We start from the raw sequence: 288,358 nt of genomic DNA on the forward strand, positions 1-288,358 counted from the left end.
CTATCCAGTGGCCCAATCTTGAAAGTGCATCTGTGGCCAGAATCTTCCCAGCCCTGTGAGTGCGGGTTTGGAGATGGGCCCACTGTCAAAATGGCTGTGATTGACAGCGGGTCAGAATCCCGCTCTGAACCCGCCTCCTTGTAAGTTTCTCAGCTGTCAGGTCTGCGTGCGTATCGCACACCTGACACCAAGCGGTGGGCCAGTTAATTAAAGTAGGTAGCAGGTAGTTTGATTCTATTTAAGAGGATTAAAAGCAGGCACTTACAATTTTACCAACTTTTTGACGAGTTTGCCGTCCCTCGGGTTCTCAGTGACTCTCTATTGCTTTGGCTAGTTGACAACTGCAGAAGTGTTATAAAAGCTCCCATTTCATAGCTGTTCACTTCCAATGTCAGAAGCTGAAGCCGTCAGGATTTGGAAGAAACTTTTGAGCTGTATGCAGTTTGGAAGTGTTTGCAGTGAACTCTCTGCCCACTGTTATCTCCTTGGAACAACCTCTCTCACCATTGACAGATCGCTTCTGTCATCTCAACCTAACCTGCCATCTATTCCAGCAGCATCGGTGCCCTTGAAAAAATCTCCCCTTGGTCCTCAGAATACCACCACGATCAGCCCCAACACCAATATCACCAGGAACACCAGCATCACCAACAACAACACCAACTTCATAGAATCATCGAAAGTTACAGCACAGATCGAGGCTATTCGGCCCATCGGCCCGTGCTGGCTCTTTGAAAGAGCATTTGTGCTTAGTCTCACATCGCCGCTTTTATGTCTCTAACCCTGTAAGTTCCTCATCCTCAAGTACCTGCCCCAACTCTCTTTTAAAATTATTTTTGGAATCAGATTCCACCAACCTGGCAGGTAGAACGTTCCAGATCCTAACAACTCTGCAGCTCGTCCTCATCCAAGTCCATACGCCCATGGCAAAAAAAAATAATATTCATTCTTGGGATGTGGGCATTGCTGGCTAGGCTGGCATTTATTGTCAACCTTAGTTGCCCTGAGAAGGCGGTGGCGACCATCTTTTGTATCCGCTGCCGTCCGTCTGGTGACGGTGCTCCCGCTAGTTGTTGGTAGAGAGTTCCAGGATTTTGACCCAGCGAAGATGAAGGAACATTATGTGATTTGGAGATGATGGTGTTCCTATGCATCTGCTGCCCTGATCCATCTAAGTGACAGCTGCACCCGTCCTAGTGGAGAGTATTCCTTCACAATTCTGACTTGTGCATTACAGGTGTTGGAGAAGCCACAGCATGTATGTGGTTGATTCAGTTGAGTTTCTGGTAGATAGTTATCCCATAGATGTTGATGGTGAAGGACTTGGTGATTGCCATTGAATGTTAAGGGGAGGTGGTAAAGCTCTCTTGGTGGAAATGGCCATTGTCTGGCACTCGTGTGGCATGAATGTTACTAGCTATTTATCAGTCCAAACCTGGATGTTGTTCAGTTCTTGCTGCATGCAGGCACAGACTGCTTTATTATCTGAGGAATTTTGAATAGAACTTAGCACTGTGCAATCATTAGCAAACAGCCCCATTTATGAACTTACTTGTTGGGAAGATCATTGATGAAGCTGCTAATGATAGTTGGGCCTAGGACACAGCCCTGAGGAACTCCTTCAGTGATATTGTGGGACTGAGATGATTGGTCTCCGACAAACACAACCATTTTCCTTTGTGCTGGGTATGACCGGCCAATGGAGAGTTTACCCCCTGATCTCCACTGACTTTGATTTTACTGGGGCTGCTTCATGCCACACTCAGTTGAATACTACCTTGATGTCACTCTCACCTTCCCTCTGGAATTCAGTTCGTGTGTCCATATTTAACCAAGGCTGTATTGAGGTCTGGAGCCAAGTTGTTCTGGCAGAACCCAAAGTCAGCATCGGTGAGCAGGTTATCAGTGAGTAAGTACCACTTGATAACTGTATTGTTGACTCCTTCCAACATGTTGTTGATGATTGAGAGTAAGCTAATGGGATGGTAACTGGCCGAGTTGGATTTGTCCTGCTTTTTGTGGACAGGACTGGATGGTGTCGGTCTGCAGAGCTTTGACCTGACCCGTTGGTTATGGGATTGCATAGCTCTGTCTATAGCATGCTGCTTCTGCTATTGTTGTAGTTTCACAAGGTTAGCATCTCATTTTCAGCTTTACCTAGTGCTGCTCCTGGCATGCTCTTCTACACTCCTCTTTGAACCGGGGACACTCCTTATTGTAACATGTCATAATTCTGCCATGCTTTCTGGGGCATTTTCTACAGTCTCCCGACCAGTCCAAGCATCTGAAGTATTGCAGTAGCAGCCCAAAAGTTTGCTAGATGAGGATCCTGGTTGACATCATCATCATAGGCGGTCCCTCGAACGAGGATGACTTGCTTCCACACCAAAAGGGGTGAGTTCACAGATGTTTCAATGGAGGACCCGACATTCCAGTCCTGAACTCCAGGAGTGGTAGATGCCTGTGCGTGGATTTTTTTAACGTGTGGTGACCATTGCACACGGGGCACCACACGGGCTCGACAGAGCTAGACCTTTATCCAGTGGCAAGGGTAAACCAAGACAAGTGGAGACCTGCTCTGCTGCACAGACCTAGTGCGCATACATATCGCAGTGTGGGCAGGCCCATGCTGCCCCTGGGCCCTTGGCTCTTCTGGGCCCTGCACCCTCATTTGCCGCACCTCCGCCACAATCTCTCATCGCTCCTCCGCCATGAGGTCTAAAAGTGTTCACAGAACTGCATCCCCACGCAAGTCACTGTCCTTTAGGAAAGGAAGGGATGAGATGGAGAAGATGCACGGGAGCAAGCAGGCTGTACTGCATATGTGCTTTGTTATATCTGTTTCCCTCTGGGATGTGGGATATGCAGAGATGCTGTCAGTCATGTGGGGTCAAAGAAAAGGCTTTTTGATTGCAGCGATATCTCCAAAAAGAATAAAACAAGAATATATTTTTACAAAAAACAAAGAGAATCATTTGGACTAGACTGGATGGGAGGGATGTTTATCCACTTTAATAGATTTAAATAGTTCAATTACACAGAGGGACATGTAATTAAAGTTTAATGCAGTACACCCTGAGCACCAGCAGACGTAGCTCTTCGAGCTTGTTTCCAGCCAGGCTCTGTTTGTACGGCCAAGCTATCTGATAAATCTCATTTAAAGCTTTTGAAGAAAGTAGAATATTATAATATATTAACCTATTAGGAAATGTAGAAAATGTAAATCCTAAAGCAGGTTATAATGACCATAACACTCAGAAAAGATCAACAGAGAGAGCAACCTTAAAATTAAAATATCAGATGACTATTCCTTTTTAAATTAAAGTGTGTGAAATAATTTGAGCCGTAGCTTTAATATTTTCTATTGTCCTTCAGGTTATTTATTGATCAGTCTTTTGGATAGCGCCCAAAACAATAAAGAAAGTGAGGAATACATTCACAGAAGAATATTGGTGAAGTATCTCTTTCAAAGACTTTCTTTTTCAAATATCATTGTGTTATCATGATATATCGGTAATTATTATATTTTTAACATAATTATTCATATTGGGGCTATTTACACAGCATCACTACTCCTCAATATTTTCTATGTTGGTACAGTCATTGATGTATTTGTGATGTCCGTCAGTGAAATGTCAATGCTTTCAAACCCAGAAGCAAGGGTGGGTAATTTAATACTTTGACATTCTTTCCTAGTAATTCAGTATAGTGCTAATGCTTTGTATACAGAAAATGGCATTGTATTTTATGTAGCTGAAGTTTGATGGCACAATTGAAACAGGGGCAGTATGTAATTTTGGGGGGCTGGTTTTGTGGCATTTTGCACCAGCATGATGAACTCATCTTGCAATGGACCCAAGAACATTGTTTGGATAATTCCAGTGCTACTTACACTTCACAAATGAGTTAGATCAGGACAGTGTGTAAGACAGGAAAGCATACCTGGCCCAAGATGGGGTAAGTAGGCCTCTTTTACAGTCCTTCTGGGAGAGTGACTGTTTGTTAGAAAATAGTCCTTGAGCAACACTATGGGGAGCAGCCCAACCTAAAAATGCTCCTATGATCCAGTCCTGAATGAGCAGCATGAAAATCAATATAGTCTCCTTTATTTTCAGTGACCCCTTTACTGCACCATGTCCCGTTCACCCATTACCCCTGTGCTCGCTGACCTACATTGGTCCCGGTTAAGCAACGCCTCAATTTCAAAATTCTCATCCTTATTTTCAAATCCCTCCATAGCCTCACCCCTTCCTATTTCTGTAATCTCCTCCAGCCCCACAATCCCCGAGATATCTGCACTCATCTAATTCTGCTTGGGCAGAATTCATCTTGGGCACCCCGGATTATAATCGCTCAACCATTGGTGGCCGTGTCTTCTGTTGCCCAGGCCCCAAGCTCTGGAACTCCCTGCCTAAACCTCTCCGCCTCTCTATCTTTCTTTCCTCTTTCACGGTGCTCCTTAAAACATAGCTTTTTGAAAAAGCTTTTGGTCACTTGCCCTAATTTCTCCTTAAGCAGCTCAGTGTCAAATTTTCTATCTCATAATACTCCTGTGAAGCGCCTTGTAATGTTTCACTACATTAAAGGCGCTATATAAATACAAGTTGTTGTTGTTATTAGTCAATGTACCCCAGAGCAACTCAGATTTGGTTTTGTTCTACATTCTATAATTGGGAGAATGGCAGTTGAATCTGCAGAAGAATAATGTAAAGGATAGGCCCAAGTACCACAGGTCAGGCAAAGTAATCTTCCCAATATGAGTCCACTGCAGAGCTGATAACCACTCATGGTTCCCAACAGGTCAATGCTGAAATTTTATTCCCTCATCTGCCCCCATCCCAGAGGTGTCAATAATGGTTATATTAAGAACACTAGAATTCACTGTGAGTGGTTGCAACAATTCAAATGCTCCATGTAGTCTGCTGCAGCAATGCCAGTGGTGAGAGTGGTTTGTTGCAACAATTCTAGTGCAGTGTGTGCCAGTGGTGACATGTATTCAGGCCGCTTGACAGAGCAAACAGAGGATATTCCCGCTCCAGCACTGACACTGAGAGTATTTCCATCTCCCCATGAAGTTAATGTCTGCACAATGGAAGGTGAGGCTACAGTTAGACTGGTCAAAACAACTTGGTCCAATTTGTGCTGAGGTCCCGGATTTCATCTTCAAAACGGATGTTGAGGATTTTCTGTAAATAATGCTGAGCTGTGACATAAGCACAAAACAAATTTTGAATAACCCTTCTGCCTCTCCTTCTCTTCAGGTGCTGAAAATGTGGCAATACTTTGGCCACATCAGGAAGAAGAGGCCAGTCTTCCTGAAGATGCACCATCACTCGATCTGACTGTAGGAAGCACCAGCTGAGGTATTGGCACCACACGTACATCAGTAGGCTAGAGTAGGGGCCTTCACGTGGGGAATCACCAAGCACAAATGAGCTGGAGCTAGGGCAGGGGGCTAGGATGCCACAGGTGCCAGATTAATGGAGGGCAAGATCACATATTATCTCTGCTGCATACGACCCATGCAGACTTTAATGGGCCTAGGCTACCGAAGGAGACTGCTGGGTATACATTGGGAATGCTGGGTGCAATGGGCAGACTTGCCCGCAATGGATCAGAATATGGAAGAGTCCACCTTTGTGCAGAGCATGGTGACCATTCTGTCCAACATGGACCGAGTGGTCAGTATCACAAAAGGGCCTACAACAAGCGGAGGGCCCTTATTTAAATATTTTAATTGGTGATTTAAATAGTTCTGGCAGCGCACTGGACACCTACAGAGCAGCCAAATCCAATATGATGCGTGTCATGTATGCATGCTGGTTACTAGCCACCAGGTGGCGCCACTGTCGGAGGTCATTGGGCTGTAAGCACGTGTGTGCGGTCCAGATATAAAAGGCAAGCCATCATGTAATATACTCACTTTGGGCCCTAATAAAGCAGAGCCAGGTTTGTACCTGTGTTAGTTTACAGTATTTAGTCTATCGAGTTATTACATACATAACATTTGGTGACGAGGTAATTTAAGACCCTTCACATGCAAAAATGAGCACAATTGGAATGCTGGAGAGATTCGTGGAGGGAGAGGACTGGGCAGATTTTGTAGCATGTCTGGACCAGTGCTTCGTGGCTAACAAAATGGAGGAACCCACTGATGCAGTTAGGCGCAGGGCGGCCTTCCTCACGGTTTGTGGTCCGAAAATCTATGGACTCATAAAGAATCTTCTCTCGCCTGCAAGTCCAATGGACAAGTACTATGAGGAATTGTGTGCTCTGGTACGTGATCATCTCAAACCAGAAGAAGGCATCATCAACTCACGATATCAATTCTGCATGCACGTTCGTTCTGAGGGCCAGGATGTGTTGGAATTCGTTGCAGACCTAAGACATCTAGCTGGACCGTGTAAGTTTAAAAACGGGTTGGAAGACATGCTGCGGGACTTCTTTGTAATCGGCATCAACCACGAGGTGATCCTGCGTAAGCTATGGCGGCGGAGAGGCTGGATTTGAGCAAGGCCATCACGATTGCCCAGGCATGCATGACGACAGACAAAAACTTAAAGCAGATATCATCGAAAAATCAGAACTCGGCAAGTACTGTAAACAAGATTGTATCGTCGTTTGGCAGAGCTGCATATGGCAGGTCCTACTTGACTGTGTATGCGAAACCCGTGACTGCCCAAAGTCAATGAATCTGATTTCACCGTGTTGGCATTGTGGGGGCAATCATCGGTCTCATCAGTGTCGGTTTAAACAGTACATTTGTAAAGGCTGTTCGAGACTGGGGCATCTCCAGCGCATGTGTCCGCAACTGAGCAAGCGTGCTGCGACACACCACGTGGAGGATGATGACCAGACCTGTGCGGATCAGGATATGCAATCTGAGATACAAGAGGAGGAAGTGTATGGACTGTATTCGTTCCTAATAAAGAGCCAACCTGATAATGATTCATGTGAAACTTAACTGTGTGCTGGTACTGATGGAATTGCACATGGGTGCAAGTCAATCAATAATGAGCCAGAAGACATTCGACATGCTGTGCAATACTAAGGCTGTGAGGCCTAAGCTGAGTCTAGTCAATGCCCAGTTGCATACGTACACTAAAGAACTCATAACAGTGATTGGCAGTGCAGAAGTCAAGATGTCGTATGATGGTGCGGATCATGATTTATCGTTATGGATTGTTCCAGGCAATGGTCCAATGCTGTTCGGCAGGAATTGGCTAGAAAATATCAAATGGAATTGGAACGATATCAAAGAGTTGTCGTCGGAGGATGATATTCTATGTGCTCAAGTGCTGAGCAAGTTCCCCTCACTGTTTGAACCAGGCATCGGCAATTTCACGGGAGCCAAGGTGCAGATCCACGAGGACTTGGATGCAAGACCCATCCATCATAAAGCTCGGGTGGTTCAGTCCATGTTGAGGGAGAAGGTCGAAATCGAATTGGACAGACTCCGGCGTGAAGGGGTCATATCACCAGTTGAATTCAACAAATGGGCCAGCCCCATTGTTCCTGTGTTGAAGAGTGATGGCATTGTCAGGATTTGTGGAGTCTACAAGGTTACGATCAACCGAGTTTCGAAACAGGATCAATACCCGTTACCGAAGGCTGATGACATGTTTGCAACGCTAGCTGGGGGGAAGTCGTTCACTAAAGTGGATCTGACATTGGCCTACATGACACAGGAGCTGATCGAGACGTCGAAGAAACTTACGTGCATCAACACTCATAAAGGACGGTTTATCTACAACAGGTGTCCTTTTCGAATTCGCTCGGCTGCAGCCATAATTCAGAGGAACATGGAAAGTCTACTGAAGTCCGTCCCTAGAACCATCATGTTCCAAGATGACATCCTGGTCACAGGTTGTGACACCGCCGAACATCTGAACAACCTGGAAGAGGTTCTACATCATTTGGACAAAGTGGGACGCAGGCTGAAATGTTCAAAGTGCGTCTTCATGGCACCGGAAGTCGAATTCCTGGGGAGGAAAATTGCTGCTGATGGCATCAGGCCTACGGGCTCAAAAACCAAGGCCATCAAAAATGCACCCAAGCCTCAGAATGTGACGGAGCTGCGTTCATTCCTTGGTCTACACAACTACTTCAGTAATTTCCTACCTAGATTGAGCACTTCATTAGAGCCACTGCTCATGCTGCTAAGAAAAGGCGACAACTGAGTTTGGGGTGCATCTCAAGATAGAGCTTTTGAGAAAGCTACTAATCTGTTTTGCTCTAACAAGTTGCTGATACATTATGATCTGGGTAAGCGTCTAGTATTGGCCTGTGATGCTTCGTCATATGGAGTTGGTTGCATGCTCCAACAAGCTAATGAGTCAGGTGAACTACAACCTGTTGCGTATGGTTCTAAAAGTTTGTCAAAGGCGGAAAGAGCCTACAGCATGGGAGGAAAAAAAGCATTAGCCTGTGTGTATGGGGTTAAAAAGATGCATCAGTACCTGTTTGGTCTTCGTTTGAACTGGAAACAGATCACAAGCCACTCATTTCATTGTTTTCGGAAAACAAAGGTATCAATACCAATGCATCGTCCCATATCCAGAGGTGGGCGCTGACATTACCTGCCTATGATAATATCATTCGCCATAGACCTGGCACTGAGAATTGAGCTGATGCACTGAGCCGTCTGCCGTTGCCCACACCGGAGGTGGAGACACCACAACCTGCAGACCTACTGTTAGTTATGGATGCTTTTGAAAGTGAAGGAACCCCTGTCACGGCTCAACAAGTTAAGACCTGGATGAGCCAGAACCAGAGATTATTGGTTGTGAAACGCTGTGTCCTTAGTGGTGATTGGTCTGCCATACCCAAGCAAATGGGTGATGAGACCAAACCTTACAACCGTCGCAAAGACGAACAAAGATTGTTTACTGTGGAGTAATCGTGTTGTTATGCCGAAGAAAGATAGAGAGAAATTTCTATATGATCCACATAGCACTCATCCCGGTATTGTCATGATGAAAGCCATTGCCAGGTCTCATGTATGGTGGCCTGGAATTGAGTCTGATCTGGAATCATGTGTGCACCAGTGCAACACTTGCATGCAGCTAAGTAAAGCACCAGCGGAATCGCCGCTGAGTCTATGGTCGTGGCCTGTATGACCCCTGTAAGAAATGGGTTTTGACATGCGATGCATCACCCTATAAGGTTGGGTGCATATTACAGCAGAGCAATGATGAGGGCCAACTCCAACCTGTGGCTTATTCCTCCAGGTCGCTCTCCCAAGGATGGTTGAAAAGGAAGCACTCGCATGTGTCTACGGGGTGAAAAAGATGCACCAGTACTTTTTGGCAGAAGGTTCGAGTTAGAAACGGACTACAAGCCGTTAACATCCCTGTTGTCCGACAGCAAAGCTGTCAATGCCAATGCGTCAGCTCGCATACAGCGATGGGCCCTCACGCTGGCTGCGTATGACTACACCATACGGCACCGGCCAGGCACCGAAAATTGCACTGACGCACTCAGCAGGCTTCCACTGGCCACCACTGAGGGGGCAGCAGAGCAAAGCGCGGAGATGGTCATGGCTGTCGATGCCTTTGACAGTGCAGGCTCCCCCATCACAGCCCAGCAGATCAAAACCTGGACAAACAGAGATCACCTCCTATCTCTGATTAAGAAATGTGTCCTGACTGGAGATTGGGCGCCCGCACATGGAGCATGCCCTGAAGAGGTCAGACCATTTCACAGACGGATGGATGAGCTCTGCATCCAAGCCGAGAGGTAGGGAAGCATTCATCAAGGAGCACCCAGGCATGGTGCTTATGAAGGCCATTGCCCGGTCACATGTATGATGGCCGGGAATTGATGCAGACCTGGAACACTGTGTTCACAGGTGCACGACGTGTGCCCAGCTTGGCAATGCCCCCAGGGAGGCCCCACTCAGCCCGTGGCTCTGGCCCACCAGGCCATGGTCACGTATTCACGTAGACTACGCGGGCCCGTTCATGGGAAAAATGTTCCTCATTGTTGTTGATACGTACTCGAAATGGATCGAGTGCATCATATTGAATTTGTGCACGACATCCACCACAGTGGAGAGTCTGCGTGTGGTCTTTGTGACCCACGGCTTGCCGGACATCCTAGTTAGAGACAACGGCCCGTGTTTCACTAGCTATGAATTCCGGGAGTTCATGTCGGGTAATGGCATCAAACGTGTCAGGACAGCGCCGTTCAAGCCGGCTTCCAATGGCCAGGCGGAACGTGCGGTCCAAATCATAAAGCAAGGCATGCTCCGGATTCAAGGACCCCCCCCTTCAATACCGTCTATCGCGCCTCCTGCTGGCCTACAGATCCCGACGGTCCCTCCAGCGGAACTACTCATGAAACATACACTAAAAACTCGGTTGTCCCTCATTCATCCAGTCTTGTCAGACATTGTTGAGGGCAAGCGCCAGTCCCAAAATGAGTGCCACGACCATAACTCAAACGGTAGATGGATAGGAATCGATGACCATGTATTTGTTCTTAAGCACGCTATGGGGCCCAAGTGGCTCAAGGGTACTGTAATTGGTAAAGAGGGGAATAGGGTCATAGTGGTCAGACTCAACAATGGGCAGATATGCCACAAGCATCTGGACCAAGTAAAAAAAAGGTTCAGCATGGACACTGAGGAAATTGAGGAAAATCATGAGATGTTGCCCACACCACTGCCAGAGAACGAGCAACAAGAACCGTCAGCAGCATGCACAGTCCCTGCGGCCAGCCCGGACAAGCCGGAATCACCAGAGGTGACAAAGACGCATGCCAAGGCTCAACAACCAGAGCCCCAACTGCGGCGCTCCACGAGAGAGTGTCAACCGCCTGAAAGACTCAATCTTTGACCCAAAGACGTTGGGGGAGATGATGTCATGTTTGTAACCTTCACATATTGTAACCTTTATGTAACAACACTGTTCACTGTATACACCTGAGAAATGCACACCTTGACCATAGGGGGTGAACTTGTGGGAGACACTCCTCACCTGGTCATCCAGGTATATAAAGGGAGGTCCCACATAGGGTCACCACTCCTTGGTCCTGTGAATAAAGGTACAGGTCACAGAGTGACCTTGTCTCCAATATGTGCCTCGTGTTGATTTGCTGTAGTGTGTAAGGACACAACAGTTGTATGCGACAACGGATCTTGCTTCACTAGTCTGGAGTTTCAAGAGTTCATGAAATTCAATGGTATCAAACGTGTGAAGTCAGCACCATTCAAACCTGCATCTAATGGTCAAGCAGAGCGTGCTGTCCAAACCATCAAGCAGATTATGAAACGTGTAACTCAAGGTTCACTGCAGACTCACTTGTCATGCATTTTGCTTAGTTACAGGACAAGACCCCACACGCTTACCAGGGTTCCCCCCTGCTGAACTATTGATGAAGAGAGGTCTCAAGACCAAACTCTCTCTTGTCCACCCTGACTTGAACAATCATGTTGAATACATACGTCAAAAATCAGCAGTGGTATCATGATTGCGCTGCTGTCACATAACATTTCTGTTAACGATCCTGTGTATGAACTAAATTATGGTCAAGGTCCCAAGTGGATAGCCAGCATTGTTAAGGCCAAGGAGGGTAACAGAGTGTTTATCGTCAAGCTCAAGAATGGGCAGACATGCAGGAAACATGTTGATCAGATAAAGCTGTGGCACACGGATGAACTGGAACAGTCTGCGGAAGACACAATCAGTGACCAACCAACCTACCCTCAGTCATCAGAGGACTCCGCTGTCATCAATGAATCTGGACTTTCAATCCCTGACATGGTCAATGAATCTGGACTTTCAATCCCTGACGTGGTCATTGCCACTCCCATCAGATCGGCTACCCAGCCTCCAGTCATAACAGACTCAGAATGCTCACCCAAGGCCGAGACGATCAACTCGGGAGCGGAAAGCCCTGGACCATCTCAATTTGTAAAAAGACTGTTACTAATATCTTAAAGGGGGATATTGTCATGTATGTATGCTTGGGGTTACTAGTCACCAGGTGGCACCACTGTTGGAGATCATTGGGCTGTACGCACATGTGTGTGGCCCAGGTATAAAAGGCAAGCCATCATGTAATGTACTCACTTTGGGCCCTAATAAAGCAGAGCCAGGCTTATATCTGTGTTAGTTTACAGTATTCAGTCTGTCGAGTTATTACATACATAACAATGGACGCCGTACATTGGGCAAGTAATGAGAGCGTGCCCCATCCACCATATTGGATGCTTAGAATCCCGCTTTTCACCTGAATTATAAGCTTGTACATGTTTCTGTTTTAGGGCTGCAAGCTCAAATCCAGGGAATATATGTGGCATCTCTGCATTCAATTGTCAATTTTTGTGGAGAAGGGAGAGTATATACTTGAGAGCATTTCCCCTTTACTGTAAATATACCTTCAGATTATTTTAGCATAGATTAGTTTTGCTGTGTTTTAGTTCACCTTCCAGTGATCGTGAATAGATTTGCTTCATTCAGAAACTATTTAAAGGCTACAGAATCAAGGAGTAAAATTTTTCATTGGAGCTTCAGAGTTAGCATAAGAGGACAGCAGAACAACCTGGTTAGCTTTCTGTATGAGAAGCTTTGTTTCTTGGAAAGTGAAAACATAAGAAACAGAAGCAGGAATAGGCCAATTAGCCCCTCGAGCCTGCTCCGCCATTCAATACGATTATGGCTGATCTGCTCTTGGCCACAACTCCACTTCCCTGCTAAATCCCCATAATACTTGACTCCCCTGTAGTTCAGAAATCTTTCTATCTCCGCCTTGAATATATTCAATGACCCAACTTCCACAGTTCTGGGGTAGAGAATTCCGAAGATTCATGATCCTCTGAGAGAAGAAATTCCTCCTCATCTCCATCTTAAATGGGCGACCCCTTATTCTGAAACTATGCCCCCTAGTTCTAGATTCCTCCATGAGGGGAAACATTCTCTCTCCGTCTACCCTGTCAAGTCCCCTTAGAATCTTATACGTTTCAATAAAATCACCTCTCATTCTTCTAAACTTCAATGAGTACAGGCCCAATCTGCTCATCCTTTCCTCATAAGATAACCCTTTCATCTCAGGAATCAACCTAATGAACCTTCTCGGAACTGCCACCATTGCAAGTATATTCCTCATTAAATGAGGCCAAAACTGTACGCAGTACTCCAGGTGTGGCCTCACCAATACCTTGTACAGTTGTAGCAGGACTTCTCTGCTTTTATACTCCATCCCCCTTGCAATAAAGGCCAATATTCCATTTACCTTCCTGATTACTTGCTGTACCTGTATACTTACTTTTTGTGTTTCATGTACGAGGACTCCCAGATCCTTCTGTACCGCAGCATTTTGTAATCTCTCCCATTTAAATAATATTCTGCTGTTCTGTTCTTCCTACCAAAGTGGATAACCTCACATTTCCCCATATTATATTCCATCTGCCAAATTTTTGTCACTCACTTAATCTACCTCTATCCCTTTGCAGACTCTTTGGGGCCAAAATTTCCCTCTCCTTAAGGCCTGTTACCACCACAAATCGGCGGCCACGCTGCAGAGTGGAGTGGCGGCGACTTTTGGTGGAATGGCCGCTGATAGCCCAATTACTCTCCTGAGTTTTCCCGGTGGTGCCCCGATCCCCCCCTTACCACTCCGCTGCTGCCAATCCACGGTCAGTGTATCATCACTGTGCACACCGCCAATCTAACCCCACGACGGTGACATTCCCCTCAGAAAATCTTCGGTTCGCCCGGCAGTGGCAAAACAGCTTTCACCCAGTGGTCCAGTGAGGCTGTGGCCTTCTGCAGTGGCGGTGCAGCTTACCTTAAAGGGAAGGCCTATTGCTGCTGCTGCTATGGTTTTTTTTCGTCGACCGACTGCCGGGTTGGCCCGACAAATATGCATCTGGGTTCGACCGGGCCACCAACAGGCAGCGTGACACTCCCTTTTGAGTGCCAGGCTGCTGGCCTGGCCAAAATCCTCCCTGGTGGCCCAGTGGCCTGAAGTTTTAAAAGTGTGAAGGCTCTCCCCTTTAAGTGAACAGGAAAGCTGTGGTGAAGTGGCAACGTGATGATGTCATCGTGGTGGTGACTCCGCTCCACACACAACTTCCGCTCCTCAGTCGCTGACATCGCCACGTTTTTGCCCCTCAGGGTGCAGTCACCACCCCCATTATGACCGATTTCTGGATCAAAACAAAAAAAACAAAGAGCGCAATTTCACAAAAGAGTCGACCTGAAACGCAGCTGTGGTAAAAACCACCAAAACAGCTTGGGCGGTTGGGCCAATTTGTACCCCTTTGTGTCCTCCTCATAACTTGCTTTCCCACCTATCTTTGTGCCGTCAGCAATCTTGGATACAGTACACTCGGTCCCTTCATTCAAGTCATTAATATAGATTGTAAATAGTTGAGGCCCCAGCATTGATCCCTGTGGCACCCCACTAGTTACCGTTTGCCAACCTTAAAATGACTACTGGCTTTCATGTCATCACTAATCGCCAAGAGCTTTGTGTTGTGACAAACATTGTGCCTCTGGGATAATGGCCTGGAAATTCTTGCCTCCCTGGGTCCGTACGGAGTGTCTATGGACCCGGGAAGGCTTCGCAAAAGCCGGTTTTCAGCGCACAATGCGCATGCGCTGAAAACCGGCTTTTCCGATCTGTCAAGCTGGAGCTTGACAGATGATCCCTATATCAGGAGCGAGGACATTTTCAAGAGAAAGATTGAGGTATTTACCATATCTTGCCCAGCAAGTGTCCTCAAAGCTCTTACGCCTGATAAAAGCAGGCACATAGCCTACTTTTACGGGCGTAAAAGTTTAAAAACATACAAAAATACAATAAAAATTAAATTTAAAAAGCACATTTTATTTTTAAAAACCCTGCCCACTACGTTACATTTATTTTAAACCATAATTAAAGAAACTTTTTAAAACCTCGGAATGTTTTTTTCTCTAAGATATTTATTAACTTTAATTTCAATTAATTTTAATTATGTGAGGTGTGTTTTTAATTTTTAATTTGGTGTTATTGTGTTTGTTTTTTTTCTCAATTAGTAGCAATGAGAACGCGTAGATACGGAGTTCCCATTGTTATTAATTGAGAATACTTTAACTGATTGGTTGCGCAGTCACATGTGACTGCATCTTCTGCGTGGGAACCTGGAGGACGGGAGCGCGCTTCACGGCACGGAAAGAGAAGGCCACCTCAACGGAATCTCATGCTCCTCCGGGACTGCCAGGTACTTGCGTAGAAATTTTTCAGGTCGGAAGCATCTGCCCGCAGAAAGCCTCCGACCGCAATTTCAGCCCCAATGTTTGCCAAACATCCAAGTGATATACTCCTTGAAAATGATGTATGCAATTCTAAATTCACACAATTGGGAGAGGACTTCTTCATATTGTAATGCAATTCTCAACACTCCCGGGGAGATTTCCTTAGTTTGTTGCTTGTAGCAAACTCATAAATGCATTCTTTATTCCTTTGTCTATAATGTTACCACAAAAAGTGGTAACAATATCAGTTCGATATATTAAGGAGTAGCCAAGATATTGCTTGGTTACTTCTTTACAACTCTTTTGGTAAATCTGAACCTGATCATATTTTGTGACTTCCCAACCAACTATCATTTCTATCAATCATATCTTGTACTGTCGGCAGGGAGCCTGAACTACACAGTTGACTAGCTTTGTGCACCATTGTGGATTGACTGGCAAACCACAATATGACTAAGACTCCTGATCTCCATTTATACTTAAAAGTAATTTTTAATTAAAAAAAAAATGAAAGTAGTTTCAATGTAAGTGTTTACTTTTTTAAATTGATAATTGGTTACCAATTGCTGGAGATTGGAGGTTCATTTTGTTCCACACTTCGGACATGGGGCTTTGCATTTCACAATGTCGTTATTAATCTGTAAGTAACAATAACATATCTGAGCAGGCCAGTTAACAAAGCACACATATCTGTCACGCAATGAATTATACTACATATATTTTAAAATCCTAAATACATTTTGCATCAGTAGAATTGTAACGTGCATAATTCCTAATGCACTATAAAGCTAACATGGAAAGTGTTTATTTATTTAAAACAATTAAAATTGGGGTTTTAGGCTAGAATAATAATACACTCACGACAAACTGATGTGAGGCAGACTCCTGATGAGAGGTCCCAGAACTCATGACTTTATTGCACCTAGTAATCTTTCGAGTTACAAAAGCATTTTTGCCTCAGTGTGCACTCAAAGACAAAATAACTCCAACCTTAAATAACAATAACACTTTTGCATTTTAAACAAGAGCTGGGCAGCAAGTACATCGATTGGGATCAAGTTACAACCATATTAGCATTGAGTAACTGTTAGGTATCACACAGACTCTTTATATAAACAGAGTTTAGTAACTTGACTCAGATGCACTTCATCTGCATGTCTCAGCAAGTCTGACCATTTATAAAATGAGCTGGTTCCTGTCTCAGCAGCTTACAGTTTTCACAATATATAAAGATAATTATTTATCGTTTTACACACTTGGAGCATGAAATTTCTAGTTCTCCTCTTAATAATGTTAGAAAGTGAATTATTATCATCATCATAGGCAGTCCCTCGAAATCGAGGAAGACTTGCTTCCACTCTAAAAGTGAGTTCTCAGGTGACTGTGCAGTCCAATACGGGAATTACAGTCTCTGTCACAGGTAGGACAGACAGTGGTTGAAGGAAAGGGTGGGTGGGGAGTCTGGTTTGCCGCATGCTCCTTCCGCTGCCTACATTTGTTTTCTGCATGTTCTCGGCGACGAGACTCAAGGTGCTCAGCGCCCTCCCGGATACTCTTCCTCCACTTAGGGCGGTCTTTGCCCAGGGATTCCCAGGTGTCAGTGGGGATATTGCACTTTATCAAGGAGTGATATGCCATACAGCACTGTCCCCCAGTCCGAGATGTCAAAAGTCATTCATGTGCAGTTACGTCTCTATTGCCGCCAGTGCTGTATAATCCATCCACAGTGTCAACTGAAGTGGGTACCAACGGGCTGGGAGCTCCACAATATATTGTTTATTCATTCCTGGGATGTGGGCATCGCTGGCAAGGCCAGCATTTATTGACGATCCATAATTGCCCTTGAGAAGGTGGTGGTGAGCCGCCTTCTTGAATCGCTGCAGTCCGTGTGGTGAAGGTATTCCCACAGTGCTGTTAGGGACGGAATTCGAGGATTTTGATCTAGCGACGATGAAGGAACAGCGATATACTTCCAAGTCAGGATGGTGTGTGACTTGGAGAGGAACGTGGAGGTGATGGTGTTTGCATGCGCCTGCTGCCCTTGTCTTTCTAGGTGGTAGAGGTCGTGGGTTTGGGAGTTGCTGCCAAAGAAGCCTTGGTGAGTTATTGCAGTGCATCTTGTAGATGGTACACACTGCAGCCACGGTATGCCAGTGGTGAAGGGAGTGAATGTTTAAGGTGGTGGATGGAGTGCCAATCAAGCGGGATGCTTGTGGATTTCTCTAACACAGAAAGTTGTTGAGGCCAGTTTGTTAGATATATTCAAAAGGGAGTTAGATGTGGCCCTAACGGCTAAAGGGATCAAGGGGTATGGAGAGAAAGCAGGAATGGGGTACTGAAGTTGCATGATCAGCCATGATCTTATTGAATGGTGGTGCAGGTTCGAAGGGCCGAATGGCCTACTCCTGCTCCTATTTTGTATGTTTCTATGTTTCTATGTTTCTATGTCATGGGGAGGTGGTTAGACTCTCGCTTGTTGGACATAGTCATTGCCTGGTACTTGTGTGGTACGAATGTTACTTGCCACTTATCAGCCCAAGTTTGAATGTCGTCCAGGTCTTGCTAATTGCAGGCACATACTGCTTCATTATCTGAGGAGTTGCAAATAGAACTGAAGACTATGCAATCATCAGTGAATAGCCCCACCTCTAACCTTATGATGGATGGAAGGTCACTGATAATGCAGCTGAAGATGGCTGGGCCAAGGACACAGCCCTGAGGAACACCTGCAGCGATGTCCTGGGGCTGTAATGATTGACCTCCAACCACCATAACCTGTGTGCTAGGTGTGGCTCCAACCAGTGGAGAGTTTTCCCTCTGATTACCATTGCCTTCAATTTTACTAGTGCTCTTTGACGCCACATTCAGTCGAATGCTGCCTTGATGTCAAGGGCAGTCACTCTCACCTCACCTCTGGGATTCAGCTCTTTTGCCCGTGTTTGGGCCAAGGCTGTAATGAGGTCTGGAGCTGAGGTTGCCAAAGTTGCCTCTTTCTATAAGGCCCGTGGCCGGCGAGTCGCCGCGGAGGGGCCGCCATTTTGAATATTGCCCTCCTTCAGTTTTGGAGCGGTGTAGGGGACGGCCCCGCTTGTTTTCCCACCACTTCGTGCAATGCCCCAACCCCTTAACGAATGGAGGCGACCCCTTTCCGAAATTGCCCCACGAGAAATTGCCCCTTTCAATAATTGCCTCACAGGAACGGCTTCACTGCCGGTTGGGGGCACTGACAGCTTTTACTGTCGGTACTCTTTCAATGGCTGGGCGATTTAGCCGCCCTTAAAGGGGAGGTGGTGGTGCCGGCGACTCCATTTTATTTTTTTTTATTGTTGGCCGACTGCCAGGTCAGGCCGACAATTATGCCCGCGGGTTCGGTCTCTCTGCAAACAAGCAGCCTGGCACCCCCTCTTAGGTGCTAGGCCACTGGCCCGGCCGAAACCTCCCCCTGGTGGCCCAGTGTTTGCCATTAAAGTGGCTGCAGAGTTTACAGCAGCCCTCCCGTTTAACTGAAGGGCAGGCCCGTGGTGACGCGCCAACATGATGACTTGGAGCTTCGGCCCGCCCCCACCTCCGCCCCGCTAATGGCAGCTACTCTGACCTGACCTCACTTCCGACTCACTCCAAAAAAGCACCAAGACCTGAATTTCTCTGGATTGTCCGCCCCATGCATTGGGGCAGACGGAACCCTTTGAAATCGGTAGGTGCGCTCCGCTTCGGATGGAGGACAATTTTGGCCCCTAGTGGTCCTGGCGGAACCCAAATTCGGCATCGGTGAACAGGTTATTGGTGAGTAAGTGCCGCCTGACAGCACTGTCGACGGCTCCTTCCATCACTTTGCTGATGATTGCGAGTAGACTGATGGGGCAGTAATTGGCCGGATTGGATTTGTCCTGCTTTTTGTGGACAGGACATTCCTGGGCAGTTTTCCACATTGTCGGATAGATGTCAGTGTTGTAGCTGTACTGGAACAGTTTGGCTAGAGGCACGGCTAGCTCTGGAGCACAAGTCTTCAGCACAACAGCCGGAATGTTGTCGGGGCCCATAGCCTTTGCTGTATCCAGTGCACTCAGCTGTTTCTTGATATCACGTGGACTGAATCGAATTGGCTGAAGACTGGCTTCTGTGATGGTGGGGATCTCAGGTGGAGGCCAATAAATAAATAAATTGCAGATCTGCATCCAGTAGATACGGTTTTGTAATATTAAGGAGGTATCAGCGTTGTGAATCTTGGACTCACGTTCACACTCTGATGCTCAGTGGCACAGTAAATCGGTGCATCACTGTACCACCAGTGGAACATTGTACTGGGAAGAAATGTTCACCATTCAAATTTATTAGTACCAATTCACTATGAAATTAACATACAATCTCATTCATGGGAAGGACAGAAATTACTTATCTTTTCCATTACTTTTCATTCAATTATCATATGCAGTTACAGCACTAAAATGTATGCAAATTGTTATGAATTTTCATCTGTCCAAAAACTATTTTATTTAATGAGTACATTTTCTAGCCAATATGTAAATCAGAATTTAGGTTTTATTTTGTGCAATATAATGTAAGATATGATATAACATAGTGTCAGCTTTGGCTAAATGGTAGCACTCTTGCCTCTGAGTTTGAAGGTCATGGGTTCAAGTCCCACTCCAGGGACCTGAGCATTTAATCTAGGCTGACACTCCAGTGCAGTACCGAGGGAGTGCTACTGTGTTGGAGGTGTCATCTTTTGGATGGGACGTTAAACCAAGGCCCCTCGGAGTCAAATGTAAAAGAGCCCTTGGGGCTATTGAAGAAGAGCAGTTGAGTTCTCCTGGAGACTTGGTCAACATTTATCCCTCAAACAGTCATTTATCTCAGTGCTGTTTGTGGAACTTTGCCATGTGCAAATTGGTCGCCTGAATTATCACAATGACTGTATTTCATTGGCCGTTGAGTGATTTGAGACAATTTGAGGATGCGAAAGTTGTTACATAAATGCCAGTTCTTTCTTTCTTAAACAAATTCAGAAAGCCTCATTGTTTACTCTATGATTAAAATAGTGGTTTTAGTAAAAGTCAAAATCAAAGTTAATGAAACTAATTTAAGTATTGGTCAAAAGTTTGCAATGCGTAGACAAAGAAACAATTGACTTAACGATTATTATATAATGTATTTGTGCTAATGGTAACAATGAAGTTGGCATTGTTGGTCTTGTGTCTCGGTATATGTATGATTTAATGTTAGGTTCCAGCATATTCCGCAGTTGGGATCTGCTTTATTTCAATACAGAAAAAAATAGAATTATTACTCATTTCTGTGACATAAAATGCCAATCACATAATAATGATTCATAAAAAACCTTTTCTTTATTTTTCTTTACTTTGTTCAAATGCTGAAGTGGTTCAGGCAAGCAATAACTATATTTCACTTATTCAGCGAATTGGGAAGCAGAAAAGTACATAAAACTAATCTGCCAAACAATGTTTCCCCTTAAGGCACATCTGAATCTCTGCTAGCAGCAATCAAACCCAAATCCTGGTCTTCATTGTCACTTACAATGTTGCTAACCTCGCATTTATCATGAAATTATACTTCTGCGTTGACATTTATTAAGTCGTTGTCATTTTTACCCAGGATTGCTGCAGAAGGGTCTGAACTTGTATTGCAGAATGAAACCTTCATTCTAGCTGTTGCTAACCGACTGAGTTCCAGTGGGGGTGCTACATCCCCTCCCTGCTGAAATCATATAGCAACCAAGAATTCCATGGCAACAGCTGGGGTCAGCTGCAGGGGCACTGACACTAAATTATTACAAATAATTTTTCTTATTCATAATATCGCTGCACAAAATCAGTTACAATCACATAGGGCATAGAAGAACCAATGACAATTAAAATAAATATAGATGGAGGTTTTTTTTCCATTTACCCCATTTAACAAACTGAACATCTGAAAATTCTTCTGCGTCAAAAATATGTGCAAAATACAATAACATCGAGAGGAACATTAATCAAGAAAACGTGGGGGAAATGAGGGAAAATAATTAGCTGCAGTTTCCTCCATTCCCATTTCCACCGAAATTACGTCAAAATTTACGCCTGTTTCTACACCAATCTTGCCGACAGGAACTTACGTCCAAATTTCCTTTGCCTACATAAAAACCAGTGTAAAATAACCGCAAATACAGGGTCACCAATAGGGGCCCGAGAAAACTCGTGTGTGCGTGAGCGCTATGTAAGTACAGAACATATGCCACTCTTCAGAGTGAGGCTTGGGAGTTGAAGGCAAGTGTCAGACTGCTTCTCTCCTGCGCCAGCCTTGGCTCAATGGTAGCACTTTTACATAAGAACGTAAGAACATAAGAATTAGGAACAGGAGTAGGCCATCTAGCCCCTCGAGCCTGCTCCGCCATGCAACAAGATCATGGCTGATCTGGCCGTGGACTCAGCTCCACTTACCCGCCCGCTCCCCGTAACCCTTAATTCCCTTATTGGTTAAAAATCTATCTATCTGTGACTTGAATACATTCAATGAGCTAGCCTCAACTGCTTCCTTGGGCAGAGAATTCCACAGATTCACAACCCTCTGGGAGAAGAAATTTCTTCTCAACTCGGTTTTAAATTGGCTCCCCCATATTTTGAGGCTGTGCCCCTTAGTTCTAGTCTCCCCGACCAGTGGAAACAACCTCTCTGCCTCTATCTTGTCTATCCCTTTCATTATTTTAAATGTTTCTATAAGATCACCCCTCATCCTTCTGAACTCCAATGAGTAAAGACCCAGTCTACTCAATCTATCATCATAAGGTAACCCTCTCATCTCCGGAATCAGCCTAGTGAATCGTCTCTGTACCCCCTCCAAAGCCAGTATATCCTTCCTTAAGTAAGGTGACCAAAACTGCACACAGTACTCCTGGTGCAGCCTCACCAATACCCTGTACAGTTGCAGCAGGACCTTCCTGCTTTTGTACTCCATCCCTCTCGCAATGAACCATCCCTCTTGCAACCTCTCATAACCTTGCCTCTGAGTTAGCAAGTTGTGAGTTCAAAACCCATGCCAGAGTGCAATACTAAGGGAGTGCTGCGCTGTCAGAGTTGCCGTCTTTCGGAAGAGACATTAAACTGAGGCCCCGTCTGCTCTCTCAGGTGGATGTAAAAGATCCCATGGCACTATTTTGAAGATCAGGGAAGTTCTTCCCGTTATCCTGGCCATTATTTATCCCTCAACCAACACCACTAAAACAGATTATCTGGTCATTATCACATTGCTATTTGTGGGACCTTGCTGTGCACAAATTGGCTGCCACATTTCCCACATTACAACAGTGACTACACTTCAAAAGTACGTCATTGGCTGTAAAGTGCTTTGGGGCATCCTGAGGTCGTAAAAGGCGCTATATAAATGCAAGGCCTTTTTCTTTTTCTTTTTAATTAAAAAAAAATGTCCTTAATAGTCTCTCCACAGTATTTCCATTTTCAGAGAGTTATCCACCATAGGGGGATTTTGGCCGCTCACCAGATATATCCAGACTGAGCCCTCCCCATAAGGCAAAATTGCAACGTGTGCACGGACACAGTTATTCTTGCCTCCTTCTCTGGCGCCGACTGCAGGACAACCCCCACCTGCCACTCTGACTTGTCCAGGCGCCTAAATTACCCTTTCAGGACCCCAATGGTCATCTCCACCACTTGCCTGATCGCTGCATGGTCATGATTATGATGCTCTTCTACTACATTGTGGGTCACAAGTAATGGTGTCATCAGCCATGGCATCAGGGAATAGGCGTTGACCCCAAGCTTCACCTGTCCACTCTCCTCCCCTCGCTGAATAACCACGTGACGGCTTCCCACAGACTGTGCGCTGATGTGCATCATCCATTGCTGAGCATCGCAGACAATCTGGGGGTTCAGCGAGTGGAGCCCTTTTGCTGTTGATCTACGGGACAGGGCTCCGAGTTGGTGCCTTCAGTGCCACATGTGTGCCGTGAATTCCCCCTGCACCCTAGGGAAGCCAGCAGACCTGTAGAAGTCAAGTCGCTGGAGAAATATCAGCAACGATATCTCCACAAGATCCTACAAATCCCCTGGGAGGACAGACGCACCAATGTTAGCGTCCTCGACCAGGCCAACATCCCCAGCATCGAAGCACTGACCACACTTGATCAGTGCCACATAGTTCGCATGCCAGACACAAGACTCCCAAAGCAAGCGCTCTACTCAGAACTCCTTCACGGTAAACGAGCCAAAGGTGGGCAGCGGAAACATTACAAGGACACCCTCAAAGCCTCCCTGATAAAGTGTGACATCCCCACCGACACCTGGGAGTCCCTGGCCAAAGACCACCATAAGTGGAGGAAGTGCATCTGGGAGGGCGCTGAGCACCTCGAGTCTCGTCATCGTGAGCGTGCAGAAATCAAGCGCAGGCAACGGAAGGAGTGTGCGGCAAACCTGTCCCACCCACCCTTTTCCTCAACGACTATCTGTCCCACCTGTGACAGAGACTGTGGTTCTTGTATTGGACTGTACAGCCACCGAAGAACTCATGTTAAGAGTGGAAGCAAGTCTTCCTTGATTCTGAGGGACTGCCTATGATGATGAGAAGTCAATGGCCCAGTCTCTCTGCTTTACTTGTGACATGCCAGAGATTATGGAGTCAGCTGCCCTCCAGAAAAGGCATCTGTCACCTGGCAAATGCGGGGTTTTACAGCTCCCTGGTTGATCTCCCGTAGCTGACTGGAAGGTTCCAGAACTGTAACAATTGAGGCAACTTTCCTCCAAGGTGCGCACCAATCGAAGGTCCCCCGCAGGTGTATTGAGACCGACAGAACTTTGGTTAAGTATCGTACAGGTGGCAGTAAGAACAAATATTTCAAAAGATTGCTATTAAACTCCAGAACTTGAGTAGAATGGGCTTATATTTTCTGGAGTTTAGAAGAATGAGAGGTGATCTCATTGAAACACACAAAATTCTTAGAGGATTTGATAGGCTAGATGCTGAGAGGCTATTTCCCTGGTTGGAGAATCTCGAAGCAGGGATCACAGTCTCAGGTTAAGGGGTCGGCCATTTAAGGCTGAGATGAGGAGTAATTTCTTCACTCAGAGGGTGATTAATCTTTGGAATTCTCTACCTCAGATTTTTGGGCACTAATGGAATCAAGGGATATGGGGATTGGGCGTGAAAGTGGAGTTGATGTCGAAATTCAGCCATGATCTTATTGAATGGCAGAACAGGCTCGAGGGGCCGTATGGCCAATCCTGCTCCTATTTTTTATGTTCTTATGCACTTATATATAGCTAGAATTTTTGGGAACTCATCAGTTGCATCAATATTAGGTGACTTTGCACTTAAATATATGGGCATTAATCTACCACAATGCATTATTAGCAAAAATGCAGGTAACTCGCTTGATTTGCTATTTTTTCTGGGCAAAGGGGTTATATTGATGAGCAGCAGAGGGTTTTGGCAGATGTATCATGGAATCATCACAAAAGATCGAGGAAACTCACACACTGCAACTTTTCAGTGTAAAACCAGTGTAAATCGGCAAATGGAGTGGGACTAAGGTACAGCATCACGATGTTTGGGCTGCTACCTCCCCATTCTGGTGTGGCACAATAACCTACAATCAGCCCCACTGTGCTTTTGGTAATATTGGCTGACAGAGAAATATTGGCCTAAACTCCCTGTTCTTCTTTGAGTACTGTCATAGGAACCACCCAAACCACCAGAACATGAAGGTCTCACTTTAAGGTCTCATCGTAAGGTATGTCACCACCCTTGCAGTACTGTACTGGAACACTAGCTGAGTGTATCCACTGAAGACCTGGAGTGTTGCTTCAACCCATAGCCTTCTAACATAGCCTACATCCCAGGGTTTTGAAAGAGGTGACTATAGAGATAGTGGATGCATTGGTTGTCATCTTCCAAAATTCCATAGATTCTAGAACGGTTCCCACGGATTGGAAGGTAGCAAATGTAACCCCACTATTTAAGAAAGGAGGGAGTTAGAAAATGAGGAACTACAGACCAGTTAGCCTGACATCAGTAGTGGGGAAAATGCTGGAATTATTATTAAGAACATGGTAACAGGGCACTAAGAGAATAATAATAGGATTGGGCAGAGTCAACACGGAGTTATGAAAGAGAAATCATGTTCGACAAATCTGTTGGAGTTTTTTGAGGTTGTAACTGGCAGAATAGTTAAAGAGGAACCAGTGGATGTGGTGTATTTGGATTTTCAAAAGACATTCAATATGATGACACACAAGAGGGTATTAAATAAAATTAGGCATTGTGGGATTGGGGATAATAAACAGGTACTAGCATGGATTGAGGATTGGTTAATGGATAGAAAACTGAGAGTAGGATTAAATGGATTATTTTCAGGTTGTCAGGCTGTAAATAGTGGGGTACTGCAAGGATCGGAGCTATTCACAATCTATGTCCACGATTTGGATGAGGGGACCAAATGTAATATATCCAAGTTTGCTGAGATACAAAGCTAGATGGGAATGTAAGTTGTGAGGAGGATGCAAAGAGGCTTCAAGGGGGCTATATAGAGGCTAAGTGAGTGGGCAAGAACATGGCAAATGGAATATAATGTGGAAAAATGTGAAGTTATCCACTTTGGTAGGTTAGATAGAAAAGCAGAGTATTTTTTAAATGGTGAGAGATTGGGAAATGTTGGTGTTCAGAGGGACCTGGGTGTCCTTGTACACAAATCACTGAAAGTTAACATGCGGGTACAGCAAACAATTAAGAAAGCAAATGGTATGTTGGCCTTTATTACAAGGGGATTTGAGTATGAGTAAAGACGTCTTACTGCAATTATATAGGGCCCTGGTGAGACCACACCTGGAGTATTGTGTACAGTTTTGGTCTCCTTACCTAAGGAAGGATATACTTGCCACTGAGGGAGTGCAACAAAGGTTCACCAGACTGATTTCTGGGATGGGGGGAGTGTCCGATGAGGAGAGATTCAGTAGACTAGGCCTATATTCTCTAGAGTTTAGAAGAATGAGAGGTGATCTCATTGAAACGTATAAAATTCTTACAGGGTTTAACAGGGTGGATGCAGGGAAGGTGTTTCCTCTGGCTGGGGAGTCTAGAACCAGGGGTCACAGTCTCAGAATAAGGGGTCGGCAATTTAGGACTGAGAAAAGGAGAAATTTCTTCACTCAGAGGGTGGTGAATCTTGGAATTCTCTACCCCAGAGGGCTGTGGATGCTCAATCATTGAGTATATTCAAGACAGAGATTGATAGATTTTTGGATATTAACGGAATCAAGGGATATGGGGACAGTGCAGGGAAGTAGAGTTGGGGTAGAAGATCAGCCGTGGTCTCATTGAATGGCGGAGCAGGTTCGAGGGGCCGAATGGCCTACTCCTGCTCCTATTTCTTATGTTCTTATGTTCTTAACTTAAAGATATATTTCTGTAGCAATAGTCACATGAGAACACAATAATGGCCCAGATTTTGCTTTCAAAATAATGGTGAGGTTAATGACGCCCGCTGTTATTTACGTACAAATGGTACAGCAATTTCAGGCGAGGGGCCGATGCATGATTAAATGTACATATCCAAAAGTTGCTATCCAAAATGCACCACTCTGCCCTTAACATAGCGGAAATGGCATCTCGCTCTCTGCTTCACCACTGAAATGCAGTAAACGACAGGAAGTTGCTGTATTTGAGCGGCAGATATGAACTAAACTTGCCACAGAAAGTTAAGTCTTGTCTATTTCAAGACTCATCATCATAGGCAGTTACTCGAAACGAGTATGACTTGCTTCCACGCCAAAAAGGGATGAGTTCACAAGTGTTTCAATGAAGGACCTAATATTCCAGGTCCCGAACTACATGTTGAAGTGTGGAAGATGCCTGTGCGTGGATTTTTTAATGTGTGGTGGCCGTTGTACAAAGCCACCACATGGGCTTGACAGAGCTAGGTCTTGGTCCAGTGGCAAGGATTAACCAGGGCGACTCGAGACCAGCTCTGCTGCACAGACCTAGTGCGCACACATATCGCAGTGTGGGCTGGCCCGTGCTGCCCCTGGGCCCTCGCCTCTTCTGGGCCCCGAACTCGTGCCTCTCCTGGGCCCCGATCATGTCCCTCTAAGAAATCTCGCCGATCCTCCGCCCCAACCTCGCTGCTCCAGTTTTACCTGCCCGTATTCCAATCAGCGACATGAATTTCAAGACTAAGTACCCTTTTAATGACACGATAAGTGTTAATTTCTGCCAATTATACTCTCTGGCACTGAAAATTAACTATTACAAGTGTGGCGTCTCATTCCTTCAGGTATTAATTGTTGTTGAAGATTTTAAAAATGTCCAATTTAAAATTTTACTTTTCCATTGTCTCCTTTTTCCTTCTCTTGATACAATCTTTCTTTCCCTCTCTTTATTCCTCCTTAAGTACCTGATTTGACATTGACTTCACCCACTCTAATTTACAAATCCTTCTCAGTCTTTGCGCTGTTAATTTCACAATGGTTCAATCAGATTGGTGAAGGAGATATACCGTTCCTTGTCCTGTTCATTCAGCTCTCAGATGCACGGTTTCACTCATGGTGACATTAGCGGCTTGCAACTTGCCAGCTAAAAAATATAAAAACCCAAACGTGCAAGGGTAAGTCTAATTAACAGCAGATGCCGTTAGATGTAAATTATGGTCCTTGGTCAATATTTGTCTCTGAGTGCTGACTGGGATTATGATAAAAATGTAATGATCCTGATTGTATGTGTTTCATTTTCAATATCTATATAGGTTTTGCGACTTGCAACAAAATAGACGAAGGAAAAGCCCAACCTGAATTCTCGGGTCTATTTCAGTGGTCGATGTGTATTGTATCGGACAATATTAGACAGTTAGAAGGTAATTTTTCACAACCTGACCAGTGGGAAACTGACAGGAAGTCAGTTGGAAGTCAATCCGATCTGACATTGTCAGTTTCCCGCCAGGCAGGTTCGGGTAAAATTACCCACATATTGGGCCCAAGTTTCCACAAGAAAAAAAACGGGCGCCCCTCCGAGCTGGGCGCCCGTTTTTCGCGCCTAAAACGGCGCCTAAAAAAATCCTCGGTATTCTCCACCTACTTACAGGTCCTCTGGCCCTCGGCGCAGCCAGCACGAGCTGTGGGGGGGCGGAGCCAGGTCCCTGCGCTGAAAACAGTGCCGGGACCTCTGCACATGCGCGCTACAGTGGGCACGCAAGTGCAGTAGCTCCAGGCGCCGAACTGTGTGGGAGGGGCCCGAAGCACGCAGCCCCTAGCCCTGGCTGAATGGCCTCACTGGGGCTGCGTGAATGAGGCTCCTCCCACGGCCAGCTCCTGCTCCCCGTCCCCGACACTCGCTCCCCGCCCCCCCCCCCTGCCGACAAGACCCGACCCGACACCCGCTCCCCCCCCCCCACCCCGAACCGAGACCCGACACCCACTCCCCCCCCGCCCCGACACCCGCTCCCCCCCCGCCCCGACCCGAGACCCGCTCGCCCCCCCGCCCTGACCCGACCCCCGACACCCGCGCCCACCCCCCACCCCGTCCCCCGACACCCGCTCCCCCCCGCCCCGACCTGACACCCGCTTCCCCCGCCCCGACCCGAGACCCAACACCCGCGCCCCCCTCTCCGACTGACCCGACCCGTGCTCCTGTTCCCCGACCCACCCCCCCCCTCTCTTCCCCCCCTCTCTTCCCCGCCCCCCTCTCTTCCCCCCCTCTCTTCCCCCCCTCTCTTCCCCCCCACTTTCTCTCCCCCCCCGCTCTCTCTCTCTCTCCCCCCCCGCCCTCTCTCTCCCCCCCCGCTCTCTCTCTCCCCCCCCGCTCTCTCTCTCCCTCCCTCCCCTCTCTCTCCCTCCCCCTCCCTCCCCTCTCTCTCCCTCCCCTCTCTCTCCCTCCCCCTCTCTCTCTCTCCCTCCCCCTCTCTCTCTCCCTCCCTCCCCCTCTCTCTCTCTCCCTCCCTCCCCCCCTCTCTCTCTCCCTCCCTCCCCCTCTCCCTCCCTCCCTCTCTCTCTCTCCCTCCCTCCCTCTCTCTCTCTCCCTCCCCCCCTCTCCCTCCCTCCCCTCTCTCTCCCTCCCGCCCCTCTCTCTCTCTTCCTCCCTCCCTCCCCCCCCTCTCTCTCTCTCTCTCTCTCTCCCTCCTTCTCTCTCTCTCTCTCTCTCTCTCCCCCTCCCGCTCAGCGGCACGAACGGCTGCAGAATTCTCCCTGGCTGAAGCACTTTCACACAGGTAGGAAGATGGTTTATTTAATCTTTTCTTGGCTTATAAATGTTTATTCAGGTTGGATTTATTTGTATAATATTTGTAGAAGTATAAATAAGGATTTATTGTCGAATTTAATGAGTTCCCTTCCCCCCCCTCCCACCTCCTCGTTCTGGACGCCTAATTTGTAACTGCGCCTGATTTTTTAATGTGTAGAACAGGTTTTTTCAGTTCTACAAAATTCTTCACTGGCTCCATTCTACTTTACTTTGGAGTACATTTTCACTGTGGAAACTTTCAAATCAGGCATCAGTGGCCGGACACGCCCCCTTTTGAAGAAAAAATTCTGTTCTAAACTAGAACTATTCTACCTGACTAGAACTGCAGAAAAAAAAATGTGGAGAATTGCGATTTCTAAAATAGTCCGTTCTCCACCAGTTGCTCCTAAAAATCAGGCGCGAATCATGTGGAAACTTGGGCCCATTATCTTTCTAAGCAGTGGATCTGTGCTCTGGATTTCAATGACATGGGGATATTTTAAAATTTTCCTTCCCCCATATTATGACTCCCAGTAATATTTGCCATATCAATAACCTGTATTCCTGAAATTCCAATGTAATCAGTACCAGCTTGTGTGATTGTACTAATTTATCTTTGGTTTCCCTTGGAGTTTTGTTCCATAATGAGACGTTAAACCGAGGCCGCGTCTGCTGTGGAGGTAAAAAATCCCATGGCACTATTTCGAAGAAGAGCAGGGGAGTTATCCCTGGTGTCCTGGCCAATATTTATCCCTCAATCAACGTAACAAAAAACAGATTATCTGGTCATTATCACATTGCTGTTTGTGAGAGCTTGCTGTGTGCAAGTTGGCTGCTGTGTTTCTCACATTACAAAAGTAACTGCACTTCAAAAAGTACTTGATTGGCTGTAAAGCGCTTTGAGAATTCCGGTGGTTGTGAAAGGTGCTATAGAAATGCAAGTCTTTCTTTCCTTTTATAATATCTATACTTGCCTGTTTTCACCACCTGTAGTTTCTAAATTTTCTAATCTCACATTTCTCACTTCCATTATTACATTTAGCTTGATCTATGTATATTCATGATACGGTCGAAAACAAATTGCACGCTGCATATGCATGAGCCTCCTAATCCAAAATAAGACTCCCTCACCGTGCCTCTTGCATACCGGAAGAATATTACGGCTACGGCAATGAACTATAAAAAGATGATTGGAATTCATCTAAAATTACATTAACTGAGATACAGAAGAGACAACAACGCTTTACATCCCATTGAGGGTTACCAGATTGTAATGTTACTCTTGTTACATCAATGGTTTATATACATCAAAGCTCCTCACCCTGGAATAATTAAACTAAAAATCATGCACAAAATTAAGTTAATAATCTGCTGTCTTTGCAGACGCTTTCATTGTCTAACACTATCCAAATACATTTGATTGGCCACTGTGCTCTGTTACTATATAATTCCTATTACACATAACAGAAGCTCGCAACTTTGATTACTCTTCTGTCAGAAGCTAGAGTCACTGAAGTTCATCTGCAAACTCACTGCTTTTTTTTTTATCCCAGCAACAGGAGCAAGCTGCAAAATGTAAATGTTCTCCATGCAATTGATGCTACTTTACAATTTCAAATCGGATTCATGCCAAACACCAGTCTTCTCATTTTACCTCCCATCATCAGCTTGTCAAAAATCAAAGCTAAAGAGCATTTTCTGAATTACCCATGGGACCATCTGAAAAGAATGTGGCTGCATTCATCTGCCTCGACAGGGATTTAGGTGAACAGAACAGCAAATAGTTAACAAACATTGGCCTGTGTACATGCCATGGCCTGAAAGAACAGCAAGGGGATGCTGCGGGGCTAGGTCTCTCAAGAGCTGTTTGCCAGTAGGATCAATGATCACTCTTTACTAGCTTAAAATAAATCTACGACCAAAATTGGACCACATGTTCATTACTTAAAAAAAGGACAGTGAAAAGCAGATCCTGCAGCAGGGATAATGCCTGTTTATACTTGGTTTTATAACATCGTAACACCATCAGATAGGATAAAAATCGATGTCGCAATATCGATGTTGTGTACTTTGACACACAGTCTATACGATGTGCTGCACTAAACTTTAAATCACAACTTCCTCACAGAACATTTGCCCCTAATTGTAATGGGTCCTCTCACTTTCATAGAAAGCAGCTCCTTTAAACAGAATTTATCATTTTAATCAGTAAAAATTAGTAATACTGTTTTAATGCTTCTTTCCTTTTCTCGTCTGTTGCCTGGCAAAGCTTCATCTAATGTGTGCCATTAAACATGGGGCCGATCTTCTGATCGTTACTTTTACATTTAGTACATGTGGGCAGAAACTCAACATTTCTACGTGTAACAGTCCCTGGCCACTTGGGTGTCTCAAAACTCAACAACCAATTTAATTTTTAATCCCCCTTATACTTGTCTGGGCAGCATTAGCACCGGTGAGGTGGGGATAGTATGTGCCAACAATCAGTGCCATCCCGATCTTGCTATTACCACTGTCTCCCTGAAGTACCTCAAGTATCCATTATTCATGTGTGAGCCTTAGCAAGATGTTGCACTGTATGGGGCTTCACTACAGATCCCGATCCCTTCTTCAGCCGACATCCCCACACTAACACCTGCAGTAAGGCACATTGCCTGACCCGGAGGCATGGAAGCTATTGCATTGCAACTATCATTGCACCCAGTGAAATCAGCTAACTGAGCAGAGACCAGGCATCAATTTTGGGATGTCCCAGGCTCGCACGGATCAGCTCACTGAGCCATCGAGAGAACAGGATGACCTAGCCCTAAATATCTATGTGACTACCTGCGGACTCCTGCTGGAACTCCAGTCCAGGGGAATGTACTGGAAGCAGGCAGGGATCCAGTATGATGGATCTCCTTCGATTCCAGGAATTTGCGGTTGGCCTTCTGAAGGCGGAAACTCAATCTGCCTCTTACAAGACTAAGGGCACCCAGGAGGTGGAGCTCGGGGTCGGGGTCCCTCTATACTGAGAGTTGGTGCTGGGGAGGGGGGTCTCTATACTGAGAGTTGGTGCTGGGGGGGGGGGTCTCTATACTGAGAGTTGGTGCTAGGGGTGGGGTCTCTCTATACTGAGAGTTGGTGCTAGGGGTGGGGTCTCTCTATACTGAGAGTTGGTGCTCGGGGTGGGACTCTCTATACTGAGAGTTGGTGCTAGGGGTGGGGACCCTCTATACTGAGAGTTGGTGCTCAGGGTGGGGTCTCTCTATACTGAAAGTTGGTGCTGGGAGAGGACTCTCTATACTGAGAGTTGGTGCTCGGGGTGGGGACCCTCTATACTGAGAGTTGGTGCTGGGGGTGGGGTCTCTCTATACTGAGAGTTGGTGCTAGGGGTGGGGTCTCTCTATACTGAGAGTTGGTGCTAGGGGTGGGACCCTCTATACTGAGAGTTGGTGCTGGGGGTGGGGTCGCTCTATACTGAGAGTTGGTGCTGGGGGTGGTGGGCTCCCTATACTGAGAGTTGGTGCTGGGGGGGGGGTCTCTCTATACTGAGAGTTGGTGCTCGGGGTGGGGTCTCTCTATACTGAGAGTTGGTGCTAGGGGTGGGGTCTCTCTATACTGAGAGTTGGTGCTAGGGGTGGGGTCTCTCTATACTGAGAGTTGGTGCTAGGGGTGGGACCCTCTATACTGAGAGTTGGTGCTAGGGGTGGGGTCTGTCTATACTGAGAGTTGGTGCTGGGGGTGGGGTCTCTCTATACTGAGAGTTGGTGCTAGGGGTGGGGTCTCTCTATACTGAGAGTTGTTGCTGGGGGGGCTCTCTATACTGAGAGTTGGTGCTGGGGGGGGCTCTCTATACTGAGAGTTGGTGCTAGGGGTGGGGTCTCTCTATACTGAGAGTTGGTGCTGGGGGTGGGGCTCTCTATACTGAGAGTTGGTGCTCGGGGTGGGGACCCTCTATACTGAGAGTTGGTGCTGGGGGGGGCTCTCTATACTGAGAGTTGGTGCTGGGGGGGTGCTCTCTATACTGAGAGTTGGTGCTAGGGGTGGGGTCTCTCTATACTGAGAGTTGGTGCTGGGGGTGGTGGGCTCCCTATACTGAGAGTTGGTGCTGGGGGGGGGCTCTCTATACTGAGAGTTGGTGCTAGGGGTGGGGTCTCTCTATACTGAGAGTTGGTGCTAGGGGTGGGGTCTCTCTATACTGAGAGTTGGTGCTGGGGGTGGGGTCTCTCTATACTGAGAGTTGGTGCTGGGGGTGGGGTCTCTCTATACTGAGAGTTGGTGCTGGGGGGGGGCTCTCTATACTGAGAGTTGGTGCTAGGGGTGGGGTCTCTCTATACTGAGAGTTGGTGCCCGGGGTGGGGTCTCTCTATACTGAGAGTTGGTGCTGGGGGGGGGGCTCCCTATACTGAGAGTTGGTGCTAGGGGTGGGGTCTCTCTATACTGAGAGTTGGTGCTGGGGGTGGGGTCTCTCTATACTGAGAGTTGGTGCTAGGGGTGGGACCCTCTATACTGAGAGTTGGTGCTGGGGGTGGGACTCTCTATACTGAGAGTTGGTGCTGGGGGGGACCCTCTATACTGAGAGTTGGTGCTGGGGGGGTCTCTCTATACTGAGAGTTGGTGCTGGGGGGGGCTCTCTATACTGAGAGTTGGTGCTGGGGGGGGCTCTCTATACTGAGAGTTGGTGCTCGGGGTGGGGTCTCTCTATACTGAGAGTTGGTGCTAGGGGTGGGACCCTCTATATTGAGAGTTGGTGCTAGTGGTGGGGTCTCTCTATACTGAGAGTCGGTGCTCGGGGGGGGACCCTCTATACTGAGAGTTGGTGCTCGGGGTGGGGTCTCTCTATACTGAGAGTTGGTGCTCGGGGTGGTGTCTCTCTATACTGAGTGTTGGTGAAAGGGTGGGGTCTCTTTATACTGAGAGTTGGTGCTCGGGGTGGGGTCTCTCTATACTGAGAGTTGGTGCTCGGGGTGGGGACCCTCTATACTGAGAGTTGGTGCTCGGGGTGGGGTCTCTCTATACTGAGTGTTGGTGAAAGGGTGGGGTCTCTTTATACTGAGAGTTGGTGAAAAGGTGGGGTCTCTCTATACTGAGAGTTGGTGCTAGGGGTGGGGTCTCTCTATACTGAGAGTTGGTGCTCGGGGTGGTGTCTCTCTATACTGAGTGTTGGTGAAAGGGTGGGGTCTCTTTATACTGAGAGTTGGTGAAAAGGTGGGGTCTCTCTATACTGAGAGTTGGTGCTAGGGGTCGGGTCTCTCTATACTGAGAGTTGGTGCTGGTGGAGGTGGGGACCCTCTATACTGAGAGTTGGTGCTCGGGGTGGGGTCTCTCTCTACTGAAAGTTGGTGCTGGGGGGGGGGCTCTCTATACTGAGAGTTGGTGCTAGGAGTGGGGTCTCTCTATACTGAGAGTTGGTGCTGGGGGGGTGGGTCTCTCTCTACTGAGAGTTGGTGCTGGGGGTGGGGTCTCTCTATACTGAGAGTTGGTGCAGGGGGTGGGGTCTCTCTATACTGAGAGTTGGTGCTGGGGGTGGGGTCTCTCTATACTGAGAGTTGGTGCTCGGGGTGGGGTCTTTCTATACTGAGATTTGGTGCTCGGGGTGGGACTCTCTATACTGAGAGTTGGTGCTGGGGGTGGGGTCTTTCTATACTGAGAGTTGGTGCTAGGAGTGGGGTCTCTCTATACTGAGAGTTGGTGCTCGGGGTGGGGTCTTTCTATACTGAGAGTTGGTGCTAGGGGTGGGGTCTCTCTATGCTGAGAGTTGGTGCTGGGGGTGGGGACTCTCTATACTGAGAGTTGGTGCTCAGGGTGGGGTCTCTCTATACTGAGAGTTGGTGCTAGGGGTGGGGTCTCTCTATGCTGAGAGTTGGTGCTAGGGGTGGAGTCTCTCTATACTGAGAGTTGGTGCTTGGAGGGGGACCCTCTATACTGAGAGTTGGAACTTCCCCAGTCAAAAAAGGATCCAGCGTACATGTAAGTTATGCTGAGAGAGAGGAGGCTTAACAGTCTCCAGAAGATTGCAAGAGGCCCCACCCACTGGTGGGAGGAGTAGGGAGAGGGGGTTCACGCAAGGGAAGTAGCCTGGATCCCAGATGATAATGCTTTGTTTTGAAAATGAAAATCTGGATCAGTTTCCTTACACAGGGGCCAAGAGGGGACCATGCTGTCTCTGTGCGGCCAATAAGGAGGGGGGGGGGACGTTATTTGCACCCATGCCCCCATACACTACCCCAGAGGGCAGCCAAGTGCTGAATTTACCAGCAGTGTTGGGCAGATCAGTGTTCTCCCACTGATCCTGCAGAATCTGGTGGGGTCGGTGCTAGAGGGTACAGGTGGGCACAATCCTGGCATAACCGCTGGCTTTATAACCTACTGATTTTGGGTTTCCTGTTCCTAATTACTATTTTTTCTGCAGTTAAATATAGACCATTATAGAGAATCTGTTCCAGCAGCCTCTATAACAACAACTTGTTTTTATATAGCACCTTTAATGTAATTTGACACTGAGCCAGCCACATAAGTAGAAATTAGCGTTGGTGACCAAAAGCTTGGTCAAAGAGGTATGTTTTAAGGAGCAGCTTGAAGGAGGAAAGAGAGGTAGAGAGGCAGAGAGGTTTAGGCAGGGAATTCCAGAGCTTGGGGCCTAGGTAACAGAAGGCACAGCAACCAATGATTGAGCGATTATAATCAAGGATGCTCAGGAGGGCAGAACAAGAGGAACACAGACATCTCGGGTATTGTGAGGCTGGAGGAGATTACAGAGATAGGGAGGGGTGAGGCTATGGAGGGATTTGAAAATAAGGATGAGAATTCTGAAATTGAGGCGTTGCTTAACCAGGCCAATGTAGGGGTCAGCGAGGACAGGGGTGATGGGTAAGCGGGACTTGGTGCGAGTTAGGACACGGGCAGTCATGTTTTGGATCACCTCTAATTTACGTAGGGTAGAATGTGGGAGGCCTGCCAGGAGTGCATTGGAATAGTCAAGTCTAGAGTTAACAAAGGCATGGATGAGGGCTTCAGCAGCGGATGAGCTGAGGCAAGGGCATAGGTGAGCGATGTTACGGAGGTGGAAATAGGCGGTCTTAGTTATGCTGCGGATATGTGGTTGAAAGCTCATTTCAGGGTCAAGTATGACACCAAGGTTGTGAACAGCCTGGTTCAGCCTCAGACAGAAGTTGGGGAGAGGGATGGAGTCAATGGCTAGGGAACAGAGTTTGTGGCGGGGACTGAAAACAGTGGCTTCGGTCTTCCCAATAATCAATTGGAGAAAATTTCTGCTCATCCAGAACTGGATGTGGGACAAGCAGTCTGACAATTTAGAGACCGTGGAGGGGTCGAGAGAAGTAGTGATGAGGTAGAGCTGGATGTCATCAGTGTACATGTGGAAACTGACGCTGTGTTTCCGGATGATGTTGCCAAGGGGCAACATGTCGATGAAATAGGAGGGGGCCATGGATAGATCCTTGGAAGACATGTATTTTAAAACAGAATGTGACTTTCGCATCTGAAACTGAAAGAAACGATTTACAAATTTCGACATCATCAGTGGGTTTCAATTATTAAAAAGAGAGTGATGAGTACTTTGGATTAAGAATGACATAACAGGGATAAGGTTTGTCAATGAACTGACACTTCGTTTTTCCTTCCATTGTCTGAATATCACAAGAGCTGTAACGTATCAGTGGGGATGATCACATGAAGGCGGGAATACACAACTGTCAGGCTTTGGTGGACAAAGCCTATTCTGACTGTGCCGTTCCTTAAATCTAGACATGAGAGGGCAGGAACGAAGAAAGTTGCTCACACATGGCTAGCTTACTGGGGATACAAATGAAAGATTATGTTAATCTTTACTTCATTGTCCCCTGCAAAATGTTTTATACTATGCCTTTTATCTGTGGAAGAAGAGATGCACAACCTCTCAACTCTGTGACAGTGAGCACTTTCTGTGTGGTTTCTGGGTAATTAACACCACTACGAGGCCTGAAAACACCTTTTCATTTTCTCTACTCAGGCTTGTGGTCGTCTTAGGATTGCGACAGGAGAGCTTCCCTCGTTCCCTGCTTGTGGTCTAAGTGATAGTATCAGCTCAGACACAGATACATGAGCCATCTGTTATTGTGAGGAAGAAAAAACCTAAACCCTTCCTAACAAAAGCAGCCTGAAGAATCGGATTGGTTGCGTACTTCAATCAGACAGGTGAATGATTCTGTCACAATGTGCACAAATGGGGCTGCTTAAAAGTCAGTATTATCCACTCCGAATGAGCCTTCTGCTAATACCGCCGCTTCCTTTGTGTTACTGAAATGTAGAAATCCCGGGCAAAGCAAAATGTCGGCTTGTACACCTCTCTTATTTTAAACCAGGCTGAATTATGACTAAAGAAGGAAGTTAAAATCATCTCTCAATTCGATGTAAAATGTCAAAATAAAAAGTAATCAGGAGATTTGAAATATTGTTCAATTATTACTTTTTAAAAATAACCTGCCGAGGAGATAAAAGTACAACTTACACGACGGCATCAGATCTGTAAAATTTCATGATGCCTTTCTGGATGTTTGAAATCTTGAGCCGCTTGATTCTTTTTGTGCCTTACTACTGGGGACTGACCTGTAATCTTTTTCCCAGCAATGTACAGAGGCTGGGACAACCTTGCCACCAACTCTAACAGCTGCTTAAATTCACCAGAGGGGATACAGGCAATCCCACTTCTAAAAGAACACCACAAGGCTTATGTCCATGATGCCTTGAGAAGGCATTAAGGAAGAGGTCAAAGGTTGCTGAAAGATAAAGTGAGGTACAAGAAGATCAGTAAAGTTGGATCTTCTTGGTGCAAAAAAATCATGTCTGTTTTCACGATGTAAACAACATCACTTCATTTAAAACAGCTTCTGATTCTGCAGGTCAGGCCACAGTGCCTCTAAAAGCCTGATTCAGTTGTTCTTGTCACGAGTACTTTGTCTTACACAGACTGCATTACTCTGGTAAACAGGGTTGGCATCAAAGCAAGAGCAGATAGTCACATCAGTGGATTAAGTTCTTCTGCATGATAAAGTAGCTACCTAGGGTGGAATTAACTTAATATGTGAAAGAATGTTATTGAGAAGGAATAAAGTACCAAAACTCTGTCATTCTGTTCATAATATCCTAAATCCAATGCCTGACACTGCAGCCTTAGGCTGGTGTTAGTGTTAATCAATGAAATAACCCATCTGTGTTCTCTGTCCTTATCGCTATTTAAACCTAGCCTAAACTCAATTATTGTCCCTTAGAGACCCAGATGGGATATTCAGTTTAGTGAAAGGGATTCTGTCCTGCAAAGAAATCTCAGTGTTAAAGTACAGAGGTATCAACATTGCTAACTAAATTCCAGTTAAACAGAGATTAAAAACAAGTTTGGGAGATGAGAACAACTCTGGGTTTGGTTCAGTCGGGGAATCCTTCCTTGCAGCCTCAGTCTCTAAAACTGCCAAGCTCAATCCTCAACCCAAAGTGTGGTATTTAAAGCTGAGAGCATACTTCATATTTTACAACTATTTTTAAAATGTCAATGCACCGAACACCATTCTTTTGGGCTTTTTTTTCTTCCCCCTGAAAAGCGGCAGAGAACATTGGGTCCTATTTTTTGAAAAGATTCTCCTTGTAACTTTTCCCTCAACTTGTGGCGAAATTACAATTTTTCACAAGTCTGGCGTTTTCAAATAAATTGTAGAAAAGTTGTGAAAGTCACAGCCTTGCAGGAAACAAAGATGAGGAATTTGCCTAGCTGTGGTCGGGAATTCACCATATGGGGATCCTTAGGTGCGAACCAACGTGCTACCATTTCAGTAGCAACACACAGAGCTGCCGCAGATATAAGGCATTTTTAAGTTTGTCACTGAGTTCATTAAAACTTTTATTTCTGTGACGAACTCCCCACATTTTGTGGGGAGCAAAGAGATGACATGCGCATATCATTGGCTTTTGAGGCCAAGTTGGTAGTCTCAGTAACAATTGTGAATCTGCCACTTTTCTACTCGTGATTACAGGGGCTGTACTTGCAAACGCAAATAAAAAAACCCCAGCGTTTTACTGCTTTTTTCGCTGTTGCATCAGTTAGGTTTTGTGACTGGTCGTTTTCTCATGCTATCTAAACTTGGCTTGTCACAAATCTCAGAAGAACCCAACCAAGGGGAAGATAAAAGGCTCTCTTGGAGTGACACCTTAATAATAAAAAAATGAGGCAAACAATTTGAAGGCCAACAGGTCAGTCGCTATCTGAAGGAGAAATGCAGGTTAATGTGTTGTATTTAACCCTTCAGCAGAATCTGAAACATTAACCCGTTCTGTGTCACCTAATGGTCAATCTGCCGTGCATTTGCTGTCTTTATTTTAGCTTTTCAACATTCGCATTTTCCTTTTTAGTAATTTTCTTTTAAGCACCGACAATTGGCGACTTACTAAAGTTATAAATCAAATGGAATGAAAATCGTCTGGGTTCTATAATGGACAGGCGATCTGCTCGGCCTGATTACCTCCCCCCCCCCGCACCCCCTCCCCCGGCAGTGAAAATGAAAATCTACTCACGATGTCAACAACCTCATCGTTAGTTCCAGAAAAAATCAAATGGTTAATGCTCAATTACAATGAAATCATGCTGTGCAATATTAGCATAAGAACATATTAATGTGTCTGAGTGCAATTTCTCTGTCTATTATTTTAACAAAGTGCTTAGCCCTTTAAACTAAATGGGTGCACATCTGCATTAAAATGGTAGACAGAAGAATAGTGTATGAACATGTTATGTAACTCCCCTGAATCTCCTGTGGCCTTGCTCAGGGTTAGTGGAGGGAAACGGTACGGAGTAGATTTTGGTGTGTGGTGCAAATTGGACTGGGCAATCACATGCAATCCGTGAGAGGCCTGAACCATTTTGACGGTTGGGCCTCATTTGAACGTCATTGGCGAGCTGCTTGGGCATTGGCTGCATTGATTGGCAGCTCACCGATTTGGAGGGCTTGATTTGGGCTAGGCCAGACACCTATTTAAAGTGAGCTTGCGTCTCTTTAAGCAAGGCGCCCTCTAACTATGCTGAATTTTTTTGCGCAGTTTCACAATTTGGGCTGAGGGATGTCTCGCAGTAGAACTGGAAGGTACAGTGATGCAGGGCTGAAGGTTTTTGGAGGAGCAGGTGAGGGCCCACAGATATATCCCTCTTCCCCTCCGATGGCAGGAGGGTGCCCAGGCCTGGAGGGAGGTGGCAGAAAATGTCAATATAAAAGGCATCAATCTGCGAACATGGGTGCCACAAAAGGTTCAACAGCCTTACCCCTGGACAACAACAGTGAGAATGATGACCTGAGCAGGGGAGGTATCCCCGGTTTCCTGGCCAATATTTATCCCCCAATCAACATAAACAAAAACAGTTTATCTGGTCATTAACACATTGCTGTGGTCTCGGTGCATTCTTGATTGCCTCCGTCTTCGAATTGGTGGGCCTGATGCCATCTGCTGCGGTTCTTCTACCCAGGAACTCCACTTCAGGTGCCAAGAAGACGCACTTCGAGCATTTTAGCCTGAGCCCCACACGATTAAGCCGAGAAAGAACCTCCTCCAGGTTCTGCAGGTGCTCGGCGGTGTCCCGATCTGTAAACAAGATGTCGTCCTGGAAGACCATTGTGCGCGGGACCAACTTCAGCAAGCTTTCCATGTTCCTCTGGAATATCGCCGCGGCCGATCGAATCCCAAACGGGCATCTGTTGTAAATGAAGAGACCTTTGTGCGTGTTGATGCAGGTGAGGCCTTTTGATGATTCCTCCAGCTCCTGCGTCATGTAGGCCGAGGTCAAGTCCAGCTTCGTGAACGTTTTTCCTCCCGTCAGCATCACAAAGAGATCGTCTGCCTTTGGTAGCGGGCATTGATCCTGCAGTGAAAAACGATTGATAGTTACTTTGTAATCACCACAGATTCTGACGGTGCCATCTCCCTTGAAGACTGGAACAATCGGACTGGCCCACTCATTGAATTTGATCGGCGAAATGATGCTCTCTCGTTGCAGCCTGTCCAGCTCGATCTCCACCCTCTCTCTCATCATGTAAGGTACCGCTCTCGGCTTGTGATGGATGGGTCGCGCTCCCAGAATCAAATGAATCTGCACTTTTTCTCCTTGGAACTTCCTGATGCCTGGTTTGAACAGTGAGGGGAACTTGTTTAGGACCTGGGCACATGAAGTGTCATCGACGGACGAAAGCACTCCGACGTCGACCCAGTTCCAGTGTATCTTTCCCAGCCAGCTCCTGCTGAACAACGTGGGGCCATCGCCTGGTACCACCCAGAGTGGTAACTCATGCACCGTTCCATCATAGGAGGCCTTCACGGTAGCACTGTCAATTACAGGAATCAGTTCCTTTGTGTACATTCCCAGTTTAGTACGAATGGGAGTCAGGACTGGCCTTGAAGCCTTGCTGCACCACAATTTATCAAAAGTCTTTTGCTCATTATGGACTGACTTGCACCAGTGTCCAGCTCCATGAATACCGGGAGTCCATTTAATTCAACCTTCAGCATTATTGGGGGACACTTTGGGGTAAATGTATGCACCCCATATACCTCTGCCTCCTTGGTCTGAGGCTCTGGTTCGTCATGATCCACCGTGGATCTGTCCTCCTCTGCAACATGGTGGTTTGCAGGATTAGCAGGGTTTGCAGCTCACCTGCACAGCCCTTGAAAACGTATTATTTGAAGCGGCATGAATGGAAACGATGATCACCCCCGCAGCGCCAACAAGGTGTTAATGGCCTTGTATTCATCACTCTTGATGGTGGACTCTGAGTCATCTGCGAACGTGTAGCTGCAGGCATATAAATCCTGCCATGTACATTTCAATTCGAAAACAACGGTACTTTGTTCACAGTGCTTGCAGCAGCACTAGTGTGCTGAGAAATTTGTTAGGTATTGTCACTGGTGGAGATAAATACCTGGGCTATCGCTATGGCTTTACTCAAGGTTGGGGTCTCTACAGTCAAACATTTGCAAAGTATTACTTCATAGCCAATGCCAAGTACAAAGAAGTCCTTGAGCATGTGTTCCAAGTGCACTTCAAATTCGCAATGTCCTGCAAGGCGCCTTAGCTCGGCAACGTGGCTCGCCACTTCCTGGCCTCCAGAACTCTTGTACATGTAGAACGTATACCTCGCCATCAGAACGCTTTCCTTCGGGTTTAGATGCTCCCGGACCAGTGTGCACAACTCATCGTACGACTTGTCTGTGGGTTTTGCTGGAGCGAGCAGGTTTTTCATGAGGCCATACGTTGGTGCCCCGCAGTCGATGAGGAGAATCGCCCTTCGTTTGGCAGCGTTCACTTCTCCTTCCAGCTCGTTGGCCACGAAGAATTGGTCGAGTCGCTCCACGAAGGTTTTCCAATCACCTCCCTCCAAAAATTTCTCCAGGATGCCCACGGTTCTCTGCATTGTTATGGTGGGTTCGTCATCTATATCTCATCGCCAGTTGTTATGTCTTGAATAAAGAGTCAGACTAGATGCTGCAAGCTCAAAGTAAGATGCGACTGTAGTCCTTTATTACAGATCTCAGAGTGCCTCTCCAGCCTGTGAGGCCTCCGTATATACAGGTGCTCCCAAGGCATTGTGGGATCCCTTGGGACTCCAGGGGATAAGCCCTCTGGTGGTTAGACATGGTATTTACAGGTTTACATATATAACAGTTACCACTTCCCCATACTGCTCACAAGTTGCTGCTTCTCCCTCTCAATATGAAGCAGCCTCACACATCTGCACAACCCTTCCATGGACCACACACTAACTCACTCTCACTCTTCCTGCAGGATCATCTGGCCCACAACAGCCAGGAGATGGCCACTCTCCACCGCTTTCTCCTTCTCTTCCCTCCTCTCCCCAACCAACCCTTCCTTTCCTCTCCCCTCCACTCCTCCTTCCTTCCCTCTTGCCTTCCCTTTCTACTCCTCCTTTCCCCTCCACTCCCATTCTCCTCTACCTTTTCTCCTTTCTCCCCTCTCCTTCTCTCCACCCCTTCCACCACTTTCTTCCTCCCCTCCCCATCGTCCTCTCTCCCATCCCATTTCATCTCTTCCCTTACCTCCTCTTGCCCTTCTACTCCTCTCTTTTTATCCCAATCCCTTCCTCTCATCCAGTCCCCAGTCCTCCTGTTCTCAGCAACAAGAACATGCTTTAAATATAAGAACATAAGAACATAAGAAATAGGAGCAGGAGTAAGTGATTTGGCCGTTCGAGTCTGTTCCGCCATTCAACAAAATCATGACTGATCATCCACCTCAACTCCACCTTCCCACACTATCCTTATATCCCTTACTTCCCTTCATATTCAAAAATCTATCGATCTCTGTCTTGTATATACTCAACGACTGAGCATCCACAGCTCTCTGGGGTAGAGAATTCCAAAGATTCACCACTCTCTGAGTCAAGAAATTTCTCCTCATCTCAGTCCTAAATGGCCGACCTCTTATTCTAAGACTGTGACCCCATGTTCTAGACTCCCCAGCCAGGGGAAACATCTTCTCAGCATTAACACTGTCAAGCCTCTTAAGAATTTTGTATGTTTCAATGAGATCACCTCGCATTCTTCTAAACTCTAGGGAATATAGGCCTAATCTACTCAGTCTCTCCTCATTGGTTCCTGGGGTGAGGGGATTGCCCAGTCAAATGAACCTTCGTTACACTCCCTCTAAGGCAAGTATATCCTTCCTTAGGTAAGGAGACCAGAACAGTACGTAATACTCCAGGTGTGGTCTTACCAATGTCCTGTACAAGTGTAGTAAGACTTATTTACTCCTATACTCTAATCCCTTTGTAACAAAAGCTAATTACAATTTGCTTTCCTAATTGCTTGCTATACCTACATGCTACCTTTCTGTGATTCATGTACAATGACACCCAGGTCCCTCTGAATGCAAACATTTACCAGTCTCTCACCATTCAAAAAATATTCTGCTTTTTTGTTTTTCCCACCAAAGTGGATAACTTCACACTTCCCCACACTATATTCCATTTGCCATGTTCTTGTCCACTCAGTCAACCTGTCTATGGGCTCAAATTTCCCCAGGAGTTGCCCCGTTTGTTTTTGGAGTAAGTAGCTTTTTTTGGAGTAACTTAAAAATTGCGAAATTTCCCCATTTAATTTGCTCCAGTGTAAGTCAGTTAGTTAGGTTTTTTTCTAATTTAGTTTGTTCTCTCCAAAAGCGGGCGTGACAAGCCACTTGCGCCTCTTCTGGCCATAGAAGCAAATTTGACCAGCTGAAAGTTACCCCAAACTAACTTAGGCCAGTGTATGTAGCTACTTGTAAGCACAGAAAAATCTTACCTATATTTAATAAATCAGTGCAGGTAGCCAGAGATGGGGGGCGAGGCGGGGCGGGTCGGTGATGGTGGTGAGGGTTGGGGGCCCGGCTTGGGTCTCACTGGTGACTGGTGCGTGGATTGAAGTGGGAGTGGCATTTGAGTATCCGGCCTTTGTGCCCTTAGTGCAGAAGCTAGCTCCCTCATGGCATCTGCCATCGTTTGCACATCCTCTAAAATGCCCGCCCTCACTTCCCGTCTCAGTGCTGAGATTTCACTCGACAGTGTCGCTACCTCATCACGCACCCCACTGACGGCCGCCATGAGTGATCTTGAGGACATTGGTCTCCTCACCCAATGACAGAACCTGATTAACCTCTGTTGAAGGCTACATCTCAGGAGAGACTGGTCGACTTCTCTTTCCCCTCTGCCTGATGGCACCCCTCTAGTGTGAGGCCCAGGCTGGGATGTTGGGGGACTGGGTGTCCCAACATGCATTTCACAACCGCCACTGGGACCCGCGACCTCGGAAGGTGTGAACCCATGGAATGTCACCGAGGAGCTCATGGAGGGTTCTGCCAGTGTGATGCCCTGTACTATGACCTGATCCATATCGCGGTCAGCATTCTCCCCTGAACACATTTCTATGGACCCCTCCTCCCCCCACCCACCGTGGTCTGGAGCGCACGCATCTGGATCCTCTGGTGGATCTTCAGGATGTTGAGGAGTGTCTTCTTCTTCTGCAAAATATAACAGAACAGTCAAATGATTAGCAGCATAGGAGGGGGCAGGATGGGCGGCAGGGGTAGTCTGACGCGTAGCAGGCCAGTCAGCAGGTTGATTTGAAGGGCGACGATGCATTTTAATGACTCACCCTCAACCTCACGTGTGGGTCCAGCTTGTGCAGAGCTGATTCTTTTTCTGCCGGTGCGACTCAGCAAGGCAGCGACCCTCTGCTCCAGAGTGACAGTTGGTGCAGATTTGGTGGACCTCCTTCTGATCTAAGTCTTTCCCTTTTGTTGTGGGCCAATTTCTTCTGCAAAGATGAAAATATTAATTTTCACATGTGGTGCGCTTCAGATGGGTGGGGCACATACAGATGGTCACATTTTCAATTGCAATTCAATTTAAAGATGAAGATATTACTTACGCTCACTACTTGACCAACGTCCTGCCATTTCTCCTTGCACTGCCTTCCAGATCTTGCCGTATTGACCCCTGCGGAGTATTCTTCTGCAACTAGGTTCCATCTTCTTCTCATTTCCTTGGGTGAAACTTTTGACGGACCACTCTTGCTGATATCCAGCTCCAACCATTTCTCCTCAATGACAGTCACTAGTTTCTCCACTTCCTCATGGAGGAAATTCTTTGTTCTTGTTGCACGCTCTTGTGCCATTCGTCTATTGGACTCACACTCAGGTAATGTTCAAAAATCACACTTCTCACCTTTCTTCCACCTATCCAGCACTCCTTTCCACTCCCTCAGCCACACAAAAATCAATATTTAAACCTTACCTTTATATATGGTCCATTACCAATAATACTGAGGACACTCTCCCTTTAATTGGCTGATTGCCAAGCTTCCTGCTGCACTGCGCACGCGCGCACACTCAAACGAACATGCGTCCCCCTGCTGGCACTCCACAAGACGCTGGGTCAAAGCCCCGCCCCCCTGCCGGCTGCGCTGAGCAAGTGCGGACGAAGCTCCGCCTCCTGCAGGCTCTGCAGCACCACGCCAATGGATCCGGACGACGAGGGAGCGGCCAAAGTGGAAGGTAAGTTTTTGGCACTTTTCTTGGCTTAGAACTAACTGCGCCGCTAGGCGGCTGGGGAAATTTGGGCCCTATATCTCTCTGCAGCCTTTTTGCGTCCTCCGCACATCTTACTTTCCCACCTAACTTTGTATCATCAGCAAACTTGGATACGTTACACTCAGTGCCTTCATCCAAGTCATTAATATAGATTGCAAATAGCTGAGGCCCAAGCACTGGTACCCTACTAATTACAGCGTGAATCCGAAAAAATCCAATTTATTCCTACTCTCTGTTTTCTGTCCATTAACCAATCCTCAATCCATGCTAATATATTACACCCCAATCCCATGATCCCTAATTTTGTGCAATAACCTTGTGTGTGGCACTTTATCGAATGTTTTTTGAAAACCCAAATACACTACACCCACTGGTTTCCCCTTATCCATCCTACTAGTTACATCTTCAAAAAACTCTAACAGATTTGTCAAACATGATCTCCCTTTCATAAAACCATGTTGACTCTGCGTAATCATATTATGATTTTCTAACTGCCCTGTTACCACGTCCCTAATAATAGATTCGAGCATTTTGCCGACAAGTGTCCATCACGTAGAAAAACATCACAAGGCACTTCATAAAGACGTATTCAGAAAAAAGGAGGTGACCAAAAGTTTGGTCAAAGAGTTGGGTTTTAAAGGAGTAAAGGGAGGTGGAGAGGTTTAGGAGGGAATTGCAGAGTGTGAGGTTAGGTGGCTGAAGGTGCAGCGTGGATAGTACAAAGAAGCGGAGGGGGATGCACAAGAGGCCAGAGTCAGAGGAATGGAGACTTTGGGCTAGGAGTTATAAGGCTGGTGGAGGCTAAAGTGGGGTGGGGTGGGGTCATGAAGGGATTTAAACACATAAAGAATATTAAGTTGGAGGTTTTGGGGCAACCGGGGAGGTCTGTGAGGATGGAGGGTTAGGGGTAAACAGACCTGGTGCAGGATAGCCTACAGGCAGCAGAGTTTTGGAGCTGACAAAGGATTTGGTTAAAGGGTTCAGCATCAGATGGACTGTGGCTGGGGAGGAGGGGCATTGATATTACACAGGTGAAAGTAGACGGTCTTTGTAATGGAGAGGATATGGAGTTGGAGGCTCAGCTCAGGGTCAAATAGGTTGACTTATTGACCTGAGGTCGCAAAGAGCCTGATTCAGCCTGAGTCCTGGCCAGGGAGGGAAATGGAATCGGCGGCTATTGAACGGAGTTTGTGGCAGAAGCCAAAGATAATGGTTTCAGCCTTCTCAATGCTTAACTGGCTTCGATTTTAACGGTCTAACTCACTCCTCCTCTCTCCCTCCCTCCTCCTCTCCTCTTTCCCTCCCTTCTCCTCTCATAAGAACATAAGAACATAAGAAATAGGAAGAGGAGTAGGCCATACGGCCCCTCGAGCTGCTCTGCCATTCAATAAGATCGTGGCTGATCTGATCATGGACTCAGCTCCACTTTCCTGCCCGCTCCCCATAATCCCTTATCCCCTTATCGTTTAAGAAACTGTCTATTTCTGTCTTAAATTTATTCAGTGTCCCAGCTTCCACAGCTCTCTGAGGCAGCGAATTCCACAGATTTACAACCCTCTGAGAGAAGAAATGTTTCCTCATCTCTGTTTTAAATGGGCGGCCCCTTATTCTAAGATCATGCCCTCGAGTTCTAGTCTCTCTCATCAGTGGAAACATTCTCTCTGCATCCACCTTGTCAAGGCCCCCTCATAATCTTTTAAGATTTTGATAAGATCACCTCTCCTTCTTCTGAATTCCAATGAGTAGAGGCCCAACCTACTCAACCTTTCCTCATAAGTCAACCCTCTCATCCCCGGAATCAACCCAGTGAACCTTCTCTGAACTGCATCCAAAGCAAGTATATCCTTTCGTAAATATGGAAACCAAAACTGCACGCAGTATTCCAGGTGTGGCTTCACCAATACCCTGTATTGCTGTAGCAAGACTTCCCTGCTTTTAAATTCCATCCCCTTTGCAATAAAGGCCAAGATACCATTGGCCTTCCTGATCACTTGCTGTACCTGCATACTATCCTTTTGTGTTTCATGCACAAGTTCCCCCAGGTCCTGCTGTACTGCAGCACTTTGCAATCTTTCTCCATTTAAATAATAACTTGCTCTTTGATTTTTTCTGCCAAAGTGCATGACCTCACACTTTCCAACATTATACTCCATCTGCCAACTGTTTGCCCACTCACTTAACCTGTCTATGACCTTTTGCAGATTTTTTGTGTCCTCCTCACACACTGCTTTTCCTCCCATCTTTGTATCATCAGCAAACTTGGCTACGTTACACTCGGTCCCTTCTTCCTGTCCTGCCTCCTCCCCTCTCCCACCTCCTCCCCTTCCTCCTCTCTACTTCCCTCTCTCCTCCCTCCCTCTTCCTCTCCTCTCCCCTGTCCCTCCCTCCTCCTCCCCTCTCTCCTCTCCTCTCCCCTCTCATCCTCCCTCCTCTCCCCTCTCTCCTCTCATCCTCCCTCCCTCTCCTCTCTTTCTCCCTCTTCCTCTCCTCTCTCTCCCTCTTCCTCTCCTCTCTCTCCCTCCCTCCGCCTCTCCTCTCTTTCTCTCCCTGCTTCTCTCCTCTCCCTCTCTCTCTCTCCCAACTCCTCTCCCTCCCTCTCTCCTTCCCTCCTCTCCTCTCTCCCCCCTCCTCCTACCCTCTGTCCCTCCTGCCCCCTCTCCTCTCCCCTCTTTCCCTTCCTTCCCTCCCTCCCATCTCCTCTCCTCTCCCTCTCTCGCTCCCTCCTCCTCTCCTCCACCCCTCCTCCTCTCCTCTCCCCCCCTCCTCCTCTCCTCTCTTTCCCTCCCTCCTCCTCTCCTCTCCTCTCCTCTCCCGGCCCTCCCTCCCCTCCTCTACCACAGTCAATAACACACAAAAAAGGTGCATATCAAATATATTTTTTTAACTCTCAAGAATTCAAATAAAAGTTTGAATTACAAGAATCCATGTCCATTGTATTTTTTGGAAAGGTGCCAAGTACTGGAGCTGAAGCAGGATTGCAAAAAGCCTATAGTTCAGGCTGGGAGTGCATCTGGAGCAAGAGTGCTGGTTTGAGGATATTATATCAAAGTTTCAATGGGGTGTCAGTGCAGATTGAATCGGGAAAGCAATCAAAATATTGAGGCTAGGAGCAGGAAACAATAAGGTAGGCTTGAGGCTAAAAGGGAGCAGTGAAACCAGACAAGGCCAGTTTAAATGCGGTGGTCATTATGCAATCGATCTTTATAAGAAGACAGGCAGCAATCTTCTGGGCAGTTGGAGGCCTTTGCACCAGTCTGGAGATCCCTGTGGGTCTCACTTCTGCAAGTCTATTGCACTGGACACGGATATTTTACTGGCTTCTAGAATGATTGCAGGCCCTAAACTCTGAAATTCCCTCCCTAAACCTCTCCGCCTCTCTACATCTCTTTCCTCCTTAAAACCTACCTTTTTGATGAAGCTTTTTTGGTTACCTGCGCTAATATCTCCTATGTGGCTCAGACTCAAATTTTGTTTGATAACCCTCCTGTGAAGCACCTTGGGACGTTTTACTACATTAAAGACACTATATAAATGCATGTTGTTTTTGTTGTTGTTGATTGGGCCTCTGGGGACTGGAGCTGCTGGAGATCCGGTGATCAACACTATTTGACAGGCTCCATCAGCTTCTTTAAGACTAGGCTTCCGGGGCAGGTGGAACTTCCACCCGCCTCGCCTCCAGTGAGAATTTGGGAAAGAGACCTATTATTACAGTGTCCTTTCATGGACCTGACCATCATCATTTGCCACAAATCCACGGCAGGTTCACTGTTGGTCTTGCGGTACATCGCAGCAAATGTGTAGTTTGATCAGGAGAGAAAGACGGTTTGATGTAATGGGGAATTCTTGCATGTTTTAGCTGTTGTGGCCAATAAATGAAATGTTGGTTAAAGAAGGTATTCATTTAAGATAGAACAAAATCATATAGAAATTGAAAAAAAATGAATGAGGTTTGTGTGGAGCATAAACACCGGCATAGACCAGTTGGGCCGAATGGCCTGTTTCTGTGCTGTAAATTCGATGCAATTCCATGTAAAAAAAAAATGAACTGAAACATCAGATAAATTGCATATTGGAAATGTTTAATGTAATCATAGAGGCTTATGAATAAAGGGTTTGGGAGCTATAATAAACTAATGAGAAATACATAAAGCAATATATTCAAATGTATTGATATATTCTGGTGAAATACCTCACAATTAGTTGTGCAGCATTTTAAAAATTGACAGGGCTTTAAAAAAATATCTTATCAGCTTACCCTTTTGTCTTGTTTTTGAGATTAAAGAAAAAGGCGAGCAGAAAATTTGATTCGGCAATATTGCAGAAATATTAATTGTTGTTTAAGTTTGAAAGTGGTAGCGTATTCATAAAACATTTTTTTTTAAATAATCTTTGTTTATCCTCCAGATTGTTTATGAGTTTGAAGTAGGCAGATGGTTTGATGGAGTGATTAGAAGAATTTCACTGTGAAACAATTTTGAAATGGCTGGGATTTCTTTTTTTAATTAAATTGTATTTGTTTATTTGGGTCGTCTTCATCGGGTGGAAGAAAAGATGGTCAGAAGCACAGTGGGAAGCAGGGTGAAGGAGTAGAGGGAATTTGGCAGGGAGGGAAAAGTGGAAGTACAGGAGAAGGCTGTTGAAGAAGAGAAGAGGAAATTGCACAGAGTAGGAAAGGAAGAGGCTGTAAGCAGGGCCCGAGTGTTAGGGAACCTCAAGGTTGGAAGAAGTGGGGATGGAGGAGGCGGGACATAGGGGCAAAGGAGAAGTGTGGATGGAGTGTGAAATGGACAGAGTGTAAAAGAGGTGCAAGTGGGTAGATGCGATACTTTTGTTCACAGCAGAGGCAGAGAAGGTGGACGGAGCTGCAAGAAGAGATAACAAAACATGTGACTGAAGAAGGAAGAAGCCTCGAACATGTCAAGGACAGGTATTTGGAATCTGGCATTAGAGGGGTATAGAATCATAGAGCACAGAAGGAGGTCATTCAGCCCATCGTGCCTGTGCCAGCTTTTTGAAAGAGCCATCCAGTTAGTCCCACACCCCCTGCTCTTTCCGTGTCGTCCTGTAAATTTCTCCTTTTCAAGTTTATATTCAATTTCCTTTTGAATGTTGCTATTGAATCTGCTTCCACCACCCTTTCAGGCACCCGTTCCAGATCACAACAACTCGCTGCATAAAAATATTGTCCTCATTTATCCCCTGGATTTTTTGCCAATTATCTTAAATCTCCGTCCTTTAGTTACTGACCCTTCTGCCAGTTTCTACCGATCTGTATCAAAATCCCTTATTTAAGTATGTAAGTATAATCAAAAAAAATGAGTGCCATCTAATTGGAAGAATCTGCTAGAAGTGAATAAACACTGAATGATAGCTCAATATATCATGCTGTAAAGTATCTATTAAATGTGTCCGTAACATTATTTGGTTTGCAGTTTTCTTCACCTTTGGAAATTTTGGAAACGTGAGGAAGTTCTTTCTGAGTTGAGCAGAAAGTTACAGCTGTCGAAGATCTTATTGATTTTACTTTCTTAATTCCTTGTAATTCGTGATCATGATGAGAAAGGTTTCCTCTGTATTCTATGTACAGTGAAACTGAAAACAAGTTTATAATTTTGCTACACCCAACACACAAAGGGAATCTTCTCAGTGTATTCATTTAAATTGCAGATTTACCCGTAGATATGGCAACTTGGATATTTGGTAACTTGAACAGAGATGACAACATACTGAGACGTGGGTTTGTGCCAATTGAGAAAGAAATCAGTTTAGATAAAGGGTATTTCAAATCCAAGGGGGGGGGAGATTTGCATCGTTTGCGCCTCCCATTCAAGGCGCAATCGATTTCTCGCTGCGGTGGGGGGGGCGCTAACCCCTCCTGTGAAATTGCGCGGGAGTTACCGGAGGTGCAAGCCGGCAGTGCCCCGGGCGCTGCACCATTGATGATGATATAATCGGCGCGCGCAATGACCCGTTTTTGCCCCGCAGTGGAAATTCCGTAGCGCCCCGTGAGGCCACCACGGGCGATGTCAGCGCCGGCCTCGAGGGTCATGAACCCGGCCGCACCCCACTCGCGAGGCAAAGAGCAAAGGCGAGGTGTGCGGCGGCATTTTCTTTCCCTGGGCAATGTACTTCCATTGTCTATTTCGCGGGGTCTGTGCCGCGATCGTGCAGCCCGACACTCCGCTTCTGTGCCAGTCTGCGGCTACAGCACCCCGCATGCCCAAATGGTGGCCCCTCGTCCCCCAGAGCTAGCAGCGTGCCCTCCCCTTTAACAGAACGTGACGGTACCAAATTTCACCCCCCAAATTTATTAGAAATTTCATATATATACACTCCATATTGGTGCAAAATACATGCAGACAGATAGAGACAAAGAAGGCAGTATATCAGTGAATGGCAAAGGAAAAGGCATCAGGGTTAAAAATGTCCAAGGCAAACCATGGAACTCCACCCAGTGTATGGCCATGGAAAAGGACCCAGGTCAAAGAAATGATTGATACAAGTGTTTTATTCACACAACATTGAGAGCTTTTACAGTAAGGGAAATAATATCTACATTATACATCTATTAAAAGTCCCAATGAAGTTGAATTTACAACATACCATTCAACCTTACAACACATAAATACCTGCATCAAATATCTGAAGTGCTAAAGTATAATACAGTAATTTTGCTACTTTGAAGGCCAGATTATAGATTTCATATACTTACAGATTTTGTGCTTCACATTCTAAAGAGCTTTGCTGGAAAAGTTCAGAGAAGATGCTTGTAATATATTATCACATGGTTTGTCAATGTTCCGTAGACATCTAGCTCGATCTCCCTTAGAAAAAACTGCTTTCTTCCAATTTACCTTGCACTTGCACCCATCTCTCTTTCTCTATCTACATTATCACTTTACCATCTCACTAGTCACCCCTCACACTCACCCTCATCCTAGTCCAATTATATCAACTAACAACACACAAGGTTAGGCACTTGGGTGTTTTAGAACATTTTATGCAATCATAGAATCATAGGGGCCGAAATTCATCAACTCACCGTCCACTGCTGCCGACATTGCTCTTGCAGATTTGCCCAGTGCCACTTTCGAGGTGGCCTGGAGCGGGCGGGAGGGGAGTGCGGCTGGGAACCGCCCACTGATGTCAGCGAATGATTGATAAGCAGTGGCAGACATTTAAAGAGATATTTCATAACTCTCAACATAAATATATTCCAATGAGAAGAAAAGACTTTAAGAGAAATGAGAACCATCCATAGTTAACAAAGGAAGTAAAGGATAGTATCAAATTGAAAACAATGGCATACAAAGTAGCCAAGATTAGTGGGAGGCCAGAGGATTGGGAAATTTTTAAAAATCAGCAAAGGATGACTAAAAAAATTATAAAGAGAGGAAAGATAGAGTATGAGAGTAAGCTAGCAAGAAAGATAAAAACAGATAGTAAAAGCTTCTACAGGTATATAAAAAGGAAGAGAGTAGCTAAAGTAAACGTTGGTCCCTTAGAGGATGAGACTGGGGAATTAATAATGGGGAACAGGGAAATGACGGATACTTTGAACAAATAATTTGTATCAGTCGCCATGGTAAAAGACACTAAAAATATTCCAATAATAGATAATCAAGGGGCTATTCGGAGGGAGGAACTTAAAACAATCACTATCACTAAAGAAAAAGTACTCCATAAAATAATGGGACTAAAGGTGGACAAGTCCCTTAGACTTGATGGCCTGCATCCTAGGGTCTTAAAAGAAGTGGCTACAGAGATAGTGGATGCATTGGTTGTAATCTACCAACATTCCCTGGGTTCTGGGGAGGTCCCAGTGGATTGGAAAACCACAATGTGATGCTTCTATTTAAAAAAGGAGGCAGAAAGAAAGCAGGAAACTATAAACCAGTTAGCCTAACATCTGTCATTGGTAAAATACTGGAATCAATAATTAAGGAAGCAGGAGCAAGATATTTGGAAAAGTATAACACAGTCAAGCAGAGTCAGCATGGTTTTATGAAAGGGAAATCATGTTTGACAAATTTGCTGGAGTTCCTCGAGGATGTAACGAGCAGGGTGGATAAGGGGGAGCCAGTGGATGTGGTGTATTTGGATTTCCTGAAGGCATTCGATAAGGTGCCACATAAAAGGTTACTGCACTAGATAAAAGCTCACGGGGTTTGGGGGTAATATATTAGCATGGATAGTGGATTGGCTAACTAACAGGAAACAGAGAGTCGGGATAAATGGGTCATATTCCGACTGGCAAATGGTAATGAGTGGGGTGCCACAGGGATCGGTGCTGGGGCCTCAACTATTTACAATCTATATTGATGACTTGGATGAAGGGACCAAGTGTAATGTAGCCAAGTTTGCTGATGATACTAAAGCAAGTTGTGAGCAGGACACAAAAGATCTGCAAAGGGATATAGACAGGTTAAATGAGTGGGAAAACATTTGGCAGCTGGAGTATAATGTGGGAAAGTGTGAGGTTATCCAATTTGGCAGGAAAAATAAAAAGCAAATAATTATTTAAATGGAGAGAAACTACAAATTGCTGCAGTACTAAGGGACCTGGGGGTCCTTGTGCATGATACACAAAGTTAATATGCAGGTACAGCAAGTCATCAAGAAGGAAAATGGAATGTTGGCCTTTATTGCAAGGGGGATAGAGTATAAAAGCAGAAAAGTCCTGCTACAACTATGCAGGGTATTGGTGAGTCCACACCTAGAGAACTGTGTACAGTTTTGGCCTCCATTTTAAGGAAGGATATACTTACATTAGAGGCTGTTCAGAGAAGGTTCACTAGGTTGATTCTGGAGATGAGTGGGTTGACTTATGAGGAAAGGTTGAGTAGGTGGAGTGTAGAAGAATGAGAGGTGATCTTATTGAAACATATAAGATAATGAGGGGGCTCGACAAGGTAGATGCAGAGAGTATATTTCCACTCGTGGGGGAATCCAGAATGAGGGGGCATAGTTTAAGAATAAGGGTTTGCCCATTTAGATCTGAGATGAGGAGGAATTTCTTCTCAAAGAGTCATAAATCTGTGGAATTCTCTGCCCCAGAGAACTGTGGAGGCTGGGTCATTAAACGTATTTAAGATGGAAATAGACAGATTTTTGAATGATAAGAGGGTGAAGAGTTATGGGGAGCGGGCAGGGAAGTGGAGCTGAGCCCAAGATCAGATCAGCCATGATCTTATTCAATGGCGGAGCAGGCTCAAGGAGCTGTATGGCCTACTCCTGCTCCTATTTCTTATGTTCTTATGAATGCCGTAGACATGGCCATGATTGTCCAGATCCTGTTGAACGGTGACTCAGCACACTACCTGTGTACCTGTGAGAATCAACAGCGCTGTTGCTGCGTATACATACATGTGAAGGCGAAGCACATACGATTCTGCATGCGTATTGTCGGTAAAACATTGCAAAAATTCAGTTTAGATGTCACAAATTCACCTTAACCTCAAAGGTTGAACACTGCGTTCTTCCATGTTCCCTAAAAGTGATTTTGGGATCATATTCTCGTCGGCAAAATGTAATATACGTGGTTAGAACAACTGAAGGACAGAGATACGATGACCGCGATTTCCCCTATCTCGGCGGGTCTGTGGCACACGAAGCCGATGGCGGGTCCCGACCTCGCTGCTGGCTCCAGCCCGCTGTCCAAAATGATGTTACATTGCTTGGGCTTGTTAAGCCCGCCCAGCGTGTTGCCCAGCCAATTGAAGGAAGCGGGTCTGATAAAGTCATTTGATGACACATCATCAGCTGGTTTCCATAAAGGGTCCATACACAAATTTATTTTGACATTGGTGCTGTCAGTGTTCTACAGCATTGAGCTGCTGCAAACACTGACAAGCACTGCACAAAAGGTGCAGGGCTGCACCCAGGCTCTCCCATGACTCCCTCCATATGCTTATAGGGGGAGTCACAGCACGCAGGGAGGGAGGTTCCCTTCCCTTCCCTTCCATTGTACAGGAAGACACAAGCAGGGATGTCATCAGGAAGACCAAGCTGCAATGACGCAAACCTTTCAATGATCTCAGTAGATTACAAAATGTTACTGCAATGCCACACTCAACCTCATCCTGCTGTGCCTCTCATCGCATCCCCATCTCCCTGCCATCCCTACTCTACCCCTGCACATCCCTACTCACACCAATTTACCTTGCACTTCCACCCATCCCCTTCTCTCTCTATCTATATTATCACTTCCCCATCTCACTAGCCACCCCTCACACTCACCATCATCCTAGTCCAATTATACCAACTAACAACACACAAGGGTAGGCACTTGGGTGTTTTAGAACATTTTATGCAATCGTAGAATCATAGGGGCCGAAATTCATCAACTCACCGTCCACTGCCGCCGACACTGCTCTTGCAGATCCGCCCAGTGCCACTTTCGAGGTGGCCTGGAGTGGGCGGGAGGGGAGAGTGGCTGGGAACTGCCCGTTGACGTCAGCGTACGGCCGAGTGGCGCAACTGAGCTCCCGCCTGCCGAGCTCCCAGATTGATGTGGGCGGGAATTGGCGGGAGTCAGCGTCAGAATAGGGGTGGACCGCTGTGAGGAGGCTGATCTGTCCCCGACGATAAGTATGAAGAAGCTGATAAAAAGGTTAGTGAATATATATATTTTTTTAATTCCACAGTGACTTACCTGCATGGGGTCCTCTGAAGGTTCACTAGGTTGATTCCGGAAATGAGGGGGTTGACTTATGAGGAAAGGTTGAGTAGGTCTATTCCTCTACTCATTGGAATTCGGAAGAATGAGAGGTGATCTTATCGAAATGTATAAGATGATGAGGGGGCTTGACAAGGTGGATGGAGGGAGGAAGTTTCCACTGATAGGGGAGACTAGAACTTGGGGGTATAATCTTAGAATAAAGGGCCACCCATTTAAAACAGAGATGAGGAGGAATTTCTTCTCTCAGAGGGTTGTAAATCTGTGGAATTTGCTGCCTCAGAGAGCTGTGAAGGCTGGGTCATTGAATATATTTAAGACAGAGATAGACAGTTTCTTAACCGATAAGGGAATAAGGGGTTGTGGGAAGCGGGTAGGGAAGTGGACCTGAGTCCATGGCTGAGCAGGCTCGAGGGGCCGTATGGCCTATTCCTGCTCCTATTTCTTATGTTCTTGTGTAAGGTCTTCCGATAGTTTTTTTTATTTTTTTACTGATGATTTTTTTTTTCAGTTCTTCGACCTTCCGTGGGCTCAACTCCATCCTCAGCGGCACTTGCATGGCAAGTGCCTCTGCCATCGAGAATGAAAGCTGCCGCCCGCTGCCGCCCGGATTGGCGCCGTATGTTGTCCATTTGCCGCCCGCCGACCTTTGAGGGACTCGGCGATGAATATCCTGCCCAAAGTACCGTCCGGTACCTCAGCGGCCATCGACAGCAATTTGGGCGGCACTTGGGCGTGTGGAGACCTTGATGAAAATCGGCCCCATAGAAATTTGCAGCACGGAAGGAGGCAATTTCGGCCCATCGTGTCCGTGCCGGCCGACCAAGAGTTATCCAGCCTAATCCCACTTTCCGGCTCTTGGTCCATAGCCCTGTAGGTTACGGCACTTCAAGTGCACATCCAAGTACTTTTTAAATGTGGTGAGGGTTTCTGCCTCTACCACCCTTTCAGGCAGTGAGTTCCAGACATCCACAACCCTCTGAGTGAAAACATTTCCCCTCAAATCCCCTCTAAACCTCCTACCAATTACTTTAAATTTGTGGCCCCTGGTTGTTGACCCATCTGTTCATGGAAATAGGTCCTTCCTACCACTTTATCTAGGCCCCTCATAATTTTAGACACCTCAATAAGGTCACTCCTCAGCCTCCTCTGTTCCAAAGCAAACAAGCACAGCCTATCCAATCTTTCCTCATAGCTAAAATTCTCAAGTAGAGTCAACATCCTCATAAATCTCCTCTGTACCCTCTCTAGTGCAATCACATATTTCCTGTCATATGATGACCAGAACTACAAGCAGTACAATTCAAGCATAACCTCCTTGCTCTTGTATTCTATGCCTCGGTTAATAAAGGCTTCTTAACCACCTTAACTACCTGACCTGCTACCTTCAGGGATCTGTGGACATGCACTCCAAGGTCCCTTTGTTCCACTACACTTCTCAGTGCCCTACCACTTAATCCCTTGTTAGCCCTCCCCAAATGCATTAACTCACACTTCTCCAGATTAAATTCCATTTGCCACTGTTCTGTCCACCTGATCAGTTGATTAATATCTTCCTGCAGTCCATGGCTTTCCTCTTCATTATCAGGCAATTTTAGTGTCATCTGCAAACTTCTTAATCATGCTCCATAAATTTAAGTCTAAATCATTGATATATACCACAAAAAGCAAGGGACTTAGTACTGAGCCCTGTGGAACCCTACTGGACACAGCCTTCCAGTCACAAAAACACCCATCAGCCATTACCCTTTGCTTCCTGCCTCTGAGCCAATTTTTGATCCATTTTGCCACTTTGCCCTGGATCCCATGGGCTTTTACTTTCATGACCAGTCTGCCATGTGGGACCTAATCAAAAGCCTTGCTAAAATCCATATACACTACATCAAAGGCACTACAGTCATTGACCCTCCTTGTTACCTCCTCTAAAAATGTTATCAAGTTAGTCAGACACGACCTTCCTTTAACAAATCCACGCTGACTGTCTTTGATTAATCTGTGTCTTTCTAAATGAAGATTTATCCTATCCCTCAGAATTTTTTCCAATAATTTTCCCATCATTGAGGTTAGGCTGAATAGCCTGTAATTACTCAGGCTATCCTTTCTCACTTTTTAAACAAAGGTACAATGTTAGCAGTCCTCCAGTCCTCTGGCACCACACCTGTAGCCAGAGAGGATTGGAAAATGGTGGTCAGAGCCTCTGCTATTTCCTCTATTGCTTCTGGGCTACATTTCATCCGGGCTTGTGGATTTATCCACCTTCAAAGTTGCTAAACCCCTTAATCTTCTTCTTAGGCAGTCCCTCGTAGTCGAGGATGACTTGCTTCCACATTAATATGCAGAGAGCAAAATTCACCAGAACCCCCGTCCCTGTGTTTGGGCTCATTCGAAAGGAAATTTAATTTGGGACTGTCTACCAAAACGTTTAGAACTCTAAAGTGCTTATGGAAGAAACTATGAACTTTAATAGAGTTATGAACTTTTACAAGACAAATTCAAGCCTGTGGGTGGACCTAGGGAACAAAGGAAGCCCACTTGATTATTGGAACTATCTGGGTGTGAGGACTGAGGTAACCTGCCTGGAAGAATGAGTATTTGGAAATATTCCTCCACAAGAGACATTACCATCACAGTATCACCCAGAGGTGGCTCCCCATCAACATGTGACTGGACAAACCATTTTCAGCATATACATCATAAAGAGGCCCAATCCAGCCTGTATGTGAAAGACTAAGCACAAAAGGACATTGCAATTACCAAACTAATATTTCCATCAAGAAACAGTTTTTTGAAGATCAACCCACCCAAGATATATCAACTTTAACGAGCCCGACAAAATAATACAAAGAAGAACCAAGCCCGCCAATATTATACAAAGGATTGTGAACAGATTGGGCGGCAAGATTAGAACACTGAAATCGTACAATGGGCTCTTTTTTCAACAGAGGTTAGTGGGGGAGAGAGGTGGTCAAGACAAGGAGAGAAACCAACGTGACAGTTATAAAACTAACTTCTCCAGCCTCGAAGTCTTGAAGTCCTGAAGGAAGGAAGAACATCACCATCTACCATTAACTATCAAAAGGATTGGTAAGCATAAGTCCCTGCCACCCTGGAGTCTAACCTAGCTAGAGTTAGGTATTGGGAGGTGGGAGGTATAATTTTACTGCGTAAATGTATAGTGTATGGTACTTTATTAGAGTGATTATAAGTTTGACCTTGTACCTTTCCTTGAATTGTTCTTTGTTAGTGTGATTGTAAGTTTGGCTGTGTATTTTCTTACTAGAGTAATAAATTATTACTTTGACTGTAATCAAACCAAAGTTCCTTGCATCAAACCAGTGTCCTCTGCACTTTTGTCACACCCCCCAAATAAATCCAGAGTACAGAACCCAAGGGAGGGGGCGCGATTCGAAACCACTCAAGTTGGTCAGAAGGGAACCTGACCCCCTCACAGTGACCCACACAACACCCCACAACCCTCCTCCCCTTATAAATATGAGCTCTCAAGTGACTGATGAATCCAATGCAGGATCTACAGTCTCTGTCACAGGTGGGGCAGACAGTGATTGGAGGGACAGATGGATAGGGTGCTTGGGTTGTCGTGAGCTCCTTCCGCTGTGTGCGCTTGGCTTCCGCGTGCTCCCAGTGAAGAGACTCGAGGGACCAAAATTTCCCCTCTCCTTACGACCTGTTACCACCGCAAATCAGAGTCCATGCTGCGGATTGGAGTGGCTGCCAACTTTTGGTGGAATGACTGCTGCTAGCCCAATTGCCCTTCCGAGTTTTCCCGGCAGTGCATCGGTCCCCCCCCCGGACCGTTCCGTTGCTGCCGATCCGTCTTAAGCGTGTCATTACCACGTGCACCGCCGATCTACCACCCCGACGGCGATATTCCCCTCGGAAAATCTTCGGCTCACCCGGCGTTACCAAAACAAGCTTTGTCCCGATGGTCCAGTGAGACTGTGGCCTCCTGCACTGGCGGTGTGGCTTCCCTTAAAGGGGAGGACACACTGCCGCTGCCGCCATGGTCTTTTTTGTCGGCTGACTGCCATGTCGGACCGACAATTATGCCCCCCGGGTTTGGCCGGCCGCCAACAGGTAGCCTAGCACCCTCTCTTGGGTGCCAGGCCACTGGCCTGGCCGAAACCTTCCCTGGTGGCCCAGTGGGCCGAAGTTTTTCAATCGCAGGTGAAAGGGAGAGTCGTGGTGACGTGTCGCTGTGATGACATCATCGTGGCGGTGACTTCGCTCCACCCCAAACTTCCACCCCTCAGTTGCTGTCACCGCTGTGCCTTTGCCCCTCAGGTGTAGTCACCGCCCCCATTAAGACCGACCTCCGGATCAAAACAAAAAAAAACAAAGAGCCGAATATCGCTCAAGAGGCTACCTGAACCGCAGCTGCGGTAAAAACCATCGAAATGGGGTGGGAGCGCCCGGTTTCAGGTGGGTGGCAATTTCTACCCCAAGGTGTTCAGTGCATTAGCGGATGCTTCTCCTCCACTTTGAGCGGTTTTGGGCCAGGGATTCCTAGGTGTTGGTGGGGATGTTACATTTTTCAGGGTGTCCTTGAAGCGTTTCTTCTGCCCACCTGGAACTCGCTTGCTGAGTCGGAACTCTGAGTAGAGCACTTGTTTTGGGAATCTAGTGTCAGGCATGCGGACGATGTGGTCCATCCATCGGAGCTGATCGAGCGTGGTCAGTGCTTTGATGCTGGGGCTGTTGGCCTGAGCGAAAACACTGATGTTGGTGCACCTGTCCTCCCAGGGGATTGGCAGGATCTTGAGGAGGCAGCACCGGTGGTACTTCTCCAGTGTTTTGAGCTGCCCTGCTGTATATAGTCCATGTTTCTGAAGCATATAGGAGGGCAGTTATCACTACTGCTCTGTAAACCATGAGCTTGGTGCCGTGTTTGAGGTCCTGGTCTTCCAACACCCTCTTCCTCAGGCGACTGAAGGCTGCACTGGGACACTGAAGGCAGTGTTGGACTTTGTCATTGATGCCTGCCCTTGTTTACAGTAGGCTCCCAAGGTATGGAAAATGGACCTCGTTGTCCAAGGCCACTTCATGGATCTTGATAATCGGGGGTAGCAGTACTGTGTGGCGGGAGCAGGTTAGTAGAAGACCTTTTGTCTTACAAATGTTTAGTGTAAGGCCCATACTTCATATGCTTTGGTGAAAGTGTTAACGATGGTTTGGAGTTCGACCTCCAAGTGTGGGCAAACACAAGTGTCGGCATACTGTAATTCAATGACAGAGGATGGGACCACCTTGGATCTGGACGAGAGGCGAAGGAGGTTGAACAATTTCCTGTTTGTTCTGTAGCTTATCTCCACTCCAGCGGGGAGCCTATTGAGGTTGAGATGGAGCATTGCAGCAAGGAAGATCGAAAAGAGCGTTGGTGCGAAGACACAGTCTTGTTTTACCCCGGTCTGCACGTGTATTGTGTCTGTGGTGGATCCAATGGTCAGGATCACAGCTTGCATGTCATTGTGAAGCAGGTGGAGGGTGGTGCCGAATTTTGAGGGCAGCCGAATTTGAGGAGGACGCTCCATAATCCCTCATGGTTGACAGTGTTGAATGCCTTTGTGAGGTCAAAGAAGGCCATGTACAGGGTAGGTGTTGCATTTTTCTTGAATTTGACGCACGGTGAAGATCATGTCCATTGTGCCGCTTAGTGGGCAGAATCCACATTGTGACTCTGGGAGGAGCTCTTCAGCCACTGGGAGAATGCGATTGAGGAGGATTCTTGCCATGACTTTCCCTGTGGCAGACAGCAGGGAGATTCTTCAGCAATTACCGCAATCAAACTTGTCACCTTTCTTGAATATGGTCACGATTACAGCATCTCTGAGATCTCCTGGCATGCTCTTTCCAAATAAGAGAAATGAGTTCATGGATTTGTGCCAGTAGTGCTTCTCCGCCATACTTTAGTACTTCGGCGGGGATTCCATCTACTCCTGAGGCCTTGTTGTTCTTCAGTTGTCGGATGGCCTTTTCAACCTCAGGCCGGGCTGGGGTTGTGCTGAGGTGGTGGCAGGTAGCATGAGTCGAGGACACTCGTGTTGAAGACAGAATCTCGGTTAAGGAGATCTTCGAAGTGTTCCTTCCAGCGGGCCCTCACTGCCTCTCTATCCTTGATGAGTACCTCTCTGTTCTTGGCCCTTAGTGGGGTAGGACCTTGGGTGCTTAGGCCGTAGGTGGTCTTGACTGCGCTAAAGAATCTACACACATCGTGGTTGTCGGCTAGTTGCTGGATCTCCTGCGCTTTTTCCACCCACCATCTGCTCTTTAGGTCACGAGATTTATGTTGGGATCTCGGCCTTCAGACGTCTGTAGAGCTGCTTTCTTGCTCTCAAGTTGTGATGCTGTTTCCAGTTCAAGAATATCTTGCGCTTGTGGCTTATTAGCTCCTGGATCTCCTGGTCGTTCTCGTCGAACCAGTCTTGGCGTTTCCTGGTGAAGTAGTCAAGTGTCTCTTCACAGGTGCTAATTATGGAGGCCTTGAGGGCAGATCAGGTGCTGTGGACATTCTGCCTGCATCTTCAGTTCACTGAAAGTTGTCAGGTTGGTTGTGAGGCGCTGGCTGAATACAGCTTTCTTAGCAGGGTCATTGAGTGCTCCAGCGTTGATTTTCCTGCAGCAGTGTTTCGGTTGCCACCACTGTTTTGGGGCTACAATGTTGGAGTTCGTTTTCCCTAGCGCCTCTCTGCCGATTGATCACACCTCCCCAGAGGTCTGTGTCCTTTCCAACTCTGGCGTTAAAGTCGCCCACGAGGATTAGCTTGTCGCCCGTTGGGACTCGGGTCAGGGATTGTTCAAGGCTGGAGTAGAATTCCTCTTTGGCCTCATCTGTAACTTCCAGTGTTGGGGCGTACGCACTGGTTCCGGGCTAGGATGAGCTGAAGGGTCATGAGGCGTTCATTTATCTCGTAAAGGGATTCTCTGAGACACCCAACTAGCTCATTTTTTATGACGAAGCCTACCCCATGGAGGCGGTGATCTTTTTCTGGTTCAGCTTTGCAGAAGATGGTTTAACCATCACTTTGTTCCTTGAGCTGGCCTTCCCCTGTCCGCCGAGTTTCGCTTAGGGTGGCGATGTCTATGTCGAATCGTCTGCGTTCCCGGGCAACGATAGCAGTACAGCGTTCTGGTCTGTCGCTGTTGGGGTTGTCCATGAGGGTCCTAACATTCCAGGTCCCGAACTTCATTTTAAAGGGTGGAAGATGCCTGTGCGTGAATTCTTTTAACATGGGGCGGCCGGTGCACACCAGCCACCACACAGGCTTGACAGAGCAAGGTCTTGGTCCAATGGCAAGGAGATCCAAGATGATTGGAGACCAGGCTCCACTTAATACCTCCGCTTAATACCACCTGTTAATACTTGCTCCCTCACTATGTTTATTTGATCTAATATTTAACACTCCTCCTCCTTGATTGCAATGTCTGTATCGCCCCTCTCTTTTGTGAAGACAGACGCAAAGTATTCATTAAGAACCATACCCACATCTTGCACCTCCACACACAGATTACCCTTATCATCATCATCATCCTAGGCAGTCCCTTGAAATAGAAGAAGACTTGCTTCCGTGCTAAACGTGAGTTCTCAGGTGACTGTACAGTCCAATACGGGAATTAGACTCTGTCACAGGTGGGACAGACAGTCGTTGAAGGAAAGGGCAGGTGGGGAGTCTGGTTTGCCGCACGCTCCTTTCACTGTCTGCGCTTGGTTTCTGCATGCTCTCGGCGACAAGACTCGAGGTGCACAGTGCCCTCCCGGATGCTCTTCCTCCTAGAATCTTCCTCATTGCTCGAATCCTCCTCAACCGTCTTCTTCCTGTGGCTGAAGAGCTCCTCCCAGAGTCACAATGCGGATTCCGTCCATTAAGGGGTACAACGGACATGATCTTCACCACGCGACAACGGCAAGAGATTACCCTTATGGTCTCTAATTGTCCCTACTCTTTCTTTAATTATCCTCTTGCTCTTAATGTATTTATAAAACATCATTGGGTTTTCCTTGATTTTACTTGCCAAAATGTTTTCATGCTCTCTCTTTGCTTTCCCATTTCCTTTTTAATTTCACTCCTGCACTTTCTATATTCCTCCAATGTTCATGTAAAGTTTCTGTTCATGTGGTGTCCAACATTGAAAGCTTTATTTTCAACACTTTGCATTCCTAGTGAGTTGCAATGAATGGTGAGACATAACAGTGACGAGGGACGAGTTCTGCAATGGTGATGAGTATGGAAGGAATGGCTTGGACATTGCAGAATTGCTTTATGGTGTTGGTGTGGGGTGGTGCCAACCTGGCGCATCATGTGACAGCCAGGGTGTACAGAAGTAAATCTGGCCATGGTGAGGCCATCTCTGTACTCCCGGTCGGGTGCTGATGCCCTGTGTCCTGTGCAGCATCAGTTGATTGCAGAGAAGGTTGGTGTTGTTGTTGGTGCTGCTGGTGTGCCTGGTGCTGCTGGTGTTGGGATTGATCGTGGTGGGATTCTGTGGACCAAGGTGAGATAGTTTCAAAGGCACCGGTACTGATGTAATAGATGGCAGGTGAACTTGAGAGGACTGAAGCAATCTGTCAATGGTGAGAGAGGTTGTTCCAATAAGGTGACACTGGATAGAGAGTTTACTCCAAACACTTGCAAGCCACATAAAGCTCAATCTGTCTTCCAAATGCAGTAAGCAACAGCTTCTGAGCTTGGAAAGTGAACAACTGTGAGATGGAAACTTTTATAGCACATTTACAACTGTCAAGTAATGAGATGGTCATTCAATTCCCGACCTGCTTATCTGACGTGATCCCCAAGCAGCGTGGACCTCATGAGCGACCTGATAAAATGTTAAGGTGAGCTCTCAATACTTTTTAAGTGGCTAATAACAATGTCATAATGACCTGAATTGCCTCACCCGCCGCTGCGTGTCTGGTCTGTTCAGTGCTGTCAGACCCAACATCGGGGAAAGACATAAGGCAGCGGGGTGACAATTTCCCAACCAACCCATCACCGAACATGCCCACCGGCCACCCAAAAAATTTCCCCCAATGAGTTGCTAGTGCATGTGCTTGCTTTATTAGGCCAGAGCGAAATGAGTATGCTCATGTGACAAACCATGTGATGATACATTACACTACTCTCGATCGGACCACCCTTGGGATGGACTACCACATCAGCTATAGTACTTCTAGATGATCCCCTGAGCTTTTGTCAAAGGTAGACTTAAATTGACTATTGAAATCTATATGGTGACATTCTGGCATGGTGATGTAGAGGAATTGTTAAGTATCACAAGTCTCTACATCACAATGACCAGAAAATAATGTACTATCTCTTCTATGGAGTCATACCTGACACACAAGAAGATGGTCATGGTTACTGGGAGAATATCATCATAATCACAGTATATCATTGTAGCAGTTCCTCAGGCAGTCCTTGGCCCAGCCATCCTCAGCTCCTTCAACACCTTATCCTGCATTGTATGGTCCGGAGTTTGCTGATGATTCCACCAGATTCAGCTCCATTCACAACTCCTCTAATAATAAAGCAGCTAGACTTGGAGAACAATCAGGCTTGAGGCAAGCAACATTCACAGCACCTAACTGCCAGCTAATGACCATTCATACAAAACAAACCTTGCCCAACCTTGATCAGTACCACCACCATCAAGTCCCCTGCCACTGGACAGAAGCTTAACCGAACCAATCATAGCAACGCTGTGGCTGCAAGAGCAGGGCTTGGTACTGTGCAACAAGTGACCCACCTTTTGACTCCCCTCCACCATCTAAAAGGTTCAAGTCCAGAATTGTGATGGAATACTCACCATTCACCTGGATGGGTGCAGCCGCAACAACAATTAAACAGTTTAATACCATCCAGGACTGTACAGTTTGTTTGATCAGTTCCCCTGCCACTGAACTCAACTTCCATCCCATCCACCATCAGTGCACTGTGGCTGCAATATGTACTACCTACAGGACACAATTCAGCAACAAACCATGCTTACTTCGACAGACCTTCCAACCCCATGGCCTCTTCCACAGAGAAGGACAAGTGCAGCAAGATCATGGGAACACCATCACCTCTAAATTCTATTTCACATCGCACACCATCCTGACTTGGACTTATGCACTTGGAATTTCCATGTGGGTTCTGTTGATCTCTTACCACAACTTCGATATAAGCTCAGTGGAAACCCTGCGGAAATAATGCAAGTGCCCACTTTCACCCTTGCTGCAAGAAATCCGCCAAAGTTACAGTGAGAGGTCGGGGAACCCAGCAGACATTCTAACCAAAATTGCCGTTCCTTCATCATCGCTGGGTCAAAATCCTGGAATTCCCTACCTAGCACTATAATAGGGACACCAACAGCACAAGGACAGGGGGCAGTTCAAGGAGAAGAATCACTCGCATCTTCTCGGGACAACTAGGGACGGGCAATGCATGGAGTCTTGCCAATGTTGCCCACATCCCAAGAATAAATATAAAAAGAAACTGCTACAGTTTTGGTTTCTCCAGTGAAAGAGTAAAATCACAATAAGGCTTTGACAGAATTTTGTACATTTGGATATTGGCTGATTAGGGTTGAAATATATTTACATATGCTTTAAGAACATAAAAGCATAAGAAATAGGAGCAGGAGTAGGCCACCTGGCCCCGCGAGCCTGCTCCGCCATTTAATAAGATCATGGCTGATTTGATCATGGACTCAGCTCCACTTCCCTGCCCGCTCCCCATAACCCTTTATTCCCTTTTCGCTCAAAAATCTGTCTATCTCTGCCTTAAATATATTCAATGACACAGCCTCCACAACTCTGGGGCAGAGAAGTCCATAGATTTACAACCCTCTGAGAGAAGAAATTCCTCCTCATCTCAGTTTTAAATGGGCGGCCCCTTATTCTGAGACTATGCCCGCTAGTTTTAATTTCCCCTGAGTGGAAATATCCTCTCTGCATCCACCTTGTCAAGCCCCCTCATTATCTTACATGTTTCGATAAGATCACCTCTCATTCTTCTGAACTCCAATGTATAGAGGCCCAACCTACTCAACCTCGAACACTCTCCAGTTCTGACAAAGGGTCATCGACCCGAAATGTTAACTCTGTTTCCTCTCCAGAGATGCTGCCTGACTTGTATTTTCTGTTTTTATACAATCACCTCTCATTCTTCTGAACTCCAATGTGTATAGGCCCAACCTACTCAATCTATCTTCATAAGTCAACCCCCTCATCTCTGGAATCAACCTAGTGAACCTTCTCTGAACAGTCTCCAATGTACGTATATTCTTCCTTAAATACGGAGACCAAAACTGTACACAGTACTCTCGGTGTGGCCTCACCAATACCCTGTACAGTTGTAGCAGGATTTCTCTGCTTTTAAACTTCATCCCCCTTGCAATAAAGGCCAACATTCCATTTGCCTTCCTGATTAATCGCTGTACCTGCATACTAACTTTTAGTGTTTCATGCACAAGGACCCCCAGGACCCTCTGTACTGCAGCACTTTGCAATTTTTCTCCATTTACTTTGACATAATTTGGTTTTCTATTTTATCTGCCGAAGTGGATAACTTCACATTTTCCCACATTATACTCCATCTGCCAAATGTTTTCCCACTCACTTAGCCTGTCTATATCCCTTTGCAGATTTTGTGTGTCCTCCTCACAATTTGCTTTCCCACCCATCTTTGTATCATCAGCAAACTTGGCTACATTACTTTGAATGATTTGCATCTTCTGTGTATTACTGCAATCCTCATTACATAATGTGTAATGATAGTAGTTGAAACGGTAATATCTGAAGTACTGGAATGCGGATTTTGAATCAATTGAGTGAGAAAAGTCAGCAATTACTGGCTCTACAAGGAATATTATGAGCCGATTTTTGCACTGTCTGCATTAGGGTTTTCTCCTGAGGCATATTGGTATGTTGGATCAAGGCCCAATTTTTGTTAAAAGTGACTTTTTGTTGTGCACTGTCGTACATTATTGATGCATTTTGAACAACTGTCTTTGCTACATTGGAAACTTTATAAACTCCTCTGATAATACAGTTCCAACCATGTCAATGACCCACAATAGTGGACATGTTTCTTTCCGGTCTAGTACATTTTGCAACTCTCCAAGTTGTTTTTCCATTATCTATGAAGCCAATATGGAAAATCTAGATTTTAGCCTTGCAACTGCTGGATGCCATTTTCCACTCATTACTGTCTCTGTAGAATAAACTCTTTGCAACCAGTAAGTACCAATGGATGTGACTAAATTCTGGAAATAAATAGTAAAACGTTTGATGGTGTCACGATGGCTGATTAAGTGGGGATAGAGAGCAGATTTTTTTTTTTCCTAGTGGACCTAGTGGACAATCCACCAGTTATTTTCCTGCCTGTAACTTAGAACATAATCCTGAAAATATTCACAGAAGGATCAACTTATCCCCAGCAGTCAACATGGTAGTACTTGATTTAAGGTTTTACGTCAGGCTATTTATAAGACTTCTGGGAGATTGCGCCTGCCTGAAAAGTCCCCAGTGCAGCAACAACACTTTTCTTTTGTGAGCTCTGCAATCGGTCACTGAAGAATCACGTAACAGCAAGCATGAAGATAACAACAGTCCACATTCTAGTTGAAATATTATCTTTGTTGCTATAGCCCTTGCAAGATTATGGTTTTTCAGTTAAAACTGTGAGAAACAACAAATAAATATGAAACATTGAAATAAAATGTAAGTCATTTATGGCCTCTCTTTTGCCACTATCACTCAGTTCGCCCATCACGCTCAGCTTTCATCTTGTCTCTCATGTTCAAGATTCCAGTTGAATATAACTTTAACCTGTACCTTGAGGCAGCCCATAGAACTTTCAAACCTTTGAAACATGGCACTTAAATGGGCATGGCATCTCTCTTACTCACAATTATCCCACCATTCCTCAGTCAATTACATAGTTCTCGTGTCCCAGCATGTCACAGTCTTTCTCCCTCGTTCTCTTACTTACAGGCGCTCAGAATTCCTAACATTTATCTCTCTCATACACAACATTCATAGTGCTCCAAGCATCTCACCTTCAGTCATTCTGTCACTCAGTGCACTTCAAACATCCCAGCATCTCTTTCACTTAAAGCTCTTTCTCTATATGTGTTCTTACTTTCTCTCTTACTATCATTCACGGCTGCACCGCTCCTAATGCTCCCAGCATGTCTATTTGAGACTGTTTCTCTTTATTTATAGCCACTACATTGTCACTTCTCTGTCTCTCTCTCTCTCAAGGCTCTTAGAACTTGTTCCATCTCCTACTTTCTCTCTCATAGTGCTGCAATGATTCCAGGTTGCTTTTCATTAGTGACTACAACATGACCAGTGCTTCTGACATATTGCTGTCTCTTTCTTTACCACCCAGCCACAGTACTCTCAGTGCTCCAACATCTCTCTAGTTCTCACTTATTATAGGAAGCTTTCAGTGAATCTAGGGGTCCTCTCTCACTCACAGTATTTCTAACATTTCCTACATCTCTTGCATTTTCTGTCATGCACTCATCGTACTTCTGACATCTTTGTGTCACTCAATCATACACAGGGACAGAATTTGGTGTAGCAGTGCAGGTAACGGCGTCTGCCATTAGTTAGTCTTGACCTTGCACGTTTAGCTTTTTAAATTTTTTGCATGGCAAGTTGCTGAAAATGTGAACTGATAATGGTGCAGCGAGGGAAACTGGGTATCTGGGACCTGAGTGAACAGGACAAACAACTGTATATCTCCTTAACCAATGAGATTGAAAGATTGTGAAATAAACAGCGCAAGGACTGAGAAGAATGTATAATTTAGAGTGGATGAATTCAATGCCAAATAACGTGCAGAATCATAGAGTTATGGCACGGTAGGCGGCCATTCTGCCCATAATGTCAGCACCGGTCGAAAGAGATATTCAGTCGAATCCCACTTTCCAGCTCCAGGTCTGTAGCCCTGTAGGTTACGATACTTCAAGTCCATATCCAATAACCTTTTAAATGTGATGGGGGTTTCTGCCTCTTCCACCCTTTCAGGCAGTGAGTTCCAGACCCCCACCACACACAGGATGAAAAGAGATCTCCTCAACTCCCCTCTAATCCTTCTACCAATTGCTTTAAATCTTTGCCCCCTGGTTATTGACCTCTCTGCTAAGGGAAATAGGTCCTTCCTATCCACTCTATCTAGGCCCCGCATAATTTTATACACCTCAATTAAGCCTCCCCTCAACCTCCTCTGTTCCAAAGGAAACAAAAAACCCAGCCAAAACCCCCAGCCTATCCAATCTTTCATCACAACTAAAATTCTTCAGTCCTGGTAACTCCCTCATTACTTTTCTCTGTACCCTCTCTGGTACAATCCTGTAATGTGGTGACCAGAACTGCACTTACTGCTCTATCTGTGGCCTAATTAATGTTTTATGCAGTTCTAGCATAACTTCTGTGTCTTATATTCTATGCTTTGGCTAATAAAGGAAAGTGTCTATGTGCCTCTTAACCACCTTATCTACCTGTCCTGCTACCTTCAAGGATCTGTGGACAAGCACTCCAAGGTCCCGCTGTTCCTCTACATTTCTCAATCCTACCATTTATTGTATATTCTCTTGCCTTGTTTGCCCTCCCCAAATGCATTACCTCATACAGAAAGAGAAATAAAGAGAAAGTAAGATTGGATTGAGAGAAAATGAGAGAAAGGAAAAGTAAAAAGAGTTTAAAATTTTACATTTTAAATATCTCCAACAATAATTAAAATCTGACTTAATGAGACTCCACACTTGTATTAGTTAATTTTCAGTGCCAGATAGATTGATTGGCAGTAATTAACACTTATCGCGTAGTTAAAAGGGTACTTAGACTTGAAATCACTGAGACTTGAAATAGACAAGACTTAACAATCTGTGGTAAGCTTAGTTCATATCTACCATGCAAATACAACAACTTCAATGCATTCCAGTGGTAAGGCAGACAGCAAGATTGTATTTTTGCAAAGCTAACATCGGAGCAGCACAACATGGACAGCAACTGCTGGATATCCGCGTTTAACCACACATCTACCCCTCCCCTGAAGTTCCTGTACCATTTGCTCATACCATAACCTTCTCTGCTCTAAGGAGAATAATCCCAGTTTCTCTAATCTCCCCACGTAACTGGTCTTTCATCTCTGTACCATTCTAGTAAATCTCCTCTGCACCCTTTCTATAGCCTTGACATAAGAACATAAGAATTAGCAGGAGTAGGCCATTTGGCCCCTCAAACCTGCTCCGCCATTCAATAAGATCATGCTCATCTTCAACCTCAACTCCACTTTCCTGCACTATCCCCATATCCCTTAATATCCAAACATTTATCGATCTCTGTCTTGAATATACTCAGAGACTGAGCCTCCACAGCCCTCTGGGGTAGAGAATTCCAAAGATTCACCACCCTCTGAGTGAAGAAGTTTCTCCTCAACTCAGTCCTAAATGGCCGGCCCTTTATTCTGAGACGGTGACCCCTGGTTCTAGACTCCTCTGCCAGGGGAAACATCTTCCCTGCATCTACCCTGTCAAGCCTTGTAAGAATTTTGTATGTTTCAATGAGATCACCTCTCATTCTTCTAAACTCTAGGGAATATAGGCCTAGTCTACTCAATCTCTCCTCATAGGACAATCCTTCCTTAGGTAAGGAGACCAAATCTGTACACAATATACCAGGTGCAGTCTCACCAGGGCCCTACATAAGTGCAGTAAGATGTCTTTACTCTTATACTCAAATCCCCTTGTAATAAAGGCCAACATACCATTTGCTTTCTTAATTGCTTGCTGTACCCGCATGTTAACTTTCAGTGATTGATGTACAAGGATACCCAGGTCCCTCTGAACACCAACATTTCCCAATCTCTCACCATTTAAAACATACTTTGCTTTTCTATTTTTCCTACCAAAGTGGATAACTTCACATTTCTCCACATTATATTCCATTTGCCATCTTCTTGCCCACTTACTTAGCCTGTCTATATCCCCTTGAAGACTCTTTGCATCCTCCTCACAACTTACATTCCCATCTAGCTTTGTATCATCAGCAAACTTGGATATATTACATTTGGTCCCCTCATTCAAATCATTGATACAGATTGTGAATAGCTGGGGCCTAAGCACCGATCCTTGCGGCACCCCACTAGTTACAGCCTGCCAACCTGAAAATTACCCATTTATTCCTACTCTCTGTTTTCTGTCCATTAACCAATCCTCAATCCATACTAGTATATTACCCCCAATCCCATGAGCCTTAATTTTGTTCAATCACCTCTTGTGGCACCTTATCGAATGCCTTCTGAAAATCCAAATACACATCCACTGATCTCTCCTTATCTATTCTGCTAGTTACAACCTCCAAAAATTCTAACAGATTTGTCAAACACGATTTCTTTCATAAATCCATGTTGACTCTGCCTAATCCTATTATTCATTTTAAAGTGCCCTGTTACCACGTCCTTAATAATAGATTCTAGCATTTTTCCTACTACTGATGTCAGGCTAATTGGTCTGTAGTTCCTTCTTTTCTCTCTCCCTCCTTTCCTAAATAATGGGTTTACATTTGCGACCTTCCAATCTGCGGGAACCGTTCTAGAATCTATAGAATTTTGGAAGATGACAACCAATGCACCCACTATCTCTATAGCCACCTCTTTCAAAACCCTAGGATGTCATCAGGTCCAGGGGACTTATCAGCTTTAAGTCCCATTAATTTCTCCAGTACTATTCTTTACTAATACTAATTTCTTTCAGTTCCTCATTCTCACGAGACCTCTGATACTCCACTATTTTTGGGAGGTTTTTTGTGTCTTCTTCCATGAAGACAAACAAAAAAAGGCCGAAACTGTCCTCCCCGGAAATGGGGCGCACCTATCACATTTTAGCTTCCCTTACCGCCGATGTGATTGCGGCGGTGTTAAGTGTGAAATTCTGCTTTTTCGGTGGATAAACGGAGCGGAGTGGTAATGACTGGGGTAATGGCCTGGTTTCAGCGGTGTGGCAGTGGAGCGACGTTTGGACCGCGAAATTCCGCTCCTAACTAATTGATCCTAACGATGCAGTTGCTCCCAGGCCTTCTTATAGGGCAGGTTTTGCAGCTGTGTCTTGACTTCGGTCTGAGTTGCTTCAAAGGAGATGGTTGCAGGGGAGCCTTTGAGGAGGGCCTGCCACTTCAGCGGTGCTGAGTTGGAAAGCCTGATGCAAGCTGTGGAGGTGGTTATTCATCCCCGGTACTGGTGGTTGACCAATTGAGAGTATCTTTCGAAATGCCTAGAAGGAGATTGCAGAGGAGGTTTCGGGGACCTCCATTCACCAGCACACCCCCTTCCAATGCAGGAAAAGGCTCACCAACCTTACTCGACAGATGAAAGTGAGTACAGGTACCCTCAACTCCTCACCTTACATCTGCAAGACTCTCCTTCACCTTAACTTCTTTCTCACTAAGACTATATAGTAGCTGAAGTAGCTTTTGATTGCTGAGGCATGTATATGCGCACTTTCACAATGGGGGCTCCCTTGATGCGAGATTCACAGCTGCATGTAATGGACCCACATTTGCACTAATTGCTGAGGCCTCAGGAAACTCCGACTTATCAAGGGAGAGAGAAAACAATGAATTATAGACCGGTTAGCCTGACATCGGTGGTGGGGAAAATGTTGGAATTAATTATTAAAGATGTCATAGAGGCGCATTTGGAAAGCAGTGACAGGATCAATCCAAGTCAGCATGGATTTATGAAAGGGAAATCATGCTTGACAAACCTTCTAGAATTTCTTGAGGATGCAACTAGTAGAGTGGACAAGGGAGAACCAGTGGATGTGGTGTATTTGGACTTTCAAAAGGCTTTTGACAAGGTCCCACACAAGAGATTAGTGTGCAAAATTAAAGCACATGGTATTGGGGGTAATGTATTGACGTGGATAGAGAATTGGTTGGCAGACAGGAAGCAGAGAGTAGGAATAAACGGGTCCTTTTCAGAATGGCAGGCAGTGACTAGTGGAGTACCACAAGGTTCAGTGCTGGGACCACAGCTATTTACAATATACATGAATGATTTAGACGAAGGAACTGAATGTAATATCTCCAAGTTTGCAGATGACACTAAGCTGGGTGGCAGTGTGAGCTATGAGGAGGATGCTAAGAGGCTGCAGGGTGACTTGGACAGGTTAGGAGAGTGGGTAAATGCATGGCAGATGTACTATAATGTGGATAAATGTGAGGTTATCCACTTTGGTGGCAAAAAGAGGAAAGCAGAATATTATCTGAATGGTGACAGATTAGGAAAAGGGGAGGTGCAATGAGACCTGAGTGTCATGGTACATCAGTCATTGAAAGTTGGCATGCAGGTACAGCAGGCGGTGAAGAAGGCAAATGGCATGTTGGCTTTCATAGCGAGAGGATTTGAGTATAGGAGCAGGGAGGTCTTACTGCAGTTGTACATGGCCTTGGTGAGGCCATACCTGGAGTATTGTGTACAGTTTTGGTCTCCTAATCTGAGGAAGGACATTCTTGCTATTGAGGGAGTGCAGCGAAGGTTCACCAGACTGATTCCCGGGATGGCAGGACTGACATATGAAGAAAGACTGGATCGACTAGGCTTATATTCACTGGAATTTAGAAGAATGAGAGGGGATCTCATAGAAACATATAAAATTCTGACGGGATTGGACAGGTTAGATGCAGGAAGAATGTTTCCGATGTTGGGGAAGTCCAGAACCAGGGGTCACAGTCCAAGGATAAGGGATAAGCCATTTAGGACTGAGATGAAGAGAAACTTCTTCACTCAGAGAATTGTGAACCTGTGGAATTCTCTACCACAGAAAGTTGTTGAGGCCAGTTCATTGGATATATTCAAAAGGGAGTTAGGTGTGACCCTTACGGCTAAAGGGATCAAGGGGTATGGAGAGAAAGCAGGAATGCGGTACTGAGGTGAATGATCAGCCATGATCATATTGAATGGTGGTGTAGGCTCAAAGGGCCGAATGGCCTACTCCTGCACCTATTTTCTATGTTTCTATGTTTCTTTGCTTTGCAGACCAAGGTGGCGCGCAACTGGGGCCAGCAACAAGCCACTGGTGGGGGCGAGTCCAAAAATGCGGAGCTGACTGATCTGGAGGAGAGGGTGCAGCGGCTAGTGGGCACGCATGTTGGATTCCCTGTGGCTGCTGGTCGCTCTGATGCCGCTGGGGGGCAGCACGGGTATGTGAAGGCCTTTTTGCAATGCCATCTCTCCCTGACAGTGCAATCAGCTATCTGGCAATTGCTTATGTTTGTTTGCAAGCTGCTTGCTGCATGGTGCAATGCACCACCTCACCCTCACTGCACCCCTTGTCCCTTTTATGAAGCAGATGAGACCCGAGTGTCAGCCAAAGCAAGACGGACACCCTTGACACGATTAACAGCCAGAGTCAGGAGGACACACTTGAGGCCCTGGATGTTCTTGGCAGCATGTCCGATGAGGGAGATGGAGAGGGGGACAGCTCTGCCAGCAACACCGCGTCACTGGTCACTGCTTCCTACAATCCCACGCAGCAGCTCAGATACTGGGAGTGCGCGGTCAGGTATCTTAGATTTATGAGAGGGGTCTGCACTGGGTGAAGCACCGGGGCCTAGCAGGCTGCAGCATGGTGTAGGGCAAAGGGATCCATAGAAACATAGAAACATAGAAAATAGGTGCAGGAGTAGGCCATTCGGCCCTTCTAGCCTGCACCGCCATTCAATGAGTTCATGGCTGAACATGCAACTTCAGTACCCCATTCCTGCTTTCTCACCATACCCCTTGATTCCCCTAGTAGTAAGGACTTCATCTAACTCCTTTTTGAATATATTTAGTGAATTGGCCTCAACAACTTTCTATGGTAGAGAATTCCACAGGTTCACCACTCTCTGGGTGAAGAAATTCCTCCTCATCTCGGTCCTAAATGGCTTCCCCCTTATCCTTAGACTGTGTCCCCTGGTTCTGGACTTCCCCAATATTGGGAACATTCTTCCTGCATCTAACCTGTCTAACCCCGTCAGAATTTTAAACGTTTCTATGAGGTCCCCTCTCATTCTTCTGAACTCCAGTGAATACAAGCCCAGTTGATCCAGTCTTTCTTGATAGGTCAGTCCCGCCATCCCGGGAATCAGTCTGGTGAACCTTCGCTGCACTCCCTCAATAGCAAGAATGTCCTTCCTCAGGTTAGGAGACCAAAACTGTACACAATACTCCAGGTGTGGCCTCACCAAGGCCCTGTACAATTGTAGCAACACCTCCCTGCCCTTGTACTCAAATCCCCTCGCTATGAAGGCCAACATGCCATTTGCTTTCTTAACCGCCTGCTGTACCTGCATGCCAACCTTCAATGACTGATGTACCATGACACCCAGGTCTCTTTGCACCTGCCCTTTTCCTAATCTGTCACCATTCAGATAATAGTCTGTCTCTCTGTTTTTACCACCAAAGTGGATAACCTCACATTTATCCACATTATACTTCATCTGCCATGCATTTGCCCACTCACCTAACCTATCCAAGTCGCTCTGCAGCCTCATAGAATCCTCCTTGCAGCTCACACTGCCACCCAACTTAGTGTCATCCGCAAATTTGGAGATACTACATTTAATCCCCTCGTCTAAATCATTAATGTACAGTGTAAACAGCTGGGGCCCCAGCACAGAACCTTGCGGTACCCCACTAGTCACTGCCTGCCATTCTGAAAAGTCCCCATTTACTCCTACTCTTTGCTTCCTGTCTGACAACCAGTTCTCAATCCATGTCAGCACACTACCCCCAATCCCATGTGCTTTAACTTTGCACATTAATCTCTTGTGTGGGACCTTGTTGAAAGCCTTCTGAAAGTCCAAATATACCACATCAACTGGTTCTCCCTTGTCCACTCTACTGGAAACATCCTCAAAAAATTCCAGAAGATTTGTCAAGCATGATTTCCCTTTCACAAATCCATGCTGACTTGGACCTATCATATTACCTCTTTCCAAATGCACTGCGATGACATCCTTAATAATTGATTCCATCATTTTACCCACTACCGATGTCAGGCTGACCGGTCTGTAATTCCCTGTTTTCTCTCTCCCTCCTTTTTTAAAAAGTGGGGTTACATTGGCTACCCTCCACTCCATAGGAACTGATCCAGAGTCAATGGAATGTTGGAAAATGACTGTCAATGCATCCACTATTTCCAAGGCCACCTCCTTAAGTACTCTGGGATGCAGTCCATCAGGCCCTGGGGATTTATCGGCCTTCAATCCCATCAATTTCCCCAACACAATTTCCCGACTAATAAGGATTTCCCTCAGTTCCTCCTCCTTACTAGACCCTCCGACCCCTTTTATATCCGGAAGGTTGTTTGTGTCCTCCTCAGTGAATACCGAACCAAAGTACTTGTTCAATTGGTCCGCCATTTCTTTGTTCCCCGTTATGACTTCCCCTGATTCTGACTGCAGGGGACCTACGTTTGTCCTTGGGTTCCATCTCTCCGACGGGCGAGTGCACAGCCGTGTCCTGCTGAGGAGGACTCCGATGAGCCCATCGATGTTGGGGCTTACAAACAAAGGCTGGAGGCCATGCAATTGCAGCTCCTTGGCGACGATGCAAGGGGTGCCCGAGAGGCTGTCACAAGTGGTCAGGAGGAGTCCACCTCCCGCATTGTGGACAGCTCTACGCACACCATGGGGACCATCATTGGCAATGTGCAGACGATGGTGGATTCCCAGAGTGACCGTGCGGACCCAGCTGCGATGACGCGTCTCTTGGCCGAGGTGGCAGCTGCCATTGCACCACAGGTGTGAGGGAACGAGCGGGGCTGTGCTTCTTTGGACAGGATAGCCACTGTCCTGGAAGCTGGGAATGCTCCCAGGCACTCTGGGCAATAGGCCACGGAGTGATTGACTGCTGTCATCTCTGATGGCTTCCAGAGTGTGGCTGCACTCATGCAGTCTCATCTGGATGCTACTTAAGATCTGACTGCTGCCATCACAACATCAAAAAGAGCAGTGTTCCCAAGACTAACCCTTGGGAGACACCACTGCACATTTTCCTCCAGAGTGAAAAACAACCGATCACCACTACTCTATGCTTTCTTATCCATACAACCACTGCCCCTTTATATAAGAACATAAGAAATAAGAGGAGTAGCCTATTCGGCCCCATGAGCTTGCTCTGCCATTCAATAAGATCATGGCAGTTCCTCTATCTCAACTCCATTTTTCTGCACTATCGCATATCCCTTGATTAGCTTAATATCCAAAAATCTATTGATCTGTCTTAAATATACTCAACAGCCCTCTGGGGTAGAGAATTCCAAGGGCTAGACTTTCCACTTCACATCGCGCATTCATGGCCCATGTATTGCCCAAAACAGACCTCTATCACCCATTTTGAGCAAAAAGTGGAAACTAGGCCAGAAAGATCGCCGGAAAAATAAGCCCCCGAGTTTCGGCTCACTTCGCCGAACTGATCGCCCATACAAGGCCCATCCCAACTTTCGGCACATCGCCATTACAAGGCCGGGCTGATGGAAGGCCGATAAACATCGTTGTGAAATAGTTGCTTTTCACAGGCTTTACAGAAGGAAATGGGCACTACGGACGCCATTTTGAAGATTGAAGGAAGGGTGGAGACAGCTTAAAAAATTGTGCTTAGATAGTTGTGAGTTATTTAAGGCTCCTGTATAGATATATCTACTCAGAATATTACTTATATTTAATTTTACTAAAAGTAGCCTATTGGATTAGGCATTTTTTAGTGAAAAGTGCATTTATAGCAATTGAAAATAATTATGCGGCCCAGTGTTAGATAGGGTCTGGAATAGAGAGAGTATTAGACTGAGATTGGTATACAGACTGGGGCTTGTATAGAGAGAGTAGTTTAATAGAGTGGCATTCTTTAGTGAAAAGTGCATTTAGAGCAATTGAAAATAATTATTGATAGTGATGGGGCCTATGCTTTCTGCGCCATTACTGGTAACTGCTCACGAGCTAGTTTCTGAAAGGATCAATCAAAGAGGTGGCAGAGAAATGCGCAGACAGAGACAGAGGAGACAGAGGAGGCGAGCATACAGCGAACGAAGGTACAAAGAAACGCAATCTTACCTCAACTTGTATGAAAATGCATGTGTTAGGAGGCTATGGTTCCGGAAGGAGGTCATCAATGAGATTTGCCAGCTCATCAAGGGGGATTTGCAGCCTTCCAGCACCATCAGAACCGCACTGTCCATCGAGGTGAAGGTTACTGCAGCCCTAGCCTTCTATGCATCGGGATCTTTTCAGGCTTCAGCTGGCGACATCTGTCATATCTCTCAGCACGCCACACACTGCTGCATTCGGCAGGTGGCAGAAGCCCTTTACGCTCGCAGGATGGACTTTATAAGCTTCCCTCTGACCAGGGAGGCACAGACCGGGAGGGCTCTGGGTTTCTCCAGAATTGCAAACTTCCCCAAGATACAGGGAGCAATAGACTGCACGCACATCGCCCTGAAAGCCCCCTTAAAGAACGCAGAGGTGTTTTGTAACAGAAAGGGGTTCCACTCCCTGAATGTGCAGCTTGTTGTCAACCACAAGCAAATAATCATGACAGTAAATGCTACATTTCCTGGCAGCATCCATGTTGCACACATCCTACGTGAGAGTGCTATCCCTGACCTGTTTCTCAATCAGCCAGGTGGTCACGGTTGGATGTTGGGGGATAAGGAATATGGCCTTGCCAGTTGGCTGATGACCCCACTGCGTAATCCCGTCACTGAAGCAGAGAAACACTACAATAAAAGTCACATAGCGACATGCAACATAGTCGAAAAGACAATTGGAGTCCTAAAGCAGCGCTTCAGATGCCTGGACATTCTGGTGGCAGCCTCCAGTATCACCCTGATCAGATCGCTGAGTTTGTTGTGGTGTGTTGCATGCTGCATAACCTAGCTATAAGGAGGACAACTAATGCCAGATGGGGCTGCAGGTCCATCTCCAGAAGGAGGGGAGATGGAGGAGCCAGCCCAGCGAGGATCCAGAGGTGGAAGAGGAGGATGAAGAGGCTGTTGAAGGCCTAGCGGAGGGCAATCAGCCTGGCAATCTAGCCCTGGTTTCCCCCCCCCCCACCCCCGTGCTGAAGACCAGTACCCAGTGGCAGTTACGCAGCTGCTAAGCTGTTGCATCAGCAGCTCATTTATGAACGCTTTTCATGATCTTACATTGTAGATAGTTACTTTTACATTTACCGTGAAGCAAAAGTTGCATATGCGTAGAGTTTTGTTTCTGCCTTGCCTGCACTGGCCTGGCATTTTCATTAATGCTTAAGTTAAGTAAACTTTTGCAACAATAATACAATGCTCAAGTAATGCAGAATAATTGTTAAAATGCTATGCTTAATGTAACTATGAGAGAAGGCACAACACTTGTTAAACTCAATTAAAAATGTTATTTAACAAAACAAAGTGTTAAAAATATTGTATCAACACCCTCATCCTCCCCCCAACCCACCCCTCTCCCCCACCCCAAACATCAATGAACGAACGAACTTTAAAAAAATTAACTATTAATATTAAAAACCAACCCCCCTCCCTACCTGCGGCCACATTTCCCTCCAGGTCCTTTCCCACCCCGTGTTTTAACACCACCCGCCCGGTTTGGTCTCCGCAGACCGAGATGAAGCTGGCGTGCAGCGGGCGACCGCACGACTTCTTGCGTGGTGGAGGTGACGGAGCGGAAGTCGAAGCCCGAGGCTCGTCTTCCGAGTCAGGAGGAACTGTATCCTCCGAACTCTGAAGCGACACGACACCTGGTGCAGCGCCGTGTCCAGCCAGCAACGCAGGCCGAAGGGGCATTGGTTGCGGCAGTCTGCTCTCGAATCCTCTCCATGGCAGACCAGTTGGAGAAGTTTGTGTTGAATTGGCTCCAGTTCGTGGAGAACGCATGGAAACCCCCCCCCCCCCGGATAAGATCGCGACCCATCGCGACCGTCTCCCTGCAACAGGGAGATCAAGCACTCCGTCTGCCCTTCTACAGTAGGCGATTGCGCACCTCGCTGACCCGACCTCCGTGGGGTTGGCGTGTGCAATATGTTGTGCCTTGGCGTCACCGCTTGGTCCCGGTGCCTCATCGCTCTCAACAGAGATGACCGCAGGTTCATCCCCCCCCCCCCCCCCCCCGCCACATCAGAAGCCTCCTCGTGCAGGAACTCCAGCTCCTCCTCATCCGCCAGCTCTTGCTCCTCATACTCCATTTAAGGAAATATATCTCCCTCCATCTCGTCATCAGGTTCCTCCTGCTCCACCGATTCGGATGGTGATGGTGCTGACTGCACGTCTACCGGTGTATCAGGTTTCCCTTAAAAACACACATGATGACATTTTTACATAGCTCATTAGAACATAACGATGAATAGCACCAAGAGACGTTACATATCAATACTTTTCGCTACCCCAGAAAGCTGTAACTGCTGCAATCTCTGCTTTATATGCCTTGCTTCTTATGAATGCTTGAACTGACATGACATCATTAGTACATCATAAAATGACAGGACATTAGATCAGTTGCATAGTTAAGTTTTTTAATGCTGTTTGTAATGTAGTGCGACAAATTACAAATTACTCACGAGACACGTGGCTGGGTTCAGCCAGACCACGGGTGGTTGGCCGACCGGCTTTCACGGCCAACCAGCGAGGCCACACGCTCCTCAATGTTGTTCAAAGGCTGCAGGTGAGCAATGCCGCCCCTCCCCCCCCCACCCCCCCCCCCATCCGCCTTTGCTCCGCATTATTGATAGATGTCTTCTTCTGCAAACGGAAAAAGAGCATGGCATGGCATGGCATAAGCTAATGGACTAGGTAGAATCTTAACGTCACAACAGTTTAAGATGTTTAAAATGTTACATGCTGCTGGTTCACGTAATACATTTAAGAATGACAAACATTTTCGGTCAAGGATTGTTATTTAATACAATAATGAATGTCCAGGTTGAATTAAATGCAGGACATTCATTGCTCTATTAAAAATTTGCATGCAAAAGCAAAACATTACATATTTAATTTTTAAATTATTGTTTGCAATTTACTGTTAACATGGTTGAACTAAAACATTCAAAATTCACATACAATGCAGCAGCTTCATTGCTCTATTAAAAAATTTCATGCATCAGTAAAATATAAAATATAAGCAGTAAAACATAAAATACAAAATGCAACTTACTCTTGCTGCAGCCACCAAGCTATTGCAATGTTTTCTGCACTGGTCACCACCCCTCGCCTCATGGGATGCCGAGGACACCACCGCAGCGATCTCCCCCCCATATTCTCCTATAAACATGGGGCGGGGGCTTGCTGTGTACACTCTGAGCAAAATCGGCCCACCGGGAATGGACCTCGTTCACCAGGGCCTCATTGGCCTAGTCACTGAAAGGCTTCACCCTTTTCCTCTCAGATTCATCAGACATTTTGAATTTTATATTAGATAATAATATAAGATTTCAATTCAAATTTAGATTCACTAAATTATTTTATTGCTCTGCAAAAACATTAAATCTCTTTCCCCTTTACTCACACGACAGCCTTCCTCCTTCCTGTCTCTCTCTCTCTACGCCTCCCTCTGCCTTCTGAGCTTGTGTGATGACCCCTGACCTCCCAAAGCACGGTAAACCAGTCGGCTGAAAAAAAAAATCTTACACATGCGCACAAGGCCGTTGCTAGGGAAGCTTTTTGACTTTTTCTTTCGGTGGGCGAACGTGACTTCACCGAAAATAAGATTGCCCATTCCACATTGCCAGCCTAAGGCCGAGTGGAAAATCGCACAAAAAAAAATGGGCCTTGTACCAGCGATCAGTAAGGCTGAGACGTCCTACATTGCTGGAACAAGGCCCATTTTTTTCGGCAAGTCTAGTGGAAAGTCTAGCCCCAAAGATTTACCACCCTCAGAATGAAGAAATTTCTCTTCATCTCAGTTCTAAATTGTGGTATATTCCTTATGACACCATAACACACACAGACTCCAAGATGGCTTCATTCCTTTTATTCTTGTTGTATGCAGTAGAGGCTGCATTACCACAGTTCTCCACTAGGTGGAGCAGTAGTCCATTAGGTTTAACCTATATTACACTTCTCCCGCCTTAATGAAGGAATAATTATAACAAACAATCATACATAACTTTCATGGTTTTACATAACAAATGATATGGGGCTAGTATTTACACTTTTGTGCAGATCGCCCAAAAATGGGCGTTATTTGGGGCGTGGGCAGTAAATATGGGTTTTCAGATTGCTGGCTTGTCGCCCACTTTCAAACTCCCTAGATTCCATTTTATAAAATGGGCATTACCGCGAGCGATCTGAAATGGGCGTTAGCGTTAAATTTCTCTGACCCTCTGACGTAAAGTATCGCCGTCCTTAGCAACGGCATGGCAACGCTTAATTCCCGCGATTCAAGAGGTCAAGAGTCATCATTATATGTGCATATGAGGAGACAGAGAGAGAGGGAGCTGAGAGGGAGTGAAGGGAGTGGGTGCGGTGTGGCTGCTTTGGGAGGAAGGAGGGAGAGTTTCGAGCAATTGTACCAAAAAAACTTAGCTGTTACCAGCCAGATAGTTTCCAGAATTTGGTGCCAATAATGGAGGGAGTGGAGGAGGCGACACAGCACGCTGTGGAGACTGATGCTGGCGAGAGCAGTGAGGTGGGAGAGGAGCACATTGGAGGATGCAAAAGAGCGAGGAGGTTCTCGGACGAGGCAAATGCCTCCCTCATGCAGGAGGTCGAGTCACACAGGGGTGATTTGACACAGGGGGTGCGTGGGAAACCCATCCCAAAGGCCTACCAGAGGATATGGGCCAAGATAGCAGAGGTGGTCTCGTCGGCGACCAACGAGGTGCATGAGGGCAACCAATGCCGAAAACGATGGAACGACCTTGTCAGATTCGCAACAGTAAGTATTACATTTATTTACTTATGTATTTATATAATTTGATTTGTAAGAGTCATGAATAACTATCATCAGATGTGACGTCTTTCACTTTTACCTGGAATGTTGTACTCAAAGCCTGCGGTTATTATAATTATCATAATAATCATGATTACATCTGTCGGTTATGTGTTGTATCAGTGTCTGTGACAGTACCTAGCAATGCTATCACGCAATTATCTCATGCCATATCGCCCTGTCACCTTTTACAGAAGAAGCTATCGAGGAATAGGTCCGAGCAGAGATGAACGGGTGTGGGGCCACCAGTCATCAGCGACATCACCGACATCGAGGAGCGGGTGCTCGTACTAGTGGGGAGCAACACCCGGGCAGCCACGTAGGCAGCTGCAGACCCTGAAGTGATGCCACGTGAGTAAAGTATACACCATTGCGTGATGTAAAGTCAAGAGATGCCACACCCACTCATATCTGAACAATAATAGATGATAGATTATTTCTAAAAGTATCCTATAAATAATGCTGGTCTCATGAGAATCATTGCAATGCAGAATGTGTTGATGGTCTTGAGATGTGATGTCTATGATGCTGTTGATAGCGGTGGTGCTTTTGTCGTGCATATGCTGTGTGTAGCGCTGGACTCACCTTGTGACCCTAGCGCCCCCTTCTTCTCTAATAACCTCATTTGTGTTTTGCAGCTCAGCCAGCAGTGCGTCCCAAGGCAAGACCACCGAGCCCAGAAGGTGGGGGCGCGGGGCCGGACAATCCTACATCTGGTGCTGAGGAGGTCCAATTCTCAGCCGTCAATCAGCTAGGTCCATTCTCCACGGATGAGAGCGTTGACTTTGAGGAGCCTGCATTGCCAGGCTCCAGATGTCATTCCACCCCAAGGCTATCTAGTGCTCCTCTGGCCAGTCCCACCTCCATTCTGGAGATACCGGGCCCAAACACCTCCCAACAGGGCACCCCAGGTGTCCCCAGGTCGGCGCCGACCTCGCGGAGGTTTCGTGGACGCGGCAGGTCAGCTCCACGAGCGCCCGATGAGAGCGGAGAGATGGTACAGTTGTCCAGGAGGACTGTAGACATAGATGACCAGATCCTACATGCACTGGGGGGCAATTCCCGACAGCTGGCCAGCATCTCCGGCACCATGACAGAGTATGTTCCGCAGGAGCAAGATCTTGCTTCTGCATCTGATAATGTTGTCTCCTCAGCATCCCCCGCTCCCGGATCCGTGCGGCCACCAGCTCTGCCTTCATCGCCCCCAATGAGGCACCGCCTGAGGAGCTCTTCAGTCAGGCAGCGTGGAGCGAGGAGTGGAAGGGGTAGAGGTGGGGAGAAGAAGGGGAAGGGGGGAGGGAAGGAAAGTGAGGTGCATATCCGTCGGTGATGGCTTTGTTATATCTGCATCTCGGTGTATGCAATTTGTGTAAGGTATGGGGGGAGGGGGCCATCCTGTTGGTTTGCATTTGTGTTCTGTGTTGCTGGACATGTTGAACATTTGATTGATGCCAATGTTCGAAAAAGTGGGGTGGGGTTGGGGTGTTTTTGCCTGTGATACTTATAATTTCAGACCAATGGTCGTATTAAATGTTTTTTATTCAACATAACCTTACTGCGCATTGTCTGAGATAGCTGGACCGTTACACACTAGAGATTCCTTAACATGAAAGGTTATAATTACACTTAACTTGAATCAAATTAAACTTTAACTGGCACCAAGGTGATGCCCACCATTGATGTCTGAGCTGCACACACAGCAGTGTGTCAGCTTTGTCAATAACAGCAGCATTCTTTCAGGCAAATCGCTCATTTATGAGCTACTGACATAAGAGTCTTGCAGCTATGTCGACCATGGGCCCTTTCCTGCGGTCTGGAGGGGGTCATGGACATGGTTGCATAGTCAGCCTGATTGTCTGGCCCGAGGTCAGCGTCCAGCCCCTCGTCCTTCTCTTCCTCTCTCTCCTGAGGTGGACCATCAGTCCCTTCTGGCAATTTTTGCCCCCTCCTGATAGCCAAGTTCTGCAGTATGGAGCATACGACCACGAATTGAGCTACCTGATCAGGGTTGTATTGTAGCTCCCCCCGAGTGCTCCAGGCTTCTAAAGCGCTGCTTAAGCATAGTAATGGTTTTCTAGACCACATTGCATGTGGCTCTGTGGCTCTCATGGTATCGCTTCTTGGCCTCGGTGTGGGTGTCATGCAGGGGGGGTCATTAGCAAGGTGGCTAGGCCAAATCCTTTGTCACCAAGCATCCAGCATTGACCTTGTGGCTGACTGGTAAACATGTCAGATACAGCGCTCTCACGCAGGATGTGTGTCTCATCGAAGCTGCCTGAATACTTGCCATTCACTGCCATAATTATCTGGTTGTGGTCGACAACTATTGGACCTTCTGTTGCGAAAAACCTCTGTGTCCTGAGAAGGTGCCCGCATGGCGATGTGCGTACACTGTATTGCTCCCTGCACCTTGGGGAACTCAGTAATTCGGTAGAATGCTCCAGCCCTGTCAGTCTGAGCCTCCGTGGTCATAGGGAACCTGATAAAGTCCATCCTACGCGCGTACAAGGCCTCCGTGACCTGTCTAATGCAGCAATGTGTGGCATGCTAAGACATAGGGGAAATGTCAACCGCGGAGGTCTGAAAGGAACCGGATGCATAGAACGACAGTGCCGCGGTGACTTTGACCTTGATGGACAATGATGTCCTGAAGGTGCTGGCAGGCTGTAGATCTGCCCTGATGAGGTGGCATATCTCACCGATAACCACTTTGTGGAAACGCAGTCTCCGAAGGCAGGTGTTCTCGGATAAGTCGAGGTAAGACAGCTTCTCCCTGTAAGGGCGGGGGAGGGGTGTATGGTCTGGACCTCCTCATCAGTCTGACACATCTTAGATTGAGCACATAATGCTGTGGATTAGACGTTGTGCCACTTGCACTCTGCAGCATCTGCGTTGTAATCGATGCAGGCTGAGAAATGGCTGGCCCCATTGCAATAAAAGTATAATGCCGATTGTTCACAAGCAATACATTTCCTCACTAAGACACCTTCAGTAAAACCCAACCATCTACAGTATGAAAAGATGTCTGTTCAGATGGTCACATCACCAGAGAAGAACGCCAGAGTAAATCCAAACTCCCCCGAAGTTGAAGCAGCCTTTTCAATGAAGCAACCTGCGATTTGCAAAATGGCGTCCACACCGCTGTGATTAGTTCAAAACAGTTCAATTTTTTCAGAGCGGTGTTTTCGGCGAGCGATATTGTGGGCGAGATGTGCGCGAGGTGGTGAAAGTGATGCTGGGCGACATACTGGGCGTTAGTTTCGGCAAATGTGATCTTTACGACAAAAAAAAGTGAGTGGTCGGTATTATTGAATCTCGGTGTTAATTACGTGTCAAAAGTAACGCTGGGTGATATAATGGCGTTCGGTTCTCCCATTCTGATGATTCCGCCCCAAAAAAGTGGGCAGCGGTATTATTTTTTTTCAGCGTTACGTACATGGTGGAAGTAACGCTCACCGATAAGTGTATGAGAAATGGGTGTCAGTTTCCATTTTGTGCCTAAATGCACGACATCTGGGCATTACACCTCATTTCAGCGTTAAATGTGGGCATTATGCATGCAAAATAATGGAAAATCTAGCCTATGGACTTATTGTGCCATATTTACAAATCAAACTTAACCACTTGTTTTCTGTTTCGAAGAGGATACCTTCACTCTCGAACAGAACCTTGCAGCCAAGTTCATGGCAGCATGGGTGGCTCTGCTGCACTGGAGGGCAGGAAAAAGAGTGGGAGAGCGATACTGATAGGGGATTCGATCGTAAGGGGAATAGATAGGCGTTTCTGCAGCCGCAACCGAGACTCCAGGATGGTATGTTGCCTCCCTGGTGCAAGGGTCAAGGATGTCTCGGAGCGGGTGCAGGGCATGCTGAAAAGGGAGGGTGAACAGCCAGTTGTCGTGGTGCATATAGGTACCAACGATATAGGTAAAAAATGGGATGATGTCCAACGAGACGAATTTAGGGAGCTAGGAGCTAAATTAAAAAGTAGGACCTCAAAAGTAGTAATCTCAGGATTGCTACCAGTGCCACGTGCTAGTCAGAGTACGAATCGCAAGATAGCTCAGATGAATACGTGGCTTGAGGAGTGGTGCAAGAGGGAGGGATTCAAATTCCTGGGACATTGGAACCGTTTCTGGGGAAGGTGGGACCAGTACAAACTGGACAGTCTGCACCTGGGCAGGACTGGAACCAATATGTTTGCTAGCGCTGTTGGGGAGGAGTTAAACTAACATGGCAGGGGAATGGGAACCTATGCAGGGAGACAGAGGAAAATAAAATGGAGGCAGCAGCAAAAGATAGAAAGGAGAATAGTAAAAGTGGAGGGCAGAGAAACCCAAGGCAAAAAACAAAAAGGGCCACATTACAGAAAAATTCTAAAGGGGCAAAGTGTGTTAAAAAGACAAGCCTGAAGGCTCTATGCCTCAATGCGAGGAGTATTCGGAACAAGGTGGACGAATTAACTGCGCAGATAGCAGTTAACAGGTATCACGTAATTGGCATCACGGAGACATGGCTGCAGGGTGACCAAGGCTGGGAACTCAACATCCAGGAGTATGCAACATTTAGGAAGGATAGGCAGAGAGGAAAAGGAGGCGGGGTGGCATTGCTGGTTAAAGAGGAAATTAATGCAATAGTAAGGAGGGACATTAGCCTGGATGATGTGGAATCAGTATAGGTGGAGCTGCGGAATTCCAAAGGACAGAAAACGTTAGTGGGAGTTGTGTATAGACCACCAAACAGTAGTAGTGAGGTTGGGGACAGAATCAAACAAGAAGTAAGGGATGCATGCAATAAAAGATACAGCAGTTATCATGGGCGACTTTAATCTACATATTGATTGGGCTAACCAAACTGGTAGCAATGTGGTGGAGCAGGATTTCCTGGAGTGTATTAGGGATTGTTTTCGAGACCAATATGTTGAGGAACCAACTAGAGAGCTCGCCATTCTAGACTGGGTGATGTGAAATGAAAAAGGACTAATTAACAATCTTGTTGTGCGAGGCCCCTTGGGGAAGAGTGACCATAATATGGTAGAATTCTTGATTAAGATGGAGAGTGACACAGTTAATTCGGAAACTAGGGTCCTGAACTTAAGGAAAGGTAATTTTGACGGTATGAGGCGTGAATTGGCTAGAATAGACTGGCAAACGATACATAAAGGGTTGACGGTGGATAAGCAATGGCAAACATTGAAAGATCACATGGATGAACTTCAGCAATTGTACATCCCTGTCTGGAGTAAAGATAAAACAGGGAAGGTGGCTCAACCATGGCTAACAAGGGAAATTAAGCATGGTGTTAAAGCCAAGGAAGAGGCATATAATTTGGCTAGAAAAAGCAACAAACCTGAGGACTGAGAGAAATTTAGAATTCAACAGAGGAGGACTAAGGGTTTAATTAAGAGGGGGAAAATAGAGTACGAGAGGAAGCTTGCAGGGAACATAAAAACTGACTGCAAAAGCTTCTATAAATATGTGAAGAGAAAAAGATTAGTGAAGACAAACATAGGTCCCTTGCAGTCGGATTCAGGTGAATTTATAATGGGGAACAAAGAAATGGCAGACCAGTTGAACAAATACTTCGGTTCTGTCTTCACGAAGGGACATTGGGTCTAGTGAGAAGGAGGAACTGAAGGATATCCTTATTAGGCAGGAAATTGTGTTCGGGAAATTGATGGGATTGAAGGCCAATAAATCCCCGGGGCCTGATAGTCTGCATCCCAGAGTACTTAAGGAAGTGGCCCTAGAAATAGTGGATGCATTGGTGATCATTTTCCAACAGTCTATCGACTCTGGATCAGTTCCTATGGACTGGAGGGTAGCTAATGTAAAACCACTTTTTTAAAAAGGAGGGAGAGAGAAAACGGGTAATTATAGACTGGTTAGCCTGACATCAGTAGTGGGGAAAATGTTGGAATCAATCATTATGAAATAGCAGCGCATTTGGAAAGCAGTGACAGGATCGGACCAAGTCAGCATGGATTTATGAAAGGGAAATCATGCTTGACGAATCTTCTAGAATTTTTTGAGGATGTAACTAGTCGAGTGGACAAGGGAGAACCAGTGGATGTGGTGTATTTGGACTTTCAAAAGGCTTTTGACAAGGTCCCGCACAAGAGATTGGTGTGCAAAATCAAAGTGCATGGTTTAGGAGGTAATTTACTGACGTGGATAGAGAACTGGTTGGCAGACAGGAAGCAGAGAGTCGGGATAAACGGGTCCTTTTCAGAATGGCAGGCAGTGACTAGTGGAGTGTCGCAGAGCTCAGTGCTGGGACCCCAGCTCTTTACAATATACATTAACGATTTAGATGAAGGAATTAAGTGTAATATCTCCAAGTTTGCGGATGACACTAAACTGGGTGGAGGTGTGAGCTGTGAGGAGAATGCTAAGAGGCTGCAGGGTGACTTGGACAGGTTAGGTGAGTGGGCAAATGCATAGCAGATGCAGTATAATGTGGATAAATGTGAGGTTATCCATTTTGGGGGCAAAAACATGAAGGCAGTATGTTATCTGAATGGCGGCAGATTAGGAAAAGGGGAGGTGCAACAAGACCTGGGTGTCCTGGTACATCAATCATTGAAAGTGGGCATGCAGGTACAACAGGCGGTGAAGAAGGCAAATAGTATGTTGGCCTTCATAGCTAGGGGATTTGAGTATAGAAGCAGGGAGGTCTTACTGCAGTTGTACAGAGCCTTAGTGTGGCCTCACCTGGAATATTGTGTTCAGTTTTGGTCTCCTAATCTGAGGAAGGACGTTCTTGCTATTGAGGGAATGCAGCAAAGTTTCACCAGACTGATTCCAGGGATGGCTGGACTGACATACGAGGAGAGACTGGATCAACTGGGCCTTTATTCACTGGAGTTTAGAAGGATGAGAGGGGATCTCATAGAAACGTATAAGATTCTGACAGGACTGGACAGGTTAGATGCGGAAAGAATGTTCCCGATGTTGGGGAAGTCCAGAACCAGGGGACATCGTCTTAGGATAAGGGGTAAGCCATTTAGGACTGAGATGAGGAGAAATTTCTTCACTTGGAGAGTTGTTAACCTGTGGAATTCCCTGCCGCAGAGAGTTGTTGATGCCAGTTCATTGGATATATTCAAGAGGGAGTTAGATATGGCCCTTACGGCTAAAGGGATCAAGAGGTATGGAGAGAAAGCAGGAAAGTGGTACTGAGGGAATGATCAGCCATGATCTTATTGAATGGCGGTGCAGGCTCGAAGGGCCGAATGGTCTACTCCTGCACCTATTTTCTATGTTTCTATGTTTCTGCAAACATGGGGCTAGACTTTCCACTTTTCTTGCATCGATACCGCCCACTTAATGTCGATTTTAACGCTGAGGTGAGGTATAATGCCCAGCTATCGCCCATTTAGCAACAAAATTGAAACTAATGCCCGTGTATCGCTCACTTATCACCCAGCGTTACTTTCGATATGTAGTTAACGCTGAGAATTAATAATACCTCTCACCCACTTTTTTTTGCTGTAAAGATCAGAATGGGCGAAACTAATACCCATATCGCCAAGCTTTAATTGCGGCACCTCGCCCACATATCGGTGAAAATATCGCTCGCTGAAAAAAACGCTGAGAAAAAGTTGCTCTCACCTGAACTAAACCCAGCAGTATGGACGCCGTTTTGTAAATCGGAGGTCAGTTCATATAAAATGCTGCTTCAACTTCTGGGGTGTTTTGATATACTGTGGAGTTGTTTTAAGGTGATTTGAACATCTCAACAAACATCTTATACTGTGGACGATTTGAATTTATTGTTTGTGAACAAAGGTATAATCTGATTGTTATTGTAAAGGGGCCTGTAATTTCTCAGCCTGTCTAGATGACTATGCACATGCTGCAGACTAGAGATGGCAGAAGGTATAGTCAAGAGCATTATGTGTCCAATCAAAGAGGTGGCAGACTGCTGAGGACAAGAACTTACACCCCACGCACTTACAGGGAGAAGCAGTCTTATGTGAGACAATGCGCCATAAGTTTATGTGAAATAATAAACATTTAATGAGAACATTTGTATAAAATCATAATTATAACTGTAAAAAACACTCCATCCCACCCCACCACATATTGATATAAATTTTTATCATTCTTTAAATTTTTCACTTTTCCAATAAAACTTCATAAACATAGAACACAAATCCCCCCAAAAAATCTCCTCCAAACCAGAAGCAAGGCCTTCCTCCCAGCTGTCTTGTGTCGTTGGCACCTTGGGATGCAGTGCCGCACTCTGGGACCACTGGTAGCCCTCTGCCACCAGTGTTCCAGGTTATCACCTCCAGGGCCTCCACCATCCGCGACACATACTCGGTCATGATGGCGGACATGCTGGCCAGCTGTTGGAATATGCCCCCCATTGTCTGGAGGATCTGCTGACCTATTTCAACACACCTCCTGGACAAGTCCACCACGTCCCCGCTCAGATCTGCCGTTCGTGGAGCAGCCCTGCTGCATCGAACCAACCTCCACGTGGTCAGCGCCGTTGTGCAGACACTTAGGGTGCCCTGAAGCAAGGTGCTTGGGCCCGCTACCTCCATGGTGGAGGAGGGCATGGCCGCAGGAGCACGAGATGTCATCGGTGTTGCATAGATTATGAAGCTTGTCGATGCAGGCTCCTCAAAGTCAGCACTGTCATCAGTGGAGAAGGCACCCTGCGTCATGTTTGTAACCTTCACATAACTGTAACCTTTATGTAACAACACTGTACACACCTGAGTAATGCAAACCTTGACCACAGGGGGTGAACTTGCGGGAGACACTCCTCACCTGGTCATCCAGGTATATAAATGGAGGTCCCACGCAGGGTCAGCACTTCTTGGTCCTGGGATTAAAGGTTCAGGTCACGTAGTGACATTTCTGCAGTACATACCTCGTGTGATTCTATAGTAAGGTGTATAGGGGACAGAGTGTAGGGTAACAAAATTTGCAGATGACACAAAGATTAGTGGGAAAGCGGGTTGTGTAGAGGACACAGAGAAGCTGCAAAGAGATTTGGATAGGTTAAGCGAATGGGCTAAGGTTTGGCAGATGGAATACAATGTCGGAAAGTGTGAGGTCATCCACCTTGGGAAAAAAAAACAGTAAAAGGGAATATTATTTGAATGGGGAGAAATTACAACATGCTGAGGTGCAGAGGGACCTGGGGTCCTTATGCATGAAACTCTTTTGCGTTTACCTGAAAATAAACATAAACATTAAAACCATGCCACCCGCCTGGGTGACACAGCAGACATTTTCAAGGCCCCTTTTTTTTTTTCTTTTTTTTTGGGGCGCTAAAATCAAATTTTTCCAGTGCCCCCTATAAAAGGGGAGGGGGACACTAAAAGTACCGGCAATGAAAACAAATTAAACTTTAAAACGTAAAATCAAATTAAAATTTGGTTGCCGGGCGTGATGATGCACTCCAGTTCCTCCGGTGCCCACCTCTCGCGGAAGGCCGCGAGCGTACCGGTGGACACCGCGTGCTCCATCTCCAAGGACACCCTGGACCGGATGTAAGAGCGGAAGAGAGTCAGGCAGTCAGGTTGAACGACCCCCTCGACCGCCCGCTGCCTGGACCGGCTGATGGCACCCTTGGCCGTGCCCAGGAGCAGTCCTACGAGGAGGCCTTCGGACCTACCCGCTCCCCTCCGCACAGGGTGCCCAAAGATCAGGAGAGTGGGACTGAAGTGCAGCCAGAATTTCAGGAGCAGCCCCTTCAAATAATGGAACAGGGGCTGCAACCTCGTGCACTCAATAAAAACATGGAACACGGACTCCTCCAGACCGCAGAAATTGCAGGCGGCCTGGGAGTCCGTGAACCGGCTGAAAAATTTATTGCACGGCACTGCTCCGTGCACCACCCTCCAGGCCAAGTCCCCGATGAATAGTGGGAGGACCCTTGCGTAGAGTGCCCTCCATCGGGGACCCCCGCCTCCTCCGGACGGCAAGATGGTACGCGTGTCCGGACGGCCGGCGAGGATGGCAAAGTTGAGAGTGTGCAGGAGCAGCCCGTACAGGAAACCCCTCCGCGCGGAACTGAAAGGCACGGAGGGGATTTCCCCGAGGCGGCTCAAGTTGTGAGGCGCCGGCCCCCGAGGGAGGTTCCGGGGTTTGGCGCCGATGAGGAATTCCGTCCGGACGGGGGTCAGTTCGGACGGGATCTTCCTTATGCATGAATCCCAAAAAAAAGTTAGTTTGCAGGTGCGGTAATCAGGAAGGCGAATGGAATGTTGGAAGGATATGCTGGCTTTGGAGGGGGTACAGAGACGATTCACTAGGCTGATTCCGGAGATGAGGGGGTTACCTTATGATGATAGATTGAGTAGACTGGGTCTTTACTCGTTGCAGTTCAGAAGGATGAGGGGTGATCTTATAGAAACATTTAAAATGATGAAAGGGATAGACAAGATAGAGGCGGAGAGGTTGTTTCCACTGGTCGGGGAGACTAGAACTAGGGGGCACAGCCTCAAAATACGGGGGAGCCAATTTAAAACCGAGTTGAGAAGGAATTTCTTCTCCCAGAGGGTTGTGAATCTGTGGAATTCTCTGCCCAAGGAAGCAGTTGAGGCCGAGCTCATTGAATGTATTCAAGTCACAGATCGATAGATTTGTAACCAATAAGGGAATTAAGGGTTACGGGGAGCGGGCGGGTAAGTGGAGCTGAGTCCACGGCCAGATCAGCCATGATCTTGTTGAATGGCGGAGCAGGCCGAGGGGCTAGATGGCCTACTCCTGTTCCTAATTCTTATGTTCTTATGTAAGGACACTACACCCTGCAGCTCCACGGGCGAGATTCGGGGCTCCTCAGCAGCAGATTGATGATCCCCCCGCGAGTCTAGCCCCGCACCCCCACCTTCTAGGCTCAGTGGTGTTGCATGGGACCGCACTGCTGGCTGAGCTACAAAACATAAATTAGGTTATTAGAGAAGGGGGTGCTAGGATCACAAGGTGATTCAAATGCTACACACAGCATATGCACGACAAAAGCACTACCGCTATCAAAATCATCACAGACATCTTATTTCATGACCATGACCAAATTCTGCATTACAATGAATTTCATGAGGCCATCATTATTTAGATAACACTTTTATCAATCATCTATCACATATATCAATAGAGCTGGAGTGCCAGGCCCTGGAACATCGTGGCAGAGGTGCAGCGAATGAGGGTACGGGGCCCAGAAGAGCCGAGGGCCCAGGGGCAGCACGGACCTGCCCACACTGCGATATGTGTGCGCACTAGGTCCGTGCAGCAGAGTAGGTCTCTAGTCGTTCTGGTTAATCCTTGCCACTGGATAAAGGCCTAGCTCTGTCAAGCCCGTGTGATCACCACACATTAAAAACATTCACGCACAGGCAACTTCCACTCCCTCAACTGGAGTTCAGGGCTGGAACATCGGGTCCTTCGTTGAAACATCTGTGAACTCTCATGGAAGCAAGTCATCCTTGTTCGAGGGACCACCTATGATGATGGTGATCACATATTATTGTTCGGATGAGTGGGCCTGGCATTTATTGACTTTACATTACGCAATGGTGTATACTTTACTCACGTGGCATCTGGCATCTGGATCAGTTCCTATGGACTGGAGGGTAACTAATGTAACACCACTTTTTAAAAAAGGAGGGAGAGAGAAAACAGGGAATTATAGACCAGTTAGCCTGACATAGGGAGTGGGGAAAATATTGGAATCAATTATTAAAGATGAAATAGCAGCGCATTTGGAAAGCAGTGACAGGATCGGTCCAAGTCAGCATGGATTTATGAAAGGGAAATCATGCTTGACAAATCTTCCAGAATTTTTTGAGGATGTAACTGGTAGAGTGGACAAGGGAGAACCAGTGGATGTGGTATATTTGGACTTTCAAAAGGCTTTTGACAAGGTCCCACACAAGAGATTCTTTTGCAAAATTAAAGCACATGGTATTGGGGGTAATATACTGACGTGGATAGAGAACTGGTTGGCAGACCAGGAAGCAGAGAGTCGGAATAAACAGATCCTTTTCAGAATGGCAGGCAGTGACTAGTGGGGTGCCGCAGGGCTCAGTGTTGGGACCCCAGCTATTTACAATATACATTAATGATTTAGAATAATGAATTGAGAGTGATATCTCCAAGTTTGCAGATGACACTAAGCTGGGTGGCGGTGTGAGCTGTGAGGAGGACACTAAGAGGCTGCAGGGTGACTTGGACAGGTTATGTGAGTGGGCAAATGCATGGCAGATGCAGTATAATGTGGATAAATGTGAGGTTATCCACTTTGGTGACAAAAACACGAAGACAGATTATTATCTGAATGGCGGCAGATTAGGAAAAAGGGAGGTGCAACGAAACCTGGGTGTCATGGTACATCAGTCATTGAAGGTTGGTATGCAGGTACAGCAGGCGGTGAAGAAGGCAAATGGCATGTTGGCATTCATAGCTAGGGGATTTGAGTACAGGAGCAGGGTGGTCTTATTGCAGTTGTACAGGGTCTTGGTGAGGCCTCACCTGGAATATTGTGTTCAGTTTTGTTCTCCTAATCTGAGGAAGGACATTCTTGCTATTGAGGGAGTGCAGCGAAGGTTCACCAGACTGATTTCTGGGATGGGAGGACTGACATATGAGGAGAGACTGGATCAACTAGGCCTGCATTCACTGGAGTTTAGAAGAATGAGAGGGGATCTCATAGAAACATATAAAATTCTGACGGGACTGGACAGGTTAGATGCAGGAAGAATGTTCCCGATGTTGGGAGAGTCCGGAACCAGGGGTCACAGTCTAAGGATAAGGGGTAAGCCCTTTAGGACTGAGATGAGGAGAAACTTCTTCAGTCAGAGAGTTGTTAACCTGTGGAATTCTCTTCCGCAGAGAGTTGTTGATGCCAGTTTGTTAGATATATTCAAGAGGGAAGTTGGATGTGGCCCTTACGGCTAAAGGGGTATGGAGAGAAAGCGGGAAAGGGGTACTGAGGTGAATGATCAGCCATGATCTTATTGTATGGTGGTACAGGCTCGAAGGGCCGAATGGCCTGCTCCTGCACCTATTTTTCTATGTTTCTATGTCACAGAGACTGATACAACACATAACTGACAGATGTTATCATCATTATTATGATCATTATCATTATTTACCTAAAGATGTAGACCATAACGCAGGCTTTGAGTAAAACATTCCTGGTATTAGTGCAAGACATCACATCTGATTTTAATCACTCATTACACTTACAATTCAAATTATATAAATGTATAAGTAAATGTAAATAAATGTAATACTTACTCTGGCGGAACCGACAAGGTCGTTCCAGCGCTTGCGCCGTCGAGACCAACTTGGTTATGTCAGCCCATATCTTCTGGTAAGCCTTTGGGTGGGCTTCCCATGCTCAGCCCGGGTCAATTGATCCCAGTGTGACTCCACCTCCTGCAGGAAGGAGGCATTTGCCTTGTCGGAGAATCTGCAAGCTCGTATTCGTCCTCCCACTTCTAGTTCCTCTCCCACCTCACTGCTCTCGCCAGCATCCTCAACCTCCACTTCGTGGTGCGTCACCCCCTCCATACCTTCCATTTCAATTATATTTTTTTCCCCCAAATCTCTGTGCAAACAAAGTTATTTGTGCTCTCAATTCTTTTTACTGCTGCTAAATCTCTTTCTTACCTCCCACAACAGCCAACAACCATGCAACACACCCAGACAGGCTTTCAGCTCCTCTCTGCTCCCTCTCTCTCTCCTGCGCATGTATTAATGACTCCTGACGTCCTGAAACGCAGGAAACGACCGTTGCCATGGCGTTGCTATGGATGCCAAAATTTTACAGCAGTAGGTCAAAAAAATTACCGCTAACGCCTATTTCATATCGCTCGTGGTAACACTATTTTATAAAGTGAAAATTTGGGGTTTTGAAAATGGGCGATACTCCGGTGATCTCAAAACCCATAATAAACGCCAATGCTGGAAATAACGCCCATTTTTGGGCAATCTGCACAATAATGGAAAGTCTAGCCCATGGTGTCAAACTTAGACTTATTTTAGGCTGATCCTGAGGAGAATGTGTCTCCAAGGGATGTCCTTGATCTACATTTGAACTCTCTTCAACTTCAGACTGTTTGTCTGCCTGACTCGGACTCAGACTTAAATTCTGACTTTCTCCTGGACTTGTTTCTATTACATCTGATGTAGGTTATGCTACTGGTACTCAACTTGTAATAAGACTATCTGATGAGTCAGAAATAATTAAATCATTCCAATTTTCAACTCTTTCTACATCTGTAGGTAAAATATAATCATGTGAACAAATCTAACCTTTCCACGATCAAACATCTTGACCAAGTATGTGCGAGGATCACATATCTTCACCACTCTTCCTGGTAACCACTTTAAACATTTATGGTGATGGTTCCTCACTCTCACCTTCTGATTTTATTTCATATTTCTCTCTCTTGCTCTACCTCTATCATGATTCTCTTTCTGTCTTAATTGTTTCTCTTCTACTGACTGTGTCAAGTTTGTCTTTAACAACGAGAATCTAGTTTGTGGCTGTCATTTGAGAAACAACTCTGCTGGTGTTCTACCAGTATTTGTACGAGGAGCATTACGATAAATAATAAGAAAATTTACCAATTTGTGGTTCAATGACAACAGTGGTTTCTTTGGATTTGGATCCAACATTTGTTTGATGAGGGCACGTTTTACAATTTGTACTGTGCGCTCTGCTGCACCATTTGAAGCAGAGTGGTACAGTGGAACCTTGGTATGTTTCACACCATTTTTGCTCTTGAACTGTGAAGATTCTTCTGAATAAAATTGTGGTCCATTATCAGACACAATTTCTTCTGGGAGGCCATTTCCATGGCTGTAATGTTACTGATGGTGGTATCTTGCTTACCGATTGACATGTTGTACACTGACTAACGATGTACTCTATATCTTTATCTAGACCTGGCCACCATAAGTAACTGCATGCAAAACGCTTGGTCAAGCACTATTCCCAGGTGCTGGTCATGAAGATCTCCTAATAATTTGGACCTGAATTTATTTGGAGTAACCTCTCTTGTACCCCACAATCTTTAGCCACTGATAATTCATTTATACGAACGAAGTATGGATGAAGTATGGATGAATATCTTTTTCTGATACCTGGTTTGGTCAGCCAGTTGTGATGTAATCATACACCTTTGACATAACTGAGTCATGTTTGGTGGCTCTACCAATCTCTTCAGCTGTGATTGACAGCTTATCAATATATGAAAAATTGAACACTTCTTCCCCATCAGGTGTAACTTGTAATGGAAATGGCAATCTAGACATAGCATCAGCATTACTGTGATCAGCTGTACTCATGTATATACATATATGCTGACAAAATCAAAACCCATCTCTTCATTTGGGCTGCAGCTAAGGTTGAAACTGGGGACTTTGGATAGAGGATTGCAGTCTGTGGCTAATGGTCCATAACTTACAAGTATTTGTGGAACTTCTTGACTCCAAAAATTAATTACAAAGCTTCCCTTTTGATTTGTGCATAATTACACTCACTGGCACTGAGATTGCCTAAAGCAAAAGCAATTGGTCTCTCCTCCCCACGACATAGTACATGAGAGATCATTGCCCCAACTCCATACGGAGAGGCGTCACATGCTAGCTTGATCTTAGAAACATCATAGTGAACTAATAAGGTGCTCTCTACTAATTGGCTTTTACACTCCTTGAATGCCACGTTGCATTCTTCAACAACTCATTCAGTAGACGTAACACTGTAGCCAAATTTGGTAGGAACTTCCCATAATAGTTCAAAAGACCCAAAAATGATCGAAGTTAAATGATATTCTTAGGTATGGGTGCATTTCTGATTGCATCCAGCTTTCTCTTGGTTGGATGTAAACCATCTTTGTCTACTCTGTGCCCTATGTACGCCACTGAGTTTTGAAATAACTCACACTTGCGAGCAGCCACTCATACTCTGTGCTTCTCTTGCCGTTTGAGCACTTCATTCAATATGTTATTATGAATTTGCCTGTTTGGTGCTGAAATGCGTAGGTCATCTAAATAACATACTACCCATTCAATGCCTTGCAAAATCTGGTTCATCACCCCTTGAAATATGATGGAGGCGGAAGATACTCGAAATGGTAGCCTATTAAATTGATATAGGCCTAGATGAGTATTTATAGTCAAGCATTACTTGGACTCCTCATTTAGCTCCAGTTGTAAGTAGGCATTTGTAAGATCTAACCTTGAGAAGATCTGACCACCTGTCAGCCTTGTGAACCAATCTTCTACATTTGGCAATGTATTAGTAGATTACCCTCTGGTTTACGGTTAATTTATAATCACCACACAACCTGACCTTACCATCTGACAACAACAATGGGTGTAGCCCAATTACATAGATCTCAGAGATAATGTTCTCGGTCTCTAGTCTTTTGAGTTCTTGCTCAACCTTCTCCTATAGTGCATATGGTAAGGGATGTGGCTTGCAGTGAAACGGTCTAGCGTCCTTCTGTACCCTGACACTCGCCTTGAAGCCTTGGATCAGACTGCCTGTTTCGCAGAACACCTTTGGATACTTCTTGATGAGATCATTCTTCGCAGCAAATCTCGTTTCAACACGAAAAATCTTACTCCAATCCAGCTTCAGTGATCCCAACCAATTTCTTCCAAGTAAGGCAGGCTTGTCTCCTGCCACTCCTAAGAGATGCAAGCTCTGAAATTGATCCTTGTATTTCACCGTTACAGTGACATGACCTACCACAGGAATGTTCTCTCCTGAGTAGTCTCATTATTCTATCTTGGATTTGTCCAATGGGAAATCACGCAATTTGTACAAGTGTCGATTTTCATGGGTATCCTGGTTCTTGCAACATCTACTTGGATGATGATACTTTTCGAATAGCAGTTAGATACTTTTGTGCTCCTGATGACATGTATCTCTTCATCCTATTGCTTTTATTCCATGCTATGTACTCACTGGGGATTTCTACTTATAGCCTTGAAAGTTGGTTTACTCATCATTCGGCATGCCTTCGCAAGATGCCCCCAGTTTTCCTGCAGAAGAAACACTCTGCCTTCACATATGGACAACTTTGAGCAATGTGTTGTCCCAGGAACGATAGCACGGCTTCAATGTATTGTTACCTTGGCCAGTTGCTGAGGATTTGAGACCCAACTGCCTTTTACTTTTAACCTGCAGGCGATTCATCTCTGTTGTCTGACGACAGGAAATGGTACAAAATCCTCGGGAATATTGGTCGGCCATGTCCATCAACGTAGCTGTCTGACAAGCTAAATCAAAAGTCAAGTTATGAGTTGTCAACAACTTTCTTCTGATCGCTTCATTTTTCATCCCACAAAGCAGTCGCGCACTGCTCGGTCCTGAAAGTTTCCGAAATGACGGTGAATAGATAACTTCTTTAATGCTACAAGGTACTCACTGATACTCTCATAAGTTAACTGATCTCGTATTCTGAAATGATAACCTTCAGCAATTTCCAGGGGCTCACGACTATAGTGCTATTATAACATGCTTAGAATCTCCGTAAGTGGCGTGTCCTTTGGCTTGACGGGAATAAACACATTTTTCACGGTTTCATACACCGTGTGGGGCTCCTTGAGTCAAGAAAATGGCCCATTTTCTTTCTAACGCCACCTGGTTACGGTTTTCATCATTGGGGACCTCGATGATAGTATTTGCGGTGAAAAACATTTCTAGCCGTTCCACAGATGCTCTGAAATGCTCTCGGTCACGTTGAAACTCCCCCAAGCGCCCTATTATTCCCATAGGCGCGACCATCTGGACTCTTCAGTTCATCCAAGTGTGCTTGTCATTTACATTGGATGTTTTTAGCTGATCTGCAACACAAAGGACCTCTATGGTCTCTCTGTTTGGTTGGAATCATCCTCCAACAAAAATTTCAGCTAGGGAATCCAGGAATCCTATCCTTCATCGCTAATGTGGTATATTCCTTATGATACCATAACACACACAGACTCCAAGATGGCTCTATTCCTTTTATTCTTTAAACAACAGAGGTTGCACTCCCACAATAGTCCACTAGGTGGAGCCTATAATTATATAAAAGGCCGATCCCCTTATTCTGAGACTGTGACCCCTAGTTCTAGTCACCCAGGGGAAACATCCTCCCTGCATCTACCTGTGAGAATCTTCTAAACTCCAGGGATTATATAGGCCTAGTCTACTCATAGGATAATCTCCCCTCCCAGGAATCAGTCTGGTGAACCTTCGCTGCACTCCCATGGATTTCAATTATTTTTTTTTTGTTCCTGGAATGTGGGCATCGCTGGCAAAGCCAGCATTTATTGCCCATCTCCAATTGCCCTCGAGAAGGTGGTGGTGCCTTCTTGAACCGCTGCAGTCTGTGTGGTGAAGGTACTCCCATAGTGCTGTTAGCGAGGGATTTCCAGGTTTTCACACAGCAACGATGAAGGAATGGTGATATATTTCCAAGTCAGGATGGTGTACAACTTGAGGGGGGGAACTTGCAGGTGATGGTGTCCCCATGCACCTGCTGCCCTTGTTCTTCTAGGTGATAGAGATCGCCGAAGAAGCAAGTTGCTGCAGTGCATCTTGTAGATGGTACACACTGCAGCCATGGTGCACCGATGGTGGAGGGAGTGAATGTTTAAGTTGGTGGATGGGATGCCAATCAAGCTTTGTCCTGGATGGTGTTGAGCTTCTTGAGTGTTGTTGGAGCTGCACTCATCCAGGCAAGGTGTGAATATTCCATCACACTCCAGAATTGTGCCTTGTAGATGGTGGAAAGGCTTTAGGGAATCAGGAGGTAAGACACTCGCCGCAGAATACCCAGTCTCTGACCCACTCTTGTTGCCACAGTATTTATGTGGCTGGTCCAGTGAGGTTTCCGGTAAATTGTGACCCCCAGCATGTTGATATTGAGGGATTCAGCGATGGTAATGCCACTAATGTCGAGGGGTGGTGGTTGACTCTCGCTTGTTGGAGATGGTCATTGTGTGACGTGAATGTTACTTCCCACTTACCAGCCCAAGCCAGAATGTTGTCCAAATCTTACTGCATGCAGGCATGGACTGCTTCATTATCTGAGGAGTTGCGAATAGCACTGAACACTGTGCAGTCATCAGCGAACATTCCCACTGCTGACCTTATGATGGAGGGAAGGTCATTGATGAAGCAGCTGAAGATGGTTGGGCCTAGGACACTGCCCTGAGGAACTCCTGCACGACGTCTGGGGCTGTGATGATTGACCTCCAACCACCACAACCATCATCCTTTGTGCTAGGTATGACTCCAGCCAGTGGAGATTTTTCCCTCGGATTCCCATTACTTCAGTTTTATTAGGGCTCCTTAATGCCACACTCAGTCAAATGCCTCCTTGATGTCGAGGGCAGTCACTCTCACCTCACCCCTGGAATTCAGCTCTTTTGTCCATGTTTGGACCAAGGCTGTAATGAGGTCTGGAGCCGAGAGGTCCTGGCGGAACCCAAACTGAGCATCGCTGAGCAGCTTATTGGTGAGTAAGTGCTACTTAATAGCACTATCGACGACACCTTCCATCACTTTGCTGACGATTGAGAGTAGACTGATGAGGCGGTCATTGGACGAATTGGATTTGTCCTGTTTTTTGTGGACAGGATATATCTGGGCAATTTTCCACATTGTCAGATAGTTGCCAGTGTTGTAGCTGTACTGGAACAGCTTGGCTAGAGCTGCAGCTAGTTCTGGAGCACAAGTCTTCAGCAAGATAGCTGGAATGTTGTCCAAGCCTTTACTGTACCCAATGCGCTCAGCCGTTTCATGCCTCATTAAATCAGCAAAGTTAAGAGTATTTTCAGATGCATAACAGGGCAGATAACTGAATCACAAAGCAGCAAAAAGTACAATAATCATGTAATACCCTGTGGGGTATCACAAGCACCATCTTCCTTGACCCAGAATCAAAGTCACTTGGCAATTGTCTCACATCCTGTAATGCATGCTAGCACATTGCAGCATAACATTCCAGACCCATTACTCCTATCTATTCCATGAATCCTGACTGCACGATCTGGTGACTGAAGCAGCCAATTAGCACGATGCAATCCTCCTGCAGAGGACAGCACACGCCAGGGAACGCCAGGCCATTGGAGGATGATGTGCCAACATCCGATATTTAACAGAAGAAGATGAAGCTTGGACTCTGGCCTGGCAGTTGGGGATGGAGATGTGGCAGCCTCTGTGCCTTCAGCAGGTTTGTGAGACTGTACATCTTTTCTCAGTTAATGTTTCTATGTTCTTCATTTGCTCACCAGCTACCGCAATCCTCATAAGAGGTCCACAAGCTATCCGATTACAACAGAATGCTGCTACATCAGACAAACATTAATAATACATTTTCTTTTCTTCCAGAGGCTGCAGCCACAACAGAGCGGAGATCCTTACTGAAGAGCAAGGCCTTGAGATCCACTTTATCTGTGGCAACGCTGACATGCAATGGGTGCGAGGAAGCAGATGTTTGAGACTTCCAAATAATAGGGTGTTATTCACCTGTGAATGTGTGCCAAATGGGTCTCAGCTGTCTTGCATCACTTGCCATTGCACCTGCTTCCTGTTCTTTGGGACTTGGCTTTTAGCATCAATAGTGTCATCATCAGGCACTCTGGTGTCCTCTGGGGCATGTACCATCAGTCCTTTCCTGATTGGAAAGTTGTGAAGCATACTGCATGCTAGGAAAATTCATGAGCCGGGACTGCACGCATGCTACAAAGCAACCCTGGATCTATCCAGACAGCATGAGCTTCCTTTGAGCATACCAGTGGCTTGTTCAATTCTTATCCTTCTCTTCATATGTGCTTTTAAAAAAAAATTTGTTCATGGATGTGGGCATCGATGGTAAGGTCATCATTTATTGCAGATCCCGACTGCCCGTGAGAAGATGGTGGTGGGCTGCCTTCTTGAACTGCTGCAGTCGTGTGGTGATACTTCTTTGCAGCAATTTGGTACAACTCAGAGGGCTGTTAAGAATCAACCAGATTGTTGTGGGTTTGGACGCACATTTCGGCTAGACCAGGTAAGGATGTCAGATTTCCTTCCCTAAAGGACATTAGTGAATCAGATGGGTTTTTAACGACAACCCGGTAGTTTCATGGTCACCATTTAATTCCAGATTTATTTAATTAGCTGAATTTAAATTCCGCAGCTGCCATGGTGTGATTTGAACTCATGACTCTGGATAACTAGTCCAGTAACATAACCACTATGCTACCGTTCCCAGTTCCCGGCTTCATTGTAACACCCCTCTGTGGCATTGGTGGTTCTACAGAGAGGTGTCATGAACCATGGAAGTTCTTGCCCTTTTCTTCCTACTGTTGGAAAAAGGGGTAAGAAACTACACTGACAAAGTATAAAAGCATCGAGACAGTTCCAAATATGTTGCGAATTTACATGCAAGAAGCTGCAGTTGTCATCACAAATGGGTACAGAAGTCTTTGCGGTTTATATAAAATATGGGAAGTTATATTTGGGGCAAACAGTTCCACATGAGTGCAATCAATGGCTAGCAATTCTAACATTTCTGATGGTCCTCTCTGCCTGGGAACACTGCCAAATGATATAAATTGAGATGTCCTGGCAAAGATACCCTTGGTGACTTGCCTCATAGTGGAGTGCACAGCAAATTGGCTAATCTGGCCAAAGTCCACTGCGGCTCCTTAGGATGACCTTGTGCCTTCAAAGTTCAGAGCTGTGATCACTTTCTCTGCCACAGTGGGAGCTGTGCATTCTGTGGACTTGCTTGCAGATGGATGTGGCAATGAACGGAGCTCCTCCAAAGCTTCAAGACAAAAGCACAAACACCTGAGACAGAGTTCCTGTGAAGGTCTCGGAAAGCACTGCTGGATCTCCATTTCCTGCTGGGTAGATAGTACCAGGATGGTCTTTTTCCTAGTTTGGTGCTGCCTGATGAATATGGCTTCCCTTACAGCCTCCTGCTACTCCTCTTCCTCCAGCGCATGTATCATGTATAGTAGGGTTCCAATTGGGAAGTCCATGGTGCAGCTCTCAGATATTGGATCAGTAATTGTGATTAAATAGAATGCTAAGGGTAATGGAGAATGTAGAAGTCGTCCTGCGTAGAACAGTAAATTCCCAATACCTATAGTGAGTCCCAAGATATGGACAAAAGTCTTCACAAGCAATCTCAGTTGAGCAGTGTCCATTTAACTGCGTACTTCTGCCTTGACACTTGGCTCATGGCAGACTGCACCTTTTAAATTCTGCCACATGTTTTCCAGGGCAGATGTGAAGTCAGAAGTAACAGAATTTGGTTCGTTGCCATTGGGAGGGTGAATGCTTCTTCCACAGGTCCTGAAATTCAACAGAGTGTTTGCTGGGCTGCTTCTATAGCAGGGGCCCAGCGGACATCATCTCCATCAGAAATTCCTGGCCTTGCAAAGGCTTGATTGATGACTTACGCTATCTCTCATTCCAGGAAGTTTGGGGCCACAGATCTCAGCACTACCAACGCATTTTGTAAGCGGTTTTGATCCTAGCCCAATGGCTAGACGGACAGTTCGAATCGCCCCCACCTTACAAAAATTCTGTACCCGGGGATTATTATTCAGAGTGTAAATGGAATAAGTCATGGACAGGAATGCTTCGGTGAAAAATCGTACTTAGATTTATTTAGTCTAACATACACTGGCTAAAACATGCACTACTAAACAAAATCACTGTCTCTGTGGAGAAGAAGATCCAGGTTACAAACATACATGCAATACAAAACTGAGGACCGGTAACATGCAGTAATTCCCTTGTTGCTATGGTGGATTCTAACTCCACCCCTACCAACAAATTACCCAGTCGCAGCCCCTTCGCCAGGCGAAACCAAACAAGCTTCCTCCCCAGAATAGCCCCGAGAAACTTCGCTTCTGAGAAAACCCTGAGCCCTCACTCAGCTCACCTGGGATATCTGGTTACTGGCTTGGGACACTCGCGACCATGTTCATCACCACACACAGTCGGTCTTGATCGCTCAGCTCAGCTGTGGGAAGTCACTGCCTGGAGGCCGTACCCTGTGAAGAGTATGCGGTTCTCTCTCTCAGCGTCTTCTTCTGCGGGACTGCGGCTTCCTCCTCTGGTACTTCTTCTTGTTACATCGAGAGCGAGAGGGAGAAGGGGTGACAAAATGGTGGAAAAATTGTCTAACTTTAAAAGAGTCTTGCTACCCCTATTTTTCCCGCCAATCTTTAAAACTCTTTTGTTTCTAAGCACTCCGGTGCTTAGTCAGTGATGGGCCATCAGACCCATGTGTATTGGACTAATGGCCCTGAGTCTGGGACATATCTCGGTCTTTCTGTTGGGGGAAAAAAAAACTGGCTCCTCTTTGGCTGGCCAGGCTAGTGGGTTCATTGTTCTGCTTCTCTTGAGATGGAGGTGAGAAATGATTTTGCATATGGCCCCCTTCCTTTAGCTAGGTCTGGCGGGCGAACCCGTACATTCTGGATGACTGACAGTTCTTTTGTCACAGCCAACTGCCATGCGGTCTCTCTGCACAGGGTGATCCCATTACAGGGAAAAATACCCTCAGAAAAATCCCATAAAGTCTACAAAATATTCTCGACTGAGTCCATTCTTTAAACAGAGACTTTGCGATCTCTTCACATTCTCATGTTCAGTGTTCTTAGCACTCTAAACTCATTCACAAACTTACGCTATTCTCAGTACTCCTAACTCATTCTGGTAGCCATGATGTTCTTAGTACTTCCACAGCTCATTCTCATGTTCACAGTATTCCCCAACCATGATCATACTCACCGTGCTCTCAGCACTCCCTACTCATTCTCATACGCACTCTAGCTAATCCACATTGTCAGTTCTTCACGCCTTCTGTACTCTCCAATCATGCTGCAGCTCTACAAGGCCCTCATGTGTTTCCTTTATCCTCCACATAAAGCACGATGACGGTATATTATAAGTGTGCTGATATGGAACTTTATTGGGAAACTTCACAGAAAATTCTTTTAAAATAAATCTTTCTTCGATGCAGAAAAAATATTCAGGAAAAAGTTGGCACCTTCAGTTGATTGCAGCTTTTTTCATTATGGCAAGGAAGGTGATGATAGGAATCACTGGAGTGTTCTGACCTCAATTCCAGTGACAGTAAAGCCGGTCGTGCTAAAGGTGAGGTATCTGCAGTTAATGGCACAGCTCATTAATATTAAACTGAAAGTTGTGAGGTTAACTTGCACATAGATGATTTGGCCACCCTGCACTGCAGGCCATTAATAGCAATTCTACACTTCAAAATTAGAGAGCATAGTTACTTATATTTCTTATTTTAGCTCCTTCCAAAATACGCATATACATCTAATGGGCTACAATTCTACAACCTGTTCGTCGGTGGTACATGAATGGTTCTTTTCATGTTACCAACGTACCAAGGGTCCGACCAAGATTTCCGATTTCCTCTCATTCAAACAATGATGATGCAATTTGTGCCGCACACTGGGAACGTGGAGGTCGGAGGGCGGAATTCCTGGGTAGATGCACAAATGTGCACATATAGGGTACAATTTTCCCCAGTGATTTGCGCTCTTTTTTGGAATGCTCCGCTTTTTTTGGCCTAAGTTTTAAAAAATACAAGTTTCCCCAATTAATGTGCGTCTGCATAACTCAGTTAGTCAGTTAATTAGCAATCTTGTTGTGCGAGGGCCCTTGGGGATAAGTGACCAGAATATGGTAGAATTCCTTATTAAGATGGAGAGTGACAAAGTTAATTCGGAAACAAGGGTCCTGAACTTAAGGAAAGGTAACTTCGACGGTATGAGGCGTGAATTGGCTAGAATAGACTGACAAACGATACTCAAAGGGTTGACGGTGGATAAGCAATGGCAAACATTTAAAGATCACATGGATGAACTTCAGTAATTGTTCATCCCTGTCTGGAGTAAAAATAAAACTGGGAAGGTGGCTCAACCATGGCTAACAAAGGAAATTAAGCATAGTGTTGAAGCCAAGGAAGAGGCATATAAATTGGCTAGAAAAAGCAACAAACCTGAGGACTGAGAGAAATTTAGAATTCAACAGAGGGGGACTAAGGGTTTAATTAAGAGGGGGAAAATAGAGTATGAGAGGAAGCTTGCAGGGAATATAAAAACTGACTGCAAAAGCTTCTATAAATATGTGAAGAGAAAAAGATTAGTAAAGACAAACGTAGGTCCCTTGCAGTCGGATTCAGGTGAAATTATAATGGGGAACAAAGAAATGGCAGACCAATTGAACCAATACTTCGGTTCTGTCTTCACGAAGGAAGATAAAAATAACCTTCCGAAGGTACTGGGGCCAGTGGGTCTAGTGGGTCTAGTGAGAAGGAGGAACTGAAGGATATCCTTATTAGGCGGGAAATTATGTTAGGGAAATTGATGGGATTGAAGGCCGATAAATCCCCGGGGCCTGATAGTCTGCATCCCAGAGTGCTCAAGGAAGCGGCCCTAGAAATAGTGGATGCATTGGTGATCATTTTCCAACAGTCTATCGACTCTGGATCAGTTCCCATGGACTGGAGGGTAGCTAATGCAACACCACTTTTTTTAAAAAGGAGGGAGAGAGAAAACGGGTAATTATAGACCGGTTAGCTTGACATCAGTAGTGGGGAAAATGTTGGAATCGATCATGAAGGACGAACTTGCAGCGCATTTGGAAAGCGGTGACAGAATCGGATCAAGTCAGTATGGATTTATGAAAGGGAAATCATGCTTGACGAATCTTCTGGAATTTTTTGAGGCTGTAATTAGCAAAGTGGACAAGGGAGAACCAATTGGTGTGGTGTATTTGGACTTTCAGAAGGCTTTTGACAAGGTCCCACACAAGAGATTGGTGTGCAAAATCAAAGCACATGGTATTGGGGGTAATACACTAATGTGGCTAGGGAACTGGTTGGCAGACAGGAAGCTGATAGTCGGGATAAACGGGTCCTTTTCAGAATGGCAGGCAGTGACTATTGGAGTGTCGCAGGGCTCAGTGCTGGGACCCCAGCTATTTACAATATATATTAACGATTTGGATGAAGGAATAGTGTGTAATATCTCCAAGTTTCCAGATGACACTAAACTGGGTGGCAGAGTGAGCTGTGAGGAGGACGCTAAGAGGCTGCAGGGTGACTTGGACAGGTTAGGTGAGTGGGCAAATGCATGGCAGATGCAGTATAATGTGGATAAATGTGAGGTTATCCATTTTGGGGGCACAAACACGAAGGCAGAATATTATCTGATTGGCGGCAGACTATGAAAATGGGAGGTGCAATGAGACCTGGGTGTCATGGTTCATCAGTCACTGAAAGTGGGCACGCAGGTACAGCAGGCGGTAAAGAAGGCAAATGGTATGTTGGCCTACATAGCTAGGGGATTTGAATATAGAAGCAGGGAGGTCTTACTGCAGTTGTACAGGGCCTTAGCGAGGCCTCACCTGGAATATTGTGTTCAGTTTTGGTCTCCTAGTCTGAGGAAGGACGTTCTTGCTATTGAGGGAGTGCAGCGAAGGTTCACCAGACTGATTCCAGGAATGGCTGGACTGTCATATGAGGAGAGACTGGATCAACTGGGCCTTTATTCACTGGAGTTTTAGAAGGATGAGAGGGGATCTCATAGAAACATATAAGATTCTGATGGGACTGGACCAGGTTAGATGCGGGAAGAATGTTCCCGATGTTGGGGAAGTCCAGAACCAGGAGACATAGTCTTAGGATAAGGGGTCGGCCATTTAGGACTGAGATGAGGAGAAACTTCTTCACTCAGAGAGTTGTTAACCTGTGGAATTCCCTGCCGCAGAGAGTTGTTAATGCCAGTTCACTGGATATATTCAAGAGGGAGTTAGATATGGCTCTGATGGTTAAGGGGATCAGGGGGTATGGAGAGAAAGTAGAAAAGTAGAAAAGGGGTACTGAAGGAATGATCAGCCATGATCTTTATTGAATGGTGGTGCAGGCTCGAAGGGCCGAATGGCCTACTCCTGCACCTATTTTCTATGTTTCTACGTTTCTAAGTTACGATTTTAAAAAATTTGTTATTTTTGAATCATAGGGGAATTGCCACCCGCGCCAATTCTGGCCATTTAAGCAAGTTTGGCCAGTTCCAATTTACTCCAATTCTTCTTAGGACGGCAATTTTTGGCCTCTGTAGAAAAACCTTCTGGTGAGTTAAGAAAATCAGCGCAGGTAAGTAAATCAGTACAGCAGATGCAGTTCCATCATCATAGGCTGTCCCTCGGAATCGAGGAAGACTTGCTTCCACTCTTAACATGAGTTCTTAGGTGGCAGTTCCAGGGCCCGGACAGCAGCAGCAGGAGACGTAAGAGAGTGGGCGAGAAGTGGGGGGGTGAAGCTTTTCGGGCATAGTTAGGAGCAAGGACCTGGAGGGAGGAGGCCGTTCGGCCTGGGATAGGTGCAGGGACCGGGAGGCCATTCGGCCTGGGATAGGAGCGGGGACCTGGACCGGCTTCGGGAGGGGTGGAGGAGAGGGATTTAATAATTTAAATGGAGGTAAGTTGCTGCAATGTATTTTAATGTGCTTGTGCAGGTTGCTGTGAACTGGCTGTATGTTTCACTTTCCAGCCTCTGCCCGCAGTGTGTCACTGATTACCGTGGCAACCCGAACTTTTTGGTGCAGCTCTTGGGCTCCACCCCCAAAACTAAACGACAGGCTAGGAGGCGCCAAAATGAAGAATTTAAACGGGGAAACTTGGATGATTTATTTTTGGCGTACTTGGGGCCCCCAAAAAACGGGCGAAACTCTTCAAGTACGCCAAAAAAACGGCTTTGGGAAAAATTGAGCCCAATAGCTTTTTAAATCAACTCCGATGCTTTATGTTGGCTGAAAAATGGCGAAATTCCTCTGTTGTGTACTGTGCTGCAATGAGCCAGTGGTCGTCCAAGGTCCCATGGGGGCGGGGCACGGAGGACCTCCCACATTTCTGAGAGCACTCTGGAAGTCAGGCTGAGGGAAGTGATGGCAAAGGGGCACAGCATTTTGGGATGTGATGGCCACCTGCCTCCACAAGGTGCAGTCAGGGCTGCACGGGAAAGCGTGACTGAACAGGTGAGTACAGTTCCTACAGTCAAGAGCTCCTGCTCCTGGATTAGGAAAAAAAATTCAATGGCTTGAAGACATTTGCCACACCAAGTGAATGCTATCCTTATCTCTTAACAGTTGGCGGGAACTGGCAGGCGTGATCCTGGTGAAGGTGCCGCCATGCCAAACTGCAAAATTTGGCTGCAAGGAGTTTTACCATCGGCAGAGAGCACCTATCTTTTAACGTCCCTATCTGGGCAGCTCTGGTCCCAATACTGCTCTGCTCTTCAAATAGTGCCATGGGATCTTTTATGTCACCTGAGAGGACAGACAGGAGCCAGGGTTTAGCATTTCCTCACAAGACAGCACCTCCAACAGTGCAGCACTCTGTCACCACTGCACGGAAGTATCAGCATAGATTATGTGATCAGGTTCTGGTTGAATCCACAACCTTCTGACTCAGAGGCAAGAGTGCTACCACTGACAGTTAGATGCATTTGAGATAGGAAATTGAATGAGAATGTAGAACTGCTAAGAGACTGCAGGGTGAGTTGGACAGGTTAGGGGAGTGGGCAAATGCATGGCAGTTGCAGTATAATGTAGATAAATATGAGGTTATCCACTTTGGTGGCAACAACAGGAAAGCAGAATATTATATGAATGTTGACAGATTAGGAAAAGGGGAGGTGCAACGAGACCTGGCTGTCATGGTACATCAGTCATTGAAAGTTGGCATGCAGGTACAGCAGGCGGTGAAGAAGGCAAATGGCACATTGGCCTTCATAGCGAGAGGATTTGAGTATAGCAGCAGGGAGGTCTTACTGCAGTTGTACAGGGCCTTGGTGAGGCCACACCTTGAATATTGTGTTCAGTTTTGGTCTCCTAATCTGAGGAAGGACATTCTTGCTATTGAGGGAGTGCAGCGAAGGTTCACCAGACTGATTCCCGGGATGGCAGGACTGATATATGTACAACGGCTGGATTGACTAGGCTTATATTCACTGGAATTTAGAAGAATGAGAGGGGATCTCATAGAAACATATAAAATTCTGACGGGATTGGACAGGTTAGATGCAGGAAGAATGTTCCCGATGTTGGGGAAGTCCAGAACCAGGGTTCACAGTCTAAGGGTAAAGGGTAAGCCATTTTGGACCGAGATGAGGAGAAACTTCTTCACTCAGAGAATTATGAACCTGTGGAATTCTCTACCACAGAAAGTTGTTGAGGCCAGTTCATTAGATATATTCAAAGGGGAGTTATATGTGGCCGTTACGGCTAAAGGGATCAAGGTGTATGGAGAGAAAGCAGGAATGGGTTACTGAAGTTGCATGATCAGCCATGATTATATTGAATGGTGGTGCAGGCTTGAAGGGCTGAATGGCCTACTCCTGCCCCTATTTTCCATGTTTCTAAGCTCAAAATATAAGGGCAGATCGCGCTAAGTGCTATGCTCTGTTTATGACTATACGCAATCTTCAGAGGTCAGGCCATTTAAAAATTTCCAGTGTATTATCGGGCCAGAATCAGCCAAATGCTGAGAACTTACTGATTGCAGGCGACTGACTTTGTGAGCAGCAGTAGCCTTTAAAGGGCTGCTGTTGCTATTTAAAGGGAAGTTACTTGTCTCTTGGCCAGGCACAAAAGTTATTTCTGGAACCCTTCTGATTTATTTGAGTGGCATGGAGGAAAGCAGAAGGAGCAGATCTGCCTCATTTTCTGATGCAGCACTCAAAATGCTGCTGAAACAAGCCCTTGAATAAGAAGTTGTCCTCACAGAACAACAATCTGCATTGCGCAGGAGGAAGATCAACGGTGTTGCCAACAACCTCGGGAACTGGAAGTCGATGAGGAAAATGTTTGACAGCTTCAGAAAGAACAGAAAGTTAAAACTCCCTAGGCATTGACTGCACAAAGTATGCGGGCAAAGCAGACATGCCACAAAGTGTTCGCTCTCAACCTGCTGTAATTTGACTGAGTGCTCATGGAAAAGAACTCAGACAACTTTTCAGCGTGCGTACCCATATTGCTGCAGGGCAAACTCTGTAGCTGGCACGGAAATCTACAATTATTGCTGCACTTAATTCCTCAAAGTTGTGGCCACAAAACAAATTTCCAAGGAAACTCAAATGCATGATGTACGTTCATTGACTCACACACGTTAGGATGCAGGGTAGGTGCCTGTGTCTGCGCGCTTCAAACCTCCCATCCAGACACTGTTTGAAAGAAAAAGGCTAAGAGCTGGAAATACACAGAGGGTCAAATTGCGTCTGTGGAGAGAACAGAGAGTGAACATTGCGGGATCGTACCTTCATCGAAAGTGAAAAATAAGAGATGAAAAAGATGATTAATAGAATGAGAAAAACAGAGAGCAGGAGGGAGAATAATATAAAATAAAGATAAACACAGACAGGAAGTAACAGTGGCATGATTGTCGGTTCATGTAACAATTCATCTCAGTCAAATAATACAGAAACATAGAAAATAGGTGGAGTAGGCTATTCGGCCCTTTGAGCCTGCACCACCATTCAATAAGATCATGGCTGATCATTCACCTCAGTACCCCTTTCCTGCTTTCTCTCCATACCCCTTGATCACTTTAGCCGTAAGGACTATATCTAACTCCCTCTTGAATATATCTTACGAACTGGCCTCAACAACTTTCTGCGGTAGAGAATTCCACAGGTTAACAACTCTGAGTGAAGAAGTTTCTCCTCATCTCGGTCCTAAATGGCTTACCCCTTATCCTTAGACTGTGACCCCTGGTTCTGGACTTCCCCAGTATCGGGAACATTCTTCCTGCCTCTAACCTGTTCAATCCCGTCAGAATTTTAGATGTTTCTATGAGATCTCCTCTCATTCTTCTAAACTCCAGTGAATATAAGCCCAGTTGATCCCATCTCTCCTCATATGTCAGTCCTACCATCCCAGGAATCAGTCTGGTGAACCTTCACTGCACTCCCTCAATAGCAAGAACGTCCTTCCTCAGATTAGGAGACCAAAACTGAACACAATATTCCAGGTGAGGCCTCACCAAGGCCCTGTACAACTGCAGTAGGACCTCCCTGCTCCTATACTCAAATCTCCTAGCTATAAAGGCCAACATGCCATTTGCCTTCTTCACCGCCTGCTGTACCCGCATGCCAACTTTCAATGACTGATGTACCATGACACCCAGGTCTCGTTGCATCTCCCCTTTTCCTAATCTGTCGGCATTCAGAAAATATTCTGCCTTCCTGATTTTGCCCCCAAAGTGGATAACCTTACATTTATCCACATTATACTGCATCTGCCATGCATTTGCCCACTCACCTAACCTGTCCAAGTCACCCTGCAGCCTCTTAGCATCCTCCTCACAGCTCACACCACCACCCAGCTTAGTGTCATCTGCAAACTTGGAGACATTACACTCAATTCCTTCATCTAAATCATTGATGTATATTGTAAATAGCTGGGGACCCAGCACTGAGCTCTGCGGCACTCCACTAGTCACTGCCTGCCATTCTGAAAAGGACCCGTTTATCCCGGCTCTCTGCTTCCTGTCTGCCAACCAGTTCTCTATCCATGTCAATACATTACCCCCAATACCATGTGCTTTAATTTTGCACACTAATCTTTTGTGTGGGACCTTGTCAAAAGCCCAAATACACCACATCCACTGGTTCTCCCTTGACCACTCTACGAGATACATCCTCAAAAAATTCTAGAAGATTTATCAAGCATGATTTCCCTTTCATAAATCCATGTTGACTTGGACCGATCTTGTCACTGCTTTCCAAATGCGCTGCTATTTCATCTTTAATAAGTGATTCCAACATTTTCCCCACTACCGATGTCAGGCTAAACGGTCTATAATTCCCCATTTTCTCTCTCCCTCCTTTTTTAAAAAGCGGTGTTACATTAGCTACCCTCCAGTCCATCGGAACTGATCCAGAGTCGATAGACTGTTGGAAAAATGACCACCAATGAAAACGAAGCAATTAAAAAAAAGACCATCAAGTGTCCATGTGCACAAATGAGCTGAGTTTGTCGCGTAATACAAGCCCTGTTCGCTTGCGTCATTTTCTAGCAGTGATACACCAGGCACCCCACGACCAGAATGTCAGGCAGTAACAGCCATCGATGGGCAGCTGGCTCCCCTTTGCATAGCCGGAAGGTTTTTCCAGCATCGATGTGCAGGACGGGCATTGTGACAGGTCTGGCACAGGAGCAGCGGACAACGGGGACAGGGGTGGCAAAGGATTTTAAAAAAAAATTATTTGTCATGGTGACCTTCCATTGAATGGCCATTCCAAATGGGCACGATGCAGCTGGATTGCTGCTCAGGTGTGCCTGCCACATTATGAGGTGGCCGCCTGCTTTACATGAAAGTTTGGAAGCCTAATGAGCCTTGTGCATGGAGTGCCCAGTCCCATTTACACTCACCACCCGCAATGGGGTGCACTGGGCGCCTCGGGTGCATTTTTAAGATGATTGGTTCTTTTGCCAAGGCGACATAAGAAAAACATTTTTTACTCAGCGAGTGGTTAGGATCTTGAATGCACAGCTTGAAAGGTTGTTGGAGGCAGACTCAATCACTGCTTTCAAAAGGGAGTTGGATAAGTACCTTTGCAGAGATACAGGGAAAGGGTGGGGGAGTGGGACTAGCTGAGGTGCTCTTGCAGAGAGCCGGCATGGGCTCGTTGGGCCAAATGGCCTTTTTCCCATGCTGTAACCATTCTATGATTGTAGACTTCAGGCCTCCGAACCAGGAGTGAATTGTTTGTGCACCTGTTCCACACAGTGCCTGCCATTATGTGACAGTCTTGCCTTCAAACATGAGCAGTTTAGATTAAGCCAAGTGATTAGGCTAATGGAAATTCCTTCCTGTAGCGCGTTCCGTCGCCCATCATGGCATAACTTTCATAGGCCCGCTATTTTCACTTTGGCGACCTTATCTGCAGCATCCGTGCTAACACCATGTCCTTGCAGCAATGTTTCTCATATCTTTAACAAGTGCAACTATCCTTCATATTCACATATGTCATGTGTTGCCATGGTACAGTAATACAGCCCTGCATCTGTACTCTACTTTGAGTCGCTCGGCTTCTTCCAGATCGGCTGACAGATATTCGGAGCTGTTGACACGGAGTTCACATACGCAGTGGCGTATTGCCTTGCTCGTTGCCTCTATCATATTTGGGGCAAACCTCCCAAAGGGAAATTATAGCCAATGGAAATCATCACGTGACATTGGACTATTACGGTCAAGACACGAGGATTATTTTAAAAGTAGATTACTGGTTCTAATCTTATAGATGCCAATCAAATTCATTAATTTTATTTCAATCCTTTCTTTGGATCTGCTCCCGGGCCTCTGGAACTGCCACAGTTGGGGTAATTCCACCTCCAGTTTTTGTTTCTCCCCATGGGGGAAGTGCTTAGCCTCTGATTTTGCAGTTCTACAGCTGAGATTGAGACTCACTAAATGAGGCACATCAGGAGTTACTTCCTTGCACCCTGTCATTCTATGAAGTGAACATTGAAGCATTGAACTACTTCAGTCCCGATGAAGGGGATACACCCAAAACATTAACATGTCTTTTACCTCTTTACAGATGCTCTCAATATTAGTTTCTGTTTTATTTCCTTAGACAGCCGTTGCCAGTTGAGCCAATAATAACTCCTTATTTTTGGTGATATCCTCCTTGTACAATTTGTTTCTGCAACCATATAGAATAAAAAAAGCTTTCAGTTTTACTGAATAGCTGGTTTTTAATTTTATCTTAGCATTTTATTGCCAGCATTATTTAATCTATTTCAGTGTGGGTATAATATATTAGGTTTTTGCCTTTTTGAAAACTAATAGTGATTCAAAGATACAAAGTAAAAACAGAGAGACAGACTATTATCTGAATGGTGACAGATTAGGAAAAGGGAAGGTGCAACGAGACCTGGGTGTCATGGTACATCAGTCATTGAAGGTTGGCATACATGTACAGCAGGCGGTTAAGAAAGCAAATGGCATGTTGGCCTTCATAGCGAGGGGATTTGAGCACAGGGGCAGGGAGGTGTTGCTACAGTTGTACAGGGCCTTGGTGAGGCCACACCTGGAGTATTGTGTACAGTTTTGGTCTCCTAACTTGAGGAAGGACATTCTTGCTATTGAGGGAGTGCAGCGAAGATTCACCAGACTGATTCCCGGGATGGTGGGACTGACCTATCAAGAAAGACTGGATCAACTGGGCTTGTATTCACTGGAGTTCAGAAGAATGAGAGAGGACCTCATAGAAACGTTTAAAATTCTGACGGGTTTAGACAGGTTAGATGCAGGAAGAATGTTCCCAATGTTGGGGAAGTCCAGAACCAGGGGTCACAGTCTAAGGATAAGGGGCAAGCCATTTAGGACCAAGATGAGGAGAAACTTCTTCACCCAGAGAGTGGTGAACCTGTGGAATTCTCTACCACAGAAAGTTGTTGAGGCCAATTCACTAAATATATTCAAAAGGTAGTTAGATGAAGTCCTTACTACTCGGGGGATCAAGGGGTATGGCGAGAAAGCAGAAAGGGGGTACTGAAGTTTCATGTTCAGCCATGAACTCATTGAATGGCGGTGCAGGCTAGAAGGGCTGAATGGCCTGCTCCTGCACCTATTTTCTATGTTTCTATGTAATGTGCTGCTGATTGTGAAGCTGGTGTCAGTTTTCATATTTTTGCCATATAGCGGTATTTTAAATTTGCTATTAGCAGTCAGAGTTACTAATGGGGCAGGGCATGGAAAATGGAGTTTATTGGTTGTTCATTGTACTTTCATTGGGCTCAATTTTGCCCAAGCCCGTTTTCTGGCGTATTGCCAAATTTTTCTAGGTTTTTCTAGGCCAGAAATGCACCACAAATATTCTGTCAAAGTTTTCCCCAATGTATAATTCAAATTTGGCGCCGCACAGCATGTCCAGTCACCTCAGGGGGTGGAGCCTGCTGTCTGCGCTGAAAAAATGATGCCGCACCTTCTGCGCATGTGCGCCAAAAAACATTACATTTATTAACACAACTTTTGTAGTAAACAAGAATCATTTCCATCATTTGTTCCATTAACACAACACAATATTACGGAACAGGTTCAAACAGTAAACATGGTCCATGTGGAATAGTTGTCACTGAGCCTTCAGGTAACAAAGCATTCACAAATGAGCTGAAGGCTTGAGCAATCTTTAAAGGGGCACAATGGCCCACCCATCTCTGCCGTGCTTCGGGTTCAGGTACTTGTCTGGTTTCCTCATCCTCCTGCTCGTCATCTGCATCTTCCTCATCAGTATCATCGGCCACTCTCACCTCAGGTGAGTCTTCCCCTACCAGCTGCTGTTGCCTCATGATGGCTAAGTTATGTAGCATGCAGCACACAACAGTGATCTGACTGATAATCTCAGGGGAGCATAACAAGTAGCCTCCGGTATGGTCCATGCAATGGAAACGCTGTTTCAAGATGCCAATGGTCCTCGCTATGGGCCCAAATTTGGCCAGGAGTTGCTCGTTTTTTTTGGAGCAACCTGATTTTTCTGGGAGTATATAAAAATCCCCATTCTGCACATTTAATTTAAGCCCGTGTAAATGAGTTAGTTAGGATTTTTTTTAGTTTTGTTTTTTTTTCCAAAAGTGGGTGTTAGCAGCCACCAATGCCTGTTTTGGCCATTTAAGCCATTTGGACAGCTAATAGTTGCTCCAAACTAACTTAGGCCAGCATATATGGCCACTTGTGGCCCGCACAGAAAACCCTTGCGGAGAGTTAAGAAATCAGCGCAGGTAGCCGGAGATGGTGGAGGGGGAAGCGAAGTGAGAGGACCTTGCAAAGCACTAAACACCTTCACAACAACATTAAAGCAGCAAAAAAAACATCAATAATAAATAAAAAAGAAAGAAAAAATAAAAAGTCCTACCTCGGCCCCGGGAAGTCAGCAGGAGAATGCATTGACTGCAGCACACACCGGCAAGCCCTTCCGCCAGGGCTAGGGGTGGTGGTTGGGAAGCCCGGGCGGGAGACCAGTGAACTGGCCACATACCCAAGCAGCAGCAGGCCGGGCTCGCAGAAGGGGGCTGGCAGGAGGGAACTTAAAGGGGAGGTGGCTGATTGCCAATGTTAGTCCCCCATTACGCATGCACGAACACTCCAATGCGCATGCGCAACGCTGCGGCACTGTTACAGATGCTGGGCCCTAGCCCCACCCCCCTGCCATCTCTCTCTCAGCAGCACGGCCCTAGTTCCTCCCTCCACTGCTTTTGCCATGCCACGCCAAGCCCTCGGACGGTCCATGGAGCGGGGAGAATATGGAGCTACATTTTCAGTGCTGTTTTCAGAGCAGAAAGTCGGCGCACCTCAGGTAAGTGCAGCGAAAAAACCGGCAGGCCAAATTTGGACCTTATAATGCTCCGCGTCGCAATGTGCAACATGTTGTATTCCCAGTCAGCTTCAGTCCGGGTTACACATAGGGGTGTCATGAGTCAAGTGGCGAGGCCGTATCCTTTGTCTCCCAGTAGCCAGCTCTGCCCTTCTGGCTGATGCTGAAACATGCCAAATATAACGCTCTTGCGTAGGATGAACGCATCATGGGTGCTCCCAGGGTATCTTGTATCGACTGACATGATGCGATGCATGTCGTCACACACGAGCTGTACATTAATGCAGTGGAAGCCTTTTCTGTTCCTGTACATCTTGGAATCCTCCAAAAGGTGCTCGCAAGGCGATGTGGGTACAATCAATGCAGCCTTGTACCTTTGGGAAGCCAACAATCCTGGAGAAACCCACAGCCCTGTCACGCATTGCCTGGGCAGTCATGGGGAACTTTATGTAGTCATTCCTCTGGGCATATACTGCAGCTGTCATCTGGCGAATGCAGGCATGTGTTGCATGTTGAGAGATGGCGCACACATCCCCAGTTGTAGCTTGAAACGATCTGGAGGCATAGAATAAAAGTGCAGCTGTAACCTTCACTTCAACAGACAAGCGGTCCTCCTGACACTTCTAGGTTGCAGGTCTGCTTTCACCAACTCACAGATCTCAGTTACAACTTCTTTGCAGAAACGCAGCCTTCTGACGCAGTCTGCATCACTCAGATGCAAGTATGAATGCCTGTCTCAATATAGCCGACCTTGGTAAGGCCTCCTGCCCAGCACCCTACGGGCTCTGATGTTTCTCATGCGATGACTTCGAATCAATTGTCTCCTACGTAGCATCATAATGCAGAAGGCTCACACAAGGTATGGCATTGTCTGTATTGACTCCATAGTTAAATTTTACCTTTGCAGAAGCTCAAAATGGCAGGAAGACAGGCAGGACAAGTTCTTTGATCTCTTTCCCAAAGTCTGTATGGATGGACCACACCCAGGTCTTGTGACTTCGGCCCTTCTCCCCCTCCCCTCCCCTCCCCCAAACTCATTGCAGACTTGTGCCCAGTGCAGCAGCCTTCCGATCAACACCTCCCTCCCCCCCCGGGCTTCTTTTCCAGCCGAGCCCCGAGCCCCTATGTCCAGGCGCGGGGTTGATTCTGACAGCCAACACTATGACCCCCCCCCCCTCCAGCCCTGCTTGAAAACGTTCAGTGGTGGCTTGTGAGTAAAAAATTGAAAACTTCAGAAATCTAAGAAACTTCCATGTAACCCGTTGAAAGGTTAAAAAAAAGTTGAACTTTATTATGGATATTTCAAGTATTCGAGACTCTCTCCAAAAACTGCAATGAGAAACAACGGCATCTTTTAGCGCCGATTTTTCAATGTGCGCTGTTTTCTGTTAACTCACCAGAAGGTTTTTCGGGAATGGCCAGAAACGCCAAGCTCGGATAAAAACATTTTGGGCAAACTGCGAAAAATGCTGAAAACTGCCGCAGACATGACATCAAAAGAACCTAACGTAGAAAAATCGTAACTAAACCAGTTACGCTGACACAAATTCCAGGGGGAAACTTTGAGTTCAATTAATTAAGCCACAAAAAATGGTGCGCGCCAAAGAAACGGCGCAAATGACTGGGAAAATTGAGCCCTATAACCTTAGTTATTGATCATCGCTGTTCCAGCAGTCAATATGATGTAATCATTTGCTGATAAACAATGTAGATAAATACCACACACAACTGAAAATAAACTTATGCTCCTCATAATAAATAAATAGTGGCCTAGAAATCCCGGTCGAAGTCTTCCCGCGGGCGAACGACTGAAAAAAAGATGCGCACTTAGCTGCTCCAGCTGCGCCCACGAGAGATCCCGGCCCCAAGGCCTCCACTCACTGCATGTCGGAGCATGTGCATGTCGGAACGTCCGTATGCTGGGGCTGGAGTCACATGGCTCCGGGCAGCCAATTAAGGTACAGCATTTTCTTTCATAATAATGGGAACTCTATAAGTAGGAGTTCCCATTATTATGATTGAGAAACAGACCCTAAATACCAAAACACTAAAAAAAATAGAAAAAGTACACTATATATTTAAGATAAATTTAAATTAAATTTATTAATGTCTTATAAAAAATAAATTTTTACGATTTTTTAATTATGGTTTAAAATAACAGGGTTTTTAAACAATAAAATGTGTTTTTTTAATTTTATTTTATTATGTTTTTGTATGTTTTAAAACTCTTATGCCTGTAAAAATAGGCTATGCGCCTGCTTTTATCAGGCTGAAAATTGGCTTTTGCAATGCCTTCCCAGGTCCGTACACACTCAGTACGGACCCAGGGAGGCCAAGACTTCTAGGCCAATGTGTTTCATGTTTACTTTCTTTGAGTTGGTCTTTAACTTTCTTCATTCTTTGTACTGGTAGCATAGTAGTTGTGTTACTGGACTAGTAATCCAGAGACTTTGGGCGAGAACCTCCACTTTTTTTGCATGCTTAACGCCCACTTAACGGTCATTTTACCACTGAAATGACGTATAGCGCCCATATATCGCCCATTTAGTCAGAAAAATGGAAACTGATGGGCATTTTTTGGAAACTTATCGGCGAGCATTACGTTACCCATGTGCTTATCGCCAGGAAAAAATACCGCCCGCCCACTTCTTTTGGGCAGAATCATCGGAATGGCCGAAATCAACGCCCCTAATATCGCCCAGCGTTAATTTCCGCACTGATTTAACGCTGAGATTCAATATCAACGCCCACCCAATTTTTTTTGTCGTGAAGAGCATATTTACCGAAACTAGCAGCCATGAGATCGCCCAGCGTCACTTTCACCACCTCGCACAAGTATCGCCCACAATATCACTCGCCCAAAAAACCGCCGAAAAAAAGTGGAACTCACCTGAACTAATCACAGCGTTATGGACGCCATGTTCTTCATCACACGTCGCATCCTTTAAAAGGCTGCTGTGCTTCAACCTCGGGGGAGTTGAGATGTACTCTGGAGGTCGTTGGAGTTGATGTGAACATCTCTACAAACATCTTGACCATACTGTGACCGATTGGAATTTAATAGGTGTCTTCATCGGGACATTCATAGTTTGTGACCAATCGGTGGAAAACAGAGAGCTACCGCACCCACTCTTGATGACCAATTACATGCAGTAGGCTCGAGATCGCCGAAGGTACACTGTACAGCATTATGTGCCCAATGTAAGACATGACAGACTGATGAGGAGGACCAGACGTTACACCGCCTGCAAGTACAGGGAGAAGCAGTCTTACCTCGACTTGCCCGACACAACCTGCCTTTGGAGACTGCGCTTCCACAAAGAGGTTATCACTGAGGTATGCCAGCTGATAAAGGGGGATCTGCAACCTGTCAGCACCATCAATACTGCATTGCCTCTAATGCAGCAATGTGTAGAACGGCAGTCTACGAGGTCAAAGTCACCGCGGCACTGTCGTTCTATGCCTCGGGTTCTTTTCAGGCCACAGTTGGTGACATTTGCGGACTTTCTCAGTATGCCACGCATTGCTGCATCAGACAGGTCACTGAAGCCCTATACGCACGCAGGAGGGACTTGATCAACTTCCCTATGACCAGGGGGGCACAGAGTGAGAGGGCTCTAGGATTCTCCAGAATTGCAAACTTCCCCAAGGTGCAGAGAGCAATAGACTGTACGCACAATGCGATGCGGGCACCTTTTCAGGATGCAGAGGTTTTCAGAAACCGCAAGAGATTCCACTTCCTGAATGTCCAACTTATTGTTGACCACCAGCAAATCATACTGGCACTGAATGCTCAATTTCCAGGCAGCATCCATGATGCTCGCATCCTGCATGAGAGCACTGTATCTGACTAGTTTAACAATCAGCCACAAGGTCAATGCTGGATGCTTGGTGACAAAGGATATGGCCTCGCCACCTGGCTGATGACCTCCCTGCGTGACATCCACACAGAAGCCGAGAAGCGATACAAGAGCCAGAGAGCCACTAGCAATATCATAGAGAAAACCACTGGAGTGCTTAAGCAGCGCTTTGGATGCCTGGACCACTCAGGAGGCGACCTCCAATACTACCCTGAGCAGGTAGCTCAATTTGTGGTGATGTGCTCCATGCTGCACAACGTGGCTATCAGGAGGGGACAAGAATTGCCTGATGAGTCAGACAGTCCACCTCACCAGAGAGAGGAACAGGAGGACGAGGAGGCGGACGCTGACATCGGCCCAGACAATCAGGCTGATGCTGAAGCCATGCCCCCACCCACCTGTAGACCGCATGAAAGGGCCCGTGGTGGCATGATAGCTGCAAGAGCCTTGCGTCAGGAGTTCATCAACGATCACTTTGCCTGAAAGAATGTTGGTGTTACGTACAAGGCTGACACACTGCTGGGTGTGCAGGTCATACATCAATGGTGGGCATCACCTTGATGACAGTTAAAGTTTAAGTTGATTGAAGTTAAGTGTAATTATACCCTTTGATATTAAGGAATCACCAGTGTGTAATGGTGCAGCTATCTGAGCCAATGCACAACAAGGTTTTGTTAAAAAATTTAAACGAACATTTGTCTGAAGTCATTAGTAGTTCTGTAAAAACAAAACTATTTCCCGTCACCGCCCCCCCCCTCCCTACCTCTACCCTATCCCCTCCTGACGCCAAGCTGCCTGGCCGAGGAGGTCCTCAGGCGATGCTTCATTGGCCGGGGGGGGGAGATGACAGCAAAAACGCTGCTTGGACGCATACGGGAGAGGACGGTCCCGAGGTGGGAGTGTGCTCCAAGCCATAAGCAAGATGTTGCTGCTGGCTCGCATGTGCAGTTGGCAATGGGGGTGCAGCACCTTGGGGTGCAGTGCGGCGCTCCGGGACCACCGGGAGCCCTCTGCCACCAGTGTTCCTGGCTACCAGCTCCAGGGTCTCCACCATCCCTTCCATGTTAGATCTTATTTGTTGGCTCAGTGCCAACTATGTTCTTGGTGCTTAGTAGGCTTTTTGCTGCTGGTGAATCTCCCTCGTGCCTCCCACAACAGCCAAACAAGCACACACCACAGCCACACACACCTTCAGTCCCTCTCAGCTCCCTCTCTCTGTGTCTCCTCTTCTGCGCATGTCATGATGATCCCTGACCGCCTGAATCACGGGAACCGAGCGTTGCCATGCCATTGCTAAGAACGGTGACACTTTACAGCAGAAGGTCAGGGAGATTTAACGCTACCGCCCATTTCATATCGCTCATTTTAAAAAATGGAGACTAGGTGCTTTGAGAATGGGCGCGAAGCCGGTGATCTGAAAACCCTTTTTTACCACCCACGCCAGAAATAACGCCCAAAAGTGGAAAATCTAGCCCATAAGTTCAAATCCCACCATGGCAGCTGTGGGATTTAACTTCAGTTAATTAAATAAATTAATTAAATAAAAAGCTAATGATCATGAAACTACCAGCTTGTTGTAAAAGCCCATCTGGTTCACTAATTGTTACCTGATCTGGCGTACATGTGACTCCAGGCCCACAGTGAGGTTGTCTCTTAACTGCCCTCTGAAATGGCTCAGTTGTGACCACAAGGACTGCAACGGTTCAAGAAGGTGGCTCACCACCACCTTCTTAAGAGCAATTAGGTCTGGGCAATAAATGCTGGCCTTGTCAGCGACACCCACATCCCATGAACAAATAAAAAAATCATTTTTTTTCTAGCTAATAGTGTTCCGTCTCTTTTCCAAATCCTGCACACCCATCACCATTGTGCCTTATACTATAGTTTCTGGAAATATATATGTATGGAAGTACAGAGAGACAGAAAGGAAAGATATAAAAGGTAGCAAAAAAGTGGAGTAAAGATGAGTGATCTTCATTTTATTCATACTGAAAAAAAATATATTAGTGATGGGTAAGACTTACTGACAAAGGCTCAGCATTAATAAATCAGACAGATAGAAATAGACAGATATATGTCAGCCAGAGGACATTCTCATACAATATGCAAATCATGCACAGATCCCCGGATTCTTGAAAAACAGGAATTAATATTTGTGGGCCCAAAGCCAAGACCACTAAAGGTTTTCATGGAAAAATGGATGGAACATAATGTAGTATGCTATCCTCACTAATAAAAATCTTGGACTGCCGTGTAATAAAAACGGAATTCGACTTATTGGCCCTGGAATTCTGATGTCCCGGGTCCGTACGAAGTTTCTACGGACACCCGGGAAGGCATCGGAAAAGCCGGTTTTCAGCACGCAATGCGCATGCGCTGAAAATCGGCTTTTCCGATCTGTTAAGTTTCTGGCTTGACAGATCCTCCGTATCTCGGGAGCGAGGACACTTGCAGGGCAAGATTTCCGATATTTACGAATATCTTGTCCTGCAAATGTCCTTTAAAATCTTGCGCCTGAAAAAGCAGGCGCATAGCCTACTTTTACAGGCACAAGTGTTTAAAAATACACAAAAACATTTTAAAATAAAGTTATAAAAACACATTTTATTGGTTAAAAACCCTCCCCACTATGGTAAGTTTATTTTAAGGCTTAATTAAAAAAACTTTTTAAAAAGTCGGGAAAATATTTTTTTTATATATCAACTTTAAATTAATTAATGTTAAATATGTAGTTTATTTTCTATTTTTTTATTGTGTTTTGGGTGTTTGAGGGGAGTTTCTCATTCATAGTAATAGGAGTTCCGGACTTACAGAACTCCTATTACTATGAATGAAAATCTATATTTCACCTGATTGGCTGCTGTCTCCAAATCCCGGCCTGCGCACGTCCCCACGTTCACGTGCTGCGACGCGCAGTCACGAGAGGCTTCAGGCTCGGAAGTTCCAATGGGCGCAGCAGCAACAGGTAAGGGCCCATCTTTTTTCTCTTTTTCTGTCGTTTGCCTGCGGGAAGAGCTCGACCGGAATTTAAGGGCCATTAAGTCGCATAAACCTTTAGCCCTAATTACAAATGATCAGGAGTACAGAATCTGATGCCAAAAACAGTAGCAGAAATTCTAGAATGTCATGTAAGAAAAAGGGAACTTGTGCTTATTCAGTTGCCTGGTTGATAGGACTGATTTTAAATGGATCTGGTAATTCAACTTCCCTATTTAATTTGAAATAACTGCATACTTGGAGTCTGTTGCTGGAATTTATTCTTTTTAGTTCCAACAGAAGCAAGACAAATCATCTGAGCATGATTTTAATTTTTGTATCTAGATTTTAAGGTTATTCTTAAGGTTTCCTTGAATGGTTTAAACAAAACATTTTGCATTTATAATACAAAATAGTTGACTTATTTCTGATTTAATTTCAGTTACTGGAGAATCAATAATTGTACAGATAAAAGTACCTGATTCTCTACTCAAAATTGTCTTCAATGCAAACAGATAAAGTAGCACGAGAATGATGAGGGTCATAACTAGCTGCGGTATAATAATCACAAGGTATACCTAACCAATGAAATAACCATAGTGCAATAGTCAGATCTATTTTATATTCTTTGTCCAAAACTAGAAGGGAAAGAGACCGTTAGTTAGTTGCCTATTTACCTCCAACTGTTATCGTGAGCTGAGTGATTTTTAGCACACAGAATGGTACTCAATTTGAAATGGAGTAAATTGGCAGAGTTTAATTTGGTGGTATTTTGAAGACTATAAAAGTGTCAAAATGAATCCCTCATTAATTTCCAGCTAGGATGTATAGTTTTTCACCATCATTAACTAACACAAGCATAGATGAAACAGATACCACCACGGATTCGTACACATCTTTTGTCAATTTGTAGCTGAAGGAGCAGTAAGTTGTCTAACCTTAAATAGGCTATTTTTTTTTTTCCTTAACACGTTTTTATTTTAATGAGATTACACTTTGTCACAGTCTTGAATTCTGATGGTTAGACAGCTATATTAAATTGCCAAAAAAAGCAGCTTGGATTGCTTCACCACAGTAAAGCTACTGCTTTTACCTCTTCAACCTTTTTGTAAATTCTCTAAATTATTGATGCAAGTGTCAGCTACTGTCAAAATACGTGTAACAATGTGAGCAGCAGACAACTGTCAATTCTTGTGTATCGCTCACTTAAAAAAATAATTTGAAGATTAGAGGTTGCAACAACAAAAAGTAAGATGAACTCAGTCTTCCAAGAGGCATCTTGCAACTCTTCATGATAGGAAATGTATAGCATTTTCATGAGGAAGTAATTATATCTATGCTTGATGCAGAATTGCTGTAATTGAATTAACCTTTTCATCAATAAATGAATTATGCTTAAAAGTGTCAGAATAAGGATATTTTAATTAGTTCAACTGGTGTATTTTGTGCAATGATATAATCACTAAATGAAGACAGATTGACGTTCTCTGCTCAGATGCAGGTGAAAACTGTGATCTGATGGTATCTTTTATACAATCACTTTTCATTGTGTTCTTTTTTAACGTCCTTCTTTCTGAGCGCATGTAAATGTGCATTTACAATGGAAAAAGATTACCGCAACTGTTCAAGACCATTATAAGCCATGCTTAAAATGAATTGGAATAGATGTGGACTATCCCACCAGACAGAGCCAATTTATTCAAAAGGGCCTTAATATTATTTTCATATTTTCTTTCTCTCACTGATCGCTCACATTAATGAACTCAAAAATCAACTAAAAATAAAGCAAAACAGTTCATAGAATAAAAATGATACAGCATCGCCCATTATTGTCTTTATATCATAGATCACATTCACTTGTGTCTGCAACATTCACATATGCCAAATCTTTCACGCTTATGAAATAAACCCAGTTTATACATCCAACAATTCATGATGATATTTGCTTAACTTAACAAGTTCCACTGTTTGATTAAACAGAGTTTGGCCCTGCCAATAAACGCTGAGTTGGCAAAAAAAGTAATTGCGCTATATCCATTGACATTATAAGTACTCTGATCTAAGCAAGTGAAATTTTATCAAGTGCCTTGCATGTATCACAAGGGATTTTTCTAGATTTAGATCCTGAATTATTACACAATAGGCCACCCGAATTCTTCCTTATTCATCTGTACCTGCAGTGACAAGCCGTCAACTGAACTCTGACCCAGATCTGTCTGTACCGTTGCAATTACTTTAAATTCAGTAAATCGCTGTGCTCTTGGTACACAAGACCTGGGACCAGCAGCCAAGTGAAGCTACATAGGTGTGCCGTGCTCCGTTGCATTAATTAGTTCATTGAAGATTGTCGTGACCCAACAGTCAATTAAACCCAATTAAAAAGTTAAGACCTAGAGCATTAAATCAGTCAGTTGAAGAATGGCTCATTTCCTGGTGAACCCCTCCTCTTTGTGATACTGGAGAATGGCCAGTTCCAGTCCCCAATCGATTCCGATGGGAGATTTTACATTCGGGCTTATGCTAATGGAGTTCATGCGGAAATGTGGGTGCGACATGACTTCGGCAAAATCGGCAGAGTATCAGGTGTCAGGCTGGGTCAGGCTTCAAGACATGTACTTACTGAGCATCTGATTTATCAGCAGGCCAACAATTACCAGGTACATAACAGGGCGCAAATAAAAAATTGTTGACATCAACAAGTGGCCTTTCATCGCAGATTCAGTTATCAATTGGACTGAGCTTCACTTTAAGACAGAATAATAGATCATTCTGGGAACATTTTGCTGATTGCACCCCTTGTGGAACCTCTACACCATTGATTCTTCCTTTCCAGCACCAGCGAGCCAATGCCCAAATGATCCTGGCTGGGCTAGCAGCGGAAAACTTACCAGTTTTCTGTGCTGGTAAATTACATGGGATTCCATAGGATATATGGCACAGAAACAGACCATTCAGCCCAACCAGTCCATGCCAGCGTTTATGCTCCACTCAAGCCTCTTCCCGTCTTTCCTCATCTAAATCTATCAGCATAATCCTCTATTCCCTTCTCCCTCACATGCTTGTCTAGCCTCCCCTTAAATGCATCGATACTATTCACTTCCCTGTGGTAGCAAGTTCCACATTCTCACCACTCTTTGGGTAAAGAAGTTTCTTCTGAATTCCCCATTGTCTTATATTGATGACCTCTAGTTATGCTCTTCTCCACAAATGTAAACATTCTCTCTGTATCCAACTCTATCAAAAGCTTTCATAATTTTAACGACCTCTATTAGGTCACCCCTCAGTCTTTTTTCAAGAGAAGAGAGACCCAGCCTGCTCATCCTTTCCTGATATGTATACCCTTGCATTTCTGGTATCATTCTTGTAAATCTTCTCTGCACGCTCCCTAGTGCCTTTATATCCCTTTTATAACATGGTGACCAGAACTGCACATAGTACTCTAAAGTATGATCTAACCAAGGTTCAACACAGATTTAGTATAACTTTTCAATTCTATTCCTCTAGAAATAAACCCTAGTGCTTGGTTTGCTTTTTTTATGGCCTTGCTAACCTTGTCGCTATTTTTAGTGATTTGTGTGTTTGTACTCCGAGATCCTTTGTTCCTCAACCCCACCTAGACTCGCACCCTCTAGGTAATAAGTGACCTCCCTATTCTTCCTATCAAAATGTAATACCTCACATTTATCTGTGTTGAACATCACTTGCCAATTATTTTCCCATTCTGTAAGTTTATTAATGTCCTGCTGTAATTTGTTGCAGTTCTCCTCAGTATTGACTATCCGCCCCAATTTGGTGTCATCCGCAAATTTAGAAATTGTGTTTTTGATTCCAAATTCTAAATCGCTAATGTAAATTGTGAACAACAGTGGTCCCAGCATTGATCCTTGTGGAACACCCCTACCCATCTTCTGCCTCTGTAATAGCTACCTTTTATCCACTTTCTGTGTGGATTTAGATGGGTAACTTCCTGTAATAATCTTGTGCAAACTTTGGGCTTTTGCCAACCTGCATCTAAGCTTCTTGGTAAGCAGAATCTGTCCCTATAGAGAGATATTATGCACGCCATATCAGACCAACAATTTGGTAGCTTGGTTTGCAAACTCTTGACTATGGTAATGGATCTTTGCATGTGTCAGAGAGTCAGCTAACCAAGAAAAAAAGAGAGATGCTGACATTTGTACCTAACCAAGATTTAAATAATATAATAAAAGCATATATGGCCATTCAACATTTGTATAGCAAGTGAAAAGGATCAATAAAGCAAGTGATGAAAGATTAACATTTAATTAAAATCAATTTAAGGTATTTGCTACTTGTATCACTGAGAACTTTTTCCACTCATTTGACTTCATTTGTTTGTTGTAAACAAGAAAAGGACATCCATATTGGACCCCACCTCAAAGGTCTGAATTCCCAAATCCACACTGCTGTCGAGGAATTGAGGATGTGGCCCCATGGTCTTCCATTAAAATTAATAGATGGAAAATTAGATCTTGAAATAGTGAAAGCCAACCAAATTGGATTAAAGTAAGGTCCGCAGGTCGGTTCTATAAAAGCTGGAGCGACAGGCCTGGAACATTGTAGCCCCCCGACCTGCAAGAGAACACCTCCGCAGGTCGGGCTAGTAAAGCGCTATAAATGTGAGGATATCCACTTTGGTGGTAAAAACAGAAAGACAGACTATTATCTGAATGGTGACAGATTAGGAAAAGGGGAGGTGCAAAGAGACCTGGGTGTCATGGTACATCAGTCATTGAAGGTTGGCATGCAGGTACAGCAGGCGGTTAAGAAAGCAAATGGCATGTTGGCCTTCATAGCAAGGGGATTTGAGTACAGGGGCAGGGAGGTGTTGCTACAGTTGTACAGGGCCTTGGTGAGGCCACACCTGGAGTATTGTGTACAGTTTTGGTCTCCTAACCTGAGGAAGGACATTCTTGCTATTGAGGGAGTGCAGCGAAGGTTCACCAGACTGATTCCCGGGATGGCGGGACTGACCTATCAAGAAAGACTGGATCAACTGGGCTTGTATTCACTGGAGTTCAGAAGAATGAGAGGGGGCCTCATAGAAACATTTAAAATTCTGACGGGGTTAGACAGGTTAGATGCAGGAAGAATGTTCCCAATGTTGGGGAAGTTCAGAACCAGGGGACACAGTCTAAGGATAAGGGGGAAGCCATTTAGGACCGAGATGAGGAGAAATTTCTTCACCCAGAGAGTGGTGAACCTGTGGAATTCTCTACCACAGAAAGTTGTTGAGGCCAATACACTAAATATATTCAAAAAGGAGTTAGATGAAGTCCTTACTACTCGGGGAATCAAGGGGTATGGTGAGAAAGCAGGAATGGGGTACTGAAGTTGCATGTTCAGCCATGAACTCATTGAATGGCGGTGCAGACTAGAAGGGCCGAATGGCCTACTCCTGCACCTATTTTCTATGTTTCTATGTTTCTATAACTTCCAGAGAAAGCCATTCCAAATGTGCGACGATTTCGAGGTGGATGACTGCGTAATGTCATCAAAACCCAGGTCACCATTTGGAGCGTGGGCAGGAACATCGGTGAGGCCCAGGTACAGCGGAGGAGCGGGAAGGTCAGGGTGGATGAGCGGCGAGAGATCGAGGCAGAAATACGGCGAGTGATTGAGGCGGAAGAGCGGTGAGAGATCGTGGCGGAGGTGTGGTGAATGTTTTGTGGTGGTGGAACGGCGAGAGATGATGGCGGAGGTGCGCGAAATAAGGGTATTGGGGCCCAGAAGAGCCAAGGACCCAGGGGCAGCACTGGCCAGCCCACACTGCAATATGTGTGCGCATTAGGTCTGTGCAGCAGAGCAGGTCTCCAGTTGTCCTGGTTAAGCCTTGCAACTGGATAAAGGCCTAGCTCTGTCAAGCCTGTGTGGTGGCTGATGTGCAACGGTCACCACATGTTAAAAAAATCCACGCACAGGCATCTTCCACCCCTTCAATTGGAGTTCAGGACTGGAACATCGGGTCCTTCATTGAAACATCTGTGAACTCATCCCCTTTTGAGTGGAAGCAAGTCATCCTCGTTCGAGGGACCGCCTACAATGATGATTAAGGTAATGTGAAATAATTATAGTTACGTTAGCTCTATTGATATCTGATGCATACAGGTGCGAGCTTCAAAGAAAGTGTGAAATTCATTTCTATAAAAGGTTTCCATTTTTCTCCATAATTATTTATCTTTCAACAAAATCATGGATACATGACTTTACAACATGCATTTTCTGATTTAGAAACATAGAAACATAGAAAATAGGTGCAGGAGTAGGCCATTCGGCCCTTCGAGCCTGCACCGCCATTCAATGAGTTCATGGCTGAACATGCAACTTCAGCACCCCATTCCTGCTTTCTCGCCAGACCCCTTGATCCCCCTAATAGTAAGGATTACATCTAACTCCTTTTTGAATATCAGCAGGTCAACAATTACCAGGTGCATAACAGGGCGCAAATAAAAATTGTTCCTATCAACAGGTGGCCTTTCAGTGCAAATTCCGTTATAAATTGGACTGAAAACATTCAAGGCCACGGTCACTTGAGGGCCACTGACAGAGCTGTCGTCACTCTGCTCTCAGGCTGCAGGTTTGGTTGCAAGAGCTGTCAGAGTTCTGTCAACACCTGCTTGGTGAAGCAGAGCCTCCTAATACACTGCTCCTGGCTTAAGTGCAGGTAGGAGAAGTGCTCCCTGACGACCCAAGGTGGGTAAGGCCTCCTGCTGAGAGCCCTCCTCCCCTCCTCCTCCTCCCTCTGTGTGCAGCTTGTCTTTGTTGCCTCTGCTCATCTCCCTGCCATGCTGCTGCGCGAGGGGGACCGCAAGTAGAGCCCCCATGACTAAGAGCACATGGTACAGTCGGAGGCCTTCCAGTTGCAGCCAATGCCTTTCCCACATCTAGCAGCACTCCCAGCTTACCTTAACAATGTTATAAATGTCTTCCAGCAAATCAGCATTGATATAAATTCTGCAAGAATTGTTTAGCACCACAATCTCTAACCTCATGGCCTGGCAGATCCCTCACTCTACCATTACCATCAAGCCAGGAGACTAACACTGGTTCAGTGAGGAGTGCAGAAGGGCATGCCAGGAGCAGCACCAGGTGCACCTAAAAATAAGGTACCAAACTCGAGAAACTGCAACAGAGGACTACATACATGCTAAAAAGCGGAAGCAGCATGCTATAGACAGAGCTAAGTGATCCCACAATCAAAAGATCATATTAAAGCCCTGCAGTCCTGTCACATACAGTCATGATTAGTGGGGAGGAGGCTCCATGAATATCCCCATCCTCAATGATGGCGGAGCCCAGCACGCAAGTACAAAAGACAAGGCTGAAGTGTTTCAACATTATTCAGCCAGGAGTGCCAAGTGGATGATCCATATCGGCCTCCTCCTGAGGTCCCCACCATCACAGAAGCCAGTCTTTAGCCAATTCGATTCACTCCACGGGATATCAAGAAATGGCTGAGCGCACTGGGTACAGCAAAAACTATGGGCCTCAACCACATTCCGGCTGTTGTGCTGAAGAATTGTGCTCCAGAAATACCTGCAGTTCTAGCCAAGCTGTTCCAGTACAGCTACAACTGGCATCTCCCGGACAATATGGAAAATTGCCCAGGTATGTCCTGTCCACAAAAAGCAGGACAAATCCAATTCGGGCAAATTACCACCCAATCAGTATACTTTCATTCATCAGCAAAGTGATGGAAGGTATCATCAACACAGCTATCAAGCAGCACTTACTCACCAATAACTTGCTCACCGATGCTCAGTTTGGGATCTGCCAGGACTACTCGGCTCCAGATCGCATTACAGCCGTGGTCCAAACAAAAGAGTTGAATTCCGGAGATAAGGCGAGAGTGACTGCCCTTGACATCAAGACCGAGTGTAGCATCAAACAGCCCTAGTAAAGTTCAAATCAATGGGAATCAGGGGGAAAACTCTCCACTGGCTGGAGTCATACCCAGCACAAAGGAAGATGGTTGTGGTTGTTGGAGGCCAATCAGCTCAGCCCCAGGACATCGCTGCAGGAGTTGCTCAGGGCAGTGTCCTAGGCAATGTCCCCTATAAGCTGCACTGCCTCCTGCGCGGCCCATTCAGATTTCTGCGCTAGATGCCTGGCTGTACAGCTGTGCACCTCAGCGGTAACATTGGTCCTAGGCCCAACCATCTTCAGCTGCTTCATCAATGACCTTCCCTCCATCATAAGGTCAGAAGTGGGGATGTTTGCTGATGATTGCACGGTGTTCAGTTCCATTTGCAACTCTTCAGATAATGAAGCAGTCCATGCCTGCTTGCAGCAAGACCTGGACAACATGCAGGTTTGGGCTGATAATGTGGCAAGTAACATTCGCACCACACAACTGCTAAGTAATGACTATCTCCAACAAGTGAGAGTCTAACCACCGCTCCTTGACATTCAACAGCATTACTCGCGCCGAATCCCCCTTCATCAACATCCTGGGGGTCACCATTGACCAAAAAATTAACTGGACCAGCCACATAAATACTATGGCTACAAGAGCTGGTCAGGGGCTGGGTATTCTGCAGAAAGTGACTCACCTCCTGACTCCCCAAAGCCTTTCCACCATCAACAAAGCACAAGTCAGGAGTGTGATGGAATACTCTCCTGCCTGGATGCTCAACACCATCCAGGACAAAGCAACCCGCTTGATTGGCTCCCCATCCACCAGCTTAAACATTCACTCCCTGCACCACCAGCGCACCGTGGCTGCAGTGTGTACCATCTACAAGATGCACTGCAGCAACTCACCAAGGTTTCTTCGACAGCACCTCCCAAACCCGCGACCTCTACCACCTAGAAGGATGAGAGCAGCAGGCGCATGGAACACCACCACCTCCACATTCCCCTCCAAGTCACACACCATCCTGACTTGGAAATATATTGCCATTCCTTCATTGTTGCTGGATCAAAATCCTGGAACTCTCTCCCTAACAGCACTGTGGGTTTATCTTCACTGCATGGACTGCAGCGCTTCAAGAAGGCTGCTCGCCACCACCTTCTCAAGGGCAACTAGGGATGGGCAATAAATGTTGGCCTCACCCACGTGCCATGAACAAATTTTAAAAAGATCAGCTTTACATACCATCTGCGCTATCGCCCTCATCAAGATGGCGACTAGCGCAGAAATGAGGCGCCCACCACTCTTTTCCTAAAAACCGGCCTTAACTGTGCTGAATTTCGCAGCAATGACATCTTCCAGCAATGACTTGTCTGTTTTCAGGTTCTTGTGCTGTGATGTTAAGTGATGCTGATGGCTGCAAGTTATAGGTTTATACTATGTAAACAAATCAAATCACAATACTGGTACTGTGTTGTCAGAAATAGAAATGTATGTGGCTGGAAGTGTACAAATATTAAAAAGCACAGCACATTGCATCATGAGTTATTTATCGTCTCCTCTAAGAAATCTCTGAAATTGTATTGCAGACCTAGTAATGCATATTTGAAACTAGCTTTGATTTTTGTGTAATACATATAATTTCTTCTGCCCTTTGGGTTTCGGTATTGTGTTCCCTCTGCCAAGTTTTGTTTTTTGATTTTCCCCAACTCACTAAAGGGGTAGAATGATAGAAGATGAGAGAAAGTTAAGTTTTGCAAAGGTATTATATTGTCTCCAATACAAGGTGCTTTTGCAGTAAGATATTGACTTATTCAACCACCATATTTGATATTTGCATCTTCAGGAAGGTAATAGTACAGAACGAAATGAGTGGAAAAATTATTATGAGATTACTAAAAATCACTGCTCTTTGTCAACATTACTACATTACCCAACTTAATACACATATATCACACATGTCACAATTCTTCAGCTACTCTTATTGATTACTGGAAATGTTGACATTTTAGGCCGGAAGTTATCATTGGTGGTATCAGCAGACAATTCTAAATGTGTTTGCATGACATTCCTCTATCACTACTTCAACAGAAGCATTAGTCTGTTTAAAATATTTGGGGAATATCATTTTCAAATGCTAATAATGCAAACATGGATTTCTCGCCTGTTGTGACTGTGTCTGATGGCCATCTCTTCGGTTCTTCAATGTCAAACCCTATTACTATTTGAAAATCTTCTCCTGCCCACTTCTACCTATCGCTTGATTGTTACTGCTGCTTCCTCGTGATCTGTCTCTTGCAGTTACAAGGACCACCATAAGCCAAGGGTAGGTGGCTTTTATTGTCTCTGGGAGGTCTTACATAACGCAGCTCCAAATTGCTCTTTATGAGAACAAGGACAACAAACCAAACAAGGGGCAGAGGGGACTGAATCCCAGTTCCACTGTGTAGTCCAAAAAAATAATCTCTTAGGGTTAGAACCTCCACATTTTTTTGCATGCTTAATCCCCACGTAATGTCTATTTTACCACTGAAATGATGTATAACGTCCATATATCGCCCATTTTGGCACAAAATGGAAAGTGATGGGCATTTTTAGGAAACTTATCACCGAGCGTTACATTCCCCATGTGCTTAACGCTGGGAAAAAATATTACTGCCCGCCCTCCTTTTTTGGGCGGAATCATCAGAATTGGCAAAATCAACGGCCATAATATCACCTAGCGTTACTTTCCGCACGGAATTAATACCGAAATTCAATAATACTGCCCGCCCACTTTTTTTTGTCATAAAGAGCACATTTGGCGAAACTAACGCCCAGGAGATCACCCACTGTCACTTTCCCCACCTCGCACATATATTGCCCACAATATCGCTCGCCCAAAGAACTGCCCACAAAAAGTCGAACTGTTCTGAACGAACGCCAGCGGTGTTTTTAACATCCCACTCTTATGTGAGGAGCTGAAATCTGAACGATTTGCCTGAAAGAGCGTTGATGTGAGTGAAAATGCTGACACACTGCTGTGTCAATGGTGCCCATCATCTTGGTGCCAGTTAATGTTTATGTTGATTGATATTAAGTTGTATTTAACCCTTTCATGTTAAGGAATCAACAGGGTGCAGCTATCTGAGACAATGCGCAACAAGTTTATGTTCAATAACAAAAATTTTATACCAACATTGGTCTGAAGTTATAAGTATTACAAGCAATAACACCCAAACCCCGCCCACATCCCACTTTTTCTACCATTGACATCAATCAAATGTTCAACATGTCCAGCATCACAGAACACACATGCAAAGCTGGCGGGTGGTCCCCAGCCCCCATACATTACAACAAATTGCATATGCCCAGATGGAGATATATCACAGCCATCACCTGCTGACATGCACCTCACTTTCCTTCCCCCCTCTCCTTCTTCTCCCCACCTCTATCCCTTCCCCTCCTCACTTCCCGGCGCCTGGCCGAGGAGCTCCACAGGTGGTGCCTCATTGGGGGGGAAGACAGAGGTGGTGGTTGCACGGGTACGGGAGCTGGGGTTGCCGAGGGGGCAACATTCTCTGATGCAGAAGCAGAATCTTGGTCCTTGCTCTCATTTGTCATTTGCAGTGGTGGTGCGGAACCTAGGGGCAGAGTGCCGCGCTCGGGGACCACTGGGAGGCCTGGGGCAGCAGTGTTCCTTGCTATCGCATCCAGGGCCTCCGCCATCCGCAGAATGTACTCGGTCATGGTGACCAGCTGTCGGGATATTCCCCCCAATGCTTCGATGAGCTGGTCACCAATGTCTACAGTCTTCCTGAACAGCTGTACCATCTCTCCGCTGTCAGGTGGCACTCGTGGAACAGACCTGCCGTGTCCACGGGACCTCCGCCATCCTGGGGACAAATGGAATGCCCTGCGGCGAAGTGCTTGGGGCCGGTACCTCCAGAGTGGAGGCGGGAATGACCGAAGGACCACTAGATGGCCTTGAGGTGGAATGGCTTCTGGAGCGTGGCGATGCAGGTTCCTCGAAATCCACGCTCTCATCCGTGGAGAACAGACCCAGTGGATTGATGGGCGAGAATCGGAGCTCCTCAGCACTAGATGTTGGATCGTCCATCGACTCCTGCCCCGCGCTCCCACCTTCTGGCATCTGTGGTCTTGCCTTGGGATGCGCTGCTGGCTGAGCTGAAAAACACAAATGAGGTTATTAGAGGAGAAGAGGGTGCTAGGGTCACAGGATGAGTCCAGTGCTACACACAGCATATGCACGACAAAATCATCACCACTCTCAAAATCATCATAGACATCACATTTCATGACCATCAACACATTTGCATTGCAATGATTTTCATTAGGCCATCATTATTTCTATGACAATTTTCGAAATCATCTATCATATATGATTGTTCAGATGTGAGTGGGTGCGGCATCTATTGACTTTACATCAAGCAATGGTGTAAGCTTTACTCACGTGACATCACTTCTAGGTCTGCAAATGCGTCCTTGGCTGTCCAGGGGTGCTTCACCATGAGTGCAAGCACACGCTTCTCCATCTCAGTGATGTCGCTGGGGACTGGTGGCCCCCCACCCGTTCACCTCTGCACGGACTTCATCGTCAATAGCTTCTTCTGTAAAAGGTGACAGGACGACATGGCATGAGATCATTGCATGATATCATTGCTAGATACTGTCACAGACAGTGATACAACACATAATCGACAGGTAATCATCATTATTATGAAAATTATCCTTCTTTACCTAAAGACGTGCACCATGACTGCAGGCTTTGAGTAAAACATTTCCGGTAAAAGTGAAAGCCCTCACATCTGCTCATTGTTACTCTTGACTGTAACAAATCAAATTATATAAATACATAAGTACATGTAAATCAATGTAATACTTACTCTTGCGGATCCCACAAGGTCGTTCCATCGTTCGGCATTGGTTGCCTTCACGCACCTCGTTGGTCGCCGACGAGACCACCTCTGCTATCTCGGCCCATATCTTCTGGTAGGCCTTTGGGGTGGGTTTCCCATACCCTCCCTGTGTCAAAACACCTCAGCATAACTCGACCTCCCGCAGGAGGGAGGCATTTGCCTCGTCCGAGAACCTCCTGGCCCTTTTGCATCCTCCAATGTGCTCCTCTCCCACCTCACTGCTCTCTCCAGCATCAGTCTCCACAGCGTGCTGTGATGCCTCCTCCTCTCTCTCCAATGTAGACCAAATTTGGTCAAATATGTGGCAGGTAATAGCTACTTTTTGTTTGCCTACTTGCTGTGAAGCTCTAAAGTCTCCCTCCTGCTTCCCAAAGCAGCCACACCACACCCAGACATGCATTCAGTCCCTCTGAGTTCCCTCTCTCACTGTCTCCTCTTCTGCGCATGTCATGATGACCCTTGACCTCCAGAATCGCGTGAATCGAGCGTTGCCATGCCCTTGCTAAGGACGACCACACTTTACGGCAGAAGGTTAAAAAAATTTAACGCTACCGATCATTTCATATCGTTCGCGGTAACGGCCATTTTCAAAAATGGAAACTAGGTGTTTTGAGAATGGGCGAGAAGCCGGCGATCTGAAAACACTTTTTTACCGCCCACGACGGAAATAACGGCCATTTTTGGCCGAACTGCACAAAAGTGGAGGTTCTAGCCCAAAGGCATTAAATGGGCAGGTGCATTGCCTGTCCAATCAACTCTCATTTCCTCAAAAATAAGGAGCAATTTTAACCCTGGTCGACAGCGGAAAATGGGTAGGCAGGCAGTTAAGATCACCATGGGACTCCCCCATTGAAGACCCACACTGATCCCGCAGGCTATGAGTTTAAACCAAGCTTCTGCACAGGCGGGAAGGACACTCATTGGGAACCGGGGGTGGGTGGTCCTTCATTGAATATGCAGATGGCGCTCTGATGACATCATCACTGTGGGCCTGAGCAAAGAAAGGGTTGTGGCTTTCCTGTGAGGCCAGCCTAGCAGGAAGAGGCTTTGGGGTCAGAAGAGGCCCATAAATGTCTTTTTACTTTCTTTGTCGGGCCAGGAGATGCTTTCCTGGACTCCTCTGCCCCACGTTGATTGACCTACTTGAGTTCCGGGACCATTTCTTTGGACCTCATTGGTGGTCTCCTGCCACTCGATATTATCTGCCAGCTTCTTGCTGGTTTCAGTCGGGAAACTGGCCAAGGCATGGATGTGGGACCTGGAGTTAAAACCTCTCAGGCCTCACGCTGCTCAGGTTAGGATAGTCTGCCTCGACCCCCGCCTGGAGTTAAAATCGGAGCTAGGGTGGCTTAGATGATTCATTCCTACTGATTTCAAATCAACATTTCTGCTCTTCATTGAAATATTTCTCCTCAATCCTTCAAAAAAATAGATAGCTGATAGAGACACTGTTATCACCGTTGAAGTGATCCTATGCCTGGCTAACAGTACACCAGTGCAGGATGAATTCACAATAACCGTGTCAACAGCTCTACAGCAAATTTTCCAACTACGAAACAAACCCAAAACCTTTGTGAGCTTCTCTGGGGCACAATTAAAGGGCTCTTTCAGTGACTGCACTTCAGAAATTGCTGCATTGGTTGCAAAGCACTGTGGAATGTCCTAAGGTCGTGAAAGGCACTGTACCTGGTGCAAGTCTTTCCTTTTTTTCTGTATTATAAATTAACAGCAGCTCAAAAGTCTCAAAATGGTTATTTAGATGAGAAGCAAAAGTGGAGTTTTGACTGTAACAGATGGTGACAAAACCGACAGGGTACAAAAACCATAGAATTCCAGGATTTGGAGACCCCATAGGGTTTGGAGAGCAACAGAATGATTCCCTGTGATGATTCACTGATCTGACTTAATCTCCATATCAAAAGGATCCATTCTGCCCTTGGTCTACGTCACAATAATGAGGATCAATCCCAGGAATGTTGGACTTCTGATGCAGAGAACTGATATTAAGACAGCCAGAGGAGAAGAGTCTATCTGGTTGAAAGGAAGGCAGCTTTCAATTTGTCAGAACATATTGACGGAGTGGTTTTAGAAGGAATTTGGCCACATAATTCAAGAAGAGAGGTTACTATTGTGTATCTGTAAAGCATTCACTCCCATGTTCCGCCAGCAGGGAGCGAATCCGCTGAAGTCCCAAGGGATCCCAGCATCCCTTGGGAGCACTATATATAAGCCAGCCCCTAAGGCCTGTTCCTCACTCTGGAGTGTCTTAATAAAGACTGAGGTCACTGTTACTTTAACCTCCCTGTGGGCAGTCTCATCTGTGTTAGGAACACAATAACTGGCGACGAGAATACGAATCCAACGCAAAGATGCCGCAAACTGTGGGCATCCTGGAGAAGTTCTCGGAGGGTGAGGACTGGGAAGCCTATGTCGAATGGCTAGACCAATACTTTGCAGCCAACGAGCTGGACGGAGAAGGAAGCGCTGCAAAAAGGAGAGCGGTCCTCCTCAGCTGTCTGCGGGGCACCAACCTACAGCCTCATGAAGAATCTTCTGGCTCCGGTGAAACCCACAGTTAAGTCATACGAGGAGCTGTGTACACTGGTTCGGGAGCATCTTAACCCGAGGGAGAGCGTGCTGATGGTGAGGTATTGATTCTACATGTGCCAGCGATCTGAAGGTCAGGAAGCGGCGAGCTACATCGCCGAGCTAAGGCGACTTGCAGGACAATTTGAGTTTGATGGCTTCCTGGAGCAGATGCTCAGAGACTTTTTTGTACTGGGCATTGGCCACGAGACATCCTATGAAAACTTTTGACTGCAGAGACACCGACCCTCAGTAAGGCCATTGCGATAGCACAGGCGTTTATGTCCACCAGTGATAACACCAAACAAATCTCTCAGCACACAAGTGCTAGCAATGTTCATAAATTAACTGGAAGTGTGTTTGTGAGCAGAAATGCACAGGTAAGAAACCACGAGTCTGCAACTGCCAGCAGGCCTCAGGTGACCCAGATCACTCAGAATCTGCGACAAAGGATGAATACAAGGCAATTCACATCTTGTTGGCATTGTGGAGGCTTCCATTCAGCCTATTCATACTCCTTCAAAGGACATGTTTGCAAGAGCTGTGGAACAATGGGGCACCTCCAACGAGCTTGCAGACGAGCTGCAAGCTCTGCAAAACCTGATAACCACCACGTGGCAGAGGAAGATCGATCCATGGTGGATCAAAGCAATTTCAAGCCTCAGAGAGATGAGGCAGATGCTGAAGTACACAGGGTGCACACATTTTCGACGAAATGTCCACCTATAATGCTAAATGTAAAATTGAATGGCTTATCCGTAGCCATGGAACTGGACACCGGCACTAGCCAATCCATCATGAGTAAAAAGATGCTTGAGAGACTGTGGTGCAACAAGGCACTCAGACCAAGCCTGAGTCCCGTCCATACGAATCTGAGAACATACACCAAAGAGCTTATCACTGTCCTGGGCAGCGCCATGGTCAAGGTCACCTACGAGGGCACGGTGCACAAACTGCCACTCTGGATTGTCCCGGGCGATGGCTCCACACTGCTTGGAAAGAGCTGGCTGGGCAAAATCCGCTGGAACTGGGATAACATCCGAGATCTATCACATGTCGATGAGGCCTCATGTACCCAGGTTCTCAACAAATTTCCTTCCCTTTTTGAGCCAGGCATTGGAAACTTTTCCGAGGCGAAGGTGCGGATCCACTTGGTCCGGTCCCAGAGACACGACCCATTCACCACAAGGCGCGAGCGGTACCTCACATGATGAGGGGGAGAGTGGAAATCGAGCTGGACAGGCTGCAACGCGAGGGCATCATCTCCCTGGGATTCAGCGAGTGGGCCAGCCCGATTATTCCAGTACTCAAAAGTGATGGCACGGTCAGGATTTGCGGCGATTATAAAGTAACTATTAATCGTTTCTCGCTACAGGACCAATACCCGCTACCTAAAGCAGATGACCTATTTGCGACGCTGGCAGGAGGCAAGACGTTCACCAAGCTCGACCTGATTTCAGCCTACATGGCGCAGGAGCTTGAGGAGTCTTTGAAGGGCCTCACCTGCATCAGCATGCACAAGGGACTGTTCATCTACAACAGATGCCCGTTTGGAATTCGGTCGGCTGCACGCATGGTGGTTTTTCAGGACAACATATTGGTCACGGGTCGGGACACCGTCAAGCACCTACAAAACCTGGAGGAAGTCCTCCAGTGACTGGATCGCGTAGGGCTGCGGCTGAAGAGGTCGAAATGCATCTTCATGGCAACAGAAGTGGAGTTTTTGGGGAGAAAGATCGCGGCGGATGGCATTCGGCCCTCAGACACCAAGACAGAGGCTATCAGGAACGCAGCCAGGCCACAGAACATCACGGAGCTGCGGTCGTTCCTGGGACTCCTCAACTATTTTGGTAACTTGCTACCGGGGTTAAGCACCCTCTTAGAGCCCCTACATGTGTTATTGCATAAAGGTGAGAACTGGGTATGGGGAAAAAAACAAGTAATTGCTTTTGAGAAAGCCAGAAACATTTTATGCTGCAATAAGCTGCTTGTATTGTATAACCCGTGTAAAAGACTTGTGCTAGCATGTGATGCATCGTCGTATGGAGTCAGGTGTGCATTACAACAAGCTAATGCTGCGGGGAAGTTGCAACTTGTCACCTATGCCTCCAGGAGCTTTTCTAAGGCCGCGAGGGCCGACAGCATGATTGAGAAAGAGGCATTAGCGTGTGTGTTCTGGGTAAAGAAAATGCATCAGTACTTGTTTGGCCTCAAATTTGAGCTGGAAACCAATCACAAGCCCCTCATATCCCTGTTCGCTAAAAACAAGGGGATAAATACTAATGCCTCAGCCCACATACAAAGGTGGGTACTCGCGCTATCAGCGTATAACTATATCATCCGCCACAGGCCAGGCACCGAGAAATGTGCGGATGCTCTCAGTCGGCTACCATTGCCCACCACGGGGGTGGAAATGGCACAGCCTGCAAACTTGTTGATGGTGGCGCAGCCCGCAGACTTGTTGATGGTCATGGAAGCGTTTGAAAATGAGAAATCACGGCCCGCCAGATTAGGACTTGGACCAGCCAAGATCCTCTGCTGTCCCTAGTAAAAAAACTGTGTACTGCATGGGAGCTGGGCCAGCATCCCTGTTGAAATGCAAGAGCTAATCAAGCAGTTCCAGCGGCGAAAGGACAAGCTGTCCATTCAGGCATACTGCCTGTTGTGGGGTAACCACGTAGTGCTACCCAAAAAGGGCAGGGAGATGTTCATATCGGATCTCCACAGCACACACCCGGGTATAGTAATGATGAAAACGATAGCCAGATCCCACGTGTGGTGGCCCGGTATCTGACTTAGAATCCTGTGTACAGCAATGCAGTGTGTGTGCTCAGTTGAGCAATGCACCCAGAGAGGCACCACTAAGTGCTGTCCGGGCCCTCCAGACCATGGTCGAGGATCCATGTCGACTATGCGGGCCCGTTTCTCAGTAAAATGTTCTTGGTGGTGGTGGATGCTTTTTCAAAATGGATTGAATGTGAAATAATGTCAGGAAGCACTGCCACCGCCACCATTGAAAGCCTGAGGGCCATGTTTGCCACCCACGGCCTGCCTGACATACTGGTCAGTGACAACGGGCCATGTTTCACCAGTGCCGAATTTAAAGAATTCATGACCCGCAATGTGGTCAAACATGTCACCTCGGCTTTGCTTAAACCAGCCTCCAATGGGCAGGCAGAGCAGGCAGTACAAACAATCAAACAGAGCCTCAAACGAGTCACAGAAGGCTCACTCCAAACCCGCCTGTCCCGAGTACTGCTCAGCTACTGCACGAGGCCCCACTTGCTCACAGGAGTGCCCCCAGCTGAGCTACTCATGAAAAGGACACTTAAAACCAGACTCTCGCTGGTTCACCCCAACCTGCATGATCAGGTAGAGAGCAGGCGGCAGCAACAAAATGTAAACGATGGTCGCGTCACGGGAAATTGATCTGAATGACCCTGTGTATGGACAAGTGGATCGCAGGCACGGTGATAGCTAAAGAAGGGAGTAGATTGTTTGTAGTCAAACTCGACAATGGACAAATTTGCAGAACGCACCTGGACCAAACGAGGCTGCGGTTCACAGACTGCCCCGAACAACCCACAGCAGACACCACCTTTTTCGAGCCCACAACACACACCCAAAGGATCAACCATACCACCCCGGACCAGGAAATCAAACCCATCACGCCCAACGGCCCAGCAAGACCAGGCTCACCCAACAGCCCTGCAGGGCCAACAACACCCCAGCCCAGCGAGGGCACAGCCAACACACCAGAACAGACATTTGTATCGAGGCGGTCCACCAGGGAAAGAAAGTCTCCCGACCGCCTCACCTTGTAAATAGTTTTCACTTTGACTTTGGGGGCGAGTGATGTTGTGAATCTGTAAAGCATGCACTCCCATGTTCTGCCACCAGGGAGCGCATCCCCTGAAGTACTAAGGGATCCCAGCATCCCTTGGGAGCACTGTATATAAGCCGACCCCTGTTCCTCACTCTGGAGTGTCTTATTAAAGACTGAGGTCACTGTTACTTTAACCTCCCTGTGTGCAGTCTCATCTGTGTTAGGAACACAATAGTTACCATCTGCTCTAATTGGTCAGTCTGTCAACAATTTATCACCAATAGGTTCTTTTATCAACCTTCTGAAGAAGCCCTAAAATTAATGGAGAGAAAGGGTGGATCCTTGCCATCTGATATTAGAGAAGTATCTCCCAGATTCAATGCCAATGCCAGATAAATCATTGTTTGGAGCAGACACAGTCCAACCATCGCTTCAGATTTATGTGACTCGTGAACCACATATGCGGGAGGCCACCAGTGCAATCACCTGTGTAAAAAAAATCGGAACTAAGAACACATTTAGAAAAGTGATAGCCTAAAAACAATGGAGTTGTTTAAATGTTGAGGGCTGAAGAATGCCCGCTAAAAAACTGCACATTAACTTAGGATATCCCTTGGCGCCCATCCATACAGCAATTTTCATCCTTCAAGCTCTCATCATTATCATAGGCAGTCACTCGGAATCGAGGAAGACTTGCTTCCACTCTAAAAATTAGTTCTTAGGTGACTGAACAGTCCAATACAAGAACCACAGTTCCTGTCACAGGTGGGACAGACAGTCATTGAGGGTAAGCGAGAATGGGACAGATTTTCCGCATGCGCTTGATTTCTGCATGCTCTCGGCGATGAGACTCGAGGTGTTCGGCGCCCTCCCGGATGCACTTCTTCCACGTCGGTCGGTGCCGGTGGGGATGTTGTACTTTATCATGTAGGCTTTGAAGGTTTCCTATGCCCACCTTTGGCTCGTTTGCCGTGAAGGAGTTCCGAGTAGAGCGCTTGCTTTGGGAGTTTCGTGTCAGGCATGCGAACAATGTGACCTGCCCAATGGAGCTGATCGAGTGTAGTCAGTGCTTCAAGCTCTAACTTAATCATGGTTACACAGAGTAAGTTTAAAGATGAAAGTAAAGTAATGGGAATAGCTTCATGAATGTGGGGAGAAGAATGTTGGGGTTACCCTTTCTGATGACAACTAAAGCCTCCCTCATTGCCCATGTTTTGCAGGAGTTACTTTTTCATGTACAACAACAATGACGCATCTATCCCTTGCTGGAGAAAACATCTAAAGATGCTTCACAAAAGAGAACCAGACATGAAGAAATAAGAGTTAGAAGAGATTACCAATGGTATGGTTGCAAAGGTCTTGAGGTGGCTTTTCATATAGAGCCTTTCACGACCACCAGACATCTCAAAGCACTATACAGCCAATGAAGTACTTTTGGTGTATAGTCACTATTGGACAATGTGGGAAATACAATGTGGGCTTGCATACATTACAGGCCAGAGTCAGAGGGTCAAATATCGGATGAGGTTGCAGAGATAGGATGGGGGGTGTTGAGGGAGGAGAGAGAGAGACACTGTGGGGGGAGGGAAGGGGTGGGATTTGTAAACGAGGACGAGGGTTTTGAATTTGAGCGTTGGGGGACAGTTGGAGTTTGTGAAGTGTGGAGCTCGGAAGACTGGCAAAGAGAGCCCCGGAAAAGTTGAATCTAAAGGTAACGAGAGTGTTGTTAAGAGTTTAATGGGCAGTAGGAGTGAGGTAAGACCGAAGGCGGAAAATGTTACAGAAATGGAAGCAGGTGGTAGGAGATGAACAGATCAGCTCTGGGTTAAACAAGATGCCAAGGCCTAGAAATGAGATTAACTCCACAAAGCGGATGTGCGGGGACATGTGTGCAAGGTTACTTACCTTAAAACAGAGGGCAAAGCTCTATACTTGCAGTATAGATTTTCTGCTTATGTCATCTATTAGGGAAAAGACAGGTCTGTATTATATTAGCAAGACATTGGCAGCCAATAACCCATCTTGATTTATGAAGATTGTTAACAGGAGTGATAAGTCTATGCGAACCAAGTGTGAACTACATGCAAGTAGTATCCTGCTTACCATGTGGGGTTAATAGGATGGCAGCTCATTGTCAACACAAAGATAGACTCCATGTCGCTTTAACGTTTAGGTCAGGGTACATTAGTTAAAAGAAACAGGCCGATTTTATGACTGGTGGGTCCCTCACTCACCAGCTGCATGGTTTGGAAAATTGCAGGCGCAATGCCCATGATTTTATATTCATTAATTTTAATGGATTGCACAGCTTTCCTGCAATATCCTGAGATGCTTGGCCAGCTGGCAAAATTCCTCGTCAGTAAAATAGGCTTGTAATCTCTTTTATACAGTAGTTGCCTTCACTAAATTCTCGGTACAACTGGGTGAGTCTTTGTACCTCCACCAGGTCAGGATGTATTGCCCTGGATATCATGAGCTATAACTGAAGTTAGCTTGGAGTAGTATACATGCTTCAATTCTTCCAACTAGCAAATGTCCTGGGAATTCCTGATTCTGTAATTTGGTGAATCAGTTCCAAGATTTCTTCCCAGAAGAGGATGATCTAGGCACAAGTTCAAAAGATGTGGTAGAGCAATTGTGGGGAAGATGTTCCCATGCATGGATTAGTACAGTGTATAATGAAACCTGTGTTGAGTCATTAATTATGCATCTATGCTTTTATAACACAGGGATACCTGATGAGCTGTGTTCTAGATTCTCACTCACTTCGGATCAGTAATTGGTCTCCGATGGTATTGGGGGCCAATATTCTTATACACAGTGTCAGTGGTAGCACTCTTGCATCTAAGTCAGATGGTTGTGAGGTCAAGTCCCACTCCAGAATATTTGAGCACATAATCTAAACTGACACTTCAGTGCAATACTGAGAGAGAGTGCAACACTTTCAGAGGTGCCATCTTTCAGATGAGATGTCAAACTGAGGCCCTCTCCGCCTTCTCAGACATCCTCGCCAACATCTATCCCTCAGCCACCACCACCAAACATGGATTAAATGTCCATTTATCCTAATGCTGTTTTTGAGACCTTGCTGTATATAAATTGGCTGCTGTGTTTTGCGATATTACAACGGTGACTATACTTTAAAATACCTCACTGGCTGCGAAACATTTGGGGTGAAAAGCATGATCTCAATGCAAATTCTTAGATTATTATTGACAGCACCAATACAAAACCACATATCATCAATTCTATTCATATTGTTTCTTTGACTATTTATTGAGAAGGTTTTCGATAAAGAAATAACAAAACAGCTCCGGAGAAAGATAGCCATTTCTACTTATAAAGTCGTAGCAATATTGAAGAACCTTCATCTTTTTTTTTTAAATCATAAATTAGAAACAGTGTATTTTGATCTTTAGATGATGTCTGTGGTATAAACAGAATATCGGCAGGGAAGTGCAATGTAATAAATATTTCTAATTCTAGTACTGCTATAACTCCACGACCATGAAAGCCTACACCATCATTGCATGATTCTTCATTAAGAATTGTCTGGAATGATTTTACCATGGATCCCAATAATGAACTGAAGGCAATCTGTTCACACTACAGGGCAATCATTAGTAGAGACAGACAGAGAGCTAATTTTGGAACCAGCACATTAATCAGACACCTGAAGCGCTTTTTAATTCCATGGCAGTACACTGCATTGAAGTTGTGATAGTAATTACATGACTTGGAATGAAAGTGAGAAGTATGAATCAAACTGTGACTAGTCAAGAGTTACAACAGAAATAGTGGCAGAGAAAGTAGTGCCAGCAGGAGTCTCGGGGGATCGAGATTTCTATTTTTTAGGAAAAAAAATGAAGAAAATGCTTGTTTTTTTTTTGAAGAGATAAAAGAATTGCTAACAAATATACGGAGATGCATTAAAAAAAATGCGCTTTCCGCGAATGCAATTTGGTTAGTGGGGAACAAAGAAAACCGAAATCTTCACTCACCTGCAATCATGAGGCTTTATCACTTGTCAGGTAGCGAATGAGCCACTTGCCAGTAAAAATATCGGTTCACCAATCCTGCCATGGAGTTGTGCAGAGAAAAATCTGTTTCGGGATGATGCACTGTAAATTTACCTGACCCCCCCCCCCCCGCCCCGTCATGGAGCGCTGGGGCATTTTTCATGGGTCAGATTACACAAATATACAAAGTGAGGAAGTGACTGATCGAACACAAAAGGTGTTACAGTAAGATTAAAAGTGGCAGCAAAGGACCTGTGGGTTGGTGTATGGTTTATAAAAAAAAACAGAGCTACACTGGCAAGAATGTAAGTGCCAAGGGGTTCGAAATCTCTGGCCAAAGCAGTTGGGACGAGCGAGGGAGCCGGAATTTGGGGCAGGATCCCGTTCTGCTGACTCCTCCGCTCTCTCTGGAACATGGGAGCAGTTGCTCCTTGCATGTGCATCTCACCAGAAGAGGAAGAGCTAGCTGAAGGATGTCAGCCACCAGATACCATGCCAGTTCCATCTCCATTGCTGCCAGTATTACCTGCATCGTGTAGGCGTACATTGTGTACAAGGATCACGTTCTGCCGGAGTAAGGTTCACAGGTTTGTGAAATACCACTTATCTCAACTTCCAATTTCTTCAGAGATCAGTGAGTGCAATGGCGCCACTTATGCTGAAGAAAGAAAAGATTTACATTTATATAGCGCCTTTCACGACCACCAGACACCTCAAAGCGCTTTACAACAACAACAACAACTTGTATTTAAATAGCGCCGTTAATGTAGGCGCTTCACAGGAGTATTATGAGATAAGAAAAATTGACACTGAGCCACATAAGTAGAAATCAGCGCAGGTAACCAAAAGCTTGGTCAAAGAGGTATGTTTTAAGGACCGTCTTGAAGGAGGAAAGAAAGGTAGAGAGATGGAGAGGTTTAAGCAGGGAGTTTCAGAGCTTGGGGCCCAATGCAACAGAAGGCACGGCCACCAATTGTTGAGCGATTATAATCAGGGATGCTCAAGAGGGCAGAATTAGAGGATCGCAGACATCACGGGGGGTTGTGGGGCTGGAGGAGATTACAGAGATAGGGAGGGGGCTAGGTCATGGAAGGATCTGAAAATAAGGATGAGAATTTTGAAATCGAGGCATTGCTTAACCGGAAGCCAAAGTAGGTCAGCGAGCACGGGGGTGATGGGTGAGCGGGACTTGGTGCAGTAAAGAGGCCACTGAAAATAAAGGAGCCGATATTGATTTTCATGCATTTTCTGTGCTGATTTCTACTTATACGGCTCGGTGTCAATGATATTTCTCATAATACTCCTGTGAAGGGAAAGGATAAATCTTCATTTGGACAGATATGGATTAATCAAGGACAGTCAGCATGGATTTGTTCAGGAAAGTGTCGTGTCTGACTAAATTTTTCGAGGAGGTAACCAGGAGGGTCGATGAGGGCAGTGCGTATGACGTAGTGTATATGGATTTTAGCAAAGCTTTTGAGAAGGTCCCACTTGGTAGACTGGTCACGAAAGTGATAGCTCATGGGATCCAGGGCAAAGTGGCTTGTTGGATCCAAAATTGGTTCAGAGGAAGGAAGCAAACAGTAATGGTTGATAGGCGTTTTTGTGACTGGAAGGCTGTATCCAGTGGGGTTCCGCAGGGCTCAGTGCTGGGTACCTTGCTTTTTGTGGTAAATATCAATGACTTGGACTTGAATGTTGTGGGTATGATTAAGAAGTTTGCAGATGACACTAAAATGGGCTGTGTGGTAGATAATGAAGAAGAATGTGCGGACTGCAGAAATATCAATGTACTGGTCAGGTGGGCAGAACAGTGGCAAATGGAATTCAATCTGGATAAGTGTGAGGTAATGCATCTGGGGAGGTTTAACAAGGCAAGGGAATACACATTAAATGGTATGATACTAAAAAGTGTCGAGGAACAAAGGGACCTTGGAGTGCAGGTCCACAGATCCCTAAAGGTAGCAGGCCAGGTAGATAAGGTGGTTAAGAAGGCAAATGGAATACTTGCCTTTATTAGTCGAGGTATGGAACACAAGAGCAAGGAGGTTATGCTTGAACTGTATAAAACACTGGTTTGGCAGCAGCTGGAGTACTGTGTGCAGTTCTGGTCACCACATTACAGGAAAGATGTGATTGCACTGGAAAGGATGCAGAGGAGATTTACAAGAATGTTGCCTGGACTGGAGAATTTTGGCAATGAGGAAAGATTAGAGATGCTGGGTCTGTTTTCTTTGGAACAGAGGAGGCTGAGGGGAGACCTGATGAGGTGTATAAAATAATGAGGGGCCTAGATAAAATGGATAAGAATGACCTGTTTCCTTTGGCAGAGGGGTCAACAACCAGGACATAGGTTTAAAGTAATTGGGGGGAGGTTTAGAGGAGATATGAGGGAAATTTCTTCACCCAGAGGGTGGTGGGGGTCTGGAAATCACTGCCTGAAAGGGTGGTAGAGGCAGAAACCCTCACCACATGTAAAAATACTTGGATGTGCACTTGAAGTGCCGTAACCTACAGGGCTAATGTTGGAAAATGGGATTAGCTGGATAGCTCCTGGTCGGCCAGTGCGGACACGATAGGCCGAAATGGCCTCCTTCCATGCTGTAACTCTCTATGATTCTATGGGCTAGAACCTCCACTTTTGTGCTTATCGGCCAAAAATGGGCATTGTTTCCGGCGTGGGAGTTAAAAAAGGCTTTCCAGATCGTCAGCTTATGGCCCATTCTCACTACACCTAGTTTCCATTTTTGAAAATGGGCGTTACCGCGAGCGATATGAAATGGGCGGTAGTGTTAAATTTTTTTGACCTTCTGCCGTAAAGTGTGGCCGTTCTTTGCAACGGCATGGCAACGCTCGATTCCCACGATTCAGGAGGTCAAGGGTCATCATGATATGCGCAGAAGAGGAGATCGAGTGAGAGAGGGAGCTCAGAGGCACTGAAAGCATGTGTGGCTGTGGTGTGTGCTTGTCTCCGAAGGCAGGTGTCAGGTGAGTCGAGGTATGAATGCTTCTCCTTGTACTTGCAGGGGGTGTAACATCTGGTCCTCCTCATCAGTTTGTCATGTGTTACATTGAGCACATAATGCAGTGGAGCATTCCTTTGGTGATGTCGAGTCTGGTGCATGTAAATGGTCACTAAGAGAGGGTGAGAAAGGACAGGCTCCATTGCAGTAGCTCTCTGTTTTCCACCGATTGGTCACAAACAAGAAATGTCCCGATGAAGACACCTATTCAATTCCAGTCGGTCAAAGTATGGTTAAGATGTTTGTACAGTTGTTCACATCAACTCCAATGACCTGCAGAGTACATCAGAACTCCCCCGAGGTGGAAGCACAGCAGCCTTTTAAAGGATGTGACATGTGATCTAGAACATGGCGTCCATAACGCTGTGATTAGTTCCGGTTAGTTCCACTTTTTCTGGATGTTTTTTTGGGTGAGCGATATTGTGGGCGATATGTTTGCAAGGTGATGAAAGTGATGCTGGGCGATCTCATGGCCGCTCGTTTCGGTAAATATGCTCTTTATGACAAAAAAAGGTGGGCGGGCGTTAATATTGAATCTCGGCGTTAAATCAGTGCGGAAATTAATGCTGGCCGATATTAGGGGAGTTGATTTCACCCATTCTGATGATTCTGCCCCAAAAAAGTGGGTGGGCGGGAACATTTTTCCCGGCGTTAAGCAAAGGGGGAAAGTAACGCTCGGTGATAAGTTTCCTAAAATTGGGCTTCAGTTTCCATTTTGTGCCAAAATGGGCGATATATGGCCGTTGTACATCATTTCTGCGGTAAAATGGGCGTTAAGTGGGCATTAAGCATGAAAAAAACGTGGAAGTTCTAGCCCTATGATTCTATGCTGCTCATTCAGGACTGGATCACAGGAGCATTTTTAGGTTGGGCTGCTCCTCATAGTGTCACTCAAGGACTATTTTCTAGCAAACAGTCACTCTCCCAGTAGGACTGTAAAAGCGGTTAGGACACGGGCAGCCAAGTTTTGGATCACCTCTAGTCTATGTAGGGTAGAATGTGGGAGGCCAGTCAGGAGTGTGTTGGAATAATCAAGTCTAGATATAACAACGACATGGATGAAGGCTTCAGCAGTGGATGAGCAAGGGCAGAGATGGGCGATGTTACGGAGGTGGAAATAGGCGGTCTTAGTTATGCTGTGGATATGTGGTCGATTGCATATTTCAGAGTCAAATATGACACCAAAGGTGCGAACAATCTGGTTCAGCCTCAGACAGAAGTTGGGGAGAGGGATGGAGTCAGTGGCAAGGGAACGGAGTTTGTGATTGGGACGGAAAACAATGGCTTCGGTCTGCCCAATATTCTAATGGAGAAAATTTCTGCTTATCCAGAACTGGATGTCGGACAAGCAGTCTGACAATTTAAAGACCGTGGAGGGGTCGAGAGAAGTAGTAGTGAGGTAGAGCTGGGTGTCATCAGTGTTATGTATGTTAATGTATGTACTGTAACACTAGACCACTGAATGTACCTTCACACTGTATACATCATACCTGTACCAGCAGAGGGTGCTACTGGTGGTCACCTGCACACTGCAGATAACAAAGTATAAAAGGGAGCTCACCTCATTGTGTCCTCACTCAAGGAGCTGCAATAAACGGACTAAGGTCACTACAGTTCAAGTACTATACCCTTATCTCGTGGAGTCGTTATTAGAGTGCCTGCATATACCACAATCAGTGTGGAAACTGACGCTGTGTTTTCGGATGATGTCGCCAAGGGGCAACATGTAGATGAGAAATAGGAGGGGGCCGAGGGTAGATCCTTGGAGGACACCAGAGGTAACGATGCGGGGGTGGGAAGTGAAGCCATTGCAGGTGATTCTCTGGCTACGATTAGATAATTAAGAATGGAACCAACCAGCTGGGCGATGATGGAGATGCGTTGGAGAAGGATGGAGTGGTAACTGTGTCAAGGGCTGCAGACAAGTCGAGAAGGACGAGGAAGGATAGTTTGCCTTTGACACAATCACAAAGGATGTCATTTGTGACATTGATGAGAGCCATTACGGTACTGTGGCAGGCACAGAGACCGAATTGGAGGGATTCAAATATGGAGTTCCAGGAAAGATGGGCATGGATTTGGGAACGACAACATGTTCAAGCACTTTGGAGAGGAAAGGGAGGTTGTAGATGGGATGGTAGTTTGTAAAGACGGAGGTGTCGAGGGTTGGTTTTTTTTGAGGAGCGGGGTGATGACGGCAGTTTAAAGGGGGAGGGGGACAGTACCTGAGGAGAGAGAACCATTAACAATGTCAGCTAACATGGGAGCCAGAAAAGGAAGTTGGGTGGTTTGCAGTTTGGTGGGAAAGTATCCAACCTCCATCGTCGAGCTACAGTACGCAGGCGATGCCTGCGCCTGCGCACATACAGAGGCTGAACTCCAGCACATAGTCGACGTATTTACTGAGGCGTACGAAAGCATGGGATTTACGCTAAACATCCGAAAGACAAAGGTCCTCCACCAGCCTGTCCTCGCCTCACAGCATGAAGATCCACGGCACGGCCCTGGACAACGTGGGCCACTTTCCATATCTTGGGAGCCTCCAATCAACAAGAGCAGGCATCGATGCTGAGATCCAACACCACCTCCAGTGCGCCAGTGCAGCCTTCGGCCACCTGAGGAAAACTGCCACCAAGCTCATGGTCTACAGGGCTGTAGTAATACCCGCCCTCCTGTATGGCTCAGAGACGTGGACCATGTACAGCAGACACCTCAAGTTGCTGGAGAAGTATCACCAGCGAGGTCTCTGCAAAATTCTACAAATCCCCTGGCACCAACATCAGCGTCCTCGTCCAGGCTAACATTCCCAGCATTGAAGCACTGACCACACGCGATCAGCTCTGCTGGGCAGGAAGGTCGGCGCGAGAGTAGGATGGGACAGTTAGGGTCGCTGCTCGCAAGGAGGGAGTGAAGTGTGTCATGGTGGGCCCTTCGTAGGATGCCAAGACAGCATAGAGGGAAGTTGTAGGCTTAAACAGGAGGGACTCGAGCCTGGGACGGAGGCAGGCAAGTAGGAAGGTGGAAGAGTAATGAAGAATTGGGGTAGAGATTTGGGAGGGCGGAGTGTCCGAGAGAGGAGAGATTAAAGGAGGCATGACGACAGGAGAGTGCGGTCAGGGAGGGATAGAGAGAAAAGAACAGAGGGGAAAAAGTGGAAAAGTATTGAACGGATCAGGTCCGGAGCAGCAGCCAAAGTGCACACGCGAATGGACACGGGAAACGCTCAGGTTACATATGCCTATTTAAACGTAATAGTTAAGGGAGACTGTTATGTATGTTAACTGGGTCAAAGTCAGAGGTCCCATGTGTTGTGTATCTGTAAAGCATGCACTCCCATGTTCCACCATCAGGGAGCGCATCCCTGAAGTCCCAAGGGATCCCAGCATCCTTTGGGAGCACTGTATATAAGCCGGCCTCTAAGGCCTGTTACTTATTCTGGAGTGTCATAATAAAGACTGAGGTCACTGTTACTTTAACCTCCCTGTGTGCAGTCTCATCTGTGTTAGGAACACAACAACTGACGACGAGTACACGAATCCAACGCAAAGATGCAGTAAACTGTGGGCATCCTGGAGAAGTTCTCGGAGGGTGAGGACTGGGAAGCCTATGTCAAACGGTTAGACAAGTACTTTGTAGCCAACGAGCTGGAAGGAGAAGGAAGCGCTGCAAAAAGGAGAGCGGTCCTTCTCACGGTCTACGGGGCACCGACCTACAGCCTCATGAAGAATTTTCTGGCTCCGGTGAAACCCATAGATAAGTCGTATGAGGAGTTGTGTACTCTGGTTCGGGAACATCTTAACCCGAGGGAGAGCGTGCTGATGGTGAGGTATCGGTTCTATACGTGCCTGCGATCTGAAGGTCAGGAAGTGGTGAGCTACGTCGCCGAGCTAAGGCGACTTGCAGGACAATGTGAGTTTGATGGCTACCTGGAGCAAATGTTCAGAGACTTTCTTGTACTGGGCATTGGCCACGAGACCATCCTATGACTGTAGAGACACCGACCCTCAGCAAGGCCATTGCGATAGCACAGGCGTTTATGTCCACCAGTGATAACACCAAACAAATCTCTCAGCACACAAGTGCTAGCAATGTTCATAAATTAACTGGAACTGTGTTTGCGAGCAGGAATGTACAGGGCAGAAACCACGAGTTTGCAACTGCCAGCAGGCCTCAGATGACCCAGATGACTCAGAGGCCGCAACAAAGGATGAATGCAAGGCAATTCACACCTTGTTGGCATTGTGGAGGCTTCCATTCATCCTATTCATGCCGCTTCAAAGGGTATGTTTGCAAGAGCTGTGGAACAATGGGGCACCTCCAACGAGCTTGCAGAGGAGCTGCTAGCTCTGCAACACCTGCTAACCACCACGTGGCAGAGGAAGATCGGTCCATGGTGAATCAAAGCAATTTCAAGCCTCAGAGAGAGGAGGCAGATGCTGAAGTACATGGGGTGCACACATTTTCGACGAAATGTCCACCTATAATGCTAAATGTAAAATTGAATGGCTTACCCGTAGCCATGGAATTGGACACTGGCGCTAGTCAATCCATAGAAACATAGAAACATAGAAACATAGAAAATAGGTGCAGGAGCAGGCCATTCGGCCCTTCTAGCCTGCACCGCCATTCAATGAGTTCATGGCTGAACATTCAACTTCAGTACCCCATTCCTGCTTTCTCGCCATACCCCTTGATCCCCCTAGCAGTAAGGACCTCATCTAACTCCTTTTTGAATATATTTAGTGAATTGGCCTCAACAACTTTCTGTGGTAGAGAATTCCACAGGTTCACCACTCTCTGGGTGAAGAAGTTCCTCCGCATCTCGGTCCTAAATGGCTTACCCCTTATCCTTAGACTGTGACCCCTGGTTCTGGACTTCCCCAACATTGGGAACATTCTTCCTGCATCTAACCTGTCTAACCCCGTCAGAATTTTATATGTTTCTATGAGGTCCTCTCTCATTCTTCTGAACTCCAGTGAATACAAGCCCAGTTGATCCAGTCTTTCTTGATAGGTCAGTCCCGCCATCCCGGGAATCAGTCTGGTGAACCTTCGCTGCACTCCCTCAATAGCAAGAATGTCCTTCCTCAGGTTAGGAGACCAAAACTGTACACAATACTCCAGGTGTGGCCTCACCAATGCCCTATACAACTGTAGCAACACCTCCCTGCCCCTGTACTCAAATCCCCTTGCTATGAAGGCCAACATGCCATTTGCTTTCTTAACCGCCTGCTGCACCTGCATGCCAACCTTCAATGACTGATGTACCATGACACCCAGGTCTCTTTGCACCTCCCCTTTTCCTAATCTGTCACCATTCAGATAATAGTCTGTCTCTCTGTTTTTACCACCAAAGTGGATAACCTCACATTTATCCACATTATACTTCATCTGCCATGCATTTGCCCACTCACCTAACCTATCCAAGTCGCTCTGCAGCCTCACAGCATCCTCCTCGCAGCTCACACTGCCACCCAACTTAGTGTCATCCGCAAATTTGGAGATACTACATTTAATCCCCTCATCTAAATCATTAATGTACAGTGTAAACAGCTGGGGCCCCAGCACAGAACCTTGCGGTACCCCACTAGTCACTGCCTGCCATTCTGAAAAGTACCCATTTACTCCTACTCTTTGCTTCCTGTCTGACAACCAGTTCTCAATCCATGTCAGTACACTACCCCCAATCCCATGTGCTCTAACTTTGCACATCAATCTCTTGTGTGGGACCTTGTCGAACGCCTTCTGAAAGTCCAAATATACCACATCAACTGGTTCTCCCTTATCCACTCTACTGGAAACATCCTCAAAAAATTCCAGAAGATTTGTCAAGCATGATTTCCCTTTCACAAATCCATGCTGACTTGGACCTATCATGTCACCTCTTTCCAAATGCACTGCTATGACATCCTTAATAATTGATTCCATCATTTTACCCACTACCGATGTCAGGCTGACCGGTCTATAATTCCCTGTTTTCTCTCTCCCTCCTTTTTTAAAAAGTGGGGTTACATTGGCTACCCTCCACTCCATAGGAACTGATCCAGAGTCAATGGAATGTTGGAAAATGACTGTCAACGCATCCACTATTTCCAAGGCCACCTCCTTAAGTACTCTGGGATGCAGTCCATCAGGCCCTGGGGATTTATCGGCCTTCAATCCCATCAATTTCCCCAACACAATTTCCCGGCTAATAAGGATTTCCCTCAGTTCCTCCTCCTTACTAGACCCCCCGACCCCTTTTATAACCGGAAGGTTGTTCGTGTCCTCCTTCGTGAATACCGAACCAAAGTACTTGTTCAATTGGTCCGCCATTTCTTTGTTCCCCGTTATGACTTCCCCTGATTCTGACTGCAGGGGACCTACATTTGTCTTTACTAACCTTTTTCTCTTTACATATCTATAGAAACTTTTGCAATCCGTCTTAATGTTCCCTTAAGTAAAAAGATGTTTGAGAGACTGTGGTGCAACAAGGCACTCAGACCAGCCTTGAGCCCCATCCACACGAAACTGAGAACATACAGCAAAGAGCTCATCACTGTCCTGGGCAGCGTCCTGGTCAAGGTCACCTACGAGGGCATGGTGCACGAACTGCCACTCTGGATTGTCCCGGGCGATGGCCCCATGATGCTTGGAAGAAGCTGGCTGGGCAAAATCCGCTGGAACTGGGATGACATCCGAGTGCTATCACATGTCGATGAAGCCTCATGTATCCAGGCTCTTAACAAACTTCCTTCCCTTTTTGAGCCAGGCATTGGGAACTTTTCCGGGGCGGTGAGGATCCACTTGGTCCCAGAGGCATGACCCATCCACCACAAGGCGCGAGCGGTACCTCACATGATGAGGGAGAGAGTGGAAATCGAGCTGGACAGGCTGCAACGCGAGGGCATCATCTCCCCAGTGGAATTCAGGGAGTGCGCCAGCCCGATTATTCCAGTACTCAAAAGTGATGGCACGGTCAGGATTTGCGGCGATTATAAAGTAACTATTAATCGTTTCTCGCTACAGGATCAATACCCGCTACCTAAGGCATTCGACCTATTTGCGACGCTGGCAGGAGGCAAGACTTTCACCAAGCTCGACCTGACTTCGGCCTACATGACGCAGGAGCTGGAGGAGTCTTTGAAGGGTCTCACCTGCATCCACATGCACAAGGGACTGTTCATCTACAACAGATGCCCGTTTGGAATTCGGTCGGCTGCAGCGTTCTTCCAGAGAAACATGGAGAGCCTACTCAAGTCGGTACCACGCACGGTGGTCTTTCAGGACGACATATTGGTCACAGGTCAGGACACCGCTGAGCACCTACAAAACCTGGAGGAGGTCCTCCAGCGACTGGATCGTGTATGGCTGCGGCTGAAGAGGTCGAAATGCGTCTTCATGGCAACTGAAGTGGAGTTTTTGGGGAGAAAGATCGCGGCGGACGGGATTCGACCCATAGACGCCAAGACAGAGGCTATCAGGAACGCGCCCAGGCCACAGAACATCACGGAGCTGCGGTCGTTCCTGGTATTTTGGTAACTTCCTACCGGGGTTAAGCACCCTCTTAGAGCCCTTACATGTGTTATTGCATTAAGGATGCGAACTGGGTATGGGGAAAAAACCAAGTAATTGCTTTTGAGAAAGCCAGAAACATTTTATGCTGCAACAAGCTGCTTGTACCGTATAAGCCGTGTAAAAGACTTGTGCTAGCATGTGATGCGTCGTCGTATGGAGTCGGGTGTGTATTACAACAAGCTAACGTTGCGGAGAAGTTGCAACCTGTTGCCTCTGCTTCCAGGAGCTTTTCTAAGGCCGAGAGGGCCTACAGCATGATTGAGAAAGAGGCAATACCATGTGTGTTCGGGGTAAAGAAAATGCATCAGTACCTGTTTGGCCTCAAATTTGAGTTGGAAACCGATCACAAGCTCCTCATATCCCTGTTCGCTGAGAACAAGGGGATAAATACGAATGCCTCAGCCCACATACAAAGGTGGGCACTCGTGCTATCAGCGTATAACTATATCATCCGCCACAGGCCAGGCACCGAGAACTGTGCGGATGCTCTCGGTCGGCTAACATTGCCCACCACGGGGGTGGAAATGGCGCAGCCTGCAAACTTGTTGATGGTGGCGCAGCCCGCAGACTTGTTGATGGTCATGGAAGCGTTTGAAAATGATAAATCACCTGTCATGGCCCGCCAGATTAGGACTTGGACCAGCCAGTATCCTCTGCTGTCCCTAGTAAAAAACTGTGTACTGCATGGGAGCTGGGCCAGCATCCCCGTTGAAATGCAAGAGCTAATCAAGCCGTTCCAGCGGCGAAAGGACGAGCTGTCCATTCAGGCAGACTGCCTGTTGTGGGGTAACCGTGTAGTGCTACCCAAAAAGGGCAGGGAGACGTTCATCTCGGATCTCCACAGCACACACCCGGGTATAGTAATGATGAAAGCGACAGCCAGATCCCACATGTGGTGGCCCGGTATCTGACTTAGAGTCCTGTGTACGGCAATGCAGCGTGTGTGCTCAGTTGAGCAACGCGCCCAGAGATGCACCACTAAGTTTGTGGTCCTGGCCCTCCAGACCATGGTTGAGGATCATGGCAACTATGCGGGCCCGTTTCTCGGTAAAATGTTCCTGGTGGTGGTGGATGCTTTTTCAAAACGGATTGAATGTGAAATAATGTCGGGAAGCACTGCCACCGCCACCATTGAAAGCCTGAGAGCCATGTTTGCCACCCACGGCCTGCCTGACATACTGGTCAGTGACAACGGGCCATGTTTCACCAGTGCCGAATTTAAAGAATTCATGACTCACAGTGGGGTCAAACATGTCACCTTGGCCCCGTTTAAACCAGCCTCCAATGGGCAGGCAGAGCGGGCAGTACAAACAATCAAACAGAGCCTCAAACGAGTCACAGAAGGCTCACTTCAAACTCGCCTGTCCAGAGTACTGCTCAGCTACCGCACGAGACCCCACTCGCTCACAGCGGTGCCCCCGGCTGAGCTACTCATGAAAAGGACACTTAAAGCTAGACTCTCGCTGGTTCACCCCAACCTGCATGGTCAGGTAGAAAGCAGGCGGCAGCAACAAAATGTAAACGATGGTCGCGTCACGGGAAATTGATCTGAATGACCCTGTGTATGTGCTAAACTATGGACATGGTCCCAAGTGGATCGCAGGCACGGTGATAGCTAAAGAAGGGAGTAGGGTGTTTGTAGTCAAACTAAACAATGGACAAATTTGCAGAAAGCACCTGGACCAAACGAGGCTGCGGTTCACAGACTGCCCTGAACAACCCACAGCAGACACCACCTTTTTCGAGCCCACAACACACACCCAAAGGAACAAAGATACCACACCGGACTAAGAAGTCGAACCCATCACGCCCAACAGCCCAGCAAGGCCAGGCTCACCCAGCAGCCCTGCAGGGTCAACAACACGCCAGCCCAGCGAGGGCACAGCCAACACACCAGAACAGACATTTGTACCGAGCCGGTCCATCAGGGAACGAAAGGCTCCCAACCACCTCACCTTGTAAATAGTTTTCACTTTGACTTTGGGGGCGGGGAGTGATGTTGTGTATCTGTAAAGCATGCACTCCCATGTTCTGCCACCAGGGAGCGCATCCCCTGAAGTGCCAAGGGATCCCAGCATCCCTTGGGAGCACTGTGTATAAGCCGGCCCCTAAGGCCTGTTCCTCACTCTGGAGTGTCTTAATAAAGACTGAGGTCACTGTTACTTTAACCTCCCTGTGTGCAGTCTCATCTGTGTTCGGAACACCACACCATGGAAGGACAAAGCCGACATGAACAGGATTGGGCCAGCATGAGCATCGATGAACCGCTGTCCCTAGCAGGCGCGTGGTGCCGAAGCTGTGTGAATTGTAGAGAGTTCGAGGATGTACTGCAGGAAGGAAAGTTGACAGCAGGGCAGACAGAAGCAGCAGGAAGTCTTACGGTGTAATCCGGTGTAGTTCAAAGCAGAAACATAGTCTAGCGATGTCCACTGAAATGCAGGAGATCGGAAACCAATTTGACGGAAGAATTCGGAGCAAAGACTTAAAGCGACTGAGAGCAGAGCAACGCCACAGCCAATGAGTCAAACAGTGCAGTCGGCAGAGCAACGAAGTCCTGTTTGCAAGTGAAGGAAATCAAGTTTCTGCAGAGACCGAGCCGACCCAAGCTCTGATGGAAAGAACAAAGGCTCACGGGGGATGGGCAGTGGGTCCCGCAGGCATTGAACGTGGAGCTTGGAGCTTTAAACTTGCAGGTTGAACTTATAGTTTGGGCTGAAATTCCTTCACAATAAGAGGCAGAATAACATAAAGGGCCCAAATTTGGTGAAGGCCCCCGCCTGCCCAAGTGTCGCCCAAAGGTCCGCCGAGGTAGCTGACGGTACTTTGGGCAGGATATTCATTATGAAGGTCCTTCAAAGGGCGGCAGGCGGCAAATGAGGGATTTACGCTGCCAATCTGGGCGGCAGCAGACGGGAGCTCTCATTATCGGCGGCAAAGGCGCTCACCGCCCCAAGTGCCGCCGAGGATGGAGTCGGGCCCACGGAGGGTCAAAGACCTGCAAAGAAAAATCATCAGGAAAAAAAAAACAAAACCATCAGAAGACCTTCAGGGGGCCCCATTGAGATAAGTCGCTGTGGGAAAAAAAATAATTTGACTCACCTTTTTTTCAGGAGCTTCACACTTACCGTCGGGGACAGACCAGCCTCCAGCCAGCGGTCCTTCTCCGTTCTGGCACCGACTCCTGCCTGCACCAGTCTGGCATCTCGGCAGGCGGGAGGTCCGTTGCACCACTTGGCCTTCTGCTGACGTCAGCACGCAGTACCCGATGGTTCTCCCCTCCTGCCCGCTCTTGCCCACTTTGAAAGTGGCACTGGGCGGATCTTCCAGAGGAATGTCGGCAGCGGTGCGTTGCACTGGGCGGTGAGTTCATCAATTTCGGGCCCAACGAGTGGAAGAAAGTAGTTTTGAGGAAGAGCAGACCACGGATACAGTTGAACAGATCGGAAAAGTCAGTGTGGCGAAGATATTCCCACAGTGCTGTTAGGAAGGCAGTTCCAGGATTTTGACCCAGCGACTATGAAGAAACGACGATTTATTTCCAAGTCAAGATGGTGTGCCAAGTAAGTACTTTTGGAGTGTAGTCACTGTTGTAATGTGGGAGATGCGGCAGCCAACTTGCGCACAGCAAGCTCCCACAAACAGCAATGACCAGATAAATCTTTTTTTTGTTATGTTGATTGAAGGATAAATATTGACCAGGACACCAGAGATATCTCCCCTGCTCTTCTTTGAAATAGTGCCATGGGATCTTTTATGTCCACCTGAGAGAACAGACGGGGCATCCGTTTAACGTTTCATCCAAAAGACGGCACCTCCGGCTGTGCAGCACTCCCTCAGCATTGCACTGGAATGTCAGCATAGATTTATGTGCTCAAGTCCCTGGTGTGGGATTTGAACCCACAACCTTCTGGCAAGATGCAAGATGTTACACGATATTCCGCCCCGTGTTGAAAATGGTATGGCGATCCGTCCAATTTATGCAAATCACCTGACCCCCTGTGTGAGACCTCGCTCAGTTGGTAACACTCTCGCCTTGGAGTCAAAAGGTTTTGGTTCAAGTCCCACTCCAGAGGCTTGAGCATAAAAATCTAGGTTGACACTCCAGTGCTGTACTGAGGGAGTGCCATTTTTCAGATGAGTTATTAAATCAAGGTCTCGTCTCTCTCTGCTCTCTCTGCTCTCTCAGGTGGATGTAAAATACCCCATGGCACTATTTCGAAGAAGAGCAGTCTTTTGATGTGCTTATCCCTCAATCAACAGATTTTTTAAATTTATTTTTTCCTGAGATGTGGGCTTTGCTGGCAAAGGCCAGCATTTATTGCCCATCCCTAACTACCCTGGAGAAGGTGGTGGTGGCCTTCTTGAACCACTGCAGTCTGTGTGGCGAAGGTACTCCCACGGTGCTGTTAGCCAGGGAGCTCCAAGATTTTGACCCAGCGACTATGAAGGAATGGCAATATATTTCCAAGTCAGGATGGTGTGTGACTTGGAGGAGAACTTTTAGGTGATGTTGTTCCCTTGCATCTGCTGCCCTTGTCTTTCTAGGTGGGCGAGCCACATTGTTTGCATGCCTGACACAAGACTCCCAAAGCAAGCGCTCTACTCGGAACTCTGACACGGCAAGCGAGCCAAAGGTGGACAGAGGAAACGTTTCAAGGACACCCTCAAAGCCTCCTTGATAAAATGCAACATCCCCACCGACACCTGGGAATCCCTGGCCAAAGACCGCCCTAAGTGGAGGAAGAACATCCGGGAGGGCGCTGAGCACCTCAAGTCTCATCGCCGAGAGCATGCAGAAAACAAGCGCAGGCAGCGGAAGGAGCGTGTGGCAAACCAGTCCCACCCACTCTTTCCTTCAATGACTGTCTATCCCACCTATGACAGAGACTGTAATTCCCGTATTGGACTGTTCAGTCACTTAAGAACTCACTTTTAGAGTGGAAGCAAGTGTTCCTCGATTTCGAGGGACGCCTATAATGATGATGATGATCTAGGTGGTAGAGGTCGCGGGTTTGGGAGGTGCTGTCGAAGAAGCCTTGGCGAGTTACTACAGTGCATCTTGTAGATGGTATACACTGTAGCCACAGAGCATCGGTGGTGGAGAGAGTGAATGTTGAAGGTGGTGGATGGGGTGCTGATCAAATGGGCTGCTTTGTCCTGGATGGTGTTGAGCTTCTTGAGTTTTGTTGGAGCTGCACTCGTCCAGGCAAGTGGAGAGTATTCCATCGCACTCCTGACTTGTGCCTTGTAGATGGTAGAAAGCTTTGGGGAGTCAGGAGGTGAGGCACTCGCCTCAGAACACTCAGCCTCTGACCTACGTTTGTACCCAAAGTGTTTATACGGCTGGTCGAAGATTCTTTGTAAAAGATCCCATGGCACTATATTGCACCTATCCCTCAATCAACTGATTATCCGATCTTTATCACATTGCTGTTTGTGGGAGCTTGCTATGTGAAATTTGGCTGACACTTTCTTCTTTCTTTCTCTCTGATTTTGGATAGGGTGAGGGATGCATCCCTTGCAGGCTGCATCACCAAATGCCAGGCTCGGGAATGGAAAGTGGAAATCACAGCTTAATATGCAAGGACTTGACGGAAGACAGAATGCACCGCAGGAAACAATTTGTATGTGTCACCAAGTCTGAATCCATACTGCCCTTATCTTTAAAGGGAAACGTACCAAAGCATTCAGAGTGTAGGATAGAACAGTTGGAGGATTGGGTGATCAAAATCACTGACCTCCATATAAGCAAATTATCATCAAGCAGTTTGGGATGTGAAATAAAAAACAGAAAATACTGGAAATACTCAGCAGGTCAGGCAGCATCTGTGGAGAGAGAAACAGAGTTAACGTTTCGGGTCGATGACTTTTCACCAGTTCTGACGAAAGGTCACCTACCTGCAAGGTTAACTCTGTTTCTCTCTCCACAGATACTGCCTGACCTGCTGAGTATTTCCAGCACTTTTCTGTTTTTTTTTTAATTTCAGGTTTCCAGTATCTGCAGTATTTTGCTTTTGTGTTAGTTTGGGATGCGAGTCGTCTCGGGTTGGAGGGCGTGGCAGAACTCATAACATGTGCCACGTTACTGAGATTTTCTGCGTGATTGGGCTCAGTAGCCTATCGGCATTTGTCTTTTGCAAATCGGAAGAATGCCTGACCACCTTGACACCGGGGCCGAAATTCAGGGTCCGATTAAGGCCCATTACCGCCATTTTGCGGCGGCCATGCGGCGGAATTGAGTGGCTGCTATGTTGCAGTCCATTGGCCACCATGGCGCAAATTCAGTTTGGGGATTTTTCGGCGCTGTGCCCACTTCCGCCCCGCTGTTGCCGACCGCCGCAAGCGTGCCATCAAAGCGCGCACTGCCGCTGCGCACCGCCGCTCTCCCGCACCTCCAGCACACTCCGCCCCAGATTTACCGTAAAAAATCGCCGAGCCGCCATGTGGTGCCCACGGCAGCTTTTTCTGTCGGTGCACCTTGTGTGCTCTCTCTCTGCCCCGCTGGTGCGGCAGCCATTAAAGGCGAGGGCCCAATGCCGCGCCCACCGTTTTATTTTTTTTGCCGACCGACTTCCACGTCGGCCGGACTATTGTGCTGCCTGGTTCGGCCGGGCCGCCAACAGGCAGCCTGGCGCCCCCTCTTGGCCCGGCAGAAACCCTCTCTGGTGGCCCAGTGGACCGAACCTACAGAATCGCCGATTCTCTCCCCTTTAAATGAGGGGAGTGATGTGGTGACGCACATGCGTAGTGACATCACCACCGCTCCGCCGCTGAGTGACAGTGGCAGAGCCTCGGTCCCGTCCCAGCTTCCGCCCTTCACCAGGACTTACCGCCGTACTTCCGCCCCCATTGTGACCGGCTTCCGGTCCGACGTGGAAAAAAGTTCGAAGTGCAGAAGATCAATTAGGAGGTTGCCTCATCGCACCCGGCCGTAAAACCCGGTAAAACCCAGTAAAAAAAATCGGAGGTGTGCCAGCGTTCTGGCGGGCCTGAATTTCAGCCCTGCCGTCTTTGATGCAGTGTCACTGAAAGCATGACGTGTCAGCCTGGAATTTGTATTCGCCTTCATCCCGCCTTTGAAACTGACCGCAACTTCGGGATTTGACGTACGCACAGACGCCTGCGGAAATCCCGAAGTCGCAGTCTGTCATTCACTGCTCCGACACAGGTGGCGCTGTGTCTCCACCCCCCACCCCCCTTCCCCGCCACCTCCACAGAGCCGGCGGCATTCAGTGTAATCTCTCAAATTAGAGAAACTGACAAAATCATCGGCTCTTGCGCAGTAAGTACGCTGTTAAATTCTCCACTAAACGTTAGACCCAAAGGAATTAGGCGTAACTGGATTGAACAGCGTATTGACTGGGATCCCCACTGTACTTCATCAAACATCGGAAAACCCGAACTTCTCGACACAGAGGTTGTGAGATCTTTGTGCAAAGCTTACTTCGGGCTACATATTTAAAACCTGCTGCATCTCTAACTTTTTCCAGTTCTGATGAAAGGTCATCGACCTGAAATGTTGACGCTGTTTCTCTCTCCGCAGATGCTGCCTGATCTAACCTGTGGAGTGTTTCTGGCATTTTCTGTTTTGATTTTAGATTTCCAGCATCTGCAGTTTTTTGCTTTAGCATCTGTTTTAGCCATTGGTAGAGGGACAAATATTGGCCAGAACTTGAGAGGACAGACAGGGCCTCGGTTTAACGTCTCATCCAAAAGACGGCACCTCCGACAGTGCAGCACTCCCTCGGCAATGCACAGAAGTGCTAGCCTTAATTATGTCAAGTCTCTGGCGTGGGACCTGAACTCACAACCTTCTGACCCAGAGGCGAGAGTGCTGCCCACTGAGCCACAGCTAGCACCACAACACCGAATCCCAGCACTCAAACTCCTGTTTGATGGCTGCTGAAGTGAATGTAGCACAGGTTGAACCTCTCTTATCTGGCACCCTCGGGTCCTGGCCCGTGCCAGATAATGGATTTTCAGACGAGGGGAGGCCACGTTAAATTGGATGGTACAGGTCATCATCATCATCATCATCATAGGCAGTCCCTCGAGTCGAGGATGACTTGCTGCCACGTCATAAAGTTCACAGGTGGTACAATGAGGGACCTAAAATTCCGGGTCCCGAACTAAATCTTGAAGGGTGGAAGATGCCTGTGCGTGGATTTTTTTAACGTGTGGTGACCGTTACACACCAGCCACCATCCGGGCTTGACAGAGCTAGGTCTTGGTCCAGTAGCAAGGATTGACCAAGCAAGGATTAACCAGTAGCAAGGATTAATCAAGCAAGCTAGGCCACCACGCTGCTCCTTCCGCTCCCCAGCCTGCTCCGATGGTGCTCGCAGGCCGGGGAGCGGAAGGAGCAATGTGGCGGCCTAGCCCAGCAGGCTGAGCGGCCCCCGGTCTGCGACCATCATCGGAGCAGGCCGGGGAGCGGAAGGAGCAGCGTGGTGGCGTATCACTCCAGGGAGCAGCACGTGCTGGAGCAGGAGAGCAACGGCAGTGAAGAGTGATGTCACCAAGGTCCAGGTCAGTGATTGGAGCGTGGCCAGGTACAGCAGGAGCGGCGAGGTCGGGGCGAAGGAGCGGCGAGAGATTGTAGAGGGATGTGATTGGGGCCCAGGAGAGGCGCGAGTTTGGGGCCCAGAAGCGGCGAGGTCCCAGGGGCAGCACGGGCCAGCCCACACTGCGATATGTGTGCGCACTAGGTCCGTGCAGCAGAGCTGGTCTCCATGGTACAGGTACTGAGCAAGGGGATATTGGGGCTGGCTAGCTTGGGGATGGAAGTGTGGCAGAGAGATCGTGGTGGGGGTCAGGCCAGCGATTGCGGGAGTCGGCAGCGAGGAAGGACTTCAATTTGTTCATGTTGGAGCGGCCTGGAATGGTGCCGGACGAGGGGTGGTGCCGGACAAGGGAGTCCCGGATAAGGGAGGTTCAACCTGTACTGCATCATGATACTTGCGAGTAGGGTGGCCCTCTGTGCCTCTTCATAGCGACCATTGCCAAAGGTCAGCATTGCAGCATGCCTGTAAGGAAATGCAGCCAGGTTTCAGGCCACAGCTGAGCACACTGCTGTCACAGGACATATTGGCCCTATGCTGCATGGTAGCTGTAGCTGTACTTCTTGCCGAGGCCATGGGTCAGCATCTGGTTCTCTGCCGATACAGACTATGTGAAGAGAATTCACCGCGAGCATTGCCAGTTAGGTATGCCACGGCCTGTCAATAGAGTTTGTGACGTCTTGTTTGGTGCATCCAATCAGAATGACTGCTGATCACCCTGGAAATCACATTAACAATGTCAACATATTTTGCAAAATGAATTAGCCATCTTTAATTGTCTGACAGTCAGTTTAACACTTCACCCTTGCAGCTTTGCTGATCTTAACACTCCAGTTCATGACATTAGACTACTTGATTGAATTACTGCCTCATAATTCACCGCATTTCATCTCTAATGCAATGGGCTAAATACATTTTGCTATACAAGCATATTTTACGAGATGAAAACAAATGTCCTTATTCTGCCATTCCATGTATCTGTTTGTGAAGCACCTCACAACACAGGATAGGGTCAGAATGAGTGCAGTAGCCAGATACAGAGAGTGCAAATATATTTCACTTTAGATGATGTACCGCTGGAAACATCATGCTGTATAGTTCTTGATAATGAACTGCATGCTTTTTTTAACGTATATTTTTATTAAACAACGATAATAAATGTCCACATTTATTTTACAGAGTTATACTGCAAATATTCAACAATGAGTATTGTGCAGGATGGTAACCTCAAGGGGCATATATCTAACACTTATTTTTTTTGCAATTTCCCTGTGCCCCGCCCGCACCTTCCCCATCCTTTTTAAGTTATTTACAAAGTGCCTCAGGATTGATGCTGTGCTATACTAGGCCATTTCCTCTCTGGCGCCTCTCTAGAACTCGAGCGTGCCAATGCAAAAGCACAGAGGAAATCAATACTAACAATTTCATTAATATTTATTCTTCAGTGTCAACCTGACTAACATAAACAGTACCTCGAGGCATTGTAAAGCACAACTCATTGACTAGCGTACCAATGCACTGTTAAATAAAAGAATTACACCCAGCGAGCGTTAAGTATTAGTTTTCAACTTACATTGTCCTTTCACTGAGTAAATGTAATAATCTTTATACCAGCAGCTACTTCATCAGCAGCTTCATTAGGCCAAATGACTGTAACCTTCAGATCCCAGGATTAGATAGCAGTGATTCTGCACGTGTTGCAAATCTGCAGCCGTGCTTGTTGGTCCACAATAAAATGACCTTCATATATTTGCCAGTTTCTCTGATGTTGAATAATTTCAATTACTTGTGCTGTTGGACATTTGGTCCCTCTTTTAGCTGGAGCCTGAATCTTTTTAGAAAGAAAGAAAGACTTGCATTTATATAGCGCCTTTCACAACCACTGGACATCCCAAAGCTCTTTGGAGCATGGGCAAGAACGTCGGCGGGGCCCAGGTATAGCGGAGGAGCGGCGAGAGATTGTGGAGGAGGTGCGGCAAGTGATGGAGGCGGAGGAGTGGTGAGATATCGTGGCGGAGGTGCGGTGAGTGATTGAGGCAGAGGAGTAGTGAGAAATTGTGGCAGAGGTGTAGCGAATGTTTTTATGGCGGAGGAAGGGTGACAGATCGTGGCGGAGGTGCGGCAAATGTTTATGACGGAGGAGCGGTGACAGATCGTGGCGGAGGTGCGGCAAATGAGGGTACGGGGCTCAGAAGAGCCAAGGGCCCAGGGGCAACACGGGCCTGCCCACACTGCGATATGTGTGCGCACTAGGTCCGTGCAGCAGAGCAGGTCTCCAGTCGTCCTGGTTAACCCTTGCCACTGGATAAAGACCTAGCTCTGTCAAACGGTCATCACACGTTAAAAAAATTCCACGCACAGATATCTTCCACCCCTTTAATTGGAGTTCAAGACTGGAATATTGGGTCCTTCATTGAAACATCTGTGAACTCATGTGGAAGCAATTCATCCTCTTTCGAGGGATCATCTATGATGACAGACAATTAAGTACTTTTTGAAGTGTAGTCACTGTTGTAATGTAGGAAACACGGCAGCCAATTTGCATACAGCAAGCTCCCACAAATAGCAATGTGATAATGACCAGATAATCTGCTTTAGTAATGTTGATTGAGGGATAAATATTGGCCAGGATACCGGGGATAACTCCCCTGTTCCTCTTTGAAATAGTGCCATGGGATCTTTTACGTCCAGCTGAGATTGGGCCTCAGTTTACTGTCTCATTCCGAAAGACAGCACCTCTGACAGTGCAGCACTCCTTCAGCACTGCATTGGAGTGTCAGCCTAGATTTTTGTGCTCAAGTCTCTGGAGTGGGATTTAAACCCACAACCTTCTGATTCAGAGGCGAGAGTGCTACCCACTGAGACATGGCTGACACATTAAGTTACTGAAGCTATTCAGTTAATTTCACTGTAGATTAATGATTACCGATGGAAATTCAATCCATTATCCAGGGTATATGAATCACAGTTGGTAGACATAAAGTTAAATTTACTTGTAATTATTCATGGGGAGAAAATTTTCTCTCGCTCTCCCGCCATAACTTTGGTGGGTGTTCGTGGAAAACCTCGGTCACATGGGTAAAAATGGGGTTTCTGTCAAAGTTACGTTTGTGGTGGTGGAGTAGTCCCGAGCGAGATACACCCACAATGTTAGAAATAATTATTGAAATGCACAAGGAGACCCAGTAGGGCCAATTATCCAATCATCATGGCCGATGGTGTCAGAGTGGAGCAGGCAATCTGAGGTAGGAAAATTGAACAGAGATCCACATCGTTATATCTGCGCTACTTTTGTGTCCTGTTTAAAGTCCCAGCCGGCCTTCTATAGACAGGCCTGATGTGCCCTCATACATAAAGTGCAAGAGGTTCATTTAAATATAATAATGCATTTAAATTAACCATGAAAAATTTCTGTCCACTTGGGATGGAATTGGACTGGGAGCTCATTTCATCCATTTGGACTGAGTCCCAGGGAAGATGTACCATTTTACCCCAGCTTTTTCCCCCATAACCCTGCGGAGAGGTTTAGGGAGGAAATTCCAGAGCTTAAGGCCTAGGCAGCTGAAGGCATGGTGCCCAAAGACATTAAACCCAGACCGTCTGGCCTCTCAGGTAAACGATCCCAAGGCACTATTCACAGAACGGCAGGGTAATTCTTTCCTGTGCCCTGTCCATTATTTATCCAATAACCAAATATCACTAAAACAGATTATTTGGTCATTATCTCATTGCTGTTCGTGGGACCTTGCTGTGCACAAATTGCTGCATTTCCCTAAATTACAACAGTGACTACACTAAAAAAGAACTCCATTGGCTATAAAGCACTTTGGTTGTGAAAGGCACTATTTAAATGCAAGTTCTTTTTTCACTACAGGATGAAGAACTGGGAACTGCAATACTGAGGCACTACATTGCCACCATTGGTGAGAGGGTGTAATTACAGCATATCACATTAAACTGGCAGTTTTCTATTATAAATGTGGACATAAAGATTATAAATTATAAATTCCAATGTCCACATTTATAATGACACAAAAGTGTGAGAAAAAGGACAACTGCAAGTGTACACAGCTGTAAGATTTTTAATATATTATAAATATGTGGTGCAACAGCACAGGTCTAAAGATAGCCACAACAAAGAAAGATATTTTACAAAGTTATCCTGGACCAGGTTAGCAATAGACAAGTCACAGATTAAAGAGGTTAACAGGCGATTCAGCAACATTATGTCAGGGTTTTTTTTTGATTGGTTGTTTAGCAGTGTATTAATTGCAACACACCTGAGCTTCAAGAATGCACTATGGGCAATCCTTTTTTTTTATTCGTAGCCAATCTTTCCAATTCTTTGTCAAATCACAAACGCCAGAGGTCACCTTGCACACATCAAGGATCACTCTGCGCCAATGCTCTTAGCCAAAAGGCCGAGAGCCACTGCACCATTCCTGGAAGTACTGCAATACCAGGTTCGTGCCATGGAGGTGGATGGGTCAATCCACCCCACCCACCTCCTATTATGTAACCTTCAACCAAATCTTGGCACCATCTAAGTTTGCCCTGTCTCATGTCAGAGCAAATTGCCCACTTCACGTCTGGTTAGATGAAATGTTGGTCTCCTGGGCTCTATGAAGAAGGTCCTTAACTGAGGATTATTGTGCAGCAGTGGGAAGGTAGATAAAAGGATACATCCTTGTCCTTGATGATACTCACCATTGTAGAATTGTTCTCCTTGAAAATTTGGAGATGCAGTAAATTCCACATTTACAATCGGGAAGTCTTTTATAGTAGCTTTGCTCACGTTTGTAAGCTGCTCAATAAGAGTGTGTAGCATAGGCTGAATCTGGGCTCAAGCAGTGATAGCTCAACCTTTTTAAACAGCTTACAAACATAGAATTGGTTGACACTGTGTTAGAGCACTACCCTTTCACCTATGTGATGTCAGTTAAACTCTAGCACAGAAAGATTAGATGAAAGTCTTGCTCTCTGCCAGCAATCAAAGAACCAATAAGCATGAATTCCAAATACAAAACTACCAAGGCACCGTGGGATTTAATTTGCTCATTGGCACACTGATTATCTGTTATATGATAATTAATTTTTCTTGTTCTTAACGCACTTGCTGAAATGCATAGGTTTGCCTATAGTGCATCATTAGAGCTTGGCTCCGTTAAGAAAGAAGACAAAGAACTTGCATTTATATAGTGCCTTTCAAAGCGCTTTAAAGTAATTTTGAGGTGCAGTCACTGTTGTGATGTACATTACCATTAACATGTTACTGAGCAACAAGTTTATAGCTTTTACATGTCTGTTGAGGTGGAGTGGGTTAAAGGGTGATTCAGCACCATTATTTTAGGTTTTCAGCATTTCACCCCTTTAACAGGCTTGTAAATTACTAATTCTCAGGCCACCCATATAACTGTGGGTGTAAAAAATTGTGTGCTGATGAAGGAGGTAAGGCCTGTTTTACTGAGAGGACCCTCCAAATCAGTGTGGATGGATGAAGGATAGAGAACCCCCCCTACTGATTAGATACCAACCCATCAAAAAGCAGAGGATCCAACAGTTAAGAAAGACAATCATGCAGGAGGTCTACACTATTTCCACAAACTATGTGTTTGGAAGGTTATGTTGAAGAATCTAAGTGCCAAGCTTAGTAATAAGGATCACTGTTAATTATGCCACGCTGCATGACAGGCATTAACTTTATATTGCAGTATATGGTAGAATTGTTAATGACTTTTACATTGCTGTGTATGTTATAATTGTTAATGACTTTTACATTGCTTTGACTGCATATGAGTGCAGATTATCTTCCATTGGCAAAAGTGCCTATCCAACAAGGTTGCCTGAATAGATTTACACAGGAGGACTATTAAATCGAATTTAGCCAGTACCTCGCTGGATTTGAAGTATACAAGAAAAGACAGACCTACTTACTAACTGAGAAATATCGTCCACTAACTGTCTTTATGCACAAATAGAACTGACGACGCACAATTGCTCACACTGCTTTTTCCTTTTCAGCTAACAAGGTATCTCAGGTTGATTCTACCAGCCCTGGCAATATACATGCACTGCGATGCAGCCTTTTCTCCTCTGCAAAATTACATTTGAAGCAATGCATACTGTTCTTTACAGAGAACCTTCAACAGGCAGCAGCAGGGTGAGGCTGGTGGTAGCACAGAACAGGAAAAACTTAAGCAGGCCATTATGGCTGCCATAGCCTGAGAGAAGCACACAGAGGCTGTGGAGACAACAATGCTGGTTTGTGCAATGATAATTATCTAGGTTCACTGTGTCAATGATTTTCATTTTCATCAGACTGGAAGCAGTGTTTGTGTCCTGCCATGAGGCATGTACTATTATTGCAACAACATCCAAAGCCATTTTATAATGCCTCAAGCTCAAGAGGAGAAAGCCAGGCCTGCCCTACTTCCCTCAGCACTTTAAATCTCTCCCATCAGTTGAAGTAGGCATGCAATCTGCTGAGGGTATTAGCGAGTTTCACTTGGCAACAAAAGGGAGTCTCTGGTCACAAGTGAGGAAGGGGTAGAGTGGTGGATGAAGAAGGTCGAGCTCTTGCCATGGGAAGATACACCTTTCCCACAGGCTCTGCTGAATGTCTTTTGATCCTGACTCTGCAGGGCCACCAATGAAATGAAGGATCTTTTGAGTATGAACTGGAGAGCCAATTACTTGCCTCATTACACTTGAAGATGCATGCTAGTGTGGACGTGGCTGTTGATTCTACCAATCAATTGGAGGGTGGACTTCAAGCATGCAGGCTACACGCACAATTGGAATCATAGAATCATAGAAATTTACAGCACGGATTAGGCCACGCCGGCAAACAAAGAGCTATTCAGCCTAATCCTACTTTCCAGCTCTTGGTCCGTAGCCCTGTAGCTTACGTCACTTTAAGTGCACATCCAAGTACTTTTTAAATGTGGTGAGGGTTTCTGCCTCTACCACCCTTTCAGGCAGTGAGTTCCAGATTCCAATCACCCTCTGGGTGAAGAAATTTCCTCTCAAATCCCCTCTAAATCTCTGACCAATTACTTTAAATCTATGTCCCCTGGTTGTTGACCCCCTCTGCCAAGGGAAATAGGTCCTTCCTATCCACTCTATCCAGGCCCCTCATAATTTTATATACCTCAACAAGGTCTCCCCTCAGCCTCCTCTGTTCCAAAGAAAACAAACCAGCCTATCCAATCTTTCTCATAGCTAAAATCCTCCAGTCCAGGCAACATCCTTGTAAATCTCCTCTGTACTCTCTCCAGTGCAATCACATGTTTCCTGTAATGCGGTGACCAGAACGGCACACAGTACTCTAGCTGTGGCCTAACTAGTGTTTTATACAGTTCAAGCATAATCTCCCTGCTCTTGTACTCTATGCCTCGGCTAATAAAGGCAAGTATTCCATTTGCCTTCTTAACCAACTTAAGCCGCTCTTAAGAAATGCTCTCACTCATGATGTTGAGATCCAATATGCATGAAAAGCTGTCTTTATCAGATTAGACAGTCATTGCATAGAAATTCACAACACTGCAATGAACTCTGCACAAGGAAATCAGTGGCCACAGTTACAGTCCTGCATCCAGTAAAAGAGAGAGAAACATTGTATACACCTTACCGTAACTCTCAGGGCAACCTAAAGCCCTTCACACCCAATGAATGACTTTATTGGGTAGGAACCGGGAGAGCTCCTTGCTTTTCTTCAAATAGTCCCATGGAATATTTAACATCCACCTGAACAGGCAGACAGGGCCTCAGTATAACATCTCATTGAAGAACAACATTTCTGACAATGCAGCTTTGCCTTAGCATTGCATAGTCTCAGCCTAGATTCATCTCAATTCAGGAGTGGTGACTTAAACTTTCAGTTGTACATGCATGCAGAAGCACACAAACAAGCAGGTGTCTCTGAAGTTGCCGTCACTTCCTTGCCAGGATCTACCTCTAGGCAACTGACATGAGAAGTACTGCACAGTTTGCAGGCCTCCATGGCTACACTCACACAGAGCGATCTGACTCTGCAACATATAGACACAGGCAAGCCCTCAGGAGGCCTCTCAGGAATCCCCTACCAAGGCATCAGAAGGAGCAGTACAAGAAAAAGATCATGGTCCACTGTATCATGCAGAATGAGGAGGCAGCATAGCATAAAGGTATTGCAGATGCACTTACTTGCATTAATACACACCAAAAGATTTCCAGTCTGTATTTACTTAATTCATAGGCAATAATTACAACTGCCATTGATATGAATGGCATCATGTCAATGGCAGGTGGCTGTAAAAAATCCCATGGCACTACTGTGAGACGAGTAATGAAATTCTCCCTGGTCTGCTGGCCAATATTTATCCCTCAACCAACGCCACTAAAAAACATATTATCTGCTCATTATCACTTTGCTGTTTGTGGGGGCTTGCTGTGCGTAAATTTGGCTGCAGCGTTTCCTACATTATAAACAAGTGACTACACTTCAAAAAGTACTTCATTGGCTAGGAAGCACTTTGGGATATCCTGAGTTTGTGAAAGGTGCTGTATAACTGCAAATTGGTTCTTGCTTTCTATTTTGTCCATCTGCTAATATCAGTAACTTACAGACTAAATTGTTTTGCTCATAAAAGAATGTTATAAAAGCAACTTGTAACCCAAAACAAAAGGGCAAAATTCGTTAGCGTCCCATTTGGAGGCGGTAACCGAGGCGAGGCGGGACTTCCTGCGACAGGCACGGAAGTCCCGCCCTGGCAGCGAAATTGGGGTTACTGCCCCCGAAAGGAAGTGGAACGCAATGTCGCGCGCTCTACTTCCTCTCGGGGGCGGGACCGCAGTGCTAAGCGTGGGAATTTTCCAGCGCTACTTGGAGCGTCAGGTGAGAAATCATTCGCGCCCCCCCCCCCCCGAGAATGCTAACAGAAGGCACAAAAGAAGCACATTTCTCCCCCAGGGTATTTTAGTTAAAACATAAGTGAAAAATTTTGCATTCTGTCCTTCTGTTTGCAACAAATAGTTGTGTGGAGACATTGGAGGAAGAAAATAATTGATCGGTGCCATCTGGGACAGTGGCATCGGGGGGTGGGGGGGGGCTTCATGTTCCCCTTTATTCTCTTTCTCAAGCCTGGCTTGCTGCATCTTTTCTTCAACAAAAATGAATATTCCTGTTCCAGTATCAAACTGGACAGCATGCGACAGACTATAATTACTTTGTCCCGTTCAGTAAGGCACCAGCAAAGCAGTCCAACCGTTGGTAAACAATACATGGGCCGCACTCTGCTCTGCCTCGAGTACAGAACAATGCAAGTGGGAATATAACTCAGTGCTGTGACTGTCACCTCGTCCTGTTCTGAACCAGGTACCAGTGTCATTAACTGGCACCTGCAGCACAAAGCCAGCATCACATATTGGAATGTTATCACAATAAAACTATTCTGCAGCTATGCTAGAGTTTTAGTTTGTATACATTGAGGTGTCGAATTGTGATTAATTGGACCGGTACATGGTCTGACTTTTGTTTATTCAGCCAGGCACACTTTTTGCACTGAACAAATGCAATGGATTAAAATATTAGCAAAAAGGGCTGCAAACAACTATACTGTATAATGCAGCACTGTTAGCAAAAGAATATCTGAACTTCTTCCTTTCAAAGCTCAAACATTTATGAATTTGGTTCATTGATCATCCAATTGTTAATAGAGTCCAAGTTTAATTTTTCTGCTAACCATCCTTTTGCTGCTGAAATCACATAGTTGATTAGATAAATGCTAACTCTTGACCTTCAGTCTTATTGTAAAGGATACAGACTGTCAGAAACTGCAAGAGACTGATTAATCATTTGCAGCCTCGATATAAAGGAGTGATTTTGAAAGGTTCTGCTGCCGACACAAAGCTTTGCTAACTGCAAGTAGAAAAAGCAGGGCGAGAATGTTATTGCACTATCTCTGTTCATTCACATCTAGCAACATTCTACATCAGCAGTAGAGCCTTGCAAAATTGCCCCTATACTGTTTTATAGCTTTGCATTTCACACCAATTTCTACCTAGTACACAAATTGCTTACTATTGCATGCTCTGATATACCGTGACCATACTTTGTTTATGATCCCATGTCGCCAATGAGAATTATGGGGAGTGTACTGGGATATGTATAAAAGCAGCGGAGCCTGTACAGGTGTTTGGAAAAAATCCCACTGCACTTTTGACATTTTCCCCTCAAGCAATATCAGCAAAAAAAAACAGACTAACTGGTCATTCACCTCATTTGTGTTTGTAAGACCTCGCTAGGAGCAATTGTCTGCTGCATTTGTTGGCCTAACTCGCACCAAGTCCCATTCACCAATCACCCTTGTGTTCGCTGATCTGCATTGCCTCCAAAATTAAGCAATGCCTCAATTTCAAAATTCTCATCCTTGTTGTCAAATTCCTTCATGGCCTCACCCCTCCCCAATCTCCTCCAGCCCCACAACTGCCCCCACCCCCCCACCCCCGAGATGTCTGCACTCCTCTAATTCTGCCCTCTTGAGCATTCCTGATTATAATCGCTTGTGTACAGACCTCCAAACAGTAGTAGTGATGTTGGGGAGGGCATCAAACAGGAAATTAGGGGTGCATGCAATAAAGATGCAGCAGTTATCATGGGTGACTTTAATATGCACATAGATTGGCTAACCAAACTGGAAACAATACGGTGGAGGAGGATTCCCTGGAGTGCATAAGGGATGGTTTTCTAGACCAATATGTCGAGGAACCAACTAGGGGGGAGGCCATCTTAGACTGGGTGTTGTGTAATGAGAGAGGATTAATTAGCAATCTCGTTGTACGAGGCCCCTTGGGGAAGAGTGACCATAATATGGTGGAATTCTACATTAGGATGGAGAATGTAACAGTTAATTCAGAGACCATGGTCAAGAACTTAAAAAAGGGTAACTTTGAAGTTATGAAGCGTGAATTGGCTAGGATAGATTGGCGAATGATACTTAAGGGGTTGACAGTGGATGGGCAATGGCAGACATTTAAAGACCGCATGGATGAACTACAACAATTGTACATCCCTGTCTGGCGTAAAAAGAAAAAAGGGAAGGTGGCTCAACCGCGGCTATCAGGGGAAATCAGGGATAGTATTAAAGCCAAGGAAGTGGCATACAAATTGCCAGAAATAGCAGTGAACCCGGAGACTGGGAGAAATTTAGAACTCAGCAGAGGAGGACAAAGGGTTTGATTAGGGCAGGGAAAATAGAGTACGAGAGGAAGCTTGCAGGGAACATTAAGACGGACTGCAAAAGCTTCTATAGATACGTAAAGAGAAAAAGGTTAGTAAAGACAAATGTAGGTCCCCTGCAGTCAGAATCAGGGGAAGTCATAACGGAGAACAAAGAAATGGCAGACCAATTGAACAAGTACTTTGGTTCGTATTCACTAAGAAGGACACAAACAATCTTCCGGATATAAAAGGGGTCAGAGGGTCTAGTAAGAAGAAGAAACTGAGGGGAATCCTTATTAGTCGGGAAATTGTGTTGGGGAAATTGATGGGATTGAAGGCCGATAAATCCCTAGGGCCTGATGGACTACATCCCAGAGTGCTTAAGGAGGTGGCCTTGGAAATAGCGGATGCATTGACAGTCATTTTCCAACATTCCATAGACTCAGGACCAGTTCCTATGGAGTGGAGGGTAGCCAATGTAACCCCACTTTTTAAAAAAGGAGGGAGAGAGAAAACAGGGAATTATAGACCGGTCAGCCTGACATCAGTAGTGGGTAAAATGATGGAATCAATTATTAAGGATGTCATAGCAGCGCATTTGGAAAGAGGTGACATGATAGGTCCAAGTCAGCATGGATTTGTGAAAGAGAAATCATGCTTGACAAATCTTCTGGAATTTTTTGAGGATGTTTCCAGTAGAGTGGACAAGGGAGAACCAGTTGATGTGGTGTATTTGGACTTTCAGAAGGCTTTCGACAAGGTCCCACACAAAAGATTAATGTGCAAAGTTAAAGCACATCGGATTGGGGGTAGTGTGCTGACGTGGATTGAGAACTGGTTGGCAGACAGGAAGCAAAGAATAAGAGTAAATGGGTACTTTTCAGAATGGCAGGCAGTGACTAGTGGGGTACCGCAAGGTTCTGTGCTGGGGCCCCAGCTGTTTACATTGTACATTAATGATTTAGACGAGGGGATTAAATGTAGTATCTCCAAATTTGCGGATGACATTAAGTTGGGTGGCAGTGTGAGCTGCGAGGAGGATGCTATGAGGCTGCAGAGTGATTTGGATAGGTTAGGTGAGTGGGCAAATGCAAGGCAGATGAAGTATAATGTGGATAAATGTTGAGGTTATCCACTTTGGTGGTAAAAACAGAGAGACAAACTATTATCTGAATGGTGACAGATTAGGAAAAGGGGAGGTGCAACGAGACCTGGGTGTCATGGTACATCAGTCATTGAAGGTTGGCATGCAGGTACAGCAGGCGGTTAAGAAAGCATGTTGGCCTTTATAGCGAGGGGATTTGAGTACAGGGGCAGGGAGGTGTTTCTGCAGTTGTACAGGGCCTTGGTGAGGCCACATCTGGAGTATTGTGTACATTTTTGGTCTCCTAACTTGAGGAAGGACATTCTTGCTATTGAGGGAGTGCAGCAAAGGTTCACCAGACTGATTCCCGGGATGGCGGGACTGACCTATCAAGAAAGACTGGATCAACTGGGTTTGTATTCACTGGAGTTCAGAAGAATGAGAGGGGATCTCATAGAAAATTCTGACGGGTTTAGACAGGTTAGATGCAGGAAGAATGTTCCCGATGTTAGGGAAGTCCAGAACCAGGGGTCACAGTCTAAGGATAAGGGGTAAGCCATTTTGGACCGAGATGAGGAGAAACATCTTCACCCAGAGAGTGGTGAACCTGTGGAATTCTCTACCACAGAAAGTTGTTGAGGCCAATTCACTAAATATATTCAAAAAGGAGTTAGATGTAGTCCTTACTACTCGGGGGATGAAGGGGTATGGCGAGAAAGTGGGAATGGGGTACTGAAATTGCATGTTCAGCCATGAACTCATTGAATGGCGGTGCAGGCTCGAGGGGCCGAATGGCCTACTCCTGCACCTATTTTCTATGTTTCTAAACATTGGTGGCCGTGCCTTCTGTTGCCTAGGCCTTAAGCTCTGGAACTCCCTGCCTAAACCTCTTCGCCTCTCTACCTCTCTTTTCTCCTTCAAGATGCTCCTTAAAAAATACCATGACCAAGCATCTGCACTAATTTCTCCTTGTGCAACTCAGTGTCAAATTTTGTATCCCATAATACTCCTGTGACACGCCTTGGGACGTTTCACTATGTTAACGGCACTATATAAATACAAGTTGTTGTTGTTGTTGAATTCCCGACAGGAGCAAACTGGGATGGGGACTCAGTGTAACCAAGTACAGTGGAAAATTCTGCCCAAAACTGCACAGGAGGCAGATCTTTTGCGACCCCAGTGTAAAATCCTTACTCTATACACGAGGCACATTCTGAGGACAAGGTCACTCTGTGACCTTAACTCTTTATTCACAGGACTCCAAAGAGGATGACCCTGCGTGGGACCTCCCTTTTTATACCTGTGTGATCATGGTTAAGGTGTGCATCTAGGTTGAGTGTCTACAGTAATAGTGGTGTTGCATTGTGGTTACATACATGACATCACCTCCCCCCCGCAAAGTCTTATTGGGATCATAGGTTTAGTCTTTCAGGTGGCCTACGCTCCCTCATGGAGCGCCGCAGTTGGAGCTCTGGTTGTTGGACACTGATGTGAGTGTCTGTCACCTGTGGTGACTTCGGCCTGACCGCAGGGACTGTGCATTCTTCTGATTGCTCTTGTTGCTCGTTCACTGGTGGTGTTGTGAGCTCCATCTCATGGTCTTCTTCAGGTTCCTCCGTATCAATGCTGAACCTTTTTTTTACTTGGTCCAGATGCTTACGGCATATCTGACCATTGTTGAGTTTTACCACAATGACCCTATTCCCCTCTTTGTCAATTACCGTGCTCTGAAGCCATTTGGGCCCCATGGCGTGATTGAGGACAAATGCAAGATCATTTATGTCTCTACATCTCCCCCTCGAATTACGGTCATGGTACTCGTTTTGTGACTTGCGCTTGCCCTCAACTATGTCGGTCAGGACTGGGTGAATGAGGGACAACCGAGTTTTGAGTGTCCGTTTCATTAGTAGCTCTGCGGGCAGGACCCCAGTGAGCGAGTGCGGTCGGGATCTATAGGCCAGCAGGAGATGCGATAGGCGGCATTGTAGGGAGGATCCTTGAATCCTGAGCATACCTTGCTTAATGATTTGGACCGCACGTTTCGCCTGGCCATTGGAGGCCGACTTGAATGACGCAGTCCTGACGTGGTTGATGCCATTGCCCAACATAAACTCTGGGAATTTGTAGCTTGTGAAACATGGGCCATTATCACTAACCAGGATGTCCGGCAAGCCGTGGGTTGCAAAGATCGCACGTAGGCTTTCCACGTGGTGGATGACGTGCATGAATTCAGAATGATGCACTCGATTCATTTCGAGTACGCATCTACCACAATAAGGAACATCTTACCCATGAACGGGCCCGCGTAGTCAACATGAATGCGTGACCATGGCCTGGTGGGCCAGGGCCACGGGCTGAGCGGAGCCTCCCTGGAGGCATTACCCAGCTGGGCACACGTCGTGCACCTGCAAACACAGTGTTCCAGGTCTGAATCAATTCCAGGCTGCCAAACGTGTGACCGGGCAATGGCCTTCATCAGCACAATGCCTGGGTGCTCGCTGTGGAGTTCCCTGATGAATGCCTCCCTGCCCTTCTGGGGCATAACTACCCAGCTGCCCCATTTTAGGCAGTCGGCTTGGATGGAGAGAGCTCATCCATCCGTCTGTGGAACGGTTTGACCTCCTCAGGGCATGCTCCGTGTGCGGGCGCCCAATCCCCAGTCAGGACACATTTCTTAATCAGGGATAGGAGGGGATCTCTATTTGTCCAGATTTTGATCTGGCGGGCTGTGATGGGGGAGCCTACACTGTCAAAGGCATCGACAGCCAAGACCATCTCGGCACTTTGCTCTGCTGCCCTCTCAGTGGTGGCCAGTGGAAGCCTGCTGAGCGCATCAGTGCAATTTTCAGTGCCGGGCCGGTGCCGGATGGAGTAGTCATAAGCAGCTAGCATGAGAGCCCATCGCTGTATGCGAGCGGATGCGTTGGCATTGATAGCCTTGCTGTCTGACAACAGGGATGTTAATGGCTTGTGGTCCATCTCTAATTCAAACTTCCTATCAAAGAGGTACTGATGCATTTTTTTTACACCATAGACACATGCAAGCGCTTCCTTCTTGACCATCCCATATCCCCGTTCTGTTTGAGAGAGCGACCTGGAGGCATAAGCCACAGGTTGTAGTTGACCCTCAGCATTGCCCTGCTGCAACACGCACCCAATCACATGTCAGAACCAATTTTTTACAGGGGTTGTACAGGGCCAACAACTTGTTTGAACAAAGTAGGTGTCGCTCCCGATCAAAAGCCCGTTCCTGACAGTCCCCCCAAAACCAATCGCAACCCTCACGCAGGAGCACGTGTCGCGGCTCAACAACGTGCTCAAGTTCAGCAGAAAGTTCCTGAAATAGTTCAACAGTCCCAGGAATGAACGCAACTCTGATGTGTTGCAGGGCCTGGGTGCTCGTCGAATCGCCTCTGTTTTGGATTCGGTGGGCCGAATCCCATCTGCAGCAACCCTCCTGCCCAGAAACTCAACCTCAGGAGCTAAGAACACACATTTAGACTTCTTGAGTCGCAGGCCTACCCGGTCCAGTCGGCGTAGCACCTCCTCCAGGTTGTGGAGGTGTTCCTCGGTATCTCAACCAGTGATGAGGATGTCGTCCTGGAATACGATCGTTCCAGGAATGGATTTAAGCAGTCTTTCCATGTTTCATTGAAAAATCGCGGCCGCTGATCGAATGCCAAACGGGCACCTGTTATAAACGAACAGTCCCTTGAGCGTGGTGATGGTGGTCAGTAGTTTAGATTCGTCGGCCAGCTCCTGGGTCACATAGGCTGAAGTGAGGTCCAACTTGGTGAACAGCTTGCCGCCTGCCAGCATGGCGAAGAGGTCCTCCGCTCTCGGGAGCGGGTATTGATCTTGTAGGGACACCCGATTGATGGTTGCCTTGTAGTCACCACAGATCCTGACAGAGCCATCCGTTTTTAGGACGGGAACGATGGGGCTCGCCCAGTCGCTGAATTCAACAGGCGAGATGATGCCGGTCCAATTCGCTCTCGATCCTTTCCCGCATCACATACGGCACCGCTCTGGCTTTGTGGTGCACTGGCCTGGCATCCGGGGTGATGTGTATCACTACCTTAGTGCCTTTGAAAGTCCCAACGCCAGGTTGGAATAGTGAATCGAATTGTTGTAGGACTTGTGAGCACCACTTTGCTCCACAGATAACATTGCGTGAACATCCCCCCCATTTCCAGTTCATCTCGGCTAGCCAGCTCCTCCCCAACAGTGCGGGACCATTGTCCGGGACAATCCAGAGCGGCAGCCGATTCACTAATCCATTATGTGTGACAGCCAACATTGCACTGCCTAGCAACAGAATGATTTCTTCAGTGTAAGTCCGTAATTGTGTCTCAATAAATGCTAATTTGGGTCTACTGGCTTTAAGTGGCCATAGCTTCTCAAATTGCTGAACGCCCATGAGTGACTGGCTGGCCCCAGTGTCCAGCTCCATGCGTACTGGGATACCGTTTAATAAAACCCTCATCATCATTGGTGGCGTTTTGGTGTATGAACTGTGAATATTCGCCACATGGACCCGCTGAACCTTGGCATCCATCGATTTGCCCCAAAAGTCATCCTGCCTCAAAGAACCCTCTTCTGGTCCATCCACCTCATATATTAGTCTGGTTGCAGACTTCCTGCACATTCGAACTAAGTGGCCACTGAGATTGCAGTTCCTGCAGACAAACTGTTGAAATCTGCAAGATCTAGCTGAGTGTTTTCCCCCACACCTCCAGCATGAGTTAAAGTTTCCATTGTTGGGAACAAAGGGACTATGGCCAGGCATTCCGCGCTGACTGTCCCTTTGACTGCTCCTAAGTACCCTCTTGGTGGGTGTCAATGGCCCCATCCCGGACCGCATTGTCCACTGTGATGGTGTGAATATCTGTTCAGCCTGCCATTGTCTCTGTTGAAGTCCTACTCTGGGGTCTATTGCTGCCTGGGGAGTGTCGGACTGCCCCTGCCTGCCCGCGGGGCTCTGAATCATATTGATGATGTTGACTCCCTGATCCATCGCCGCGTTAGAGGCAGAATTGCGCGCGTATATTATTTTGTCTCTTCCTCCCCCACCATGAAAGTTTGAGCTATCAACACCGCCGCTTCCAAGGTCAAATCCTTGGTCTCAATTAATTTGCGGAAAATTCCCGCATGACCGATGCCCTCGATAAAGAAGTCCCTTAGAATCTCCCCTCTGCAGGCTTCTGTGAACTTACTGTTGGCAGGCCAAACGCCAGAGTTCCGCTACGAAGTCCGGTATGCTCTGTCCTTCACGACGTCGGTGGGTGTAGAATCTGTGTCGGGCCATATGTATACTACTCGCCGGTTTGAGGTGCTCCCCGATCAATTTGCTAAGTTCTTCAAAGGTTTTGTCCGCTGGCTTTTTGGGTGCTAGTAAGTCCTTCATGAGCGCGTAAGTCTTTCGTCCGCAGCTGGTCAAAAGATGAGCTCTTCGCTTGTCGGCCGCTGTATCCCCCAGCCATTCTTTCGTAACGAAGCTTTGCTGAAGCCTCTCGACAAAATTGTCCCAGTCTTCCCCAACACAGTACCATTCCTTTGTGCTACCGGTGGCCTTTCTCGTGGGTCGTGAATTCACGTTTCTCGTCGCCAATGTAAAGTCCTTACTCTACAGTATGAAACCACACGAGGCACATTCTGAGACAAGGTCACTCTGTGACCTTAACTCTTTATTCACAGGATTCCAAAGATGAAGACCCTGCGTGAGATCTCCCTTTTTATACCCGTGTGATCAGCTAAGGAGTGTCTCCCAGAAGTTCGCCCCTTGTGGTCAAGGTGTGCATCTAGATTGAGTGTATACAGTAATACAGTGGTGTTGCATTGTGGTTACATACATGACACCCAGAACACAGAATACTGAGCCATTGGATCAGTGAAAGGCCATAATAATAATAATAACTTGTATTTATATAGTGCCTTTAACGTAATAAAATGTCCCAAGACGCTTCATAGCCGTGTTACAAAACAAAACAGATAAATTTGACACCGAGCCACATAAGAAGAAATTAAGGCAGATGACCAAAAGTTTGGTTAAAGAGGTAGGTTTTAAGGAGTGTCTTATAGGAGGAAAGAGAGGTCGAAAGGCGGAGAGGTTTAGGGAGGGAGTTCCAGAGCTTAGGGCCCAAACAGTTGAAGGCATGGCCACCGATGGTGGAGCAGTTATAATGAGGGATGTTCAAGAGGGTAGAATTTGAGGAATGTGGACATCTTGTGGCGTTATGAGGCTGAAAAAGATTATAGAGCTAGGGAGGGGCAAGGCCATGGAGTGATTTGTAAACAAGAACTCACAATTTACAATGTCAGGTTGCAAGCTGAAAAACTTATTTCATTATAAACTTCAGGCCTTGTTATATAATGGTTCCACATAGCTGCAAGAGATTTTTGGAAGAATAGCAAAGCAAAACTGATTGTTTGTTTTGTACCACACATTGCATTTAAGTACGGAAATAATTGCACGCTTCATCACTTTTTTATTACTTAAAGTAGAAAATAATGAGCACTTTCAGATATCATGACTTCGCAACAAAGCTTTTAAAACATCTTCAATCACAGAAGCACAGATGAATTATATTTTCTCTGTTTTAAGGCGTAAAAATTTTCACTGCCAACATATTCTAGCTCTTTTGGCATTAATAAGAACATTAAAAAAGTAAGAGCAGGAGTAGGCCACCTGGCCTCTCGAGCCTGCTCTGCCATTTAATAAGATTATGGCTGATCTGATCATCGACTCAGCTCCACTTCCCCGCCCGCTCCCCATAACCCTTTATTGCCTTATCGCTCAAAACTCTGACTATCTCCGCCTTAAATATATTAAATGACCCAGCCTCCACAGTTCTCTGGGGCAGAGAATTCCATAGATTTACAATTTACAACCCTCTGAGAGAAGAAATTCCTCCTCGTCTCAGTTTTAAATGGGTGGCCCCTTGTTCTGAGTCTATGTCCTCTAGTTTTAGTTTCCCCTTTGAGTGGAAATATCCTCTCTGCAGCCACCTTGTCGAGCCCCCTCATGTTTCGATAAGATCACCTCTCAATCTTCTGAACTCCAATGTGTAGAGGCCCAAACTACTCAATCTATCTTCATAAGTCAACCCCCTCATCTCTGAAATCAGCCTAGTGAACCTTCTCTGAACAGCCTCCAATGCAAGTATATCCTTCCTTAAATACGGAGACCAAAACTGTACGCAGTACTCCAGGTGTGGCCTCACCAATACCCTGTACAGTTGTAACAGGACTTCTCTACTTTTATACTCTATCCCCCTTGCAATAAAGACCAACATTCCATTTGCCTTCCTGATTACTTGCTGTACCTGCATACTAACTTTATGAGCTAGATTTTACACTTTTGTGCATATCGGCTAAAAATGGACGTTATTTCCGGCGTGGGCGGTAAAAATGGATTTTCAGGTTGGCAGCTTCTCGCCCATTCTCAAAGCACCTAGTCTCCATTTTAGAAATTGGCCGTTACATTGAGCGATATGAAATGGGCGGTAGCGTTAAATCTCGCTGACCTTCTGCTGTAAAGTGTCGCTGTCCTTAGCAACGGCATAGCAACGCTCGATTCCCGTGATTCAGGAGGTCAAGAGTCATCATGACATGCGCAGAAGAGGAGACAGAGAGAGAGGGAGCTCAGAGGGACTGAGGTGTGGCTGTGGTGTGTGATTTTCTGGCTGTTGTGGGAGGAACGAGGAAGATTCACCAGCACCAAAAAGCCTACTAAGCACCAAGAACATAGATGGCACCGAGTTTTTGTCCAACAAATAAGATATACCATGGAAGGAATGATGGAGGCTCTGGAGCTGGTAGCCAGGAACACTGGTGGCAGAGGGCTTCCGGTGGTCCCGGAGCGTGGCACTGCACCCCAAGGTGCCACACCCCCATTGCCAACCACACATGAGAGCCAGCAGCAACATCTTGCTTATGGCTTGGAGCACATTCCCACCTCGGGACCGTCCTCTCCCATATCCGTCCAAGCAGTGGGTCGGACGTCATCCACCACCTCCAATGAAGCATAGCCTGAGGAGCTCCTCGGCCAGGCGGCTTGCAGTCAGGAGGGGAAGGGGAAGGGGTAGAGGTGGGGAGGAGAAGCGGGGAGGGAAGGGTTGGTTTTTACAGAAATACTGATGATTTCAGACAACAGTTCGGTTTAAATGTTTTTTATTTAACAAAACCTTGATGCGTATTGTCTCAGATAGCTGCACCATTACACGTTGGTTATTCCTTAACATCAATTGGCATAATGACACTTAACTTCAATCAACTTAAACTTTAACTGTCACCAAGGTGATGCCCACCATTGACCTATGACCTGCACACCCAGCAGTGTGTCAGCCTTGTAAATAACACCAACGTTCTTTCAGGCAAAGCGCTCATTTATGAGCTCCTGGCATAAGGTTCTTGCAGCTATCATGGCACCACGGGTCCTTTCATGTGGTCTACAGGGGGGCGGGGGCATGACTTCAGAGTCAGCCTGATTGTCTGGGCCGATGTCAGCGTCCACCTGCTTGTCCTCCTTTTCCTCGCTCTGGTGAGGTGGACTGTCAGACTCATCAGGCAATTCTTGTCCCCTCCTGATAGCCAAGTTGTGTAGCATGGAGCACACCACCATGAATTGATCTACCTGCTCAGGATGGTATTGGAGCTCGCCTCCTAAGTGGTCCAGGCATCTAAAGCGCTGCTTAAGCACTCCAATGGTGTTTTCCACGATATTGCGAGTGGCTCTGTGGCTCGCGTTGTATCGCCTCTCGGCTTCGGTGTGGGTGTCATGCAAGGGGGTCATCAGCCAGGTGGTGAGGCCATATCCTTTGTCACCAAGCATCCAGCATTGACCTTGTGGCTGATTGTTAAACAAGTCAGATACAGTGCTCTCATGCAGGATGTGAGCATCATGGATGCTGCCCAGAAATTGAGCATTCACTGCCAGTATAATTTGCTGGTGGTCGACAACCAGCTGGACATTCAAGGAGTGGAATCCTTTGCAGTTCCTGAAAACCTCTACATCCTGAAAAGGTGCCCGCATCGTAATGTGCGTACAGTCTATTGCTCCCTGCACCTTGGGGAAGTTTTCAATTCAGGAGAATCCTAGAGCCCTCTCTCTCTGTGCCTCCCTGGTCATAGGGAAGTTGATCAAGTCCCTCCTGTGTGCGTACAGGGCTTCAGTGACCTGTCTAATGCAGCAATGTGTGGCATGCTGAGAAAGTCCGCAAATGTCATCAGTTGTGGCCTGAAAAGACCTCAATATGTAGAATGACAGTGCCACGGTGACTTTGACCTCAACGAAGAGTGCAGTTGGAGGGGATGGTGTTTTGGTCAGGTTTCCCTGACTCCTTGGCATTTTCAAGGCGCCCCACACCTTGGATTCTAGACTGTGGACTGATTTGGGGGTTGTGAGAAACTGAGACAGAGTCAGTTGGGTAGGATACAAAACTGTTTTTATTGTGTTCAAACAGAGTAAAAGGGTACGTTTTTAATAATCACATTAATCAGGTACAAATAGGGAGAAATGGCAACTCAAATGCTCTATATTTGGGAAGAACACATAACACATATAACAGATTAAAAGAACACAGTCCTCCCACCTCCCAAAATACTTATGCACGAAACCTGAAAGGGGAAAACACACACGAACATCAACAGGTAGGAACAGTAAGAAAAACCCAACCTCCCAGACCCACTATCTAGCTAGGTTAGAACTCTGGGGTTTCAGGGACCATGCTCACCAATTCCCTTTTGACAGTTCCAACTCCGGGGTTCGCCTTAGTTGTCTGGGTTCTGTAGTCTGTACCCCGGACCTCGTTGGGGGACTTCAACCTGCGTCACCTCTTCAGTTGGGCTGAGTCCGCCGATGCGGTAAGGTGTGTATTGGGGTGAGTATTCACTTTTCCTTGGTCAAGGTAGTCTTAAAAGTTCTGTTAGATAATGTTTTACCCCTTGGTAGCGTAGGACCAGCTTGTAGAGTGGAAAAATCTTCGGTTTTGTCGGGTTGGTTCCGGTTGACTGTTTGATTGGTTGCGATGGTCCGAAACGTTCCGATAGTCGTTTTGAAAGCCTGTTTGCTGTCGTAGTGCTGTCCTTCTGGGTTTTAGAGATTCCTTTCGCTGATATTTCGGGATTCCACTTTTCGAGGCTGGTGTTAAACTTATGCAACGAGACTGCTACCTTAATAGTGTCTCTCGAAGCACCCTTAACTGCCAGAACAGGCCTTCAATTATACTAAAACAGGCTTCCTTATCTTCACGCCAAATCAGTTCTTGGGCTTTGTTTAAACTGTTCTGTCCATTGATTTTCAAATGTCTCCTTTGTCAGTGTTTTTGGTGGGCTAGTCAGCAGTAACTCGATTAGGGTGTGATAATGTACTATCACTGGTTTTGCATTGTTTTAGGATTGCCCAGTTTCCTGGCCATCTAGTTGGGCCCATGATTTCCATAGTGGTTGATTGGGTAATTGGCTTCTTGCATATTTTGGATGAGTTCTGTAGTTTAGATAATGGCTGGTAATTCGATTATCTCTTCGGGAGTGAATTGGTGCTGCATAGTTCCCCAGACAGTCTGGGATCCTTAACACACAAATTTGCTTCACAGAGGTTAGCCCCACCTCCTACATTCGGTAACTCTTTTTCGCAGCCAATATGTTGTAGAATCTTAAAATTGATATGCTCCTTCCCATAGATGTTTAGGGGATCTCAGGCTTCTGTAATTTAGGTCCATTTTGAATTCTCTTTTCAAAAAGTCTAAACACTGGGGGTGGGGGGGGGCGAGTTCCATGAGATTGGCCCCCGTTTGCCTTTTCCCATTTGAAACTTAGATCTCCACTTGAAAAATCCAAAGCTCATTTTTAACAGTCCAAGAGGAGCTTTTCTTTAATTTTCAGGGAGAGGGACTCATGGGAATTTTTGGGAACCCTTCAGTCTGCCCTATGACACTATTCAACCATAGTGTCACTTTACAGGTGAGCAAAAATTCCTGACTCCCAAAAGCCAACCTTCCTGCAAATTACTTAAACTAAACACCCAAGGCATACATTCCCCTTTACATGATACAGCATTCAGTTACATCCTCTTCCCTTTGCAGGCATATAGGCAAGTTACACTTCACTTCATAAGAATAATACATATTTCAAATACATCACACAAAATTACAAACTTAAATTGCTAATAGGATTCCTAAGGTTTGTCCACACCCTGTAATATCGGGATTGGTGCCTTTGGTTCTTCCCTTTGCACTTGGAACACCACAGATACAGCACTATCCCGAGCTGACATACTACCAAAAGATGGGAGGCTATCCTGATCCAAGAAGGGACTTATATCTTTTCAAAAATGTCCCACCAGGGTGGAACTATGATAGCCAAGATCTCACTCCCTATTTTAATTATCTTTTGTTCTAGAGTGTAGAAATGTTGTTGCGATATTTCCACAGATTTCAACAAAGAGGTAAGATGTTCGGGTAGAGGAGGAATTGTATAACCCAAAATGTGTTACATCGTCTTGTAGATTTGTGAAATTGTCGGTGACTGTAAGGTGAACAGTGGAGGGTTCAGGAATGGGTAAAATCCGTTCTTGGGCCACTTTAATTAGTGCCTCGGGTTTAAAGCAAAACTGCTTTCACTCACTGGGCACCAAATGTGTGGTCCATGTTGGTAGTGGGGCGCACTTGTGGTGACACAGTATGTCCCACCTCCTGTGCAGACTATCTGTGGAGGAACATGGCCTTTTGCCATTACCTCCATGGTATAGTTGATAGGCTGTGCACCAGCAGTTTTGAACCCACATTTCAGTGTGGAGTAGGCGGTCAAGTGCTGGGGGGACAGTATTATGTGTGCACCCCGACTCCGTCACCCAGAGAGGTTGGTACCTATCATGGTGTGCTTCTACTTTATGACATAAGGTGGGGCCGCTGTGAAGCGAACATGTACACCTCCCTGAATGATCCCAATATTTTCCACCCTGTATACCGGTACGGATCGGGCTGTCTCACCCATGACTGGCATCCTCACCACTATCCCCATGATAGTGTGGTTGAAACGTCCGCAATCCACCGGAACAAGGTAAGCTTCAGAGGCTAGACGGAGCTGACACGGGCTCAGTGCATTACTAAACGGGATAGGTGCTGCGAGGTGCTTGTTGCTGACCCAGGAGGGGACTAAACCTTGCTTTAAATCCTCCAGGTTGTTGCGGCCCTCGCCCAACAGCCATGCCCCGTACAGCACACAAGTCTCATTCTGTGCAGCCTGATCTGAGGCATTCCTATCCTCCCGTATGAGTGCATTTACTGTTTTGGAAGTGTCTTTCTAGCTCAGCAATGATCTCTTTTAAATGGACCGTCATAGCTTGGTCCTCGTGTAGTTCTGAGCTTACCACTGTGTTTACATCGCAATGTGTTTACATCTACTACAACCAAAAACATTTTCCCCATGAAAGGACCTGCGTAGTCCACATGGATGCGTGGCCACGGCTTGGCGGGCCATGGCCAGGGGCTAAGGGGGGCTTCCCTTGGCGCATTGCACAGCTGGGCACACGTGTTGCGCCTGCGAACACAAAGTTCCAGATCTGCATCTATCTCTGGCCACCAAACCTGTGGCCTGGCAATTGCCTTCATCATGACAATGCCCGGGTGCTCATTGTGGAGTTCTCTGATGAACACCTCTCTGCCCATCTGGGGCATGACTACGCGGTTTCCCCACAGTAGGCAATCGGCCTGAATCGAGAGTTCATCCCTGCGCCTGTGAAATAGTTTAAATTTCTCAAGGCATGCCATGTACGTGGCTGCCCAGTCCCCATTCAGGACACATTTCTTGACTAGAGACAATAGCGGGTCTCTATTTGTCCAGGCTTTAATCTGACGGGCTGTCACGGGTGAGCCTTCGCTTCCGAAAGCTTCAACAGCCATGACCATCTCAGCAGCATACTCAGTAGCCCCCTCAGTGGTGGCTAGTGGGAGCCTGCTGAGTGCATCGGCGCAGTTTTCGGTGCCCGGTCTGTGCCGAATTGTATAGTCATAGGCGGCTAACATGAGTGCCCACCTCTGTATGCAGGCCGATGCGTTTGCATTTATGGCCTTGTTGTCAGCCAAAAGGGACGTTAGGGGTTTGTGATCTGTCTCCAGCTCAAATTTCCTGCCAAACAGGTACTGGTGCATTTTCTTTACCGCATATACACATGCGAGCGCCTCCTTTGTGTATGTCCGTAGCTGTGCGTCAATCGCCGATAATTTTGGCCTCCTGGCCTTGGACGCCCACAACTTTTCGAACTGATTGATACCCATCAGGGACTGGCTGGCCCCTGTGTCTAGCTCCATTGATACTGGGATGCCATTGAGGAGCAATTTCATCATTATCGGTGGCGTCCTGGTATATGAACTGTATACGTGCTCCACATGAACTCGCTGAACTTTAGTTCCCAGCGATTTCCCCCAGCGTTCATTTCTGCAATTTCTGCAGGTATTTTGCTCATCTCTGCAAACTCCAGTTGAGTGCGTGCCTCCACAGTCGAACGTCCCTGACTGCCCCTGTGACTGTCCTTGAGTGCACCATTAACAGGTGTTGATGGCCCCATTACTGGCCGCATTGTCCCTTGCAATGGCGTGAATCGCCATTCAGCTTGCCATTGTCTCTGTCGAACTCCCCCTCTGGGTTCGACTACATGTTGGGACATGCCCGATTGCCCTTGTCTGCCTGGAGAACTGTGTGCTGCTTTGACAGTGTTGAATCTCTGTCCCAACCATTCCTTAATACAGTACCTCTCGTCTGTTCTGCTCGTGGCCATGCTCGCGTGGTTTAAATCCCAGTTTCTTTGTCACCATTAATACATCCTTACTATACAGGATAAATGCACACGAGGCCCATGCTTGAGAGAAGGTCAGTCTGTGACCTGTCCTTTATTCCTTAGCATTCAAGTGATGGAAGTGGGTGGAGCTTCCCCTTTTATACCTGAAGGTCCAGCTTAGGAGTGTCTCCCACAAGTTCACCACCTAGTGGTCATTGTTCTCACAGTGTACAACTTAGGTCAGATTATACATGGGTTACAATGCTGGTTGAATACATGACACTACCCACCACCCAGGGAGGCTATAAGTACTGCCTAGTCCTGGTGGATGTGTTCTCCAAATGGGTTGAAGCCTTCCCATGCCGAACAGCCACCGCTTTAGGAACAGCTAGGATCCTTGTGAAAGAGGTATTCTCCCGGTGGGGACTACCATAGTATATTGAGTCTGACCAGGGGAGCCACTTCACAGGTCAGGTAATGCAGGCAACCCTTAATGTGCTCGGCATTCAAGGGAAATTGCATGTTGCCCACAACCCACAGTCATCAGGTACTGTGGAGCGTTTAAACCGCACCATTAAAGAAAGGCTGCGGAAGGAGACGGGAGACTCACCCCAAAAATGGGTAGAGGTCTTACCGCTGGTCCTAATGGGGATCTGGGGGAGCCAGCCAAAGAGCACGGGGTATTCCCCACACGAGCTCATGACTGGTCGGGCCTACTCCAAATGGATTGAGTGTGACATTTTAAATTCAAGCACATCCTCTGCCACGGTAGAAAGTCTATGGGCAATGTTCGCCGCCCATGGTCTACCGGACATCTTGGTCAGCGACAATGGCCCGTGCTTCACAAGCACTGAATTCCAGGACTTCATGGCAGGCAGTGGAATTAACCATGTCAGAACGGCACCGTTCAAGCCGGCCTCAAACGGCCAGGCAGAACGAGCAGTGCAGATAATCAAACAGTGGATGCTCAGAATCCAAGGGGGTTCCCTACAAAGCCACTTATCACGCCTCCTGTTGGCCTACAGATCCCGACCACACTCGCTCACAGGGGTTCCACCCGCAGAGCTGCTAATGAAAAGGACGCTCAAAACCCGGTTATCCCTTATACACCCCACCATGAAAGAAATTGTCGAGAGCAGGCGCCAGTCACAATATGACTACCATGACAGGAATGCGAGGGCGCGATGTATTGATGTAAATGACCCTGTTTTTGTCCTCAACTACGCTGCAGGGCCCAAATAGCTCGCAGGCACTGTGGTTGCCAAAGAGGGAAATAGGATTCTGGTAGTTAAACTTACCAATGGACAAATCTGTCGCAAACACGTGGATCAAACAAAAACGAGGTTCAGCAACTCCATAGAAGAAGCAGAGGAAGAACACGATATAGAGTTCACTCCACCACAGGTGACCGAACACCGGAACCAAGTGGAGGAGAGCCTAGTCACTGTGGGCAGTCTGGACAGGCCTGAGGCACCACAAACAGCAGACACTCAGGCCAGCGCCCAACTCAGGCGCTCTACAAGAGAGCGTAAACCACTAGAGAGACTCAACCTGTGATCCCAATAAGACTTTGGGGGGGGAGGTGATGTCATGTATTCAACCAGCATTGTAACCCATGTATAAACTGACCTAAGTTGTACACTGTGAGAACAATGACCACTAGGTGGTGAATTTGTGGGAGACACTCCTAAGCTGGACCTTCAGGTATAAAAGGGGAAGCTCCACCCACTTCCATCACTTGAGTGCTTAGGAATAAAGGACAGGTCACAGACTGACCTTCTCTCAAGCATGGGCCTCGTGTGCATTTATACTGTATAGTAAGGACATATTAGGTAGGGGCTCGATGTAGTCGATCTGAATTGACTGCCATGGTCCCTCTACGCTCCTGATGTGTCCCATAGACACCTTCCTTTTCTGGGGGGCAGGGTTGTTAGCAGCACACACTAGGCAGTCGGCACAGAACTCGCAGACATCCTCCCTGAGTCTCGGCCACCACCCTGCCTGTTCCACCCGTTGCCAGGTGGTCTCAGGTCCGGGGTGCCCTGCTTCTGGACCCTCATGGGCCAGTTGGAGGAATTCCCTCCTGTGTTGCTGTGGCACTACCCATTGCTCTCCCCTGGGCAACATGCCTTCTTTAATGGTTATGGCTGCTGCGCTGTATGGTCCTTCTACCTTTTCTCCCTTGGTTCGTGCGTTTAAAACAGTTCTTAGTACTGGATCCTGGGTTTGAACTGTTTTCGGGTCCGGGGCTAATACTACCCCTGCCCTGCCTGCCGTTCCTCCCCTGCCCCTAACTGCTGCTATGGGGTCCAGGGCGTATGGATCCCAAAATTTCCCTGTGCGTGCACCCTCCTTAGCCAGCACGTCTGCCTGCTGGTTTCCCTGACCTTGAGGTCAGTGGTCGAGTGGGCTTTCACCTTGTGAATGTAAATCTCCCTTTCTTCCCCTACGGCCGTCATGATCTTTTCCAGCAGGGCTTGATTGCCAAAGGTCTCCTGTCGGCTGAGGTATACCCCCGATGGGACCAGATGGCCAGGTACTCCGTACACGAGATGCATGTAAACTTACTGTCCGAGCAAATCGTGTACGGGGTAGGGAATTTCTCGGGGTGTGTGACCACCGGGGACAGTTCGGCATGTTAGGTGCTCATGTTGCTGGGGAGTTTAATAGCCAGGGCAATGTTCGCCTCTGGGTCATAGACTCCGCACCCTGTGAGTCATTCACCAGCAGTTACTGTGCTTGAACCGTCCACATAGATTTCGCGGTACCGTGGGGTGTATCCCGGCCCGAAAACCTACGTTGACTTCCCATACCCCTTCTACAGAGCACCGGTGGGCTGTCCCCGGGTAGATCATGTTAGCTGGGAGCCTTGGCTTGCAGAGGCCTTTTACCCTTAGGTCCATCTGGGAGAGGAGCAGGGTCCAGCGAGCGATGCGAGCACTGCTCACTGTCCCATCCTTAATCCTCCCATCCAGGAGCATCTGGGTAGGCTTATGGTGGGTGAGGAGTGTGATAGGGGACCCTCCTGTGAAGATTAAAGATCTCTTCATAGCCCAGTGAGTGGCCAGTAAGTGCCTCTCACAGTTGGAGTACCCCTTTTCCACATCGGTGAGTATCCTGGGGGAGTAAACCACCAGTCTCAGCTGGCCGTGCCGTTCCTGCAACAGCACTGTGCTCAGACTGTCTCCGCTGGCTGCCATCTCCAGGAAACACTCTCTCCCCTGAACAATCGCTCCTAGGGCCGGTGCGGTCTGCAGCCTTTCCTTGAGTTGTTTAAATGCTGCCTCGCAACCCTCGTCCCAATCCCACTCCACTCCCTTGTGTAGGAGCCGGAGCAGAGGGGCTGCTGTGGCAGCATAATCCTCAATGAAGTCTCTGCAGTACACTGTTAACCCCAGAAAAGATCTCACTCCCGTTACTGTGTTGGGGGCTGGTAATTCCTGTACTGCCTCCCTTCTGGCCTTGTCAATGGCTCTTTCCCCAGCGCGCACAGTCAGTCCCAGGAACTTTACTTCCTTTTGATCGATCAGCGCCTTCTTGGGGTTAACTTTAAAACCTTCCTCCCTAAGTAGTTCCAGCAGCTTGGCCAGCAGTGGGCCATGCTCCTCACCCTCATCGGTGAATAGGAGCAGGTCGTCCACATACTGGACCAGCTGCCGGGGTCTGCTAAAACTCTTCAAGCAGTTAGCCATGCATTGATGAAAAATGCTGGAGCTGTTGTGAAAACCCTGGGGCAGGCAGTTCCAAGTGTACTGTTGGCCTTTAAATGTAAAAGCGAACTTGTACTGGTCCTCCCTTCGCAAGGGAATGGACCAAAACCCGTTGGAAATATCCAGCATCGTGAAGGTGGTTGCGGATGCTGGGATACTTCCAATGAGGTTGTCGACAGCTGCGGCCGTGGGTGCAGGCGGGGATGTTACGGTTGAGTACCCGGTAGTCCACCGTGGCTCTCCGGGAAATTGTCCGGTTTCTTAACCGGCCACAGTGGAGAGTTCACATGGGTAGCTATCGGTCTCAATACCCCCTGTTTAACCAAAGAACTCATGGCCGTTTCCATGTCTGCCTCTGCTTCCCTGGGGAAATTGTACTGCTTTTGTGGTCGACTCATGGGGTCCCCACTCACACTGACCTCGACCCCGTTTACTCTCCCACAATCATGTTTGTGAGTGCCAAACACGGCGAGGTGTGCTCGCACAACAGCCTGGTACTCCACTGGAGTGTTACTGACCAGTAGTTCAAGGTCGTAACCCTCCTTTGGCTTCATTGTACACAGGGTCCCCTTTCCCTGTTTCTCTGGGATGACTGCTACCTCACTTTCTTTACCGGTACAGGCTGCCCCCCACAGACAATGGCTTCTTAAATCCACTAGAATCCGGTGACCTATAATAAAGTCGGCCCCCAGGATTCCTTTTCCCTCCTGCTCCCACTTCATCAGGACACATGTCCACTTAGTGTGCAGTGTTCCTAATTGAATGGACAGCGGGATGGAGAATGAGCCAGCCTGTTCATTGCCCGTGGATCCCACTAGGCTGTACGGGGTCCCGTTTGATAGAGGTGAGGCTGTGGGGTCATCTGCATAGACTATGGCGCATGATGCTCCAGTGTCCAGCAAATAAGTCCTCTTTACTCTCTCCACCTCCAGCTCGACATACGGTAGCTTCCAGGCATCATACACTAGGGGACACAGGTAGACAGGCTGTGCTGGTTTTAGTCAGAAATCTGGGTGAGATGGGGCAGATGGTATCACTGTACTGGTGGCCATGGCTACCTTCCCCGGACCCATTAGTGCGGTTCGGAGTACAGCCATCACGGTCTCAAATGTTTGGGGAGAGACCGACAGCTCGGTCTTTTGGGCTGGGACTGTGGGATTCTTTCCTACCCTGTCCTTCCAGGGATTCCTACAGTCCTTCCTCCAATGCCCATTCTTCCCGCACCCAAAGCAGTTACGCTTGGTTTCGGAAGGGTTACCCCCTCCCTGGTGCCACTCTTTCTTTCCCTGACTGGGTTTTAACTCATGTACACTTCCCTTGGGTGGGTGCTCTTCCCCCCTGCAGTTCCGATATGCCATGGTCAGTTGCCTGATCAACTGTTTCCTCGGTGGCTTGGGGGGGTCCCTCGGGTCAAACCAAAGCTCTGCTCTGGCTGTGATCCGGGGCAGGCTGTTCGCCACTATGCTCCGGAGCCATTGTGCCCGTTCGCCCGGTGTAAGGTTTGCCCGGTCGAGAGCCATACTGCAGGCTCGCTGATACACAGGCCACAGCCTGTCAGCGAAAGCCTGAGGGGTTTCTCCCATGAGCTGCACTGTCCTCTCCACTCGGGAAAAGGGACTTCCCTCATTTAGACCCATGGCCTCCAGAACTTCATACCGGACATCATCATATATACCCCTGCCCTTTCTGCACTCTGCCGAAAAGGACTGGTACAGGGAGAAAAGGAGCAGTTTTGCCTGCTCTGAGTCATCACATCCGCTAATCTCGGCTGCCTGTTCCACTTCCATGAAGTGGACAGAGAGGTCTGCCTTATGTGTAAGCTTACTCAGGTGGCTTACCATAGCCCTCAACTGTTGGGTAGTGTGGGGAACCACGAATTGGCTCTCAAGAACCCCCGGTGCTCTACCCACAGGCGCGCTGAACTTTTGCTGCCGGACCGGACACATTGGTCCCGGCTCCGACCCTTTCAGTTCTGGCTCACCCTTCTCTCCCTGCTGACAAACCGAGTTAAACCCCGGTGCCACAGGTGGTGGTGGTCCGTACTCCCTGCCTGCCTGAGCAATTGTCCCTCCCTCCTGCTGCCCAACCGGGTTGTTCCCCGGCGCCACAAGGGGTGATTGAACAGTTTTCTCCTGCTCTTCCAGGTCTGCCCAGGTCGTACCCGGACTTATGAGGCACACCATGCCTCTTGCCCTGGACAGAGCGCGGTTTAAACTTTCAATTTGCTGCTGGCTGGGGTCGTGATCTCCCGACTCAAACCCCTTAGTGCTGGTTACTCTGTAGACTGCTTGGATGTCTTTGACTCTCTCCTCCTGCTCTTTAATTTGTCTATTAAGACGAGTGCTCGCTTCTTGCAGTACCAATTCATTTTTCTTAGCCTCGGTAACCTGACACTGCATATAATCCAACCTATTCCTGAACTTCTTCCCTGTGTAAAGCCTTTCCTCGTTGTGCTCATGTAACTCTCTCATTAACCTTTCCCCTATGATTGTTTGTGCACTAGACTGTTCCTCTGTCTCTCTCAGTTCAGCCCTTAGTTTCTCTACTGTTGAATCTAAGAGTTGGACCTGTTTATGCAGACATACTAGCCAAATTGCCTTTTCCACTGCCTTTTTGTGAGTTTTATCCTATGTCCGCTGGGCTGCAGCGTCCCCTGGATGCTCAGTGAGCAACAGATCGTGTACCCACTTCTTTGTTACATTCACTCTTTTGACCATATAGAAGGCAATCCTCTCTTCCATTTTACTTCTTTTCTCACAACCAAAGTCTGTCTCCTCACATCCCTTTTGCCACAGTCCTGCTGCGGTCGCCATTATATAGGGGGTGGTGTTTTGGTCAGGTTTCCCTGACTCCTTGGCATTTTCAAGGCAACCCACACCCTGGATTCTAGACTGTGGACTGATTTGGGGGTTGTGAGAAACTGAGACAGAGTCAGTTGGGTAGGATGCAAAACTGTTTTTATTGTGTTCAAACAGAGTAAAAGGGCACGTTTTTAATAATCACAGTAATCAGGTACAAATAGGGAGAAATGGCAACTCAAATGCTCTATATTTGGAAAGAACACATAACACATATAACAGATTAAAAGAACACAGTCCTCCCACCTCCCATAATACTTATGCACTAAACCTGGAAGCGGAAAACACACACGAACATCAACAGGTAGGAACAGTAAGAAAAACCCAACCTTTCAGACCCACTATCTAGCTAGGTTAGAACTCTGGGGTTTCAGGGACTATGCTCACCAATTCCCTTTTGACAGTTCCAACTCCAGGGTTCGCCTTAGTTGTCCTGGTCCTGTTCCAAACTCTGGGGTTCACCTTAGTTGTCCGGGTCCTGTAGTCTGTACCTCGGACCTCGTTGGGGACTTCAACCTGCGTCACTTCTTCAGTTGGGCTGAGTCCGCTGATTCGGTAAGGTGCGTATTGGACTTGTGGGGTGAGTATTCACTTTTCCTTGGTCAGGGTAGTCTTAAAAGTTCTGTTTGGTAATGGTTTACCCCTTGGTAGCGTAGGACCAGCTTGTAGAGTGGAAAAATCTTCGTTTTTTCTTCGGTTTTGTCGGGTTGGTTCCGGTTGACTGTTTGGTCGCGAAGGTCCGAAACTTTTCGACAGTCGTTTTGAAAACCTGTTTGCTGTCGTGGTGCTGTCCTTCTGGGTTTTAGAGATTCCTTTCGCCGATGTTTCGGGGTTCCACTTTTCGAGGCTGGTGTTAAACTTATGCAACGAGACTGCTACCTTAATAGTGTCTCTAGAAGCACCCTTAACTACCAGAACAGGCCTTCAATTATACTAAAACAGGCTTCCTTATCTTTGTGGCAAATCAGTTCTTGGGCTTTGTTTAAACTGTTCTGTCCATTGATTTTCAAATGTCTTCTTTACCAGTGTTTTTGGTGGGCTAGTCAGCAGTAACTCAAGTAGGGTGTGATAATGTGCTATCACTGGTTTTGCATTGTTTTAGGATTGCCCAGTTTCCTGGCCATCTAGTTGGGCCCATGATTTCCATAGTGGTTGATTGGGTAATTGGCTTCTTGCATATTTTGGATGAGTTCTGTCGTTTAGATAATGGCTGGTAGTTCGATTATCTCTTAGGGGGTGAATTGGTGCTGCATAGTTCCCCATCCAGTCTGGGATTCTTAACACATGAATTTGCTTCATAGAAATGACCCCCACCTCCGTATTCGTTAACTCTTTTTCGCAACCAATATGTTGTAGAATCTTAAAATTGATATGCTCCTTCCCATAGATGTTTAGGGGATCTCAGGCTTCTGTAATTTAGGTCCATTTTGAATTATCTTTTCAAAAAGTCTAAACACTGGGGGGGGGGGGGGGAGTTCCATGAGATTGGCCCCCGTTATAATTGAATTATGATTTTCCAAATGACCCGCTACTGCTTCCTTAATAATGGACTCCAGCATTTTCCTAATGACAGATGATAGGCTAACTGGTCTATAGTTTCCTGCTTTTTGTCTGCCTCCTTTTTTAAATAGGGGCGTTACATTTGCGCTTTTCCAATCCGCAGGGACCGGCCCAGAATCCAGGGAATTTTGATAGATTGCAATCAATGCATCCACGACCTCTGCAGCCACATCTTTTAAGACCCTAGGATGTGAGCCATCAGGTCCAGGAACTTGTCCGCCTTCAGTCCCAATATTTTACCGAGTACTACTTCATTAGTTCTGGGGGAGGTGGGACCAGTACAAACCGGACGGTCTGCACCTGGGCAGGACCGGAACCAATGTCCTAGGGGGAGTGTTTGCTAGTGCTGTTGGGGAGGAGTTAAACTAATATGGCAGGGGGATGGGAACCAATGCAGGGAGACAGAGGGAAACAAAAAGGAGACAAAAGCAAAAGACAGAAAGGAGATGAGTAAAAGTGGAGGGCAGAGAAACCCAAGACAAAAAACAAAAAGGGCCACTGAATATAAAGGGGCTGCAGGAGGGGTCAAAACTAAAAATCATGGTTTAAAACTAGGATTAAAACACTCTACCTAAATGCACGCAGCATTCAAAATAAAGTAAATGAGTTGACGGCACAAATCATTACAAATGGGTATGATTTGGTGGCCATTACAGAAACATGGTTGCAGGATGGCCAAGACTGGGAATTAAACATACAGGGGTATCTGACGATTCGGAAAGATAGACAAGAAGGGAAAGGAGGTGGGGTAGCTCTGTTAATAAAGGATGATATCATGGCAGTTGTGAGAGACGATATTGGCTCTAATGAACAAAATGTTGAATCATTGTGGGTGGAGATTAGAGATAGTAAGGGGAAAAAGTCACTGGTGGGCGTAGTTTATAGGCCCCCAAATAATAACTTCATGGTGGGGCGGGCAATAATCAAGGGAATAATAGAGGCATGTGAAAAAGGAATGGCAGTAGTCATGGGGGATTTTAACCTACATATCGATTGGTCAACTCAAATCGCACGGGGTAGCCTGGAGGAGGAATTCATAGAATGCATACAGGATTGTTTCTTAGAACAGTATGTAACAGAACCTACAAGGGAGCAAGCTATCTTAGATCTGGTCCTGTGTAATGAGACAGGAAAAATAAATGATCTCCTGGTAAAAGATCCTCTCGGAATGAGTGATCACAGTATGGTTGAATTTGTAATACAGATTGAGGGTGAGGAAGTTGTGTCAGAAACGAGCGTACTATGCTTAAACAAAGGGGACTACAATGGAATGAGGGCAGAGTTGGCTAAAGTAGACTGGAAACACAGACTAAACGGTGGCACAATTGAAGAACAGTGGAGGACTTTTAAGGAGCTCCTTCATAGTGCGCAACAAAAATATATTCTAGTGAAAAAGAAAGGCGGTAAGAGAAGGGATAACCAGCCATGGATAACCAAGGAAATAAAGGAGAGTATCAAATCAAAGACCAATGCGTATAAGGTGGCCAAGGTTAGTGGGAAACTAGAGGATTGGGAAAATTTTAAACAACAGCAAAGAATGACTAAAAAAGCAATAAAGAAAGGAAAGATAGATTTCGAAGGTAAACTTGCGCAAAACATAAAAACAGATAGTAAAAGCTTTTACCGATATATAAAACGGAAAAGAGTGACTAAAGTAAATGTTGGTCCCTTGGAAGATGAGAAGGGGGATTTAATAATGGGAAATGTGGAAATGGCTGAGACCTTAAACAATTATTTTGCTTCGGTCTTCACAGTGGAAGACACAAAAACCATGCCAAAAATTGCTGGTCATGGGAATGTGGGAAGGGAGGACCTTGAGACAATCACTATCACTAGGGGGGTAGTGCTGGACAGGCTAATGGGACTCAAGGTAGACAAGTCCCCTGGTCCTGATGAAATGCATCCCAGGATATTAAAAGAGATGGCGGAAGTTATAGCAGATGCATTCGTTATAATGTACCAAAATTCTCTGGACTCTGGGGAGGTACCAGCGGATTGGAAAGCAGCTAATGTAACGCCTCTGTTTAAAAAAGGGGGCAGAGAAAAGGCAGGTAACTATAGGCCGGTTAGTTTAACATCTGTAGTGGGGAAAATGCTTGAAACTATCATTAAGAAACTATCATTAAGCACCAGGATATCTAAAAATGAGGTGCCAACCTGCGGAAATGGCAACACAGGACTACATGCATGCTAAACAGCAGAAGCAGCATGCCATAGACAGAGCCAGGCAATCCCACAATCAACGGATCAGATCAAAGCTCTGCAGTCCTGCCACATGCAGTCGTGAATGGTGGTGGACAATTAAACAACTAACGAGAGGCGGAGGCTTCATGAATATCCCCATCCTCAATGATAGCAGAGCCCAGCATGTGAGTGCAAAATACAAGGCTGAAGCATTTAAAACCTTCTTCAGCCAGAAGTGCCAAATGGATGATCTATATAGGCCTCCTCCTGAGGTCCCCACCATCACAGAAGCCAGTCTTCAGCCAATTCGATTCACTCCACGTGATATCAAGAAATGGCTGAGTGCACTGAATCCAGCAAAGGCCATGGGCCCAGACAACATTCCGGCTGTCGTGCTGAAGACTTGTGCTCTAGAACTAGCTGCACATCTAGCCAAGCTGTTCCAGTACAGCTACAATACTGGCATCGACCCAACAATGTGGAAAAGTGCCCAGGTATGTCCTATCCACAAAAAACAGGACAAATTCAATCCGTCTAATTACCGCCCCATCAGTCTACTTTCAATCATCAGCAAAGTGATGGAAGATATCATCGACAGTGCTATCAAGCAGCACTTGCTCACCAGTAACCTTCTCACCGATTCCGAGGTTAGGTTCCGCCAGGACCAGTCGGCTCCAGACCTCATTACAGCCTTGATCCAAACATGGACAAAAGAGCTGAATTCCAGAGGTGAAGTGAGAATGACTGCCCTTGACATCAAGGCAGCATTTTACCAAGTGTGGCATCAAGGAGCCCTAGTAAAATTGAAGTCAATGAGAATCAGGGGAAAACTCTCCACTGGCTGAAGTCATACCTACCACAAATGAAGATGGTTGTGGTTGTTGGAGATCAATCAACACAGCACCAGCACATCACTGCAGGGTGTCCTCAGGGAAATGTCCTAGTCCCAACCATCTTCACCTGCTTCATCAATGACCTTCCCACCATCATAAGGTCAGAAGTGGGGGTGTTTGCTGATGATTGCACAGTATTCAGTTCTATTCGCAACTCCTCAGATAATGACCACATGCAACAAGACCTGGATGACATTCAGGCTTGGGCTGATAAGTGGCAAGTAACATTTGTGCCACACAAATGCTAGGCAATGACTATCTCCAACAGCAAGGGTCTAACCACCGCTGCTTGACATTCAACAGCATTACCATCGACGAATCCCCCATCATCAACATCCTGGCGGTCATCATTGGCCTGAAGCTTAACTGGACCAGCTACATAAGTTCAGAGGCCTCGGAGGTTGGTGAGGTGAGTTGGTAAGTAGCTCTCTTTTCTCTATTTTTAAGTAGGTCGGGAGTTCGGAGGCCGGGAGGTCGGGGGCCACAGAGGTCGGTGAGTTCGGGAGTTCGGAGGTCGGTGAGGTGAGTTGGTAAGTAGCTCTCTTTTCTCTATTTCTTTTTAAGTAGATTTTAAACTAGATAAGGCTAAATAGAGGGATAGCAGTGCAGCTCATTCCCGTGGAGTGCACATACTGCGGCATGTGGGAAGTCCTGGATGCTTCGCGCAGCCAAGACAACGATATGTGCAGGAGGTGTCTCTAGCTTCAACAGCTCGAGCTCCGCGTTTTGGTGCTGGAACAGCGGGTGGAGTCAATAAGTTGCATCCGCGAGGCTGAGAGCTACATGGATAGCACGTTTCAGGAGGTGGTCACCCCGCAGCTTAAACATAGAAACATAGAAAAATAGGTGCAGGAGTAGGCCAATCGGCCCTTCAAACCTGCACCGCCATTCAATAAGATCATGGCTGATCATTCCTTCAGTACTCCTTTCCTGCCTTCTCTCCATACCCCTTGATCCCCTTAACCGTAAGAGCCATATCTAACTCCCTCTTGAATATATCCAGTGAACTGGCATCAACAACTCTCTGCGGCAGGGAATTCCACAGATTAACAACTCTCTGAGTGAAGAAGTTTCTCCTCATCTCAGTCCTAAATGGCCTACCCCTTATCCTAAGACTATGTCTCCTGGTTCTGGACTTCCCCAACATCGGGAACATTCTTCCCGCATCTAACCTGTCTAGTCCCGTCAGAATCTTATATGTTTCTATGAGATCCCCTCTCATCCTTCTAAACTCCAGTGTATAAAGGCCCAGTTGATCCAGTCTCTCCTCATATGACAGCCCAGCCATCCCTGGTATCAGTCTGGTGAACCTTCGCTGCACTCCCTCAATAGCAAGAACATCCTTCCTCAGACTAGGAGACCAAAACTGAACACAATATTCCAGGTGAGGCCTCATTAAGGCCCTGTACAACTGCAGTAAGACCTCCCTGCTTCTATATTCAAATCCGCTAGCTATGAAGGCCAACATACCATTTGCCTTCTTCACCGTCTGCTGTACCTGTATGCCAACTTTCAATGACTGATGAACCATGACACCCAGGTCTCGTTGCACCTCCCCTTTTCCTAATCTGCCACCATTCAGATAATATTCTGTATTCGTGTTTTTGCCCCCAAAGTGGATAACCTCACATTTATCCACATTATACTGCATCTGCCATGCATTTGCCCACTCACCTAACCTGTCCAAGTCACCCTACAGCCTCTTAGCATCCCCCTCACAGCTCACACCGCCATCTAGTTTAGTGTCATCTGCAAACTTGGAGATATTACACTCAATTCCTTCATCCAAATCATTGATGTATATTATAAAGAGCTGGGGTCCCAGCACTGAGCCCTGCGACACTCCACTAGTCACTGCCTGCCATTCTGAAAAGGACCCGTTTATCCCGTTTATCTCTGCTTCCTGTCTGCCAACCAGTTCCCTATCCACATCAGTATATTACCCCTAATACCATGTGCTTTGACTTTACACAACAATCTCTTGTGCGGTACCTTGTCAAAAGCCTTCTGAAAGTCCAAATACACCACATCCACTGGTTCTCCCCTGTCCACTCTGCTAGTTACATCCTCAAAAAATTCCAGAAGTTTCGTCAAGCATGATTTTCCTTTCATAAATCCATGCTGACTTGATCCGATCCTGTCACCGCTTTCCAAATGCGCTGCTATTTCGTCCATCATGATCAATTCCAACATTTTCCCCACTACTGATGTCAAGCTAACCGGTCTATAATTACCCGCTTTCTCTCTCCCTCCTTTTTTAAAAAGTGGTGCAGGTGGAGGGGAAGTGTGCTAGGCAGGTAGCGCAGGAGTCCCCCTCGTGAGTCTATCTCGCTTTCAAACCAATATTCACATCTGAGTATCGGTAAGGACGATGGTGCCGCTGGGGAGTGAAGCCAGAGCCAATTCCAAGGCACCACGGGTGGCTCAGCTGCACAGGGGGGAGGGATGAAGAACAAAAGAGCCCTAGTGATAGAGGATTCTTTAGTTAGGGGAACAGACAGGACTCCCGAATGGCTTTGTGCCTCCCTGGTGCCAGGGTCAAGGATGTCACAGAGCAGACGCAGGGCATCCTGGGGGGGGGGGGAAGGTAAACAGCTAGAGGTCGTGATCCTTATCGGGACCAACGACATAGGTAAAATGAGGGATGAGGTCCTACAGGAAGAATTCAGGGAGCTAGGAAGAAAATTAAAGGGTAGGACCTCAAAGGTAGTAATCTCCGGGTTACTACAAGTGCCACGTGCTAATGAATATAAGAATATAAGGATAGAGAGGATGAACACGTGGCTGGAAAGTTGGTGTAGGAGGGAGGGCTTTAAATTCCTGAGGCATTGGGACCACTTCTGGGGGAGATGGGACCTGTACAAACCGGACGGGTTTCACCTCAACAACGCCAGGACCAATATCCTCGCGGGCCTTGCTAGTGCTGTTGGGGAGAGTTTATACTGGCTTGGCAGGGGGATGAGAACCTGAGAACGAATTCAAAAGGGAAGGAAGTAAAGCAGAAATTGGATAGCAAGAATCTAGAAAGAGAATCTGCAAGACAGAGGAAACAGGGCTTAGTATGTAATAAGCAAGGAGGTCTTCCTGTGCTGAATGGTACATACTTTAATGCAAGGACTATAGCGAATAAGGTGGATCAGCTAAGAGCATAGGTAGACACTTGGAAGTATGACATTATAGCCATTACAGAAACATGGCTGAAAGAGGGGCAGGTTTGGCAGATCAATATTCCTGGCTACAGAATTTTTAGACAAGATAGAGAGGGGGGTAAAAAGGGGTGTTGGTGTTGTGGTTCTGATTAAAGAAACTATTATAGCGGTGAGGAGGGATGATATGTTAGAGGGATCATCAAATGAGGCCATATGGGTTGAATTGAAAAATAAAAACTGGGTGATCACACTGCTGGGCATGTATTATAGACCCTTAAACAGTGGGAGGGAGATAGAGGAGCAAATATGTAGGCAAATTGCTGTGAAGTCCAAAAACTATAGGGTAGTAATAGTAGGGGATTTTAACTATCCAAATATTGATTGGGACAAATTTAGTGTGAAGGGTGTAGAGGGTGCGGAATTCTTGAAATGCATTCAAGGGAACTTTTTTAGTCAGTATGTAGCAAGCCCAACATGAGAGGGGGCGATCTTAGATTTAGTTTTGGGGAATGAAGCTGGACAGGTTGAAGGGGTATTAGTGGGAGAGCACTTAGGTGCCAGTGACCATAATTCAGTCAGATTCAAGTTGGTTATGGATAAGGACAAGAATAGACCTGGAATAAAAGTTCCGAAATGGGGAAAAGCTAATTTTGCTAAGTTAAGGGGTGATTTGGCCATCGTGGAGTGGAAACAGCTACTTGTGGGTAAATCAGTGTCGGAACAGTGGGAGGCATTCAAGGAGGAGATCCGGAAGGCTCAGGCCAACCATGTGCCCTTAAAGAAAAAGGCTGGGAAAAATAATTCTAGAGCCCCTGGAGGATTAAGAAAAAAAGGAAAGCTTATATCATATACCAATGGCTAAATACTTTAGAATCTTTAGAGGAATATAGAAAGTTAAGAGGCAAAATTAAAAAGGATATTAGGAATGCTAAGAGAGAGCACGAGAAGTTCTTGGCCAGTAAAATTAAAGAAAACCCTAAGATGTTCTATAAATATATTAAAAATAAGAGGGTAACTAAAGAAAGGGTAGGGCCTATTAGAGACCATGAGGGTAATCTTTGTGTGAAGGCAGAAGATGTTGGGAGGGTTCTTAACGAATACTTTGCATCTGTTTTCACAAAGGAAAGGGGCAATGCAGACACTGCTATTGAGGAGGAGTGTGATATTCTGGATGAAATAAATATAGTGAGAGAGGAAGTATTAAGGGGTTTAGCAGCTTTAAAAGTAGATAAGTCCCCAGGCCTGGATAAAATGCATCCCAGGCTGTTGAGCGAAGTAAAAGAGGAAATAGCAGAGGCCTTGACTATCATTTTTCAGTCATTCTTTGGATCTGGGCATGGTGCTGGAGGATTGGAGGACTGCTAATGTAGTACCCTTGTTTAAGAAGGGAGAAAGAGATAGGCTGAGTAATTACAGGCCTGTCAGCCTAACCTCAGTGGTGGGAAAATTATTGGAAAAAATCCTGAAAGAGAGGATAAGTCTGCATTTGGAAAGGCAAGGATTAATTAGGGACAGTCAGCACAGATTTGTTAAGGGAAGATCGTGTTTGACTAAGCTGATTGAATTTTTTGAGGAGGTAACCAAGAGGGTCGATGAGGGTAGTGCGTACGATGTAGTAAATATAGACTTTAGCAAGGCTTTTGATAAGGTCCCACATAGTAGACTGGTCATGAAGGTTAAGCCCATGGGATACAGGGCAAAGTGGCATTCAAGGAGGAGATCCGGAAGCCTCAGGTCAAATATGTGCCCTTAAGGAAAAATAATTCTAGAGCCCCCTGGATATCTAGGGACTTACAGGGGAGGTAGGAAGCAAAGGGTAATGATTGATGGATGTTTTTGTGACTGGAAGGATGTTTCCAGTGGGGTTCCGCAGAGCTCAGTACTGGGTCCCTTGCTTTTTGTGGAATATATCAATGATTTAGATTAGAATATAGGGAGTATGATTAAGAAGTTTGCAGACGACTCTAAAATGTGTGTTGATAATGAAGAGGAAAGTCATGGGCTGCAGGAGGATATCAATCTACTGGTCAGGTGTGCAGAGCAGTGGCAAATGGAATTTAATTCAGAGAAGTGTGAGATGATGCACTTTGGGAGGGCTAATAAGGAAAGGTTATACACATTAAGCGGTAGGCCACTTAATAGTGTAGATGAACAAAGGGACCTTGGAGTGCTTGTCCACAGATCCCTGAAAGTAACAGGCCAGGTGGATAAGATGGTTAAGAAGGCATATGGAATGCTTGCCTTTATTGGCCGAGGCATAGAATATAAGAACAGTGAGGTTATGCTTAAATTGTATAATACTTTGGTTAAGCCACAGCTGGAGTACTGGTCACTGTATTATAAGAAGGATGTGATTGCACTAGAAAGGGTGCAGAGGAGATTTACTAGGATGCTGCCTGGAATGGAGAATCTTAGTTACGAGGACAGATTGGATAGGCTGGGTTTGTTCTCATTGGAACAGAGGAGGTTGAGAGGAGACTTCACTGAGGTGTACAAAATATTGAGGGGCCTGGATATAGTGGATAGTAAAGGTCTATTTCCATTGGTGGAGGGGTCCCTTACGAGAGGGCATAGTTTTAAGGTAGTTGGTGAAAGGTTTAGAGGGGATTTGAATGAGGGAGGCTTCTTTACGGAGAGGATTGTGGGGATCTGGGACTCGCTACCTGGAAGAGTGGTGGATGCAGAAACCCTCACCACTTTTAAGAGATGGTTGGTTGCTTAAAGTGCAGTAACCTGCAGGGTTATGGACCTGGAGCTGGTAATTGGGATTAGACTGGATGACCTTTTGTTGGATGGTGTAGATATTAATGGTAAGTACTGCAAAGAATAGAATACGGCCAGGGTGATTTCCTGGATTAGTTTCGATCGCCTGGATGGGTCGGAGACGAATTTTCCCAGATTTTTTCTCCCTAAATTGTCCTGGGTTTTTATCTGGTTTTTGCCTCTCCCAGAAGATCACATAGCTCCGAGTGGGACGGAGTGTAGAATGTTTCAGTGTTGGGGTGTCGCAGTTGTGTGAGGCGGATTGGTTGGGCTGGGTGCTCTTTGCCTTTCCGTCATTGTTCATAGGTTTATATGTAACCTTTAGGGCTGCTGACCAAGGGCCGTGCAACCCTTTGTCGGCCGGCGCGGACTCCATGGGCTGAAATGGTCTCCTTCTGTGCTGTAAATTTCTATATTTCTATGTTTCTATAAATACTGTGGCTACAGGAGCAGGTCAGAGGCTGGGTATCTTGCAGCGAGTGTCTCACTTCCTGACTCCTCAAAGCCTTTCCACCATCTATAAGGCACAAGTCAGGAGATGGATGGAATGCTCATCACTTGCCTGGAAGAGTGCAGCTCCAACAACACTCAAGAAGCTCGACACCATCCAGGACAGAGCAGCCCACTTGATTGGCACCCCATCCACCACCTTAAAATTTCATTCTCCAGCACCGGCGCAATGTGGCTGTAGTGTGTACCATCTGCAATTAGGGTTGGGCAATAAATGCTGGCCTTGCCAGCAACGCCCACATCCCATGAACGAATAATGGAATAGATGAATTCTGCCAAGCATTAGTTGTAACACATTACATCTTTCAGAAGATGCATGAAGTAAAACAGTGCATTCCTCCTATGATCTTGCTATTAAAAAATTGCATTTTGCCACTCAACGCATTCTGAGTGGGTTAAGAGCAATTTTTTCTCCAAGGGTCATTCAGGAAGAGAGAACAGGGAACTGACGAACGGAACCTGTGGAACAAGGTTAAAAACAACAGTGAGAAAGAGAGAGAATAAAATAGTGGGTGATTCAATGCTGTGATATCGGACAGTAGGGTTTGTTGTAAAGGTGAAGTTAATAGGATGTGATTCGTCTCTCTTGGCTTAAAGTTTTGAATATTGAAATGATGATGGATGCCCAAATACAGTGTGCAGAATATGCTCGAGATAATTTGGAAATAGATAAAACTTATTTGATATCCCAGAGAGATGACAACTTGGCTAATCCCTGATGTCAGTGGACTGAAATATGAAGAACGGTTTGAAAAACACGAGCCATTTCAGCATTGAAAGGATACAAATGAGAGAGAACCGTACAGAGTTATATGACAGTAAGTCCATCCCCATTCTATTTCCTTCCTCGTTCATCCCCTTTTCGCTGAAAAAGTTGCAGAGGGAAATGTTTGAAGGAGGAAGTGAAGCCATTCAATTCAAATACAAGCATCTTTTGGGTCTTTGTGCGTATGTTTGGTTAGAAGCTCTTTCTGAGTTTAAAAGTCACATATTTAAATTCCGTTGATCCCGGTCATTTTTTGAAATGTATTCCTCAGCCTGTATAGTTCAAATTGAGCAGCCCATCTGAAGCAATCAAAGAAAGATAGGTAGGCAAGATGGCCAGCAACAACTTGCCATGGAGGGTCTGGAATAAACTGCAGTGTAATGTTTGTTTCTGGTCCAATTTAACTTGTGGTTTAGAGCAGCAGATATCTTCTGAGGAGGGTTATTTAAGCCTGTCATGCTATTGTGTATTGCTTCTGTTCTCAAAGTAATTTACTGCTATGTGGACCTAAGCCACAGTTGAGCAAAGTGTTAATGCTACTCTCTTCTATAGTCAAAGGAAATCACTTAAAGACGCATGATATAACCAGTGAGCTGAAATAAATGATGAAAAGTAAGAACGACTTGCATTTATACAGCACCTTTCATAACCCTAGGACATCCCAAAGTGCTTTACAACCAATGAAGTACTTTTAAAGTTGAGTCAGTGCTGCAATGCGGCAGCCAAGTCATGAACAGCAAGATCACAAACAGCAACATGATAAATGACCAGATCATCCGTTTTAGGTGTTGGTTGAGGGATAAATGTTGGCCAGCACACCGGGTAGAAACTCCCCTGCTCTTCTTCGAATAGTGCTGTGGGATCTTTCACGTCCACCTGAGGGCAGACGGGGCTTCGGTTTAACGTCTCCTCCGAAATACAGCAGCAAGGTTTTTTGGTTTGATCCCTCAGTGCACCACAAATTACCGAGATACATAGAAACTGGGCAGGCAAAGGCAAACTCTGAATCATAGAGAGTGTGTGGTCATCCATCAGACTGGTGTGAGACACTGAAGTTGTGGAGAGTATCTCGAATAAAAACTCAAAAACATAGCACATAGGGTCTGAAATGTAGGCACATATTTGCTGAGCTCACCAGGAAAAGTCACTTTGGACCGTTTACACATGTTACGGTGCATCTTTCATGCCTCACTGTGAGCTGCAGGGCCACATTGACATGTTGTCAGCAGTCAGTGCGGTGTTACTGACTGCCTATTTCACTCTGGTCATTTTCTCAGCTTGAGGGGAGGGGCACCGGACAGGAAGGCAAGTGGCAGAGGGGTGAATGGGGGGGACAACGACCAACGATGTGGCATGGTCAGGAAGGGCAAAGGAAAAGGGATGGCCTGAATATTGCTTTCAGAGTTGGATGGCAGCCCCCCCATGGGTGCCCCATTCCATAAGGGCACTGTGCAGCTGGAGTGCTGCTTCAGCTCACACTGCCTGACAAACAGCCACCTCATTGCAACACAGCCTGCACATAGGCCCCCAGCCTCCTGGGAGTTTGCTGAGCTTTGTCGGACTCAGGCTTCTGCAGCGGATTTTCTGGGAAACAGACACATGATGCATTTTGGCTGCCAGCCATTGTATCATCCCCCCCCACCCCGCCATATTACTAAAATGCTATTCCAATATCAAAACAGCAAAACAATGATCAGAGAGGATGTTAAAATTCTAAAAGGTAAAAAGAGTAGCAAAGCTTAACATAAAACAATAAAAATATGAAATGAATTAATTAAATTCTAAAAGTACTCACCAAAAAGGGGACTACTCACTTATTATTCCAAAAGTTGTAGTGCAACCAATATCTTCCAGGATTTTGAAATCAATGCAATAGAGGTACCTGATAAGTTATCATCATCATAGGCAGTCCCTCGAAATCGAGGAAGACTTGCTTCCATTCCAAAAGTGAGTTCTCAGGTGACTGTACAGCCCAATACGGGAACTACAGTCTCTGTCATAGGTGGGACAAACAGTCGTTGAAGGAAAGGGTGGGTGGGGAGTCTGGTTTGCCGCATGCTCCTTCCACTGCCTGCGCTTGATTTCTGCATGCTCTCGGTGACGAGACTGGAGGTGCTCAACGCCTTCCCATATGTACTTCCTCCACTTAGGGCAGTCTTTGGCCAGGGACTCCCAGGTGTCGGTGGGGATGTTGCATTTTATCAAGGAGGCTTTGAGGGTGTCCTTGAACTGTTTCCTCTGCCCACCTGGGGCTCGCTTACCATGTAGGAGTTCCGAGTAGAGCGCTTGCTTGCTTTGGGAGTCTGGTGTCAGGCATGCGAACAACATGGCCTGCCCAACGGAGCTGATCAAGTGTGGTCAGTGCTTCGATGCTGGGAATGTTGGCCTGATCGAGAACACTGACGTTGGTGCGTCTGTCCTCCCAGGGGATTTGTAGGATCTTGCGGAGGCATCACTGATGGTATTTCTCCAGCGATTTGAGGTGTCTACTGTATATGGTCCACGTCTCTGAGCGATACAAGAAGGTAAAGGGATTTAAGACTAATAAATCTCTCTGGGTCAGATGGTATATATACTAAGGGGTTCTGAAGGAAACTAGGGAGGGAATTTGAAGGGTGCTGGCTATTCTCATGGAGGAATCACTGAGGCTACACAGGATTGGAAGCAAGAAGATGCAGCACCTATGGATATAATCTGAGACATCCTATCATTGCCATGACAGGCCCATAGCCTAACATGCTTCTTCCATGCCAAAGATAACATTACAGATAGGGCGTAATGTGATTATCAAGTTGGAGAACATATTGCACTAAATCATTTGGTCTGGAGCCATGAAGGTTATTCTGGCAGTAACTGCAAATTTGCTGCTTAGCCATTGACATGCCAATTTCTGCTTTATTCTGTGTCAATTTTACCACAGATGGTAAATTAAGTCATGTACTGGAACACGAGATGAAATAATGCAGATAAAACATCTTAACAACCGGAGGTGACCCACTTGACCTTCATTAATGAGTGCGATTAGTTTCCTCTTGCAGTAATTGAAATGAAACGGCTACCCTTGCTTACCGAGGCACACGCAGTGTTGCAGGGTAGGTTCATACTTATGTGAAAACTGCGTTAAAAAGTAAGACAAATATGGGCTCAATGAAACACTAACTGCCAAGTCAAAATATCTGACGTAAGCCTACCAGAAAATAAATTAGATTTCAAATCTAAGGAGAATACAGAGGATTGCACCGGTACTTCTAATTTCAGAAGAATGGCAAAGATGAAGAATAAAGATCTCCAAGGTAAGGGCAACAGTGGGTCTGTTTTTTTTTTAATTACTTCTACAGAAGGAAAGGGAATTATCGAGGCTTCTGGTTCTGATAAATCCTTTAACAAGGATCACAAAGAGAAGTACAAATGTTGGAGGCCATTTGGCCAATTTAGCCCATCCTTCCCTCGGAACCTACAATCCCTCCAACACCACATCCAACTCACTGCCTTTTGAAATGTGCTCCAGAGATTTTAGCCAGGGAATCAGACACATGACCAGGAACTGGCCCTTCGTAGCCGGCGCACCTGCAACGCACACCTGAAAATGAAGGCCCAAGGCTCACTTGGACATCATTGACATGCCAGTTGGGTGGGCATCCCGATACAGCTGGCTGATCAGGGCACTGGAAACTTCAGCTGGCTCCAACAGATAAGCCTTGAGACGCGGGGGGTTGGCGGGGGCGAGGGGGGGAGGTCGGGAAAGGCAAATTGGAGGGCGGCAGGTCGGTCGGGCCTGCACTATTGCTGTGGAACCAGGAATATCCTCAATAAGGATAATTACAACAAAAAAAAACTGGGGGCAAAATTTCCCTGTTCTGTGCCTCCCATTAGCGCCTCCAGAGGACTGTTTTCGCCCAGGCAGAGGCACTACTGGCCCCCGCGAAATTTTGCAAGTGGTTAGCGGAGGGACTGACATGGTAGCGCCACGCTCCGAGTGTCCGTACAACCGGCGATGACGTCATCGCCATGCGCGCCGACCCATTAGGGCCCCGCGCAGACCCCTTTCCACCCTGCGGCGGAAATTGGCAAGTGAGGCTGCCGCGAGCGGTGCCAGCACCAGCCTCGCAGGTCGCGAACCAGGCCGATATATATGCTCGCTGGGAACTGAAAGGGGAGGTGGGGAGCGCTGCGTTACCACCATTTTGTAGTTTCGGCCGACTCACTGGTCGGCCCATCTTGAGTCTTTGTGGCGTTTGGGAGCCGGGCTGCGGCATCGGCACCACGCCGCCCTGGTGGCCCAGTGGAGGCCATCAGCGGTCTGGCAGAGTGCGCAGCAGTCCTCCCCTTTAACGGAAGGGGAAGGGGGTTGAACACGTCAGCGCTACGCGGAGAAGCGCTGTCGAACACGCTCGAATAGCACCCCCGAAATTGCCCCAACAGGAAGTTGAACATGCGACAGTGCACTCCACTCCCGGTGAGGGGCGATAACTGCAATTTCGTAGCCGGGTCAGGACTTCCGCCCTGACTCGGTTACCGCCCCCAAACGGGGCACTGGGGAATTTCGCCCCTCTTATCTTTTCTTCAGCGGCCTCCAGTGGTAGCTTTCAGGACTGCTGGTTAGGCCGCTGTAAACATGCATAAGCGGCGAACAACTTGCCATTCAGTTTCTAAAACCGGTGTTAGACCACTAATTAGCATATTGAAATCTCTAATTTCCTGTTTTAGATGGGATCCCCAGCACCTGGAAGTCATTGCTCACGTCCAGGGGGTCGAGCGTGGGAGCTTGTACCAGATCATTGGTCCCCCCAACACTTGTTTTTCACCCAGAAATTGGGTCTCCATTTCCCTGGTAAGATGACCAGTCCAGGTATTGCTCACTCCTTGTGTGAAGAAGTGCTCCCTCACATCAGTTCCGAACCTGCCTGTATCAGTTCATGCCTTTGCCCCCTTCCCCCTACAGTCATGATTCCATCATGATGACTGTCATAGATTCCATCTGGGTACAGTGAAGAGGAGTTCAAATCCCACCCTGGCAGTTTGAGAATTTGAATTCAGTTAAAGAAAAATCTGGAAATAAAAAGCTGTTAATTAAAGAATAAATAAACTGTCGGATTGTTGTAAAACCCCAGCTTTCAACTGTTTTCTCTAACCTTTCTCCCCACAGGTTATGCAGAGTTTATATTTTCTCCTTATTTCACTGTTTATTGTCTTATTAGTCCATTTGGAATAATATTTTTTTTAATCTGCACTTCCTAATCCTTAATAAGTATTTATCCTGCCTGCTCCACATCTATGTAGGTCCCCTGCAGTCAGAATCAGGGGAAGTCATAACGGGAAACAAAGAAATGGCGGACCAATTAAACAAGTACTTTGGTTCGGTATTCACTAAGGAGGACACTAACAACCTTCCGGATATAAAAGAGGTCAGAGGGTCTAGTAAGGAGAAGGAACTGAGGGAAATCCTTATTAGTTGGGAAATTGTGTTGGGGAAATTGATGGGATTGAAGGCCGATAAATCCCCAGGGCCTGATGGACTGCATCCCAGGGTACTTAAGGTGGTGGCCTTGGAAATAGCGGATGATTGACAGTCATTTTCCAACATTCCATTGACTCTGGATCAGTTCCTATCGAGTGGCGGGTAGCCAATGTAAACCCACTTTTTAAAAAAGGAGGGAGAGAGAAAATAGGGAATTATAGACCGGTCAGCCTGACATCGGTAGTGGGTAAAATGATGGAATCAATTATTAAGGATGTCATAGCAGCGCATTTGGAAAGAGGTGACATGATAGGTCCAAGTCAGCATAGATTTGTGAAAGGGGAATCATGCTTGACAAATCTTCTGGAATTTTTTGAGGATGTTTCCAGTAGAGTAGACAAGAGAGAACCAGTTGATGTGGTATATTTGGACTTTCAGAAGGCTTTCGACAAGGTCCCACACAAGAGATTAATGTGCAAAGTTAAAGCACATGGGATTGGGGGTAGTGTGCTGACGTGGATTGAGAACTGGTTGTCAGACAGGAAGCAAAGAGTAGGAGTAAATGGGGATTTTTCAGAATGGCAGGCAGTGACTAGTGGGGTACCGCAAGGTTCTGTGCTGGGGCCCCAGCTGTTTACACTGTACATTAATGATTTAGACGAGGGGATTAAATGTAGTATCTCCAAATTTGTGGATGACACTAAGTTGGGTGGCAGTGTGAGCTGCGAGGAGGATGCTATGAGGCTGCAGAGCGACTTGGATAGGTTAGGTGAGTGGGCAAATGCATGGCAGATGAAGTATAATGTGTATAAATGTGAGGTTATCCACTTCAGTGGTAAAAACAGAGAGACAGACTATTATCTGAATGGTGAAAGATTAGGAAAAGGGGAGGTGCAACAAGACCTGGGTGTCATGGTACATCAGTCATTGAAGGTTGGCATGCAGGTACAGCAGGCGGTTAAGAAAACAAATGGCATGTTGGCCTTCATAGCAAGGGGATTTGAGTACAGGGGAAGGGAGGTGTTGCTACAGTTGTACAGGGCCTTGGTGAGGCCACACCTGGAGTATTGTGTACAGGATATTCGTGCTATTGAGGGAGTGCAGCGAAGGTTCACCAGACTGATTCCCGGGATGGCGGGACTGACCTATCAAGAAAGACTGGATCAACTGGGCTTGTATTCACTGGAGTTCAGAAGAATAAGAGGGGACCTCATAGAAATGTTTAAAATTCTGACGGGTTTAGACAGGTTAGATGAAGGAAGAATGTTCCCAATGTTGGGGAAGTCCAGAACCAGGGGTCACAGTCTAAGGATAAGGGGTAAGCCATTTAGGACCGAGATGAGGAGAAACTTCTTCACCCAGAGAGTGGTGAACCTGTGGAATTCTCTACCACAGAAAGTAGTTGAGGCCAATTCACTAAATATATTCAAAAGGAAGTTAGATGAAGTCCTTACTACTCGGGGGATCAAGGGGTATGGCGAGAAAGCAGGAAGGGGGTACTGAAGTGCATGTTCAGCCATGAACTCATTGAATGGCGGTACAGGCTAGAGGGGCTGAATGGCCTACTCCTGCACCTATTTTCTATGTTTCTATGTTTCTATGTTTCTATGTTAAAATTCTGATGGGTATAGACAGGTTAGATGCAGGAAGAATGTTCCCAATGTTGGGGAAGTCCAGAACCAGGGGAAACAGTCTAAGGATAAGGGGTAAGCCATTTAGGACCGAGATGAGGAGAAACTTCTTCACCCAGAGAGTGGTGAACCTGTGGAATTCTCTACCACAGAAAGTTGTTGAGGCCAATTCACTAAATATATTCAAAAAGGAGTTAGATGTAGTCCTTACTACTAGGGGGATCAAGGGGTATGGCGAGAAAGCAGGAATGGATACTGAAGTTGCATGTTCAGCCATGAACTCATTGAATGGCGGTGCAGGCTAGAAGGGCCGAATGGCCTACTCCTGCATCTAGTTTCTATGTTTCTATGTTTCTATGTCCTTAAAGGTATTCCTCAGCTGGAGTTCTCTCGAGTACTACCCAATCAATCCATTTAAGCTTCTCCCTCATTGCCTTAAAGTTGGCACTTTAAAGCTATATTCATCAATATTCATTCGTGATGTTGATTTGTCACAAATATTGTCAATTTTAATCATGTTATGTTTTTTTTTGTCTGGGTGTCATTGGGTGTCTATCCCCAGTGTACAATCTGGGTCACTTACCATTATCAGGTAGAAATGTGAGTTGCACCTCATGGTATCCCTGACATATTAGATCAAATAGCAGTCATTCACTAAGCATTTCCAGTTTGTATGGGATTCGTTGTGGTTCCTTCCATTAGTTATCATCATCATCATAGGCAGACTTGCTTCCACTCTAACAGTGAGTTCTCAGGTGACTGAACAGTCCAATATGGGAATTACAGTCTCTGTCACAGGTGGGACAGATAGTAGTTGAGGGAAAGGGTGGGTGGGGAGTCTGGTTTGCTGCACGCTCCTTCCGCTGCCTGTGCTTGTTTTCTTCATGCTCTCAGCGATGAGACTCGAGGTGCTTACCGCCCTCCCGGATGCTCTTCCTCCACTTAGGGCGGTCTTTTGCCAGGGATTCCCAGGTGTCGTCTTCCATTAGTATGATCTTTCCATTTACATATAAATTCCTTATTTAGAATCATCGAATCATAGAATGGTTACAGCACAGAAGGAGGCCATTCGACCTGTTGAGCCCATGCCGGCTCTCTGCAAGAGCACTTCAGCTAGTCCCATTCCCCTATCCTTTCCCCGTAGCCCTGTATTTTTTTTTCCTTCAGGTACTTATCCAATTACCTTTTGAAAGCCCCGATTCAATCTGCCTCCATCACCCTTTCAGGCAGTGCATTCCAGATCCTAACCACTCGCTGCGTAAAAACGTTTTCCTCATGTCGCCTTTGTTTTTCTGCCAATCACCCTAAATCTGTGCCCTATGGTTCTCGACCCTTCCACCAATGGGAACAATTTCTCTCTACTCTGTGGAGACACATCATTATTTTGAGCACCTCTATCAAATCTCCTCAATTTTCTCTGCTCGAAGGAGATAACCCAGTTTCTCCAGAATATCCACGTAACTGAAGCCCTCATCCCTGGAACCATTCTTGTCAATCTTTTCTGCACCCTCTCTAAAGCCTTCACATCCTTCCTAAAGTGCGGTGCCCAGAATTCTAGGGGTTTACGATAGACCACTAGTTGGGGCTGGACCGGTGTTTTGTAAAGGATCATTAAAACTTTGTAAGGGGAAAAATCACTGGTGGGCGTAGTTTATAGATCCCAAATAATAACTTCATGGTGGGGCAGACAATAATCAAGGGAATAATGGAGGCATGTGAAAAATGGAGGCAGTAATCATGGGAGATTTTAACCTACATATCGATTGGTCAAATCAAATCGCACGGGGTAGCCTAGAGGAGGAATTCATAGAATGCATACGGGATTGTTTCTTAGAACAGTATGTTACAGAACCTACAAGAGAGCAAGCTATCTTAGATCTGGCCCTGTGAAATAAGACAGGAATAATAAACGATCTCCTAGTAAAAGATCCTCTCGGAATGAGTGATCACAGTATGGTGGAATTTGTAATACAGATTGAGGGTGAGGAAGTAGTGTCTCAAACGAGCATACTATGCTTAAACAAAGGGGACTACAGTGGGATGAGGGCAGAGTTGGCTAAAGTAGACTGGGAACACAGACTAAATGGTGGCACAATTGAGGAACAGTGAAGGACTTTTAAGGAGCTCTTTCATAGTGCTCAACAAAAATATATTTCAGTGAAAAATAAGGGCGGTAAGAGAAGGGATAACCAGCCGTGGATAACCAAGGAAATAAAGGAGAGTATCAAATTAAAAACCAATGCGTATAAGGTGGCCAAGGTTAGTGGGAAACTAGAAGATTGGGAACATTTTAAATGACAGCAAAGAATGACTAAGAAAGCAATAAAGAAAGGAAAGATAGATTACGAAAGTAAACTTGCGCAAAACATAAAAACAGATAGTAAAAGCTTTTACAGATATATAAAACGGAAAAGAGTGACTAAAGTAAATGTTGGTCCCTTAAAAGATGAGAAAGGGGATTTAATAATGGGAAATGTGGAAATGGCTGAGACCTTAAACAATTATTTTGCTTCCGTCTTCACAGTGGAAGACACAAAAACCATGCCAAAATTGCTGGTCACGGGAATGTGGGAAGGGAGGACCTTGAGACAATCTCTATCACCACGGAGGTAGTGCTGGACAGGCTAATGGGACTCAAGGTAGACAAGTCCCCTGGTCCTGATGAAATGCATCCAGGATATTAAAAGAGATGGCAGAAGTTATAGCAGATGCATTCGTTATAATCTACCAAAATTCTCTGGACTCTGGGGAGGTACCAGCGGATTGGAAAGCAGCTAATGTAACGCCTCTGTTTAAAAAAGGGGGCAGACAAAAGGCAGGTAACTATAGGCCGGTTAGTTTAACATCTGTAGTGGGGAAAATGCATGAAGCTATCATTAAGGAAGAAATAGCGGGACATCTAGATAGGAATAGTGCAATCAAGCAGACGCAGCATGGATTCATGAAGGGAAAATCATATTTAACTAATTTACTGGAATTCTTTGAGGATATAACGAGCATGGTAGATAGAGGTGTACTGATGGATGTGGTGTATTTAGATTTCCAAAAGGCATTCGATAAGGTGCCACACAAAAGGTTACTGCAGAAGATAAAGGTACGCGGAGTCAGAGGAAATGTATTAGCATGGATCGAGAATTGGCTGGCTAACAGAAAGCAGAGAGTCGGGATAAATGGGTCCTTTTTGGGTTGGAAATCGGTGGCTAGTGGTGTGCCACAGGGATCGGTGCTGGGACCACAACTGTTTACAATATACATAGATGACCTGGAAGAGGGGACAGAGTGTAGTGTAACAAAATTTGCAGATGACACAAAGATTAGTGGGAAAGCGGGTTGTGTAGAGGACACAGAGAGGTTGCAAAGAGATTTAGATAGGTTAAGCTAATGGGCTAAGGTTTAGCAGATGGAATACAATGTCGGAAAATGTGAGGTCACCCACCTTAGAAAAAAAAAGTAAAAGTGAACATTATTTGAATGGGGAGAAATTACAACATGCTGTGGTGCAGAGGGACCTGGGGGTCCTTGTGCATGAATCCCAAAAGGTTAGTTTGCAGGTGCAGCAGGTAATCAGGAAGGCGAATGGAATGTTGGCCTTCATTGCGAGAGGGATGGAGTACAAAAGCAGGGAGGTCCTGCTGAAACTGTATCGGGTATTGGTGAGGCCACACCTGGAGTACTGCATGCAGTTTTGGTCACCTTACTTAAGGAAGGATATACTAGCTTTGGAGGGGGTACAGAGACGATTCACTCGGCTGATTCCGGAGATGAGGGGGTTACTTATGATGATAGATTGAGTAGACTGGTTCTTTACTCGTTGCAGTTCAGAAGGATGAGGGGTGATCTTATAGAAACATTTAAAGTAATGAAAGGGATAGACAAGATAGAGGCAGAGAGGTTGTTTCCACTGGTCTGGGAGACTAGAACTAGGGGGCACAGCCTCAAAATACTGGGGAGCCAATTTAAAACCGAGTTGAGAAGGAATTTCTTCTCCCAGAGGGTTGTGAATCTGTGGAATTCTCTGCCCAAGGAAGCAGTTGAGGTTAACTCATTGAATGTATTCAACTCACAGCTAGATAGATTTTTAACCAATAAGGGAATTAAGGGTTATGGGGAGCGGGTGGGTAAGTGGAGCTGAGTCCACGGCCAGATCAGCCATGATCTTGTTGAATGGTGGAGCAAGCTCGAGGGGCTAGATGGCCTACTCCTGTTCCTAATTCTTATGTTCTTATGTTCTTCCTTGCTTTTGTACTCTATACCTCTATTTATGAAGCCCAGGATCCCATATGCTTTTCTCAACCTGCCCTGCCACCTTCAACGATTTGTGCACATATATCCCCAGTTCTCTCTAATCATGCACCCCCTTTAGAATTGTACTCTTTAGTTTATATAGCTTCTCCTTGTTTTTACTACCAAAATGTATCACTTTTCACTTTCCTGTGTTAAATTTCAGCTTCCACGTGTCGGCTCATTTCACCAGCCTGTCTATGTTCTCTTGAAGTTTATCACTCTGCTCACTGCTCACTATACTTCCGAGTTTTGTGTCATCTGCAAATTTTGAAATTGTGCCCTGTACACCCAAGTCCAAGTCATTAATATATATCAGGAAAAGCAGTGGTCTTAGTACCGACCCCTGAAGAACACCACTGTATACCTTCCTCCAGTTCGAAAAACAGCCGTTCATCACTACTCTCTGTTTCCTGTCACTTAGCCAATTTTGTATCCAGGCTGCCACTGTCCCTTTTATTCCATGGGCTTCAACTTTGCTGGCAACCTTAGTATGTGGCACTTTCTCAAACTTGTTTTTAAAGTCCATGTACACCACATCAACCGCATTGCACTCATCAACCCTCTCTGTTACCTCATCAAAAAACTTCTTCATAGAATAACCTATCTTTCAGTTTTGATCTAGTGGTCTATCATAAACCCCTAGAATTATCGTTGCTCTCCTTTCACTATACACTTCCAGCCAGACTATCTTGTTGGAAAGCTTATTCTGTATCTTTGGGCCTATTTTCCTTTGCCCCTCGGGTGTACCTGGCATATTGAGGTCCTCTGCCTCCATTCTGCCTCCTGCCTTTCTAAACACCCGAAACGCTTGTATGTAGTGCTCATTTTCATCTAGGTACCTAACCATGTGTCTAACATCCCTAGTACATCATAGTTCTCAACTTGCCACAACAGCCTTAAGTTTCGTCAGCTGTCACAAATGTTTCGAGCAATCATGAATCTACAACTTAATGAGATAACATGTTCTTCATAGCATTCCCTTTCTTACTTGATGTTTCTGCTCATTTTCTTCCATTTTGGTTTGTTTGGTTTATCAATGCTTATTAGTTTAAATGTTTCCCACTGCCTGTTGTACCCGATCTGCAAGGAGATGGGGACCAGTCCAGTTACGCTGAAACCCATCTCATCTGAACAGTTTCTTTCCCAGGGACTTGCTCCAGTCTCCTAGATGTCTAAAACCTTCCATTTTATCCCATCGGTGCGACTTATGGATACATTGCTGCTCCAGGATATCCCACATCATGGCTTGTCACCCACAAGTCCTGATCCCACTGTTTCTACTCCCAACCACGGTACTACACACAATAATAATTCTGGAACTATATTTTTCTTACCTGCCCTGTATTTACCTGATGTAGATACCTGACCAATTGATTTCAGTGCTAAACACCCTCTTTTACCTTCTCTCAACGTAAACTTGCTCTCATCTTAGTTAGTTGCTTGCAGCTGGAGTAACCTTTTGCTTGCACACCAACTAATGTTACTTTTTGTTTTAAAAATGAGTCTTTGCCATACTTTCAGTAGCCACCCATTCAAATTATAGCCCTAAAATCCTCCTTCCTCCGCCACCCGCGGCCCCTCCCCCCCTCTCCCCCCACCCCGCCACACGATATTGGGCATGGATTGATGAAATTCCAAGTGCGTTCCACCCGGCCAGAGGTTACAGATTTGGTTGGCCAGGTCATCAGCATATCCTGGTCATATGTTGGGTCTGCTCCATGCCGGGTCCTTGCATTGGGAAATAAGAGGTCTGCGTCTGACAGACTGGGGAACATCAGTCAGACAGTGTCGCTCCTGAAGATCCAAGGGATTCCTGCAAAAAGTAAGCCCGCTCTGCTTTCAAGGCCTTCTCTGCCTTGCTGTCTGTCATTGGGGTGATTTTGGTCATATCACGATTCAAGGTGGGAAGCTAATGTCGTGTCGTGGCCAATATTTATCCCTCAACCAGCATCACTAAAACAGATCATCTGGTCATTTATCACATTGCTGTCTGTGGGACCTTGCTGTGCACAAATTAGCTGCTACATTCGCTTACTGGTATTGTGAGAAACGCGACAGCCAATTTGCGCACAGCAAGCTCCCAAAAATAGCTGTGTGATAATGACCAGATAATCTGTTTTAGTGGAGTTGGTTGGACGTTCTCCTCCCGATTGTTAATCTAACCCCCGCTGGAAACTGCTCACACGCGGCTGTTGGGTGAGGGACAATTTCTAGCTTAGCTGTGATGTCCCATTGTTGGAACAGCTTGCTGACATTCACTGTGTAGACTCGCATATGAAGACTGGGCATTTGGACAAGGCACCAGAGGGTGCCTAGTTGTCATAGAAGTGTACACCAGCATGAGTCAGTGCTTCCGGGGGTGGCGGTGAGTGGGGGGGAGGAGAAAAAAATCAACCAGTGCCCATCCACTCTGTGGAGCAATTCCACATCAATCAGGAGGAAATCTCTCCACTGGCTCAAGTCATGTGTAGCACAAAGGATGATGGTTGTGGTTGTTGGAATCAATCATCACAGCCCCAGGACATCGCTGCAGGAGTTCCTCAGGGCAGTGACCTAGGCCCAACTATCTTCAGCTGTTTCATCAATGACCTTCCCTCCATCATAAGGTCAAAAGTGGGGATGTTCGCTGATGACTGCATAGTGTTCATTTGGGAAGACATGGATTAATCAACGACAGTCAACATGGATTTGTTAAGGGAAGGTCGAGTCTGACTAACTTGATTGAATTTTTCGAGGAGGTAACCAGGAGAGTCGATGAGGGCAGTGTGTATGCTGTCGTGTGTATGGATTTTAGCAAAGCTTTTGATAAGCTCCCACATGGCAGACTGGTCACGAAAGTAAAAGCCCATGGGATCCAGGGCAAAGTGGCAAGTTGGATCCAAAATTGGCTCAGAAACAGGAAGCAAAGGGTAATTGTTGATGGATGTTTTTGTGACTAGAAGGCTGTATCCAGTGGGCTTCCCCAGGGCTCAATGCCGGGTCCCTTGCTTTTTTGTGGTGTGACTTAAATGTGTGGGGTATGATTAAGAAGTTTGTAGATGATACTAAAATCGGTTGTATGGTTGATAATGAAGAGGAAAGCTGTAAACTGCAGGAAGATATCAATGAACTGCTACTACCTGCTCTTGGCCAGCCTCCTCCGAATCCTTCTCTGCCCGACAGGGAGCCAAGCCTGCCAATCAGGCTGGCTTCCTGGTGAGGAACCTGATGGGAAGAAAAGACGCAGGTTGTGATGTTAAAGCTGCACAGCTTGCAGAGACCAAACCACCCTACACTCGCCCCTCCCCACCTCCCTGCTGGAAGTGTACTGTACATGTTGGGTAGAAATAGGAATGAAGCCATTCCACAACCCCCTCCCAAGACTCCACCTCTTCTTTCTGATCTTTTCACCCAGGAAAATGTATATTTCCCAAAGGCAAAGGTCAGGAAAATCTCCGCTAATAATTCAATCTGCACTCGCATGGTTTTACTGGTTCCTCCAAATGTCCAGAAAGGAAATTACATGGCCACACTTAACCAACCATTATTTCACTAAGCTGTTTTTGATTGAACTGTGAGAATGTGGACAAAACTGTCTCAGCAGGGTCTGCTCTACTTTTAGACATGTCACTGAACTGACTCATTGAGATTAATTTGGAAAAAAAAACAAAAGGTACTCTATTGGATGAAGTAGCCTGAAATTTTAAAAGGATTAGAGCCCAGCTGTCTAACCAAGCAAAATGAAATAAGATATAAACTGTTGCAGTGGTCATAGCTACAGTGTTGTCTGGTTGCTTCGACAATCGTTGGTGTTGTCCGAATACGAAAGCCAACATATATTTGGCACTTGCCCAAGAATTAACGCTTTCTGGACACAAGTAGCTGGAATTGTTCAGAAAGCTAATGTCCCAATGGAATTAAACACACCTAAACTAATGGAAAACACATTGATAACAATTAGGTAAGCCATACTGACAAATGTAACAAGCAGCAACCCTCACACACAGTAATTGTTCAATGCTCCAGTAGGAAACTACAAGACCGAAATTGCACACCCCCCACTCCCCACCTCCCGCCTCATAAGCTCTATGCCCACCTACAATTTCACCCATCTGAAATTGTAAACGGGCCGGAAGCGGCGAGAATAGGTTTCCATTCAGCCCGTTTTCCCGTTGCAACAGGCATGATCCAACCCCTTACTGACTGGCGGCGAACCCCTTTCCGCCCCTCATGCAGTATTGCCCCGTGGGAAATTGGCCCGTGTGGAATTGCCCCACGGGAGTGCTGCCGCCGCCGGTCGGTGCCACTAACAACTTTCCCCGGCTGTGGCTGGGCGGTGCATCTGCCCTTAAAGGGGAGGTCGCACTGCCGGTGACTCCATTTTATTTTTTATTGTCGGCCGACTGCCAGTTTGGGCCGACAATTATGCCCACGGGTTCGGCAAAGTTCCCATCTTGGGTGCAGAGTTTGCAGCGGCCCTCCCCTTTAACTGAAGGGGGGGGGGGACGTTGTGACACATGGGCGGGGCGCTGATGACGCAGAGCATCGGCCGTTCCGACCCGCCCGATGACACAACATCCGCCCCAACTGAATTTTTTTTCCAAGATCGAAATTTCTCCGGATTCTCCGCTCTACGGATTGGGGCGCATAAAACTTTAAAAAATGGTAGGTGCGCCCCTTTTGGGGCGGGGCTCAATTTTGGCCCCTATGCCTCTTGACGAAAAACATAATGACCCAGAATGCCAATCTCCCATCATAACTTCAGCGGAAAATCGGAAGAAACCCTGGGAGAAATGGTGTAAACAACCGTTTATGACGTTTCTCTGCGGTTTTTAGTGATATTCCATCACAGTTATGGCAGGAAATCAGGGAACACCTGTGGAAATTCTACCTCAATAGGTTTGTTAAATTTTGCACTCTCCTTTAGCATTTCACGAGGGAATTCACTCCTGGGATGAACGTAGATGGGTTCTTGATCAAGTAATGGGTTCTTGTCTGTAACTTCCCTTTTTCAACTCTTGAATCAGATTTAGTGGGTTAATTCTGTGTGACTATTAACTGTTTTAGATCAATATTGTTTTCAACTGCCTAAAGCCATTCTCTGCATTCTCATGTTCTGACAGACATTTAACACTTTCTGTGGGTTTAATATCCCTGTCTGATATAAATCCGATACAGTAACAGTCCCAGGTGATTAGTTTAGTATTCTACCTTTCAGCACCATGGGGCGTATCTTGTCACGGCTCTGCTCCAGGCCAGCTGCTTCACTGCAGCGGGCGCAAGTCGTGAATCCACGGCAAGCCGAATTGTGTGAGGTGTAACTTTGCAGGCACAGATGAGATCATGCTTTAGGCAAGTGAAAGTCTTGTTTAATTGAAATAATCTTTTTTTAAAAGATCCCTCGTTCGAATTACACAGCTTTCAATCAAACTCAGTGTAGACCTCACCAATAGTCAATGGGCGAATGACCTATGCATGGCTCTAGTGCGCTTTTGATAATCTTTAAAATAATATTGCTGTTATTGGAGTATTCGGCTGCCTGAGGAAGAGAGTGTTCGAAGATTAGGCCCTCAAATCTGGCACCGAGCTTATGGTCTACAGGGCTGTAGTGATACCTGCCCTCCTGTATGGCTCAGAGACGTGGACCATGTACAGTAGACACCTCAAATCGCTGGAGAAATACCATCAACGATGTCTCCACAAGATCCTGCAAATCCCCTGGGAGGATAGACGCACCAACATCAGTGTTCTCGATCAGGCCAACATCCCCAGCATCGAAGCACTGACCACACTCAACCAGCTCCGTTGGGTGGGCCACATTGTCCGCATGCTCGACACAAGACTCCCAAAGCAAGCGCTCTGCTCGGAACTCCTACACAGCAAGCGAGCCCCAAATGGGTAGAGGAAACGTTTCAAAGACACCCTCAAAGCCTCCTTGATAAAGTGCTACATCCCAACCGACACCTGGGAATCCATGGCCAAAGACCGCTCTAAGTGGAGGAAGAGCATCCGGGAGGGCGCTGAGCGCCTCGAGTCTTGTCACCGAGAGCATGCAGAAATCAAGCGCAGACAGCAGCAAATCAGACTCCCCACCCACCCTTTCCTCCAACGACTGTGTCCCACCTGTGACAGAGACTGTAATTCCCGTATTGGACTGTACAGCCGCCTGAGAACTCACTTTTAGAGTGGAAGCAAGTCTTCCTCGATTCCGAGGGACTGCCTATGATGTTTGGTGAAGAAATGCCCCCAAGAACTGATCGGCTCTTCCTGTGGCTGTGGAGATCACAATGGCATTAAGCTTCTATGCTTAAAGGTTCTATCCTGGCCAGTCTTCAGTTCCTATCTGTGTAAAGGAAGTGACTGACACTATGTTTGCCGGGGGAAATACATTTATCACTTTCCCAGTGGGAAAGAGGCACCATTTAGAGAGGATATGGCACGACAAGTTTCCGAAGAGTCCAGAATATTACTTAATGCAGAGATGAACAGGGAGGGATATCCATAAATGTTGAGATGGTATATGAGTACAGAAACTTCATCATGCACATTAAGCCCGTTATCTCGGGAGCATCCACGATTCTTTTATAAGGCAACAGTCCACAGTACCCACATCATTTGAAGGTCCTGAGAGAATGAGCAATTGGGAGACTAGGGTTATCCTTTGCATCCATGGCTCATGACCCCGATTAGAAACCCTTGCACAATAGCAGGGTGCAAATACAAGACTCATGACACCGGTGCTGAGCACACCATAGGGATGCTGAAGCAGTGATTCTGTTGTTTAAGCAGGGTGACGCTCTACAGTCCATCCAAGATTTTCAAGATCAGCTCTGTATGTTGCACAATGTTTCCATCCAAAGAGGGTTGAGCTTGCAGTGAGATGGAGAGGAGTCCAGTGCAGGCACAGGGAAGGAGAATGAGGTAAGGAGGAGATCGACATGGAGAAAACTGATGTTACAGGATAGCAAATTGTGATTTAAAGCCTACCCCTATTTCGAATATGCCGCAGGCACAGGAAAAGCTTGCCCAGAAAACATAGCCTGCAGCACAATTGACTGACAAGGAGTTGCAGTTCACCATAAAATGGAAAGCTCAGGTGATGACAGAAAAGTGGACTAATTGTTCACAAGGGCGCAAAGGAAATATATAGGTCACACTGCTCCTTTAGATGCTAAAGAGCTGCAGGAGTGGACGATAGCATCATAAACTCTTTTTTTTAAACATCTCATACTATTTCTCTCCTCCTCCAGATTGCTTTCCATTTTCTGTCAAAAATGCTTCCAGCCAAAGAATTGTAACTCTCCAACTCATTCTTGCTTCTTTATTTGCCGGGCAAACAACTTCTCATTTAAACAGGTCCATCAGATCAACTCACCACTTGACATCAATCTCCTGAAGACAGAAGAAAGTAGATTGGCGGATAGCACTGAGACAATGAAGTAAAATTAATCACTAGCTGGAAGTGCGGCTCACAGATTCAGCCCTATAACATGATAGCCCCTATCCCCAACTCGCGCTCCCATCCAGCCAAGCTCCATGATGAGAGCATAGCCTCAAAAACATTACTTCTCACGTGTAGTTGTTTCATGGTGTACAAATGACATCAGATTAAGTTCTTGGGAAATGTGAACCAATATAATTGTTGCATTTTACAAAGTTCTATTGTGATGTTTAATAATTTGCTCCTTGCAAATGTTCTAACTGCAAAACTTATAAACTTACACTGTTCAGATTGCACTTATAACAACCATTAATAAGGTATTCAACATAACAATCTTGAGCAGGAAAGACTTCCCTTAAACAGCTAAGCATATTTAAGCTTATAAAACCTATTATCCCGTTACTTTCTTTGAAGTGGCTTCCTGCTGATTAGTTTTTTTTCAAGTAGCTTGCCCTTGCTAAATGAACTTTGGCTCTTATCGGCCGATCTTTGTGCAGAATTTTTACTTCCCAGAGTAACTGTTAAGGTGGTTTTGCCATGTTGGAGAGCGTTCTGCAGGCAGGGTCAGTTTCTGGTGCAACCAGGAACAGTTTTCCTTGTCAGGCAGGCTGATCATCTCTAGGGGGGACGGGGACGCTGGTACTAAAGCAGAAAAGAGGTTAATGTGGAAACGACTTCACTGATTGCAGAATGAACATGCCCCCAGCAGCTTCCACCAGAATAAATTCTCTTTCAAATTTGCAATAAAAGGGCACATGCATAAGATTTATAAGTTGGCACAGCAACGTCATCCAGCATCAACAACATCCTTATATGCAAAGGAGAGCTATCTTCTGGGATGCATTAGCCACGTTAAACGTGTTATAGGTTATACGGTGGCTGACAATGAAAGTTTATAACAGTGAGAACATTAGTAAACAGACTATCAAAGGTTTGTTCAGAAGTCTAATCTATCACAAGGAAGAGATGATATATGTCTGGAAGAATACTCAATGCAGCTGATGCTCTTCTTAAAGTTACCTGTCAGAAGGACTAGAGGAAGGCACAGTTCACAGATAATTCCACCCCTCCCCCTACCGCCCCGACATGTTTTACTATACAAGTCCTGTTTGAGGCTGAGAGCATAGGTTTCTTTTTTTAAAGTCACGATGGTATTTCACAACAATCAAAGCCACTTTAGTATGTCAGGTGGGCTCAGTGACAACCAGCATGTCGCTATGCACCGTGCTGTGAAAAGGATAGCTCTGACAAGCTCTGCATACACGCACCCACAACTCTGTCATGAAGTAGCCCTAATATGCAATGCAAAGAACCTGCAAGAATTTTACAGCGGCAACTTGACTTGTGATAAGAAGGATTTCTTGCCAGACGTCTATCGACCATCAGACGCTGCCAAAAGTTATGGGGCAGAGTAACTTGCTCTTTTCTTTTTAATACTATGTGTTCAGTGTCAATCTGAGTTTATGTAACCTTTCTTTGGACTAGCAGCTCTGAAGAATTGAATTTGATTTGTGTCTCTTTTGCAACTCTATCAGATATATGAGGATTCTTATTTTTAACAGGAACTCTTCGTGAAAAGGCAGGGGGAAAAAAAGCACAGCTAGTCATTAGCCTTCAGAGTTTGTGCCACTTTTCCTGCACAGCTTAAAGATGGCAACTGAAAAATTATCGTCAATGGGAACTCAAAGCCGACTCACGCATCCTGTATTCTAGGGGGGGAAACCTGACCTTTAAACATCAACAGTCCTTCTGAAGGCACAGAAACAGAGGTTGAAATAATACTTAGTAACTCTAGAGGCAAAATTACTCTGAGTTGGAGCTAACTTTTCCACTTATTGAGCATTAATGTGTAATCATTTGGTACATTTGTAAATGAAACACCTTTAGCACCATTTTGCTCGTGCTCCAAAAATTCCTTCTGGGATTGACCCAGATTAATTAACACACGTTAATGCACAGAGATAGCAATAATGCTTTTTTGTCTTGTTATTGGCTTCTATTACATAAAATCTAGGCTGACACTCCAGTGCAGTGCTGAGGGAGTACTGCACTGTCGGAAGTACCGGCTTTCAGATGAGACGTTAAATCGAGGCCCCGTCCGCTCTCTCAGGTAGATGTAAAAGATTCCATGGCACTATTTCGAAGAAGAGCAGGGGAGTTATCCCCGGTGTCCTGGTCAATATTTATCCCTCAATCAACGTAACAATAAACAGATTATCTGGTCATTATCACATTGCTGTTTGTGGGAGCTTGCTGTGTACAAATTGGCTGCCACATTTCCCAGATTACAATAGTGACGATACTCCAAAAGTACTTAATTGGCTGTAAAGCGCTTTCAGACGTCCGTTGGTCGTGAAAGGTGCTATGTAAATGCAAGTTTTTCTTTCTTTCTAAAGATCAAATTTACACTTGCTTACCTTCCAACCATATTGCATTAATGCCAGATGGTATGGAAGCGTGGTTAAGGCAAAGAAAGCAAAAAAAAACTTGTGTTTATATAGTACCTTTCCTGTCGTCAGCATTTACAGCCAATGAGTTACTGCTGAAGTGCAGTCAATGTTTCTTATGAAAATAACACAGAGCAGGCAATGCACAGCAAAATTCCACAAACAGCAGTGAGATGAATGATCATTTAGCCTATTGTGTTGATGGTGTTGGTTCAGAGATAAATACTGGCCAGAACACTACGAGAACTCCCCTGCTTTTCTTTGAATTTTACTGTGGAATTTTTTATGTCCATTGGAGGGGCATACAGAGCCTCGGTTTAACATCTCATCCGAACTTCAGCACCTCCAACAGTGCAGCGCTCCCTTAGTCCTAGCACTGGAGTGTCAGCCTAGATTTTGTGGTCAAGTCTCTGGTGTGAATCCACAACCTTCCGACTCTCTGTGCTACCCACTGAGCCATGGCTGACTATTCCCAGCATGAGTAATGCAGCTGGGAGAGCCCTGGTGCAACCTGTTACATCTTATTTTAACATCTCATCCAAAAGAAGGCAACAGTGCAGCACTCCTTCAATATTGCAGTGGGAAGAGTTGGAAGGGAACAGGAACTCAACCGTTTTAAGTGGACACAAACTGTTTCCGTGTACACAGTGTTATGTATGTATGTATGTAGACCTTACCCAAATGTAAGACTTGCCATTAGGGGGCACACTTGTGGGAGACCTAAGGGTCACCTGTGCACCCTGGGGCAAGCAGGTATAAAAAGTGATCCACCATGCTGCTTCCTCACTCTAGAGTCTGAATAAAGAGTCCAAGGTCATAACAGTTTGAGCTTGCGATATAGTCCTGTGAATTTATTCTAAGCATAACAAATTGGCGACGAGTAACGGATCATGAACTTTCATGCAGTAATGGTTGCCGTTGGTATTCTTGAGAGATTTGTTGAGGGTGATGATTGGGAAGCCCTCGTTGAGCGTCTTGACCAGTACTTCATGGCCAATGAATTGGACAAGGCGACCAAGTGCAGGGCCATTCTCCTCACCATATGTGGTTCATTGGTATATGGCCTCCTTAAAAATTTGCTGGTACCGGTCAAAATAACGGACAAATCTTACGGAGAGCTGTGTACGCTGGCTAAGGAGCATCTCAAGCCAAAGGAGAGCATCCTGATGGCCAGGTATCGCTTTTACACGCACTGTCGCTCGATGGCCAGAACGTGGCGAGTTTTGTCGCCGACCTGACGCCTTGCGGGGCAGAGCGACTTTGCAGGATCCTTGGGGAAATGTTACAGGACTTCTTCGTGTTTGGAATTGGCCACGAGGTCATCCTTCGCAAACTGCTGTCTGCCAAATCTCTAGATCTGAGCAAGGCCATCACAACAGCCCAAGCCTTCATATCAATGAGCGATAACACAAAACAGACATCTTCACAGAATCGAAGCTCACTGTTGAGCATCGTGCACAAAATAATTTTTGCAGCAGGCAGAACGGCACATGGCAGGGCCCACCCAATTGCAGAGGCCAGACCTAGGCCTAGAGTGACTCAGAGTCCACTGTGGGACGTGAATGCGTATCCATTAGCACCATGTTGACACTGCGGGGCAGCCATAGAGCTCATCACTGTAGATTCAAGCCCTATGTGTACAAGGGCTGTGGAACAATGGGGCACCTCCAGCGAATGTGCAAACGATCTCTGACTCACCACGTGGCAGAGTCAGGAGAGGACAATGGATCCAGTGAGGATCACGCTGAACGAGCAGCAGAGGCAACTGAGGATGAAGAGGAAGTATATGGGATACACACCTGCACCACCAAAAGCCCTCCGATAATGTTAAAAGTTGAAGATAACGGCACTCCAGTCTCCATCGAACAAACAGTAGTAGTGATGTTGGGGAGGGCATCAAACATGAAATTAGGGTTGCGTGCAATAAATGTGCAGCAGTTATAATGGGTGACTTTAATATGCACATAGATTGGGTTAACCAAACTGGAAGCAATACGGTGGAGGAGGATTTCCTGGAGTGCATAAGGGATGGTTTTTTAGACCAATATGTCGAGGAATCAACTAGGGGGGAGGCCATCTTAGACTGGGTGTTGTGTAATGAGAGAGGATTAATTAGCAATCTCGTTGTGCGAGGCCCCTTGGGGAAGAGTGACCATAATATGGTGGAATTCTGCATTAGGATGGAGAATGAAACAGTTAATTCAGAGACCATGGTCCAGAACTTAAAGAAGGGTAACTTTGAAAGTATGAGGCGTGAATTGGCTAGGATAGATTGGCGAATGATACTGAAGGGGTTGACTGTGGATGGGCAATGGCAGACATTTAGAGACCGCATGGATGAACTACAACAATTGTACATTCCTGTCTGGCGTAAAAATAAAAAAGGGAAGGTGGCTCAACCGTGGCTATCAAGAGAAATCAGGGATAGCATTAAAGCCAAGGAAGTGGCATACAAATTGGCCAGAAATAGCAGCGAACCCGGGGACTGGGAGAAATTTAGAACTCAGCAGAGGAGGACAAAGGGTTTGATTAGGGCAGGGAAAATGGAGTACGAGAAGAAGCTTGCAGGGAACATTAAGACGGATTGCAAAAGTTTCGATAGATATGTAAAGAGAAAAAGGTTAGTAAAGACAAACGTAGGTCCCCTGCAGTCAGAATCAGGGAAAGTCATAACGGGGAACAAAGAAATGGCGGACCAATTGAACAAGTACTTTGGTTCGGTATTCACTGAGGAGGACACAAACAACCTTCCGGATATAAAAGGGGTCGGAGGGTCTAGTAAGGAGGAGGAACTGAGGGAAATCCTTATTAGTTGGGAAATTGTGTTGGGAAAATTGATGTGATTGAAGGCTGATAAATCCCCAGGGCCTGATGGATTGCATCCCAGAGTACCTAAGGAGGTGGCCTTGGAAATAGTGGATGCATTGACAGTCATTTTCCAACATTCCATTGACTCTGGATCAGTTCCTATGGAGTGGAGGGTAGCCAATGTAACCCCACTTTTTAAAAAAGGAGGGAGAGAGAAAACAGGGAATTATAGACCGGTCAGCCTGACATCGGTAGTGGGTAAAATGATGGAATCAATTATTAAGGATGTCATAGCAGCGCATTTGGAAAGAGGTAATATGATAGGTCCAAGTCAGCATGGATTTGTGAAAGGGAAATCATGCTTGACAAATCTTCTGGAATTTTTTGAGGATGTTTCCAGTAGAGTGGACAAGAGAGAACCAGTTGATGTGGTATATTTGGACTTTCAGAAGGCTTTCGACAAGGTCCCACACAAGAGATTAATGTGCAAAGTTAAAGCACATGGGATTGGGGGTAGTGTGCTGACATGGATTGAGAACTGGTTGTCAGACAGGAAGCAAAGAGTAGGAGTAAATGGGGACTTTTCAGAATGGCAGGCAATGATTAGTGGGGTACCGCAAGGTTCTGTGCTGGGGCCCCAGCTGTTTACACTGTACATTAATGATTTAGACGAGGGGATTAAATGTAGTATCTCCAAATTTGCGGATGGCACTAAGTTGGGTGGCAGTGTGAGCTGCGAGGAGGATGCTATGAGGCTGCAGAGCGACTTGGATAGGTTAGGTGAGTGGGCAAATGCATGGCAGATGAAGTATAATGTGTATAAATGTGAGGTTATCCACTTTGGTGGTAAAAACAGAGAGACAGACTATTATCTGAATGGTGACAGATTAGGAAAAGGGGAGATGCAACAAGACCTGGGTGTCATGGTACATCAGTCATTGAAGGTTGGCATGCAGGTACAGCAGGCGGTTAAGAAAGCAAATGGCATGTTGGCCTTCATAGCGAGGGGATTTGAGTACAGGGGCAGGGAGGTGTTGCTACAATTGTACAGGGCCTTGGTGAGGCCACACCTGGAGTATTGTGTACAGTTTTGGTCTCCTAACCTGAGGAAGGACATTCTTGCTATTGAGGGGGTGCAGCGAAGGTTCACCAGACTGATTCCCGGGATGGCGGGACTGACCTATCAAGAAAGACTGGATCAACTGGGCTTGTATTCACTGGAGTTCAGAAGAATGAGAGGGGACCTCATAGAAACGTTTAAAATTCTGACGGGGTTGGACAGGTTCGATGCAGGAAGAATGTTCCCAATGTTGGGGAAGTCCAGAACCAGGGGACACAGTCTAAGGATAAAGGGGAAGCCATTTAGGACCGAGATGAGGAGGAATTTCTTCACCCAGAGAGTGGTGAACCTGTGGAATTCTCTACCACAGAAAGTTGTTGAGGCCAATTCACTAAATATATTCAAAAAGGAGTTAGATGAAGTCCTTACTACTCGGGGGATCAAGGGGTATGGTGAGAAAGCAGGAATGGGGTACTGAAGTTGCATGTTCAGCCATGAACTCATTGAATGGCGGTGCAGGCTAGAAGGGCCGAATGGCCTACTCCTGCACCTATTTTCTATGTTTCTCTGTTTCTATGACTCGCCCCCGTGTCTAATGAGTCATGAGCCAGAAGGCTTTCGAGAGACTGTGGAGCGACGAAGCACAGCGACCCGAGCTGATGCTGATTCAGGCAAAGCTGCGCACCTACACCAAGGAACTGATACCAGTTATTGATAGTGCAGACATAAAGAGTATTCCACGGGGGAGCAGTGCATGAATTACCACTGTGGATTGTTTCAGCTGATGGGCCAATGCTGCTTGGCAGGAGGTGGATGAGGAAGATTCGAAGGAACTGGGAAGACCTCTGCGTACCTTCTCCGCCGAATGAGGCCTCCCTTTCGCAAAGGCCGAGCAAACCCCCACTTCCAGCTGAACCAGGCATCGAAGTGCAGATCCATTTGCAGATCCCCGAGGCACAGGCCACTCATCACAACCTCGAGGAGGTAAAGTTCAACCGAGCAGTGGTACAGGTGCGGTACCCACCACCCGAAGCCGACGACCCTTTCGCGACGATGGAAGGCGCTCCATGTCAACCATGCAGTGTGGGACTCCAGCCGAAACGATCCGAATGCACCTTCCCAATGCCAGAGGAAAAATACCTGGGGAGGAAGATCACGGCAGTCGGCATCACGGACACGGACAAGAGGGCGCCCAGACCACAGGACGAGAAGGCATCCAGATCACGGGATGAGAAAGCGTCCAGACCACGGGACGAGAGAGCGTCCAGACCACGGGACGAGAGAGCGTCCAGACCACGGGACGAGAGAGCGTCCAGACCACGGGACGAGAGAGCGTCCAGACCACGGGACGAGAGAGCGTCCAGGCCACGGGACGAGCGAGCGTCCAGGCCACGGGACGAGAGAGCGTCCAGACCACGGGACGAGAGAGCGTCCAGACCACGGGACGAGAGAGCGTCCAGACCACAGGACGAGAGAGCATCCAGGCCACGGGACGAGAGAGCGTCCAGACCACGGGACGAGAGAGCGTCCAGACCACGGGACGAGAGAGCGTCCAGACCACGGGACGAGAGAGCATCCAGGCCACGGGACGAGCGAGCGTCCAGGCCACGGGACGAGAGAGCGTCCAGACCACGGGACAAGAGAGCGTCCAGGCCACGGGACGAGAGAGCGTCCAGGCCACGGGACGAGTGAGCGTCCAGGCCACGGGACGAGAGAGCGTCCAGACCACAGGACGAGAGAGTGTCCAGACCACGGAAGGTCGCCGCAATGAAACGGAGGAATGTGTCGCCCAGCAAGGAAGACGACTGGGTTTGGGGCAAAGGTAAAGGGGCAGCCGCGATGAAGGCCAGGAACCCACTCCACTCAAATAAATTGTGTGCACCATGTAACCCGTGCAAGCGGTCTTTCGTGGCCAATTATGTACCATTGTATGGGGTTGGGGGTATCTTACAACAAGCCAAAGTAGTGGGCGAACACCAACCGGTCGTATATGTATCTGACAAAATACTTGTAACAAGTGATGTGTTATCACACAGGGTCGGGCGTGTTGTACAGCAAGCCAAAGTAGCTGGCGAACCCCAATCGGTTGTATATGTATCTATCAAAGTATTCGTAGCAAGTGAGATGTTACCGCACGGGGTCAGGAGTGTTGTGCAGCAAGCAAAAGTAGCGGGTGAGCCCCAAACGATTGAACATGTATCAAATAAGTTAAACAAAGCAGCAGCCTGTGTTCACGGGACTAAAGAGACGTACCAAAGAGTGTCCCAATATGTGCTCGAGTCAGACAAGCTGCTCATCCCACAAGCTTGGGAGGGCAGAGGCACCATTATTGATGCGTTGTTTCGAGAATGTCCAACACAGTCTGTGCACAGTAACATGATCCGCCACGGGCCAGGCACAGAGAGCGGCACCTATGCTTTCAGTTGGCCACCGTTGCCCATCCCCGGGGTGAAAACGGCGCAGCCTGCAGACCTACTCGCAGTCATGGAAGTGTTAGAAAGTGAGGGGTCAACCGTAACGGTCCCTCCGCTTCGGACCTGGACCAGCCAGGATCCCACGTTACCACCTGTCAAAGGTGAACTGCTAGACGGTATGTGGCAACCTATCCGCCAAAGAGACAATAGACCCATCCCAACATTGCAAAGCAAGACAGGGCGGCTACACACAGTCGGTGGTCCGGGGCCCCCTTACTACTGCCCAATGTCCACGGGGACCACTAGGCCTCCCACCACTACCGACAGTCTCAAGGCCATTGCGGCCATCCTGGGCTTGCCAGACCTCAGGCTCAGTGCCCAAATCACTAAACCTAACACCACCCGTGCCATGGTAGACTCCCTATAGACCCGGCTATCCTGGGTGTTACGCAATCACCAGGCAGAATCACTCAGAACCGAGCCTTCCGCATGCCATCACCAGAGAATGCACCATAGGTGCACGGCCCCTCCTTTCGACATCAGAATAAGTGATGTAGACCATGTTCAGGGCCCCAGTTGGTCCGCTAGCATTGCATTAGCCAAGGGGGGGAATGGAGTGTATGTGATTAAAACTGAGCGTTTGATTGTGAAACCATGTACCGGGGCTAACGAGTAAACCAGTTGGACAAGACCAAACTGCGAACGACAGATTACCAGGAACCACTGTGAAAGGACCTGGCCCCCAGCGACCCACTAACACAATCAACTTCGCTGTCAACCACAAGGATGAACCCACCATGTCAGGACTTCAACCCAAGCAAGCGACCCGGGGGCTCAGGTCGCCAGATCGCCTCGACTTGCAAATAACTTGCACAATAAGACTCTGTGGGGGAGTGATATTATGTATGTATATAGACCTTACCCAAATGTAAGACTTGCCACTAGGGGGCACACCTGTGGAAGACCTAAGGGTCACCTGTGCAGGTAAAGGTAATGATGGCGCTCAACTATTTTGCAATAGGCTCCTTGTAGACAATTGCAGTAGACATAGCACGGATCAATTAAAGTACTAAGTTACACAGATCATAAACACCCTCGGCGTGAATTCGTTAAGGGTTCTCCCAATCAGCTGCTTTAACTTCAGCGCAAGGTCAGTGGAAATTTCACCAGTCACCCACCGAAGTTACGGCAGCCGATTGCGAGCACCACGGAGTTAATTCCCGCCACCAGTTCCAACATATCGACGAATACACCAAGATCAAAGGCCGCAAGCAAGAGCGACTGACTGGCTTTTTTGAAAGATGTGGCATTCTCTGTGCGCAGGACACCATCGATTGCACCCATATAGTTATTCAAGTATCTGTGCAAAATCCCATGCATTCATCAATAGAAAAGGACACCAATTGATGAATGCCCAAATTGTCTGCAAAATCGTTATGCATGTGAATGTGTTTTATCACAATGTTTAGCTTAAGGGAATCATGGGTTCCACGCTTATAGCAGGTTGGAGAGAAGCTCAGAAATAGCATACCCACTGGGATTATGGCTTATGATAGCAGTACGCAGTCCTCACAGTCCCAATGCAATGATGCATATTCAAAAAGTAAGAATATCGTCAGGCAGAAGCTTGAAGCACTCAAACAATAATTCTGAGGCCTCAAACAATGGAGTTGCACTTGCTGGAGAGCCATCTACCTGCTCTTGTACTTGCAGCCTCATAGGCCTCATCTCGACCACTGGTCTATTTAAGCACATATGTTGGACTGCCATGAGCTTCTATGTCCTCACTTATGGCTCCCTGGATTATGTCTCTCGGACATTGAAGCTAGTCATTACTGGAGCTTAGATGTTGGATCTTCATCCCTTGATGCGAACTTTTGTAACAGATAGTGAAACTGTGCTTGTTGCCTGAGTGCCTCTGATCTCTCCTGTGGTGCCACTGATGCTAAATGCTACTCAGTTTGCAGAGCAGGCAAATCTTGCTGAGAAACATTGTCTAATTGCGTACCAATTCTTTGCTCCATGCTCTGCAAGGAAGCAAGTAATTGGCGCCCCCATTCATGCTCCTAACGTATCTTACATTTCTCAGCTGGCCCGTGAGGTCATAACCATGACAGGACTCAGCGGGGCCTGTGATGACTCAACAGCTTTCTTCACCGGCTGCCAGCTGCCACCCTCCAGCCACCATCTTTGCCCCTTTTTCATGCGCATGTAAAGTGACTCGCCTGATACTTTTTCTTCTAAATTGGTAAAAACCCTTTCAAGTGTATATCTGTGAGTTGCTACATGCCTGGAATGAAAATGGCACTGAGTACTCAGTGAGACTTGTAGATGGGATATTTTGTAGTTCAACATATTTTAAAGTTGCGAAACAAGGAGAATGTAGGAAAATTATACAAACCTAATACCAAATCCCCTCCTGCTGCTTGCCCACACCCACACCAACCAATAATCTCGATAATAGCACCTTCCGCTTATCTGCAGTCTGCCCGTTCTGCTGAAAACAGATTTCTGTCAGAAGATAAATATGCAGCTCTCAGGCCTTAACTGCAGCTTAGAAGAATATAAGCACTTTTCCCATTTGTAAGAATTTTTGAGTCTGATTGCCCTGCAATCTACTTTGATTGCCATTGTGTGCCTCCGCATAAATGGCACCCTCCATACATTAATTTGTGCACATTCTCATCTTGGAGCATAGGAATATAGGAACAGGAGTAGGCCATTCAACCCCTCAAGCCTGTTCTGCCATTCAATGAGATCATGGCTGACCTGCGACCTAACTACATATCCCTTAATACCGTTGGTTAACCATAAGCTATCAATCTCCGATTTAAAATTAACAATTGATCCAGCATCAATTGCCATTTGCGGAAGAGATTTCCAAACTTCTACCATCCTTTGTATGTAGAAGGGTTTCCTAATTTCACTCCCGAAAGGTCTGTCTCTAATTTTTAGACTATGCTCCCAATCCTAGAATCCCTAACCAGCGGAAATAGTTTGGGGCCGAAATTAGCCATCCCTTCGAATTTCGGCCTCAAACTATTTCCGCTGGTTAGGGATTCGAGGACTGGGGGCATAGTCTAAATGTTGGGCGGGCGACCGATAAAATCGATCGGCCGCCGCGATCGGATGATTTTTCCCTCCCCGAGCCATATTCAGCTTGGCGGGGGATTTGAGCAGTGCGCACTTCCACTGGAAACTGCAGGGTGAAGCCGCTGTAAAGGAGAAGTTTCATGCGGTTAGGGAAGCAGCGGCCTGGCCACTGGAAAACAGACACCACCTGGATTTTCAGCTATAAAAAGGTAAGAGTTCTTCAGGCAGTACCCCCGCCAGGTATTCGAGTCGGTGCTCGAACACAACACCGCTGGAGTGGGAGTGTTGCTGGGATCGGGGCCCTTTGGCAGGAAAATATTTTAATTATGTTTTGAGTTGAATTTAAAGTGAAATAAGTTGTAGTGCTTGTTTTTGCTCCATTAAACCTGCTGACTGTTTAGTGGAGGTGTGTAGGCCTCACTGTGGGCTGCAGAGACCTGCTTGGCAGGGTTCACCCTGAGGATGGGAGGTGTGTTGGGAGGGCGACGCCTCGTACACCTGGTGAGAAGCAGGGCAGCCTGCAGGAGAAGGTGTCGCTGTCAGCACCGTGCAGAGAGGCAGCGCACAAGGGAGGCAGCAACAAGGCTGCACAACCGAGAGAAGGGCATGCAGATGTGCGCAGAACTGCAGCTAGAGAGGGTGGCCAGGAGGGAGATGGCATCAGGAGGAGGGTGAATACCTGGCGGGTGCACCTCCCGCCATCCCCCCCCACCGCTTCAAATACTGGGAGAGGAGCCTTTCCAGCAAGAGCCTCCACAGGAACCCGAGAATGAGGAGGACCAGGGAGATGGCCAGCAGGCAGCTGCCAGGGGAAGTGGCCAACACAGACGTGGGGGAAGGAGGTCATACCCCCAAAGGGTCCACAGACCTCAGTTCTCCTTTCTCCAGCTTACTGATGAGCCTTGCCTGCCAAGGCTACGATTTTGGACGGAAGTACTGAGGGAGCTCTGCACTGTCCTGCGAGAAGTTCTGCAGCCTCAAGCACTCCTCAGGATCGCCCTCACCATGGAGACCAAGGTCACCATCGCCTTGAATTTTTACGCCACGGGATCTTTCCAGTCTGCCACTGCAGACATTGGCAACATCTCCCAATTCTCGGCACATCGGTGCATCCGGCAGGTCACAGATGCACTGTACAGGAGAAAGGTCCAGTACATCTCCTTCCCGATGACAAGGGACAAACAGGTGGAGCGGCAAGCCGGATTTGCCCAAATGGCAGGCTTCCCGAGGGTGCAGGGTGCCATTGACTGCACACGAGTCGGGCTGAGGGCACCACATCATCATCCCGAGATCTTTGTGAACCAAAGACTTCCACTTCTGAATATCCAACTCATGTGTGACCACCAGCGTAGGATCCTGGCACTTGATGTGAGGTACCCAAGCAGCAGCCATGATTCATTCATTCTGTGCCAGACCGGTGTGCCCTCCGTCTTCACTGGCCCAAATCAGGATTGCGATTGGCTGCTTAGGAACAAGGGATACCCCCTGTCCACTTGGCTGCTCACTCCTCTGCGGAACCCCAGGACAGCGACAGAGCATGCATACAATGACGCTCATTGTGCCACCAGGTACATCATCAAGCAGTGCATAGGCATCCTGGACCGCTCTGGTGGCACCTTGCAGTACTCTCCTCAACAGGTCTCCATAATCGTCGTGGTCTGCTGCATGCTGCACAACCTGGCCATCATGAGGGGACAGCCGCTGGAGGTCGAACAACAGCACCACCTGAGGAGGAGGAGGAGGAGGAGGAAGAGGAGGTGGATCCCCATCGCCCCAGAGCTAGGAGGCGTCGTCCCCATCGCAACCCTGGAAGGGAGGTGCAGCTGTGTCTCAAAGCTGCTCACTTCAGAAAATCCCGTCCACACATGACCATTCAGCTCCCACTTTCAATAGTGCCTTAACGCAGAACTCCCTACTTCCAGATGAAACATCTGGCCAGATATATGTGCCAAACATAAAGATTTATCCAATCACCCAAATCACTGCAAAAACAGACCATAAGCAACAATATAATAATACGGTTATCATTTTTTACCTCTGTGCATCTCACTATAACACCTGTTATGTGTGAATACCCTAATACAATGCCGAACTGTCATCCCTGTGGGTCCGGGAAGGCTGCTGTGGTTATTGTCTGGGATCTACAGCTATCCTTCTAGGATGCCTACAGAACAGCTCTGAGCCTGGAAGGACCAGGTGCAGACTTGCCAGCACTCTCCTGGGAGGGTGCGTTCTCACATATATGGCAGTGCCTGACACCTTCCCTGCAATCTCCCTCCATGCATTATGTACTGCCTGTCTGCCAGGTCTTCTCACGTCAGGAAACTGTATTCTTCTTCTGTCCTCCACACCGTCCATCAGTGTCTCCAGCTCCATATCAGTGAACCTGTTGGCTCTCCTTGCACCTCTTACACCAGCCATCCTTCCAGACTCCTTCCTCCCCCTCAGAGCCTTGTTGCAAACCCTGGCCTTTAAAAAGGCCAGCCAGCTGGCTCGTTAGAAACCCTTACCTGCATGCTGAATTTCTCAGTGGTGATAACGCTCAAATTAAGACAGCCACACCACTGAAAAATCCACTTTGGAAGGGGTCATTAGCGCTGGAACCCATTTGTTCACTTTTGGAGCTGAATATGGGGTGGCTCAGCCACGAAAAAATTTCAACGCTAATGGCCACAAAAAGGTGCGGGGAGCACCAGCTTTCCAGCGGTACTGAATTTCGGGGCCTTTCTCTTCATCTACCCCTTAATGCCCTGAAAACTTTGGTCAGATCACCGCTTAACCTTCTAAATTCTAGGGAATACAACCCTAATTTGTGTAATCTCTCCTCGTAACTTAACCCTTGAAGTCCAGGTATCATTCTGGTTAACCTATGCTGCACTCCCTCCAAGGCCAATATATCCTTTGTAAAGTGTGATGCCCAGAACTGCTCACAGTACTTCAGGTGTGGTCCAACCAGGGATTTGTATAGCTGTTGTATAACGTCGCCCGTTTGTATTCTAGTCCTCTAGATATAAACTCCAGCATTCCATTAGCCTTTTTGATTAATTTCTGGCATCTTCTACTGGGTATCCTTCCAGACTCTCCAGATATATAACCGCTTATATGTGTAGTCTCACACGCTTGCTTAAGCTTGCACTTTAATTTGCCCTTGTGGCATTCTTGGTAAATCTTGTTTGACTCCTGCACCTCCCTTCCATTATGCACAGAAAGCACACACTGCAGAGGAAGGATTAATATTTATATTGGTTTAGCTATTTGACCAGCACTCTTGAAGGTTACAGTTTAATCGACTACAATGAATCGTAGAATCTTGGGGAGCATTTTAACCCCCAAGGCTGGGTGGGTTTGGGGATGGGTGGACAGGTATAAATTTTTAAAACCTCAAATCTGATCTCAACCCGCCTCCAACCCGCAAACTTCCAGTTTTAATGGAGGCAGATTGCCAGGCGGGCAGGCAACCAAGCCACTCTCAGGAGATGGGTCGGCCACTGAAATCTTTTACGGAGGCTGCATGCCTCCATTTTAACAGCATTTTTAGTTTTAGCTCATGGAGGCCAGAATTCCCAATGGGGATCCTCGGAGCTGATGCAATTGGAGGAAGTGGGACACCAAGCAGGTCAAGCAGTGTGATATATTCTTTACGACATCACAAACACACACACAATATAGCTCTACAGGAACTTGTCAGGTGACTCTGTCACATGATGCTTTCATTATATACATCAGGAGTTGCATTACCACAGTAATCCACTAGGTGGAGCAGTAGTCCACTAGGCGGAGTTCCATATTACACTTCTCCCTCTTTAATGAAAAAGTAATCATAACAAAATAATCATTTTACATAACTTGCATGGTTATACACAACAAAAGATATGGACTTATTTTGCTATATTTACAAATCAAACTTAACCACTGGTTTTCTGTTTCGAAGAGGATACCTTCGCTCTCAAATAGAACTTTCCAAACTTGGTGTCAAACTTAGACTCTTTCTAGGCTGATCCTGAGGAGAGTTTCCCCCCCAAGGGTAACCCTTGATCTACATTTGGACTCTCTACAACTTCCGACTGTTTGTCTGCCTGACTCGGACTCAGACTTAAATTCTGACTTTCTCTTGGACTTGTTTCTAGTACATCTGATGTAGAATATGCTACTGGTACTCTACTTGTAACAAGACTATCTGATGAGTTAGAAATAATTGAATCATTCCAACTTTCAACTTCTTCCACATCTGTAGGTAAAATATGATCAATGTGAATAAACTTAACCTGTCCATGATCAAACATCTTGACCAAATATGTGCGAAGGCCACATATTTTCACTACTCTTCCTAGTAACTGCTTTACCCTTTTATGGTGATGGTCCTTCACTCTAATCTTCTGATTTAATTTCACACTTCTCTCTCTTACTCTACCTCTATCCTGAATCTCTTTCTGTTTTAATTGTTTCTGTTCTACTGACTGTGCCAGGTTTGGCTTCAACAACGAGAACCTGGTTCGTGGCTGTCATTTGAGAAACAAATCTGCTGGTGTTCTAATAGTAGTTGTATGAGGAGTATTACGATAAGAAATTAGAAAATTTGCCAATTTGTGGTCCAATGACAACTGCCGTTTCTTTGGATTTGGATCCAACATTTGCTTGATGAGGGCACGTTTTACAATTTGTACTGTGCACTTTGCTGCACCATTTGAAGCAGGGTGATACGGTGGAACTTTGGTATGTTTCACACCATTTCTGCACATGAACTGTGCAAATTCTTCTGAACAAAATTGGGGCCCATTATCAGACACAATTTCTTCTGGGAGGCCATATGAAGAAAACAATCTTTGCAAATTGTTTCATGTTTTACTTGTTATTTTCCACATCAAAAACACTTCTACCCACTTCAACTGGCTATCAATCACAATGAGCAATTGTTGTCCTTCTAGCTCAGCAAAATCTACATGTAACCTTTGCCACACCCTAGAGGCCATTTCCATGGCTGTAATGGTACTGATGGTGTTTTTTTACTTACTGATTGACATGTTGTACACTGACTAATGATGTACTCTTTATCTAAACCTGGCTACAATAAATAACTGTGTGTAAAACTCTTGGTCAAGCACATTCCCAGGTGCTGGTCATGAAGATCTCCAAACAACTTGGACCTGAACTTATTTGGAATAACAACTCTTGCACTCCACATGATACAATCTTTACCCACGGACAATTCATTCCTACGAACAAAGTATGGATGAATATCTTTCTCTGATACCTGGTTTGGCCAGCCATTTGCAATGTAATCATATACCTTTGATATAACTGGATCATGTTTGGTTGCTCGACCAATCTCTTCAGCTGTGACTGGTAATTCATCAATTTATGAAAAATAGAACACTTCTTCCCTATTGGGTGTAACTTGTGATGGGGGGTGTCAACTTGGACATAGCATCAGCAGTACCATCTGAGTTAGTTACAACAACAATTGGTGCAGCCCAATTATTTGGATCTACCTTAGAGAAAATGTTCTCAGTTTCTAGTCTTTTGAGTTCTTGCTCAACTTTCTCCTTGAGTGCGTATAGTACAGGACATGGCTTGCAGTAGACTGGTCTTCCATCATTCTGCACTCTGACACTCACCTTGAAGCCTTGGATCAGACTGCCTATTTCACAGAACACCTTCGGATACTGCTTGATGACATCATCGTTTGATGCAAATCTCGGTTCAACACAAAAAATCTCATTCCATTCCAGCTTCAATGATCTCAACCACTTTCTACCTATTAAGGCAGGCTTGTCTCCTGCCACTACTAAGAAAGGCAAGCTCTGAATCTAATCCTTGTATGTCACCGGTACAGTGATACATCCTACCACAGGGATTTGCTCTCCTGAATAGTGTCACAGCTTCATCTTTGACTTCTCCAGTGGAAAATCACTCAACTTGTCAAGCTATAGTGATTGTGGTACTACGCTCAGGGATGCACCAGTGTCGATTTCTATGGGTATCCTGGTTCCTGCGACATCTACTTGGATGACTATGTTTCGTGAAGCATTGTTAATTACCCTCATGTTCCTAATCGTATATCTCCAGAACCTCCTTGTCCTATTACTTCTCTTTAATGCTATGTAGTCTCTGGTGATATCTACTTATCGCATTGAACATCGGTTTAATCTTCAGTTGGCATGCCTTTGCAAGATGCCCAGTTTTCTTGCAGAAGAAACACTCTGCTTTCACATGTGGACAGCTTTGAACAATGTATTGTCCCAGGCTTCAATGCGTTGTTACCATGGCCCGTTGCTGAGGCCTTAGGGTCCAACTGCCCTTTAACCTGCAGGCAATTCACCTCGGTTGTCTGACGACTGGAAATGGCATGAAATTCTCAGGAGTATTGGTCGGCCATATCCATCAACATAGCCGTCTGACAAGCTAAATCAAGTTAGGGGTTGTCAACAACTTTCTTCTGATTGCTTCATTTTTCATCCCACTACCAAAGCGGTCACGCAATGCTTGGTCCTGAAAGTTTCCAAAATGACAGTGAATGGATAGCTACAATGTACTCACTGATATTCTCGTCATATAATTGATCTCGTGTTCCAAAATGATAACTTTCAGCAATTTCCTGGGGCTGTTCTCCTTCAGTGACGTGTCCTTCAGCTTGATGTGAATAAGCAAATTTTTCAGGGTTTCACACACTTTGGGGCCTGCTTCAGTCAGGAAAATAGCCCATTTTCTTTCTAACACCACCCGGTTACGGTTTCATCATCAGGGACTTCAACGATACTATTTGTGGTGAAAAACATGTCAAGCCATTCCACATAGCTCCGAAAGTCTCTCAGTCATGATGGAACTCACCCAAGTGCCCTTTTATTCCCATAGGCGCGGCCATCTGGACTCTTCAGTTCAGCCAAGTGTGCTTGTAATTTACCTTGGGTTTTTAGCTGTGCTGCAAAACAAAGAACCTCTCAAAGTCTCCCTGTTGGTTGGCAGGAATCTTCCACCAACACAAATTTCAGCTAGGGAATCCGATTATCCCATCTTCATCGCCAATGTGATATATTCTTTTTCGACAATACAAACACAAACATACAAGATGGCTCCACAGGAACTTGTCGGGTGACCTTGTCACATGATGCTTTTATGATATACATCAGGAGTTGCATTACCACAGTGGTCCACTAGGTGGAGCAATAGTCCACTCGGGGAGCTCTATATTACAAGCAGCCCGAGAACTGCTCCATGCCTTCCTGCTGGCACCCACATCTGCAAAACAGTGACATTAGCTTGTTTGGCAGACATAGCGCTTTTCAAGAATGCTTTTCCCAGAGGAGGCGGCGCCAACAGATGCTCAGTGGCATCACTACAAGATACAAATGTTATGGTGAAAGGTTGTTCAAAAGCACCTGTAAAAGCATGTCATGCTGTAACTGGACCTACATGAAAGAAGCCATGTCATAGCAATCAAGAACCAGCATTGCCAGAACGGTCGCACTACCGAAATGTCACCAACCATTTCTTAAGACCCTGGCACAGCTCCAAAAAGCAACTTGCTTGTTTTGTCTGATCTCATATCTTCTTTTGTCCTCTTTGACAAATCTAACCAGGTTGCAACATTTTCTCGAGCCCACCATTTTTTAAACGGTCACCAGGATTCTCCGCGAAAACTCAAGTTCCAAGAATTCAGTGCACATTTTAAGAAGCAAGCAGGCAAGCATATCCTCTATAAGTTTATTAAGTTTGCAGTTTTCTGCCTGTAAGATTGTAGAACTTCATCTTCTCACTCAATACAGATATCCATGTAAACCTGCAAGCACTGGGTCTGAGTTATAAGAATATCTTGTAGCATTAGGAGCAACGGTACTTAATGTCCTCAACTGTGCTATTTGTTCTGGGTTTTTCTCAACAACTGCAAAGAGTGAAGGCAAGCCCTGCCATTTGAATAACATTTATGCAACATTTATGGATGCTTCAGACTTTATTAATAAGATGGAACGTAAAAAATATATAAATAAAAAACACAGGCATCCTTGCAGGTGCCAAATGATATAATGAATTACTTCACCTGTCAACCTTTGACCCTTGAGCCTCCATCCAGCATGCTGTGAATTTGCTCATTATTTGAGACATATATCCTGCCTCAGTATGGAATAATGGCTACTAATAATAGTTTAATTCTACACTCGGAACTTGGACAAAGCAGATTTTTTTTGGGTAGCTCATCTGCTGCTGAAACCCTCATCCATGCCTTTGTTACCTCTAGACTTGACTATTCCAACTCACTCCTGGCTGGCCTCCCATATTCTATCCTACGTAAACTTGAGGTCATCCAAAACTCGGCTGCTCGTGTCCAAACTCGCACAAAGTCCCGCTCACCCATCACCCCTGTGCTCGTTGACCGACATTAGCTCTCGGTTAAGCAATGCCTTGGTTTCAAAATCCTCATCCTTGTTTACAAATTCCTCCATGGCCTCGCCCCTCCCTATCTCTGAAATCTCCTCCAGCCCCACAACCCGCCAAGATATCTGCGCTCCTCAAATTCTTCCCTCTTGAACATCCCTGATTATAATCGCTCAACCATCGGTGGCCGTGCCTTCAGCAGCCTGGGCCCTAAGCTCTGGAGCTCCGTCCCTAAACCTCTCGATCTCTCTACCTCTTTTACCTCCTACGTGTCAGCTTTGGCTCAGTGGGTAGCACATTTGCCTCGGAGTCAGAAGGTTGTGGGCTCAAGTCCCACTCTAGGACTTGAGCACATAAATCAAGATTGACAGTGCTGAGGGAGTCTGCCTCTCTCAGGTGGCTGTAAAAGATCCCATGGCACTATTTTGAAGAAGAACAGGTGGGTTATCCCCGGTGCCCTGGCCAATATTTATCCCTAATCAACATAAGAAAAACAGATTATCTGGTCATTATCACATTGCTGTTTGTGGGAGTTTGCTGCATGCAAATTGGCTGCCACGTTTCTCACATTACAACAGTGGCTACACTCCAAAAGTACTTTATTAGCTGTAATGTACTTTGAGACGTCTGGTGGTCATGAAAGGCACAAATAAATGCAAGTCTTTCTTTTTAAGACGTACCTTAGAACCTACCTCTTTGACTAAGCTTTTGGTCATCTGCCGTAATTTCTTCTTAAGTGGCTCGGTGTTAAATTTTATACCCCTGTGAAGCACCTTTGGACAGTTTACTATGTGAAAGGTGCTACATAAATACAAGTTGTTGCTGTTGTTGTTAAAACATGTACACATATTAAAAAAATAATTGGTTAATTATGATACTGGAGAAAACATTAAATGCAGTGTGACTTGGGTCCAGAATTGTCATCAATCAGTAAAAGTTTGGTGATCCAAAAAAGGATTCAGTGGGGTAAATTTTCATCCAGCAGCCCAAGGCGGTAATCTGGTAGGGTGGCTCTCCCACCCAATGGAATAAAAATTTGGGTGAGTGCTCGAACAGATGGGTGATCCGTTCTCTAGGAATAGCACCCATAATGTTCCATTGGCAAGAGGGTTGGTAATCAAAGGACACAGATTTAATGTAATTGGCAAAAGAACCAGAAGGGATATGAGAATATATTTTTTACCCAATGAGTTGTTATGATCTGGAATGCATGGCCTGAAAGGGTGGCAGGAACAGATTCAATAGTAACTTTCAAAAGGGATTTGGTAAATACTTGAAGGGGAAAAGATTGCACAGCTATGGAAAACGAGGAGAGGAGGGGGGCTTATTGGATAGCGCTTTCAAAGATCTGGCACAGGCACGATGGGCCGAATGGCCTCCTTCTGTGCTGTAAGATTCTATGTAAAGGCAACAATTTTCCCATCCTCATCAAATGTCATCTATATTCTCTTGAAAATAAGCAACAAATTATACCAAGTGTTAATAGTAAATCAGAGCCTTCTTTATGCAGTGAGGATTATCTTCTAAAAAAAAAGTGTTTACTCTTGGCACAACAATTAAGCAGCCAAACCTGGCAGGAAATGCCAACCTTAACTAAGAAGTAACCCTTTTTGGCATTCAAGTGATCTTTGTTGGAAAGTCCTCATTCATTCTCAGCAGGATTTTTTATTTCTCATTATTGAGGAACCAAGGGCCAAAGCAGAGAACAGCAGCAATGTTCAGAAGAGTAAAGGAGAAGATGAGGTAAATGGGGAAGGTGATGCCAAGACTGGTTTCTAAAAGCCTGTAGATTGTAGGATGAAGGAAAGTTGGAGGGAGGTAAGGAGTTCCACAGTCCTGAGACCCTGGGAAAAATCAGGTAGGGTAGAAAATTGTACGTCCAGATCACAACATTTTGAATATATTTATATATTTTAAAAAACACAACTTTCTTCTGACTGGCAAATTTACATTACCAGTCCAACCTTTCATGTGGTTCACAAATTAAGGCTATGCAGGAATGCAATCATCAATTTCTAAAACCACATGCACAAGTACTTTCATTGAGAAAATTATGACACTTTGTATATAAAATGACATGCAACCATATTCTGCAGTCGTTGTCCTCAGCAGTCTAAGGTAGATTAACTTTGGTCAATCCCAAGGTTGTCACCATTACAACTGCCTACAAAGTTCAACATTACCACCATTCCCAGAAGGACTTTCCAGTGTAATAAAATGTGTTTGCAATAAGCTTAACCCCATGTTTCATGTCAGGCACTGCAGGATTTCCTTATATTTTGTTGACTTTGAATGTTATTTTGTCCATGTGGCTTAACCTTTAAGTACATAAAGTTATTTATCTGCTCTAATTTAAAAGAATTAAGTTGGCAAATTTATAAATTATTAGTTATCTTAATGAATATGGTATTTAAAACGGTGCATTAAAATAAGTCAGGAAATGGTTCAAAACATTTTTAGGACTGGGACACATAGGATTAGCTTTGTTGGGATTTTTATAACAGGTCATTGCTATAAATCCCTTTACATTTTTAAGATATTAAGTTAAATTTATATTCACACAATTATAACCTGATTTCAGTTGTCTATTCAAATTAAATTATATGTATTTTGTTCATTAAACACAAGGTATGAATCATATTTTCCGTACAATAGTGTCAGGCAAGCTGTACCTTTCGCTTTCATTTTGCTGAACCGACTTGAAAGGGTTTTGTTACAAGTTTGTACTGTACTTTGTTGAAGAGACTGAAAGCAAAAAAAAGCCTCTACGGAAGGATTTGAATTAAACAGTCTTTCACCCTTTTAATATCACACAAGAGATTTTTCTGCACTGATTCATTTAATTTAGTGGACACAGCAGTGTGGTCCATTGATTGTGGGCTAAACTTCTGAAGAGCCTGGTGTGCACCCCTGTTAAAACGTGGGAAGAGAGTAAAGTTGGATGTGAATTAATTTGATTCTGTACATAATTCTCCTTCAATGGGGTTCTGTGTCCCATTGCAAAGGCATGAAAAGGAGACACTGAGTTTGATTGCTCAATATTCATCTACATTTTCCCCTCTATGGGCACAATATGCTTGGCTTAATTAACTTTTCTCAAAGGTGAAGCAGTGCGCACCATCTGCTGTGAGACAATCACATTTGTATGCCTCTCGGAATAATCCCGTTACTACTAAAAAAGCTATCATAATGTGGCCAAAACAAAAACTCCCAGATATCATGGCCTGCCGTAGACAGACAAAATCTAACAAATTATTAGATATTTTCACCTTACTTTGGCAAAAATTACCAAGCAAAAGTTTCAATTTGCAATCACCTTCACGCAATAAAATCCAAATGCCAATAATTATTTTGAGCTTTCTCCTTCCCGCTCTACCAAATTAAAAATTCTGCATGCTTCATTTAAAACCAAGCTCAAGAACAATTGCCCGACATGAATATCATCTCATGTTATTTTTTTCCTTTTCCGTCAATATTAAAATTAAGCACATGTACACGACATAGATTGGCAACAATCTGTTTCATCTTAATATTGAAATATTTTTCAGTGATTTCATTTATTTATTTTTTTTTAAATCGAACTTTATCGACCACACAGTGTTATCAAGGGCCTGCTGAACTTGCTCTAAAGCTGGGTCATTATTTGATCTTTGTGGCTGGTAATCTGATTATCTCATTGTGGAGGTAAACTTCAGACCCAATCTTGTTAGCAGCTGGCTGGGCTGGATTACTACAGTTACTGAACTGGAAAATGAACTGAGCAGCCCGGCTTTGGCCTTGCTCTCTTTGAGCCCAAAGAGATGGTTACTTTAGGGCGTCTACTTTTGGTCGAGGCCTCCGAATTGGCAATGTTTCCTTGCCTCAAACATCTTCAAAAATGCACATAGCGATAATTTTTGTACCATTGCATGCAGCAGATGATGCATTAAAAAATCTAAAATTACAAACAATTCGGGTAATGAAACTGGTTGAGGTAGTCGGTCTCTCTTTACTTCTTATATTCAGATTGAACCACATCACTGAAAAATGCAAATGCGCAAAAGATTTGTGTGGTCCCTACTTAAGACACTCACAGTTTTGCTTGTGGTCATATAGCAGCCTTGACTGCTTTTACAGTGAATGCGCTGCACAGTCAAAAGCACAAAAAGTCTCAAAAAATAGCCTGAAAGAGTTCAAAGGAAATAAAAGAGAATAGGCCTAATCTGGGATTTTTATGTACACTGAAAAGAAGAATAAAATATAAGTTGGCTAATGCAGGCTGTTATGGTAATGTTATCCATATCAAAGCATCATGGAGCTGCAGAAAGAGTGCTGAAAATTTCCTTGTGCGCCATATGCAAGTTTAAAAAAAGACGAACAATTTAGTCAGGCGCCAATTTTGTTATATGAACCACTGAATGCTCTTTTTTGACAGACTATTGAATGAACAAGGAATTCAAAGCGTTTGAATTCGATCATATTTTCTGCCTGAATAGACCCTAATCACCTCCAAAGTATTGAGCACTACACTGGGAAGTGGACAACTCCAAAAGCAACGCAAGATAATCAGTTTTTCTTTTTATTACGATGATATATATTGATGCAGCACTGCTCCCAAAATAGAATGGTTATTTATTTATTTATTTGTTTGTTTATTTATGTTTTTAAGCAAAGCAAAAAGAGTGAATGATTCCTTTGTGCACAAACAGATTTCAGCATATGCAGTAAATTTGCAAAATGTGCTTGAATAAGTGAAATGAACCCTAACAATTTGTAGAAACGTTTTACGTCAGAAATTCAAGTTTGAACTATTTATGTTTTAATATAAAGATCTTAATTCAAGTTTGAACTATTTATGTTTTAATACAAATAAGGAGTTACTGAACAGAGTATTTTGGGAACACATCCTTAATTCATCATTCCTGCTCTTATACTATTACACGTTCTCACTCATATGCTTTGGGAAGAGATAAACAGGGGAAAATGTTCCTTCTTAATTTATTGACAGTAGTTCTTCCCCCACCCACGATAGTTAGCATTATTTAATTTTTTAAGCATTTGAGCTGCAATGATTTTCCAAAGTTATAATCCCCGCTGTCAATGTTCCCATAGAATATATTGAAGACCTTCAGCATCATCAAGTATGAACAGCAATGTGTAAAGATCTCAAATCTATTTTGCATGAAGGTAATAATGCTGTGGTTCATTCAAACATCACAGCTTCAAAGCATGCAGTAGTGCCGATCATGAATAAGGTATACATTCTGAATTCAGTGCTATATTTCCTATTTGCATTGGTACTAATATGACACTAAAAGTTAATTTTTATGCCATGATACATTCAATTAAACAAATATTGTACATCTAAGTGCCAGCTTTCATTCATAAATAAAGGAATGCAAAACAACAACAACTTGGACTTTTATGGCACTCTTCATGTAACAAAACATCCCAAGATGCTTTACAAGGGGTTGCTTCTAGTGCACTGCTTTGGTACAAAGGCCCCTTTAGCAAAGAGTGCCAAGAATGAATGGCCACCCATACGAGAGGCAAGTACAGGGGCAATTCCTCTTGGTTTGATATATTTTAATATTTTCATTGCTACTAAGAACAAATGGTGTCAGTGCTGGAATCAATTGCTCCTGCGTCAAGTAGAGTACAGCTAAGACGCAGAGTAAAGCTCTTACCCCAATCACATGCTTTACCGTCAGCCTCAGAGGTGCACGTTCCTGTGTGAATTTTTCTCACTTCCTACACCTTCATTTTTAACGGCTTACTAAGTGAGATGGAATGATTAAACTTATTTCACATAAGATTCTTACACCCAAGAAGCTTTCATCCATCAACGTACCCTGGATTCATACACGTGTCTTTGAGATAAAGGTACAATGTACCAACTTAACCTGTCACCCATTCCCCTCAATCAAACCTTGATAATCCTGCTTCAGTACTATGTTTATACCATCAAAATCTATTGTTATAAAAACCATTAGCTGAATCCTCAAAAAGTTGTTTCTTAAACTGGAAGTTTTTTGTGCCCATTCCCTCCAAATATTCTGAGGGCAAAATCTACGCATGAGTACAAGAAAATCACAGAATTTTTATTTTATTTTTCACAACTGTTCTAAATAAGCATTCACTCTGAACTTTGTTGTGTTAATGCTATTTACACTGTACCAACAATGCGTCTGTAAATCATATACAATTTCTATAGAGAGAAATTTTAAATAACCTTAAAGTTGTACAAAATTTCTAACTTCACTTAACCTATTGAAATCAATACAAGTGATTAGGAAGAAAAAGTACAGGGCTGAATTTTCGAAGAGAGACTTCCGATCGCCTGTCGTTACTTCGACAGACGAGCCTTAGAAACCCAAACAAATGTCGTAAACAGTCAAAGTTCTGGCGGACGGTCGGGAAAGCTCCCGCACAGGTTCACCCCTATATTTAAGGACTTCATACACTGTCATTTTTAAACCGACGGGACTATAAAACAACGACCTGTTTCTGGGATTTTATTTTTTAGAAGAAGGGTATGGTAGCTTAATGGTTATGGTGCTTGACTAATAGCCTAAAAATCTCAAATTAAAATCCCACCATGGAAGTTATGGCATTTGAATTCAATGAATCTGGCTTTGTACCAGAGAAATTACCACGAAAGCCATAGTTTTACCATAAAAACCCAAATAATTCACCAATGTCCTTCAGGGAAGGGAAGCTGTCACTCCTACTTGGTCTGGGCAACATGTGACTCCAGTCCCACAATATGCAGAAAATGCACGAAACACTCAGCAGGTCAGGTAGCATCGGCAGAGAGAGAAACAGAGTTAACATTTCAGGTGGCTGACTTTTCATCGGATTAACATCTAGTTGACTCTTAATGCCCTTAGGGCAACTAAGGATAGATAACAAATACTACCTTGCTAGTGTTGCCCACATCCCAAGATCAAGTGGAAATAAAGAGCATCAGTTCTGGGTTTCAGGTCTTTGATAGATCCAGAATCAGATATTGGGCCCAAATTTGGTCAAACCTAAGTTCCGCCCATGTACCATCGAAAGGACTGCTAAGATCCTGACGGTACTTTGGGCGGAAGTTTGGTGGAAAAATGGGGGAAAAAATACCTGGCAGAAAAAATGGGCATTACCTGCCGATTCTGGGTGGCAAATGCGATCCTCGGCAAAGTAATGTCGAGGATAGAGTCAGGCCCAGGGAGAAGGGAACAAAAAAAAAACGTTCAACAAATGAAAAACAAACCATTACATATTCTTCAGTAGACTATATCAAGCAAAATCGCCGCAAAAGAAATGAAGAAAACCAGTTCACGAACCTTTTCATGCCGGTCTTTATACTTGCCGTTCAGGTAAAACATGCCTCCACGCGGCAGTCTCTTCTGCTGCTGGAGCGGAGGACCGCCTGGACCAATCTCAGGAAGAAGCGGGCGGGAGGACTTTTGCCGGTGTTGCACGGCAGCGGACACCAGTGGACGATCCCCAGCGGTCTTCTCTCCCCGCCGGCGTGAGGACCTCACCAAACTCGTTCAGAGGGGAGAGTGCCGAAAAAACAGGGAGACCGCCGAGTTTCCCAGCGGTAAGTTCACCAAATTCGGGCCCATAGTCTTTTAGATTAGAAAATAGTAAGGAACTATTTTACTGATTGAGAATGATTGTGATCCCTATACACTCCCACAAACTCTGTTTCCCTTAGTTTCTGAACCGTTCATAGATTGGGTTTCGAAGCCACTGCCACAACAACAGGGGAATAATGGTTGACACGATGTTGATGGAGTACATTGAGACACCAAAGTATGGCACTGTGCGGTGAGAGATACAGATCTGATTGCAACACTGCTGGATTCGTGATTTCAACTGCACTGCTATGTGTTGGCAAGGAGAAGAGGCCAGGGAATGGAAAATCAAACAGAGAGTTATGTCAAGGTCAGCTGTACTGGTAAAGCCTGGGATGAAGTCATTCACCCATACTCTTGATACCAGTTGGTGTGTGGCCCCAAATGATGAGGTGACTGTGAATAAATTAGTTGGATTGAATTTCATCCCAACAAAATGTGAGCCGCAAACAGCAACTGAAAATGACTTGCTTTAAAATTGCCGTTGCACCATGTGGAAATTAATACAGGGGAACATCATTGTTCAGGCTTTACTGAATGGCTTCTAGCATCAGTGTGAACAGCAACAGTTACTTTAGCCATGGCCTAGGATCAAGCCTAGAAATTGGCCCCCTTTGCACCTCCCGTTAGGAAGTGGTAGCCCTTGATTTAGCACTCCACTTCCTTCCTGGAGCACTAAAACAGATGTTCACGATGGAGTCCCTTGTGTAGCGCCTGGCGCTACCGCAAAAGTTACCGCCCCAAAAAGGGCGCTACACAATTTCTCCCCACAAGTCTCTTAACTGTAGGAGTTATGTGGCTCGACAATATCAAAATAGACAGATTTTATACAAGCAAAAAATTTAAATATGTACTACATCTAGAAAAATATCAATCATCTAACGACAATAATTAACTGAAATGCGTCTCTTTATTCACGGTATAGTACATCAACATCTGTCTTAGTAGTCACCTTTGTACTGTGTCAAAGTAGTCCTTGATGTGCTAAAGCCCATGATAAATTACACTTCTGTTGCTCTCTAAATATACCTTCAAAACATGTGAATAAAGGATGTAAATTCAAATCTGTTGCAAGCCATTCTGTTGCTTCATAATTAAATAGCACCAAAACCGCATCCTGTTCCATACCTTACACTAGCCTTTTCATATTTAGTGTACATGATAGTAAAGAAATGGTTTGATTATCTTACGTGAACTGTTTTATTTCATTTAAAGTGATTTACTCACCAAAATCAGAATTCACCTTATCAGAAGTTGACCGACTGATAGCCGGTTTGATTAAACAAAGAAAGCAATTGCAAGTTCGGCTATATTAAACAGTCAGTTCATCTTGAAATTGCTGCAATCTTGACTTTGATTTAATAAGGCTGTGATCCTACGAGTACGTTGACGTCTCTTCAGTTTACAAGCCTAGCCTTAAACTGCTGGCACACTTTGTAAAAAGGATCATTATCTTGAGCCTCACTGTTGTTAAAGTACAATTAAGAGCATCGGTCAGTGCACGGACCCATTTCATAGCTAGAATTGTTGATTTCTATCGATCCTCTTACCCCTCACAAGATAGGCAACACAAAATTAGTGCAGTGATTTTCTAGGGAAGTGGGTAGTATAATTTTACTAAAACAGAAATTTGCCTTTCAGGTACATATAATGAGTAATTGTGGACTTTGAACGCTTTCATTGCAAACAAGGTTTTAGTACATTCAAAATCGAAGGCGATTGCGGGAAAATGTGTTTTTAATAGAAAAATACAAAGTATAGGGCTAAGGCCCATAGTACAGCAAATACAGTACAGGGACTGGTGTACTTGACCATTTCAAGGAAATTAAATCTATTGCATTCTGTACTAGATGGTTTAGATATATGAGAATAGCCATAATATATAAAAATGTAATTGCACCATACTATGTACAACCAAATAAATTCTGTCAGGGCGATAATATTTTCTCTCTTAAATGCTGTGTGCTGAAAACCTTTTCACTTCTGTAGTTCCAGATGGCAAATGGAGTCATGTGCTAATCCTCCACTTGTGATCTCTTTTGTCGGAAATAAATGTATCTTTTTGCAGCCAGAGTGGTATGGTCTCATCTTCTAAATTGCATTTTCTTTCCTCTTTCGTTTACAGTACTTCTGAATATCTTAAACAATGTACGAACTGCTCCATCATTAGTCACGATATAAAATATGTCACCATTAGCATGATGAGTCAAATAATATTCTTATAGGTGGGCTGAAACCAGAACAGTCAGCCTGGTGCCACATAATGAACAGAATAATTTAACACACAAGACAACCAATTTAGTGCAGTAGGATGCATTTGTGTTATTTAGAAGCTCAGCAATTAATTTATATTTCCCTGAATGTACAATTTTGCTTTGCTTCCAATGAAAAAACGATTTATTCTAAAAGTCAATCTGCTTTCTTTGAACATAAAGGGAGAACTCAGCGTCTCAGTGCTCTCAGGTTCTTTAAACCACAACCTCAGCTTTGAGAGAAATAAAAGCTAAATTAATGATGGAGTGCAGCTTACAAAGGCATTATTTCTCTTAGGATATCACTAATTTCCTTTCTGTAATGTGATTATGATTCTGGTGGCAGGAGTCACAGGGAGGAAAGCCTGAAGAGATGCTCATTCCTTCATTATCATGAGATGGAGATTAATACGGTGCATACTCAGACAGAAGCTTTAGCTGGGTAAAATTGCCAAGATACTTAATCAGCTTTTACAGGCAAAATAATACACCGTTTTACAGTTACCTTCATGTAACTTATTTAAAATACCAATTCAAACACACTCAGATGTAAGTATTTCGTTTTTCTTTTTTGGATGCTGCTATTTAATTATGTCTACCACTGTGCCAACTATTTCCGAATAATAAACCCCCTAAGCAGAATAACTTCCAGTCTCATTTCATCATATAATTGGATCCATTTAATAAGTGACTATATAATTGGTCATATAGTATGTCCTTAGGATTCTAGCAATTTTATTATTCCCTGGCTTCCTCTTTTGCCATCGCGTTATATATTCGGATCTGGATCCGATTATGACTTATATAGTGGGGAAAAAAATACCTGTTTTGTTATTTTTAGTATAAAGGATTAAAATGTGAATGCTCAAAGTGAACGCCAGTGGTATCAGTTATTCCCGTGCTTCAATGAGAATGTTTAGAGACAAATTCGACAATATTTACCTTGTAAAAAGATTTTTTACATTATATGTATCTTCAATTCATCTAATTTTTTTTCTTCTTTTAAAACAAAATATTTATCCTTTCAGACCAACATCTCAAAAGCTCTATAATCTTTGAACGCTATAGTGGTTTGGTTTGGATTAGTTTCCTTTGGCATACCTCTGCATAGCACTGATATTCTGCAATAAAAGAAGCATTAAGTGCACAGGCACCTTATTGAACACAGGGGCCTAGAGATTGGGTAACATCCATTTTTGGGCAGCTTACCCGCAGAGTGCTAACAGCCCGTGCTCAAATGAGGAGGTCCAAGTAGACCCTGATTTTAGGCCCCGGACCTCATCATCATGTAGATGGTGCTGGGTAGGAGCCAGCACTGGTCCGTACGCCAATTTTCAGGTAAGTGATTGAGTAAGATTGCGGGGGTCTGGAGGAGGAAAGCTGGGCCTCGGAGTCCGATCGGAGGGCTGTCAGGGGTCGGGGTAGGAAGATCTTGGGGGTCTGGCGTATTGTTGGCGGGTCAGGAGTGCTGTTGGGGGCGGGGGCAGACTAGGTCAGGGCAGTGGGGGAGGGGGGAGGGAGCAGGGGGACTGGAGGCCGGAGTCGGGAGCGAGGTCGGAAATCTTGGGACTGGGAGCAGCGGTGATTATTCTAAGTACTAAACTTTTTTTTAAATTCCGTGCAGTTTAGCATTGGTTTTCCCGGAGACAATCAGCAGTGGTGCTGACTGCCTCAGGCCCAAACCAAAGTTGCAAGAAGGCGCAGAAGCCTGTGCGAGGCCCCATATTTGCTTATGTTAATGGCCTAATGTCTGCTTCAGATGTGGGTAAAGGATGCCTCTTGTTTGGCCTTTACCAAGATGGCATCCGGCATGGCCCACAGCAGGCATGTGCATGTGTGGCGCGGACGCCATTTTGGACACAAAATGGCCTTAACACCGATAAACTGGGTGTTACTCAGCTGAATTTCTAGCCCGCTGAGCATATCTTCATAACGTAACATAATATTGTAGTATTTCACTGATAATTGGCATTTTAAATGCGTACTGTGGCTGCAGTGTGTACCATCTACAAGATGCACTGCCGCAGCTCACCAAGGCTTCTTCGGCAGCACCTCCCAAACCCGCAAGCTCTATCATGTAGAAGGACAGGAGCAGCAGACGCATGGGAACACCATCACCTGCAAGTTCCCCCTCCAAGGCCCACACCATCCTGACTTGGAAATATATCACAGATTTGACTCATTGTGACCGAAATTAAGGTCTGCCAGAAACTTACTGTTTTTTAAGTGTTTTCACCGCCGGGTAGGATAAGCTGACTCTTGATTGATATTCAGCTCTGTCTTTTTTTTTTAAGCGGACAGGAAGTTGGTCATAAAGGGGGCGGAAGTGCGGCAGTAAGTGCTGGTGAGGGGCGGAAGTGGAAGTGGAAAGGAGTATCCACCGCTGTCACTCAGCGGCGGAGCGGTGGTGATGTCATTGCGCGCCTGCATCACCACGTAACTCCCCTCCTTTAAAGGGGAGAGAATCGGCGAGTACTTAGGATCAACCACTGGGCCACCAGGGAGGGTTTCAGCCGGGCCAGCGGCCTGGCACCCAAGAGGGGGGTGCCAGACTGCATGTTGGTGGCCCGGCCGAACCCGGGGGCATAACTGTCGGTCCGACATGGAAGTCAGCCACCAAAGAAAATACAATGACGGCGGTGGCATTGGGCCCTTGCCTTTAATGGCCACCACGCAGAGGAAATGAAATGTGCACTGACAGAAAAAGCTGTCGGAGGCCCCGCTCGGCGGGTATTAGATTTTTCGGGCTTAATTTGGATGGAGGTGGGAGGTCCTGACAGTGGTGGAAGTGGGGACCGCCAGAAACCGTCCCCCCCACCCCTGCTGAATTTGGTTGACAGCGGCCATTCAACCAGAAATCGGCGACCATTGGATTCCGCTGCCTGACCGGCGCATTCTGGCGGCAACGGGCCTTATCGGGACCCTGAATTTCGGCCCCAATTAGTTCTAATTGTCTCCGTCTCCTGAAATAGTACACGTTAAACTCTTGGGAGGGAATTTTGCGGGATGTCAGCAGACGCGACCTGTGGTGGGTCGGGTGGGAAGTTGGGAGGCAATTCAGGTCATTATGACCTTGTTAACAGAGGATTAAGAACTATTTTCAGCTCACCTGCATAGTTTACCAGGCCGGCCACAGGGTCGATACTGCTCGAGGATCATGTCAGGTAAGCAGGTCGGGACCACCTTGCTGCCAGGGGCGCCAGGGATTGCCTCACCATAGCCAGATTTACTTCACTTGACGCTGTACATCCTGTCTGCCACATGAAACATGGAACCATCTGATTACATGACAGCTGCAAATGTGCTATAACAGTTTCCATCTCACAGCTTTCCAAGCTCAGAAGTTGTTGCTTAGTGCATTGGGAAGGTAGATTGAGCATTATGCAGTCGCAACAGATTGGAGCAAATATTTGGAGCAAACTCTTTATCCAGTCTCACTTAATTGGAACAACCTCTCTCACCATTGACAGATTGCTTCTGTCATCTCAAGTTCACCTGCTATCTATTACATCAGAATGGGTACAGTTTATACAGTTTCATCTTGGTCCTCAGAATCCCACCACGATCAGCCCCAGCACCAGCAACACCAGGCACACCAGCAGCACCAACAACCTTCTCTGTAATCAACTGATGCTGTGCAGGACAGAGGGTATCAGCACCCGACCACATTGCTGCCAGGGGCGCCAGGGATAGCCTCACCATAGCCAGATTTACTTCACTTGACGCTGTACATCCTGTCTGCCACATGATACACCAGGTTGGCACTACCCCACACCAGCACCATAAAGCATCCCTACAATGCCAAGCTATTCCTTTCATACTCATCAACATTGCAGGGTGTACCGTTATGTCTCACCATTCACTGTAACTCACTAAGCCACTTCCAAAGGTTCACGCAAATCTGTTGAAGAATGCAAAGTGTTGAAAATAAAGATTTTAATGTTTGATAACAGATTAACAAGTGCCGACCCATGTGTGTTGTTAGTTGGTATGATTAGACAAGGATGAGGGTGAGTGTGAGGAATGGGTAGTGAGATGGGGAAATGATAATGTAGATAAAGAGGGATGGGTGGAGGTGCAAGGTAAGTTGGTGTGAGTAAGGATGTTCAGGAGTAGGGTAGGGAAGGCAGAGTGATGGGGATGTGATGAGTGACACTGGATCAGTTCCTATGGAGTGGAGGGTAGCCAATGTAACCTCACTTTTAAAAAAAGGAGGGAGAGAGAAAACAGGGAATTATAGGCCGGTCAGCCTCACATCGGTAGTGGGTAAAATGATGGAATCAATTATTAAGGATATCATAGCAGCGCATTTGGAAAGAGGTGACATGATAGGTCCAAGTCAGCATGGATTTGTGAAAGGGAAATCATGCTTGACAAATCTTCTGGAATTTTTTGAGGATGTTTCCAGTAGAATGGACAAGGGAGAACCAGTTGATGTGGTGTATTTGGACTTTCAGAAGGCTTTCGACAAGGTCCCACACAAGAGATTAATGTGCAAAGTTAAAGCACATCGGATTGGGGGTAATGTGCTGATGTGGATTGAGAACTGGTTGACAGACAGGAAACAAAGAGTAGGAGTAAATGGATACTTTTCAGAATGGCAGGCAGTGACTAGTGGGGTACCGCAAGGTTCTGTGCTGGGGCCACAGCTGTTTACATTGTACATTAATGATTTAAATGAGGGGATTAAATGTAGTATCTCCAAATTTGTGGATGACATTAAGTTGAGTGGCAGTGTGAGATGCGAGGAGGATGCTATGAGGCTTCAGAGTGACTTGGATAGGTTAGGTGAGTGGGCAAATGCATGGCAGATGAAGTATAATGTGGATAAATGTGAGGTTATCCACTTTGGTTGTAAAAACAGAGAGACAGACTATTATCTGAATGGTGACAGATTAGGAAAAGGGGAGATGCAACAAGACCTGGGTGTCATGGTACATCAGTCATTGAAGGTTGGCATGCAGGTACAGCAGGCGGTTAAGAAAGCAAATGGCATGTTGGCCTTCATAGCGAGGGGATTTGAGTACAGGGGCAGGGAGGTGTTGCTACAGTTGTACAGGGCCTTGGTGAGGCCACACCTGGAGTATTGTGTACAGTTTTGGTCTCCTAACTTGAGGAAGGACATTCTTGCGAGTGCAGCGAAGGTTCACCAGACTGATTCCCGGGATGGCGGGACTGACATATCAAGAAAGACTGGATCAACTGGGCTTGTATTCACTGGAGTTCAGAAGAATGAGAGGGGATCTCATAGAAATGTTTACAATTCTGACGGGTTTAGAAAGGTTAGATGCAGGAAGAATGTTCCCAATGTTGGAGAAGTCCAGAACCAGGGGTCACAGTCTAAGGATAAGGGGTAAGCCATTTAGGACCGAGATGAGGAGAAACTTCTTCACCCAGAGAGTGGTGAACCTGTGGAATTCTCTACCACAGAAAGTTGTTGAGGCTAATTCACTAAATATATTCAAAAAGGAGTTAGATGTAGTCCTTACTACTAGGGGGATCAAGGGGTATGGCGAGAAAGCAGGAATGGGATACTGAAGTTGCATGTTCAGCCATGAACTCATTGAATGGTGGTGCAGGCTCGAAGGGCCGAATGGCCTACTCCTGCACCTATTTTCTATGTTTCTATGACACAGCAGGATGAAGTAGAGAGTGTCTTTGCAGTAACGTTTTGTGATCTACTGAGATAATTGAAAGGTTTGCGCCATTGCAACCTGGTCCTCCTGATGACATCCCTGCTTGTGCCCTCCTGTGCAATGTGCAACCAGGCTGCGTTGGTGTCGTGGAGAGGTCTCTTCTGTCCAACGGAAGGGAAGAGGACCATATGGAGGGAGTCGTGGGAGTGCCTGGGTGCAGCCCTACACTGTTGTGCAGTGCTTGAAGTGTTTGCAGCACCTCAATGCTGAAAAACATTGATAGCACAACTGTCAAAATCAATGTGAACATGGTTCCTTTATCAACAAACAACATCATCAGACCCATTTTCTTTTAATTGGCTGGGAACCTCGCTAGGTGGGCTTAACAAGCCCAATCACTGAAAAATCACGTACAGAGCGGGATGGAGCCGGCAGAGTGCTGGGAACACGCTCCGTCACCTGCCTCACTTCCTCCTCAGTTGGCAAAATCACAGCTGGTTGAAATATCTTGTTTATGGATCTATAAATTTGGAACAGTCTGGGGTAGAAATTCATCAGAGGCAGTGGTGCTAAACAGGTATGCGCTGTCTGATATACACCTGCTTAAAGATCAGTTCTGTTGAAGTCAATGGAGCAGAGTATTGGACGTGGACGCTGGTTCGATACCACCCATGTGGCACTACTACTCAAGACGAATTTCTACCCTGTGTTTCTGGGTCTTTTTACCCTTTTTACTTATTTTTTCCTGGGATGTTGCATCATTGGCAATGCCAGCATTTATTGCCCATCCCTAATTGCCCTTGAGAAGGTGGTGGTGAATCACCTCCTTGAGCCGCTGCAGTCCGTAAGGTGAAGGTACTCCTACAACGCTGACTTTGTCATAGCGTTTTTGGTACAACTGACTGGCTTGCTAGGCCTTTTCAGAGGGAATTTAAGAATTTGGAGTCTGGAGTCACATATAGGCCAGACCAGCAGATTTCTTTCCCTAAAGGACACAAGTGAACCAGATGGGTTTTTCCAACAATCCAGTAGTTTCATGGTCACCATTACTGATACTAGCTTTTTAATTCCAATTTATTTTAATTTAATTAACTGAATTTAAATTCCTCCAGCTGCTGTGGTGTGATTTGAACTCACATCTCTGGGTTATCAATCGAGGCCTCTGGATTACTAGTCCAGCAACTTAACCACTATACTACCATAACCCTAATATTCTGGATATTTTTAGCTTATCTGTTTCATTAATTGTCGTAGGTGAATCCTCATTCCCAATCTCCTCCTGTGTAATTACAATTGCCCTGAAATCCAGGTAACTTTTGTAGCATGCCCAGAATAACAAACTCCCTTGGATCGTTAGAAGTACAGGGTCCGGGATCTTGTTTTACCTTAACTGCCAGATAACTTTATTAAACTGAAATTGAACAAATAAATAAATAGTACAAAGTTAACACACATTTTCATAGAAGATGCAAAATTGCGTTAATTCTTCATATGGTAGAAAATAATAAATCATTTGCACTCTGTGTTAAACTAATTATAATTGATCTTAAGTAGCATTACATTGTCCCTTTTTTCACTGAGGAGAGATCTAGGGGGAGAAATTCAGCTGTGTCTCATTTGGGGTTGTAACCCAGGCAGAGCGGTAATTTTAACGCCTTGAAAATGTCTGCAACCTCCGCCCAGAAATTCATCAGAATCGGGTGAGGAGCTGACAGGGATGCTAAATCAGCCGTTGCACACCAGAGCTGGGTTGGCAATAACGAAAGTTTGGTCGGTAAATTTGGCGGACTCATTGCTTATGCGTGGAACTCTGAGTCAAACCCCAGGAACAATCGAGTCTTAAAGGTATAGTAATGCATCCATTAAACTTTTCAAAATCACTTGTTTTCAACCTGTACTGTTATTTCTGTCTGCCGCTGCAAACTTGGAGGCTCACGCACTGTGCTCAGTGTAAACGTTGTACTGACTGTGACCTCTGACAGAAGCGCTTCCTCTTCCCTTTAAGTAGCCACCAGTTAACGACTCTGCAAGCCTGTACCGACTGTTTGTACAAATGTTGTTCTTGATGGTTGCTAAATGAGGTGGCCACACCGAATTTACCGACCGGGGGACAAGCGTGGGCATTGCACCAGGACTGATGTCAGGTTTACTGGTTTACGCCCCCAGTGAGCCTCGAATGAATGTTCAATGGGGGCGCTAAATGCTGTACTCCTGGTTGGTAACCTCTTACGCTCTCATTAACGCCACCTCTAGCCACTAACTGAGGCATTAGACAACCAAAAATCCAGCCCCAGGCGTTATCTACTTTTAACTATTACTTTTCCGTGCAGGCGAGAGGGACACCTGCCAGAAGACAGAGGGGTCACACACTCGTGACATCATCGGGGCCTGACTGCAATTTTAACTGGACGTGCGCAGGAAAGAAAAAGAGCCAGGACCAAAAGAGGACCCAAAAATGTAAGTGGATTTTAATGTTATTTTATTCCTCCAGAGCCCACGAGAAAAGTTTAGGGGGGCCGAAATTGTCCACCGCCCATAACGAGGCGCACCCACCGGTTTCGATGTATTCTGGCCACCCCATGCATTGGGGCGACATAGCCGCCGAAATTCAGCACTTCAGGGATTTTTTTGGAGCGGGGCAGAAGTGGCCTCATCGTGGGAGTGGAAGTGGCCATCAGTAGTGGGGCGGAAATGGAGACGGGGCGGAGTAGCTGAGGCTGTCAGTCATCAGCGCCGCGCTGATGATGTCATCGCGCTGATGCATCATAACGTCTTTCCCCTTCAGTTAAAGGCAGGGGGGTGCCGCTGCGAACTCTGCAGCCACTTTGCTGGCAAACAATGGGCCACCAGGGAGGGCTTTGGCTGGGCCAGCGGCCTGGCACCCAAGAGCGTGGCCATGTTGTCGGACCAGCCTGGCAGTCGGCCGACAAAAAAAAATAATATGGCAGCCATGGCAGTGTGCCCTCCCCTTTAAGGGTGGCCAGGCCACTATACCAGAGAGAGTGTACCGACAAGGGGGCCACTCCCGCGAGGCAATACCGAGAAAAGGGCAATTTCACGGGGAGTAATTTCGCAAGGGGGTCTCTGCCAGTCGGTAAGGGGTCGGCCCGTGCACAGCTCGGCAGGAAAACGGGCAGAGCGGTCCCGAACACCACTCCAAAACAGAGGAAGGGCAATTTCCAAAATGGCGGCCACTCTGCGGAGAGTGGGCGGCCATTCCACACCACCCCGTGGCCGCCACTTTCAGCCGGCCCAAGGCCTTATCGGAAGGGGCAATTTCAGACCCTAGGCCTTTACCCACCACCAACCCTTGCACCCCTCCTATCCCCACCCAATCAATCAATCGCATGGCTCTACGAACCCATCACAATCACAATCAGGAACGCTGGGGACTGTTCCTCGGATCCCCGGCGGTGGCCTCATGCTGCCCAACATCAAACTCCTGTCCACCATCCCACTGCTGCCTCCCGTCTGCTTCGAGTGAGAGACTGACGGTGTCTCGGAAGATGAGGACCGGGTGTTAAAATCTAACAATGCTGAGGTCCGGACGATTTGACACCACCTTGGCTCTTCCCCACGCCCCCCTCCCCGCATCCCCCCACCCACCTCCCCCACACCCCCCCACCCACCCCCCCCACTCACCCCCCCGTATGCTCCCACTCACCCCCCCCCGCAACACCCCCACCCATGCCTCCCCGCATCCCCCCAAACCCTCCCTGCACCACCACTGTAGTGTCCTTACACCTTACTATAGAATCACACAACGCATGTACTGCAGACAAGGTCACTACGTGACCTGAACCTTTATTCCCAGGACCAAGAAGTGCTGACCCTGCGTGGGACCTCCCTTTATATCCCTGGGTGACCAGGTGAGGAGTGTCTTCCACAAGTTCACCACCTGTGGTCAAGGTGTGCATTACTCAGGTGTATACAGTGTACAGTGTTGTTACATAAAGGTTACAGTTATGTGAAGGTTACAAACATGACATCACCTCCCCCCCAACGTCTTTGGGTCAAAGATTGAGTCTTTCAGGGTGTCGACGCTCTCTCGTGGAGCGCCGCAGTTGGGGCTCTGGTTGTTGAGCCTTGGCATGCGTCTCTGTCGCCTGAGGTGATTCCGGCCTGTCCGGGCTGGCCGCAGGGACTGTGCATGCTGGTGAATGTCCTTGTTGCTCGTTCACTGGCAGTGGTGTGGGCAACATCTCATGATCTTCCTCAGGTTCCTCAGTGTCCATGCTGAACCTTTTCTTTAGTTGGTCCAGATGTTTGCGACATATCTGCCCATTGTTAAGCCTGAGCATAATTACCCTATTCCCCTCTTTGCCAATTACAGTACCCTCAAGCCACTTGGGTCCCAAAGCATGATTGAGAACAAATACAGGGTCATCGATTTCTATGCATCTCCCCACTGAGTTGCGATCATGGCACTCGATTTTGGACTGGCGCTTGCCCTCAACAAAGTCTGACAGGACTGGGTGAATGAGGGACAGCCGCGTTTTAAGCGTGCGTTTCATGAGTAGTTCCGCAGGCGGGACCCCTGTGAGCGACTGGGGGGCGGGACCTATAGGCCAGCAGGAGGCACGATAGGCGGTACTGAAGGGAGGGTCCTTGAATCCGGAGCATGCCCTGTTTTATGATTTGAACCGCACATTCCGCCTGGCCATTGGAAGCTGGCTTCAACGGTGCTGTTCTGACGTGTTTGATACCATTACCCAACATAAACTCCTGGGATTCATAGCTAGTGAAACACGGGCCATTATCGCTAAACAGGATGTCCGGCAAGCCGTGGGTCGCAAAGACCGTAAGCAGACTTTCCACGGTGGTGGATGTCGTGCACGAATTCAATATAATGCAGTCGATCCATTTCGAATATGCATCGACAACAATCAGGAACATTTTTCCCATGAACGAGCCCGCGTAGTCTACGTGAATACGTGACCATGGCCTGGTGGGTCAGGGCCACGGGCTGAGTGGGGCCTCCCCGGGGGCATTTCTCAGCTAAGAACACGTTGTGCACCTGCGAACCCAGTGTTCCAGGTCTGAGTCAATTCCCAGCCACCATACATGTGACCGGGCAATGGCCTTCATTGGCATGATGCCTGGGTGCTCGCTGTGGAGTTCCCTGATGAATGCTTCCCTTCCTTTCTGGGGCATGACTACCTGGCTGCCCCATAGCAGGCAGTCGGCTTGGATGGAGAGCTCGTCCATCCGTCTGTCCTCGGGGCATGCTACGTGTGCGGGCACCCAGTCCCCAGTCAGGACACATTTCTTTATCAGGGATAGGAGGGGATCTCTATTGGTCCAGATTTTGATCTGGCGGACTGTGCTGGGGGAGCCTGCGGTGTCGACAGCCTCAACGGCCATAACCATCTCCGCGCTTTGTTCCGACGCCCCCTCAGTGATTGCCAGTGGGAGCCTGCTGAGCGCGTCAGCGCAATTTTCGGTGCCTGGCCAGTGCCGTATGGTGTAGTCATACGCAGCCACTGTATGCGAGCTGACGCATTGGCATTGACAGCCTTGCTGTCAGACAACAGGGATGTTAACGGTTTGTGGTCCGTTTCTAACTCGAACCTTCTGCCGAAAAGGTACTAGTGCATCTTTTTCAACCCGTAGACACATGCGAGTGCTTCCTTTTCAACCATCCCATATCCCCGTTCTGCCTGGGAGAGCGACCTGGAGGCATAAGCCACAGGTTGGAGTTGGCCCTCATCATTACTCTGCTGCAACATGCCCCCAACCCCATAGGATGATGCATCACACGTTAAAACCAGTTTCTTACAGGGGTTGTACAAGGTCAACAACTTGTTAGAACAAAGCAGATTCCACGCCCGATTGAAAGCCCGTTCTTGACAGTGCCCCCAAAACCATTCACAACCCTTACGCAGGAGCACGTGCAGCGGCTCCAACAATGTGCTTAAGTTCGGCAGAAAGTTCCCGAAGTAGTTCAATAGTCCCAGAAATGACCGCAACTCCGATGTGTTGCCGGGCCTGGGCGCACGACGGATCGCCTCCGTTTTGGATTTGGTGGGCCGGATCCCGTCTGCAGAGGTCCTGCCCAAAAACTCGACCTCTGGGGCCAAAAACACACACTTGGACTTCTTTAGTCGCAGGCCTACCCGATCCAGTCGGCGTAGCACATCCTCCAGGTTGTGGAGGTGTTCCTCGGTGTCTCGACCCGTGATAAGGATGTCATCTTGGAATACGATTGTTCCAGTGATGGATTTAAGCAAGCTTTCCATGTTCCTCTGAAAGATAGTGGCCGCTGAACGAATGCCAAACGGACACCTGTTGTAAACGAATAGCCCCTTGTGCGTAGTGATGGTAGTCAGAAGCCAGTTCCTGAGTCATGTAGGCTGAAGTGAGGTCCAACTTGGTGAACAGCTTGCCACCTGCCAGCGTGGCAAAAAGATCCTCCGCTCTCAGAAGCGGGTATTGGTCCTGTAGTGACACTCGGTTGATGGTGGCCTTGTAGTTGCCACAAATCCTGACCGAGCTATCCGCTTTAAGGACAGGGACGATGGAGCTTGCCCAGTCACTGAATTCAACCGGCGAAATTATGCCCTCTCTTAGCAGCCTGTCCAACTCACTCTCAATTCTCTCACGCATCACATACAGCACGGCTCTGGCTTTGTGGTGCACTGGTCTGGCATCCGGCGTGATGCGTATCACTACTTTGGTGCCCTTAAAGGTCCCGACACCTGGTTGAAAAAGTAGCTCGAATTTCTGTAGGACCTGTGAGCATGAACTTCGCTCCACAGATGAAATGGCATGCACATCACCCCATTTTCAATTCATCTCGGCTAGCCAGCTCCTCCCCAAGAGCGTGGGACCATTCCCCGGGACAATCCAGAGTGGCAGCCAGTTCTCCGATCCATTGTGTGTGACCACCAAGTTTGCACTGCCTAGTACTGGGATGATCTATCTGGTGTACGTCTGTAGCTGCGTGTCAATGCGTTCCAGTTTGGGCCTGTTAGCTTTGAATGGCCATAGTTTTTCAAATTGTTGGGCACTCATAAGTGACTGTGTCCAGCTCCATGCATACCGGGATGCCATTTAATAGAACTTTCATCATCATAGGTGGCATTTTGGTATACGAGCTGTGGACGTCTGCCACATGAACCCGCTGGACTTCAGCATCCATAGCTTTGCCCCAAGCATCACCCTGCCTTGCAGGCCCCTCATCTGGTTCCTCTGCCTATTAAACTAGCCTCGCTACGGGCTTTCTGCACATTCCGGCCAGATGTCCACTGAAGTTACAGTTTCTACAGATAAATTGTTGAAACCTACAGGTTTTCGCAGCATGTCTGCCACCACACCTTCAGCATGAGCTGAGATTGTTGTGAACAAAGGAACTGTTAACAGGCATTCCTCTCTGATTGTCTCTTTGATTACTCCTGAGCACTCTGTTGCTGAGTGTCAATGGTCCCATCCCAGGACGCATTGTCCCTTGTGATGGCATGAATTGCCGATCCCCCTGCCATTGTCTCTGTTGCTGGCCCACCCTAGAGCCTGTTGCTACCTGGGCGGTGTCGAATTGCCCTTGCCTGCCTGCGGAGTTCTGTGTTTCGTTTACAATGTTAACTCCCTGGTCCATCGCCACGTTGGAACCAGGGCTGCGCGCGTAAATTATCTTGGTCTCCTGCCATGAAGGTCTGAGCTATTAGCGTTGCCCTTTCCAAAGTCAAGTCCTTGGTCTCAATAAGCTTCCTGAAAATCCCAGCATGACCAATGCCCTCAATGAAGAAATCGCTTAACATCGCCCCCTCCCCTGCAGGCGTCTGTGAACTTACAGAGGCTGGCCAAACGGCGAAGGTCCGCAATGAAGTCCGATATGCTTTGTCCCTCCCGACGCCGGTGTGTATAGAACCGGTGCCGGGCCATGTGTATACTGTTCGCCGGTTTGAGGTGCTCACCGATCAGAGTGCTGAGCTCTTCAAAGGACTTGTCCGCCGGCTTCTCGGGTGCGAGTAGGTCTTTCATCAGCGCATATGTCTTGGATCCACAGCTGGTCAGTAGATGCGCCCTCCGTTTGCCAGCCGCTTCCTCTCCCAGCCAGTCCTTCGTGACAGCTGAAGCCTCTCAACGAAATCATCCCAGTCCTCATCAACACAGTACAGTTCCTCTGTGCTACCGGTGGCCATCCTCATGGATCGTTGATTCCCGTTTCTCGTCGCCAAATGTAGTGTCCTTACACCTTACTATAGAATCACACGAGGCATGTACTGCAGACAAAGTCACTACGTGACTGGAACCTTTATTCCCAGGACCAAGAAGTGCTGATCCTGAGTGGGACCTCCCTTTATATACCTGGGTGACCAGGTGAGGAGTGTCTCCCACAAGTTCACCCCATGTGGTCAAGGTGTGCATTACTCAGGTATATACAGTTTACAGTGTTGTTACATAAAGGTTACAATTATGTGAAGGTTACAAACATGACAACCACACTCCACACCCTCCCCTCCCTGCACACCTCCACTCACCCCCCCACACCCCCCCACACTCACCCTCCCCCCACATCCCCCCCAACCCCTCCACACGAAAGGTGCCCCAAGTTAAAATATCGGCTCAGATAAAATTCATTAGCCCAGAAATTCAAGAGCCCCCATTTTTGCCAAGGGCAAAGGGCAAATGTCTTCGACCAGAATGGTGAGATCCAAGGCTCCCCAGATATTGGGCCTCAAACCGCATTGTAATAGAGCCGGCATGATGCAACAGTCCACGGCAAAGACTGGAGAAAAATCGGGCCACTGCTAGCATCGCAGAGGCCCTCAGGTGAGTAGGCCCGGCGGTCGGGTCAGGGGTCAGGGCTGGTGGTCAGGATCGGGTCGGGGGATGTCAATGGAAAGGAAAATCAGACAGGGTACATAATGGGCGGCCGATTTGCTGCTGCCTGTTCTCTGCCCCCTGCCAAAGATGAAAGTTACCCCCATAATATATCACTCTGGCACCAGAATCAAGCATCGCAATGAAAGAACATAACGAGGTTGAAGAGAAAAAGAGCCCATCTAGGTGGAAGCAAATCCAATACTTACTTTCGAAAGGGAATTGGATAAATACTTGCAGAGGAAAACTCTGCTGGGCTATGGGATGTGGGACTAATTGGATAGCTTTTTTTTACAACATTCTAACCGGGCCTGACAGGGTAGATGCAGGGAGGATGTTTCCTCTGGCTGGGGAGTCTAGAACCAGGGTTCACAGTCTCAGAATAAGGGGCCGGCCATTTAGGACTGCGATGAGGAGAAACTTCTTCACTCAGAGGGTGGCGAATCTTTGGAATTCTCTACCCCAGAGGGCTGTGGATGCTCAGTCGTTGAGTATATTCAAGACAGAGATCGGTAGATTTTTCGATATTAAGGGAAGCAAGGGATATGGGGATAGTGCAGGAAAGTGGAGTTGAGGTAAAAGATCAACCATGATCTTATTAAATGGTGGAGCGGGCTCGAGGGGCCAAATGGCCTATTCCTGCTCCTAATTCTTATGTTCTTATGTTCTTTCAAAGAGCCGCACTGGCACAATGGGCTGAATGGACTCCTTTTGTGCTGTATCATTCTATGATTCTAGATGGCCAATTATCAAGGTCCAGTTATCGGACTCACACAAACCATTTTTACATTCCTTGTGCTCTGACACTATCCCTGCCTTCTGCAGCAGTCTCAACCCCTATAAGCCCACGTAGTTCGAAGTATTCATTTTCAAGTGTAACCTTTTACAAAATTGATCAACCAATACAGATTCTTCAATGCTTCTTTACTGATTTGGGACAATGGGACCAGGAAATGACTTAAAATTGCGATTCACTATGTCTCTGCCCTTGTTTACTTGCATACCGCCCCTCTCTCCCGATCCCCAAATTCCCATCAGAGTAAAATACACTCTCCCAGATCTGGGCAGGCATACTGTAGGCAGATGCAAATGAGAGAAATAGATCCTTCAAAGTATTTCCCATCAATTGAACCAGAGCAACTCTGGATGCCAGGAACACTGAGATACCTCATTGTTATGACAACAGAGGGAGACAAGGCAGAAAGCCTCGCCAATTGATTTCTGTTGCATTGATGGCAGAAGCCAAAGGGAGGGATTTTAAAATAAATATGTTGACAAGTATTTGAAACTTTAAGGGGGCGAAATTGCGTACCGCCCCAGCTGGGGATGATAACTGTTAGTAACTGAGGTGGGGCTTCCTGGACCAGGCATGGAAGTCCCTCCCTAGCAACTAAATTGGGCTTACCGCCCTCAAGAGGCAGTGGAGCGCAAGGGCGGGACTGGGGCGCTAACCTTTGGGAATTTTCCAGTGCGATGCGGACAGGCGCGTGGCGCTGGTGGGAACACAGGGCCCTCCCCTTCCATTAAAGGGGAGGGCATGCTGCAGACACTGCATTAGGGAGAAGGGGCCACCACTACACCACTGGGGTGCCGTGGCAACAGCCCAGCACAGAAGTGAAGTGAACATCACGGCACGGACCCCGTGATTTGAAGAAGGTAACGCCGCGACCGGTAAGTCGGCCATTTTTAAAAATGTTAGCACCGCACCTCCCCTTTAATTCTTGCTCCGCACACAGCCTAAAGCCTGGTACATGCCCCGTGAAGCTGGTGCAGGCATTGCCCGCGGCGGCCTCCTGAATAGCGAATTCTCGCTCCAGGATGTAAACGGGTCGCTGCGCACGGCGATGACATTGTCACCGTTGGAGCAGTAATCCAGTGTGCTACCGGTAGCAACCTACCGGTTAACGCCAGCGCTAATCTCCCGTGGAATTTTGCGGGAGTCAGTAGCGGCACCACGCCCGGATGAAACGTCATTCGTGCCGAGCCGAATTTCTCCCCCATACTGCTGGTAGCTGTTGGCGCAGGTATCTGCAGCAGGCTTCAAGTCCGGCACCCCTAAACTCTGCTGCTGCTCCATCCAGACTCCCCGGCACAGGCCACAGATCCCACCTACAATATGGTAATGACTCCAAGGTTGGAAGTTTGGCCAGGGTCCACAAGCAGATGTACCACCACGCCAGAGATTTGCCTCAAAGTGGAAAATCTAGGCCACTACAACTAGGCTATCAAAAGGCACTAAATGCATCACCAAGAAAATGGGGCCAATTTTGGTCTCTGATACGCACCGAAAATGGGCTCATGATTGGGCAGTGGGAACATCATTAGTCGATGCAAAAGGCAACTGGGCATTCTGCGTACAATTTTCTGATATGGGGCTGTGTGAGATACGAATGCAAAGCACCTCCAAGAAACCAGATGTCCAAGCTTGCAAGGGAATGAGTTATATATAGTAATTTTTTTTTTAAGTACAATCTTGCACAAGTAACTGGTTTTACGTCACTTGTGGCTCATTATTCTGAATTTTGTTTCGGTTTTTTTTTGGCTGTCGGCACTTAAGCTCTCATGAGCCATTGTGCACTAAATTATTTATTTTTTACCCCCAGCATCATTAATGGCAGCATCAGGTTTCCCTTTGTGTTTGGAAGAAAGAAATGGGTCTGCAGAGAGATGGAGGCAAGTCATGCTGGAGGAGAGGCGATCGGTGTCTTCCTGCCAGGGCACAAACAGCCGCTTCTGCAGACAAATGTGGAATGACCTCATTTTGGCAAATACAGCAGAGCCTTCTCTTCCCAACAGAAAGTGCTTCAGTCAACCACAGCCCCACCCACCCCTCCCCAGTCACTATCACAGCAAAGGCCCAGCTAACCATTGTGTTGGATGGTTCTTCAAAAGCATTTCAATCACAGCATGCCATGTTTTAAAAAAGAAGGCACGCCAGGGCGATGGCCTGCCAGCAGAGCCTGATTGGCATCGCTCTCCTAGATGGCACCAACCATAGTTACAGCACTGGGCCTTCTCCAATCTCTCTTGTCTTCCAACCTAACACAGACCTTCCCTTTTATTCGTTCTTCCCCTCCCCCTTTCAGTGTTTCTTAAGAATCTGTTCTTTTCGAACACTCTCCAGTTCTGACAAAGGGTCACAGACCTGAAACGTTAACTCTGTTTCCTCTCCACAGGTGCCGCCTGACCTGCTGAGATTTCCAGCATTTTTTGTTTTTATTCCAGATTCCATCATCCGGAGTATTTTGCTTTTGTTATAGTTACAGCACTGTCTCACCTACATGGCTACGATATGGGGAACTGTCTCCTCATGATTCCGGTCAGGTTTTGGGTGGGGTGGAGTCATCATCACTAACAGTCCCTCGGAATCGAGGAAGACTTGCTTCCACTCCTGAAATGAGTTCTTCGGTGGCTGAACAGTCCAATACGAGAGCCACAGACTCTGTCACAGGTGGGACAGATAGTCGTTGAGGGAAGGGGTGGGTGGGATTGGTTTGCCGCACGCTCTTTCCGCTGTCTGCACTTGATTTCTGCATGCTCTCGGCGTTGAGACTCGAGGTGCTGAGCGCCCTCTCAGATGCACTTCCTCCACTTCGGGCGGTCTTGGGTCTCCCAGGTGTCAGGGATGCTTTGAGGGTGTCCTTGTAGCATTTCCTCTGCCCACCTTTGGCTCATTTGCCGTGAAAGAGCTCCGAGTAGTGCACTTGCTTTGGGAGTCTCGTGTCTGACAGGCGGACTATATGACCTGCCCAGCGGAGCTGATTGAGTGTGGTCAGTGCTTCAATGCTGGGGATGTTAGCCTGAATGAGGACACAGATGTTGATGCGCCTGTACTCCCAGGGGATTGGTAGGATCTAGTGGAGACATCGTTGGTGACATTTCTCCAGCAACTTGAGGTGTCTACTGTACATGGTCCATGTCTCTGAGTCATATAGGAGGGCAGGTATTACTACCGCCGTATGGGGTAGGGTGTATATGTTGTGATATACAAGGTATCGCAATTGTGTGGGACCAGATGGTCTTGACCTGTCCGTCATTGTCCGTATGTTTGTATGAGCAGGACATTGGACACTGACCGCTCACTAGAAAAAAAAGGCAGATGCAAAAAAATGAGAATCACAATACTTTGCCGCATTATGGCTGTATGCGACAGACTCAATTGCCCAGCCGGTCTTTTCCTGTCTGTCTTTTCATATGTTCGTACATCCTATTCCCTTCAGTGCCTGTTGTAACACAATTTGCTCTTTTTCTTTGGAATAGGCTTAATGACCTCTTCTACTTACCCAAACAATAACGATGATCAATTTAAAACAGCTTAACATTTACTAATACTAACGAGATCGACTGCTTTGTAACTAGGCCACTCAAGTTATTTTTCAGTCATGTATAACACTTCGTAATTTGGGTTTTCTGGTAATGAAATGACAACAGTGTATTTATATTCATAGTAGGTTAATGAATCTCACCATCATCACCCTTTCACAGTTGAATCCTCACTCTCTTCTCCACGACCACTGCTCTCCAATATCTTCTTCATTTATTTTGGGAACGTGGAAACTTTGGTTAAATTTGAGCCACCAAGGTACAGGGCAAGTACAAAGACAGACAGTTGTTTGAGGAAGTAACGTCAATATTAAAACTAATATGCTCAAATATCACTATAAAATATATTCTTTAATTAAGAAAGAAAGACTTTCATTTATAGTTCACCAAAATAAATAAATGAATGTGGAATAAAAACATAAAATGCTGCAAACAGTTCATGCAGCATCTGTGGAACTAGAAACCATTTCAGCTGTAGTTCAGTTGGTAGCACTCTTGCTTCTGAGTCAGAAGGTTGAGGGTTCAAGTCCCACTCCAGAGATTTGTACACAAAAATCTAGGCTGACAATCCAAGGGAGTGCTGCATCATCGGAGGTGCTGTCTTTTGGATGAAACACAGCTCCACCTGCTCTCTCAGGTGGACGTAAAAGATACCATGGCACTTTTTCGAAGAGCAGGAGAGTTATCCCCGGTGTCCTGGTCAATATTTATCCCTCAATCAACATTACTACAACAGATTACGTGGTCATTATCACATTGCTGTGCGCAAATTGGCTGCCGGGTTTCCTGCATTACATCTTCTCGATCTTCCTTGCTGCAATGCTCCATCTCACCCTCACTAAGCTCCCCGCTGGAGTGGAGCTAATCTACAGACAAACGGGAAACTGTTCAATCTCAGTTGCCGCCAGACCAGATCCAAAGTTGTCCCATCCTCTGTCACTGAATTACAGTATGCAGATGACGCTTGCATTTGCGCACGCTCGGAGGTCGAACTCCAAAGCATCATCAACACCTTCACCGAAGCGTACAAAAGTATGGGCCTTACACTAAACATCCGTAAGACGAAGGTCCTCTACCAAAACTTCCCTCGTCACACAGTACTGCCCCCCACCCCCACCCCGATTATCCAAAATCCACGATGAGGCCTTGGACAACGAGGACCATTTTCCATACCTCAGGAGCCTACTGTCAACAAGGGTAGACATCGATGATGAAGTCCAACACCTCCTTCAGTGTGCCAATGCAGCCTTCGGTCACCTGAGGAAGAGAGTGTTTAAAGACCAGGCCCTCAAACCCGGCACCAAGCCCATGGTCTACAGAGCAGTAGTGATACCCGCCCTCCTATATGCTTCAGAGACATGGACTATGTACAGCAGGCACTTCAAAGCTCTGGAAAAGTACCACCAACATTGCCTCCACAAGATCCTGCAAATCCATTGCCAGGATAGGTGCATCAACGTCAGTGTTCTCGCTCAGGCCAACATCCCCAGCATCGAAGCACTGACCACACTCGATCAACTCCAAGGGATGGGCCACATTGTCCACATGCCCGATACTAGAGTCGCAAAATAAGCGCTCTACTCAGAGCTCCGACACGGCAAGCGAGCACCAAGTGGGCAGAGGAAACGCTTCAAGGACACCCTCAAAGCCTCCTTGAAAAATTGCAACATGTCCACCGACACCTGGGAATCCCTGGCCCAAGACTGCTCAAAATGGAGGAGAAGCATCTGCAAGGCGCCGAACACCTCGAGTCTCTTCACCGGGAGCACGCGGAGGCCAAGCACAAAGAGCAGAAGGAGCGCACGGCAACCCAAGCACCCCACCCACCCATCCCTCCAACCACCGACGGCCCACCTGTAACACCTGAGAACTCATATTAATGTGGAAGCAAGTCATTCTCGACTCCGAGGGACTGCCTAAGAAGAAGAGAAGATTACATTACAATAGTGACTACACTTCAAAAGTACTTCATTGGCTGTAAAGCACTTTGGGATGTCCTGAGGTCATGTTCTGCCAGTTCTGATGAAGGGTCGTTGACCTGAAACATTAACTCTGTTCCTCTCGACACAGATGCTGCCTGGCCTGCTGAGTGGTTTACAGCATTTTCTGTTTTGATTTCAGATTTCCAGCATCCACAGTATTAGGCTTTTGTCTAAATGAATGTTTACTAAAGACATTTCCTTTATATTGATCATTTCAGGAAGCCCTCATATGTGACGAACGACTGGAAAAATAATAGGTCAGGAATTTCCTCGAAGCTGCTCCCACTCTACCATCGTACTTCACCGGAAATACGGCTGAAGCCCATTTATGGGCAAACAGTGTTTGCGGCGCACTTCTGTTGGAGCGGGAGTAGCTCCAAGAATATTCTGGTTCCAGTTTTAGCCTGTAATTCATTTAAAGCAGAGGAAAAGGTGGGGATTTGGGATTCCTTAATATTTTACTTAATGTACACAGAGTCCTGGCATAGGTATGAAAAGTTTTCATCGTATCCCAAATTAATATGCATCCAGTAAAGATTCTTCCAAGTCCAAACTCACACAACCTAGTCCAATAATGTCCAAACACATTTATCCAGGTAACTACTTCTAACTCCCAGTTTGTTCATTATTTATCCCTAAGTATCTATGCACATAAGCCTTGCCAATAGTTCAGATACTGATGTATTTTAATGGTATTGTTTAATACATGGAAAGATATTCAGGTGCCTAAAATTTAATGCCTAGTTAATTTTGACGCACAGCAATATTGAGAAATGCTTTCCATGTCAGTTAGAAATTACAGTCAGTTGTTATTAGTCCATTGCAGAGGGAAAGAACATTGTGGTGGTAAATCTTTTCAAGGCACTCTAGCAATGAAAATTATAAATTAGGAATAAATGTTACCTTGGCGATAGAGCAGTGTTTTAAATGATCAGAATTTGCACTCAATAATGCTCCTTTATCAAACGTCTTCTCACATCCATGCAGCAAGCTTCTGTAACAGAAATATATCATTAAAATGCATAACCTTCTGACATCAAGAACAGATGAGTAAAAATGTCTCTGAAACTTCTCCCCAGCCAGTAATTTTCTGTAAACCAGCTACAAGTGCTCGCTGGCTTATACTGGGATATGCTAAATAAATGAATATGGAGATACTCCACTGAAAATGTTTCTTTGATATTGATTATTTCATGAAAGCTAGGTAAACTGGGCTGGAAAACTCTATTGGAGTGGAAACATCTTGGGGCCAAAATTCAGGGTCTCAGAGAGACCCGTTACTGTCCGTTTGTGGCGGCCATTCGGTGGAATCCCGTGGCCGACTCGACGTCAAATGGCCGATCGACCCAAATTCAGGTCGGGGATTTTTCGGCCTGATCCCGATTCCGCCCGTTGCCGATGACCGCTGCAAGCATGTCATCAGAATGCACACTGCCGCTTTCCCTCACCAGAAAAATGCACCGACCTAAATTCAGGTGGAAAACTCGTTGACCCGCCGCGCGGTGCCCCCGACAGCTTTCTCTGTCGGTGCTCCTTCTCCGCACTGTGTGCGGCCCGGCAGCACGGCGGCCTTTCAAGGGGAGGGCCCACTGCCACGGCCACCATGTATTCATTTTTGCTGGCCGACTTCCCAACGGGCAGCCCGGCCGAAACCCTCCCTGGTGGCCCAGTGACCGAAGATAAAAAAGTGACATGTTCTCTCCCCTTTAACGGAGGGGAGAGAGCGTGGTGTCGCACACGCGCTGTGACGTCACCACTGCTCCACCGCTGATTGACATTGGCGGAGTACCGGTCCTGACCGAAATTCAGCCCCTTCCTTTCAAAGTCCTGAAAATCGCTCATCCGACTGCATCATGGATCCCTGCGGTAAGAACATTAAAAAAAAAACATCGGTGCACCAGCTTTCTTGCGCTACTGAATTTCAGCCCCCTTCTCGAAGTCTACCCTATCAAACCTCTTCATAATATTAATGTCCTCTATCGGGTCACCTCTCAGTCTTGTGCTTTCTAGAGAATAGAGCTCCAGGCTGTTCAGCGGTTATTGATAGGTTTGAAGTGGGATATCAACTGCTTCGGAGCTAGATCACTCAGTTATTTGTCAAGTCATGCACAACACTTAGTCATTTTACTTAATTTTGACTAAGCACATTCTCATTAGGTATTTGAAGCTTTTCATGTTAGTGGTGCACTCACATTTTAGTATTCACATCCCAAAAATGTGGCATAACACCCCTACTGGCAGTTCATGTTGTCATATGCAGGATTTTGCTTCGAAATAGTATCAGTACCATCTACAAGATGCACTGTAGCAACTCGCCAAAGCTTCTTCGGCAGCACCACCCAAACCTGCCACCTCTACCACCTGGAAGGACAAGGGCGACGGGCGCATGGGAACACCATCACCTCCACGTTCCCCTCCAGGTCACACACCTTCCTGACGTGGAAGTATATCACCGTTCCTTCATCGTCGCTGGGTCAAAATCCTGGAAATCCCTCCCTAACAGCACTGTGGGAGTACCTTCACCACACGGACTGCAGCAGTTCAAGGCGGCAGCTCACCACCACCTTCTCAAGGGCAATTAGGGATGGACAATAAATGTTGGCCTTGCCAGCAATGTCCACATCTCAGGAATGAATATTTTAATAACGTATAACTGCTGTTGGTACAAAGATCATTTTAAAGCACGTTTCTTAAAATATTGACAGTTGTCCAGTCATATGATCCTTGAGTGCAAAAACTGCAAAATAACTACAAAGTGAAGCTGCTGAATTGATTGTGCATTGTATTGTGACAAAGGATTAAGAAGGTAGGATCATAATATAACTGCAACTGATGCAAACTACTGTCAAAATTCCCAAACAGTCCATTGGAAGCACCAAAGACCAGAGAGCCACCCTCTGTTGCTGTATTTGGGTGTGTGTATATGGAGCTGTCCCATTCTTCCCTCACCCACTCACCGCCCCCTACCCCAACCCCACTCTATTCCCCAGTATAACTGCAGCTCCTGTTCACATTGTTGCCAGCTCCTACTGCACTGGAAGGTGTAATGTAATGAGAACATAAATTGCTCAGCATTTAGAAAGTTAGAGGGTCGATTCCTCGATATTGTGCTACCATGCATTTGGTATAAGCATCATGGAATCAGGCAAGCACCTGAAGCACTAGACGTTGAATTCAGTGATCCAACACTGTGCTATGCTGCTACTGGGTAGATATGCCAGGGGGGTTTAAGGTGAAAGCAAGAAAAGTAGTTGAACAGAACACTTACCTTGTTTCTTGTTGGGGTGGGTTCAAGCCACCAAACACTTTCTCACCAAACACAATGCCCTGCACACTGGCAATTTTCAGGGCCGCCTATTCATGGCTGGTAAGTCAGTGTGCAGATTGCGAGGCCCACTATCACTGCAGGTTTTCTCCCTATGGTTGCAGCAGTATTTTATAAAACCAGTCAAAACATACACTTTTGGCAGTCGGATGTAACTTGACGTGAATCCAGTGCTCAGCCTACAATGCAGCTTA

This window comes from Pristiophorus japonicus, chromosome 8 (assembly GCF_044704955.1).
Source record: "Pristiophorus japonicus isolate sPriJap1 chromosome 8, sPriJap1.hap1, whole genome shotgun sequence".
In the NCBI taxonomy this organism is placed as follows: Eukaryota; Metazoa; Chordata; class Chondrichthyes; family Pristiophoridae; genus Pristiophorus; species Pristiophorus japonicus.